At 38.8% G+C, this 288,358-nt stretch overlaps 3 protein-coding genes and 1 pseudogene across 8 annotated transcripts in view; 1 reads left to right on the top strand and 3 right to left on the bottom strand.

Annotated features, from left to right (window-relative positions):
* The window catches only part of si:dkey-122a22.2 (uncharacterized), a 40,070-nt gene extending 33,823 nt beyond the window's left edge, over positions 1-6,247 (bottom strand). Inside the window, exons 1-4 of the mRNA XM_053488357.1 lie at positions 6,123-6,247; positions 4,618-4,777; positions 3,558-3,629; positions 1,116-1,192 (exon numbers count right to left, since the gene is read on the bottom strand). Coding sequence (XP_053344332.1) covers positions 1,116-1,192; positions 3,558-3,629; positions 4,618-4,777; positions 6,123-6,185 — 372 coding nt within the window. The 5' untranslated portion in view covers positions 6,186-6,247. The remainder of the gene's footprint in view (positions 1-1,115; positions 1,193-3,557; positions 3,630-4,617; positions 4,778-6,122) is intronic.
* A 59,392-nt stretch (positions 6,248-65,639) lies between these two features.
* oxr1a (oxidation resistance 1a) lies at positions 65,640-267,323 on the top strand. 6 transcript variants are annotated; one of them, XM_053488244.1, is made up of 16 exons: positions 65,640-65,736; positions 153,944-154,134; positions 211,678-211,760; positions 224,865-224,972; positions 226,709-226,816; positions 237,305-237,463; positions 237,638-237,822; positions 243,745-244,355; positions 251,254-251,422; positions 252,555-252,705; positions 260,567-260,647; positions 261,565-261,690; positions 262,781-262,933; positions 263,345-263,440; positions 263,543-263,616; positions 265,385-267,323. In XM_053488244.1, exons 1-16 carry the CDS (start codon positions 65,720-65,722, stop codon positions 265,518-265,520), a joined length of 2,448 nt encoding a protein of 815 aa, XP_053344219.1. In that variant the 5' UTR covers positions 65,640-65,719; the 3' UTR covers positions 265,521-267,323. The 6 variants fall into 6 exon arrangements, with proteins under 6 accessions (XP_053344219.1, XP_053344222.1, XP_053344221.1 ...); XM_053488247.1 differs by lacking the exon at positions 260,567-260,647 and having other exon boundaries at positions 65,642-65,736; XM_053488246.1 differs by lacking the exons at positions 65,640-65,736; positions 153,944-154,134 and adding an exon at positions 193,380-193,648.
* Positions 267,324-267,892: 569 nt separating this feature from the next.
* On the bottom strand, positions 267,893-279,699 carry sqlea (squalene epoxidase a). The gene is made up of 11 exons (XM_053488044.1): positions 279,239-279,699; positions 275,340-275,604; positions 275,048-275,225; positions 274,312-274,408; positions 273,283-273,396; positions 272,914-273,085; positions 272,678-272,773; positions 271,818-271,960; positions 269,818-269,914; positions 269,559-269,646; positions 267,893-268,723 (listed from the first exon to the last, which is right to left on the bottom strand). The coding sequence occupies exons 1-11, from the start codon at positions 279,506-279,508 to the stop codon at positions 268,531-268,533; spliced, it is 1,713 nt and encodes a 570-aa protein (XP_053344019.1). The 5' UTR covers positions 279,509-279,699; the 3' UTR covers positions 267,893-268,530.
* A 1,192-nt stretch (positions 279,700-280,891) lies between these two features.
* LOC128513845 (xylose isomerase-like) lies at positions 280,892-283,307 on the bottom strand (annotated as a pseudogene).
* Between the last annotated feature and the right edge of the window lie 5,051 nt (positions 283,308-288,358).

The raw sequence follows: 288,358 nt of genomic DNA, 5'->3' as shown, positions 1-288,358 counted from the left end.
AAAAAAATTAAAAAGTATAAATTCCCCGCCCGCCCCCAAAATAGTTTTATTCAAATAACAATGTTTAAATTTTCAATATAATTGATAACCACTGAAATATAATGAGATTTTTCCATGGAGCTGATTTTTTATTTTTTTTCGCTGTTGTTTTAATTCGTAATTGAGCTCCAAAATCGGCTAAATTGACGTTTTCCTCTTTTTAATATTAGGTATAACTCTCCGATGCAATCTAAGCTATCGGACTTTTCACGGGTGCAGATGATTTCATTCTTGGTTATGGTGCAGGCTCCCTATGAAAGAAAGTGATTGTTCCCGCACTCTCACACACTCACTCATACACTACGGGCAATTTGAAAAAGGCCAATTTGCCTAATCTGCCTATTTTTGGATTGTGGCAGGAAATCGGCGAACCTGGAGGAAACCTAAAGCACTGGGAGAACACACAAACGCCATGCGCAAGGTGGAAACTGAACCCTCAACCCTGAAGGTGCATAGATATTATTCAATTAATGATTACATGGTTTTTATGTTTGTTCTGTATTTAATTAGTGTTCAAATTGTAATAAAACATACCAAAGAATTCGACAGTACATCGTACTCGTTTAATTGCCAACTATTTTGAACCAGCTGCTGCATGTCTCTGCTACCGAAATAAATAATAAGCGATGACTTTAGCCCCAGGATATAACGAGACATGCTTGTACCAACACAGAGTGCATCATTATCCTGAGGCCACTACACTTTACTTTGTAGATGATCTTAAGAGTTGGGTACAGCGTCCTGCTCTCTAGCAGGAATCCCATTACACCCTCTACACATGCTGCTGAAACAAGCGGAGTGTTCTCGTCTTTTCAAGCGTCCCCTATGCCACATGCAATTTCCGAGAACAAAACCACTTCATGTTCAGAGCCACAGGGTAGTATAGCTGGTTACATAAGCACAGCTTCAGACCGCCGAGTCGGAATTCTCCGGTGAATAAGAATGCATACCCTCGCGATGTGTAATGAGGCTTACTGTGGTGAGTAACCGGTTTCTGTTCGCAAACACAAACTCATTATCTAACTGCACACCTCAGTAGGCGACCATTTTAAAGGCAGCCATCTGATTCTACTTGCCTTTGTGATTTGTGAAACGCTCTCTTGCACATGATGCCAAATGTCAGACGACATTCCGGTTGGAGCGTCGAGCATCACTGGAAAGGAAAGTCAAATAAAAGATAGGTTAAGGTCACCGAGTCAATGCAGCTGAGGATAATGAATGAGAAATCAAAAGATATAAAATGGTGTGTGTGTGTGTGTGTGTGTGTGTGTGTGTGTGTGAGAGAGAGAGTTCTAGGAGCGCAACATAATGCCACCGTGTCTGTTTAGTACTGTAGATATCTAGCTCCAGATTTAAACCAAGGTAGGCATGGACTTTGTCTTTAATTTTATTAAGCAATATTACACCAGAGGAAGTGCTGTTGTACTGAATATCAGCATGGTTGTGATGCGGTCGAAGACATGAGGGTGATATTCGCATGACCTCAAGTATGATATTGCTTTTATAAAACAGCTCCACAAACATTTGTTTGTTTATTTAACCAGAAGTTTTGCTCCGCCTTCAGCGACTGGCAGAACTCGCGACTGACGGTAAGTTTAATTAACTGTGGTAGTAGTTGTAAATTCTTACTAGTACTAGCCAAAAGGTGAGAAGAAAGCGACGTGGACGTTCGTAAGAAACTTACGAGATTTACTTTACATTTCAGCTTATTCCACTTTAGAAAAAAATCAAATAACTTATGGGTTCTTTAGCTAAACCCCAAATAGTGTTAAATTAGTGCACTAAGTAGAGAATCCTTTGTTCGAGAGGGATTTGGAATTCAGTCTTGTGTTAGAAGCTAGTTGGCTTTGTAGCTCACGTTATCCATAAACAAACAAAAAAAAAAAAATATATATATATATATATATATATATATATATATATATATATATATATATATATATAAATTACTTCATAATTTTTTTTTTTAGGTATTTCTTCTAATTTATTCTATATTGCATTTTTATTCCTTTTTTTTATTAACCATCATTAGAACAGTGAGTGATACACACAGTAAAATGTCCCACTGCTGTAATGCCCGATATCCCCACTCGTGGAATGCCTCTCGTCCAATCAGCTTCCTCAGTTGGAACTAACTGTTGTATAATTAAATATGAACAGAATTTATTTATTAATAAATATAAACAGTTCATAATTAGTCTCAACTAAAGATATGTGCAGGACAGCTTACTTTTTATTCCTACTTACACTATTATGATGTTTATTTGTGGCCATTGTGTAAAACCTTTTAATAAATTTATTTAGTTTTAATTCTAGCATATAAATTACATTTTTAGGTAGAAATTAAGAATAAATGACTAACTGCTGTTAAGACATAAAATATGTATTTTTGTCTATTATAAACATAAAAGCCTTGCATTTGTATAACTCAACACCTGATTCCCCCCTTTAATCTTTTTACATGCACCATGAGACTTTCAGTAAATGGCTTTCAATAAATGATTAAGCTTCTCCTGTTTTAATCTTTTCGCTATGATTAATGAACTTTAATTCAGTTCCATCCCTAAATGCTCTAATGTTATAAGGATATTGAGATAAATCGTAACTTTTAGTAAAAAATTTATCACAAAAAGTTAGCTTTTTTTTTTCCTTTGGTCAAGAACACAAGTTTTAAAGAAGCTGCATTCAATTTAATAGAACTGTTTATATACAATAGAGACGTTTAGTTGAAAAAAAGTTAGTTTCAATTAGACAAACCAACAATCTAACAATATAAAATATTACACCAGAGGTGTCAACTTGTGTCAACAGTAACCTATAAATGTTTTAAGCATAAAAAACATCTAACTAAAGGCATGAACCAGTAAGAAACAAGTAGTTGATGAGTGGTTTGAACAGACGAGAGGCGAAATGAGGTTGCTGCTAACGTTGTTACATAATCAACAAATTTAAAATTCTTTTTTTAAGGCAAATCTTTATGCAATTTGCAGCCTGTCACAGTAGAACATTTTTTGGCATTTCTTTAATATAATCTACATCATGTAATTTAAAATAATATAAACAAATTGTGTGTTTGTTTGGGGGGGCTCAAGATTTTTTTTTTTACCTACTACTAAAATTTATTCGAATAAGTCATGGCTTTCTCCAGGGCTGGACAACATGAATATGCAAATTTATTGCTACACCCTGCGATCATGATATACTTTAAAAACATAATACAGAAGAAAACATGACTAGGAGGATTGTAATTGGAAAATAATCAACATTCAGCTGGTGTGGTGTGGTGTGGTTCATCATGAAGTAAAGTTACTGTCACTATCTCAAATTTGATTATTTTCAGAAAATGGAACATTCTATTCATCAAAGTGCTAACATTGGAGACTCCTTCCAAAAATACTATCTAAAATAAAATGTATCTCCTTATTAAAAAACTGGTCATTGAGCAAAAATAAATAAATAAAAAATTCCCGCCAAGTCGATCAAATGATAATAAATGTGACCTGTGGGTGCATTTTTACCAACTGGTTGTCCATGGCCTTTACAGATGAGACTGATCTTCTGGCCCAAGCCTATATCTATCAGCTGTGCATCTAGGACAAAAAAGGACATGTTCAGTGGAGGACATTTAAGAAGACTAAACTTCCAGCAGTAGTTCCGGGAGTGATAAAAAAAAAATATTTATTAAAGCTATTTAATAAATTTATTATCTGATATTGTTCAACAGCAATGCTAAGATTCTTCAATGCATCAGGATCAAAACCAATGTAATTTTTAGTGTCTAGACTTTTTTATAGCAATGGCTAAAACATTAATAATAAAATTGTACATTTTTGTAGCAAAGGGGGAAAAATAACCTGCGGATCAAGGACATGGTTAAGATAATTAATATGCATAAGAATTGTACATACAGCACTGTATACTAATCTTGGACATCCATACATATATACAGTGCCATAAAAATGTTTTTTGCATATTTCTCACACTTAAATAATAATTCAGATCATCGAACTATTTTTAATATTACACAAAGATAACACAAATAAATACAAAATACATTTTTTAAATGATGATATCATTTATTAAGGGAAAAAAGCTGTTGAAACTTGCCGCCCTATGTAAAAAAAGTTTTTTCATCCTGAACATAATACTTGGTTTCGCCACCCATGGTGGCAACAACTGCATACAAGCATTTGCTATGACTGGCAATGAGTCTTTCACATCGCTGTGGAAAAAGTTTGGCCCAGTCTTCTTTCGGCCACATAGAGGGGTTTTGGTGCATGAACAGCCTGTTTAAGGATCTCAATCAGAGAGCCGGACTTTGACTAGGCCACTCCAAAAGTTTCTTTATGTAATTTTTTTTTTGCCATTCAGAGACTTACTTTGTTGGACTTAAGAACAAATCAGACTTACGTACATTCTCTTGGAACTAAACTCATTCGTAAGTCAGGGACAACACAGTTGTTGTTTTTTTACTTAGCATACCAAAGTTGCAATTTAAGTCTAATACAAGTTTTTTTTTCTATTCTTCTTCATACACACATCCTGTCTAGTGTTTACTTGTGAACGTTAAAAAATTACCTTTTGGTCTGAGCTCTTGTTCTTCTCTCTGAAGCGAAGCGTAATTTAGGAAAGGTGGTATGAAAATGACGAGGAGGAGAATTTTCCCTATAAACAACACAGTCGTCCAGCAACTCCTCTTCTCCTGCTGCTGTTTCACAGGAAGAGGCTCTTCTGCTACCTGAAAACATTTATTCATGTTATAAATTTTACGGATTTACCAAAATATACTTGAAAGAGAAATTAAACCTAATGGTAAAAAAATAATCATTTCTTTTTGTGACTGCTGCAGCCATAATATACACAATAATGAAAAGAGAATAAATATCAGCTGAAAGAAAACTACATCCTGAATGAAAACCATATGCTCTTTAATGGAGCCCAAGATTTATTTTGGAACGAAATTAAAAAAGTTACTTTTGGTTTGACCCTTTTGCATTTGGTCTGGTTACCTTCTTGTGCTCATAGATGGTGCGAGAGGGATTCCTCCCGAACATCTCAACTTAAAGATAATGATGCAGCAGAGCTTTAGTCCAATGAATGCTCACTACTTGCTTGTTACATGTTACAATGACCAGCATGAAAGAAATGGCAGGAAATAAACAAAGAAGATTAACATCTTTTTTTTCCTTTTTCTTTTAAAGCTGACAACATTACCTGCCTGTTATACCTTATGTTTGGAATCACTGACATTTTTTTCTTTAATTAAACTATCAAATCAGCATTGACAATGTCAACCTGTGATGGCATATATCTGTAACTTCTCAGAGGAATAATAAAACTACAGCACCAACAAACAGGAAATATTTATTCATTCATCTCCTATACCGCTTATCATGTACGGGGTCATGGGGGGGTGAAGCCTATCCCAAGAGACTAAGGGCATGAGGCAGTGTACACCCTGAATGGGGTGCCAATTTACCACAGAGTACACACACACACACACACACACACACTACGGGCGATTTGGGGACTCCAATTACCCTAATCTACATGTCTTTGGACTGTGGGAGGAAACTGGAGTACCCGGAGGAAACCCACCAAGCACAGGGAGAACATGTAAACTCCACGCACATGAACCCCAGGCGGGAATCGAACCCCGACCCTGGAGAGGCAAGACAACAGTGTCTAACCGAAATGATTAATATGTTATAAAGTAGATTTTTCCTTTAAATGTTATGTTAACAAGTGAATAGCATAAGCAGCACAGGACTACTTAATACAGTCTTAACTAGCTCCCTAACTGTATGCAAGTACAGTATAAGCAATAAACTTTTCTGTTCATCTGTTAAAGAAGTAAGACCTTATACAGACTTTACTACTATGTCTGGTAACAAACGCCTGTCTGTTTTTTACCTAGTGCACTACGTAGGGCAGACAAACGGTCATGTTATAAGCTGTGTGAGTAACCTATAGAGGAAGCATGAAGACTATTGGGACGCAACCCGTCCGCACTAGATACACAATATTAACTTTAGCACTGCGGTTAGAAGTTTTATTAAACTGTAAAACCCGAAGTGTACAACCTTCTTTCTCTCAGGCTGAACGTTTCCAGTAGTTTCATGGCCAACAGCTCTCCGGCGCGCCATCTGAGCTACAGACTTAAACTGACCTCAGAATAAACATGAATGAATGAGTAAAGCGGAAAAACAGTCACTTCCGCAAACTCGTCATACGGCAGCCGGCGAGGGACATCAAAACGCGTTTGGTTATAAATTCACATTACACAGGAATTGTTGTTTTGTTTTTGTTGTTTTTTTTTTTTTTCAGAGCCCAAAGACTCCAGAGACGCTGTAAAAACTCTTTAATAAGTTAAAAGTAAGCACTTTGAGTATATTATTTGTATGAGTAAGCAGTGTGTATTAACACTAATTGTCACCTTGCACCGCCAGGGTCCGGGTTCGATTCCTGACTCAGGTCTGTGTGCGTGGAGTTTGCATGTACTTCCTGTAGGTTTCCTCCAGGTACTAGGGTTTCCTCCCACAGTCCAAAGCCATGCACCCTCTCACCATCTGTATCACTTAATCCCGTATACAGAATCACAGGTGGCCTGGGGCCTATCCCAGGAGACTAAGGGCACAAGGCAGTGTACACCATGGACAGCACACACACCCATTTACACACTACGGGCAATTACATACAACTCCATGCACATAGACCTGATCCGGGAAGGTGACAGTGCTAACCTCTAAGCCACCGTGCCAGCTGGCTTTCTCAAAATATGGCTCTATAGTATTTTCAGGATGGGGAGTATCGTCTCCCGATGTGCCGGATGGCATGTGAACTGACCAAAATACCCCCACCAATTTTTTAAAAATAATAATAATATGAAATGAAATAAAATAAAATAAAATATATTAGATAAACAAAAAATATTTTAACTAGGTTCCCATGACAAAATAGGTTGTAGAATAGCTTATTAGACCTGCAACGTAATAATAATAATAATAATAGTATTGTTTTTATTTTATTAATTGTTGTTTTTATTAATAGTAATATTATTTTACTACTACATTTTACTATGACAACAAGAACAAATAATATAAAGAAGAAGATGGAGGAGGAGTTGTGCATGGTCACTGATTTGTCGATTTCATCAGTGTAAAATAAGTGAACTAATGAAGCGATTCGACAAGGAACAACTGTGGCACGATCAGAGTATTTACATTTAGGCATTTGGCAGATGCTCTTATCCAGAGCGATTTACATTTTTATTTCATTATACATCTGAGCAGTTGAGGGTTAAGGGCCTTGCTCAAGGGCCCAACAGTGGCAACTTGGTGGTTGTGGGGTTTACACCTGGGATCTTCCGAACCGTAGTCTAATGCCTTAACCACTGAGCTACCCCTAGCATGACGGAATATCACATCACAGTATGCATCACCTCACAGTTACTAATGGAGCGAAGGTACATACTCAACATACAAGCACCATCTGTGACAGAGAATCGCCACCTTACAGTATAGTAAGTATAGCACTGGACACAATCATAACCAATAATCACTTGTTTCCATCTTACATGTGCATCAAAAATGTAGAATCTGATGCATTGTTCTGACTTCCTTTTATTAAAAAATAGAGAATTATTTTTAAAAAATAGATAATAGTTATAGATATAATATTTACTGGGTGGGCGCAATGGCATACACTCTATCCTTGTTAAATCACAGTGACACTATCTAATTGTGAGGGTCATGTGTGCAGAAGAGTGAAAAAATTTCTTTTTTTTTCGGTTAGTGGGAATTGGCAAATGACAAAACTGGAGGGAAAAGTTTACTTTATTCCACTGCACTGTCAAAAAAGTTCTGAGCCGTAGTTCCAAAGCGAATCACATATTGACTGCATATGTATATGTTCATACTATAACAGTTGATTCGCAGCGACTTGTATGGGGTACTTTACATTATTTAAAGGATTTAGAATCCTTTGAGCGTTTAATCATTGACAGGATGTTAAATTTAAAATAAGGCAAAGAATTATTACTTGAAGTGTCAGCAGCACCTTCCAACGCGCTTATTGGCCAGGAGAGCCACCAAAGACACACACATACAGTACAGTCAGCACATACTGTATAATGGAGGTGTCTGATGTTTAAGAGCAAAGACAGATTGTTCAAGTCAGGATCCAAAGACGTTGTGTCACATGCATTTGTTATGCCACGGGAGGGAAAACCTGGCAAATGTAACAACATTGATTGGTTACTATAAAGCAATAGTAAATTAAATGCCTGGTCTCCTACTGTACCTCCTCCTATACAATCAGTTCATATTACCCTTATATAAATAACTAAATGAATAGAGAACTTGGACGGCATGCAAGATCAACTAAAAATAAATCTATCAATGGTTCCGGTTGGATTTTTCTTTTAACCAATAAAGAAGTAATAGAAAGCTTTTCTGGATGCTAATGCTATAGGATGCTGTTGCAGTTTTAATCAAGTGTACATTGCTAATAAAATATCTATTGGCTCCGCACATACAGTACACATTGAATTCCTGCCAACCAGTCGGTTCATATCTCTTCCTGCCTGCCTGATAGTTTAATTATTAAACCTTTAAATAACAGCCACTCCATACAGAAGACCTGTGGAATGAAATGAAATTCCTGTGTATCTATGCAATTTATAGAATAAATAAATAAATAAATGAATGAATAAAAGAAATCAGCCATGCAGGAGAAGACTCCTCGCTGTGTGTGAAATAAGGTGCGTAATTGCATGCGATCAAAAAAAAAAAAAAAAATCCCTTTTTCCTGGATAGCAAACCCAGAATGCTGCCGAGTGGAGGAAGATAATCTCAGGCTGTCAATCACACAGCAACTTCACAGCATCCGTCTCTGATATCAGAGCATAAGTCATCTCGGGTGTTTTAAAAGAACCCCAGAAAGTGCGAAGTAAATACATCAAACGGCTGTGGGGTGAGAGCGGCGCAGTAATTCATTGCTGTAATTAAAAGGAGGCAGGCAGATAGGAGTGACGAATGGCAGTTATTGACTCAACTGTCAGGCAGCGTGGGCGTTTGATATTTTTAAACATCATGGAGCTGAGACCCGGTGGAGAGTTAGGTTTCCTGAGATGGAAGGAAATGCAGAGCGAGATTATCCTCCTCCAGCTGTTCCAGTTCGGGCAAATTGAATTACGAGACAGTTCTGCCGTCTAACTTCAGTAGCGTTAAATATAGTTCTTTGTACCATATACAGTATGCTCAAATTTTTTTATTTAGAAGCACAAGAAATCATCTCTCCATCAGTCTTCAGCTGTCCAGGTTCAGTGAGCCTGTGCCTGTTGTAGCCTCAGGTTCCTCTTTATGGTTGGCATGATTCTAGCCTGATTTAGTCTTCTACTGTTGTTTAGATGTCTTGGGTGTCCTGAAGTGGCACGGTGGCATAGTTGTTAGCACTGTGGTCTTGGACCTCTAGGCTCGAGGGTTTGATTCCTGTCTCGGGGTCTGTGTGTGTGGAGTTTGCATGTTCTCTTTGTCCTTGATGGGTTTCCTCAAGGTTCTCTGGTTTCCTCCTACAGTCCAAAGACATGCAGATTAAGTTTATTGTCATTCCCAAATTGCATGTGTGTCTTGTGATGGATGGAACCCCACCTCCTGCCCGAAGTTGCCTAGGATAGGCTCAAGGCTCCTGAGGCCCTGTACATGTTAAGGGGTATAAAAGATCACTTTATCCTGTATTGAGGGACGTGAGGGCCCTGGAGACTTGAGGCATGAGGCAGGGAAAACCATGGACAATCCATCACAGGTGCACTCATTCACACACTCTGTGGGAGAAAACCGGAGTGCCCGGGAACTCGAACCCGGACTCTGGAGGTGCAAGGTGACAACGCTAACCACTAAGCCACTGTGCTGCCTCTATATAGAAGATGAAAAATAATATTTATAATAAAAAATGCTATATTCAATATATATATTGAAGGTAAGGTTATACTACGAAAATATATATATATATTTTTTTTTTACTTTTTATAGCATTTTTTATTATAAATATTATTTTATAATATTTATATAATAATATTTATATATAATATAATATTTATATAATATATGTAGGGTCGGGTGTTTATTCCTCAGCTTTAGTCTAAGGCACAAGACTGTGTGTGTTTCCTCTAGACTCTTAATGCTAAAGATGATTGATGCACTGTAAGTAAAAACCAGAGTGATTGATTGTGTGTGTGTGTGTGTGTGTGTGTGTGTGTGTGTGTGTGTGTGTGTGTGTGTGTGTGTGTGTGTGTGTGTGTGTGTGTGAATCCAGAGCCTCCCCCTTGGATCTTACAGGTAGTGCGTGTGTGTAAGGGTGTCGATGAAGTGCTGAAAGCCAGAATGAAAGAGACGGTTAGTATAATAGAGTTTCTGCTTTCAAACACCACATCTGTCCTCTCTGTTTGTTTTCCCTTCATGCAACTCTTTTCCATCCTGACTGATCTGCCAGCAAAATTTAGCGGCCTGCAGCCTCACACATGCATTTGTTTTTGTTCAGTGTGTCGACCTTGGAGCTAAATCACCACCACAGTGAGTAAATACACATTCAGCTTGGAAAGATGATAAAACATCTCAAGGATCCTATTTGTGTTACTCCATTGCCTCTAATTTCGTCATCTTCACATAATCTTGACTTTCCTTTGCTAAATTATTCGTATTTTTATGATGTTCTGTTTATTCAGTATTTTACAGGAAAGAGAAAATGACAAAGTGCAGAGTAGCGCTTCAATTGACCATGTATAGACAGACATTTAAGAATACAGCAAGCCATAAGATATAACCCTTGTACACCAACGCAGACTAGGCTTATCCCCCCTAAACCCACCCACGACATCTACCCTTATCAACAATTATCCCACCCACTAACCTTCCCTCGACCACCCTGACCAAACCCAAACCCACCATATCCATCCTAAACTCATTTACAAATCTACTCTTACCCACCTTAATACACTCAGAAATCTACCCTTACCAACCCTCAACCCACCCACAAAATCTACCCTAACCAATCCTAAACCAACTCACAAATCTACCCTTACCCACCCTCAACCCACTCGCAAATCTACCCTCACCAATCCTAAACCGACTCACAAATCCACTCTTACTCAACCTCAACCCACTCATAAAATCTACCGTGACCAACCTTAATTCACCCACAATTCTATCCATACCCACCCTAAACCAATCACAAATCTACCCTTATCCACCTCTAACCTACCCAAAAATTTACCCTTACTCACCTCGACCCACCCACAAATCTACCCCTACCCACATCAATCCACTCTTGCTCTTACCTACCCAACACCAGAGGCTTGTAATTATAATAAATTAAATAAATTCCTAGATCTATTTTTTTTTAAATCTTAAAACACCAAGATTCTTTGGTCTAAGCCTCAACACTCCGTGCCTAACAGAAATATCCTTACAACAGAGGGACGATCTAACTTACTTTGTATTGACATATTGCAGAATATCATATTGCCAATCAATATATCCAGAAAGTCAGAAAGTCTTATGTTCCCTGAAGAACTGATGAATTAAACTCATGTTTTACATTTATAAAGAAGGTCACAAACTAGCCAATGTACTGTACTGTAGATGGGTTCAAATCATCAGCTCTATTATAGGATATTGATTTGCAATAATTACTCTTGAGAAATGAGCACCAAGACCTGCTCGAGGGAAATGAGCAAGGTAGAAATAGGAAATGGTCATGTCAGCCAGATGTTGGATGTTTTTTTTCTTCTTTTATATATTGCTTGATTTCTGTACAAATCCTTGTTTCGAGCTAAACCACCGATACTGGTTTATGGTTGTCTTGAGACAAAAACAGCACCTACAGTGAGCCTTGGAGAATACTATTTCATTATACTTGCATTTATGTAGCTAGGTTTACAATAAAGCTGTCTACTCATATACTATACATCATTTGAGTGCATACCAACGATGCTCAGTGGGTGGCGTATCTGGTGAGGATGGAAGCCATACAAGCCACAAGAACTAGGATATTTTGAGCTTTCAGGAAGTGTGTACAGATCCCTGTGACACGTGGCCGTGCATTGTCGTGCTGAAAGGTGAGGGGATGGCGGTGGATGAAAGGTAAGACAATGATACCCAGGATCTTATTTCAATAGCTTTATGCATTCAACTTGCCATTGATGAAATCCATTTAGGTTGGTTGTGAATAGGATACGGCCATATGTTCTGAACCAAGGGCTACCACCACTTATTTCACAACAATGGCATTAGGAAAAAGCTCATAAACCCAATGCCACCCAAACAGCAGTACAGCTGCTTTCAGGATTTATCTATAATGAAGACCTGATAAGCACTGTGAGCATTCAAATGGCCTCAACTATGATATACAATAAATAGAACCATGCCTTCATTTATCCAGAAACCTATGTAGTCCAACTAGGGCCTGTGGAGGCCAATGGTGACCATTGTATTTATTTTCATTTTTACAACCATGGGTGATTTTGGAATGCCAGTTAACCTAATCTGCATGTCTTTGGACTGTGGGAGGAACCCGGAGTACCCTGGAGGAAACTCACCAAGCATGGGAGAGAACATGCAAACTACATACACACAAACCCAGAAGCTGGAATCTAACCCTGATCCCAGAAGGTGCACTGTGCCGCCACAGATGTTACCAAATATAAATGCATTATATGGAACAAACTAAACAAAAACCGGTACAAATAACATTTTTTTGCTTGCCAGAAAAGTTTACAAGAAACATAGTTGAGGATAATGATGTGTATCAGGACTAGGATTTTGCAAGCTGTAACAAAAAGTCACACAAGTAGGAGGTTTTGCTTTTCCTGTTGGTGCCAGTGAGCTGGCAGATGTGGGGGGAAAAAAAGCATTTCTGCAATGCATTTAAAATTTCCATAGTAACTGCCTGGCCAATACTGTGGCATTTGATAGTAAAGTAAATAATTGATTACATTTGTTAGAAAACATTGCTATGCCCTCATCAGGGTTAAATATAAATTCAAAACAAAGAAAAAAATGTTTGGAGCATACAGTAGACAGATACAGATATCGTGGCATAGTGAGCATCTAGAGGAAATGATACTTAGCAGACAACCACTCAGCTGCCACTCAACGCATCAGTAATCCACCCACTTAAATCTGCCAGGCCTCGTATTCAGGAGAATGGTGGATAAATTTTTCATGTACAATTTAATGGGGTGCAAACACTGGCAGATGCCATATTCATTATCCAGATTTAAAGACGTATTATTCCGACTGTTGGAATACAACAACTGCAAATGTACTTTATTAGAAGTTCACATGGTGGTTTATGTTTGTGTCAGTTTTAAATCTTTGTGATACGGTTCTTGTGATGTCAAAGCCAGACTTTATCCAATGACACAGTAAGTATCGTCAGACATGGTGACAGTGCCGTGGCTTTGCACCTCTAGAGCTAGGATTCACTACTTGCCTCTGGTCTGTACAGTATGAGTAGCGTTTGTGTGCTCTTTCCATGCTCGTTAGAGATGTGAGGGAACATTTTGTTCTATTACATATATTTGTTTTGTTACACAAAAATCTAAAGGGGAAAAAATAAATAACAACAATAATAATTATATAAATTATTATTATTATTATTATTATTTATAATACTGTATTATAAATATATATATATATATATATATATATATATATATATATATATATATATATATATATTGTTCTTAGTCTATATATATATATATATATATATATATATATATATATATATATATATATATAAAATTTCAGGTTGCTAACTTCAACCGTTTTGGAGAGATGATTTCATAAGTGCCCCCAAAATTACCATTTTTTATTGTTATACCATCCTGCTTCAAACTGTAATAATTAAAAATGCTAATTATTTATATTCCACTAAGCCTATGATCAGTTAAAATTGTTGCTTTCATTAAAAAGAGATGGTTTTAGTAAAACCTTAAAAAGCAAAAAAATCTGTAGTGTCCGTAACCATGTCAAAATTATGTTGCACTATCCTAACACATTTTAGAACCTAAGAACATTTCAGTCCTTGTCTAACAATACACTTTTTCAGGTTTATGTCTTTTGATGTGAAATCTACTGTAAATTGGCCAACTTTCATCTGAATGACAATTAAGATCATTGAACGATTTGAATTCGAAAAAAAGTTACGAACATTTATGCTAAACCATACCTTGTGCCCAATGTTCCCTGGGATACCCTCCAAGGCCCCCGTGATCCTACAGAGGCTATTTATCTAAATAAATTCCAAACTAGATCTAAGCAATCGAGTGTTAACAGCCCGACTCAATCATTCATCATTAACACAGAAATTTCACCTTAAACATATTGTTCTTAGTCCTATTATGAGAAAAACGTTCTGTAATATTTCAAAAATAAAATCCATTGTCCTTTTATGTACCACTGTGAGCACGATACTATTGCCTAAGTACTGATCAATAGTTGTTCTGAGATGATGGTTCATTCGTGTATGTCTCAAGGCACAGCAGTATCAAAGAAAAGCAAAGACTGAAGTGCATGACTTGTTTACTTTGAGTTGAATCTATAAGGACATGTGCGAAGGAGACGCACCGTGCCTCATGAGAGGATTTGAGTAGCCTGTCTTCCATTATTTACACGTCAGATGTCCTCGACACACTCGGCCGTTGGCATCCCTGCTTGTCATTTGTTGTCGGATTTGTCGCGCACAGCTCCAAGCTTTGCACAGACTGCGGATGAGGCGCTCAGGGCTCCGACTCCACCACAGTCTCAGACAATATTATCAATCATATTCTGTAGACTACTCAGCAATACATACCCCACTGAGCCAAGCCATCTGTTTAGACTTTATAGCAATACATTTGTACAATTCGATTCTTTTTTTTTTGCTTTGCTTTCGTATTTCTCTGCAAAGTAGCCTAATATTAGCGGAATTTAGCTATTAAGAGCAATTTATACTACAATGACAAAAATAATGAAAGAAGTAAAATAAATAACCTTGTTTATCGTAGCACCTGGAGGAAAACCCACCAAGCTTGGAGAAACCATGCAAACTCCATGCACACAGACCCCAAGCGGGAATCGAACCCAGACCCTGGAGGTGCTAGGTGACAGTGCTTAATAACATGAACGGTGAGTGTATAAACTTGAAGTGACAGTTACAGTAGGAAATGCAAAGTAAAATTGACAAGATTTCACAATAAGATATGGACACATGGCGCTTGTTGCTATGGGAATGCAAAACTGACAGGCCCAAGCTCTAGTCAATTAAATAAACAAGATCATAGACTGGTGTAGAACACGACGTAATGATGTGTCCTCTTTCCTGGTAACCTTTCCTGGTAACTCATTAATACAATGCCTATTGATAGAACTGCTAATGTATGTAATGTACTGTATAACTTTTCTAACAATTCTATTTCAAATATTGTTAAAAAGTACCAATAATTTTACCACATATGCCAAATTGGTGCTGTGGGACATCTGTAGATCAGACTTGTTTGTCAGGAGCTTCCCATTGGTGCTTGATCAGATTGGAATCTAGGGATGTGGTGGGTTGTGGTGCAGTAGGTGTGCTTGTGTCCCTTTCTATCATTGCCAGCATTAACTTTTCAGCAGTTTGTGCTCTATTGGCTCACTTACTCATTCATCTATACCGCTTCATCCTGTATTTAGGGTCGCAGGGACCTGGAACCTATCCCAGGAGGCTTAGGGAACGAGGCAGGGTACACCCTGGACAGGGTGCCAATCTATCGCACACACACACCCATTCACACACTACGGGCAATTTAGGAACGCCAATAAGCCTAACCTGCATATCTTTGGATTGTAGGAGAAAACCGGAGTACCCGGAGGAAACCACTCCATTGCATGCTTTTGGTTCTGATGGGCATAGATGAGCCATTGGTGCCCATGATCCTGTCACCAATTTGCTGGTGTTTGATTGATGATCAAATGTTATTCAATTCACCTGGTAGTGATGTTAATGCTATGACTGATTATGATTTTGAGAGATCTTTTGAAAGATTGTGTAGTTTTCAATAATAAGTCGGTCATTCTTGTTCATTCTCATGAGGGGTGCCAAATATTTTAGTGCTGACTCCATAGAACCAAAACAAGGACAAAAACAAGTAACTTTAATAGATTGCTTCCTTTAGAAATACCTATAAAAGGTCATTTCTCTATTACAGAAAGCACTATTAGGACAAAAACCAGAACACTGCTGCATGCTTTTTTTTTTTCCAGGTGACAGCATGAGATGTAGAAGTAATTGAGATAACATAACATCACATGAAAACCCATTTCCTGTTTGTATGTCTGTTCATCAGATATGCCTGGTTAACAGGAAAACATCTCCACAGAGGTTGCACGCTATCGGAAAAGACAGTGTCAGCCACTGATGTTCATAAATGCCCCAAGCTGGTTTCTTGCCAATTTGTTTTTGTTCCTTTCATTAAAAAAAGCAAAGTACTGTGTCCAATTTTTTAGATATGGGAAATTTCTAATTAAACAGAAAGAATGGTGTGGTTTAGTTCTTCATCCCAGATCCATGATTTTATGTTTTAAAACACAATCAGATTTCGGTTGAGGTGTGCTTGAACATTTTGGTGGTCTGGCTTGCATAAGTATTTACCCCCTTGAACTTTTCCACATTTTGTATGGTTAAGACATGGTATTAAAATGAAAAATTATAATTCCACACTTTGTAATTCCATGGTCTTTTCTGATTTTTCTTTCTTTCTAGCCATCCAAAATATGCAATATTCTCCACTGAACAGTTGATGTTGAGATGTGTCTGCTACTTATGCTCAGTAAAGCCTTCATAACGGCTCTAATCTGAGGTGCTGTTTGTTAATCGGTTATTTTTGAGGCTGGTAACTCTAAATGAACTTCTCCTCTGCGACAGAGGTAGGTTTTGCTCTTGATTTCCTGGGATGGCCTTAATGAGAGCCAGTTCCATCATGGTGCTTGATGGGTTTTTGTAAATGCACTTGGTAATACTTTTCTTGCAAGAACTTTTCCAGAAAAGCTGACCTTCAGGTCTCAAAATAACAACTTTTGTTATGTTTTAATTTATGTTATGTAATGCTTTTGATTGTTTATGTTGTTGTTGCTTATTTACGTAATGCCATATGCATCATTTCATAGTTTTTTAATCTCAAGTATTGTTTTAGAATGTAAAAAATAAATCACAAAACAAAACAAAAAAACTTAAATTTGAATGTACGTATTTCCAAACTTTTGACTTGTACTGCATGTTACAAATTCACAAAAATATATTTTTCTTTTTTTCTATATAAAGAACATAAAAGCTGTCACTGATTAAGAATTTAATTTCCCTTCTATTTAACTGTATTAAATGAATTCTGATGCAGCCATTGAAAGTGCCATACTGTAATTAGTTGAAATGCTGGTATTAGTCATGAATGCAACCAAGACGTCATGAGTACATCTGATGAAGCTGGAAATATTCATAACTTAGATAAGAAATGCTGTTCAGAACACAATCATCTCCTGGACACTTCACAAAGCTGGGTGTTATGGAAGAGAGGTGAGAAGAGAAGCACATAAGATTGGGTGCTTTGGAGACTTATGGAACATAGATGTTTTTTCTCTCTATGTTTTCACATATTACTTTAGACTTTTGTTTTACAATAATAAAAAGCATTACATCATGAAAACGACAACTTATATCCAATCAATGTAATGTTGCTACATACTGTATGGTGTTATGGTATGATCCTACCTAATGTATTAGTTATTCTTAGCTCATGTCTTTCCACATTCTTTTGGGTAAAAGATCGCTGAATTAGTGTCAGTTACTAAAATCAGTGTTCAAGGGAATAATTCCATAGCTTATAAAGAGGAACATGATTCAGTTACTGTATCTATTGCACCATTTCTGCCTAACCTGACATTTGAGAACACAGACTCTTCGTCTGATTTAAATGCCATCGTTTTTTTTTTAAATAGTTTTTAAAAAATGTAATATGAAGAGAAGTTACAAACATTCATGTCTGTCCAATAAATCCTAGGTGGAAGCAAAGCACTCTTCTTGAAGGTCATCACTTTCGGCTAATGTTGGCATCCTGTTGTTTTCTCCCCTCTCCTTTACCGTCACTGATAATGTTGTTCTTACAGGGTAGAGTAAAGTTAGAATTCTTGTAGATAAAGAAGTATAAGCCGACCTCTGCTGCACCTGCGGTTTTACACAATCAAATGTCCCTCGCACATAATCGAGCCGAGCCAGTGTGACCAGGTGCTAGAATCTTAATAAAGAATAACGAATATTTGTTAAGAAGGTTTTTTTTTAAACATGTAACTTTCCATTTTTTTGCCCTTTTTACAAATAACATGCTCAAGTATTAGCCATAGTAGTATTTATTTGAATAATGCAAACTGAACAAACAGTGATTATCACTTTGGGATGAAGTCTCTTATATCAGCAAGTTTATATGACAGCATCTGAAACATCGCTCACGGCACTCCACACAGCGCTCATCGATTTCCATCTCCGGCCACTCGCACTCCTGATAAATCAATGCCATACAAGTCTTCATCTCTGATCTGCTAAATCTGCCACTTTCAGCTACACTTTCAGTTCTTGCTGCCTGAGAGGTGGTGTGCATTCACAAGTGTTGTGTCATGATGCTACTGAGAAATGGTTGTACTTGTGTTTGGAGATGGCGATCTTAACTAGTGTCAGTTGATGAGCAGAAATCAAAGTGCTGTTAACAGAAAGCACTCCGTTCTGTTTGAATATACCAGGAGTGAGATGCCAGCATGTGATCGGACACCATGTACAGTACAGTATCAGTTTGAAAGTTTGCACACACTAGACAAAAGTTTTCACACAAGTTTGGGTTTATTTCTAGGTTCTAAAACAATACTAAATATTTAAAAACTATGAAACATGAGAAACATGAAATAGCCATGAAATGAAACATTTAGGAATTAAGTGCAATGGGTATAGAAAATAATGACTCTAAAATAATCACATTTTGCTGCTTTGCAGCATAAAATAAAGACAGACACTGTTTTTGTTATATCTACCTATATTTACTTTGATGCAACTTTTAACATCTATGTGAAAGATATAACACCAGTAAAGTCTATTATTAAGAAATAGAAGGTATTTGGAACAACATAGACCCTCCCTGGATAAGGATGTCACTCCAAACTGGATAAAAAAGCCAGAAGCAAGCAGTTTATGACAAAGTGCTCATTGTGTGTATGTGACAACAACATCACACAATCTCTAGAAATGTGGCTTGTATGGGGGTTTTGCAAGAAAAATAATCATTTCTTAAGAAAGGCCACATGCAGTCACGACTAAGCTTTGCAAAAACGCAGGTCTAGATAGAGATAAGGCAAAATTTTAATTATTTTAATTATTTAGCACACCACCAAATGATATGTCTGGCAGAAATCCAATACAGCTCACCATCCAAATAACACCATTGCTACATTAAGGCATGTAGATGGCTCTAGCTTGTTATACAGCAGGGAATGAAACCCTTGTCAGGATAGTAGGAAAAAGAATGGGGCAAAATAACTTCAAATTCTTGAGAAACATCTGCTGCCCTCTGCCAGAAAGTTGTCAGTGGAAAGAAGGTTTACCTTCCAACTTCACAAAGACCCAAAGCCCACAGAAAAACTGACCACAAAGTGGTTGAAGGGGAAAAGTTATTTGAATCTTTGAATCTTGAAATATGAACATTCTTGCATGGCCTAGTCAGAGCCTAGACATAAACCCTAGAGAAAATCTATGGAATGATTTGAAGACTGCAGTCCACAACGGTCACCAACAAATTTAACTAAACTTGGGCAGTTTTGCAAAGCAGAGGAGACAGATATTGCAAAATCTAGATGTGCAAAGCTTTGTTTGACAAGGTGATTAGCTTTTTTTTTTTTTTTTTACATTTTATTTGACATGTTGGTGTCTTTCACTTGGATGTTAAAAGTTGCATTGACTAAATAACTCATCAACTTGGCATAACAACATGTTTTTGTACATGGTAATCATCAACATGGGGGGCACAGGTGGCCTCGGTGGTTAAGGTGTTGGACTGCTGACCTGAAGGTCCCTTGTTTGAGCCCCGACTCCGCCAGGTTGAATATTTGAAGTACAGCAAATAGAAGAAAAGTAGATTGTAGAGCAGATAATTCAACATTTTGCCAACCAGCATGTTTATAGAAGGTTGGAGGAAACCAGAGAACCCAGAAGAAACTCATCTGACCTAAAGAACCTGCAACATTCCACTCAGCCACTCATCAAGGCTATTTAATTTAACTTGAATTTAGGAAAAAAACAATATATGAAATGCAGACTAAATCAGGTTAGGCAGAAAGGCAGGAATATATAAAATATATAAATATAAAAATATATTTAAAATCTCTTAAAATCTCATACAGTAATTAATATGTCATTACAGCATCATTATGATTGTTAATGAGTTACAAGGATCTATGTAAAACTTTAAACCACACCTTAAAGGAAGTCATTACAATCTGGTACAGCAGCTAACTTAAAACAGCATTTGCTAGGAAACTCTGTTTCCTTTGACCATGTAAATAATATTTACATTTAAAATCTTGAGTGAACTGCTCTGTGCCTTGGGAGTGTGGTTTTGCATGCACTAATTTCCTCCTAAAGGGCAAACTTTGGAGAGAGAAAACAATATATTATTTGTGTGACCCTTAAGAGTCTCTCATTGTAATTCATAAACATATTGCCCACAACACTACGGTCTTAAATCACATCCTGGGGAAATGGTTTTCTATGCTTATGAATTGTAAGCGTCTCTAATGTCATATCAGTTACTCTTTGTGGTCAATGGTACATGTAAAACTGTTCACATCTATTTAAAATAATGTATTATTTAACGGATAAAATATGATGCAGAAGGCAAATGTATAATATATAATTGCTTTTATTTATAAATACTCTTCATTTAGAGCAGCTGAACAACCTTCCTCAATATACACTGATCAGCCATAACTATAAAACAATCTGCCCAATATTGTGTAAGTCCCCCAATAAGTGTGTAAGAGGCATGGATTCCACCAGACCGCTGATGGTGTGCTGTGGTATCTGGAACTAAATATTCGCAGCTGATCCTTTAAGTCCTGCCTCCATGACTTATTTACCCACCACTCTGGATGATGAGATTGAGAGCTGGGAAACTCATATGCCAAGTCAACACCTTAAACATTTTTTCATGTTCCTAAAACCATGCACAACTCCTCAGCTAAAACACGAAGCACATTCAGCACCATGGCCAGCTCCACTGCTGGTGGAAGAGGCACAGGGCGCCGTAACCCAGTTGTCTAGTCATAACAATTCAGTCGTGGTTAAAGTTATTCAAATCTTCACACTCCTTATTCTGCTCTCTCATTGACTTTAACTCATAAAGTCCCTGAGTGGAAATCGGTGAATTTGTGTACCCAGAACATTGTTTCCAAAATGGTAATGTGAGCGGGTAGTACACGTGACCGAACCAGCTAATTTTAAATAACTTGTTACTGAAACAAAGTTTAATCATATTTAACAATTCTAATAATTCAATAAAATATATTTTATATTTTAAACATTTTGACTAAATTTCACTAGCTTTCAACTATAAAACTGTCAGGGAAAATGTAATGTGTGTTCCATGTGGTTTATTTGGTCTGTACTATATCTCGCATAATTGGCCTTAAAGGAAAACGGGTCTGGCCGCCTAGGAGATAAGATCTTGGCTCCAGAGGCCACAAAACACTTTCAGGGGTCTTCTGGAGGCCGTACTTTTCTGAGTAAGTCCTGTTTTACTGTCACTTACAAAAAACTAAAATAAATTTGAAAATGACTAAAGACTTTTTTTCCATCTCACTGGAAACTTTACCATACCTGTTAGTTTTAATTAGTTTACTGTACAAAAAAATGCCTCTGAACGCTACTACAGATGTTTTAACATAAATCAGAATCAAACAGTTGTTATCCACAGAAATGTACAGTACATACGAATATTTACTCATACAGTTTTAAATTGTTTTTGTCATTACTAAAACACATAATCTCTTAAGGAAAATGGCAAGCCCAAAGTCATGTTAATGGTTAAGGAATGTTCAAGGACATTTTCATGCACCCTTTTTAAAATGTATGTCCTTGATGTTAGTGATTCTTCCTCCTCGTTATGTCCTCTGTGTTTAGTTACGAGAGCAGAGGAGACTGGATCACCATAGCAACCAGGTAAAGTTAAACATTTTATTAACATTTTATTATTATTCATTTTTAATAATACTGTACACTATTAATAATAATGCATTATTGTTTGAAGATAACTTAAAAAAGAATGAACATATTTGCAGTTAAATGAAACAGTCTACTGTAAATATTGTGATTGTACACTCGATCAAGTCAAGAGGAGGTCAGTCAATGAATGTTGACCAAGTGCAAGTGCATTTTTCATAAAAAGATACTTAGACTAAATGTACAGTCAAAGAGTGTAAAATTAAAAATAGGCCTAATGTTACATAATAAAGTTGAGCAACTGGTTGAAAAATGTTACGTTACATGTTTTTATTGAATTATTTGATTTCAGTTACTTTACAAAATGTTGTAAAGTGTAGTGCAGGGGGAACTTTATGATTTGTTAGGGGAACGATTTTTTAAAAATGGCTTAACAATGGAAGTATTTTACCCTTCATTACAATTTTTCTATATGTATTCATCTTCTATACCCCTTATCCTGTACATCTCAGGAAACTCTCATAATTAATAATGCTCTAATAATTAATAATTTATGTTCTGTACCTCTTATCCTGTACAAGGTTGCAGGAAATCTTGAGCCCATCCAAGGAAACTTCAGGCACTAATTGGGGTACACCCTGGACAGAGTGCCAATCCATCACAGGGCACATATGCACACACCACACATTCACACACTGTGGGCAATTTCCGACCACCAAATAGATGTAAACCACATGAAACCACGCACACAGACCTGAGGCAGAAATGCCACAGCGCTAACCAACACGCCACTATGCAAATAATTTCTAACACAATCTGTTTAACTATTATACAGTGGTGTGAAAAACTATTTGCCCCCTTCCTGATTTCTTAGTCTTTTGCATGTTTGTCACACTTAAATGTTTCTGATCATCAAACACATTTAACTATTAGTCAAAGATAACATAATTGAACACAAAATGCAGTTTTTAAATGATGGTTTTTATTATTTAGGGAGAAAAAAAAATCTAAACCTACATGGCCCTGTGTGAAAAAGTAATTGCCCCCCTTGTTAAAAAATAACTTAACTGTGGTTTATCACACCTGAGTTCAATTTCTGTAGTCACCCCCAGGCCTGATTACTGCCAACCTGTTTCAATCAAGAAATCACTTAAATAGGAGCTACCTGACACAGAGAAGTAGACCAAAAGCACCTTAAAAGCTAGACATCATGCCAAGATCCAAAGAAATTCAGGAACAAATGAGAACAAAAGTAATTGAGATCTATCAGTCTGGTAACGGTTATAAAGCCATTTCTAAAGTTTTGGGACTCCAGCGAACCACAGTGAGAGCCATTATCCACAAATGGCAAAAACATGGAACAGTGGTGAACCTTCCCAGGAGTGGCCGGCTGACCAAAATTACCCCAAGAGCGCAAAGACAACTCATCCGAGAGGCCACAAAAGACCCCAGGACAACATCTAAAGAACTGCAGGCCTCACTTGCCTCAATTAAGGTCAGTGTTCACGACTCCACCATAAGAAAGAGACAGGGCAAAATTCCTCCAGAGCGCTGTAAAAGACTCGTTGCAAGTTATCGCGAACGCTTGATTGCAGTTATTGCTGCTAAGGGTGGCCCAACCAGGGGGCAATTACTTTTTCACACAGGGCCATGTAGGTTTGGATTTTTTTCTCCCTAAATAATAAAAACCATCATTTAAAAACTGCATTTTGTGTTTACTTGTGTTATCTTTGACTAATAGTTAAATGTGTTTGATGATCAGAAACATTTTGTGTGACAAACATGCAAAAGAATAAGAAATCAGGAAGGGGGCAAATAGTTTTTCACACCACTGTATATGTTAGATCATTGGAATCAATGACAGATTTAATATTTTGCAGAAATTTCTAATTTGACAGTTTTTTTTATGATTAACAAAGAATCATTATTTCAACATTCTGAGACTTTTATTTGCCCAGAAAAAAAAACTGTATGACGTTCACCTGTGCATGATGTACACCTGTACACCTAGACTCACCAGCTCCTCATAGTGTCCAAAGTTAGGCATTGCAGCATGTAATGCAAACATGCACACAGAGAAAAGGAATAATACTGTACACTATTAATTATAATAATGCATTATTGTGCATTATTATTGTTATTACAGTATAATTGTGGATAAAACAAACAAACTTAAAAAAAAACATTAATAGCTTCAGGATTTATGTCATACTTTTTTTTTCTAAAAGAAAAATCATATTTCCTTAACTTCAACCTGTAACATACAGAAGCATAATCGTGATATGAATAGAAACATGTCTTTAGCACTAAATAGACACTTCCTGTATATATGCATGCATGTATGCTTTGTGCTGGTATGCTCCGAGCCTCCCTCTTCTCCTACACAGATGGTACAGTCTATAATGAGAAGGTCAAATTACTCTGCACGTCGCGCGCGTCCGGTGAAGCTGCGGCTCGTGCGTAACCGGCGCGGGACAGGAGGCTTTCCGCAGCACGAAGTGAACGTAAGTAAAGAACAATCTCTTATCGTCTCTTCTTCTTTTTTAAATGTGTTGAAAGCCCGCGGACAGTCTAAGTTCGGCTGCTGAAAACTCGTGAACAGTCGCGTCGTGGGACAGTCGGATCAGCTCGCGCGCAGTGCACCTGAATGACGTGCAGGTAAAATAACACGCAGCTCGCGCGCGGTTTCATCATCAGCAACTTTCCACGAGAGGGGGTTTAACTGGGGGTGTTTGTGGCCAAAGCTGAAGTTTAAGGTTAATAATATTCAATTATTCACTTATTAATTCACACTTTTTTTTTCAGTGTTTTTGGCTTTGAAAGTTTTCAGATGGCATTAGTGGGTTTTTTTTTTTTTAGTTTTAGTATCAATAATAATACATAAATGAAAAAAATATTAAAATAATAAATAAAAATAATAAAAAACATAGATAATGAAACAATAGATGATGCATGTATATAAGGCATGAAAACAGATAGATGTAAACAAAATGTGGCACGTACCTCCAGGGACGAGGGGAGTTTCCATGTTCTCCCCGAGTTTCCTCCAAGTCCTCCTTCATATAATGCATGCAAATATATACAGGCTTTATGTGAACAGGATGTAGCATAGCACTATGGCCTCGTACCTCTAGGGTCGAGAGGGTCGCGTCCCGTGTACTGGTCCGTGCATTATGTGTGGTTATCTTGTCCTTCCGGCTTGGGAGTTTCCTTCAAGTCCTCCTTCATATAATAGCATTAGGTTTTTAAAAAAAAATTCAGTATCATTAATGATACATAATATATACATAATATACACACACATACACGCACACAGAATATATGGCGGAATGGTGGTTTAGTGGTTAGCACTTTCGCCCTGTACCACCTACGTTGATTCTTGCCTCGAGTCTATGTGCATGGAGTTTGCATGTTATCCCTCTGCTTGGTGGGTTTCTTCCCACAGGCCAATGACATGTAGGTTATGTTAAATGCCGTTCCCAAATTCTCCATAGTGTGTGTGAATGACAATCAGGCGTCGAGCAGGCAACCCACCCCTTAAGTAACTTGCCATAGAAACGACGGATATATCTCCATGGTTGTGTGTGTGGAGTTTGCATGTTCTTCCCATCCTTGGGGGTTTCTTCCAATTCCTCTTTTTTCCTTCCACTGTCCAAAGACATGAAAATTAGATTAAATGTCATTTCAAAAATGCCCTTAGTGTGCGAGTGAGTGTGTGTACAGTATGTGCATGCTTCAGCCCTGCAACAGTCTGGCACCGTGTCTAGGTTGTATCCCCATCTAGTGCCTGAATCCCTGGGATAGGCTCCAGAATAAGCGGTATATAGAATGAGTGAGTGAGAAAGAGTAAACAGACTGTTCTTGAAGTTAATGTGTTGAAAGCAGAAAAATTAGGCACGCTCAAAAATCTTAATGACATTAACAGAGCCCAAATTGTGATTGCTAGACGAAATGGATCAGAACATGTCCTAAACAGTAGGTCCTGTGGGATGTTCCTGGTGTAGTGAGTAGATTCCACAGACAATCTACTGTAGCACAAATTGCTGAAAAATGTAATGCTGGCAATAAAAGAATGGTGTCATAACACATCGACATGGCGTGTAAAGAATAAAGACAAACATGTATTAACATGAGTATGCATTTACAATTATTATGATGCATTTACTACATTCATGTCGCATTTACTTTATCACTCAAGCTGTTAATAATAACAATGATAATTTCTGCATTTAATTCATTAAAAGCATTAGGATAGCTGGAGATTGCACCATGCTAGCTACAACAGAAATAAAATGTACACAGAGGCTAGCAGATGGCCCAGATGACTAACTCATGCCTGACATAATCAGATACCTCAAATTAAACACAAGTTCTCTAGCTAAACAACCTCACGCCTGGATAACGATACACAAGATTAGAAAACCACATCCAGGACTTACCTACAAGTCTACAATTCCTTTTCTATTTTGCAATAGCACATTTTCTTTCTGTTTACATTCTCTTAACATCCTGATTGGCTGCAACTCCTGCCAGTCACTGTGTGTGTATTTAGACTCCTTTTGTTCCTCTTCCTTTGTGTTAGGGCATGAGGCTATTTGATGTATTTGAGATGTTAAGTCCACATTTTCAGCCAGTTCCACCACCAGATACACTGACGCACTCGATAATGTTAACGCGCAGTCAAAAATGATCCGCACTCTGATTATATTTAAATTATGTTATCCGCACTGTCTTTTCACCGCTTTTCGTTTACGGCTGTCTTCTCCCCAGTCACTGCTGTGCAGGTGTAAATGTGTTACATCAGTTCATTTGTAACTGCAGTGCGAGCAAAAATGGCCGCCCTACTTGAAGAAGAGCAGCATGCAGTGATTAGTTTTTTTGTGCGCAGTATAAAGTCTCTCGACTACCATGCGGAAGGCCCGGGACCGATTCCCATCCAATGTCCAAACCCCAGGATAAAATGGGAGGGGTTTCGTCAGGAAGGGTAACTGACGTAAAACCTGTGCCAAGTGACCAATCCGATGGTCCACTGTGGCAGCCCTTTGATGGAAGCAGCTAAAAGACTAAGAACAACAACAACAACCTGTGTAGGAATAGATAGAAAAGCTCAAGGAAGGTCACACCATTGTTGGCCATCCAGAAGGATCCGGACACCCCTTCACGTGCACGGCTGATGACAAAATCGAATCCTCCCTATAGTCCTGATCTTGCTTTATTATTCATCTTTCACCTGTTTGATCTCCTGAAAGCAGCACTACAAGGACGAAGATTCACTTCTAATGAAGGAGCGAAGACAGCGGTGCATTTATGGCTTGCGTTTCAGCCTAAAACATTTTTTTTAATAAGGGAATACGAAAGCGTGTTGACAGATGGACAAAGTGTATTAAAAAGCAAAGAAATTATATTTAAGTTAGTAAAAATGAATTCTACAGCCGGAGTTCAGCCAAGAACGACTCACCCTCGTACTTCATACGATTTCATTCTTTCCCCCTTAAAGGAAATGCCTAAATTAGCTACTAATTCATCTATATTTTGAAAACACAGCACATTTAAAAATAACAATCCTGTGGTTAGATAAAAGATAAATAAATAAACAAAATAAATGAATTTATAAATAAATGGCTTATTATGATCTCAAGTGATGTAGCTGGGGTTGAGGAGCTGTCACAGCTGTCAGAGAATTTACAGACCTTACTGACAGTGCTGGCATTTCGACATCTGCCCAAATAAAGATACATGTCCTGTCACTGCGTTACACCCAGATGTCAGAGAATACCAGGCTCCTGTCATTATTAAAGCGAAGGTATGAAGCATCCTTAAGATAGACTTCCAAGATCTTGTATTAGGTAGATTAATGTAGTGGGCTACGTAGATGGAGTTGTCTGTAGATGTGAATGTGATAGACTGGCGTTTCATCCAGGGTGCATCCCTGATTCGTGACTGGTATTCCTGGAATATGCCCCCGTTCTACCACAATCCTGACCAGGATAAAAGTTAATGATGGCGATCTATAGAGTTTGGTATTATAATTAGTGGTGATTGAAAAGCATCACTATTATTATTATTATTATTATTATTATTATCTTATAAGTTTATTTTTCTTAGCATGATGCTAACATGATTAGCATGTTGCTAGAATTTGCTAGCGTTATTAGAATGTTGCTAGCATGATGTTGTGATCATTAGCAGGTTGCTAGCGTGATGCTAACATGATTAGCATTTCTTAGCATTATGCTAACTATAGTAGCATTTGCTAACATCATTAGCATGTTGTTAGCGCGATGCTAGTGTGATTAGCATGTCGTTATTCTTATAGCATAATGCTAGCAACATGCTTAACTATATTAGCATGTTGCTAGCATTATGCTACCTCTATTAGCATGTTGCTAGCAACATCATTAAAATGATGCTAACATGATGCTAGAGTGATTAGCTTGTTGCCAGCATGACTGAAATGTTTAATTAATTTTAAAACAAGTTCACTTTGTGCTATTTAATTAAAATTCTAATTTTATTTGTCTCGTACACGGTATGATATAAAGTGACATTCTTACACAACCCCTGATAACGTAAGAATTAAAAATAAGAAAAATATAGAAAAAAATTTAACTGTAAAAAATGTCCATTATGTACAAATAAAATAAAATAGAATTATAAAATAGAATTTTTTCCGGTTACAAGAGTATTATTTGATTCGGGAATAAACAAAGTCAAGCTGACAAACAGATCAGAAACTGGGATCATGATTAAAGCTCCTGTATAGGTGTATGATAAAAAAATGTCAGTGTGAGCTCTTCTTTTATTATTATTATTATTATTATTATTATTATTATTATTATTATTGTTGTTGTTGTTGTTATTATTATTATAAAGATGCTTAGTATTGTTCATAGTTCTGCACTTCTCTTGTTCAGTGCATGGCTTAATCTCATGTCAAACCACAATCGAAGTAAAGTCAAAGCAGTTTTCTGTATTAGATCAGCAGCCAGAGTAGTAGTATGCTAGATTTAGAATGCATGTTTGCATAAAAAAAAAAAAAAAAAAACAACTGCGCATATCAATGCAAATCCCTTGCTTGCTTTGCTGTTGCCTTCAGAGCACTGCCGCGTTGGCTCGAGCCTCACCTTGTACTGCTGTGTAAGCGCTTTCCCTGAGGACCTGCACACCTCGGAGACTGACAGTATAGAACTAGACTATACAGTAAGTGCGCCTATACGATGCAGCTTTGTTCAGTCACAGGGCGTGGGTAGCCAGTGAGTTAAATCATAAAACATGCAGTAGATTTTGATCGAGGATGGTTAGGTTTATAATAGTAAAAACATCATAAATAAAGCTTAATCCATTATATCCTATTTAAATGCATTTTCTATTTTTATGTCACGCTCCAATGGTTAACATGACAAAGCTGTGATATAGCAAATCAAGGTCATTATGTTGTAAACACCTGCATAGAAATGTTTCCATATTTCTAATAGGTGAAATAAATAAACATACAAACATCTGGTCTGAGCCAGATGTTCTGTAAAAGCACCTGCATGATCACAGCAACAGTCTCACTTAGAGATCATGAACAGTCAAAAGGAGGATTTAGAGTTTCATATGTTTAAGTGAGTGCAGTTTATAAAGACGTCACGAGTGCCCCAAGCCCTGAATGTTTAGCGCAGTAAATTATGATTGTTCCCTTTTTACAGCTTCCACGTATTGAGCAGTTTAAGCAGGATGAGCGTTTGCCACGACTCATACGTCATAAATGAATCCCATGTGACTGATAAAAAACAGATTCTGATCTTTTGTAAACCTGATCTGTTTTCTTATGTGGACAATCAGTTTAAGCGAGTTCACTTTGTGAAAAAGCCTTAATTAAAATGCCTCTTTTCTCCTGGACAGATGATGATTTATGGATGGAGGTAGTGCAAGTGGAAAGATGGTTACTGAATGAACCTCGTACATGACTTGTGTACGTTTAAATAAAAAAAAACTGGTTTTTGGTGCTATAATTCACTTTGAGTTTTAAGAAAAAGGGCTTAGATAAAAAAAGTGTGATATAGTGTGATAAAGTGTGTATACATTTTTTGGGACCCTCTGTATTTAGATGAGCATTGTTATACAGTGGTTGGCCACTAGAGCTGTGTATTGTAGGTACTGTAGACTATTGGTAGAGCTGTGTATTGTAGGTACTGTAGATTATCGGTAAAGCTGTGTATTGTAGGAGGATTCATGTAAATTTGGGGGCATTTGCGATTTGTTTCAATTCAATTCGATAGTACTATTTAATGTTTATTGTCTTATTTGTCCCAATCGGCTATAATTCCTACAGGTTTTAAAGTATTAAAAAAAGTATTAAAAGTATTAAGTATTAAAAAAAGTATCTACTATAAGTTTAAAATGCTGTGTAACTTGAATTAAAATGTTGAATTTTTAATGTTATGTCTAGTACAATCTTCTGCTCCACACTCCAGTTCAGTAGATGGCAGTATTGCACTAACCTTCCGTAAACATTAAAGAAGAAGAAGTAGCGCTACTCTCACAAAACGCAAGTACAGTTGTACCTCGGCATACAAATTGAATCCGTTCTGGAGGCAAGTTTTTTAAAAAAACAAAATTTTATTTATTTCCAAAAAATATTACCAATTTCCAACACTATAGTTATATTTTGTTGTAAAGAATAGTGGATCAAAATGCATGATGTTTACAAATCTGGTAAACAACTACAAGAAACGTCTTTCCACTGTGCTTTCCAGCAAGAGTTTCTCCACCAAGTACTAAGTCATGTTTTGCTTGGGGATCAAATACTTATTTCCCCTCATTGAAATGCAATTTAATTTATAACCTTTGTATCATGTGCTTTTTCTGTATTTTTGGTTGATATTCTGTCTCAATCCTTTACCATAAACCTATGATAAAAATTATAGACTCTTCATTTCTTTGTAAGTGGGCAAACTTAGAAAATCTGTAGGGGATCAAATACTTATTTCCCCCACTGTATGCGACTGTGCTAAGTCTCTTCAACACTCTCTGGCGAGATTTTTGGCACGGAAACTTAGCAGATCTTGTTGCCGTTGGAGCTGATAGATGTTGAGCAAAAGTTTCTTCTACTGAAATTACTGCAATGCAGAAATAAGAGAAGATGGCTCGATTCAAAAACAGAAATGTAGAAGAAGAAACCGATAATGCGTTAATGCGTCACCAAGCCAACCAATCCCAGTTATTGCAGTCTGCATCACTGTGACATGTAGTTTTATTTCTGTGGTGGTGCACGTCAGGCCACACAGTAGGGTACGGTGTGACACTATACGCGAGACCCGCGGAGAAGTCTTGACGCAGAAGCATAAATCAGCCTTTAATCCACCCAGGTGGGTGGATTGGCTGTGTGTGTGTTGCTCTGCGATGAACTGGCTTCTTCTGATGTGCTACTAAAGACAAACGAATGCAGTAGCTCGCCATACTTACATATTAATTGTTTTTTTATGGAAAGTACTTAGAAGATACTGCGATGTACATTGGGATTAAACTAAAATTTGGGCATTTAGGTCAAAATGTTGTCATTTTTTATGCAAGGAAAAATTGTGCTTAAAAGATCAGTTATGCATCTATTTATGTATTTAATTTAGTTATCACACTGACCAAAATTTTATATATAGAGAAAAAAAAAGAAAATATATGAATTTATATAAGTTTGCATTTAAGGTGGTAAAATGTTGCAGTTCCTCTATAATCCTATAGGTGGGGTGGGGGTGGGGTACATAAGTGAGTGTGGCTTTTTCAGATCTAATATTTTCACTAGTGGAGCCAAAATAAACAGAACGTTTAGCCATAATGTATTTTAATTTCTTGTTTATAGAACGTTGTATGAAAGCAATATCGCTTTTACCTTGGGGAAATCCCAGCCGTTCCTGTGCCGCAGTCTTGTACACACGGTAGTGCTTAATTATTGTATGAAACAACAGAAATAAGAATTACTGCACACTTTTATAACTCCTAATAAATCATAATATATGTGAATATATGTATAACCCTCTCAGGCTCAGTCTTTCCTCTGCAGAGTTACATCTATTATTTATCCCTGAATGCACTTCCCTGTCACTTTATTGTGTTAGGCTGATCACAGTGATAAATATTCATGTTGGATAAACCATGCCATACATCATGGACTAGTTGTCCTCAGTTTCCTTGAGGAATTCTGCCGCAATCACAAGAAGTATGAATGGTGTAAACAAAACTTATAAATGGATGAGTCTGAAAACTTCGGAGAAAGTTATGTGTAGATATATTTATATTCAAAAGTTAGTATACATACAGTACAGTATACTGTTAAGTAACTACACTTAACTTTCTTCTAAGGACTGGATTCCGATTCCATTTATAAGTTTTGTCCTTGGAAGAAAATTATGTGTAGTTATATGTAGACTAGCTACAGTCATGTTTATAAGTTGGTACCCACGTAAAAAAAAAAAAAAATCAAGTGATCATTGTCCCTTCTTAGTATTAGGCAAATATTACCTCAGACGAACAAGGTATAACTTTTTTAACCTTTATTTATTTAACAAAAATGCACATTTAACTTTACCATTCTTTCACGTTGTTGTGGATGAATTTTGGTCCGTTCTACCCTACAACATTATTTCAGTTGCTTCAGTTCTTTGAGCATTTGCTTATGTACTGCTTTACCTTCTTTAACTTTTATAATTTACTTTTAATTAAAGCTCAATCAACGACCATTATTAATACTAAATTACATATTTAAACGATTACAAACACAACTGCAGGCGGATTAATCCACTGGGACAAAAAGATGATAAGTAACGTTATAGCGTTTCGCAAAATCAGCCAAGTTTCTGACCGATATAACGGAAACGATTGTAATGCAAATTTTTGGCATTTGTGCTTTTTAGTACCTGTTTGACTTAAATATTGTCTAATCGATTATTTATGATCTTTCTAGCTTCTTTTAAAAAAACAACAACACATTTTTATCTAAAACTGGAGTTCTCATTTTGTTGTCAGACTGTTAACTTAATGTCCCATGTGTTACCTTCTGTTGTAGCACATTGCTGTGGAATTATTGAATCTGTTGGGTCAGAAAGAGGCAATTAATTTTATATTAATACAGCAGATTTAACTGAAGGTTTATATGAATTCAATAATTGTTGGTATTGTTTCTGGTGTAACTAGAGCAACTCACCTCACTCGCTCCTTATAGTCTAAGATAAAATATTCTGTTGTTTAACAATGGAAAAAAAATGATAACTTATATGGTGTGTTGTTAGTGGAAACTAATCAACATACCTTGTCTTGTGTTTTATTACACACTAAATATATTTGATAAATCTCATTAAGCTTAATTCTGCTCTTTTATGTGCTGTTTGTATCTTTTATCACCGCATCTCCGAGGCCCCTGTGATCAGACAAAGTACTAAACAAAACTGGTGCAGGATTGTGAGACAACGCTGTAGAAGATTACGAACTTTCCTATCTTTCTGAACTTAGTAACCTTCTGTTCCCAACTTGGCTAGCTTGCCTTTTGGTCTTTTTTTCTTTTCTAAGCTCCCCTGCTATAAACAGCGATGCATCCGTGGATGTTAACTGTGTAGCTTCTGGCGATTCCATGGACGACCTGTCTGTGATTATTAGCATCACTATTCTTCCCTCCCCGGCAAAGTCAAAATGCGCAGTTTGTTTGAGAGCAGCATTTTTTCCCTTTTTTTTTTTTTTTTATAACAGGACAGTAAACATGACTTGAGCATTGCATTAGGATTAGAGAGGGATTTGCACGCTAAGCTCCAGTCATCCAAGCCTCTGATGCCCCGGGTCAAGGCTGCCTTATTGCCTCCTACATATATAATAGACCTATATAAAAATGTACATTACAAAGTATACAAATTTTAAAGAAAAAAAACATATGGTTTCATACTTTGGGGCAGTCTTTATATTTTACATACTATATATATTCAATTTCTTTATATTTAGTTTTTTTTTTAACTTTGTTTCTCTAAAAAGTCTTTATATTTTACATACTATATGTATAAAACAATATCACATTCAAGGTCGTTCTGTTGTGATGGATATAGCACAGCTGGGATACCTTCGGGCACTGCATCCTCGTGCATTTGAACGCATCACAGTTGTGCAGCACTACCTCTGTGATATTGATTAATTAAAGATTATGCATAAATTTCATAACCACAAAGTTTCATGCTTTCGGGATTTACTATTATTTAGTTTAGTTAGTGAATAATCAAAATTTAAAGGACATTTATACATATTTTTCCATGTATAAATATCCTTGTCTAAAGGTCCTTCCTTTGCATAGTCCGATATTCCAAATAGCGCTGTGTAAATCCACCTATCTCTGTCTGTCCATTTCACAGACACGAACCTGCTTTCTGTTTGACTGTCAACAAAGCCCTAGATGAGATTAAGCCTCTTGGAACAAAGTCGTGCTGGAGAGCGCTGCCCCAAGGAGCATTTGTCTCTGTCAGCAAAATATTATTTGGTGGAATGAGTCAGCGGAATGAATTCTTGCCCTTGTCTCTTTGGATTGCAGTCGAGCCAACGGTGTCCGAAGTTGCTCCGTGCTGTAGGCTCTTTACTGCAGTTTTGCTGACTCCGTCTCCTCTGACTGCCCAGTCGGGACAGCACTTCTGCCTAATGACCAGTTTAGGAGACTGAATTTACAGATTTTTTCTTTATTTTTTTTTATAAGGATTTACCAGGCCGCCAAGTAAGGAACAAATCTTATAATCCGTGTTGGTCCCTTTTTTTTTTCTTTTTTTGTAAAGTATGAATTAAAAATCATGTTGAGGTCATTTGGACCTGAGAATGAACTAAAGTAACAAATAAAAGCAAGCTCGTTTTCATTTTGCTATGGGTAAAAAGTACAACAAAAGTACTCACCTTTAAATTTGTTTAAGTACAGTAGCAAAAGAACTGAGCTTGTAGGTAGATGGATGGAAGGAAGGAGAGAAGGGGAAGAGGAGGTTTAGTGGGATATAAAAAATCAGATACTCTGTTAATGTGTTTGATCAAATTGGGATTGACATGCTGTTTTGCCACTGTCTGCAACTGGGTCCAATTCTGATTTTAAACACCTGCTACATTTTTAGGCCTTTCACAGAGGGAAGGCAAATCATGCAGTTACACATAATAAGTCATAGACGGCTTAGGTTATTTAACGCAACGTCAATCAGAAATGTCCTTAAGGTAAAAGTACAGATATTTGCTGTAGGATGTAGTGGAGTAAATAAAAAAATATTTTCTAATAAAACTAATTAAAGGACGTATACATGAAATATGTACTTAGTTACCTTTGGAATTTAATGTTGCACCAAAGTGAGGCACCGAAATCTACGTCTTCTAGTCATATGTTCTAGACATAAGTTAACTACAGTATGTCAATCTTATTGTGAATTTCTGTTTAAACTGTTTTGTATGCCAGACTGAAATAAACACTCTTGATGATTTTACATCAAAATCAGTTGAAATCTGTTTCCTTATGCTAACATGGATCTTCTGATAAGTCAATCCTAATTTAATCAAACACATTAACAGAGTATCTGATTTTTTTATATCCCATTAAAATCTCTCCCCTCTCTCCATCCTTCCATCCATCTATCTATCCATCAATCTGTGCATCCACATGGTCATTTGTTGATAAATGAGGGTCAAATATGTTAGTTTTTATTAGTTATACAGTATATTATATTAGTATGTATTATGCTGTATTAGTTTTACTGTATATTCGTTATACAGTATATTGCAAATACCCACAAGCTTGGGTAGTGGGTTATATTTGTACTAATAATTTAACAAAAATGAATTTTTCTTTAATTAATTAAAAAAAAAAATTTGATTGGATTTTTTAAAACAATTAAATATGCTGAGCATTGAATGCAACATAAGAGTATACCTTTTCACAATACTTATCCATGATCATCTAACAGTCTCTGCGAGCTCTCAAATGCAAAACCAACTGTGGCATAGATATGCTTCCTTGTGGAAATCTCATTCTTCTATTTCTTAAGAAGTATACTCAATAATTAATTGCAACAAGCGTGTCTGCGCAGAAGTGACAATGTATTGTAATAAATATCTGGATCAGCTCTTACTGACTCCACTCCCACTGCTGTGGCTCTCATGTAACACTGTGACTTTTGTGGTGGTGTTTACTACAGTACAGTAGCAGTCAGCATCTTTAAGTCCTTTTCTATTAAAATAAACACATCTCTGATTCTTTCTTCCCCCTGATTGGTTTGCCTGCCAGTTTTCATCTCCAAGACAACAGAAGCCATATTTTCAAACTGCTGTTCATGCTGTATCAGTGCGTATTTAAAAAAAAAAAAAAAACATTAACAGTTCTCTTTCACATACACGAGAAGGACCTCCCTCCCTCCCACCTGGAGAGCACAGCCAATTTTACCTCTAAGGCTCCCAGCAATGGCACTGGCAGGATTTAAACTTGCAGTCTCCTCTAGTCAGATCAAGTCAAGTAGATATTTATTGTCATCATAGCCATATGCAGTGTGCAGCACATGGTGAGGTGAAATAAAGTACAATGACACACAGTAGAGTTTAAATACGATCACAAAAAAGAACATTTAACTTGAAAACAATACAATGGGAGTTCGAGTCAAACTTTTGTTTGTGGGACTTTTGATTGTGCAGAATACCAGAACACCATTATGAGAGTAAAAAATCCTTTCGTTCCTCTATATAATCCCCTGCTACACTAATGCACTTATCCCAGTGTTTCACTAGTGCTTGAACACCATCAAGGTAAACATTTCTCTCAGTACGCCAGAGCCATGATCCTGGCCACCCAGGAACTCCTTTAATGGGCGTTTCCTTTAACGGAATAATGGCCTGCTTTGATCACCAAAAGCGTTCTGTTTTTTCAGGACATAATATATTGACCAATGCACCAATTGCACATAACAGAAACTTGGACTTACTAGTCCAATAAAGGAGTTCTTGGAAGGCCAGCATTTCAGATATGAAGCACGAAGCAGGAAGTCAGATCAGGGCTTTCTATATCTGTATTCTGTTAAGCTGCACAGTCAGAAATCCCAGTTTGACTTAGTCCTGGGTTTTTCAAAGAAGAGCGCAAACGCCTATGCATATGGCAATTTCCCTGGTGTCGTTCCATTTATCAATATTCACAGACAAGCAGCCAGATGCTTCACTTTCAGTCTCTATTTCTCAGGTCTGTTTTAACCTGACAGACAAAATTTAAAAAGACATTTAATTGAAATGAAAGCATACTTCTACATATACTAAATCTTCGGTATTTAACCCAAAATACCGTACATTTAGTGCAGAAAATGAAGTTTTCACTTACCAGCTATGGATAGATAAAAAGGATGACTAGTAGGTTGGATTGCTAATGCTGTGTCTGTATTTTCCTCAAAGTAAAATAAAATCTTTTTAAATATTCATATCTGCTGAGTGAATGCATAAAAGGAGTAGTCAAACATTAGCTAAAAAGTTAGTCCGTTTTTCTAGCCACTCCTAGCCTGAAGAGACGTTACATGTAGTCTTGTAGCTAACAACACAGGACAGTTGCTGTTTCCTTTCATAGAATTATAAGCATTTTTCATCGTGTTGCTCACTGTGCGAAACCATATTTCACTGCAGAGCATGTGCGGCTGTCAGTATATCTTTCTTCTTCTCTTTATGGCTGCTGGCAAACCAGCTGGCTCTCGCGGTAGCAGGGTACTGGAATGGTAGCGCGCTAGAGAACTGTCCTCAAGTAGGTAATCGTTACCGATGGCATTGTTCTCTCGAGCAGATTTTTAAAAAAAGTTTGGCAAATATACAAGGGCGGTCATCTGTATACTTTGTGTGGGAGACACTGCATTTATAATGCTGGAGGCTCTGTGAATCCTACATAAGTGCAAGATTCACGTAGCTCCCGATTATGTCTGCTGTAGTGCCTTGCGATCAGAGATGTTGTGGTTGATCCTCGCTGTGGTTCCTCTGTAGAACATGGACGATGATGGTCTGTCTTGATCAGGGAGATGGTAGGTCCAAGTGAGGTCAACCAGGGGCTTGGTGCTCATCACTTCCTCCACCATAGAGAAATTTACACAAGAGGAAGAGATCAGTGCAGGCCTTTCTGAGGTCAACCAATATCTCTTCTGTTTTTTTTTTACATTCAAACAGGCTGGTGTTTCCCACCTACTTTTTGTATGATTTCTGGTCACTGTCACAAGTTAGGCCAATAATGTTATGTCGTCTGTGAACTTGCTATCGTAGGTTGAACTGGTTTTGGCAGTGGAGTCGTAGGTTATCAGCATGAACCATAGTGGATTGATTCAGCAGACACTTCTGACTATTGCACCAATGAAAAATCTACAAAAGCCTAAACAGTCTTACCAGTTTCTGGCTTTATGTCTTTCTCTTGGACTAGCTGGGCTTTAGTCCCCCCCAAAAAATGCATTTGATTGGCTCCAAAAGAATCCATGAGTCTTGTTTAGGAAACATTTTTTATGACAGTTTAGCTGAATACTGTATTATGCAACTATTGATATGTGTTTGACACAAGTTCAAATATACAAAGCTATAATTTTGTCATGTCTCCAGATCCACTAACCAGACATAATAATAATAGAGAAGAAGGAAACAGCAGTGTGATGATTAAAGCTTTCAAGTGATGGCTTAGTAATTAAAGCTCTGGTTTTATTCATTGAAAATCCGAAAATCCAGTCCCAACATTGGCAAGATTTCACATGCTCAGCTCAGTTTCAGTTTGGATAAAAGAGTCTGCTAAACAAGTAAATGTAGATGTTGAAATATCAAGTGACAAACATCCGCAGAAAGAAATACAATATGCTCTACCATTGACTGGACGAGGAAATTAAGTGAACATGGAAGGTTAAATCCAAGGTTGTTCTATTGATGATAGTGATCTAGCCACCATGCACACACAGTTACTGTAGAGTGAAATGGGGTGGTGCACCATCCAGCATAAGGTCTATAGTCAATGCTCTATAGTTATTAAATATTGCCTAGTTAATTCTTACTCGCCCTGTACAGTGCTTCTGCGCCTTAAAATTTAGTGATAACTTTTGCGAGTTATCAGGGCAAGTGCGACCATCACTACACCCTTCTTATTCTTTATACAGCATCTGGCATCTGTTGCATTTACTGCCTCTCAGTATACCGCTCTCACGGTAGCAAACTGAACAGGTTAGGAACAGTAGTGCGGGAAGGAACTGTCCATTACTAGTTAAATCAGTGTCATTCTCCCATACATATTTTTAAGAAGGGTGGGCAAATATATGTGAAGGCCTGTCAAAGGCCTTACTGTGGCCTTACTTATACTGTGTGGAAACACTGCTGGAATATGCATTTGCACATCAGAAAAGAAAAACTCAGTAGATGTGATACCCAGGTCATTCAGTACATTTACTGTAGGTCATCTGCTGACTTAACTTTTTTGCCTTATAACATTGATAAGCCTGACCAACTGAAGCAACCCCAGACCATGATACTGCCCTAACAGGCTTGTATGGTGGGCACTATAGATTATGAGTACATCCCTTCATGCGCTTCCCTTCTGACCCTGACACTCCATTGCTCTGTAATAGGATCAGTCTAGAATTACATTATCTTTTCCATTCTTTATGCTTCATAGCTAATTGAGCCTTTTTTTCTGGTTAGTCTCACTTTGTCTTTTGCCCACACAGCTGTTTAGTCCTAGTCCCATAAGTTAACATCATATTGTGCATGTACAAATACTCTCGCTTTCACTATTAAACATACATTTCATTCCATAGGGTGTAAATGTTTAAGTGATCTCCAATTAACAAAAAATAATGTTCACGACATGTTTAAAGATGTTATTTTTCCACTTGTGTCATAGAATTATTGTACATGTTACCAGTTGGTTGGAGAGAAACAATAGCAGTTATGTCTGCAGTCGGAGAGACAAAAAAAAAAGATTTGACTTTCTCAGCTGGACAGACCTAATGATCCATGCAGCAGAAGATTCATGGCCAGTCTGTGAACCTCACTGATTTAATTAAGGACAATTATGTGCATTCTGGCTTTAGCTAATGCAGAATGAAATTGTTCTTGCCTGAACAAATGTCTTGCTTGCTGTCACAGTCAGTTAGCGCCCCACCCAGTAACTTCATTTTTGTTTTAGTACTGTATGTCGAAAAGTTGTGGTATTTCTGACCATTATATGTATTAGTTATAGAGTTCCTCTGAATTTTTATCACTTTATTGTTACATTTAACTTCTCTCATTACCAGTCTTTTCCCTTTTGACTTTTTTGAAATGGAGACTATTTTCTTAAATGTGAAAAAAACATTTCCTTACAGAAAGCATCAGCATTTTAAAGAGTTTGACAACAATGCTGTTGTGATAAGCCAGTCACATCACAAGCAGTTGATCAGTAAAGCGAAAATCCTTCCTGTGCAACAAAATGGCTGCTGTGAGTGGATTAAATGTGTTCAGAGGGTTTTTGGAGAATGTTAAAGACAAGAGATGAACGTTTATGCTCTGTCACTTCTGTATTTCAATCAATCACTCTAGCAGTAATAAAAGACAGGTATACTGTATGTCTCTTAAATGTTATGTGATTTGGATGTTTTTGTACACCATTTTGGAAATTCTAATACTGTAATGTAAACATTACAAAACTTTATATTTGCACAAGTGATTTGTGTGGTGAATGTATGCACTTCTATCAACTACTACAGTAATGTTATAAAACTTAGGGGACGACAGACACAGGGTCTGTTAATGCATCGGCTCATTACTGTACTATGATATCAAGCTGTTGTTATTTACCCAACTGAAACTGCTAGTAATGATGCCTTAAACTGTTTTGGTGGTATTGCTTAGAAGGTTTCTCGTGATCTTCAACAATCTTTGTAATTGCAAAGGTTTTGTGTGTAACAAAACTCAACACTTGCAGCTACTTTACTGTTAGGCTCGCTACAAAATCACAACTTGGCTACATTTTTTTTAATTGAAACTCAACCACTCACTCATCTTCTAATTAACCAGAAACACTACTGCAGGCTGATCTTCTATACCGCTTTATCCTGTATTCAGGGTCGCAGGGACCTGGAGTCTATCCCAGGAGACTTAGGGCACAAGGCAGGATACACCCTGGACAGGGTGCCAATCCATCGCAGGGCACACACATACATTCACACACTACGGGCAATTTGGGAACGTCAATTAGCCTAACCTGCAGGTCTTTGGACTGTGGGAGGAAACCGGAGTACCCGGAGGAAACCCACCAAACATGAGGTGAACATGCAAACCCTATGCACACAGAGACGGGAATCAAACCCGGATCCTGGAGGTGCAAGACGACAGTGCTAACCACTACACCACCGTGTCGCCCAAAACTCGACCAACATGTTATTAATACTAAATAATCCTTAATTAACCAGAAACACCACTGCAGGCTGATTTAGACATTAGAAAACTGTGAGAGATGGATTTATAGCTTTTTGAAAACAAACACAAAAGTTTACACTTATATAACAAACAATTTTGGGAAATTATTTTGGCTTTTTAACATCTTTGTGACTCAAAGTAATCATACAGTATTTATCAGTTTGCAGTACTCCTTGCTTCATTTGACAAAAAAAATGTCTGTCTTAAAACTTATTTTGCCATGAAACTGACCATACGTTTTACTTAAGTAAATAACAGTTCAAAAAACTTTATTAAATTTAGCAAATTCATATTAACTTTTGGATTACTTTGCAGAAAGAACTACCGTCTAAGGTGAGTTGTTGAAATATAAAATGAATCACCTACTGACCAATCAGAATCAGGAATTTAACAGTATAGTATTATTGGAATAAGTTGTACTGTAAACTGATGCTATGATCTAATTCGATCCATTGGGGTCACAAAACTTTAAATGTTATTGAAAAATACTTATTAGTATTACTGGTTGCAACACAAATTAGTTAGTTGGATAACAATGCTGTTGTCAATACATACTAAAATGTTTCTATTAGAGAAAATATTTCAGGAGGAAGATTCAGTCAGCTTCATTCATTTTACCTTAAGTGTTCTGTCACAATGAAAATGAAGCTCTATTTGTTTTAATGAATGCGCCTTTGTTAGAGGTTCTGCTTTAATTGAAGGCTTGTTTGAAAGAAGCCATCAACTGACATTATATTATTATACTCCAACCATGAGGTGGTCTGAAATACAATGAAAAACTAGGCTGGCATTTTACTATAATGAAAACGTCCTCCACAATGGTTCAGACTAGAATGATATGCTATTACCTCTTTTGTTTCTCTCTATTTTTCATGGTTTCCCCTGTTCGTGAATATGCAAGACATACAGCCATGTGTAAAAGTTAGTGCCCCTATTTTAAGTCTGGGTTTTTATGTAAAAACATAATACAAATCATCTGATTGTAGCAAGTCCTATTATTCATCAAAAATGACCTTTGACAAACAACATAACTTTTTTTTCCACTGTGCCATTGTGTTTAAAAAAAAAAAAATGAAGCCAAAAAGAAATATTAAGTACTCCCATAATTTAGCTCTACATAACATATTAATCCACATTAAGCAGCAATAACTTGAAGTAATCATTTCTTCAACTTAGAGTATATGACTTAATCTGTTTCTCACATTGTTGTGGAGGAATTTTGCTTCAGTTCATTGAGGTGTTTGGGTGTTTTAGCACAGCTCTCTTAAGGTCCCGCCTCATATTCTTCTAATATAGATTTACTGGTGTGCTTTGGATCATCGTCCTGTTGCATGACCCAATTTGGGCTCAGCTTTATCTGTTGAGATGGTCTCACGTTTGCCTTTAGAATACTCTGATATATGGAAGAGTTCATGGTCAACTTAATGACCACAAGGTGTCCAGGTCCTATAGCTTTTGCCAAACATGGTGCTGGGCATTTAGGCCAAACAACTTCATTTTGGTCTCATCTGTCCATAGGAAAGCGTTAGAGAAGCCTTGTGGCTTGTTCAGATGCAGTTTTGTGAACTTTATTTCTATTCCCATGTTTTTTTTAGACTGAAGAAGTTTCTACTGGCAACCCTTTTAAACAAACTTTATTTATTCAGTCTTCTTATAATTGTGCTATTGTGGAATTTAACATATACTGTGACATGCTCAGTGAGGCCTGTAGGGGCTGAGATGTTGCTCTTAAATTTTTTGTATTTCTATGAGCATTGCATGCTCTGACCTGGGAAGTGAACGTGCTGGGACTTACTGTAGAATGTTAAACTCTAACGCTGCTAACACTAGGACAGAGGTGTCAAGTAACTAAGTACAAATACTTTGTTACCTTACTTAAGTAGAAATTTTGGGTATCTATACTTTTACTGGAGTAATTATTTTTCAGCCGACTCCTTACATTTTCACGCAATTATCTGTACTTTCTACTCCTTACATTTTAAAAATAGCCTCGTTACTCCTAGTTTCAGCTTTGTTATTCAAAAAACAAACAAGAAGTTTAAACATACCATTCCGACACCCTATTGGTTGGTACGCAATCCATCGCACCTGTGATCCATCGCACTATACTTCTACTCAAGTAATGAATGTGAATACCTTTGACACCACTGCACTAGGACCACTGCTTATGTCTTTCCCTCTTGGCATTGTGTTAACACACACCTGAATGCTTCAGACCAGCAAACCGTCAAAACTTCTGCTTTTATAGAGGTCTGCACAGCTGCTGCTGATCAATTAATCAAAGGCTGATGATTAGCAGCACCTGGCTGCAATTTACTTTCTTCAATCCCATGGAAGCAGTAAGCGGGTAGTTAGTTTTTCTGACTTTTTTTTACCTCTTTTTTGGCTTTTTTTGTTAAATAAAAAAAAAAAAGAAAATAGTGAAAAACGTTATATTATGTTGTTTGCATGAGGTTGTATTTGTCTAATACTAAGATTGATGATTTTTATTGTTTTTACACCAAAAACACATAAAATAAGAAGTAAGGGGGACTAATGTTTATACATGACTGTAAATAATTTGCGATATGAGATCATTCATTGACAAAGCAACTGTCTAATACAACTGTTGCATACAGCTTTAAGTAATAGGTCGTTTAAACTCAATCTAGTGATTAGCATCATGTGACGCAAAGTATAACAACTAAATCCAAAATTATTACTTTGTCACTGCCAGTAAAAGCGTTTAACAGTTTTACTTTATTACCCTATTTTCTAGATCAATTTGTGGTAGGTACAAGGGCCAAGATACAGTATGTCAACAACCTGAGATATGTCCAGTATAAACAGTGGGCAAAAATAAATGCTTTACCGCTTGTTTTTTTTTTTTTTAGCCTGTTGTGATTTATAAATCAATGAGCAATTTGATTGCAAAGCAGTAAAGTGGAGCATCATTGAGGTCCAGATCAGTACAAAACATGTTACAATGATAAATAACATTTAAGCAAAGAACACTTGGATTTACGGTATTCCCAAGCAGCCAGTAACCATTTAATGACTTGTGTTTGCTGTCTTATGTTTGCTGCACCGAAATCCAGCATCGATTCATTTATCGTGCCTTTTGTGTTGTTCAGTTATTGTTTTGTTTCTGTAACCTCCCCCAGTAATACTACGTCTGATCGGAACAAAGCAAAATGCTCTCTTGCTCGGTGCCCATCCAAACCCTGTATCCTCTATTACTTACTCAACAGTTGTGCCAGTCAGAAGTTGTCCATATTTGGTCTTCATTATCAGATAATCCTAACTAAATTTCTAACCAACTAGTCAGATACAGTAGTGTTAAGAATCAAGAAACTCTCTAAATCCAACTTGTGTTTTAGACAGAAGGAAGTGATGATCCAGTCCCTCTGAGTCCTGTGCACTCAGGAATAGCAGCAGTTACCAGGCTGCAGCAGTTGTCTTTATGCTCATCAGCTTTGCATTAATAAGCCCAGTGATGTATCCCACCTCTGATCTCAGTGTCCCATTCTTGAATCCCTGTTTTAAGAGTAATGTGGGTCATTACAGTATGTTTATGAATACATAACTGTTAGGAAATGCAGATGCTTTATTCATGTAACACAGATTCAAACATCATTTTTTAATAATTTCAATATTGCAAGAGAGTCACATAATACAAGATACCTAAAAGTTAAAATATAATCCTTTGTGAACAGATATTTAACAAATGACAGTGATTTTACTCAAATATACTGTATGTCTTTTATGTACAGTAACATATTGTAGCTGGCAAAAGTTTCCTGACTTGGTATGGTAACAGACATGCATCTTTATAAAAAAATTAACGTTTACTCTGAACTATTGTAGTTTACCAGACACTTTACCTTACACATAAAAAAAAAAAAAAATGTGGAAGCTTACATAATTGTAAACACCTTGTAATAAATCTCATACAAAAAACATACAGTGGCATGACAAACATATATATACAGTATATAGCTGTGAAAAAAACACTTGCCCCCTTTCTTTTTTTTTTTTGTATATTTTGTCACATTTAAATGATTTAGATCATTAAAAAGAATAATATATATACAAATGAAAGATAACCCAAAAAAATACAAAATGCAGTTTTTAAATTATGATTTCATTTAGTAAGGAAAAATGCTTTCCAAACCTATTTGGTCCTATGTGAAAAAGTTATTGCCCCTAATTTAATAGATTTTAACCTAATAACAAAAGGTGGCAACACCTGCAATTAAGATTTTGAGATAACTGGCAATGAGTCTTTCACATCGCTGTGGAGGAATTTTGGACCGTTCTTCTATACGGGATTGTTTTAATTCGGTCACATTGGACGATTTATGAGCATGACACGGGACCAGGCAGGTTTGATCAGCTTTTTTCTCTTTATAAATGAAATCATCATTTAAAAACTGAAATTTGTACGTGGTTATCTTTGTGTAATATTTCTTTTATAAAATGTGCCTTGAGTTAAATTGTGACCAAATATGCCATAAAAAAAAAAAACAGTAGGGGGCAAATACTTTTTCTCAGAAATGTATAGTACTATATTCCGTCTACTGTAATTGATGGAAAATTTCCGTAATTGTTAAACACAGAGTTAATATTGCATCCCATCATGGAAAACATGACCTACTTCAACATGGACTACAATGGGAGGTAAGGATGCAGAGAAGAAAACAAATGTCCTGCAGAAACCTTAATCATTCTCTGAATAACTGAGACCAAGAGAGAGCAAAAGAGTGTGCGTGTGGTATGACTCATGCAGCGGTAGTCATCCGAGTCATGATTATATCCTCTCTATAGAGACCGAAATGGACAAATTTAGTGTTTGTTTTCGAGCTCATTTTTTCAGATGTATTCAGTGTAGATCTAAGCTTAAGCTCTGCAAGTGACTGCAGCTGGGCTTCACCTTCTCTGCAGGTTATTGTTGTTGATTTTCTAGTTATCTCCACAGTCCATTCCATCAGTATTCCTAAAACGTTGTCTTCTTCTTTCTTTTTTTTTTTTGAGTCCTTTTCCGATGTCATCCTGAGTTTGAGTTCTGAGCATTAGCTGTAGATGGACACTTAGTGTTTTGTGTATGATAATTAAGTGTAACAGTATCGTTCTATTTTTGCAGGAGACTAAACTCTGTCAGATATTTGTGTCTGTATCACTTGAACATTCTCCTAGGGTTTTCCTAGGTAATTTCAGACCACACCCTACCTAACTGGGCTGCACTGCAGATGTTGACCATAATCTGGCTGACAATTGAATGATTTTCACTGGTCATTAGTAACCATACACAAGTAAGTGTAACCAAGTTTTCATATAAATTGTCTGGTTATATTCAGTCACCTCATAGTAAAATATATGTAAGGAAAATAGACACCGAATTTTTCCAATGTTAGAATGACCTCAAAATGTACATTCAAGAATTGTCCAATATTAGAATTGTTGGAATTTGGCCTTTAGCAGCTAGAACTAAACTTGACCCAGGTAATGCCACCTCTTAGACCTTTAGCAGGAGCATTCCTCGGACAAGCTCACTCATGGGGACCTGACTGGGACAGTTCGACCTCTTCGACCCCTAGGCAATGCTAGGACAGGGCATGGCAACTCATTAACCCCAATCTACTGCTCTGTTAGAAAGGTCACTTTGATGACTTTTGCAGGATGCTGTGCATGAGCAGGAGAGTTGAGGTCATCTGGTTGACCTCCATAGTTCAATGAGGTGCAGAGTCTGAGACTATAAAGAACCTAACTGAGATGGTGCAGAGCCTAAGACGGTAAAGAGCCTCACCGAGGTGGTGCAGAGACTGGGTGGGATGGTGCATGCATAATCCTCTCTGTCTGAGAAGGTGCAGAGCCTGAGTCTGTAAAGAAGCTGCCTGAGATGCTGCAGAATCTGCTGAGACAGTTTAGGACCTAAAAATGGTGGTGCAGGACTAGGTTCAGGTGCATGGCATATCTTAAGTGGAACAGCACCTATTTTGCATGGCATTTAATATCTATACACATCATGCATGTGCATCTCAAAAAGTTAGAGTACTGCATGGTATGACATGGGTATGGAGCAGGCCATGGTATGGGCAAAAAAGGCATTTTCTTGCACAGCATGGCATAAAAGGGACAGATACAGTCTACCAAGGCTAAGCTTGGGCTAACAGTGCTAACATAGCTTGCTGGAGTAAATTTTAGGCTAACATGACTAAAAGAGATAACTCAGGGATAGCATGCAGTAATTTAAGCATAACATGGAATGCTTCTTAGTTGAGACTCTGGGAGGTCTCCCTGTTGACCTCCATCTGGAGCTGAGCAGCTAAATGGTGCCTCTTGCTTTAGTAGACAGAAAGTTAGAAGGCGGTACGGTGGTGTAGTGGTTAGCACTGTCACCTTGCACCTCCAGGGTCCGGGTTCGATTCCTAGCCAGGCTCAATTCCCCTCTCTGTGTGCATGGAGTTTGCATGTTCTCCCCGTGCTTGGTGGGTTTCCTCTGGGTACTCCGGTTTCCTCCCACAGTCCAAAGATATGCAGGTTAGGCTAATTGGCGTTACCAAAATTGTCCATAGTGTGTGAATGAGTGTGTGCGCTCTGCGATGGATTGGCACCCTGTCCAGTGTGTACCCCGCTTTGTGCCCTAAGCCTCCTGGGATAGGCTCCTTTTCCCTGCGATCCTGAATACAGGATAAAGCGGTATAGAAGATGAGTAAGTGAGTAATAGAAAGTTAGAAACTGGCTTTAATAGTACAATGAAGCAAAAAGCTATGAAGCCAAATTCTGAAGCATGAGACAGTGAGTCAAAATACAAGTCCCATATATGCAATTTGTACTGTGATGCCGTGTAGGGAAATGGCTTTAAAACTTACAATGGTATATTTACAGCATATACAGTACTGTATGTAGATGCCATCCTGTTAAATATGAGGAACAATAACGTCTATGATTAAAACTGTTTTATAATTTTTTTTTTTTTTTTGGCCAAGTGGTTGCCAGATCAACTTGGTATAAATTTTTCTTTCCATTTCTCCATAGGTTCATTTGCTTTTTTTCCCTCTGTTGTTACCTCCCACACATCCCTGATGTACTGGCTTAATAATAGGTAAAGCATCTATGGATTCTTGTGTAAATGTCACAATTATTTTATTCAAGTTCATTAAAAAAAAAAAAAGTTAGGTTTTTAAACATGATCAGAAAAAAGTATCCTTTTTTAGTTCTTATGTTTTTTTTTCAAGATACAAGTTTTAGCAAAGAGTATTTGAGTCTTTTTACATACTGTACATGTGCATCTGAAATAAATTTGTATAGGTGGGAATATAGGGGAAAAGATTTTTGTATTTAGTTTAAATTCATATTTTCTAGATTCATTACACTTAAAACATTTCATGCATTTTTTTGCTGAAAAATCTAGATTATTTGTGGGTGTTAAATCATACCTTAGGCACATTCTACAAGGGTTTTGGATCATATTTCAGCCAATTTGAAAAAAATCTGATCAGAACCACGTTATCCCAGCACATTAGATCAGATTCAAAACAAGTAGAATATACACTCACCTAAAGGATTATTAGGAACACCTGTTCAATTTCTCATTAATGCACTTATCTAATCAACCAATCACACGGCAGTTGCTTCGATGCATTTAGGGGTGTGGTCCTGGTCAAGACAATCTCACAACACGCACAACCTTGAGGCGGATGGGCTACAACAGCAGAAGACCCCACCAGGTACCACTCATCTTCACTACAAACAGGAAAAAGAGGCTACAATTTGCACGAGCTCACCAAAATTGGACAGTTGAAGACTGGAAAAATGTTGCCTGGTCTGATGAGTCTTGGTTTCTGTTGAGACATTCAAATGGTAGAGTCAGAATTTGGCATAAACAGAATGAGAACATGGATCCATCATGCCTTGTTACCACTGTGCAGGCTGGTGGTGGTGGTGTAATGGTGTGGGGGATGTTTTCTTGGCACACTTTAGGCCCCTTAGTGGCAATTGGGCATTGTTTAAATGCCACGGGCTACCTGAGCATTGTTTCTGACCATGTCCGTCCCTTTATGACCACCATGTACCCATCCTCTGATGGCTACTTCCAGCAGGATAATGCACCATGTACCCATCCTCTGATGGCTACTTCCAGCAGGATAATGCACCATGTTACAAAGCTCGAATCATTTCAAATTGGTTTCTTGAACATAAAAATGAGTTCACTGTACTAAAATGTCCCCCACAGTCACCAGATCTCAACCCAAAAGAGCATCTTTGGGATGTGGTGGAACGAGAGCTTCGTGCCCTGGATGTGCATCCCACAAATCTCCATCAACTGCAAGATGCTATCCTATCAATATGGGCCAACATTTCTAAAGAATGCTTTCAGCACCTTGTTGAATCAATGCCACGTAGAATTTAAGCAGTTCTGAAGGTGAAAGGTGGTCAAACACCGTATTAGTATGGTGTTCCTAATAATCCTTTAGGTAAGTGTATTATATATAATATACATAATATGTTAGATTAGATCCCAACCAAGTTATACCAGGACATCAAATCAGATCCCAGCCAGCTTGGACAAGGATGTTAGATCAGATCCTAATTGAGGTAAATGTAAATTGTTACAACACAGTCCTGGTTTAAATCTAAACTGGACTCCATCTAAATGTTAAATGGAACCGGTTACAACTGATGACTTCCTTTGCTGACTCATAGCCTCAGCCGCATTAAATTTTTTATGCGAAAAGCATGCCCAAAGCAGCATGACACAGACAGCCCTGTTTTTTTTTGTTTGTTTGTTTTTTTAAATGTGTAAATGGAAGAAACTCAGTAATCAGGACTGATTAAGAGTTTAGGTGCAGCAGGTATTCTAAAAACAAATTGCATCTTCATTTGTTTTCATAGCCGTCTGCTCATTCCTCTACTTTTTTACCTTCATATATATTTTTTTTTTCTATTCCCACTTTCTCCTTTTCTCCATGCTGCTCAGGCTTATACAGTAGAGTGGGCATATTTTATTAAGAAAATAAAATCCTCGGAACAAGTCAGAAGGCTGAACTGGTAAACAAGGAGTCTGTGAATAACCATTACATATTTTACGATTTTGAGACTAGACAGGAAACAAGAACTCGTATAGCTAATTACTTATGCTGTATTGATTTTCATGGAAAGGAGTGGGTGTTTGAAGGAGACGGTTGTGTCGCTGAGTTTTTTAAGACATTCCGGTGTACAAATACAAAGGCTATACCTTTATAGCACACAATGCTAGAGGGTTTAATTCTTACTTTTTGTTAAATCATTTAGTGAAAGAAGGAATAACGCCTGATATCATTGTACAAGGCGGTAAAATTCTTTGCTTCAACGATTCCGAGTTTCGTCAGTCCTACATCTTTCTTACCCATGAAGCTTAGCAGCCTTCCCAAAGCCATGGGATTTTCAGAAAAAAAGAATAGCTATTTTCCACTTTTCTGGAACATCTTAGAACACCAAAACTACGTAGGTCCCTATCCTGAACCAAAGTTTTAGTGTGGATAGTATAACGCCTAAAGACAGAGCCGAGTTTTTCAAGTGGTGTGCAACGGTTTCTGACAAAGTCTTTGATTTCAAGAAAGAGATGGCAGAATAATGTATCGACATTGATATTTTGAGAAAGGGGTGTTTAGCTTTCAGACATGAAATACACCAAAGTACAAAGTTCGACCCATTTAAATGCATAACTATTGCTTCTGTCTGCATGAAAATCTTTAGAACCATATTCTTCCTAAAAACACTCTAGCTATTCCGCCGCTTGACAATTACATCAACAGCCAGAAATCTTTCTTAACACCATCCATTCAGTGGCTTGAATACATTTTGGTCACACAAAATCTACCCATTCTGGATGCGTTTAACTTGGGTAAAGCTAGGTTTGGTAAATATTGCGTAGATGGTTACTGTGGAGTAGGTTTTTATCATGATTGTGAAAAGTGTTATCCCTTAATGACCATTTTAGCCTTTTAGCTCTTCTAAAATTAGCTTTGGAGATGTCTGCCAAAAATCATTGTAATTTGCAAGAATCCCTCAATTTACGTGTCACAACAATGGGAACATGAGTGGAGTGAAATAAAGAAAAGCGACACCAGTGTGATAAACTTTCTAAAAGAGTTTGACTTTTCAAAGTGCTTAAACTCTCGTTTTGTCCTTTATGGTGGTCAAACTAATGCATTACATTTATACTACCTAGCTAAGCCCAGTGAGAAAATAAATTATTTTGATTTTACCTCTCTTTACCCCTACGTGAGACAAAGACATACCCGAACAGTCACCCCGTCATCATTTATCGGGACTTTGAGCCTTTGGAGAATTATTTCGGTATAATCAAAGCTAAAGTATTATCACCTAGCGGATTGTGGGCACCCGTTCTTCCATATCGCGTAAAAAGCAAACTTCTCTTTGAGAAGCATGTAGAACGTGCTGCGAGCAGCAACAAGAGCACTGCAACAATGCAGAGCAGGCCATTTTAAATCTTTTTAAAATCCTTTTTCGGGTTTTACTTTTTTACAGAGTACAATAAATTTTTTTTATAAAAAGATCAAACAGGAAAGTTCAGGATACCCGTCCTGGGTAGTGGGTGAAACCGCTAAACATAAATATATTCAAAGATACAAAGAAAACGAGGGAATCGAGCTAGATCTAAAATAAATTGACATTAATCCTGCGAAAAGATCAGTGGCTAAACTCATGCTTAATTTATTGTGGTGTAAGATGTGTCAAAAACCAGACAGATCAAATACATTTCTGATCAGTGAGTTTTTACATTTCATGTTCTCTGATATGTACAATGTTAGTCAGTTCTTCTTTTTGAGCGATAAAGTTGCACTCACTCAGTTTAGTTATGCTGATGATAAAATGATTAAACTGAGGGATGCTAACATATTCCTTGGTATTTTCACTACAGCATATGCTAGACTTGAACTGTATAATTTGGTGGACCGATTGAATCAACGCTGTTTGTACACAGACACTGACAACGTCATTTTAAAAAGTAAAGAAGGTGATTGGATGCCTCCTTTAAGTGATTATTTAGGAGGACCTATCAGCGAGCTAGACGACGGTGATCAAATTTTAGAGTTCGTAAGTGCAGGACGTAAAACCTACAGTTACAAAACTCTGAAAGAAAAAACAACGATAAAAAGTATTACACTAAATTATATAAATTCTGAAATTATCAATCTGAAATTGTTGACAGATCTGGTGATCGATCGAGTGAAAAATCCCAATCAAACCGGTCAACTTATAACTTCGCACAATTAAATCACACAAGATAAAAGGGGGTTTCATTTGAGAAACCTTTCAAAGGTAAAGAGATTCTGGGTTGTGTATGACAAGCGTGTTTTATTACCTGATTTCACTACTCTCCCTCACGGTTATTAAGATTGTTCATGTTTGTATGTATACATGTACTGAAGATTGCCAAGATGGCGCTGGTGAGGTCGGCTGCCGTCATGACTGCTCTGACCCCCTTTTCTTTGTTTTTGTTTTTTACGTTAGTTTTTAACGTTTCAAAACCAGTCAAATCACCACCGTTGAGTACCACCACCATCACTCACCACCATTAGGTATGATAGAGGGACCCTTGTGTCTATTGGTATACAATGTACTCACAATTTGATGTTTTTAACTCCGGATCCGAGCTGGCCAAGTGAGATCCTGAGGGAGAACAAAGGACGCGACGCGAAGCGGCCGCCCCGAGGGAAACGAGCCGGTGTCAGGAACAGGCTGAGAGCCTGTGCACACTGCACACCTCTGCCTAGCATCCTGCTCGCCAACGTCTAGTCACTGGAGAACAAGCTCGATGACCTTAGGGCCAGGGTAAAGTTCCAGAGAGACGTTCGGGACTGCAATCTCCTCTGCTTCACCGAGACATGGCTGAGCCTAGCGGTGCCGGACCACGCCATCCAGCCGGCTGAGTTCTTCTCGGTTCACCGCATTGACAGGACGCGGGACTCCGGGAAGTCAAGGGGAGGCGGCGTGTGTTTAATGGTGAACAGCACAAGCGTTGTTCCTCTTACACACTCCTGCACACCAAACCTGGAGCTACTGTCCTTTTTATCTACCTCTGGAGTTTACATCAGTCATAATCAGCAGGACGCTGCACTCATTGTGGCGGGGGACTTTAATAGTGCCAACGTCAAACACGCAGCGCCGAACTTTCATCAACACATCACCAAAAGGACACTGGACCATTGCTATACAACAATAATAATAATAATAATAATAATAAAAATAATAATTTTTATTTATATAGCCCCTTTCCAGAGCTCAAAGGACACTTTACAATGAGTAGAAAACAGTCAAAAAAACAACAGCAAAAAAACAGACATGCAGAGGACAGGTGGATTCAGGTGTAACATTTGGGAAACAAGTGAGTTTTGAGTAAAGATTTAAATACGGAGATGTTGTTAACAGAATGGAGCGAGTGTGATGAAGAGTCAGTGCATTTGTGGGATTTATCAGGAAACTAGCGGATGATACCGTGGAGAAAAAGACTATCAGAACGTTTTCCAACCAGAAGCCGCAGGTGGATAAAACCATCCGCGACGCTCTGAGATCTCACACCGCTGCCTACAACGCGGGACTTGCGTCGGGGAACATGGACCCGTACAAGGCTGCGTCTTATAACGTGTGAAAAGCGGTGAAAGAGGTGAGGCAGCGCTACGGAAGGAAACTACACAGTCACAACTCTTGTGGCAGGGACTAAGAACAATAACGGACTATAAAACACCAACAACCCAGTATGATGAACGCGGACGCGACTCTGGCAGACGAGCTGAACACTTTCTATGCTCGCTTCAAGACTGCAGCTAAAGACGCTAGCGATGCTAATTCTACCAGCGCTAACGGCTGCAGACAGGAAGACACTGCCAGCACCGGAAGCACGTTTATCATCTCTGAGCATGACGTGAGGAGAGCCTTCAAGAGAGTGAACACCAGGAAAGCAGCAGGACCAGACAGCATCTCAGGTTGTATTCTCAGAGTCTGCGCAGACCAGCTAGCACCTGTGCTCACAGAGATACTCAACATCTCTTTATCTCAGTCGGTGATCCCCACATGCTTCAAAGAGTCCATCATTGTTTCTGTCCCGAAGAAAGCCCATCCTGCTTCCCTCAATGATTATCGCCCTGTAGCCCTTACCTTAGTAGTGATGAAGTGCTTTGAGCGCCTGGTCAGAGACTTCATCATTTCTTCACTACCGGACAGACTGGACCCTTTACAGTTTGCATACCGCCCAAAAGGTTTCACAGACGATGCAATCTTCCATCTCCTCCACACATAGCTTACTCACCTGGACACTCAGAGGGAATTATGTTAAAATACTCTTCATCGACTACAGCTCAGCATTTAATACCATAATTCCCTTCACACTCACCACCAAGCTGGAGCACCTGGGATTCAGCTCATCTATGTGTAAGTGGATCTCCAACTTCCTAACTGGCAGACCACAGGCAGTAAGGATGGGCGGACATGTCTCAGCCTTCCTCACTCTTAGCACTGGAGCCCCCCAGGGTTGTGTTCTGAGCCCCCTGCTGTACTCTTTGTACACCTACAACTTTGTGTCATGAACAACGACGAGACAGCCTACCTAGAGGAGATTGGAAATCTGGAGAACTGGTGCCAGAGGAACAATCTCCTCCTAAATGCCAGCAAGACAAAGGAGCTAATATTGGACTTCAGTACGAAGCAGGAGAGGAACTACCAGACCCCAGTCATCAATAAGCATTTCACTGCATATCGTACTGTGAATGACTGTGTGTGTGACAAATAAAAATAAAAAAATTGTGTGTATCTATGTACTGTATATAGTTAATTTGATTGTTTCTGTTGATTTGTTCATTAGTCATGGAAAATCTAAATGTTTTTTTTCTTGTATCGTGTGTGGACCTAGTAATAGCAATGAATCGTATTTTATCAAAATTTAGCTGGAAAACACTAATGCGGTAATGTCGAAAGTCTTCAAATTATTTATTTTACTGCAAAACAGAAAACACAAACTGAAACTAAAATCTGACATTTCTGGCCTTTCTAGATGCAAAGTCATCAATAATGATTGATGCTTATGACAGCAAGGCCAGTGAGCCGTTCCTGAGACATGGTTAACCTAAGGTATATCCTGATTAACTTTAGTTTGGAAAAGCTTCTTTCTGCTTGAGCAACAGTCACTGGCAGGGTAAGTGCAATTCTGAGAGCAGTCCAAAAGTTGGGGTAGATCTCCAATAGATCCTTATCGTGCATAAAAGTGATAATCTCATGGTTTTTGATGGTAGGTGAGGAAAGTTCTTGAGGCTGCATCAAGAACAACATTGAAGAATCCAATCTCCAACTTCCTTAGGGCATCACTGAAAGGCTCATTATGTGATTCATATGAGAAGTGGCGCTTTGTGGACCTCAGCCTTTTTTGTTTCAAAACAGCCTCCACATTCATTTCTTCTGTGGTTAAATTTAATTAAATCTCATGTTGTATACAATGCTTAAAAATTTATAGAACCCTGCCCAGAAATAATAGAAAATGTAATGGATTTAACGGTTATAATAAGAATTATATTGGTTTTAATGGAAAGTATAACATTGTCTGCTGGTATATGATATGAATTCAATCGATGAGTGGGATGGTAAATCCTATTGGAAAAGTACCCAAAACGCACTACAATAAGGAATTTTGTAATAGGTTCACTAGAAAAAGTTGACGGTTTATAATGGTATTTAATAGAAACCATTAGAATTTCTGTGATGGTTTGTATATTAGGATTTTATTGTGTGTTTTTCTTTTTAGCAAGGTAAGCATAGCAAGCACCATAAGCAAGAAGGCCTACAAACCTAAGAGTTAACGTTATACCACTAATTAACATAATGACATAAATACCTTATTTATATAGAGGGAACATTGTTGCCTACCTTTATCTTTTGCTCGTTTCTCCTCTTTTCTTTTTTTCCTAAATTGGTCACCTGACAGCTTTAGCCTTTTTCTCTAGATTGCTGTGTTTACTTTTTTATTGGTTACACACCATAGCGAGCCTAAATATACCCTTTTCAATAATACCTAACTGGGATGTTCGATGAAAAGTATTGGACATAAAAAGATCTAAAGATCTGTACAGTACTTCCGCAGTTTTGCTTTATCATCACCTGCTAAAAAGAAAACTTTTTGCTTTTTTGCTCGTGTTTTTAAATCACCAGATCTTAACAATTCTGTCTGGTTAGATTTTTTAAATGACTGAAGAGGAACTACGTTTGTTGCAATGTATTTTGTTACCATTTATTTCAATAAAACACTGCATTAAGGATTTTTGTGAAGCATCATCATATGATAGTCCACTACACACATTAATGAAGCATATTTAAAGAGCTAGCACATTGTACAGATGTGGGTTTAGTGGGTTTCCATGCGAGTCAAAAAATTCTCCAAAGGTTTTATCATTGAGACATAAACCTAGCTATTTCTCACCCGGCATGTGCCTCGGGTGCGTATTGTCTTAGTGTATTCGTGGGTAACTCGTCGCTGGCCATCACTCCGCATAGATCAAAGATATTTAATCTATTTCAGAGCAGCTTCTCATAACGGTTAGTTCTTTGGTATTCATGCATTACTGGTAATCGATGAGCACGTTTTTTCAGTTGTTTATTTCCAAAATACTGTCAAAACTGGCATACACTATTAGATTCACAGTTCCTGGGTGAGGCTGTCGAAATCTGAGATATAGATTTTATCTGAGTTATTTTCATATCCCCTGACCTTATTAATGACAAATGCTTGCCACAGCTTGCCATCAACTGATCTTGTAGTTCCCTTTTAAAATCTACATTTAATGCTGCGCTGAAAACGCTATGGAAACACTCTTTGCGCGACCAGTTGTTGAAGCATGTGTGTCAAACATGCCAAAATTTTTTGCATATATAACCTTGGTCAGGTGACGTCATTTGATTAGGTGCACCTGGAGGTTATAAATAGGCATGAACTGGAAATATCCTTAGCTCTTTTTGTCTTCAAAGACTGCATTGTTGTGTGCGTGTATGCAAGCACTTAAAAAAAAAAAGCTAAAATAGAAATTGTCTTATTACTCACCAGACAGAGTTAGACACGAGTGCCGTCCCTCCGTGTAGAAGAATATTTTGATGAGGGCAATCTCCACGCTTTCTGTTTTCAGTGCTTGGGGAAAGAGCACGCTATCCTCGGGCTTAAGGGAGCAGGTGAGTACAGGGATTTCTCTCTATTAAAGTCCCTCGCGCTTGGTTCGCCATCTTTATAACGAAACTGTGAGCCGCGACCCATTTTTTGCGTGCATATCTGGCGGGAGCACACGAGACGGAATCTTCCTTTTCTCTCGCTCTCTCGCCGGATTCTAAGCCTTTACCGTCCACTTCTCAAGCGCGCTCCGGCCCTTCTTGTGAAGAAACTTTAACTTCAGAGCGCTCCTGTAAAGATGAGCGAGCGCTTCAGTAGTTACTAGAGGTGGTAACGCGCTGTCAAACGCGTATGCCTCGATTTGCCGTAAATAAATACATAAATATTAAAATCTCACAAACGTTGAAAGTTAGACGAGAGGTTTCTGTCGGGAGGGCGGAGGAGGGGCCCACAATGATGGCCCCTCCCCTTCTTGGCGACCTCTATGATGAGTTAACTCTTTCATGGAGTAAGCCATATTTATCCCATGTTTTTGTGCTATTGACATTGATTAGTTCGAATGTAATTGATGCGAAAAGCGCAGCTTTTTATAATGATGCCCCAGATTAAAGAGATGCTTGCGGGCTACCTTTTTCCTGGGAGCTCATCCTCCCTGAAAAAATCCCCACTCCCCACCAAGCCGTGTAGACTAACATCTTCGTTGGTGGGGAAAGCTTTTTCAGGCAGCGGTCAGGCTGGTGCTGCCCTGCACACAATGGCTTTGCAGGCATACCACGCTGACCTACTGAAAAATCTGAGCACTGGTGGGTCTGTCGACGATGCAGCGTTTGCGAAGCTACGCCGAACCACAGATTTATTTCTCCGTGCCACCAAGCAGATGGCCTGCTATCGGCTGTTCTATGGCTGCCATGGTGGCCATGGAGAGACAGCTGTGGCCTTACCTCACGGACATCAAGGACAGGAATTATGTCTTCCTCCTTGATGCCCCCATCTTGCCTTCCGGCCTTTTGGCAAAGCCGTAAACACCGCCGCCACTAGCTTCTGGAGGCGAAGCTCTACGAGCAGGCCTTTGTGAGGCTTTTTTTCCTGTCGTGCTCAGGGGTTGGGACTGTTGGCCACCCAGTCCTGACCAGGTCCGGTTCTCGCCCTCGTAGATTGGCACCCCCTTGTAGATTGGGGCGAGACTCGCCATGCCTTGTAGTCCGCCTCAAGGAGGCCAGAATCAAAAGGGGGAATCCTGAGGCTTACGTTCCCAGGACCATGGGGGTGAGGGCTGCGTAAAAGTGTCCAATAAGGAATATAGACTCCTCCCTGGCACCCTCAGGAGGCCGTGGTCCAATCTTCGCCACCACTGGAGTTCGAGGAGCAGCGGTCTCCAGTGAAAATGTTAGGTGTTCGGTTCCTTCCTGCCACGTCTCAGGATGCCAAACATCTAACCCCCCCCCTTCCCCATCCAGTTAAAGTGTCAAAATTTGTGCACCTTTAGAGAAGCCAGCAGCGGGGAACCGCCAGGTACTGTATGTCTCTTTAGGCACGAAGCACTGCAGAGATTACAGACTTTGCTGGGAAAAGGGGCCATAAAACACATAGAACAATAAACCACTACTGGAGTTCGAGGAGCAGCGGTCTCCAGCGAAATGTTAGGTGTTCGGTTCCTTCCTGCCACGTCTCAGGATGCCGAACAACCCATTTTGTGGGCTAAACATCAAAATGTTGACAGCCAAAATGATTGTTTTTTAAATCCAATCAGAGCTTTGGTTTGTGACAATCGACCTAAGGGTGCATATTTTCAGACTGAAATATTGCCACAACACAGGAAGTTCCTAAAGTTCGCTTTCGGGCGAAGCCTACTAGTATCGGGTCCTTCCCTATGGCTTAGTTATGTCACCCCGCACATATATAAAATGTACAGGTGCAGCCCTGGGGCATCCATATCCTGAATTACATAGACGACTGACTGATTCTGGCTCAGTCTTAGCAGCTAGCGCTTCGACATTAAGATGTCATCCTAGCTCACTTTGATTTTTAGGATTGAGACTCATTGCCACAAAAAGCGTTCTCATTCCTGCGCAAGTACGACATATTATGTGTGTCACATGGGATTCGACCCGCAATGCGGGCACAGCTGTCTCCTGCGCGTGTTGAATCCATTCTCAATACCCTAAAGGAAATCAAGCTAGGCCAGAAAGTAACTTTTACTACTTTCAGAGAGTGTTAGATCTCATGGCAGCTTCCGTTTTTCACAGTGATACCCCTGGACCTTCTGCACATGAGATCGCTTAAGTTGTGGCTTAAAGCCAGGGAATTTCATCCAAGGGCCGATCCCAATGAGGCAATGAGGGTTACGCGCCGAGAGCTTTGTACCCTTTCTATATGGTTCAGACCCCGGTCTTTGACTCTGGGTCCCACTCTAGGTCCGTGTTGTTGTCGCAAGCTGCTAACGACAGACGCTTCCCTTAAGGGCAGAGGTGTGGTCTTAGATGGCCGTCCAGCCCAAGGTATCTGGAGGGGTCATCTTCTCGCATGGCACATCAATTGCTTCGAAACGATGACTATTTCTGGCCCTGAAATACTCCCTACAGCAGTTGAGGGGCTACCATGTCCTAATGCAGGGAGACAACACTACTGTAGTCTCGTAAATAATCGCCTGGGCAGACAGTGCTCGTGCCGCTGGCAAAAGCTAGCGCACCAGATTCTGCTATGGGGCACAGGAGCTCTTGTCCCTCAGGACGATTTACATTCCAGTGCACATAAATATGGGAGCAGACTTGCTGTCCAGGCAAGCTGTGACACACGGGGTTTGGAAACCCCACCCCGAAATAGTCAGTCCTCTAGAAGAATTTATGCCCCCAAATGGAATGTATTGAAAATTGGGGCATAGTAAAATATGTAGACCCAGTCCACTGCCAAATTGTTTTAGTGCTGGAGTTCCTACAAGAAAATTGACCTCGGACTCATGCTCTAGTATTCTTAGAACGTATGTAGCCGCTCTTTCGGCTTGTCATGTCTTTGCCCCTGGGCTGGTCAAAGCTATTCTGCATCCTCACCCCAACCATCTTCCGAAGGTTCCATTCTCGACTATGCACCCAGTTGTTCTCAAAGCCTCTGTCCTCCGCCTTTTCCAGCTCCAGAGCAGGAAAGACTTCACTTACTGAACCGAAAACATCCTCAGGGCAATTTTTGTCTGAAAGGACGTCCAGGCACGCATGCAGTGCGGCATTGTAGCGCAGCATCTCGTTCCCGCATTTTTTAGGGAACAGAGTTACAGCAAAGAAACCCGAGATGTTTCTTTCCTGATGCTAAAATTAAAGAATTGAATTCTCGAACCGGATTCCCGGTCTGAAAAACTGGTTGAAACGGTTGTGCAGGATACTGAGCACCATCTACATAGAGTGCTACAAATTCTGTATCGTAATGTTTAAAATAAAAAGGGGAAGGCATCGTTGTCTAATATTCCAAAGATAACGGTTTTAGGTAAAGGGCCAATGAAAAGATTCTCTTGTGAACAAATGCGGCTTCCCACAGCTCGGCTAAAGGTCTTTATGGAGGCTCTTTTGATAGGATACTTGACTGTTGCCGAAAGTAACGCAAAAAGAGAGGTATTGAGTATTTTTGGTGTGAAATTTGCATTTCCTTCCTTCATTAGGCAAAATTCATTTTTACTGCGAATCATTTTAATTCTCAAATCAACACCATTGAATAAAAGTTTATCTTAAAGGATCAAAATCAGGTTAAGGGTGTTGTTGAATAGAGTCCTTTTTTTAAGACCTTTGTTTTGATCATCCGGGTCTGGTGACATCCATGTGCCCCGCTGTGTCTTTGTGCAAAATTGTGTTTTCAGGGTATCTTTTCTGTAGTTGAGAGGACATTCAAAAACAGCGCGATATGGGTAGGTACTGTTGGACTGAGAAATAAGATGTAACTCCCACCTTTGCATCATTAGCAATGTTGGTACCATCACCATTTACAATTTTACATGATAGATTTAAAAAAGTGTTCGGTAAATCATAAGTTTTTTATTGCTTGACGCAATAAAAACTTAATTGGTGAATTGTCTGTCAGAGTAGAAAGCGGCAGTATTTCAACGTTAATGTGTTTTTCGATACTGGTTTGGGTATACGGTAGCATGAAAATATCCAGTTCTGACTTTGTACACTCTGAGGATATACTCCTTAAGAAAGCCATAATGTTAGAAAATGTTTAGCAACTTTTTTTTGTGAAAGATAGGTCGATGCTTGTTGCCCCCCTGCTTGGTCTTTTTCATACTGGTCTTGATTTTAGTTACCTTGCGTCTTTTATGATTAACCGTGTACTGATCTCCCGGGGGCCTTTTAGATTTTTTACGCAAATTCGAAAAAGACCCTTAAAGAGACCTCCTAGCCCCGCCCCATACATGGTGGGAGTTCCAGAGAACCCGGGCAAGCAATTTTATATTACAGTAGTACAGTATACCTGGGCAAGCCATTAGTATTTGATATAGGCCTGTGGATCTTTATACCCCCTATCTATCATTTTACAGATGGAACAAATGCTTAGCCGGTCTGAAGTGTGGCTTAGCTATAAACTTTCCATAACTGAAAGGTATAATTTTGTTTTGGTCAGACTTGACTTCAATTACAATATTGGTAATGTGGTTCTTGGGACAAAGCTGTCACCGACTCGTTAATATTCAATAATATCCGTATATACGAACATTTTGTAAAAACCCACATGAATTTTAGTGGGATTTAACGTTTCTTGATTTCGGAATGTCAACAGTTTGTCGGGTTTCAAACTGAGCATATAGGCTAAGCTTCTATTGGCTTTAAAAGTGTATGGTTTTAAGCTCTCCATGCATATTTTATTTTTCATAGGGTCAAAGGATATCTCCATGTCAAGTTTCAGTGTTTTTATAGGTTTCCTAATTTATTAACCAGTTCTATGATCCTTTAATAATACCCATGACTGATATTTTAAAAATTGGTTGTGTATTTTATTTTCCTCCTTCAGACTAATGTGACATGGAGAGCCTTGCTGTGATAATGAGTACAAGCTATGGATATATTGAACCTCTGAAAGTGCTACCTCCCAGTCGCCTTAAGAACTATTGGCTATTGGCGAATTTAGTAATTTAGTGAGAAATCATGCTATTTGGATAAATATCCATTGATGCATTGCTTGGAAGGGTCATAAAGAATCTGTACTCATCCATGGTTTAAGGATTAAAGGTAACAGTTGTGTTCGTGACGTTCCCTTTTAAATTCTAATGCTCGATGTTAACTACGTCTTTGGCAGGAACCCAGGGATTAAATTTTTTGGGCCACCCCACCCACTTCACCAGACAGACTTTTTTCAGTTTTGGACCTTGACGGACAAGATAACAATGATAATCTTTTGTAACTCGGGTTCGTAAAACGCTCCTTCAATTTCTTTATTATCATAATCATGCAAGTTTATATACCGGAGGATATCTCAGAATCCGCTGGTGCTGGATAGACTGACCATACCTTAGATCAGCTAATTGGTAACATACTGTACGTATGTTGGGTTGGGTCGGTGTGTGTACCCCTCAAGGTGATAATTACTATTTTTCATCTACAATTGTCAGTAGATGACTTTTTGGGAACTATGTATGTATGTGTGCTTTGGTCTGGGCAGGGGTGACTGGGTGTGTCAGGGACGCATGGAATCATTGAACATCATTACAATCTTTAATCATATATCGTGTTTGGAAAAATGTCATTATAATTATCATGATAACTAATTAGTAATTTGTTAATGTGCTGACCTAGATTTGTCAGCATATTTACGAATTACTTGTTAGCATGTTTATTAATTATTCGTCAGCATATTTACCAATTACGATGACCTTTGACCTGGACTTGTTAGCATATTTATTAATTACTTTTCATCATATTTATTAATTATGATGACCGTTGACCTTTTTGACCTTTGAGCAATCAATCAAAACAATCAAACGTTTTGCCAGTTTACGCCCTTTATATCTCTCTCTGTATGGGGTTCAAACCTTGCTGATGTGTACATTAATAATGTACGCCAATCCTCCCTGCAACTGATATAACCTTTTAATACACGCCCTTACCCGCTCATATTTCACGGCATATGAACGCAGATGAATGTGTTAAGCGGAAAAAGACACGAAGGTCTTTGTGAAAATTCTTTGTCACTTAGGCTGCTTTCACATTACAAGCCATATTGCTCAATTCTGATTATTTTTGGTCAGATTGGATATGCATGTCATGATAGTTCACATTCATAATTATTGAACAAGTGACTTTGATCTGACTCTTATGTGGACGCGGCTGACCTGTAGAACATCATCATTTTTTATTTTAAATAATCCAATGAGATTTTAGAAAAAATGTGCTTGGGATTATGTTCTTAAAGGAAAAATCCTCTCTTTGAATGTTGAATATAGATTTTCTAACTGTTTTTACAAAGCTTTACAAATGTTCAATATGACCACTACCTGTGACACGACACGCGTCAAGTTGGTAGTCCAGCTCCTGCCAAACACACTGTAGCATATCACACGTAACATTCTCCAGTGCCTCAATAATTCTCTGCTTAAGTTCCTCGAGGCTTGTAGGAAGAGGGGGATAAAGACCAGTCCTTTCACATACTGTATCCTCTATACATCTCAGTAAAATTTGGGCGAGACTTGGCTACAGTATGTTGTTAGACTACGAAATTATGTAAAAAAAAATTTGAGACACCCTTTACAGTATATTCACAATCATCTCTCTTGGGATACAGACAATTGGTTTGCATTTCTGTTGGTTAACAGGTTGTCCGATCAAAGAACAGGGTGAAATGTGCACCATTTAGAGTTTTTAGTAATGTAGTGTTAACAATTCTGGCTCGTTTTTTAATTAATATTTTTTATTTTTATAACTTGTGCATGTGTTTAGGCAGACGAATTGACTAAATTAAACATTTTCTGCATATACCATACTTAAAGTTTGGACACACCTTTAAATTCAACATACTTGTGTTGTTTTGTGATTTATTTTTTAACATTCTAGAACCATGCTATAGATTTCAAAACTATGAAATAACACATAGTATTGATTTACAATGTAGAAAGCAATAAAAATCAGGAAAGATCATTGAGTTGAAGGTGTGTGCAAACTTTTGGTTGGTAGTTTACTTTATTAATATGTGCACTACTGACCATGATGTGGATATAATATATGTATAAAGTATGTTTATAGACTTCTATCTGTAAATCCAAACATGTATGCAGATGACAATATACTTTTATACAATGACTGTTTAAGTGAAACCAGGACTTGTGATGAATAAAGGCATAAACCCTAACTGACTTCAGGCACATGGTATCCAACCTGGGATCTCTGGGATAAGCGCCTTAGTGTAACAGAAGATTATATAGAGAAATTAAGCAAGTTTTTATGTTCTGTTATACTGCACAATCAAAAGTCCCAGTTTGACTTGAACACACCATGCATTTTTGTATAAAGCATGTAAAAAATGTATGCTGTTAGCATTACACATACCACCAACTGACATATGCTGGGATTTTTCTTTCTCTCTCTTTCCCTCGCTTACTTTTCAGAAATGTATCTGTATGTATAATTTAGAAATAATAATCACAAAAAGCTGTCAACATATTTTTAATTCAGTTGTTTTTATCTTTAATTTAATTTAGATAGTCTGAGTCCTTTTCGTTTTTTTGTGTGCGAGAGAAACTTCTACCCCCTAAAGCTGTCGAATATACTCTCTCTTCTCTTTTAACACCACCCACTTTTTCTCCTCCATATTTTAGATACTTCTGTTACCTGAAGCAAAGCGTCTCCTCCTGACTTTCCGGAAACTTCTGTGTTGGAGCAAGGAGACACCGGCAACATGTTCAGCACCAAAAGGTCAGGGTGACATCACTGTATTGTGCTGTTTTTATGTGAACGTACGTGAAAGCAAGAAGCAAAATGTCATGAAGCTCACGGGCAGGCTGTTGTAGCAGACATTCGAGTCGTGGGGTTTGTTTGGTGATGTCAGACTTTGGTAAAGGGGACAAAGTTAGAGTTGATTTCAGATCAGAAAATAGACTTTGCTTTGAAGTGAAGAGGTGGGGTGCCAATATTAATGCATGTGATTAATCTAGAAATTTTAGCACATTTTTTTTTTTTTACGCAAATACATCAGATAACCAAGCTTGACCCTAATGGCTTTCCATAACCGCAGCAGGTTTATCGCAGGTAATAAGATGACTAAGGAAACATCACCAGGTGTGCTGAATGGCAAGTTTCATTATAAAATGCTTCTAAATGGAAGTTTGCATAAAACTAAAAATAAAGTTGTGTGCTCTAGTTACTGTTAAAAGGAACTGTTTTTACAAGAAATCATTAAATGTAAGATGTGGGAGTGGTGGCTCAGACGGCTAGGGTTCTTTCTAGGGTGTTGATTTTCAGATCTGGGTTCGAGCACCGCCGTCGATGGCTTGCCACACCCATATTACCCAGCCATTGCAGGCAGTGGCTGTCCTATATAAGAGGTTTTAAATTAAATATTTGTTGAATGATAACATTTGTAAAACTGCTTAATCTGTTAAGCAGATCTATTATTTCAACATTGCATGTGTATAATACAAGTAAATCTGACTGTGATTAACTAGATTAAATTTTTTAATCGATTGACGATGATACTTCATCCATTTTCTACTTTGTCACCTAGTTGTTAACTGAGATTTATTTATTTATTTGCTGCTTAAGTGTCACCGTCTATACGTTACTCTCCGTTAATTGTCATGCCGCAACACCATACTGTAGCATCTGTTTCCATGTGCGAAAAGACAGGAACAGATGGATTCCTCAGGAAACATGCATGTTATAATTGACATGAAGTCTGCCTGAACACGAACCCCACTGTCCAGAGCCTGAAAGGTTTAATAGCTGAACACAAATCAGCATTGTCATCTCTTATCAAATGTACCACCGACTGGGGGGGTGCCCGAGACGGAAGTGTGTCTTGTAACAGAATAACACTCGTTCATTAAAGTTCTGACAAGCACAGGGAGGTAATTAAACCTGTGGGGATGCATCATGCTTGGTGAAAGCGCTGGTGGGAGGATGTGGATTTACATGAGGAATCAAATTATAATTCTGCACAACATGCGCTCACATGCTGCTCCACTTCCAGATTTCTCTTTTCTTTACGGTTGCTAAAGTTTCTCTTAAACTTCAGAATTGTTTCATGTTTATGGTGTTTTCTCAGATTTCAGTGATCTGTTTAAAAAATTTTTTTATTGTAATTCGAGAAATGCGGAATGTATTTCTGTTATGATATGTTTTTAGGATAATCTGACCAAGCACTCATCTGCTATCCTTGCTTTAAATTCTTAATCATTGCCTCTAGTGGTGGTAAATCAATTTAAAATCCTGGGACTTATTGTGAATGAGGGTTTAAAACTCATTGACATTTACAGAAGACTTTCAAATGCAAACATTTAAAAGAAGGTTGTATATGGAGTTAATTATGTGCCAAAATTTAACAAACAAACACAATCTGCTTTGCAAAGAAAAAAACGACTTTCTCACAAATGCAGCGTTTTGCAAACAAACACAATCCGATTTGCAAAGAAAAAAATTCAACTTTCTCACAAATGCACCCTCCATATTTTCTCACAAATGCATCCATCCGTATTTTCTCACAAATGCATCCATCTGTATTTTCTCACACATGCACCCTCCATATTTTCTCACAAATGCATCCATCCGTATTTTCTCACAAATGCATCCATCCATATTTTCTCACAAATGCATCCATCCGTATTTTCTCACAAATGCATCCATCCGTATTTTCTCACAAATGCATCCATCCGTATTTTCTCACAAATGCACCCTCCATATTTTCTCACAAATGCATCCATCCGTATTTTCTCACAAATGCAATGGAGCAACTCCCTCTTCCAAAACAGCAGATGGCGCTATCGGTCAATTTACTCTATTCTCCCGAGACCTCAAACAACGTGTTTATATGGTTTACCCTTATGTCCCAGGGGAATATGAGTGGGGAACAGTTTTGAGGTGTCCATTATATATCCAGACAGCCAGACATATTAACACTCCACTATCTTTAGGATAGAGACCTGTAGGGGAATAATACAGTTATATCAAACCACAGCTGCATTTTAATTAACTATTGAATTATTAACTATAATTAGTTGAATTTTTTTCTTTGCAAATCGGATTGTGTTTGTTTGCAAAACGCTGCATTTGTAAGAAAGTCGTTTTTTTCTTTGCAAAGCAGATTGTGTTTGTTTGTTAAATTTTGGCACATAATTAACTCCATAGTTGTACGTATGTGAATGAAGATCAAAGCCAAGGTGGCTCATCGCCCAATGCAGTCGTTCTCATGAACATTCAACAAGTAGAACGGCTGATCCTTGAAACTGTTACAGTAACTTGTCTCCACCTTGCGGAAGGAACGCATCTGACTGTGGGAACTGTGCACGCAATTATTTAAGAACTTGATCCAAGAATGAAACGAGTGCATTAGTATATTATTATAACGGTGTTCTGTTATTCTGTATGATCAAATGTCTCAGTTTTAATTGAATATATATATATATACAGTGGTGTGAAAAACTATTTGCCCCCTTCCTGATTTCTTATTCTTTTGCATGTTTGTCACACTTAAATGTTTCTGCTCATCAAAAACCGTTAACTATTAGTCAAAGATAACATAATTGAACACAAAATGCAGTTTTTAAATGAAGATTATGTTATTAAGGGAGAAAAAAAACTCCAAATCTACATGGCCCTGTGTGAAAAAGTAATTGCCCCCCCTTGTTAAAAAATAACTTAACTGTGGTTTATCACAGTTAAAAGTTCAATTTCTGTAGTCACCCCCAGGCCTGATTACTGCCACACCTGTTTCAATCAAAAAATCACTTAAATAGGAGCTACCTGACACAGAGAAGTAGACCAAAAGCACCTCAAAAGCTCACCATTATGCCAAGATCCAAAGAAATTCAGAAAAAAATGAGAACAAAAGTAATTGAGATCTATCAGGCTGGTAAAGGTTATAAAGCCATTTCTAAAGCTTTGGGACTCCAGCGAACCACAGTGAGAGCCATCATCAACAAATGGCAAAAACATGGAACAGTGGTGAACCTTCCCAGGAGTGGCCAGCCGACCAAAATTACCCCAAGAGCGCAGAGACAACTCATCCGAGAGGCCACAAAAGACCCCAGGACAACATCTAAAGAACTGCAGGCCTCACTTGCCTCAATTAAGGTCAGTGTTCACGACTCCACCAAAAGAAAGAGACTGGGCAAAAACAGCCTGCATGGCAGATTTCCAAGGCGCAAACCACTTAAGCAAAAAGAACATCAAGGCTCGTCTCAATTTTGCTAAAAAACATCTCAATGATTGCCAAGACTTTTGGGAAAATACCTTGTGGACCGACGAGACAAAAGTTGAACTTTTTGGAAGGTGCGTGTCCCGTTACATCTGGCGTAAAAGTAACACAGCATTTCAGAAAAAGAACACCATACCAACAGTAAAATATGGGGGTGGTAGTGTGATGGTCTGGGGTTGTTTTGCTGCTTCAGGACCTGGAAGGCTTGCTGTGATAGATGGAACCATGAATTCTACTGTCTACCAAAAAATCCTGAAGGAGAATGTCCGGCCATCTGTTCGTCAACTCAAGCTGAAGCGATCTTGGGTGCTGCAGCAGGACAATGACCCAAAACACACCAGCAAATCCACCTCTGAATGGCTGAAGAAAAACAAAATGAAGACTTTGGAGTGGCCTAGTCAAAGTCCTGACCTGAATCCTATTGAGATGTTGTGGCATGACCTTAAAAAGGCGGTTCATGCTAGAAAACTCTCAAATAAAGCTGAATTACAACAATTCTGCAAAGATGAGTGGGCCAAAATTCCTCCAGAGCGCTGTAAAAGACTCGTTGCAAGTTATCGCAAACACTTGATTGCAGTTATTGCTGCTAAGGGTGGCCCAATCAGTTATTAGGTTCAGGGGGCAATTACTTTTTCACACAGGGCCATGTAAGTTTGGATTTTTTTTCCCCCTAAATAATAAAAACCATCATTTAAAAACTGCATTTTGTGTTTACTTGTGTTATCTTTGACTAATAGTTAAATGTGTTTGATGATCAGAAACATTTAAGTGTGACAAACATGCAAAAGAATAAGAAATCAGGAAGGGGGCAGATAGTTTTTCACACCACTGTATAAGACACAAATAAGATTTTAAATAAATTTGAACTCTTTGCTATTAACTGACATGACTCAGACCCAAAATCTCCTCCCCCTGCTTATGCACCATACAGCTGGTACTGTTATAATAATAATAATAATAATAATAATAATAATAATAATAAGCACCCTCATCTCTCTTTAAAGCTGAAATGTTCATCTTTTTATGGCCACTCATCGACAGTGAAATGGTTTACAACATTTTTTAAAATGCTAAACTGCTTAAAAGTAGTTTTACATAATGTAGAAAATTGATCAAATGCAACAGAGAGCAATTGCTTTTTTTTCCTTCCATGAACGTATTTTAAATACTTTGGCATAAATAATTTTCCCACATATGCACCTTTTTTATTATAGAAATACAGAAATTTTGTTATTGACCAAATACTTCTTTTTCACCATAATTTGCAAATAAATTCTTTAAAAATCCTACAATGTGATTTTCTGGATTTTTTTTTAATTATTATTTTGTCTCTCATAGTTGAGGTATAGCTATGATGAAAATTACAGGCCTCTCTCATCTTTTTAAGTGGGAGGACTTGCACAATTGGTGGCTGACTAAATACTTTTTTGCCCCACTGTAACAATGGCGGCACGGTAGCTTAGCGGTTAGCACTGTCGCCTTGCACCTTGGTCCATGTCCAATTTCCGCCCCAGTCTGCGTGTAAGAAGTTCTCCACTTGCTTGGTGGGTTTCCTCTGGCTCCTCCGTGTTTCTTACACAGTCCAAAAACATGCAGATTAGACTAATTGATGTAGGACGTTCAGTGTGTACCACACCTCATGTTCTAAATCTCCTAGGATAGACTCCAGGCCCCCGCGACCCTGTATGCAGGATAAGGCGATAAGGATATAGATGCTGAGTGAGTGAGTGCTATATAACAACATGTACAAGGTTTTTAACATTTACTTTTTATTCCACTCGGATTGAGATGAATTGTTTAATTACAAGCCTAGATTAATAAAGAGACACTAATGGAACCCAAGACAAGTATTTGACATCGTTTTTGTTGTTGTTTGTGATTAATATTGGCTCACAGCTCTCGTCCCACTTCATCATGGAGCGTTACTGGAGCCGTCCCCTAATCGTACAAGCCGCACCTTTAATTAAAGCGCCTTCATAAAACTTTAATTAGAGCAACAGCTAACAATGTTCTGCTTTCCGAAATGGTACCTAATAAATCCTGAAATGATCCGCTTACAGAACCGGCAATGAGATTATTTTTTGCTTTTTATCGCCGGACACTAGGATATTTGTCCCCCCTCAGGTTAATTGTTTACGCTCATGCATGCTCTTTAAAAAGTTAATGAGAGCAACGTTAAACAAAATGCTCATCAACTTTCCCTGTAAATCTTCTCCTCTGCATAAAAAAAGAGACCCTGAATCTCCGGGGTGTGCATAATCACTGTGCTTGAGATAAGCTCAGCTTTAATCAGACTTGCCAGTGTTTACGTCCTGAACTGGCTCAAAACTTAGTCCCCGCAGTCTCGAGCATCAAACTTCTTACCGACTCATTATCTTTTATCCCCTCTGAAACTCCGATCAAGACTATCTTTCATTGTCTCCAAAATCCATCTCTGAGCCTCACCTGCAGCACCACGTGACCCACTGGCTTCTCCCGTAGCTTAGTCATAATGAGACGAAGGCACATGTTGGATGTTCCTGTCACGCGTCCTCTGCCCTCAACTCAAGGTATTATCTCAGCAGCGGATGCTAGTTATAACTAGCAGGAAGAGGAAATGTCTAAGCTGAGCTCGCTCCGTGTCTATCAGGTGCTGAGCGCGCTGTCAAGCTCCTGGAAGAATCTGCAGGCAGAGTAGTTATGATATTAGAGCAGCGCAAATTAGCTGCGGGTCATGGCAATTTACTGTATAGCTACACAGTGCTGAATTGTTACAGATGAAATGACATATGATAAAGGAAATTCATGACTCATTTAAACTGTTAAGTTAAGAAGTTCAGCGATACGCATATCGCAGTGTTTTATCACTACAGGGTTTTCTGCAAAAAGCCTTACTATAGAAGTCATTGTATTTTCTTTTTTTTTTTTTTCATTACGAGTGGTGATCAAGTTGACTTAAAGCTTGTGATAAAGGCTTTTTGGAGAAAGGGGGTGGAAAAAGGTTTAAGGAGGGAGGATGGGAAAAAAGAGAAGGAAAGTAGTGAATGTGTGCACAATGCAGGTATGGAGGCAGGGCCCCGCTGGCATGCAGGCACGAGGCTGGCGAGTGATGGTGGTAAGCAGAGTGGCAGAGTGGGCCTGTATGGGCAGCAGCTCCTGCGTGTACCCTGAGCAACTCCTCCTGCAGTCTTAGCCAACCGGCCCCTGCCAGCTCTCCTTTAGGTGGGGGCTCATACGGTTTCCCGGGGGCCTTAAGGTGGAGCACAGCAGCCTTTTTCTCTCTTCATCGGTAGGATGCCGAGGGCTGGCTCTTAGTAAAAGCGAAACTTATTTTTTTAATTATTATTACACTTAATTGTATGGCCTGTACTCATATGCCACCGCGCTCATATGCCACTCTTCCCTGTTTAGCATCCGCTGCACAATTGTGCTCTAAAGACCTCCAGGACCTCAAGTTAAACTCCCCGCCTTTTCCTTTTGCTACCTAGTGAGCCTACAGAGTGAGCTATAAGTGACAACGGATTGGGGCGCACGCCCATCACTGGCACACCAAGTACCATCAGTCAAACACTGTTGGAAAGGCTTTTTTGGGAGGCAAAATTAACCCAAATCTTAAAGAAACAGATAGATGTTTATTCCATGACCTAGGTGCTAGAACAGAAACAGTCTAGATGTATGTCTTCCTCAGTCTCTAAAAGAAGGTGGGACCAACCGAGCAGTGCTGAAGGATCAGAGGGAACGTGGTGTGGTGCAGGTGATTAGGTGTGATACTTCCCACTGCACCACTTGCACATTACAGGAACTCAGCTTGCCACAATCCCCGTACAGTCCTGACCTCACTCCAAGCCATTTCCACATGTTTTGGTTTTCCATTAGAGGAGTTCCTGAGAGGCCAGCATTTCAGACGCGAAGCAGGCAGTCCGATCCTGTCTCTGGCATATTGAGAAAACTTTCCACCTTGATGGTATCCAAGCACTAGTGAAACACTGGGATAAGTGCATTAGTGTAGCAGGGGATTATATAGAGAAATAAAGAGTTTTTAAGTCCCAGTTTGACTTGAACGCCACTTATACAAGAGAGCCCATGCTTTTGTGCTGATGTGAAAAAAGACCAGGAAAGGACGGTTGATTGAATAACTAATATTTATTTAATTTCATTTATTATTAATGTTATATTTATATTTGATTATATTTGCAATGTAACAATTGAGCTATTTATTTCCTGTATTATTTTAAGAATCCTGTATTCAGTTAAAAAATTGATGGTTATCTATATTGGCTAATACTCAAGACTTCACCATCAGCATTGAGATGTTTGTATGTGAAGTGAGACTTAAAACCAACCTGGTGGACTATTTTGGTTTAAGTAGCATAATCCTGAATTATCCAGATATCTGATATACATAATGTACTGTATATATGTTACATTTGCTAATTTAGGGTACAAGCAGGGGTTAAATGTGGTAACTCACTTACTCACTCACTCACTTATCATCTATACCCCTTTATCCGCTATACAGGGTCCTGGGGGGCCTGGAGAGTATCCCATTGGGTGGAGTGCCAATCCATCATAGGACACACACTCACATGCTTAGTCACACACACTATGGGGAACACCAGTCAGCCTAATCTGCATGTCTTTGGTATGTGGCAGGAAACCGGTGTACCTGGAGGAAACCCACCAAACATGGGAAGATTCATGCACACTCCATCCATGTACACAGGCGGGAATCGAACCCGGACCCTGGTAGTGCAGTGCAACAGTGCTAACCAAAAAGTCACTGTGCCACTTTAAGGGTGGTAAATGTGTTAAAGGTGTTTTATTATTATTATTATTAGCGTTAAGCTTTTTTTATAGTATTCAGTTAGCATTCGCTATATCTTTAACATTAAATCGCTCTTTCCTTAAAGCTAAAGTTAATTAGAATTTTTCCAATTTCATTTTTTTATCATACAAGCTAAATGGCTGATCATATCTTTGTGGCTGCATGTGCAGTGACTTCAGTCACTTGTCAGTCAAGCAGACAGCACAGATAGCAAAGAGACAGGTAGATAATCACCAAGTTAGGAAGAAACTTTTTTTCTGATTTTTTTATGACATTATCAAGTCAGTACAAAAACATCCTGATATTAAAACATTAGGATCCCGCCACAAAATTACAGAAAAATATTTGTGGGCCAGAAAAGACAGCAGCATATTTTATAATCGATACATTTCAGACAAAATAACATGCTGGGTTCTGCATGCAAAACAGACGCAGGTGCAACAGTCACAGTCCTCAGATGAACTGTGGGTAGTTCTGCAGCGTGCTGAGTAAAACTTGGTGACTAATCGCGTTTGTACGTACGACTGAAGGGTCCTCAAAACGTTGTCACACCAAAAACTTACTTTGTTTCATTACTTTTTTAAGGTATCCTTTCTTTATAGCATTTATGTTGCACATGCCTAAGACTTTTGCACAGTCCTGCATTACTGTATGATAAACTTGTCATTGCAGTGTTCTTCGAAAATGTCGCACAAGACAGCTGGAGCCTGATAAAAATCAGTAATATCCAACGACTGAAGTTTTTCAACATACAGTACACCATTATCTTGTCTCTTGTCATCATGTGGTCGGTAAAATCCCATGGCGTGACTTTAGCCAACAATTCATCGTTATTTAACTTGGCGAAGGCGTGACGAAAAGGTGGGTATTTTTTATTTTTGGAGCACAGAACTGCGAGAGCTCGATTGGTATCAGGAATACCAGGGCATCATGCCAACTCGCATGACATTTACACAACACTTTAACCATAAACCATTCTCATCACATACAGTATTGATTTACTAGGCTTATTTTCTGGATAGGATTTGTTATTATTAGCAATTAAGTTGAATTAACTCTGGCGGAAGGAAAATTACAGCTGAAAGCTTTACGTGCCCCCAGACAGCATGCACCGCCAGTTAACCAGGATCATCAAATCACATACCAGTGAATGTCCATACTCTATACCCTGTACAATACTGAATTAGAGCTGGTGTGTTAATGTAAACCTGTGATTTACCTTCGATAAGACCTGGTGATTTAACAACAAAACAGGATGTGGCATAAACAATAAAAATGCATTAACACTTCACTGAAACGATTCTAGCTTCAGCGCTTCATATAAACAGGGGTTAAAGTTGAGCCCCGCACCCACAGTGACTTGGAAAGAGTCCAATAAAACAATATGGTCTGTTTCTGTTTGCAATACAGATATTTTCACCATTGTATAAGAAATCACATTTTATCTATTTGTTTAGTTCAAATCTATTCTATACCGCCGCAGCCGTATATCAAACCTGTTAAATGCATGTTATACACTATATGCGTGTCAAAAGTAATGCCCATGTGGGGAGCGTATCCTAATCCTAATTCCTAAAAAGCATATCCTAAGGTTCTACAGATCCGTGTGGAGATTTAAACCAACAGTAATGCACCGGCGCTTGGTTATTTATGTATTCAGGCGAGGGAGGAGGTAGTGAGCCCCTGAGGAGCTGCTAAACTTGCTTGGCTTTTTACCCCCTACAAAGGCTTGCTGGTCCAATTAGGCAATGACCTTGACAGCCTCCTTGAGGAGCTGAGAGAAAAGAGCCCCTATAAACATTCTCCTATCAGTTGTTCCTCGCTGTCTCTCGCTTTTAAGGTCTGATACTCACAGGGCTTTTAAAAGCTTTAGTGGATACATGGCTGATGGATATTAATGGACTTTTGAGTCTGAACCTGACTAAAATCTCTGAGCATTCCAAGAGCATACTTTTTGGTAATACTTCACTTTAATATAATAGAAAGCTGATTATTGTGCTCTGAGCTCTGAGTTTTGTTCCCATGGCTCCCGATGGCTCCTAGCTGTAGATGTCCAGTATTTAAACTCACCTTTTTGTTTTCCATTGAACTCGTGATTTTTGTTACCATCTAATAATCTGAAATGTCATGTTTTCATGAGGTCCTTTTATCTTTGAACAATGTCAGAAGGCTTAGCCCTGCTAGTGCATTTATACTACCCTTCCTAGTAATGAAAAAGAGATAGGGGAGGGAGGGGTATGCTCTAACCATGAGGTTTGTAAGAATGAAGCTTGTGAAAGATTGAAGCTAAGTCAGATAGAGATGTATGAGGGACGTTCAAGTCAATCCTGTACTAAGACATAAAACCAATTGACAGTACGGTAGTGGGACGTAAGAAGGTCGTAAGTGCATGAATGATGATCCCGACCGAGGTGGCTTGGACCCCACTGCAGTCATTCCAGTGAACATTCAGTGAGTGCGACACCTGATACTTAACAATCGATGAATAACTTGTCACCAATTTGCAGAGCAGACGCATCTGTCTGTGGGAATTGCATCACTTGCACTTTACAGGAACTTGGCTGGGATTTATTGCCACATCCTACAGTACGTACAGTCCTGACCTTGCTCCAAATCACTCCAACATATTTAGGCCATTAAAGGAGTTCCTGGGAGGAAGTGAAGCAGACAGTCCGATTCCTGAGAAACATTCAACCTTGATGGTATTCAAGCACTAATGAAACCCTGGGATAAGTGTATTAGTGTACAGTAGCAGGGGATTATACAGTATAAAGAGATAAAGTTAGTTTTTGCTCATAGGACTTGAACCCACCTCGTAAACTATTCAGATTGCACAGACATGGCAGATGGCCCACATGGCATGAGCTGACAACAAGGATTACAGACAACAAAGATTACCCTGAATAATCAGACTTAGAGAACAGTTCGGCTGGAATTAATTTGATTAGGCGTCTTGCAGAACCTGAACTCAATCAGCACTGGATGCTTGCATGAGGTGTGCTTATGAAAAAAATAACCCTCCTTGGATGCTGAGTGTTCAAACATACCTGTGATGTTTCATCAGGGTCTCTGTGGAGTGAAATCCTGCTGTTCATTATATAGTCATGAACATATACAGAATCTTGCTATAGGCAGCGTGCCTGTTCCCTAGACATACACCAAGCAACATGCATCTCCCCCCACATGTACAGTATCATCACAGATTTACAAAGATGTGGCTTACATTTACATTTTTAATTTAAGTGTATTTTATGCTTAGGAATTGTTTTATTTTTTGGGCACTGTTTAATAAAAACAAAAAAACAGTCTTTTTTTGTCTGAATAGTAAAAATAAAGTTGTTTTTACTGTGTTTTTAAGACGCATGCTGATAAAAGCATGTTTTAGCTACAGTATCACCCACATGTGTGTCTGATTTCACTCAATCTGTCTATCACCACTGCAAACAGAAAGGCACTAAGAGCCGATCCCTGGTGCACTCCCACCTCCACGTTAAACCAGTTGGTCTCACCGTTGTAACGCCGCCCTTGCACATATCCTAAACCACCTTCACATACTTCTCTGGCACTCCTGACATCCTCATGCAATACCACAGTTCATGTCTGGGCACCCTGCCATCCTGTTATGCTGTCTCTAGAAAGCTACAAACACACAGTGCAACACTTTCTGATCTTCTCCATCAAAATTCTCAAAGCAAACATGACATCTGTGCTGCTCACCTCTTTTCTTAACCAAGCTTTTACTACTCTTTCCCATAAATTCATGGTGTGGCTCATCAGCTTTATGCCTTTGTAGTTTGTGCCTTGTGTTCTCCTGCTGAGTCGCTTCTGATCAGACAACAGCGAAATGAATCATCATACCAGGGGAGGGGGTCTTCTTATGTGAGGTCACAATAGGGCAAAATCTGATTAGCTTTTTCTGAGTGTGTTTGTTCATTCATGTACACTGGAGACCAAGATTTTTATTTTTATTGTTGGGTTATGTCTCATTATTCTTATATTATTTCAGTTTGTGAATGACCATCGTTAAAATTGCTATAAAAATTAATTTTAATTGAATTGAATTATCTGCAAGATCTGGCACAGGTTTAATGCATGATACAGACCCCTCGCAACCCCTCTAATTTCTCCAGGCTTGGGACCTCAGTGGCTAGGTATATGTTTACTCAACCCCCTGACCCTTCGATCTGCCACCCAGAGCCTTAATCGTCTGAGCCTCCACCATCTCACACTGGAGACCAATTTAAACTCAATCTAAGAGTCTCCTTTGAACAGTGGAATTTGAGCAAGGTCAAAAGTCCTTACTCATACATAGAAAAAAATATCCATATTTTATAGTGGTTTCCAAAATAACTAAATAATGAGCCTAGGCTCTGATTTGTGTGCTTTTAAAAAATTGGTTGCATGTGCAGACTTAACACTAATTTTAAATTTCAAATTTCATGATTTTATAAGTGAATCACTTCAGACTGAAAGTCAATTCAGGAGTGAGAGATACAGTAGTAACAGTGAGCACAAATTAATGTATCCAGTGAGAATGTATTAGAGACGCCGAGTTCCAGTTCTGCCAGGTGTAAATCGAGTTATACTATATGAGTGAGTGCTATAAATCTACTGAAGCACTTAAGCCATTAACACTAAGATTCTGTAGAGTTAAACTAGTAGTATTAGGAAAAGCCTAAAATAAAGTCAGGTTTGGTTACATATGAAATCGACACCATTTTCCTCCTACACCAGGCTTATTAAGAATTAAAGGACGAACACTGTAGCCGACGCCCTCTAAGATGCTTTACTCTGCTTCCTGTCTTCTAACAAACATCGGGGTCTCAGCTACACTGTTCGCATCTTAAAACATTTCATCTACCAGTGCGAGAAAAAGGTCAGTGCAATACACACAAGGTCAAAGTGGGCATGTTGTTACAGTATATTATTTTATAATTGTATGACTACTTGAAGGTAAGCATGCCTCACATGGTTGTATTAGTAGTGCAGGGCTGATTAGAATGACTCAGACCATAAGATATGAGAGGTGAGCTGCTCATTCTGGGCGAGCTACAAAGCTAATAAGCTGCTAACACAAGGCTGAATCCCAAATCCCTATCTAATCCCTGATCAAGTGCCCTAGTTGTACAACAGATTTCGCACCCTACATAGTGCACTATATTTTTATTTAATTATATTTGTAAGGGATCAATATTAATATAATAAGGGAATAACGTAAAAATCTTGTGGGTTTTTCAGCACTGTCCACCACATTTATGGTTTGTTCTTTTCACATATTTACATTTACATTTAGGCATTTGGCAGACGCTCTTATCCAGAGCGACTTACATTTTTATCTCATTACACATCTGAGCAGTTGAGGGTTAAGGGCCGCGCTCAAGGGCCCAACAGTGGCAACTTGGTGGTTGTGGGGTTTGAACCTGGGATCTTCCGAACCGTAGTCCAATGCCTTAACCACTGAGCTACCCCTGGCTACTATTAGTACATAGTACTAATAAAAGCAATATCACACTCGAGGTGGTGAAGAATATCAGAATGGTTAATATTTACTACAGCAGCACTCCATCTCGTGTAATGTTGCTTCATTTTACAACTTAGTCATGGAGTTTGCCTACTGTGATCTCCAGCCATTTTATAAAGCGTCTGGTACAAATGATTGCTGCGTGAACATTTAAGTCTGTCTCGTCATTGACAAGTCCTAGACAAAGACAGGATTTGACTTCATAAAAAGGCAAATGGGACATATCCATAACAGCGTGCAAGGATTTCAAACAGGCTGCAAATTAAACAGAGCATTGAGATAGTCTGACCTATATTGAAGTTTCTGAAAGACTAAATTGCCTCAAAGGAGTTTGTGTGTGTGTGTGTGTGTGTGTTGTACTTGAAAGAGAGAGAGACAGGGAGAGAAAGAGACTGACACAAAGAGAGACATAGATCGAGGGTGAGAAACAGTGTAAGGGAGAAGGCAGTGGGATGGAATGATGGAGAGAGCCAGAAAGGGACATAAAGGGAGGGTGATTGAGACATAGAGAGAGGGAGAGAAAGAGAGACAGGGCACTGATATAGAAGTGATGGAAAGCTAAATATAGCGTAGCCATTTAGTTTAAATGCAGCGGTGAGACACAATGTAGTAACAAGTCTGTCTATCTGTATACAGGCCTGTGGCAAAGACTGCTCTACTTCTTAGATGTCAATTTGTACAGGATTATATAGGGGGCTTAATCTCTGACTTCAAAGTGAGCTATGTACATGGCTGGAGGTTCTGCCAAAGCGACCATCTTTCACTGTTTATCCGTTCCAACGCTTTTAGCTTGTCCTTCGGAATCCTTCGCAGCGTAGCTGTTCATGATTGACTTTTCTTGTCGAACCCTTCCCCTGCAGAGACTTGGGAGTAACGCTGTATTTGAAGGTTAGCAACAATAACAAGGGTTTTCATCTTTAGTAGAGTAATGATACAGTAGCAGAGTCAATATATGTCAGTCTTATGCTAAGTATCATGTGACAGAGGGGAGACTGATAGATGCAACGTACTGTAGAAGTTGACAAGTGAAAAGTCCAAGTTATTAAACTAGGTGGGCTGTTTGAAATTGGTTCACCCGTAATTTGTAATTCCTTATATTGCTAGTTATTAATTATTATTAAGAGTGAAGATATCTACTAGGAAGGTCCTAAAATGTGATGGTAATGCCAGAATGGACGACTCACATTTATTTAACTCAAGAATGTTAAAACAGTAGCTAAGATTCTGTAATACTGTTAACTTAATAGCGGGAATTGGAAAAATCGAAGAAAGGCCAGTGGATATTCTTACTATCTTTACCAGCCCAGGTTCAGTGCTCACTGTAGCCCCAGGTTTCTGTAACCTGATAAGGTTTCAGCCATTCAAGCCTATACCCGTTAAACTCGATAAAGCCATGTTGAGATGCTTTTCTGCGAACCATGTTTGTAAAGAGTGATTAGGTAGGTTATCATAGCTCTTCAGTCTGGTTATTTTCCTCTGTAGGCAAATAAAGATGGCACTTATGAAGTCAGCAAACACATATTGAAGTCATAATTCAGTATACATGCACAACTCTTAGATAAAAGGTAGTCATGTAAATACAGTTCATGAACGAGTTGTTAATGTGACTCAGAAGAACGAGTAATCTCAGAGAGTGATGCGTTCATTTTCTACTGGGAGACCTATGGAGGCTTTGCATGCTCCCTATACAGTAGGTTATGTACAGGAAACAGAATTGAGCGGTTCGTCTCATGAGTCTTCCAGTCTGAGTCGTTTGTTCTTTTGTCACATGACCCCCATAGACGCTGTACTAGGTTTGGCCAGAGTATCGCTTCTTCCTCTACTTTTAAGCTTGTGTGTGGTTGGTGGAATACTGTACCACACCTAATGTAAAGCTGCTTTGCGACAATGACAATTGTTAAAAGCGCTATACATAAATGTAATAAAAAATAAAAATAAAAGTTGAGTTTGTCGTGAAAGAAAGTAAGGAAAAAAGTTAATTGCATTATTTGAGACATAACAATTAAAAAAGCACAGCGTTTTAATGCATATTATTATTTTTTTTGTTGCTAGCTTTAATAGTAATACGTTAAAACCTGTAAGAAATCTAGCTGCTTGAAACAAATCAGACAATAAACATTAAAACTGATTTAAATTGAAAACCAGAATGCCTCGATTCCCAGCTGTAGTATTAATGCCGACTAGCTTGCTATACAATATTGGGTTGTTAGCGACAACATTTTAGCGTAGACGCCTATTTTTCCTGGAAACCAAATCAAGCTTATAAATTGATCGTTTCTTATTATACAGTATTTATCATTTAAGTGTTACTGGACATGTTGTCATAATGAAATTATCAGAAATAAAAGTATCTGCAGTCATCATCTGTAGGTTTTAAACACTTCCTGAACCACTATTGCACTGCTTATTTATGACCGTCACAGAGGCGGGATGTTGGCAGGTCGACTTTCACACTCGAGTCACTACATGCAAACTCAACAGCAAGAAGCACTTCCATATGCCAAGAATTACTGCACCAAGTGTCCTCGTGTCCTGGGGTTACCACCTCACATATGGCAACTTCCCCATCTAATTCCTTTCAGATTGCTCTGTGTGGTACAGTAGCTGGTGTCAAGGTCAAGGAAAGGTCAAACGAATCCAGAAAACACCATGGCAGTCAAACACGAGTTCTTGCATTTATTTTTTAATGAAATAAGGAATGTGTTTTCCTTGTGCTACTGTGCATCATAGTCATTTAGCTGCATATGGAAATGAGTTTGTCATGCTTATAATTGGTTTTGTGAAAGAACAGCTTTTCAAAGGGAGCAGTCAGTCCTTCAGAAATGTTCCTTTTTTCATCTCTGGAATATTAGATTTTATGACGTAGCAGATTATGAGTCAGTAAATAACCCGGTGTTGAGCTACAGGAATGCATACCAATGGCTTCGGTTAATTCCCCCCCGTAGAATTCATCTAAGAGAAATAGGAACAGGAAAGGTTTCTTGCTTGTATCTGTTTATAAGAGGTTTTTGAAGCTGTGCATGGCTTGGATTGCAATTATACAGGATAAATGAACGAATGTAGTTCGAGCAGTAATGAAAAATCCAACGTTAATAATTATGTATCCTTTTTAAAAAAGTACAAATAATCAAGGGAGAATGTGGGAGAAGAACGTTAAAGGGTTACTGGAGGCGGGATCACTCGTGATGATGGTACAATGTACACTCATCAGACACTTCAGTGGGGAACAAGTGTACACGCCTGATTGTTCATGAAGTTATCCAATCATGTGGCGTCAGAACATTGCATAAAATCCACAGATAAAGGTCAAGAGCTTCAGAGAAATTTCACATCAAACATAGGAATAGGGCTGATTTTACAGGATATCTAACTCAGATAACCACTTTATACAACCATCGTGAGCAGAAAAGTGTCTCAGAACGTGCATCAATGTTGAACCTTTTGAATAGTTTGGTCTGATCTCCCTTTAACTTATCAGATCCTTTAAAAGACATCAAGGACTATAGGAGAGGACATCAACCAATCGTCAAAGGATACCTCTTCCAAGTGCGAGTACAAATACTTATCACTGTGCTTATTATTCAACTTAATTCAATTCAATTTCATTTGTATAGCACTTAACAATGAACTTTGTCTCATAAGAAACATAAGAAACAAAAAACATGCTCCATCTGAATTACCATTTTTTTCTAATTTATTTGTATTCGTAGTTCACCCTTCCACAGTTTTGCTTCTCTTCTGAATATGCTGTGTCTGTGTCAGTGTCTGTGTGTATGAGCTACTGCGGTGCCACACCCTGCCAGCTGGGGAGCAAAGCAAGGGAGAGAGTATTTTCTTATATGATGTCACATTAGGGGAAAAAGCTAACTTGTGTTAATTAAGTCCTTCCCCGTAAAAAAAAATTAAAAAGGACGTGAAATCTCAAGTTGATGCACACTGTGGACACATACAGAATGAATGTCTAACAATGACCAAAATGTAAATTTTGCTTAATATGTCACCTTTAAAAGGTGTACAAAACAGGTGTACACCTGTTTTTAGATTTAATTAAAGAAGTATAATATGTATGCCGTTTGTGTAGAGTGTTTGCTGCGTGGGTTTCCTCTGGGATCTCTAGTTTCCTCCCACATCTCATAAACATGGTAGAAAGTAGAAATGGCTAGGCTGAATTGCTCCTACTGTTGAATTGAACCCATCCAGGTTCAATAGTCCAGTCTGCAATAAAAGTGAAAGTGAAATTCAAGTGAATTTTAAGTGTTTAAGTTAAAACCCCATGCTTGGAGGGTATTCTCCAGGTACTTCGGTTTCCTCCCACTGTGCAGAACACTTGCAGATTAGCTGATTATTAATATTAATAGATGTGCAATATAGAAATAATGTGTTTCATTAATGTAAAAGTAATTGCAACCAACATTATAAATGATCCTATTTACAGGATGATTCTTATGTGTAACTGCGGCAGAGCATGGGCATCTCAAGCCAGACACATCATTCACCTCTTCAGTGTCTCTGACGTCCATAACCCACTACTGTATCTATAAAAAATGGACCTGCATTGTTTATAATATTTCTTCAAATAGATAAAGCCTGAGTTTTCCGCTCAGTGATTTTACTTGCGCTGTTTGATTGCTTGTTCATTATAGACTAATTATGCGCACATTAAAGACAACAAAACCTCCTATGTGAACCTGTAAGGTGCCATCAGAGCCTTAACAATGTGTCCTATGAGGAAATAAAAACAGGATTAATACAGAGGAAATATCCTTGGATTTTTGTGGCACATTAGGGACCATATTCACATTTTTACAAGGGAAAAAAGTCAGAGACGTCTGTAAATCATGCATGGAGCCGCAAAGATTTCACTTTATAATTCATCCTACAGTAATAGTGAACACGAGCACCAATCGCCATACCCTACATATATATTTTTTCTACCTCCTACAGGATTTAAAGCGAGCCTTAATACCTTCTGACAGGGCAGCCCACCAGACGGGTACACACTCATACAAAAAAGGGCATCACTTAGCTGGATCCAAATTATACTGTAAAGCTGCAGTACATTTAAGCGAGGTACATAATGACATATGGACGTACAGTATACGCTGCAGTGCATACTGTAATAAGGGAGTATGTGCTGCAGTATTTATTATTAGAGTACATGCTGCAGGATACTGTATAACATGGACGTACTGTCTATGCTGTAGTATATTAAAAGGGTGTAGTGCTGCAGTATATAATATGGAATATATGTTGTATTATATATTATCAGGGTGGAGTATATTCTGCAGCATAAAATATAGAAGTGTGTGTGTGTGGGTGTGTGCTGCAGTATATAATATGGGAGTTTATGCTGTAGGGCAGCACGGTGATGTAGTGATTAGCGCTGTTGCCTTGCACCCCTAGGTTCCGGGTTCGATTTCCGGCCAGGCTCGATTCCCGTCTCTGTGCGCATGGGGTTTGCATGTTCTCCCCGTACTTGGTGGGTTTCCTCCGGGTACTTCGGTTTCCTTCCACAGTCCAAAAATATGCAGGTTAGGCTAATTGGCATTCCCAAATTGCCCATAGTGTGTGAATAAGTGTGTGTTTGTACAGTATGTGTGTGTACCCTGCGATTGATTGCCGCCCTGTCCAGGGTGTACCCCGCCTTGTGCTTAAGCCTCCTGGCATAGACTCCAGGTCCCCGCCACCCTGAATACAGGATAAAGCGGTATAAATGATAATAATGATGATGATGAGTTTATTCCATGGTATACAATCTAAGAACATTTGCTGCAGGGTATTAATTGGAGAATATGTTGCAGTATGTATTATCGAAGTATATTTGCAATATATAATATGGAAGAATGTGATGTATAATGTTTTGCAGTGGGTAATACTGACATGTGCTGTAGGATGTGATATTAAAGTATATATACAGTACAGTATGCTGCAGGATATAATATGGGTGCATATGCTGCAGTGTAGTATATGAAAGTACATGCTGTAGTATAATAAAAGAGCATATATGCTGTAGTATAATGATAATATAGAAGTATAGGCTTCAGTTTATGTTAGTGTAATCTATGCTGCAGTATATAATATAGTCATTTATGCTGCAGTGTATATAATAAGAGAGTATGTATAAATGGTTGTAATACTGTAGTGTGTGCTTTAATTTCTAGTATGGAAAAATATTCTGCAGTATATAACAATTGTACTTTCTTCAGTATATAATATTACAGTCATGCCGACAGCACAACCTCGTGTGTGATATTAAAAAAAAGAAAAGAAAAAAGATTAGTTTGCTTGTTTAAGCAGTCATTCTGCTCTGTCAACACACATATCTTTCTGCAACTGGCGACTGGCAGAACTGGCGAGTGACACTTAGTGTAAAGCTAGCGCACTTGACGGTACAGAGACTTGTTTAACACAATAAGGAGTGCCCTTGATTAGGGGATAGAGAGGGATTTGGGATTCAGCCTTGTGTTTGATCTACTGTAGTTAAACATCCCAGCGGTGTTATCATTTATTATCACAACTTATGGAATGCCTCTTGTCCACATTACTCGGTCGGAACTACAGTAGGTAGTCGAGGGGGATGTCAGTTACCGCCGTGCTCTCTGTCGCGGCAAAACAGCAACCGCCAAAATAAATCAGTCGCAATTCAGAGTATTTTGTGAAATGCCAGGTGGCGCAAAAGGGACATTTTCATTCGATGCAGTTTTCAGTTTAAGTAATAAAAATTTTAATCAAAGAAATACTAGTGGTAATTTCCACATCCGAGTACTTTATACAGCAAACATGAAAAATCAAAAGCAGGGCTATTGACATTTACTGTACAATTAAATAATAAAATAACGTTGGTTAGACAAACGATCAAGTTCACTAGCTAACGATTTTATTTCTACAAAGAATTAAGTTTAAATAGCCTCTGTTTGTAGCCATTTATTGTTATAATTTTTTTTAAATGTTACATTTAAAGACATCAAACTATAAATATGAAAATAACTGAAAAAATAGACTTTCAGAATAGAACATTAGAATAACTCATAAAATACATTTTTAAAAATGCTGGGTTGTTTCTGTAAACACTTGATTGAGTTATTTTGACCCAACAACTGGTTTATTCTTTACTCTCTGGTTTCTCCAAACAGCAGCCTGCTAAATGTTTGAAATATTACTGTTAAGTGTCGTTTTAAGAGTTGTTTAGGCATGTGTGTACAGCTCAAAACCTTAATCGGTTATTAAAGATAGCGTCTATTTTTTTAAAATTCCCCAATGATATTGTAGATTTGAGCTCCAGGCAATGCCCACGTACTGTACATGCCTCATGTACCCCGCCCAATCCAGAATCGCTGAAAACAGCCGCTGGCTGTGATGTCTCTTTAATGTTAAAACAGCGGAGGTGTTTATTTTGGGTATTTCTAACTGGTGTTCTTTGGTATAATACGGTTATGGTACAGTATGATATATCGCAGCCTGTCCTCTGTAAGTATAAACTGAGTCTGAGCGCTTTACATTAGTTGATCGGTGACGGCTCTAAACTGAGGAAGTAAAAGAGAAAGTTCACTCAGGTATGATCACACTTTTTCTGAACTGTTTTTTATTTTGTCTACGCTAAACCCACATTGATAAGACTTTTAATTTTCCTTTGACTTTTATTCCCTAACCATAAACAGTTGCTTCCTCGGTTCATGTGCTAGTAGCGTTCATGTGCAGTACTTTATTTTCCACTAGCAGGTCCTTAATGAAAAAAGGAAGGTGGCATATTGCTTTTCATCACCTAGTTGAGCTTTCAAGTGAAGTGCTCCTTTCGAGTCAGCAAAACTCCGGGGTGTGGCATTGCATCAAACACAGACACACACACACACACACACACACACACACACACACACAGCCTTGGAGAAAGATCTTTGGATGACTGCGCCAGAGAAGAAATTAAAGCATCCATATTTGATGTACTAGCTCATACCTGGACAGCTTCTCTCTCTCTCTCTCACACACACACACACACACACACACACAGTAGAAGATATAATGCATTCACACTGTTCAGGTCAAGCTGACAGACATTGTGATGAGTATGGAGTTCTTACTGCTCCATGGGAAATTACCTTTCAGTTCCTCGGCACTCATTGTAGGATTGTTCCTAGGATTGTTTGTCATGGCATGTTTTACAAAAAAATGAAAAAGGAAAAAGCTTTTTTGTGCTTACCATTTCATTTTTTTCCCTTGTTCCATTTTCACAGAGAGTCATGTCTTGTCTTTGCTAACTGTCGCCCATCTCATCTCTTCACTCGACCCATATCTGATTGATTTAGTGTCTTCCGTCCTGTTGAGACTGTTTGTTTTTGTTAATGTATTTTATAAGATCATTTTAACAACAACAAAAAAAGTCATCATATGTGAATATATGATGTGTGTGTAGGCGCTCTATTCTGTTTTAATGGTGCAGGAGCATCATGGGCAAGTGGACAGACGCTATCTGTTTCTAAACTGTACCGTATATACAGTAGAGATGGAGGGAAAATCGATTCAGTTATGGATGCTGATTCTTTTTCTCCATAAATTAAATTTTAAACTTTTGTATTCGAAGGGAGTTTGTATTGTTTAAATGCTATGCTTGATTTTTAAGTGAGAAAAACTAATATTATAAGGAACTGGCTATCTTTAATAAATTATCACGTTTATAAAGGTTTAAAATTGTAACAAAATCTAGGAAAAAATCTAATTTCGGATTGGGGTAGGTGGGTGGATTGGGGTAGGTTAGGTAGGTAGGTACTTACTTTATTAATCCCAAAAGTGACATTTCAGCCATTTTACATATTATAGAAGGTTATACATTTATAAATTGTCATACTTACAAAATCAAACTTTTAATCGAATCGGTGCCTAGGTATCGTTATAATATCATATCGAGTGGTCTATGTGGTCATGTCTAATACAGTGCATCCAGAAAGTATTCACAGTGCTTCACAACAAACCAAGCCTTAAAGTCCAAGGAATTGTCTTTAGACCTTCCAGAATTGTTTTGAGAAAATTTCTGCGTACGTTTTTCAACAATAATTTTTTTTTATTTTGCCCTTTTCCGCATTTCCCTATGTATAGCATGTAGGATCATGGGATATATCCGGTCCTCCGAAGCGTAAAATGAACGTGAAGAAAACGCACTAGAAGCGTTTTCCTTGCGTTCGTTGGGTTTTAAACGCCAAGAAAAAGCTGCATGCAACGTTTTTTTGATGCCGTATAAACGCCCACCCGGACAAACGCGCGTCACCAAAGCCCGTGTGAACACGGTGAACAGTCTCATTGACTCCTATGTGTACAGTAGAAAACACTCGCCGCTTGATCCGCTCTCACCGGACGCTACGAACGCAAGAAAAACGCTTGTTTTTAACGCCTGTTTAAACAAGGACTAAGGGTCCAGATGAGCACAGTGGCCTCCATCATCCATAAATGGAAGAAGTTTGGAACCACCAGGACTTTTTTGTTTTAACAGTCACATCTTGTTACATGGTTCAATGCGTACAAGTGGTTTGTTCATCCTGACCACTAGGGGCACCAATAGCAACTCGCTATTTTAAATAAAAGAGGAAGTAGTAGAATGAGAGGCAGATTCAGTTGAGTTACCCCATGGTATCTGCTGCGTCTCTAGGGGATCCTAGTTTGGGAAACATTTGTTCCCATTTTGAGGGTTATTGTTTGGGAAGTTATTTATTCAAATGCTTTGTTGGGGAGTTTGGTTAACGAATTGTTTTCTTTTGTAGAGGATTTTTGTTTAACCTGCAAGTTTGTGCTACTGTGTGGTGTGCAGGATTTTGGAGTTTGGGTGCAAAATTGCAGTTTCCCAAGAACTTTGCCCAATAGACCTTTGGCCTATTTCAAGAAGGACATCCATTTAAATTGATGTTTTTAATATTTTATCAAATTTACCCTGCTACAGATAAGACTTTACAACATTGTTACACTGTCAAGGGGTTTTCTCTCTCAAGATCTTAGGTGGACATTTATACGACCATACTTTCATGTTGGACATTGACCATATAGCTTGCGACCATTTCATATGATTGGTTTTTGTATGTTTTTGTATTTATCTAAAGACTCAATATATGCAGGCAAATGACTTGTGGTAATCGTTGTGTACTATATATTTGCTATTCCTCTTAACTCTGCCTAATGGGTTATTGCAAAGTTGGTCCCCCCCTTTTTTCTTATAACAAAACTAGTTTAAAGAGCCGGAACAGTCATATCGTTGAGTGGTTAAACTGACCGATCGGGTGTGAAGGGCCTTAGTCAGATGACCAAGAACCAGATGGTCATTCTGAAAGAGCTCCAGTGTTTCTCTGCAAAAAGAGAAGGACCTTTTAAAAGAACAGCCATTTCTGCAGCACTCCACCAATCAAGCCCGTATGGTAGAGTGGCCAGATGGAAGCCACTCCTCAGTAAAAGGCCTGGAGATTGCCAAAAGACACCTGAAGGACTACCAGACCATTTTTTGAAGCCTCTTTGGCACTAATTACAGCCTCAGGTCTTCTTGAGTATGATGCTACAAGAGGTTTTTTCTTCTGGAGGATTCTTCTATCCTTACAGAGAGACTCTGGACCTCTTTCAAAGTGACCATGGGGTTCTTGGTCACCTCTCTGACTAAGGCCCTTCTCCCCCAGATCGCTCAGTTTGGCCTAATGGCCTGCTCTAGGAAATGTCTTAGGGGTTCCAAACTTTTTCCATTTATGGACGATGTTGGCCACTGTGCTCATTGGGATCTTCAATGTTTCAGAAATTTTTCTGTGCCCTTCCCCAGATCTGTGCCTCGATACAATCCTGTCTCGGGGGTCTACAGACAATTCCTTGGACATTATGGCTCGTTTTGTGCCTTAACATACACTGTTAACTGTGGGACCTTATATAGACAGGTGGGTGCCTTTCGTAATCTGTCCAATTAACTGAATTTACCACAGGTGGACTCCAATCAGGTTGTAAAAACATCTTAAGGATGATCAGTGGAAAGAGCATGCAATTTCGAGCTTAATTTCGAGAGTCATGGCAACGGTTGTGAATACTTATGTATATGTTTTTTTTTGAATAATAATTTGTGAAGATTTTAAATTTCTTTCATGTTGTCATTATGGGGTATGGTGTGTAGAATTTTGAGGAAAAGTATGAATTTAATCTATTTTGGAATAAGGCTGTAACATAAAATGTGGAAAAAGTGAAGTGCTGTGAATACATTCCGGATGCACTGTATACAGTATATTGATCATGGTATGCAAGTATCCAAAATAAAGAATTATTATTTTTTTTTTGGAAAAGCTGCCATAGCTGGCCAGGAATTCTCTTGGCAGACTGACACAGTATTTATAAAACTTTCTCCTGTGATCTTAACAGGCAGAAAGCCAAGGAAAGGATAGAGAGCCAAGAAAAGGTATTTACCAATCAAACCTCAAACTTGTAAAGATAATTCTCCTTAATCTCTGATTGTTACATGACTTTGTGTTTGGGTTTGCTGCAAGTTGCAAATCCAGTCTGCGTCAAGTTAATTTATAGCCGCTGTTCACTGCCGGTGTAAAAACCGCCATAGTAACAGTGTACACAGATTAAACGCATGTTTACAACCTTCATCTCGCCGCGTTTAATATGTGATGGGATTTTGAAGAAGGATGATTTGAGTTGAACTATAATTCAACTCAATTACAGATCACCTTCACGAAACAGCCCTAACGAGCGCGCTAATTAGTTCCTTTCATCTCATAAAGTCAGTGATTAGAATCTTTAATGATTGCTGCTCCTCAAATGATTTTTTTTCTTTTTCAGTTTTTTTTTTTTTTTACTGTTAATTAAATCTGTGTTTAGAACATTGTGAGCTGTGATATAAAAACTGAATTCAAATATTACTTTACTAGTTACATAATATATTGAAAATTATTACAACACACTTGGAGGTTCATTTTTTCAAAAAAGAATTTTAAAAGAAAAAGGGGGAAAAAGTCGTTATAAATGTAACAAATAAATAACTAATAAGAGAGGGTTCTTAAGATACAAAGAATAATCCAATAATGAAGAATCGAAGGCTGATGTGAACCGGAGTTACTGTGACCACTGCAAAGGTTAATTTCCAATGAAAGTTGTTACTAGTTTAACAAAATGTTAAGAATGTCCAAATTAATATTTAAATATTTAAACAAAGATTTTTTTTTAAAGTAGTGATCACAAATTGAAACTGCAACATGCTCGATACTGGAATTTTGTATATTATATAGAGGCTTATTGGGGCGGGGGGTCCACTGCCCCATGCTTAGGAGAGGAGCAATGGGCATCACTTGGTTGTCAGTGTAGTCATTGTTATACTTAAATTGGTCTTATTTAAACATACTTTGTGTGTCTTTTATAATTTAGTTTCCTAGCACAATTAAATCGAATATGATTCTACCAATGAAATGCATATGCAACCAGGGTACCTTTTAATGTACAGACCTGTTTCTGTTCTAAAATATATTGCAAAGATTGAGACAGAAATATCTTAGACGGAAATGCGTGCAACTAAACCAATCTAGGTCTTAATGGATGGCTTGATGTCAGTGAAGCAGACTTAGACATGACATAGCGTGTTTGACCAGAGGCACAGCTAGGTCATAGTGCTGTGAGCAAGCTTATTATAGTGCGCCACGGAGATTAACCTGTCAGCCTTGTTTTTGTCCAGTTAGCATTAAGCCTCTTGGGGTAGAAAGGATGTGGATGGCTGAGCAGGACATTTGTTTCCGGTATGTTTGAATGCTGTGTGTGTGTGTGTGTGTGTGTGTGTGTGTGTGTGTATTTCCCAGATCAGGTCCGCGTTGATTATATAAAATTGATCATGATCTGATTATTAATACCAGTTGTTTTCTTGTTGGTTTACTTATTTTAGCTTAAATATGATCAGACATATTCATGACTCATAAACCAAGGTGAAATATCAATATTACAAACTTCAATATATCTACGTAGCTTTATTTATTTACTACAGATCATCCTTATGGCTACAAATTCTTATCATGTTGCTACTGTTTCCGTCACACATGGATAGCCCACAGAATTCCAGTATGGGGGTGAGTCAAAAATTATTCACACTTTGGTTATATTAAAACTTCAATGGGCCGCACTGTCTTATCAGCACTTTACGCTCAAGGCTACTGTCTCCCCAGGCACTGCTGTGCAGGTGTAAATGTGACACCACAGTTTCAAATTAACTGACGTGAGAGTCAAAATAGATGCCCAACTTGTGATTTGAACAAAAGAAAAGCAGATTTAGAAAAGAAAAGAAAATTTATTTTTGATGTACCTGGTGCCGAAACAACACGTGAAAGAGCATACACAGAAGCGTTTAGATACTGTATCTGCAAACAAAATTTAAAGCAATTTTCTAAGAAAGATGAAAGTTTCTTAAAGAGAATCATTACTGGTGATGAGACATGGATTCATGAGAATGGAATGGGAACATCCTCCATTGCCGACCAAGAAAATGTTTAAAAGTCAACCATCAATTGAAACATTATAACGAAAATCAACAGTGCTCGGTACAGTGAGATACTTATTGAAGAGCTGAAGCCTAAACCCCGGATTGAACGCAGAGGACTGCTTTTCAAGGGCGTTGAGATCTTTCAAGACAATGCACGTCTGCACACTTCTGTCCACACATTCCACACTCAGTAAGATTCTAAAACATCCTCCCTATAGTCCTGATCTCGCTCCAGCAGACTTTTAACTGTTTGGTCCCCTGCGAGGATGAGGAACCACTTCTAATGAAGAACCGGTCTTCTGTTAGTGGTCTAGTATTCTGGTGCTTGTGGTTTTAACAGCACCATTAAATAGCAAGCCACCCATCCTGATTTACAGTTCACTTATCCCATTAACAGGTAAGTTATTTCTGGTTTGAAATCCAGTTTGGCCTTCTAAGCAACATATCAAAGATGGTTGGGGATGAAATGGTAGCTATTGTTCCAAAAAAAAAAATCTCACAGTTCCTGGGCTGAGGTCTGAGGTCCTCCCAATTTCATGTAAGGTTTCCAGTTCTCTTCAACTGTTAAAAAAATGACAAGTATGTGGATTGGCCAAGCTAAATTGGCCAAGCTATGAGTGTTAAATACTGTGTGAAAGTCTGTATGTAAATGATGTCCTGTATGACATCCAAAGTCTCCTAGCTTGTTGCCCAGTATTCCTGGGATTGGGTCCTTATCCAGTGTGACCAAGGAGGATGTCTGGATGGCTGGCTGTCTGCATGGATGAGAAAAATAGATGGATGGATAGATTGATGCATGCATGGAAGGATGGACAGAAGGATAAATGGATGGATGGAATGATAAATGAATGGATGAAACAGGAAATTTAAAGATGGAAGGAATGATGCTTGAATGGATGGACAGGAGGGTAAATGAATGGATGAATGAATGAAAAAAATAAATGAATAGATATAGTAGGTGGATGGACAGAAGGATAAATTACTGGATGGATGGATGGTTGGATGGATGGGAAAAAATGGATCAATATATAGATGGATAAAATGATGAATGGCTAGATAGAGCGATAAATGGATGGATAAATCTAGTTGAAAATGTATGAATAGATAGAAGGATAGATTGATAGGGATAAATGGATGGTTGGATGGATGCAAGGATAAGTGATTAGATGGAATGATATATTAATTGATGGATAGAAGGATGGATGGATGGACAGAATGGTGAATGAATAAATTGATGGTCGAAAGGATATATTAACGGATGGATGGATGGATGGATGAAAAAATAAATGAACGGATGGATTGATAATGGATATATGAATGGCTGGATCAAAGGATGATACAGGATTAATTTGGATGGAGCCCCAAAGGGAAATTAGAGCAAGTAACTGAAAATAAATATATATAATGAATGATTCTAAATGTTGCATATTATTGCTAAACAGTAAAGTTGCTCAGGGAAGAGTTTTTATTAAAGATTCTACATATGGAGCCCCCAGAGTGTCTCTCTGGCAAAGTAGAACCTGGAACAACCCTTTTTTCTGAGACTGTAAAACGTCCTATAACTAAGATTTCTAAACGTCAATTTAAAAATTCTAAATCAGACGATCATTCACACCGTAATGAGCTACATACTGTAATATCAATATATATGTTAAATACTAATAGAAATACTTTAGCATATAAATCTAGCCAAAATATTATGTTTATATTTCTTTTTAGATGTTCACTGGATCCAGTGCACTGTCCTGGGAACTGGCTCTAGGCCATCGCTGACTCTGCAGCACTTTAAATGGGTGCTTTCTTACTTACTTTTAGCAAGCTTTGCATAACCACATGGAAAAAAGCAGAACACTATTCATGCGTGCTTGTTAGCAGAGGAGAAGTCTGACATTTCAAAGCAAACGCAGGCTGTAGTAATCACTAGGTTACATAATAGTTAGGCTTAAGCCTCAGGACAATGTCGGAACAATAATTAATACGAAAGGTCAGTTTACAGGGCTGCGCATCCAGTGTGCTGAATAAACACTCGACAGAGCTTGGGACAGGCATGAATTATTTTTATCTGCATGCGTTTCCAGTCGTGTTAGTGTCAATGTAAGTTAAGGTTTCCTCAGAGACAAATTGTGCAGTGGTTATGCATTAAAATCCCTCCCCTACTGAGTGGGGGTGCTGTCCATCTGTGCATCCATCCATCCTTCCATCCAATTCTTGTTACAGCGATATTTCAAGAATGAGGAGTGGAATATTTTTTTGAAGTTATGAGATTGTCATGCTTATGATGAAATTATTAATACAACCAGCTGATAACATTTTGGAATTTTGCTAGTTATAGTCAAGGTCACATCAAGGTCAAATGCCTGAAATAGCTTGAAATGTGATGATAGCATCGAGTTCAACTTTTAAAACCATGGCATGACATAAAAAAGTAATAATGATAATAAAATCAAAGCAGAGTTATTGTTACCACCATAAAGTTATTTTTTCCAGTAACAGCATACCTTGAAGTGTTTAATGCCTTCCTCAATGACACGCAATTCTTTTAAAGAATTGCCTTTGTTGTGAAAAAAGTCATCACTTACAGTATAGAAGCTATAAACTCACAAGCCTCTGTTTTTTTGTCTATTGAAGTTTATACAAATAAAATCATACCAAGAAGTGCTTCTTCCAGTAGACATTTATGTTACAGCATATTACAGCTGATACTGGAGACTCCTTCCTTAAACGATAAATATCTCTCTTTACAGAAGCCATCAGCATGTTTATGATTATATTGTATTGTATACTGTATTGTTAAAAAGCATAATAACAATAAAACCAAAAGTTTGTTTTAATTTCATTTATTGTTATATTTAATGCCGTAAAATTGTTACTTAAGAAACGTTGACCAATAAGAAGGAGAGCTTTAATAGAAATCCGTGAGCTGTTGCAGGCACGTAAACGGAACGAATTTCCTATCAGCAAAGTGCTTTTAAAATTTTACAAGGTGTACTCACTTGATATGCAAGAGCTAGCGCTGAGAAAAGTGCCCTGATATCAGAAAATAATGAGGAAAAGGTGAAGGACGTGAAAAGAAGCTGAGTCCTGTTTTCTTTATCTAACTGTGCTACTTTCTCTCCAAGCAAAATTAAAATGATGTAATCCAAACTTAGTCAGTTGTTTATCAGTAAAGTCATTATTATGCATATTAATTTTTCTGCTTTTGCTAACATCTGCTAGACAAGAAATCAACATCAAACCAAAATTGGTGCCCAAATATTATAAATAAATTAAATGAATATTTTTGTTTAATAAATATATACAACATACACAGTACAGTATGTGCTTGATATGTGACCCAAACATTTTGCCGTCTCCTTAAAAATAAAAAAAAAATAAAAAACTTTTAAGTTGAAGTGTATTGAGTACAACTTAACTCTTTTCTTTTCCCGTATTTCCAGGAACACTAAAATGTTGTCGTTATACTGTATTAGTAACCACATGAATTTTCCTTGCCTGCCACTTTGTTCCTAAACTCAGATTTCCATCACACATATCCACTCCATCCCCACATCCACATCATTCCTGCGCCATTCCCCTCTAGTGCCTCTGATGTACATAACCTCCGAGAACTTTACCAAACTCGTTAATTAGTTGTTAATTATTCACTGATAACCACTAATGAAGATTCATGCCTTAATTATTGAAGTGACACAGGCGAAGGAGCCAGGCTTTACAGCCTTTACCCACACTTACACACAAGGTGAGTAAAAATGCAAGGGTTTCTATAGTGTGTGTACCATCACATACACACAACAGCATGCCTTCTATACAGTATGTGTTTATTTGGATGTGTTACGCTTCTTGCTTCACGGCTTGTTCTGGAAGAAGCCTCTTAAAATGATTTAAACCAAAGGGTATTAGGCTGTTATATATATATATAATGGTTAAATCTTACACACAAGGTTTATTGTTTCTCCCTTTGGGACATGGATCAGTCATCAGCTGATGCTTTAAAGTGTGAGAAATCATTTAGCACCTACGCTACACATGGTCCCCTTGGCCTAAGGTTTGCAGTATTTGGAACAATGTGGAGAAAAATAAGTTTTCCAGAAGTCAAATCATGGACAAACACCATTTCAAATGGCTCTTTCAAATCAGCCACTTGTTTCGTTTTGGATCATCATGTTAAGCACCATTTTAGAAATTGTACATACAGGGTCAAAAAATATACATACAGCACCTCTTATTTGGTCGGATGTTTCTTAGCAAATTTCACCTTTAGCAGATGCTTTGAGTAGCCATTAACAACCTTCTGGCAGAGTTCTGATTGCACCCTTGACCACTATTCTTGCCGGGATTGGTGGTGTTCAGTTATATTTGTTGGTGTCTTGACCAGGACCGACAATGTAAGCATGGTCCTCAAATGTTCTATAGTGTTGATTGCTTTGTAAGCTTATAGTTATTCATTCACATCCAACTCTGATGTGCATTTGGGGTCACTGTTCTGTTATAACACTTAACTTTGTCCAATTTTTAATAATATAGCTCATAATTTGAGGTTATGCTGAATATTTTTAGGTGGTCGTCGTCTTCTCTATTCTATCCACTTGCAGAAAAACAGCCCTAGGACAAGATGATGCTACCACCACCATGCATCTCAGTTATGTTACAAACACCATAACACAGTTATTGTGTTTTTAAGATTGAAATTAGGATTTAAAATGATTGTTTGTCACATTTATGAATGTTTCACCTTTACTCCTCCACACATACGTGTAGTATAAAATGTTCCTCTAGAAGACTTACAAGTGGTCAGCTGCACACTTGAGTCTAGCTTGAATGTGTTGATTTTGGAGCGGGGGCTTCTTTTTTCCTAATTGACCCATAGACAGTGGCATTCTAGCAGCTTCCAGTACAAAACAGTCCTGTTCCCTGGTGGTTCCTGGGTTGACCAGCTGAATCAAAGATATTCCAGCTAAGAGTGACTATTTACTACATAATTCCATCCATGTTCTTCTATAGATTGGATTTCTCCAGTATCAATGTACAATGCTGAAAATAATCAAAATAAAGAAAAAACACTAAAGAAGAAGATGTGTCCAAAGTTTAAAGTCCAACATTGCTAGGACATTCATATTAATAATGTAAATTTTGCAGGAAAGCTCAACTGCTCACAATATGTCATCGGAAACAACACATTGTCTCCTTATTTAATGTTTTTAGCTCTTTCTGAATTGGTTCTGAACCATCCATGTTGTGTTTCGAGCAGACTGGTTTATGATTCACCTCACTGCTTTGTGTGACACTGAGCTACAAGGCTAGCTAGCTTCTAACGCAAGGCTGAATCCCAATTCTCTTTTTAACCCTTGGATAAGGGCACCATTTGGTGTTTGGACCAAGTGAATCTACACTCTACAAAGCATGATAGCTTTGAAAAAGATTTACACAACCTCTCCTCCCAGCACCTCCATGGTTTATTCTCCTCACCTTTTGGCTACATAGTACCAGCAAGAATTTAAATCTACTTTCACCCCTGGTTGCACAGTATACAGTATCTCCCACTTTTTAGCTAGATTAAGGTTCTGGCCATCTGTGTGGGCGAGCTAATAAATGTATCCAAATGTGGATGTTTAGGGATCATCATGAAGGCTGGGTGCTTGTATAAATTGAAGTGAAAGGAATGTAGCAGGAAATGAAATCACACACAAAGGGAAGTAAATGAATAGTGATTCTCTTTGCACCTTAATGAAAAGATGGCCATCAAATATCTTCAATAGTGAGTAGATTAATTAGTGTATTGTGTCATTTAATTGCTATAGAACTAGATTTGGATTGAAGCCAACCAGAAATAGGTAAAATAGTGAAAGTTGTTATTTTCATGGCTGTGCCAATAGCACTTGTGAATACCTGCATAAATAAAGAAATGAATGAGTGTTAAAGGACTGAACTATAAAAAAAAATGTATCTTACCATTCTGAGACTTGAAAGCATGAGTGTGCAGAAATTGGGCAAAAAGAGTCCAAAAAGTGTGTTCTGTTAAAAAAAAGAAAGCATGGATAAAATGTATAGATAGACATTGCTTCTGACAGGTAAAGTCTCTGCATTAACCCATGTTGGGAACTTTTTCAGAGACCAGGAGACGTTGGGATATCATTCAAGCAGAAGTTACTCTTTATTGAGAACTCGCCGAGCGTCGCTGTAGTCATCCAAGTCTGACCAAAAACTTAGCTCGGAAGAGTTTATACTTTACAAGAGGGAGGGATACAAAGAGGTGGAGACAATCTAAACAAAGCATAGTCTAGTACAGGAGTCAGCCTGGTAACGGAAGTTCCCCAGCCCTGATCTCATCAGCATAACAGTGGCTTTCAAATGCATAGGTGCTAATCTAATCAGCCTGACAGTATCCCCCAAACCTTTACATTCTCATAGAGACAAAAGGCATAGCCTGGCCTTGAGGTTAGCATTTACATTGACTTTGGGACCCTACCCAGTGGTCAGGAAGTACATAAAGACAAAAGGTTAATGTGTCTGACTCCTGGGGTACAAGACTTGATCTTCTTAGAATGTCACCAACTTTACCTTAAAATGTAAAACCCAATGTACATAACTTGTTCAGTTTATATACTATTACGTTGGAAGTTAGATTTAACATTTTATAAATTTGTAATCCTACAGTTCCCCCTTTGAGAGTTCTAATAACTCTCACCAAATACAAATTTAGACATTTAATTCTTGTAACTTGTGATCGTTACAGGCACATAGTACTTGTTCTGTTGTTGCTTGCAGTGATGAATGCCATGATGACATATAAACAAACATCTAGCTAGTGTCTGTGAAGTTCTTATGGATAATAGTCTTTTCTGGTTGGAGCGGCCATTTCTTCTTGATGGGTGTGGGTTATTTGTTGAATAAAACACTTGATACTGTGGACGCATAGATAGTACACCTGAAGGAAAAACAGCAGCAGAATTGCTATTTCCTTGATTCACAGCCAGGGTTTCTCCAACATGTCTCCAAACCATGAAAGCTTATCTTCAGTCATTTGGTGTAATTTTGTTAAAAGATCAAGAATGGCTTGTCCAGCAATCTTGATCATGTTGATGGATGACTGAAGTTCTTGTATTTGATACTCTGCGTTGTGTATTTTTTTATCTTCTGTGACAGTTGGCTTGGTAGTGAGTCTAGTTGTCTGTCAGAAATTGTGGCTTCCTTTGTAGGTGACGAGGTCAGCGTGTATTGGTCTCAGGACAGCCATCAAGTGGTATCTGCACAGAGTAAGAAAGAAAACAAAAGACGACAAAACAGTATCTGTTGTAAAATTTTTCAAACCCTAGGGTGGTATCCTCTGTTCAATCTGTGTCTGCTATTGTTGTTCCTTCTTTCCCTGTTTCTTAATTACCGTGACACCTAAAGAACAGTGAGGTGAGGATGAACTAATGAATGGGGAGGGCCTATGAGGGAGTCTTCACCACAGGGTTTGGCCCCCGATGCCTGTTGCATTCGGTTCTTCCCTGGGCTCCTCACTGGTCCGTGTGTCCTATCCTATCCCTGCAGGTGGGGGAACAACTTTACAATGTGACACGTGAGTCCAAGTTTTCCTTCCCTGACACAACACTGCAGCTGCTGTAATTACTGCTGGCACATCATTATTTTTCTGACATGTAACGCATCTTTTGACTGTTTCGATGGCTACAATTCTAAATTTTGGATTCCACCATTGATTTGAGAACCTGTGATTCATCGTCGCTGGACCACTGTGACCCAAATTGTGGATTTGTTGTGCCAAATATGGCAGCAGTGATTCGGGAGCGACATACTTTCCCCCTTTGGTCCAGCAGCCAGATGAATCCACTGTGGCTCCTTTGTCCAACCATGTCCATGCTTCATATAGAGGGACGTCTTTGTACAGATCAATGATCGATTCAGGAGGCAGAATGGTCTTCTGTGCTGTACTACCTGAACACACTTGTACAGTTGCATAAAAACAAGCCTGTTTAGCAGCTACATCAGCAAGAGCATTACCTTTAGCTTCCATTGAGTTAATAGTGAGATGTGCTTTCACTTTGATCACAGCTAATTTCTTTGGAAGTTTCATAGCAAACATTAGATCTTTCACTAATCCAGCATGCTTAATAGGGGATCCAGCAGAAGTTAGAAACTGTCTACTTTGCTAAATGACACCAAAATCATGAACTACTCCAAAAGCATACCTGGAATCAGTGTAGATATTTGCAACTGACCCTGAAGCTAGCGTGCATGCTCTAATTAAGGCTACTAGTTCTGCAGCTTGAGCTGAAAAATGATCTGGAAGACGACCTGAAGCTACCACTTCAGTAATGGAAGTTACTGCATAACCTGCTCGTTTATGGCCTTCAATAACCTGAGCTGAACCATCCACAAACAACTCCAATTCTGCATTCTCTATAGGAGTTTCTGCTACTTCACTTGTGGGTGTGTATGTAAGTGTAACACAGTCGTGAGTCATTTCTCCTACATCCTCTAACACAACTTCAGTCATTGCAGACATCATACATGTAGATGGATTTGTAACTGACGCACGCTGTAAAACAATGTTCGGGGCTGTGAGGGTCGTTAACCAATTTCCCCAACGAGAAGAGGTGACAGAAGTGACTTTTGCTTGATTCATTAGTGCAGACACTGCATGAGGGCATCTTACATTTACGGTCTGCCCTAACACCATTCCTGATGAAGCTTGAAGCGCTAGATGAACTGCTTGCACGGCTCTAAGACATGGGCCCATACCTTGAGCGACTATGTCAAGTTTACCAGAATAGTAATGAATTGGGCGTAAACTGCCCCCATGATCTTGCATTAGACATGCAGTCATAAAGCCTAAGTGTTCATGAACATAAAGCACAAAGGGCCTATCAGATTGTGCAATTCCTAATGCGGGTGCTTGACATAATGCTGTCTTTAAAGCATTGAAAGCTTTAAGATGAATTTCTTCCATACAAACAGTATCAGAATCTTTAATCTGGCCTTTCAACAAGTCATAGAGCGGTTGAGCAATTATGGCATAATCCTCAATCCAAGGTCTACAGTAACCAGCTGTTCCTAAAAAGGATCTAAGTGTTTTAATGGTAGTAGGCGGAGGTATTGCTTTGACTGAAGCAGCTCGATCCTGTGTAATAGATCTATGTCCTGTACCAATTGTTTGACCCAGAAAAGTAACTTGGTTTTTTGCAACTTGACCTTTGTGAAGGCTGCATTTGTGTCCTTTTGCATGCAAATAGTCTAACAATGCTGCCAATTCAATTTGATGAACATCATGATCTGTTGAGGCAATCAAAATATCATCAACATATTGGATCATAGTGGACTGTTTAACTGGACACTCTGGGTCACACAAATCACGTCTGACAGCCTGATGGTATATGGTCGGAGAATTTTGAAAACCTTGTGGCAGACGAGTCCACTGGTATTGCTCATAGTCAACTGTAAAAGCTAACCATGCCTGGCTGTCAGAGTGCAAAGGAATAGAAAAGAATCCATTAGACATATCGATTACTGAAAAAACTTTACAATCTAATGGTAAGCCATTACAAATTGTAGACGGATCTGCTACTAGGGGGGTGATTTTATCAATGTGTTTATTGGCTACTCTGTAGTCTATGGTGAGTCTCCATGTCCCATTGGCTTTCTTGATGGGCCATATGGGTGAGTTACAGGGACTGTTAGTTTTAACTAGCACACCTTGTTTCAGCAATTTTTCTACAATAGGTTTAACTCCCTGTAAAGCTTCTTTACTGATTGGATATTGTTTGGTAACAGGAGGTGGAGTTCCTGTTAATTTGACTGGTTCTACACCTGTCAGAAAACCGCAATCATCCTTGTCTTTAGCCCAAATAGGATGATTCTGCAAGAAAGCATACTCAGGAGTGGCTGCATTATCAGTAGAAACTTGTGCTGAGGAAATTTTTATGCTAGCAGATTCTGAAGACATGTCTAAAGTTAGATGTACTTGTCTCAGTAGATCCATGCCTAGAATTGCACCTGTGTTTAATGGAGCACATAGCAATTTTGTAGTCAAAGTTTTTGGGCCTAATTGTATTTCTATGGGCGGAGTTTCATACAAAACAGAATCTTCACCTATTACACCAGTTAAACACAGTTTAGTTTTCTTGTATGGGATGTTTAAATCTCTAGCCAATTTAGTAGGAATTACTGTAATTTCTGCACCTGTATCAAGCAAAAAGTCAATTTCTTTCTCTTGTATGCTACCTTTCACAAAAATTCGTTTGTCATTGTGATGTATTACAGGGGAAAGGTAGCTACTCACAGCCCCAACAATTTTTCCTGTTCCTGTTGTGCTCTTAGAAGAGCCTGAGCAAGCTGTCCTAAAGTTTGAGTAGACAAAGACGGAACTACTTCAGGGTTGTAGGCAGGCTGAGAAGGAGTAGAATTATGCATACTATTTCTTCTACCATCTTGCAAGTTCTTCCGACACCTTTTCTCCCAATGTCCTAGTTTTCCACAGTAGTTACATTTGCTTTCTCTTTTAGGCCATCTATGGTCTGGGTCTGTTGTGCTAAACGAAGCTGCTGCTACTCTCACCTTTGCCTTAACATCAGCATCCCTTTCCCAGGCAGCTAACCTGTCGAGATTACTTCTGAGAGTCATGGAAGACCAAGTTAGATCTAGAAATGGCAATGCTTTTCTGTACTCAGCTATAAGGCCATCTGACCAGATGCGGACTAGGGGTCCCTTATCATCAAGCACACTTTCAGAATCCTCAACTATGCCACTGTAAGTTACAGCTGACTGACAAAACCGTTCAGTGTATTCATTTACAGATTCTTCTTTCTTCTGCACACAGTTGGTAATCCTGGACCAGTCTACTTTGGGTCCCATGATGTTCTTAAGAATTTTCAAGACACCCTCTCTCACATCACTTTTACTGGCATGTTGTAGTTCAGACGTAACAGCAGACTCAAATCGGTTGAATTCAGACTCAGTTAGAATTTGTGACATCAGCTGTGTGACTTCTTCTAATGACATGTTGTAGAGACGCATTTTACTGATCAAAGCTCTTCTAAATTCAGAAAAATTAGTGCGTGCTGAGGGTAAGCTCTGGGATAGTCTCTCTATATCCTTAGGTCCTAGTGATTTAGCAACAGTTTGGACTTCGACAACAGAAGAGTTGGGAGTAACACTTGCAATTCCCTCAATTCCCTGAGATCTCTTTCTAGCACCACATACATTTACTGAATCTACAGGCACATCAGTTACTGACTGAATGGCTACATCTGGGTCAAAGAAAGCTTGTAAGTCAGGATAGTTGTTATCAGACTGACTAACTTTATCTACATTAGTTCTTGCTAAAGTTTGGTTGCGGTTCTGTTTCTTCGTCAAAGAGGATACCCTAGCACGGAGCTCCTGGATCTGTTCCTCTAGCTCTGAGATACGCTGAGACTGTTGTGTACTTAGCGTTAAACCAAATTCTCTATGACAGCAGATAATGCCTTTCACATTTTTCTTACGAATGCATGCTCCTAATACCTTTTTGCACTCATCTACCGACCACGTCTTGTCTGGATGGATCTTATACTTCTGAGTTAGTTCTTGTCTAACTTTCTCAGTTACTATTATGTTCATCTGCACTCCTAACAGTGATTTGAATTCACTATCAGACCATGAAGGAGTCGCAAGACCACCTTTTTTAGTTGTAGGGATCAGTCTAGCATTCTGTTTAAACATTTTGTAAATCGGTTTGTTACCACACAATAAAAAAAACACTAAAACTTCTCCGATCAACAGAGGCTGGTCACGTTTTTTAACAAAAAAAAACACTAAAACTTCTCTGATCAACAGAGGCTTGATACGCTTGTTAAAACAAAACACTTAAACTTCTCTGATCAACAGAGGATAACACACAAATACTAGCACATTAGGCTAATCTTCCCTGCCTAAACAGAGGAAAACACACAAATATTAGCATGTAATGCTAATCTTCCCTGCCAAAAACAGAGGATAACACACAAAATATTAGCACCTAATGCTAATCTTCCCTGCCTGAACAGAGGATAACACACAAATATTAGCACGTAATGCTAATCTTCCCTGCCTGAACAGAGGATAACACACAAATATTAGCACGTAATGCTAATCTTCCCTGCCTGAACAGAGGATAACCATCTCTAAACAGAAACTTTTAAAGGATAACTTAGTTAACTAAACCCTACAGCAGTATGTTAACTCTTCTCTGACGGCGCAGAGGATAACAAATTTGTACTGGTCTTAAAGGTTCTTTTGGATAGAGTGGAACTCACCAATCCTGAGTTGTACAAAAAGATTCAGTCTGGAATGAAGTCAGATCTTTGAGCTTGAAGTTTCAATCTGGATTCAGATAAGCAGCTCTATCCGGGTCACGGCACCAAAACTGTTGGGAACTTTTTCAGAGACCAGGAGACGTTGGGATATCATTCAAGCAGAAGTTACTCTTTATTGAGAACTCGCCGAGCGTCGCTGTAGTCATCCAAGTCTGACCAAAAACTTAGCTCAGAAGAGTTTATACTTTACAAGAGGGAGGGATACAAAGAGGTGGAGACAATCTAAACAAAGCATAGTCTAGTACAGGAGTCAGCCTGGTAACGGAAGTTCCCCAGCCCTGATCTCATCAGCATAACAGTGGCTTTCAAATGCATAGGTGCTAATCTAATCAGCCTGACAGTATCCCCCAAACCTTTACATTCTCATAGAGACAAAAGGCATAGCCTGGCCTTGAGATTAGCATTCACATTGACTTTGGGACCCTACCCAGTGGTCAGGAAGTACATAAAGACAAAAGGTTAATGTGTCTGACTCCTGGGGTACAAGACTTGATCTTCTTAGAATGTCACCAACTTTACCTTAAAATGTAAAACCCAATGTACATAACTTGTTCAGTTTATATACTATTACGTTGGAAGTTAGATTTAACATTTTATAAATTTGTAATCCTACACCCATTACACTTAAACATTTTCACAGTGTTTATACAGTATATACAGCGGAACCTCGGATTGCAAGTAATGCGGTATGCGAGTGTTCCACAAGATTTTTAATAAATTTTGACTTGAAAAACAAGTCTTGGTTTACAAGTATCATGTAGCACGCATGCGCTTCTTGTTTTGGCGCCGAGCATATTTTTTGTGTTAGTAAGCGCTTGTGTACAGTTTCTTATAACACATAGGCCTATGTGTGTGCGCGTATAAAACAAAAGAAAGTCTTAGAGAGTTTAAAGATCCATAAAGATCTCTCTCTGTTTCAGCCTGGCGTTATGTGTGTGTGCGCGCATAATTTGACACTCTCGCCTTTAAACCCCCCCACCCGGGCTTCACACACACACACACACACATTCTTTAACCCTGCTCTAAACAGAAACACTGCTCTGTCGCGATTCTTTTCAAAGAAAAGTACCGGTTCATTTGTTTGTTTGTTTTACTTTACAGCAGTGATTTCGTTAGCATGCGCTCACGCGAGTGTTATTAGCGGTGTTCCTTGCTAATTTGGGATTAGTGGCATGTGTGTTTATTTATTTATTTCATTCATTTATTCATCTTAAAAAAGTTCTTTATCCTGGTCAGGGTCAAGATGGATCCAGAGATTATTAGTTACTGTTTAAATATGAAACAACCTTTGTATGAGCAGAACATTCAGATAGTTTCCAGGCTTCCCAAAGCTTTTAGACCCAAATTTTTTTTTGTTGTTGTTGTTGATGAAAATTTAAACTATTATTTAAAAAACAAACCCGATTTTATATATTCAGGTGCATGAATCGGTCTTTTAATTAGTATATAATAACAGAAGAGGAATTAGAAACCACAGCGTGGTTACAGTAAGTCACAGGAACTGCTATCGTGGGTATTTTTCTATTATTCATGCACAGATCAAACTCTGGTATGGGAAAATAAATAAACAAGCACTGTATTGATTTGTATTCCGGGCCACTGCCGGTAAGCATTTTTGGAGCGGCTAATTTTTCAAACCCAGCCCTATCATCTCAGCCCACACATGGCAAACAGAACAGAATACAGATGCTTTACCGGGATCTGTTTATTACTGAAATCCATTGGCAGCAAAGATTTGATTCTTATAGTAATAAATTCTAAGGAAGTATTCTTGTCCTCTATTGGTCTACTTTATCGACCTGCTGCTATGTAAATATGCTGCCTAACCAAAAAATGTTGCACACTCTAATATTTCATTCAGTCACCTTTAGCTTGATTACAACACACAATGTGGGGGCCGGTTCATGTCTGAAAATGATTCCTCATGCTCCCAGAACCATTTTTCATTTATTTATATATATATTTTTTTTACAATTTGAGTTCTGTAAAATACTTGTGCCATCAGGGAAGATAAACTGCATTGATGTGATAACCAGGTCATTCAGTACTGTATGTTCATGTCATCAGTTGACTTCATTTTATTGCCGCATAACTTTGAGCCCAGACCTGACCAACTAACCTGACCTAACCAATCTTTATGCTCCCTAGCAATCTGAAGCCTTTTTTGCTGATTAGTCTCACTAATAAGTAGTTTTCTCACGGCCACATAGATGTTTAGCCCCAATCCTGTCAGTTCTTATCACAGTGTGTGTGTATGTACAGTAAAGGTCGGTACTTTAACCCATAAACATAGCTATAATTCTTGCTGGGTTTTTTTCCTATGCAACTTCTCCAAGTGTTTCAGGGGGTTTTCATATTAGGTGGAATTGATTTGTACTGTGCCCAGGAACAATTGCTAAAATGTGAAATAAAGAATTTAAATAAGTGAATAAAATAGGACTTACAGATAAGCCCAGAATAAATGTGTTGTAATATTAAATGGTGGAACAGAGGGGCACATTCAGTGTTACTGTATCTGGCACATACAGTACTGTAGGGGCACCTTAGAGGGCACTTCATGTTGTCTCAGAAGTAACTGGAGCGATCACATTTTTCAGTTGTTGGGCAGCCAGGAGGACATTTATTCATATTTCCTCCACTGTAAGGGCACACTAGAGGGCACTTTACCGACTGTAGGGGCAGCATAGTGTGCACTCACAGCGATTTGACAGCTGTACTATTAAATGATTGAACAGTGGGGCACATTTTCCCCCATCTGGGAACATTTAATTTTATTTTCCACATTTTGTTATGTTTCACACCCATCATCTTCAAATGATCATCTTTAATCCTTTTTTTCTGTATCATTTTACTCTGGTTTTGTGTTTGGACTGTTTTGTTAATTCTTTTTTTTTTTTTTTTTTTAAATAAAGACAATTTAATGGGAGTCCACCTGTGCCACCCTCAAGTCTTTAAATATGATGCTATAATCAGTGGAAACAGGATGCACCTATGTTTTTTTTTCCTCCCTAATTTAGCCGTGTCCAATTCCTCCCCGTCACTAGGGGGCTCCCACATTAAGGCTACTACTACCACTTAGTTGGGAGGGCCGAAGTCTATCACATGTTTCGTGACGGCATCTTTTCAAACTGCTCGCTCACACACCGTTATGGCCGGAGTAACACCCTCGGAGGACAACGCTAACCGCTCCTTCCGCTTGCGTGAGCTCACAGACGCCCCTGATTGGCTGTAGAGCTATGAGTAATGTAGGAGCACTAACTACCTCTCCCTCTCACCCCTCCCCTCTGAGAGAGCTCAGCCAATGAGCTCTTTCTAGACCTCCGGCTGCGAGAGGTTACAGCATCACACGGGCTGATAGGACGAGTGCTTTAGCACTGCGCCACTTGGAGGCCACCAAAATGTTTTACTTTATTTATTTATTTATTTTTTTTCATATTTGCAAAGATTTCTAACAAACTTCTTTCATGTTGTCATCATGGGGTATTGTTTCTAGAATTTCGAGAAAAAAGAATGAATTTAATCCATTTTTCAATAAAGCTGTAACATAATAAAATGTGGAAAAAGTGAAGCCCTGTGAATACTTTTCGGATGCACTGTAGCTTGTATGCATTGACCTCCGCAGAGAACTAGGCTGTGGAGATCACCAGGTTGACGTCCACAGTGTGCTGAACAAAGAATAGCTTGGAGCAAAGCTGTACTGTCTGCCTTTTCATCCGAACATGGTGCATGAAGCCTTCCTGTTGGCCTGGACTCCCTGAAAATCCATTACTCCTGCTAACTCACTGGCAGTCTCACCAGCTAATCACCGCTCCCCCTCTAACTTCGCCAAAATTCCTAGGCTGGAGTCCATATATACTGTACATTCTGCCAGAGAAAGCAAATGTTAACGAACACTGGAATTTCCCCGTCAGTGTCACACAATCCTGATGTTGGGTTAGCCTTCTGTCAGGGATCCATTGAGGCGAAGATGTACATGCAGTTGTAAATAAGGAGGTAAAACGGTTCTTTTTTTTTATTAGCGGACATTAAAAAAACAAAACACAGAAACAGGTAGACCGGCTGTGCACTAAGGGAAACTGAGGATCTGAAGCTATGTCTGTGGTGGGGTGGGGAAGTTAGTGCTGAAACCTCTAAACATTTTGATGTTGCTTTCTCACCCTGCTTTACACACGGTAATATTTCCTAGCAATTAATATGCCAGATATTTATAATTGCATGCACCGAGTATGACAAACTATTTTACATGTAAGATACAAAGACTAAAATTTGTGGAGATCAATCTGTGGTTTTTGATCTGTTGGATAAAATGATTCATGGGCTATAAATTATTTATTTTAAAAAATCAAATATGGTAAAAAAGACTCGATTTAAGATGCAGTGACAGGTATCAATTCATCTGAGAGATTAGAGACTTCTCTAATGTTCGTTCTTTCTTTCTATCCGTTTCTCTCTTTATTTCATTTTTTTTTTCTCAGTCCCATTTGGTCCAAAGCAAAACATGACAGCATTACTCCAGATCAATCACTATAGGTCAAAACTAAAAAGCCCTGATTTGAAGGAGCAATGGAGCACACATACACAGCAAGGTAGACACACAAATGGCACAAAATCGAGTTGTAGCTTAGTCTGCGTATGCTTGCTTTGTGTTATTTTGTGTGAAATAATGATGCGTTTAAATGTCAGGGACCTGGATTTATATAAAATAGAAGATTTGGGAATATGGGACTGGTCGTCTTCTCGTCATCTTTACCGCTTTATCCTGTATTTAGGGTAGTGAAGGGCCTGGAGCCTATTCCAGGAGACTTAGGGCTCAAGGTGGAATATGAGTACGAGGTGCAAATCCATCTCAGGGCACACACACACACTAAAAGGCCAATTATCCTATTCTGCATGTCTTGGACTGTGGGAGGAAACCCACCAAGCACGGAGAGAACATGCAAACTGCATGCACACAAACCTGAGGCTGGAATCGAACCCTCGACCCTGGAGGTGCAAGGTGGCAGTGCTAACCACTACACCACTGTGCTGCCCTATGGGAATGGTGTTGCAAAAGAATGTAGAAACCACAAAAACACTTATTTTAATAGTCATAAATCAACTGAACATAACCATAAGAACATAATCGTATGTGTTTATGATATTTCTTTGCCTATCTGAACCAAGAAGTGGTCCGTAAACCGGAGAAGATGTTGCACAATCGCGCAGCATTGTTATTACCATGGCAAACCAGGTGCTAGACTGCTTGCTTGGACTAGATCTTACTACTTTTGTATAATATTATTGCCATCATTCTTCATATTCAGAATACTGCATAAACTCTTGGAGCACGTTTAGTTTAGATTATATAGGCTATATAAGGTTTTTTTTATTTGATTTGTGTGTCTAACAACAATTCATTTTAAAAACTCGAATCATAAATTTAAAATCCGCCTAGACAATATTGTTTTAATGGAATTTTCTTTTGTTATTGTTTATAGAAAAAAATCTATTGTATACTGTATGTTTGAGAATAAGAGTGTTTATAATTGTAATCTTTAAATAAGCTTTTGTGTGTGTGTTTTACTGTAATTTGTTTTCAAAAAAGTCTGACTAGACAGTTGTTTTTTAATGGGAATTTTTGTTTTGTTATTGTTGATTCAATAAATTTCAATGGTATTTATTTAAGCATAAGTGTTTTTATAATCTTTAAACAAGGTTTAATCTGTGGCGGCACAGTGGCTAAGTGGTTAGTACTACAGCCTTGCAATAGTCTGGGTTTGAGTCCCGTCTCTGTGTGCGTGGAGTTTGCATGTTCTCCCTGTGCTTGCCGGGTTTCCACTGGGTACTTCGGTTTCCTCCCACAGTCCAAAGACATACAGGGTAGGTTAATTGGTTTTTACAAATCTTAAATAGTGTGAATGTGTGAATGTGTGTGGGCCCTGTGATGGATTGGCACCAAGTCTCCTTGGACAGGCTCCAAGCTCCAGCAACCCTTGTTAAAACTTATTTATTTTTTATCAAAGTTTTAATTAAAAAAAATTGTTATGCTTTTTGCTCAGTCATGTTTATATATGTTGGTTAAAATTACCCTAAATTTGTTTCATCTTTATGTGCTTGTTGTGCTAAAAAAAGGATATAAGACACTCAATATTGTAATGCTCGATATTTGTAAGCCTTGATATAATCAATAAAACATAATAATGCAAAAAAAAAGCTGTAATGGATAAGACTCAGTAAGAATCAATATAAGAATAAAGGTTTAGTGTATTAACCAAATTTTGCACTGTGCATTTTCTGTCCGTTGTACCGTCTGGACCATTGGTTATTATATCCTCTTATCTTGAATCGACCTACTGTACCTAACGTCGCTGAAATGACAACGACTACCGGAGCGCAGACTCCACAGTGATGTGAAATATGGACAAAATGATTCCAAAATGATCAAAGCTGTTCTGCCTTCATGCATTGTTGACTCAGGCCTGGTTTGTGTGTATGTGTGTGTATGCTTTCGATATGGGTCACAGTTGGCCGTGGGTGAGTGTGAGTCCATATGTGGCGAGCATTGTGTTTTCTCTGTTAGTCATGGCTGGTACTGGTGAGATAAGTGGCTGGTGTGTGTGTGTGTGTGTGTGTGTGTGTGTGTGTGTGTGTGTGTGTGTGTGTGTGTGTAAGGAAGAGAGAGAAGGACACAGTGTGCTTTTAAATAAAAGACATCGACTCACACATGTAAAGCATCAAATACGACAGGAAAAATATGGCACTGCTAAAAGTCAGGAAGAAACCGAAAGACGTAAGACGGGACACTGACGTATAGAAAGCCAGAAAGACACACAGACAGAGAGAGATCCAGATGGCCATGAGGCTACTACAACAGATGAGATACTCTACTGATTCTGCATGAGGGTCAAACGCACAATCCCTACACAGTTCCACACGCCTCCTGGAGTTTTACTCGCCTTCTCCATCCGGTTCACACACATCGAGCACATCTCGCTTCCTTTCTCATTTCTCTGATAAATCAAATGTGCAGTACTGTTTAATTCATCATAAAGTATAACTTTCTTACTTATTATACTCCCTTTTTCTTCTTCTTCACATACACAAATACAGATCTGTCTGTCTGCCTCCATGTCCTTCCGTCCTCGTCTTCTTTTCCGTCCCATTTTTTTTCTGTCTTATTCGATCCTCCACGTGTCATTCCCTGTCCTTCTCTCAGTTATATAAGGTATAACGTCCTTGCTGTTAGTCTCAGTTGCTTTATCCTCAGCTTGGCCTCACAGTACCGGCTCAGATCGGCTTGCGTGGCCCGATCATCCCCCTGCTTTTCCTGCATCATGATGACTCTCTGGGTTACACTGGATCAATGCATTAGTCTACAGACACACACTCGGCTGGGTTTCCTTTAGCTTAACCTAAGCAATGTCAGACCGACGCTCTTAACTGCCATAAACTCAATGGAGCCTGTTCCGCAAAGACAGCGGATGTACCTACACTTTGTTCACGTCAATAAACTAAACGGCTCGAGCCGTTCTTTCCAGATTTGTGTGCTGTATAAGGCCCTTTGCATATTAATTAGAAATTTATGCTGTCTTCCTGCAAAGAGGGCTTGGAGTAAGGATTTCGGTGTGTTATAGTCATTGGCAGGCATGTGGATGGTTTGGTTTGTTGGTTTGAGTGAGGAGAAACAATACATTTAGAAATTAGGTAAAAGACACATGGGGTTGCAAAAGCAAGAGATCACCCTGCCAAACAAGGACTTATTTTTTTTCTGGCCAAACCAAAAAAAGTCACTCTCCATGACATTTTAATCACCTTTAGCTTTGAAAATGACCCCCAGAACCACTTTTTCCTGGAATATGTCTGTTCCATCATGGAAGAAAAACTCCACTGATGTGATAATCTTGTCATTTAGTACATTCAGGTCGTCAGCTGAGTCCTGACCAGGTACCTGACCAACTGAAGCAACCCCAGATCACACAGTAACACTGCCTGCGAAGGCATGATGGTGCTTTACAGTATGTTCTTCCCTCCACATGACCTTTTTCTATTGCTTCAAAGTCCAGAATCTTTATTCTCCAGAACAAATTCAAGCTTTGTATTCTGATTAGTCTGACTAGGAAGTGGTTTTCTTATGGCCACGCAGCTGTTTAGTCCCAATCCTAATCATTCTCATCACATTGTGTATTTATGGAGATGTTCTTACAGTAATTTCCTTAGTAAACAAACTGCACTGTAGCTTTGCTTTTTACTGTTGATTTTTTTTATCATGCAAGTGTTTAAGTAATCTCCATTAATGATTTTCTTCAGATCACATTACTTCAAAAAAGTTGACAGGTCAGCACTCTTCTTGTTTTCTTGAATAATTAAACTCTTTAATTAATAAAAAATTGTTTTTTAACACAATTGTCATCAGGAATATAGGTTTTTAATAAAATTGTTGAGTTAAAAAAAAGATAAATTCCTCTAACCAACAGTTTAATTTTTGAATCAGAAATCAGCTTCACTTTAACAATTGGTCTGATAATATTTAGTAAATTAATTGTTTATATTAATTGTTTAATTTTAATGTTTTTTTTTTTGTTTCTATAGCAACATCCTACAGTATTCACAATAACATGCACAAGGGGTCTAAAATGTCCTGTTAATCATAATGTATAATCAGTAGCAGTTTTCCACCGTGGCAATGTCTTCAGCACAGGAATGTGGGTTTTATTTTTATTGTTTTGGTTCTCCTTTTTTTCCTCATTAGTTTAATGAAGAGTTGTGTGAGACTGCTAACTCATTATATTTGCTGGAACATATGTGATGATAAGAGATTTTTGCAAATGTTCCACAAACTAAAAGAAAAAAGTATTGTTCTTTAATTATTTAAAAAGTGTAGCTAGTGCTGTGGTATAAATTGGAACACACTCATCACTTTCTGATCTGAAGTTCCTTTTGTAGTTCTGGAGTTTGTGTATGTCACAATCGGAGTTTCTCACAGACTAAATATTGTTCTCTCACTGATGAAGCACATATTTAATACAGATGGCACTGAAGATGTTGCATGCGTCTCAGCCACGTGTGTGTGTGTGTGTGTGTGTGTGTGTGTGTGTGTGTGTGTGTGTACCGAGCCCCGGTCCAACATGACCTGCTTACTGTGTATCAGGACGTGGAAAGAATCTTAGTACTGAACTCAGCGCTTCAGGACAGTGAGCTAATACATTTAAGGCTAATCCTACTTCAGCAGGAAAAAAAAGTGGATTTGGAGCTTACAGAGTCAGGATATCTAAGGGAGCTGGCACACAGCAAAACCTCAGCGAGTTTATCCAACTGTGTATTTGTTCATTCGTTTAACCATCACTTCCATTTAAAGTTATAATTGAGTAGTGTATATCCGATATGAGATTAATGTTTCAATTTGAAGTGATGTACATTTACAGGCAACATTGTAGTTATGTGATCAGAATACAGTAGCTAAGGTTCACTTGTAAAGAGGTTTGTTCTAAGGGATGTCGGGTTTAAGGTTAATTTTTTTTTTTTAATAACAGTTTAGTAAAGCGATTTTGGTAACTTTTGGGGAAGCCATCACTAATGTAGGACATTTATAATAAGGAGGGTGTTCAAGTCAAACCGGGACTGGGTGAAGGCATAAAATCATTTACAGGAGTGTTCTAGAACAGTACAGTGATGAGACTTTTAGCTTAACACCACTTACATTACAGGATCTCAACTAGGAGTTATTGCAACATCTTCTGTGTAATCCTGACTTCGCTCCAGGCATTCCATCATGTTTGGGCCGTTAGAGGAGTTCCTGGAAGGCCAGTGTTTCAGACACGAAGCAGGTAGTCCGATCATGGCTCTGATATATTGAAAAAACTTTCTACCTTGATGGTATCCAAACGTTAGTGAAACTCTAAGAGTAGTGCATCAGTGTAGCGAGGGATTACATACAGTAGAGAAATAAAGGGAGTTTTTACTCTCAGAATTGTGTTCTGTTATTCTACACAATCAAAAGTCCTGGTTTGACTTGAACGCCCCTCGAGCGTTCCTAGGCATCCTCTGAGAGTTAAGTGTCAAAAAATGTAAGGAGACTGAAAGAGAGAATTAAACAATGTTCTAATCATGTTAATGATGGATGGAGTGAATGAGATTATTAGCGTCATTTATTTTTTTTATCCTTTATGGTGCAAATTATTTTTTAGTTTTTACTAACAGCACATTAATGATACTTTGCTTTGTAACAGAGTTGTAAATACAAAATTGACTGAAGTCATTAATTTCAATGGATTCATTTGTTTTTGGAGTGATACTTAACCCCATGCTTATCAGAGATTGTTTATTTTAAAGGTTCCATAAGTGTGCCTGTTAATGCTTCATCTGAAATAATGCTCAGATGCATCAGAGGGATTTTTTTCGCACCCCAGTCTCCCCTTTGTTTCAGCCCTTCATCATTTCAGTCTCTATGTAAATAAGTTATTGCTGAGCCATGCCTCATCACAGAACAGCAGGGCTGAGCACCGATGGGTGGAGCTGAGGGGCTCTTCTTATATGAGGTCACATAAGAAGTAAAATCAGCTTGACCGATACAAAAATGGGAAGAGGGGGAAAAACGCAGGGAATGCATTTTGTTTTTTATTTGTACACATACAGGAGACCTATCTGAATGTAAATATTCAGAGCTTAATACAGTTGGTCCCCTTTAAATCATGAATTATTTGAATTAATTAAAGTCAAACTGACAATACAGTATATTTAAGAACTTATGGACTTCTAAAACTACAGTACGCACAGATTTGAAGTGATTTTAAGACAAAATGCTTACCTTCATTTTAAACGTCTAAAGTAAGAATATAACCAAATATAAGTACAGTATTCAGATTAAACAGATAATGTGTTCTGAATTCATTACAAATGCACAATTTAATCAGCTTGCCAGAAAGTTTCTTGCTTGACCCATACAGTATATGTGTGCATCTGAACCAGCATCCTAAAAAATTGAAGAAAAACAAGAACAAAACAAAAAAAGCGCATTTTTACTTTCTGTGGATCTTAAAAATCATGATTATAAACCTACGTAGCGAAAAGGGTTGCCAGATTTCAGCAAAATTCCCAAGCATAACTGCATGAAAAAAAGTGTTAAACTACACCTTAAATCCTGAGCATAGAAACAGGGACACATTTTTCTATCTTTTAACAATGTGACACTGTAACAGCTCATGCATTGCAAATTTATTTACAGTCGCATTCTACAGTACAGGCATTTCCTGGGGAAAAAGTTTTTGGGCATGTGAACATCATACTGTATCTGGTATGCTCTATACCTTGTAGCATCACAATTTCACTGGAAATACGCTAGTGATGACACTCCCCCCATGTACAAAGTCAGCTTCATGAAGACACGGTTTGCCAAAAAAATATTGGAAGAACATCAGCGTTCTGCATGGAGCCCTGACTTTGGAATGATCTACATCACTGATAGCACCCCTTGCATGACCTCATGAATGCTCTTGGGGCTGAATGACTGCAAATCCCTAAATCTGGAATGGGCAAAAAGCCGCGCATGGATGTGGTGGTCCGGTGTCTGTAAACTTTCTGCCAGCTGTAGTTCATGTAGTGTAGGTCACATAGATCACATACTATGTACAGGGGACCTGCTCTCTGATGTGGCATTCAAGGTTTTTTTTTTTTTTTGTCGTTATATTATAATATATTATAATTCCATCTGGAAGGATACTTTTTTTAATTATAAGATGACTATTGTTGTCACAACAATTCTGTTCTGCATTTGCAAATTGCTTTGTTATAGTGCATGTATGAATAATGACATTTCGTAACCTTTCTAGTCTAAGCGACGCCCACTTCGGGTTCAAATCCAAATATGGAAACAGATCAGATACAGTGGTATCTGGTTCCGGAGGCAAAATTTTGTATTGTGAAACGCATTTGCCCATAGGTAATAATGTAAATGCAGATAATCTGTTACAGACACCCAAATATGTCCCAAGTTTTAATGTATGATCCCTTCAAATCTGAGCTTAATAACATTTTTAGGACCCATGGAACAAAAAAACAAAAACAAAAAAAAAAGCAACAAAAAAATATGTAAATTTGCTTCTCTAGGCTTTTCACTGATGCAAACAATTGGTTACGACAACCGGAAGTACATGTGATCGCCTCGGTTGCTTGTATGCCAAAACTGCCTCGTATACCGAGACAAATTTTCTCCAAATTTTAGTACTTAAGGTGAAAATTCACAGGGAAGGGCATTCGTATGCCGAGGTGCCACTGTATAATAAGACAAAGCTGTATGAGAACACGACTGACCCCTTAGTGTTTACCTCCTGAAAAAAATTTATAATTTTAAAGATCCAAATAACCATTAGCTAAAAAAAACGTTGAAGGATAATTCATTTTCCTTTGCATCTTCTACATCTTTTTTCCACCGCTTTATTTGTTATACATCATCTCTCATACTGTCTCCAAAGACTGCTTTGATCTGAAGCACTGTTTAGATTCAAGTCACAGCTCTGAACAAGCAGTTTGCTGGAATTAGCTTTTAAAATGCCTTGATCTCCGGCGGCTCGACCGGCTGCGGCATCGACGCGATGCGCCGTAATTGATGGCACTCCTAAAGGAAACTAAAAATAGCCAACCAAAGCTTAAATTCAGTTCTCTGCTGCTTTGCTGATGTGCACATCTGCTCGTTTATATTTTTAGACTTGTATAATGCTTCAAATGAAGTGTATGCAGGTTAAATAATTAACTTGCTTTGACTTTAATGGGGCCTGGTGGTATGAAACGCTGCTGTACTGGTGATAATTAACATCTAACGTCTCCCATTTAGTTTGTAAGCATTCAGGGATGTTTGTAAGTGGACGTTTTTTTCTCTGTAGTGCAAAAGGTATAGGTTTTAAAGTGAAATTCAAGGACTGAGTGTGAGAGATGTCTGGGGAAAAAAAAAATCTATGAGGAATACATGGAGTCAGAGTGCTGATGCGGAAGTGTCTCACTCAGACTGACAGGGTCAGGAAGTCTTAAAAACAGGAATCTATAGCCAGAATAGCTCCAAGCGAAATCAATGTGGATTGTAGAGCATTGTTTACATTTATTCATTCATCTTCTATACCGCTTATCCTGTGGGAGAACTCAGAGGAATCCCACCAAACACAGGGAGAACATGCAAACTCCAAATTCGATCCTGGAGGTGCGAAGCCACAATGCCACCCGGTTCACAATTACTCTTACTCATTGTCTTTACCGCTTAATCCTGTGTACAGGGTCACAGGCTGCTTGGAGCCTACCCCAGGAAACTTATGGCACAAAGCTGGGTACACCCTGGACATGGTGCCAATCCAGTGCAAGGCACACACACATACACATGCTTATTCACACACTATGAGCAGTTTGGGAATGCCAGTTAGCCTAATAGTCTTTGGGAAGAAACCGGAGTACCCAGAGGAAACCCACCAAGCACAGGGAGAACATGCAAACTCCATGCACACAGAGGCAGAAATCGCACCCAAACCCTGGAGTTGCAAGCCAATGGAGCAAACCACTAAGCCACTGTGCTGCCTGGTTCACAATTAATAGTCAGTAAATACTAACACAATTTTCAAGCAAAAACAAAATTTCAATGGGAACTACAACAACTGGTCTGTGCCAGATATTACAAAGGACAGATAATAAATAATTAGTGCATACACTCATTATGTCATCAATAAAGTGGCCCCATAACAAAAAACAAATTCATGAAGAAATGACGCAGCAGTTCAAATAATGACATGGCAGTACTGTAGCTTCCAACAGCAATCACTCCAATAGGCTAAAGCTTTTAAAGCCTTCCTACGAAACCAGACAAGCAGAGAAGAAACTTCTAATGAAGGTACTCACTCATTCTCAGGCAGGAAGCCTAGAGCCTATCCAGGAGAGCTTGGGGCTGAAGGCGGGGTACACCTTAAACAAGGGTACCAAGCATAAGGCACACAACCACCTGCAGGTCTTTGGACGTAGGAGGAAACCGGATTACCCGGAGGAAACCAACCAAGCACAGGGAGAACATGCAAACTCCATGCACACAGACCTGAGGCTGGAATCGAACCCTCGACCCTGGAAATGTGCACCTTATTAGAGCGCCACAGCTGGATTTAAACCGAAATAAGGGTGCACATTTCTTCTGTATTGCAAGCTTTTTAAAAAGATGTTCATATTGACTGAAAGTTAATCATAGACTACAAAGTGAACTGCACAGCATAATAGTCCGTGTCAAGATCAAGTGTTAGTCATTACGAAGCAGCAATAATTAACACTGTGTGGTAGCGTCCTGCACTCATTACTCATGACAGATAATTACTCATTATGTTTATTTACAGTTCCAAAGTCCATTTATCAGCATTCATGACTATGCTAATGGTCAATTAAACAACACGAGCAACAACAACAAAAAAATTATTTATTAATTTATATTACTTGTTTCGAAAGCTACAACCATCTCATACCGGGAGTTCCTGGGATTTTTCCAGCTGTATTGACATAAAACATGTCATTCGAATTTGTTAGCTGCACTACTAATCCATTATAACATCAGTTTCCTGTTTTCATATGTACAGACCAAGTCAAAAGTCTTGAGCCATCCCTAATTTCTTCATATTTTGCTTCCAAAGAGCCAGACTTTTTTGTATTTAAATATAGTCCTGAGGAATAGTTCTCCAAGTTTAATTAAGAACTTTTTTGGCTTTTATTTTTGGCAGATTTTTGCATCTCGATCTCAGTCCAGTCCTAATTGATAGGCCACACAGTGACCTATAAATTATTTAAATTTAAGCATAAAAACATCTAACTTAAGGCATGAACCTGTAAGGAACAGGTGCAAATGATGAGAGATGATTAGTATACTGGTGATGCTGAGTGGTTGGAACAGACGAGAGGGGAAATGAGGTTGCTGCTGTGGCTGTTACAAGAACAAACTATTTTGAAATTCTATCTTTAGGCACGTTACAGCCTTTCATAGTAAAACATTTCTTTCCATTTTTTTATAGATTTAATTTAATATGAAGGAATAAAAGGTATCTCAAGACTTTTGCCCAGTACTGTACCTTGGGTGAACATGAACACACAGATTCACATACAAAAAGTACATAATATATATATATATATATATATATAGATAGATAGATATATATATATATAGATAGATAGATAGATAGATAGATAGATAGATATACTGTATATCAATCACTTACCCTCCTTTCCCTTCTGCTAGGTTTTCAATGTGATCCAGTGTTTACTGCAAACTTAAGCCTCCTCTCTGGATGCACAAGGTCAAAGCATCTTATCACATTTCAACAGGTTTTTCTATTTAGCAATGAGCGTCCATTTACTATGTGTATATGTGCAATTAAATTAGAGATTGAATGCAAAGTCCGTTTTTTTTTAAACAAATTCCATCCTCTTTCCGTAAGGTCAGATGTCTTTAAATTAATTAGATTTTAGCCCTGTAATTTGTTTTCATATTGAGTAAGGGGAATAGGGGCAGGTACGCATCATTTCATATTGGAAAAGGTCATTTTAATTGGGGCCACATAATCAGATTTCATTAGGCTTATTCATTTTTATGCCAGTGCACTAAAGAAATAATAGGAAAATCAAACATGTTTGGGGAAAAAGATCATGTTTCTTTGTAGACTGTAATGCAAGATGAGATTTGTTTATATAGAGGGAGCAACTGTAATGAAATCCCAGAAGGAACAGTCTGACCTGGACAAGACGGGCGCTTTTCTTTTTTGGTTGCTATTTTGATCAGATTTTTTCCCTAATTTAGTGTCATATTGCCAAACCCGCTGTTTACCAACAACAACTACCAACCGAGGTTAGGGAGAAGGGAGAAGAACTATCATGTACTGCCTCTAAGATAGAGGATACTGGCCGACTGTATCTTTTTCATCTGCTGCTGAAGTGTAACAACCTCGGAGGAAAGCGCTATTCATCTGCTCCACTTGCGTGACCTCACAGATGCCCGTGATTAGTTAATGTTGCCATGATTAATGTAAAAGTGCAGGTATGCCATCTACCAAATTCCCACAGGAGCACAGCCAATCTCCTGGTTACTGATTGCTGTAGCATCACCTGGGAATCACCTGGGTCTCTTGATCAGATGGCAAACCGTTTTGTTGCGCAACTCGGGAACCTTTCATTAGAGGTTTTTTTGTGCCTGGAATAGTTTGAACCAAAAGAATTGAAACAAACACCAACCAAACCTACCATCCACCAAAATCCAGTCCATTTATTTCAAGGGGGGTCAGTACATATTCAAGTTATTATAAGGCTAGGGAAATTGATATAGTTTTTTGAAGTGCAGTCAAAAAATCTTGGAGGTTTTAGGTGTAAATAAACATTAAATGGCTGAAGATTTCGTTATCTCTCTGTGTGATCTGGGTATTTGTGATTTTATCAGGAAAGGCAACTGTTGAGGGGGCTAAGCGATTAGATCTACTGAGCCCTTTAACTCATGAGTTTGCTCAAGTTTGGCCAATTTGGACTCCGTTTCATCCAATACTTTTAAGAACTGGGTCTCTTGGTGATGACTTTATTGCCTGCCACCATCTGCTGCAGAAGACACTGTTGAGGATGAAACGAAAGTTCCTTTATGCCTGAAAAGAGAGAAAAAACTGAGAATTGAGCAGAGAAATTGAGAAAGCTACAGTAAAGAGATTTTGTTTGACGTTTTTTTGTTGTTGTTGTTCTTGGTGGGGCGTTGACCAGTAATGATAGGCTCCTAGTTGAATTAGAAATCCTTTGAGGTGGTCCTTTATTTTACCACGCTGGTTAGAGCTCTGGTAGAGATTTGCAGTTTTAGTGAAAGGAAACAGTCCAGCAGTATCTTTAACCACTGTGTGTTGGGTTTGTGTTCTGTAAAAATTGAGTAATAAAAGTAACCGAATTTCTTTGAAATATGGTCGCTAAAGACATCATGTTGCCAACAGTGGGGAAAATGGGAAATTTATAAAGGCTTTAGATTTTTAAATAATTACGCTGCTTAGTTACTGATCAGAAGGTCCGCAGTTCACGCCCCATGCAGCTCCACCAAGTTGCCACTTTTGGCCCCCACTTGAGCAAGGCGCTTGACCCTGTTTGCTACAGGGGCAATTCCATTCATACCTTTTGGTTTCAACAAGCACATTTTGAAATGTACACTGGCAAGATGGCGTCTGTTTTTATAAATGTCCAAAGGCACTATAGTGCCATGGACAACTGCACTACAACTGCACTAACAACACATTTCAGGAAAGCGTATAGAGTCCATTTCACTGGAGATTTATACAATACAACTGCACGTAAGGTCACAGGGATGCCGCAGGTCACTTTGTTTGTTCAAATTTGTCCTGGTGGTTTGTCTGACCTGAAGAAACTAACAACTAACCCCATCCCACTAAGTCCACAAAGGAAATGTATGACAGCAGTAGAAACTTGTCCAACTTGGCAGGATGAAACCTGTAAGGACATAATATTGTCTCGCTTGACCCCATGACATGGAGGATTTATTATTATTTTTGGCCATGTTTAAAAGAAGCCTGGTGAGGACACGGTCGCAACAAGATGCTGGAAGAACTTAAAAAGTATGTAGTAGTGATGGCATTGATGGTGTAATAAATATATGGCCTTACCGCAAGCATGCTGCTGAAGGGGAAGATTGAATGGCGTTTCAATGGTAGGTCCATGCCATGTTGTAGAAAACAACATTTTGTTCATAGCATACTTTCTACCGATGTTTACCACTTTTATGGGGAGCATGCAGCAGGTTATCAGGGCATCTGCTACATTTGTAGAATTTCTTTAGAAATAATGAATCCAATTCCTCACACCACCACTTCATGATGAAAAGCACTTCTCATGGTGTGGTATTTATACCAGTCCGCCGGAGGCAATGACCGTAGTAAATGCACGATAAGCCCCTGGTAAGTGCAGTGAGATCTGGTGGGACATAGGGATAACTCATGTGGGTAAAACAGTAGGGAATTAGTGATGTGTTGAGACCATGACATCATGACCATCTTTAACTTCTGAAATCATAAGAAGGACAAATAAATATTATTGTATTCATCATAGCTTCAGGACCTGATAAAGAGCAGACTGGTAGTCTTGTAGGATTTGCTTTGTGTATGCTTTATAAAAAGCCTGACCTTTAGAATTACGCTTAAATAGCCCTCCTGCCAAGAAGTGTGAGGATTTTTCCTCTTCTTCAGCATAAAACCTCTTCAGTTGGTGGTTAAACTGTTTATTGGCGTAGCATTCTTCTGTACTTGACTAGAGCTCTATTTTCATGTGGACACAAACAAAAATTCTTGGTGTTACTAATATTTGGCTTGACATATTGTACACATATTGCAGAATTGAGCATGGCTGTGTTGTCAATGGTGAAGCTGTACAACAGTGGACATTATTTTTTAAAATCTGTTGGAACAGTGGTATTTTCTAAAGATCCTCCCAGGACCTTCTCCTAGTGCAAATGCAAAGTTAAAACTAAAAACTGATTTTAAGCCTACAAAGACCTATTTTTGTTTATGTACAACAGTACAACAACTTAAAATACATTTTGGTGGCACCTCCAGGGTTAAGCGTTCGATTCTCACGCTGGGTCTGTGGAGTTTGCATGTTCTTGTCTCGTGCTTGATGGGTTTCCTCCGGGTAGCCCAGATCAAAGACATGTAGTTTAGGCTAACTGGTGTTCCCAAATTGTCCGTAGTGTGTGAATGGAATTGGCACCCTGTCTGGGATAGGCTCCAGGCCCCCCGCAACCCTGCGGAATTCAGGATAAGACTATGAGTGAGTAAGTGAGAGAAGATAAAGTCACACGTCCAACGACTAAACATAACTAGACACACTGCAGAGCTAAAAGGTCACTAACCAGAATTAACTAAGCAAATAGTTAAGAGTGTTCTATTGGATACTACACTGACTACTATGGTTAAGTTATTTAACCCTAATTGGCGTGACTCACTTCTAAAATAACTATGTCATAATACACATCCTGTGGCTGTGGCAAAGATGTTCCTCTGTTCCAGAAGGGGGAAATTATTGTCTTGCATCTAGCAAAGAAAACAACTAAGGAGATAGATAAACCATCTTCGAGGAAATGTCAAGGAAATGTCGCTGGAAAACATTTTGAATGATTACTGTATGAACAGAGACCACTTTGGTTTGGTGAAATCAAATTGTAAAAACAAACAAACAAAAACATGACAGTAAAACTTCAAAGAATTATGTTTAATATTAAGCAAAATGCCTGTTAGGGCAGTGTTATGATCTAGGGTTACTTCACTTGGTCAGGTCTAGGTTCAGCACTGTGATGTACGCACCAAAAAAGAGATCCGTTGACTTCCATCAATGGCATATTCCAAGATGACAATGCCATGATTCATCGGGCTGAAGAGTGGTTCACGGAGCATGAGACATCATTTTCACACATGGATTGGCCACCACAGAGTCCAGACAACCCCCGTGATAATCTTTGGGATGTACTGGAGAAGGCTTTACACAGTAGTCTAACTCTCCCATCATCAATCTTCGTTGTTTTCAAAATGATGCCACCGTGAATGTGTGGCTAATCAGATCAAAAGTCGGTCTAACCAAATATTGTCTATAGTGTTTGTGGTTATAGTTTTTCTTTTTAGGGCAGTACAATATACAGTATGACTAAATGAATCAAATGATTAAAAAACAACTGTTATGTTGATCACCATGTAATTAACAGTTATCTACTCAATAAGAAGAATTTTTCAGTACTTACTAGTGATGTGTCGTTCATGACCATTCTTTTTAAACAAATCTTTAATGTGACGTAGAAAAATGATTAGTCTTGGAGAGTGATTAGTTAATTTTCTACTGGGAGAGCAAAGCATCGCAAAACCCCTGTAGGTTATGTACAGGAAACAGAAATAAGTAGTTACCTTTGAGTCTTCTAGCCTGAGTCATTCGTTCTTTTGTCACATGACTCCCATAGACACTATGCAGTGCAATAGATTTAAAAGAACGAACAACTCGGACCAGAAGATATGAGAGGTGAGCTACTCATTCTGTTTATTATAATATGTCCTTAGCTGCGTTGTAATATTTTTATCACTGGAACTATAGCCAAAATTTGTGTATGTAGACGTGTTGGGTGTATTGAAAATGTAACATTTTATTTTTTTTTCTAAACAAAAAAATTAAAAGAACTAAATGACTCAGAAAAATGATTTATTCATTTTGATGAACGATGTTTTTAAAAACCGAGTCACTAAAATGATTCAAACTTCCAATCACTAGTACTTACATACTGTAGCCCAAAGAAAACCTTCTTGTGAAACGTAAATTAAATGTAAAAGTGATTTAAAAAACTAAATAAAATAAAACTCTTGCTTGTAGTACCTCCCCTTGAAATATCACCAGACAATGTCTTACAGACTACAGTACATATCGCTGATCTTTCTCCAAGACTCCTGCACAAGTGCCTACAATGTCGCCATTATGAGAGGAATTATAGCACAGATTATTAGATATTTTCCCAAACTGCAGCTGGGTAGACTACTGTTGTCTGAGTCAGGCCGCAGTTAACCATCATCGACCACTGGCATCAGTGAATGTCATCTTATTTGCGGGTAAGCCGATGCCAGACTTGATTTAAAACTCTGAAAACTAAAAAAAAAATCTGAAATAAAAAAGTCAAGACCTGTCAGATTCCTTGCACTCAAAAGAAAACTCAGAGTTATTTCAGCCAGCCGGGTATTTCTATCACGAAGATAGAATTTATATTTTTACAAAAATGTCACTCTCTTGGTTTGTAAATAAAATAAGAGAAGCTAATTTACACTGAGGGGATTTGTAAAAAATAAATAAATAATAATAATTATTTGAAATGAAAACCTATATTGTTGCACTTTGAGAGTCTTAGGAACCTGCCTACTGAATACGCACTTTTGATTATACCTAAAGACAAAATAATTCTTTCTCTTTTCTATTTATGAACCTAAATATTGATTCCCTAACAGGTTGCTCACTGCCTTTTGACAGACTCTACTTTAATCCATCTGACATGTTGTGAATCTGTGTGAATCTGTCTCTTGTAATAGAGTAGGACTATAAAGATATAACTGTATTTGTGAAATGTTGTATTGCATTTATATCTACCAAGGTGTGTTCGGGGAGGGAAAGTGAAAGTATTAGATTTATTAATTTATTTATTTTGTGAAAAAAGGTAGAAAAAGTAATGCTGTACATAATGTATACTGTACAATTCCTTCAATAAAAAAGAGGAGCTGATTTAATTGGTTACAGAATTAAACTACACAGCTTGATAACACAATACAACACAAGATACAGTGACACCTCGGCATATAAATTAATGTCGTTCCAGAGGCAAGTTCTTAAGACGTAATTTCATATTGCGAAACGCATTTTCCTATTGGAAATAATGTAAATGCAGATAATCCGTTCCAGCCACCCAAAAATATTACTAATATTACCAATTTCCAACACTATAATCATATTTTTGCAAGTAAAAACAAATCAAAACATTTAGAAAAGACATGTAAAAGAAGTACAATATGAAATAAATAGACATTAAAGTTCACTTAACCTTAATTTATGATTCATCTTGCCACCGGCTGCTTTAAAAATAAAAATGAAAGTGGCTCCCTTTTCTTCTTGCTAAACTTTTTGAGACCAATGGTGCTACAGTATGTCGTCACTAAATCGAACGACTTGAACGACTCCCGGACGTAATAGTTGTTACGCAATCGCTGTCTTCAAATCAAACGTTTTAGCGTGTTACTCTTTCCTTTGCTTAATTCTGTAACATTTCCTTAATTTCCTTAACAGCAGCAACAACTACCATGCTGTTAACACTTTGTTGGATTTAAATTGCTTAAATATTTTAGATTATTTATCTTCTTTGCATTGCTACATGTGTATTTACTTCCGGCTTGCATCGCACATATAAATGCATGCTAAATGCGACACACTCAAGCACGCTATAAGGAACTTATCACTACTCTTTCCTTACATTAAACAGCACGGCAAAAACAAAAAAAACATCACCACCGGTTGGTTTGGTGGGTTTTCTCAGGGTTATCCAGTTTCCTTCTACCTCCAAAAAAACATGCCAGTAAATGATTTGTGACTCAAAAGTGCAACTTAGTGTAAATGAGTGTGTGAATGTGTGAAAGATGACCTGGTATGGACTGGCGTTGCATCCATGGGTGTAGTTACAAATGATAAACAATAAAATTAATTTTGCACAACTGGTTTTAAAGGAGTACATAAGACAGAAAGGAACTATATTTTGTTTAGGCTGAATTACAACCAGCACATTTGCAGTTATTGGAAATCAGAATCTAGAATGAAACATTTTGTGTAGTATTTCACGCACTTCCTCCATTTACCCTCTCTTGTTCCTTTTTTCACTCTTTGTCAGTTAGCGCAGATTGTGCCGAGTCATGCCAACATGGTGCCCACTGTTGCTGAGCGACAGCTGGTGAGATGTAAGAGAGAAGCTTTTATGCCAGCACGCTGAGAGAGGGGAGAGTGATGTGATGTGTGTGTGTGTGTGTGTGTGTTGGGGGGGGGATCGCATTGCTGGCCTAGAATAAGAGAACAACCAATATAAATCCCTATAAATCTGGCTTCAAGTAACACCATCTGAGCATTTGTCCCTTAAAACCAGCATTAATCATTATTCCATTGTTATTGGTCCACAGTTCACATTATTGCAATTCTGTATTGCAATAATAACACAATAAAGTCAGCTCAGGCTTTTGAAACTAAAATATTATTCAGTTTGTATGTATTCCTAAAATTACTGTAAAAGATTTAGGATCTAATAAAATGCTTTTAAAGAAAGTGCTATAATAGAAAACACATAATAAAGGATAAAGTGAAAATATAATAGAATAAAGTTATGTACTGCACACTGCCTGGACAAAAAACAGTAATATTTTACAGTAATATTATGTTGGATTACTTTAAGCTTTCATTAGAGCACACATTTGCAGTGGCACTGTTTTAATCACCTTATGCAACGTCACAACATTTATTTCTGTTCAGAAATGCATTACATTTGGCATCCGCATCACATTTAAAAGATATTAAATATGATTAAGGTCAGGACTTTATGTGTGAAATTGTTTCCTTATGCTCACAGAAAAATTATTTAAACATTTGACTCCTGGAATATCCAATCCGTTAGGGTAAAACTCCAATGATGTTATAATCTGGTCAGTTAGTACATTCAGGTCGTCAGCTGACTTAGTTTTATTGCCAGATAATGTTGCTGAGTCTAGACCTGACCAACTGAAGCACTGGGCACTATGCATGGTTGGAGCATTGTTTCACATGTGCTTCCCTTCTTACCCTGACGTGCTCTTCCCGCTGGAATAGAGACAATCTGTGAATGTACTTCATTACTAATACTTCTTGTACTGTTGAAAAAGTCTTTAGGCCCCCAAATTTTTCATACTAAATTAAATAAAATGATGAATGATTAAATGAAAGAAATGGGAACAAATGTTTTACTTCGACAGGCTGTAAAGTGCCTAAAGATACATCCAAAAAATCAATTGTTTATGTAACAACCTCAGCAGCAACCTCATTTCCCCTCTTGTTCCCCTCATTTCCAACCACTCATCATTCAGCATCACCAGTATACTAATCACCTGCTTCTGTTTCTCACTGGTTCATGCCTTAAGTTAGATGCCTTTTTATGCTTGAATGATTAATTGGTCTCTGTGTGGCTTAACGAACCTCCGGTAGAAGAAAGTCTGGCTCTTTGGAAGCAAAATATGAAGAAATGTCAAGACATTCTTGCATTTATGAATTTAAGAAGAAACACCCACAACAACATTCTTTTTACAATGCTGATGATATCTTCACTGTATCTCACAGCACACTACATCGTAATGCTGTGTAGGCACTTTTCCTGCGGTTCTGTACATCTTCACTGCTGACAGAGCCAAAGCTAAAATATAGAGATCACATAACAAAGAGATCAACTGTGGTCGCTTCCGTCATGTGTATTTCAATATTGTTTCAAATGAACAGTCCTGAGTACTGGAAGTAGCATCTGTCTTCCTAGGACACAGCTGGATGGTTGTATACGGAATTCAAAACATTAGCCATAATTTGGCATAATTCATTTCTGTTTTTATGATGTTTGATCGCTTATCAGAAGAGTCATTGATCGAGTTAATCCTTTTGCTTTGATGGCTGGCTGTAAAATGGTGCAAAAAATGTTTTGTGGAATCATGCAGTTGTTTTTTTTATTGTTTTTCCTCATTGAAACATAGCACAGGTACTAAAATACAGAGCAATAAATATACAGTACGCACTCAAAGATGACAAATATAACTCAGTAAGAAATGAAAAGCCAGCTGGCGATCATAATCCAATTCATTACATAACAGTAAACCAGCTAATAAATCCTTTACTAGCTTTCCACTAAATTGAAGGTCCTGTATTTTTAATTTCGTGAACAAGTTAACAAAAGTTGTCACAGCTCTCATAAAGTGTGCGTGTTAATACTCCAGCTGAAATACTCACTCACTCATCACTTATCGTCTATACCGCTTTATCCTGTACACAGGATCACAAGGGGGCCTGGAGACTTGAGGGCACGAGGCAGGGTACACTCTGGACAGGGTACACATCCATTACAGGGCTCACACATTCACACACTACAGGCAATTTAGAAACGCCTATTTGCCATATCTGCTTGTCTTTGGACTGTGGGAGGAGACCGGAGAACCCAGAGGAAACCCCACCAAGCACAGGGAGAACATGCACACAGACCCGTCGTGGGAATCGAACCCGCTACCCCAGCGGTGCATGGCAACAGTACTAACCACTACACTATTAGCCCTGCTAATCATCTGAATGTTTTGTTTTATTAGTGTCTATGTAATTGAGATACTAAAGAGCAAAGCTGGGGAGGGATTCTTCCTAGAGTATATGAGGTCGCATTAGTAGAAAAATCTAATTGGCCTGCTTAAGCTATGGCCAATACAAATATGAAAATCGCTCTCCTACTTGGATGCCTGTCACCATGTAGTTTAACTTTTTGTTTGCCTAAAACTAGTGTGTAATGGTGTGATTACTATCGCAAGCTCGTCTGGGCGACTCTTAGCAGCTGAAAAAACATCTTATATATCAAGGATTTCTTTTGCTCTGTGTCTAAGTAATTATGTTCGTTTCATTTTTAACAGCACTATACACTGTAGCTTTAATTAAATGCAACACTTCACTACTTAGCCTTTGCTTGAACATGACCACAGTGTAAAAATTATACTGTTATGAATAACCCCTGATATTGACTTAATCAGCACTATCCAGTATTCCCTAGAAACATTTATTCTTTTAATATTACATATTTTATTTATCTTCACAGAACTGAGTTCTAAAGAGAAGATCTTTTTACAAAAAGACAGATTTGACCGAATTTCGCAGTGAAGCGAGATGAACCCATTAGGCCTCATGAGAGGTAAATATTAAACCGAAGGTTGCATGTTTTAGCAAATGAGTTTAAACCTTTCTAGCTCCATCTTACAAGCTGGACAATCATAAGCTTTTACAGTGAGGGCATACTGGGAAAATTCAGTATACACTCAGTATAAATTCAGTATACACTCAGTATAAATTCAGTATACACTCAGTATAAATTCAGTATACACTCAGTATAAATTCAGTATACACTCAGTATAAATTCAGCATACACTCAGTATAAATTCAGTATACACTCAGTATAAATTCAGTATACACTCAGTATAAATTCAGTATACACTCAGTATAAATTCAGCATACACTCAGTATAAATTAAGCATACACTGAATTTTATAATTTTATTAGTGTCTATGTAATTGAGTATTCAGTATACACATTCAGTATACACTAAATTTTCCCAATAGATACTTGAGATCATTTTAATCAGATATATGTTTTTGATTGGGTTTTTAATATATTTTTAAAATCTGATTTAAAACTCTTTTTGAATTTGACCAAACGAAAGTCCAGTGTAAGTCCATGCAGTTCACCTTTACAATACGACTTAAAAGTGTAACGCCACATCTGGTAAGCCTCCAAATATCTGTAGATGAATCCAGATTTAAAACCAAAGTAGGCATGACCAATACTTTTCCTTTGCCCCCTGAAACACTGGACAAACCAGCACTGTCAGTATGTTATATGAATCCTGGCTCTGACAGTTCCTCAACCCCAGCTACATCAGTCAAGTTCAGAATCAGTCTCAACTACACATATGCAAGGTTATTATTTTGGTTTATACATTCCAGTGATATTTGTTAACAGATTTAATTGGTTCTAATTCCCAAACTATTACTCTGACCAGGCAGTTACTAAGAATAAACCATAGACTGTATAAGAACTGGACAAACGCTTTATGACGTCACCCATAGGTTTTCTCAAGATCACCATTTTGGCAAGAGCTGTCTCCATCTAACCCCACGGTTAACCATATACTGGCAAATACTTGAAACAAACAGACCCTGGCTGTTGGCTGAAACATTCCAACCTACGTCACTTGCCACAAGCTAGCTAGCTTAGCTTTAGCATAACTAAAATGGTATGGTGTCTAATGTTAATTTATATGCTAATGTTAATTTGCATTTGATAGATCTCCATCATCCATGTCCTATCATACTGAACGTCAGCCCACTTTAACTCCTACATTACTTGGGGTAAGTTCAATACAACAATTCCAATTAATTGGTTAGCTGAAGTGACGCCTAGCAGACAGCTAGCGGTTTGACCCCTCCAATGCAGTTATCACCCCTGTATAAATTTACCCCCGTACAGTTGCCATCTAAATGAAAATTTAGCTATTGAAACCAAAATCGATTTTTGTACCAGGCTGTAAACATGTTTACAGTATTTCTGTTGCAGAGTAAGACATGGAACTCTAGGGGGTTGTCTTACTTGTGGTGCCTAGTGGTCATTAAAGGTACTGCACATTTAGGGATTTCTGCACTGGACTCATTTTTCAGAACCAGGGCTTGCCCCTTTGGGATGAATGAATGTGAGGTCCATATTTGACCATTTTTGTCTTGAATCCTGGTCATAATGCAGACCTCTACTATTGGTATAATTTATCCTACTGTAATACACATACACTCTAAAAACTAACTCAGAGGACCTTTCACCACTACTTTGATTTAATACATGGATGCAGGTTAAACATTCTAATTAATTGATTTAGATGAACTTTCTAAGTTGCAAACTTTATTTTTATAAGTTGTGATCAAATAATAATGCTGGTAATTATATTAACTTAATTTTGCATGTAATTTAAACTCAAATTTAATTGTTAATGGGTTGAAAACAAAATTTAAGTTGTCTTAACTTTAAAAAGTTGGCATAATAAGTAAATTTTTTAAAGTTATATCCTACCCCCTATGCCTGGACGTGTTCCAGTGGTAAGATTGTGTGTTAGCAGACTTATAGGCTAACCAAACTCAATATAAACAAAATTTCATGGTGAGTAAGACTTCAATATACATCTAATAGTTCTACTAAAGTAATGAATTTACACTTGTTTCATTAAGATATCTGCTCAGCAAGAGAGCTGTTTGGAAAATCATTACTTTATTATATATAAGTTTTGCTAATTTAACCATTTGACTGTAAGCTACATAATGTTAACTAATTTCAGTCACAGCCACATTTTTTAAAAGTCGTTTGTTCATTGACATGGATGGCTGTGTGCTTCCACTGTAGGCAAATTGTAGTAGCAAAGAAGTAAAAGCAGAGTGTTTCTTTTATTTTAGTTTGCCTGTATTTTAGTTACTTTTGTAATACACTTCAAAGTTAATATTTGTCTGGGGTTTGTGGTATTTTTCATAACATTAAAGGGTATGTTAAATGTTGGCATTGTGATTCTGACAGTGTCACTGAGGTGTATGTGTCCACCTGAAATTAATATTTTGCATCAATAGTTATTCAATAGACATTATCAATCTAATTAGATTAGTGTGTTGTTAAGTTTGTCAATATTGTTTTAAAAAATGGGCTGTGAATGCAAACTGTGAATTTATCTCTCTCATTGGAAATGACCGGTGTCATTCAGAGCTTAGTCTTTTGGAATGTTCTATGACATGCTACGTGGCTTTTGACTGTTATATTTATAGAGATTTGCCTAACTTTTTTGTAAAAGCATAATTTATTATGCTTAGTTATTCTTAATGAGGACCAGTTGAATTTTGAGTTTTTTATTTGCACCAGGATGGGTCAGACAGGTCCGGAGGGCAGAGGGAGTCTGGATCACTGGCAGCTCAGGAACGACATGTGTAGCTCGACAGAGAGAGGGAAAGAGTGAAAGGGGAAGACAGGAGGAGAGAGAAAAAAGAAAGGGGGGGAAAGAGAAGAAGAGGAGAGATGGCAGTTAGGTCTGGTCACAGTCACACAATGTATAATGTGAATGTATATTAACTGTAGAGTGCAAGCGGAGACTCCGGCAGGACTAACCATGACAGCATAACTAAAAGGGAGAGCCAGAAGGAAACACAGACATGAGGGCTTCCTGAGATGTAAAGCAAACAATCACCTCACCGTCAGCAAACCTGAGTGATCAATGAGAGTGAGGAAGACAGCATCCAAACATACCAGTTCACCATAATACTCTACGTCCATGAGTCCCCCAGATCTGCTCCTTTACCTATGGCAAATCTATTTATAAAAATGCTTGGCTAAATAAATAGGTTTTTAGCCTGGACTTAAACACTGAGACTGTGTCTGAGTCCCGAACACTATTTGGAAGACTATTCCATAACTTTGGGGCTTTGTAAGAAAAAGCTCTGCCCCCAGCTGTATTTTTCATAATACGCGGTACTGACAAGCAGCCTGCATCCTTTGATCGAAGTAGGCGTGGCGGTTCCAGATGTGTTCAGCATTTTGTTTGAACCGAACCAGCTATTTTAATGCTTATTTTAAGCATTAAAATATGAAATGAAAGCTGGAAGTTTCAGTTCCTGACTCATGTTCATCTTTTTGATCTCAAACCCGAATGTCCTAAGTGTACAGCAAAAACAAAAGCAAGCAATGTTCGTGCTATTTCACTGCCATACCTTCGATTATCCTGGAGTCTGTTGGTGCAATAGTGCAGTGATCTGAGCTGATCACCTGATCACTACAAGATAAACAAGTTGAGCCGTTCCTGGCTGGGCATCCAAGAGACCATAATTAGTCGTGCTTGGAGTAGTGCCAGGACCAGTAAGTGAGTGGGAGTGAGTGAACGCTAAAGCCTCAGAGCAAGAGGTTAAAAAACAAAAAGTGGCCAAATGGGTATAATATTAATAGGACTGACGCATCACCTGGTCCGGCACATTATTTATTTTTTTGTGCATAGAAGAATTACGATCCTTGTGCAGTTTAAGCTCCTTTTTGTACCACTTGGTTTTGTTTTGCCCCCTTGCCATTTTGTGCTGTTATTTATTTTCGTTATTGATCTGAAATCTCATATGCCTTCCATGCGTGGATCGATTAAAGAGGAGATTCTTCATTTGATACTGGAATTGAAGGTCAGTGCAGTAATGCAGGTGGGTTTGGGAGGACGAGGATTGTTCTGTCGAGCAGTGTATTCAGTTTTATATGTATGTATATATAATAGTATGTGCGTGTGTGTTGCCCTCCTCTCAGTCTCTGCAATGACTGAGTCTCTTGTGTGCTTCAAGCTAAATTAATCAAAGCGCTTGTCCAATTGCATTTCCACTCGACCCCAGCTCTCCACCAATGAGAGCGCAGGAGAGCGGTAGAGTGGCTAGCAACTGGAGAGCGCTGAGACACTGCAAATCTGCTGATGCTTGTGTGTGTGTGTGTGTGTGTGTGTGTTTGTGTGTGTGTGTGTGTGTGTGTGAGTGCAAAATCAACCAGATAGAAATATGTCCCAGAGTCACATCCATAATAAAAGAGATTCTCAGTGGTCGAGACGTCTCCCCATCCCTCCTCTCTTATCAGACCCTGCTGCCGCCGTATTAATATCTTTGGGAAAATAAATAGCATCGGCAGTGAGTTTATTCTCCTGGTTGCTGATTTCAATAAAACAATGACATGCCCTGTTTGGCTTCCCCCAAAGCAACTGAGCATCCGCTGAAATTTGGAAGCTGGCTGCACTTCGTCAAATACTGTACACCAGCACATTTTAAAACACAATAATAATGTTTTTTGTCGGTGCTGTAAGATCCGGCAAATTCCAAAAGGGGTCAGAATGTGTGAGCCAGTTTGTCTAACACTTATAAGTCTGCGTTCACACTGGGTGCTGTGTGTTTGATTTTTTTCCCAATAATTTCTAAAAGTCGAAAAAAAAAAATGTGTCTTTAAAAAAAGGCTCCAAATGAAGTCAAGTGCAGTAGAACGTCTTATTAGAGAGTGAAAATAAAGAGATTGTCGAGATGGTAGAAAATAAATGTAGGTGTTGTTGTTAATAAATCTAGATTTAGCCCCTACTGTTAGAAGGCTAAAGCAGGAAGAGTTTAGATCTACTTTTTACAGTACCACTCACTCATCGTCTATACCTCTTTGTCCCGTATTTAGGGTTGCGGGGGGCCTGGAGCCTATCCCAGGAGACGAGGTGATGAGATGAACATATGCCAATCTATTGAAGGGCTCTCACACATTCACATCATACTGTACGGGCAATCTGGGGACGCTAATTAGTCCAATCTGCAGGTCTATGAGCGGAAACCCACCAAGCACGAGGAGGAAAATGCAAACTCCATGCACATAGAGATGGGAATCGAACCCTGACCCTGAAGGTGCAAAGCACTGTGCCATCCTAATTTACTGTTTAAAGCAAGACTAAAACTTACCTCTGCTGCAAAGGAGACGTTCATTTAGAATTACCAACCTTTTCAACACCACCTCAGATTAGAGCCGATAAAAAAGCTTTACAGAGCATATTTAGCAGACACATCTCAATATCAATGGTTCAAAGAAGATTATTGCATATTTGGGACGCCTTCAGCATGGAAAAAAGCAGGAAATACGATGGAATTAAAAGGGGTGTCCGAACTTTTGGCTGGTAGTGTATATCACTTTTATTGTATATAGCTACTGTATATACATACATACAACAGTGCAGTTGTTTAAATTCTTGAAACCTTAGGTTTGCATTCATTATGCATAACAGCATCGGCTTTAACATGAACAATAGACTAGCATTAATGCCATCTTCCTTATACAGTATTGTTTCCATAGTAACAGCCGATACAGTATATAGGGACTTGTATGGAACATGCTTTATATATAAGATTCTAAACTAATTTAAATAAGTATAGAAGGCCTTCAATTGTTGCTGTGGTAAAGGTTTTGCCTAGGAGAATTACGAGTGTCAGCACTCACCAGCATGGGAAAGTCTTCATGAGAGAGGATTTTACACTTCGAGGTCTTACAGTAAAGGAACAAGCTGTGTGTTTTTTGTTTGTTTGTTTGTTTGTTTGTTTTTATTAGAGAAAGAGAGAATAGAAGATGCGGGTGAAGGAATGACTGTTGCTGCATCTTAAAAGTCCCTGTATTTTACCTTTAACTCCCTTTATTTCACTTTCACTCCTCCTTCTAATGTGCCATTTTGGTGTCTATGTAAATGAGGTAGTTGCAGTGCCACGCCCCTTCCCCGAGAGAACAGCAGATTTGGGTGGTGCTAAGCAACAAGGAAGGATAGGAATCACCAGGGAAACTCTATAACGACACCTAGGTGCTGATTCAATTTGTAATACGAATCTATAAATGTCCAGATTAATTATAATATAACTAAAATAATTTGCTTTATCTTGTGCAGAGCACACCCCCTGTAGGATTATAATGGAACTGCAACATTTTACCACTTCAAATGCAAACATTGTCGTCTCATCATATATACTGTATACCGCTTAATACTGTATACACGGTCGCGTGGGGCCTGGAGCCTATCTTGTGTGACATACTCATGCATACACACTTTGGGAACACCAGTTAGCCTAATCTACATGTCTTTGGACTGTGGGAGGAAACCAGAGTACCCAGAGGAAACTCACCAAGCACAGGGATAACATGCAATCTCCATGCACACAGAGGCCCATCTAAATGTCTAAAAGTGATTAAAGAGTTCATTATTTTCAATGATTAAAGAGTTAATGTCCACTTTAAGCACCCTATTGTAGTGTATAAGCTCCATTTGTGATGCTGCTTTATACACTGCATCTGGACATTATGCCCAAGACCATGATTTCAAGTGAAAGGTGTCAAAGCCTGGATCTTGTTTTCCGGGAGTGATTTCCCAAATCTTTGATCTCTGCTGAAGCAAAATGCTTGCAGTGTAAAGCCATGAGAGAGAGAAAAAAACCCTGTTAAACAAAATTATTGCTGGGATGACAGCTGTAGACAAAGCTCCGTCTGAGATAAAAGATCTCAGTAAAGTGGATTGAGAAGAGAACAATGGTTGCAAAAAAAAATTGATTTGATTGGTTTCAGGATACATTGTGTTTCTGACATGAAGGGAGGTTTGATTTGGCATGGTGGATTTGAATAAAAGCATCTGGAAAAAAAACAGTGGTCTCACTGATTGCATTCAGATTTCTCATGTTCATGGTGTTGCATTCAGTGAGCAGTTACACACTGTAGGCTTTCAATATCAGGCATTTCTGATAAATCGGTGCGTTTCTGTGTAGTCTTAGTCTGAAGTCATTCATAGCACACGTAGCTTTGACATGACCTACATGTCGCAGTGAAATGACCTCATCAGCATCCTGCAGCCAAAACATGACCTCATATTCACATTGATGATACTGTACGTGTGCTGAAGTTCTTACTACCTGATCCTTTGAGGTTCACTCTCTCTTTGGGCAACACTCTCGTTTTCACAACTGCGGGTTAGGATGAACATCTGTACAGCTAACGTCAAGTTAGATTATATAGACAGTTGAATAAGCAGTGTAAATTACCATGTTTTGGGTATAAGACAATTCTGGATGTGTTGATATTAGAGCATTGTGCAGTATCATATTATAAGTAGGGGCATTTATACTGTATGATCCTTAATATTTTACTAATAATCGGGATGATAGCCCAGTGGGAATAAAATGCATCATGTAAATACTGAACCTCCACCTCCACCACCCTGCACCTCCAGAATCAAGGGTTCGATTCCACCTCAGGTCTGTATGCATGGAGTTTGCATGTTCTCCCTGTGCTTGGGAGGTTTCTTCTGGGAGTTTTGGTTTTCTCCCACAGTCCAAAGACATGCAGATTAGGTTAATTGGTGTTGCCAAATTGCCCGAAGCATGTGTGAATGAGTGTCCAGGGTGTACTCCACCTTGTGCCCAAAGTTTCCTGGGATAGGCTTCAGGCTTCCTGCGACCCTGTATAGAATAAGCAGTATAGAAGATGAATTAATAAAATGAATAAGTAATTCTTGGCCATCTAAACCCGTTGCTCTCTTGTTGGAATGAATACATTCTTTTTCCGCATATTTGGTGGCATCATGTGTTTCCAGGAGAGAAATTGTGTTCCCATTCTTGATCGGTAAACTCCATAAAAAACAAATCTCCCCCAACTCCACTGACTGGCTTGCCGTCACACACAGAGTACAGCGTCTAACCAATCCTAGACGGCACTGAATTCTTGTTACCAATCATAATGCAAAAGATGGGAAGCATAAACTAACCTTGTATCTATTTCTGTCAGGTTAAACACATCATTTATTGTGTAAGTTATATTAAGAATAGATGCTTTGAGCATATAAAATTACCATTTTATTAGATCGGCATCAGTTAAACTGCAGTTAAAAATTGTAATCTGATTGAAAAAATGTCTGCGGCACAGTGGTGTAGTGCTTAGCACTGTCGTCTGCACCTCCAGGGTCTGGGTTCGATTCCCAGCCAGGTTCGATTCCCGTGAGATTTCTCTGTGTGCATGGAGTTTGCATGTTCTCCCCATGCTTGTCGGGTTTCCTCCGGGTACTCCGGTTTCCTTCCACAGTCCAAAGTTTCCACAGTCCCAAATTGCCCATAGTGTTTGTACAGTATGTGTGTGTGCCCTGCGATGGATTGGCACCCTGTCAACCTTGTGCCCTAAGTCTCCTAGTACCATGACTGATGATGTCTGTTTATGTAACCGTATTTCACCTAATTTTCATAATTTTCAGCTGACCATCCACATGAAGCCTAATTAATGTATATGAGTTCCCGTCTGTCCCTTTCCTGGGCATGGGAACGGAAATGTTTTCCTGATATTGATAACATGCTGTCCTCTTCAGCAGTACCATTATGTATGCAGCATTATCATTGATGGGCCACCATTTGTTCATCACCCACCCACATGTCAGTGGAACGGTCCATTAAGATGTGCTGGAAAGCTAATTGGCAGCCTCGTACATTTCGAAAGGCTGCATCTTTGACATGTCATCTTCATAGTGGATTCGTGGCTTACGATCATGAAAACCGAGCTACAGTATACAAAGCAATGAGTTTCATTTATAGCATCTGATTCTCTAATGTACATCCATTTAGCGAAACCAGTGGGTTGTGTACTGCTATACAAAGCCGGAACTTCTGTGGCTTATTGTGTTAGTGGTATTTTATTTTCAAGGATATAAAAAAAAAAAATGACGTATTATTACATTCTTTAGGTTATGATTATATTTACAGATATGTGTTTTTGATAGTGTGATTTATAATGCAGTGGTCTCTAGTTCTCTGTCTCTCTATTTCTGTCATGTATTGATTTAAAGGAATACACTTTACCCTGATAAAGAGTTCTCTAACAGTCATCTTACTCCAATCATGAATACTTATCAGCCTATATTAGATTCCCCCCGTATCCCCTCACTCAATTAAGCCATCAGGGATGTTTAAGGTCTCTAAACTCCAATCTGACAAGCCTAACCTCCAATAGCTCACTTCTAAGGGCCGTGTCTTAAATTGCAAGGACACTGAGGAGATAAAAACATCCGCAATAAAATAGCAGGGCTTTTGTTGCCTTTCTGCTTGATGGTGTTGTCTTGCCTCTAGTCCTGGGAACAGTACTCAAGGGTTTCATTACCCTCCCACTTGCCATTGATGGAAAGCAGTTGTGCCACAGCACTGACGTCAGACCGGCTGAGTTGCACAACAACTGAATCAAGGAAGCATTTTTACACATTTTAAATATTAATACATGTATTTATCTAGGGTTTATCATTTGGGAGTCAGCTATAGTAATGGTAAACTGTTAATGCAAGTTCTTCTATTTAAGATTTTGTGGTCATAGTAAAAGCCAGGTAGATGACAGAAGAAATAGAAAATAGAACAATAAAATATTTAATGGAGCTAAAATTAGGACGAGAAAGTACAGTGAAACCTTGGATTACGCGCATAAATCGTTCCGGAAGTGTGCTCGTATTCCAAAACACTCGTAAATCAAAGCATTTCCCCATAAGAAATAATGGAAACTTTAATTATTCGTTCCACAGCCCCCAAAAAAATACTTTTTGGAATAATTAAAAATAATTAACACAAAATATTAAGTAAAAATAAAACAAATTAACCTGCATGGTGTTAAATTACGCGTGCGCACACACATAACGGCATGCTGACACAGGGAGAGAATGAAAATGGATCCTTAACCTCTCTAATGTGACTTACTAATGTTGATTATACCATTATACCAATAATAAATAAGACAGTGTACTTCATATGTAAAATGGTGATAACATTACTAAATATACAGTTTGATTGATTGATTAATTTATTGATTAACACAGATGCAGATTAATGACTCTGTTTATCTGTTGTTGTTATTATATGCTATACATGTAAACCGTTTCATAAGTCAGGAAACTAATGTTATTTACAGGATGCTCATGTACCTCAGAATATATTTCTCGTATACAGTAAATGTACCTTCGAACGACTTATTATTAAATTCATTCCTATCTAGTTTGATAAATGAGGCTTAGTAATCAGGGCTGGAAGGATCTACGGAAAACATAAGGCTTACAGGAAGCATCGCCGGTGATATAAATGATAGCTTGCACATGATGAATAATGAGCCCCAGGAACTGCAAAGTGTTTTGGCTTCGGTCTTGGTTCCCTGTTGCTTAATCTGCCATTGTGGGATCATGCACAGAACTCAGGCTATGTGACTAATAAAGATTTTGCATGGCCTTACAGGAAAGATGGAAAAAACTTATTCAATTTATTTCCTCCTACACTTTTTCTTCCAGCCTTGTTGACTAGGCACAATGGGTGTGCGATTGGACATACAGTAGGAAATATCATGTAATAATTCTGTGATGCATATGTATTAGGATAAATACTGTACATATCTCAGTCATAACATCAACACCACTGCCAGATGAACTTGTAGCATGGCCACATAAAGGGCACTTTGATACAGGTATAAGCCGCCTCAATGTTAAAGCAGCTGCGGTGCCTTTATCATGCCCGGGAAGGTTTGTTTGCCTATGGACTGAGGTGTAGTGGCTGTTTGCGAGAGGTCGGCGGTGACGTCAGTGGTCATCTGGGCCAGCTTTAAAGCTCAGCCAGGAAGAAGCGAGGGGTGGGAGTTAGGAGATGCAGCGCGCTGACTGTGTGATCACATCCTACGGAGTAACAAGGAGTATTATGGAGATTGAGGAGTTTATCCATTTTTGGAATATTGCCATTTTTAAAATATTACTCTTACTACGATATCGAGCTCCCGGTTCATTTTCATCCTTCCGGTGAGCCCGATTCATCTCTCCTCTTATACTTACTGTTCCACTAACCAGGACTTTGGACATTCAATCCACTTACACCCTTCATTAGTTGTATATACTTTGTAAATATTGTACACCCACCTTGCAGTACACAGGGCCCTGCAGACAAAGAGCCCAAGGCTGCCGACTCGTCCTCCAACCTCTCTAGATTCTGATCCGATCGATCACCCAAGGGATGCACTAGACAAACAAGTCTGATCCACCATGGCCCCACCCTACAACCCTCAGCACTCACATGATAAACTGCCAACATCCTAATGACAGACACCACGGCACAACTTCAGAGGTCCTGTGGAATCATGGCCTGAGGGGACAGATCCGCCTGGTTGCACAAGGGGAACCCAAAAGCCTAAATGATTTGAATGGTTTTAATGTTATGGCCGATCGGTGTATGCTCATATCTGTGCTAACAACGAACAGATTTTGCAAGAACATTTTGCAGTTTTACTTACAGTACATGACACTCACAAGTAACGACCAAATATTACTCAAGTAAAAGTAAAAGTCCTTCATTAACTTGTGTACTTAAGTAAAAGTAGAGAACCAGCTCTTAGTTAAAGCAACACCATGCATGAATGGAGTTAAGTAAAAGTACACATATTTGCTGTACATTTAAGCAGAGGAAATGTAAAAAATTTCCTTAGATAAAACTACTCAAGTAAAGTACAGATACGGTAAATATGTTCTTTATGAAGCAGCGAAGTCGATGTACTCGGCTCTCCCACCTCTGGGAAGGACTGCTTTAATCCCACTGTTTCTACTCTTGACACGTTTCCCTCCGGATGCACAGCATTGAAATGAAAGACTAACATGTGGCTGAAGTCCCTCCGGTTGTGAACGCTAGCTGAGAGAAAGTGAAAGTGAGAAGGAAATGGATATGAGCATCACAGACACACAGGCCATCTGTCATCTGACCTCATACAGTATGCAAGCCATAACTTAGTTCAGTGTCACATGATGGCAACTTCGCTGACAGCCGCTAGTTTAATGTGCAAGGCATGTGCAGGGCCATGAAGATTGTCTTATCTGTAATTGTAGAGAAAATTCTGTTTATGTAAGCACACCAGCACGCGCTGCACACACACACACACACACACACTCCTCCATTCTGATGCGTCATGGGACGCGCGCTTTTAATTAGAGCTCACACAGGGGCGGGAGCTGTTACGGGTGGTGTTATTGTTGTTTGGAGTGCAGCTGCTGCTTTTGTTTACTCCTCTTGGTGCTGAAGATGGAGATTAGCCAGATTAGCAATCTCTTACTCTCTCTTTACTTTTTCTACATTCCCTTCTGCAAGTAGTAGATGGGCTGAGCACCGATGATTGACGTTTCCTCAGCACTGGTGGATTAATGACTGGGCGGAATAGAAGCTGGTTATTATTGTAGCGAAAGGGAAAATTGAAGTAATTCTAAATAAATTTTTTAGCTCAAAGGTGTTCATTTTGACCCAGTGACCGCACAGGCTTCTAAAACAGCGGAAGAAAACATGTATATGAATATAGGTTTATCTGTCCCAACTTCAATACAAACAGTTACCTTAACCCTGTATGAACTTTAATGCTGCTTAAATACCTCTCATTTACATTTAAACACAACTTTTCATTTTTTACATGTTGTTGGTTTTTCGGCTGCTCCCGGCTAGGAGTCGCCACAGCGGACCATCCGATCCGCACACAGACTTGACACAGGTTTTTACACCAGATGCCCTTTCTGACACAACCCTGCCATTTTAACCGGGCTTGGGACTGGCACTGCATCTAGCGGCTGGGGTTTGGGTATTGTCAGGGAATCGAACCCGGGCCTTCCGCATGGCAGACTAGAAACCTACCACTGACTCGAGGTGGGAATCGAACCCTGACCCTGGAGGAGCAAAGTGACAGTGCTAACCATTACATCCACATTGATGAGGGTTTTGTTAGCACTAAGGTTTATTGCCTGATTTGCCTCAAGCAGCGACTTAATTATTGATACAAATCGCATTTGCAGAAGATGATTGCAGTTAACCATTTTACCTAAATAATAATAAAATATATGAATTGTTTCTGAATCGAAACCTGACCAAAAATAATTGCAAAATCTAATAAATCATAGCACTTGTATCTATGCAGCATAATTTTGAGTCTCACCACTCACTACACACATCGACATGCACAATAATAATAATAATAATAATAATAATAATAATGATGATGAATCAGTAAGGAGCCAACTGGGATGTTTACAAACTGACTCAAATAATATATTTTACATGAAAGTAAAAAAAAAAAAGCTGAAATGTTGTCTGGAAATCAAAATCAGCAGATCAGACTTTTAAAAAATACGATCGGAAAAAATGCAATCAGTGCATCACAAATATTAAGTTACAGTAAGCTACCTCCTTTTGCTCTATTGAGTTCATGCGCAATAAAACATGGGAGCACACTGGACATTTTCCTCTCATGCCCGGTGGCTTACAGTAAATAATAAACTTGTGATTTATCCATATATACAAAAGAATGCACTTTAAATAACACAAATTGCCACAAAAGGTCAGGTAATAATGTGTAATCAATTGTTTACATTTTGTTTAAAATTTGGTTTAAAAAATTGTAAACTTTATAAATAGTCAATAATTGTTCAGGTGTTTGGCATTTGGCAACCTGTAGCGGACCACGTACAGGCCAGATGTGGGCCAGATGAACGTTGGAGTGGTGGGCCAGAACTGGGTCATACTGTAATTGGTCATCCAGAAATATAAATACAAAACTTTCCTTCATTTTATTTAATAAGTTTTGGAGCTTTCATTTTGCCTAGGTGGATAGACCTTTCGTTTTATCTTTGTTAGATTTTCTGCATTGTGCTGTCATTCTCACTGCCATTCTTTTTCCGTGCCTTCTGGGTCTCTTCCAGGTCAGTGGACATAGCACTGGTGGCGCAGAATAGATTTAGAGGGATGAACAGATTTAGAGAGGACGTGGTGGTGCACCTGAGCTTGGAGACTAACTCAAGCGAATAAAAAGATGTAGCCGACATTGCCTCTGGCTTCTCTTGGAACTGTTTATCCCATTTGGTGAGTGTTGTACTCGCAAGTTCTATCGCTTAATAGAGACATTCTTTTAACAGGGGTAGGGGACCTTAGTGAGTAATTAAGGGATTATTTTTTAAAAACTAGCGAAAGTATCAGTCGTTGATGAGAAAAGAGGTTGTATAAATAGTTTAAAGGTTGTACTTTTTTTCATCGCCAACCAAATACACTCCTTGTTCGATACTCGGAGAGTGAATCACAGATAAGAAATCGAAAAAGTAGATTGGATAAAGATCAAGGTCTGTCTTAAAACGACTTCAGCACTGTTATCTCAGCAGTGAAAATATGAACTAAACCGGGTAAAAATATTCAGTTTAGCTTTTTTAATTAATAGCTATTGGTGCAGGTGTTTGTTTACATTTAGCAATTAGCTTAGTAGTAGCTAATAATAAAGAAAAGTTAAATTTTGGCTCATAACTGTTCATAACATCGCTTTTACTCAACATTTTGATTTCATTTATGGTGCAGATTAAACTTCAGGCAGATATTTACTGTAAGTACTGCAAACGTTTCATTAAATTCTGTCCAGCCACTTTTGACAAATGAAATGCACATTGGCTATTAACTTCAGCGGCTCCATTAGCTGTGTTAGATACAGTATAAAAATCACTATATGGAGTTAGGGAAGAAAGTCACAATACGTTTTTTTATTATGCGATAAGTACTGGTTCAAAAGTTACTGGAGGTTGGAATAAATGAACTTGTTTATTTACTTTTATATTAATTTACTTGTTTATTAAGCCTGAGTTAATAAAAGTTTTGGTACCATACACAAACTTATCACAAATGTCTTGAGTTAGTGAATTATGCCAACTTCTGTGATTCTATGACAAAATCTATCTGGACAGACAAACAAAGATACAAACAGACAGATGGACAAATACAAAACCTTTATTTTATTTATATAGATACATTAGTTTGAGGACACTAAAGGGTATAAAGTGTTCAGTCAGAATCGTGACCTGTTGATTACTATACTGGCTGTATATTTGTTCCGGTCTTATCAATAATCATCGTGTACTTTCTGAACTAATCTGCAAAGATCATATAAATATGACATTAATGTAATTGCTTATCTCATTTAATGGGTTTTGAGATCATGATCATGTCTGAAACAGATTGTATATTATGAAAGTCATCTACATGGGTTATTACTTTGATTATAAAGGTTGCTATTTTAAACAAATACTGCATCCTTTCCACAAGCTAATGATGAGACATGTACTGTATACAGCTATCCCAATAATTAGGGTAGTAAAGTAACTCCCCAGGGGTGATAATAATGCGTTAATTCATACATGCGGAAAGTTCATATATCTAACAATAGTTCCCAGAGATTGTGTGTAACCTTTTATTTATAGCTGGTTTAAGCTTTTTTCTTATAATTAGTGGGACAAAGTTGTCATTCACTACAGATATTCTGCTGTTAAAAACTCATTTTAAAAGCCACTGGTCCTCCATCACTCAGCTGGGTTCAGCAGGCTATTAATGGCTTGTTGAAGTGATTGGATCTATGTTTTTTTTGTTCTGACATGAGATCTATATTACTAGATGTAATAGCACTTGTGAAATCTGTTACAGTCAAAACTATTGGCTGTGTCCAAATTAGGCACGCATGGACAACCACTAAAATATCATCTCAGAATTTTGGTATTTAATAAAACAAAGTATAAATCATTCACTCATGAAGACAAATTCATACTCAAATGCATTTTACTGTAGCATTTGGCAGTCACCCTTATCCAGAGCGACTTGCATTTGAGGGTTAAGGGCCTTGCTCAAGGGCCCAACAGGGGCAACTTACAGTAGTGGTGGTGGGGTTTGAACCTGGGGCCTTCTGAACCGTAGTTCTTATGTGATAAGCTGGGACAGTGAGACATGTTCTGAGGTCAAAGTAAAATATAAAGTAAAGATGAATGCTGCAGTACAGTAAGGATACCTGATACAATACAACAAAGATACATGCTACTGTATAGTAAAAAATATATATTGTATAGTTGTACTATAGCACAGTATGATACAAGACCTATAAAATAGAAAAAAGAGATGTAGGGTAAAGCACAGTCATGATAACTGATAAATAAAAGATTAAAGATGCATCATTCAGTAAAGTATAGAAAAGAACAGTAAAAATACATAAGATACTGGCAAAATAATACAAATATGTGATACAGTGAAACACTGTACAGTACATGACAGTAAAGTAACTGTGTCTGGCTCTTTTAAAGTACCTTACTGTTTCATCTACAGTATACAGTATGCTTTACTGTTTGTCCTATATTTTTGCAGTATTTTCCCTTATGTTTATCTCTACACAGTAATTTAACTAAATATAACTAAAGTAACTAAAGTAACTAAAAGTAACTAAGTAACTAAAATTTACACTACTTTAATGTATTTCAAATATTTACCGTAACTTTAATAAAAATGTAGTGTTTATCCTTTATCTTTACAGGACTTTACTATAGCATGTGTTTTTACTGTAATTTTACTAAAAAGTCGTAGTACTTTAGTGTATCCTTTACATTTTACTTGTGCACATGACTTTACTGTAGCTTTACTATACCTTACAGAACTTACTGTAACTGTGTCCTGCATCTTTACAGTACTTTTCTGTTGCACGTGTCTCTGGTGTAACTTTACTATGACTTACAGTCCCTGCTGTATTGTATCTCTTTAGTGCAGTTTACAGTACTTTAGTGAGTCTTTTATCTTTACAGTACTTTAATGTAGTTTATGTAATGTATCTACCCTGTACCCTTACTATAATTTACACTACTTTAGTATGTTAGATCTTTATAGTATTTTACAATAGCCTGTTTATTTACTGTAACTTTACTATAATTTACAGTACTTTAGTCTATCTTCTAATATTACAATAAAAAAACTTGTTTATGTAATGTATCTTTCTTGTACCTTTACTATAATTTAAAGTACTTTTGTAAAAACGTATTTTTTTCTTTATTCTTTAATATTTTACAATAGCATGTTTATTTATCCTAACTTTATTATAATTTCCCATACTTTAGTCCATTTTATCTTTAGAGTACTGTACAGTAGCATGTTTCTTTACTGTAACTTTACTATAGTAACATATTTACTCTAGTTGACCTATATCCTTACAGTAGTTTTCTGTATTGTGACTCTTTACTGCAGCTTTAGTATACTTGAAAGTATTTTATGAGAGAACGTTACTATAGCATGTGTCTTTTGTGTACTGTAATTTACTATATTTTTATATATACAGTATGACTTGTTTATTTGTGCTTTAATAGTTTAAAAAAATATGTCCATAAATTTTACAACTCAGGAATTAAACCATTTGATATTAATCAACGTTCAAATGTTTGATGTTGATCATGATTGACATTGATATTAAGACCATTATGCGCTATCGTGATTTATGTTTCTATTCAATTTTAGTATAGCAGCTCAGCTCAACATGCAATTAACAAATCAACAATGACAGGGGAGTGCAGCTCTTCTACACTGCTCCTCAGATTCATTTAATATTCATCTCACTGCTTAACAAGGCAAGCTCAAGTCTGGCGATGCATGTTTGATGTTTGTATACTACGTAACTATTCCAAATAACAATTTTTTTTTTTTTTTTTTTTTTTTACATATGGTCTGGCGACTGTAAACCCTGCAGTTGTCAGCTCTTTTTTGTTTTTGCCTGACACCGGGAAGCAAAGATTTGCCAGAAAAAAATACTTTCTCTCGTTCAGGCTTCTTTTTTTAGCTCTGAGTGTATACTTGGATAGCAGCAGGAGAATCGAGTGCTTTAAGAGAAAGAGGGTGATTGAGAGTGATGAATGAGAGCACGCTGGAGTCTTCAGTCCTTCAGGAAGCTTTCAGCATGCAGCAGACATGCTTTATAAGTAGCAGAATACTGCGCTCACTTTTCCTACAGCTCCTCCGCTGTTTCGTGCCATGCCTTTAATACCTCGCCTCCTCTTAATATTTTCTGTCACATCCATTTTTCTTCACACCTCAGGGAGAGACCTTATTTCAGGGTGCAATGGCAGAATGCAGCTGGAAGCCTGGGATATCGAAAGCTTTCTGATATGAAACTGTTTGAACCTGCAACCTTTGGGGCGCTGGCACAGATTAAGGCCACTAAAGGAAAAGTGGTTGGGTTTCTTACAGTATATAATAATTATATGAATGTATTTACTATATCGAAAGATTTAATTTGCTAGCGAGATCACACTCTATTGTGTGTCCCGACGTGAGTTGAAAACTGCTAATAGGCTACAATTTATCAAAGGCCTTACAGAGACTGCAAACTCGTGATAAACGGTTTAGGATGGAAATTAGATTTTATGACTTTTATATATAAAACTTTATTAGTGGTTTTAGTAATCACAGAACTAACCAGTTACAAAATGTACCGATTCAGCAAGGAATGGAAATGGCTGTACATAATAGTATAATTATACTTAATTCAGTATAACAACACAATTGCATAACAATCAGCAATGAAACTGGTTATTGATGCTGTGCATATTTGTTCTTTTAGAAATAAACCATCACCACTAATGACACCAAAATCATTTAAGAGTTGTTCCTCACAATTCATGAATAACCAGTACAGAACACATAGAACTTTGCCACTGAACATGATGGCAAGGCTTACAGTAGGAACTAATTGTAACCCTGTGCACTCCAGAAATTAGGTTATGAAATAATGTTATATCATGGTGACAAAAAGACATAGGTAGTAACTTTATACAGTACATCTAAATACAGCCAGTGGGTGCCAATACTTTTTACTTTAAATGAAAAATACAAAGATGTACACTTCCACAAAAAAACAGCACAGTGTCACTTTATTGCCAGTTATGGCTACCTTGGAATACATTTCCTATCAATCTTTTCACCCTATGACATTGATCACACCTGCCAGATCAGTGGTTGTGTTGATTAGCAGCAATAGGCTGCTGTTGTATGGAACCTGCTGTGCATATGTTTTCCCCTCCTCTTAGTTTTCCCAACTATGGCCAGTGGTGGGCCAATTGGTTAAGGCAGTGGGTTAATGGGTTACTGATCGGAAGGTTGGGGGTTCAAGCCCCAGCACCCCTAGGCTTCCACTGCTGAACTGGGATAAGTGGAAAAAAATTATTTCACTGTGTTATAAGATACATGTGACAAATAATTGAATTGTTAATATGGTGTTAACATTTATACTTTAGATTTTTTTTTATGTTTTACGTATTACTTTTAATAGGTATAAGAATACACACTTAAGAGCACAGTCAAACTACAACAATAACCATGAAGTTCTTCAGTCAATCATCGTCTATACCACTTTTTCCTGTATTAGAGGGTCGCGGGGGGCCTGGAGATTATCCCAGAAGACTTGGGGCACAAGGCTGGGTACACCCTGAAAAGGGTGCCGATGCATTGTAGGGCACACATACATATACACACACTATGGGAACACCAGTTAGCCTAACCTGCATGTCTTTGGACTGTAGGAGGATTATGCGCCCTTTAGGTTGGTATAAATACAACGACATAAAGTGATTGTGTAAGAAATTGGATTCAGTATTTATAATAAATTCTCTGAACATGACATAGAAGGGAGACATTACTATGTCTTTACCGGTTTCTTCTGCGTTCCTGACAAGTTGAACAAGTACTTACTGCATTGAGCAGATCTGTCGCAGATGTGGTGGGAACATAGTTTAGTGTAATGGGGTTAAGGTACAATCAATGCATGCTCGATGGTAACACATCAATGACAAGAAAATATAAAGTTCGGTACCTTTCATTAAGGAAAGTGTTTGTAAAAAATAAATAAATAAAAAAGAAAATAGAAGGTTGTTTAGGATTTGCCCCAACTCTAGAACATGGTAGAAGGAACGTTAATCACATTAAACTGTGATGTTGCCCCATAATTCCATCAGAAAATGGACATTTAAAATGACAAAGAATTTTTGGCAGACAGTCAGTAGGGACATTTCAGCCAGAGACATCATCAAGAAGATTCTCCAGCGTTTACATTTGTGTAAGCGGTGATGTATCGTAGTATTTGTGATGTTTGTAATGCTTTCAGCTCCACCCATAAATACTGGCTCAGCTGACATGATTTCTAAATCAGAAGGTTGAGACATAAATCAGGCTCTGTAATAATTTATTGCAAGACACAACACTTAATGGATTCCAATTAGCAAGGTTCCTTATGGATTTTTTTCCAGACATGAACAGCGTCGCTGATTAGACGGGCGTGCTGATTAAGTAGAAATTAGAGATGTTCTGTTGTGTATCTTGCGCTGACTTGCAGCTGATGAGAGTGTATCCGTCCTGAATATTTTATCCCTTGTTTATAGGCACACGTTATTTTTTTAGAAATCCAGTCTAAAATTAGTATTAACTGAGGGGTGTGTTGGGCTGAATATGCAATCATTTATAGTTTAAAATGATACAAGTGTAAAAAAGGTGTATAGATATTTACCAGATGTAGAAAAAAAATATCAATCATGTATGAGAACGGGTTTTATGTACAGTATTACATCTATTGTAGGTATATTAAGACATATGAACTGCACAAATGAATTCTTTTATTAAGGATAACGGGGGAAGGAGGGGGTTTATAGGAGAGAGGGAGGAGGAAAAGTAGAGAAGGTATGCACATGCGGGTCTGTAGGCAGTGCCCAGCTGGAATGCTGGCATAAGGCTGGTGAGCTAGTCTTTCCTTTTTACTTAACTGAGTGTGCCATGTTATGTATTTGTACAGTAGGTGTTTGTAGTAGCAGTATAGGGATATTGACCCTGTAGCCACCCTTCCTCTGCACAAGAGTGATGGTGTAAAGAAATGTCACAAATTAACTAAATTAAAAGGCACACCTGAATTGAAAACCATTCCAGGTGAGTAACTCATGAATCCGATGAGAGAATGCCATGAGGGTGCCAAGCTGCCATTAAAGCTTATTGTAGGTGCTTTGTAATTTTTATTTATTCTTTGGATTAACCTTTTGATATTTTGATATTTTTGGATACTGGATTTTTGATTTTCATGAGCTGTAAGCCGTAATCATGGAAATGAAATCAGGAAAGACTTAACAGACTAATTTGCATTTTCAAATACTGTACAAAATAAAAAAAAGCATTTGGATAATAATTCAGTTTTAGATTTAAAAAAAAAAGAGAAGAAAACAAAAAGATAATTAGAAATTAGTTTTAAATTTAAATACTTTTGAAATAAAAATCAAATGGGTAAAATTTTCATTATTTATTCATTCATTTAATGTTTGAATTTTGTTTGAGCAATATATATTTTTATTAATGTGTATAAATTTATTAGCTTGCTAGTTTATTAGTTATGAGTGTAAACAGTAATTCTATTGCAGGTCTAATAAAAGCAGTTCATGGTGATAAACCCAGACTTTTGTACTGTACTATATTTACATTTTGCTTTAACAGCTGGTCCAGTTCCAGTACTGACTTTTTGTGAACCATACTGTTTAGTCAGATAAGCAGGACCACGTTTATACACATATAGGCCCTTTTTACCTCTGTAGTTGTACATAATGACCTAAAAAGCTCACATGTCTCTGTAATAAACTTGATCTTTGTGTACCCTGCTTCCTTTTGCTATCTCCTTGGTTGCTAACGGTTTCCTTTTGCAAATGGTATGTATCTGATTCAGTGTCACTCAGTGCAGCTAGTGACCCGTTACATGCCAACCTTGACATTCTTCTCTCTCCTCCAACTAGCCTTGTGGCGGTTTTGTTAATTTACCAGGCAAATAGATGTATTTCAAAGCAAGCGCTCTGTTCTCATAAACAGAGAGACAGCACTTACTGGATTGACCAACACACAGTACAATTGGAAAGTCCAAGAAGCTTGGATGGTAGATTTTCACCAAGTCAGGAATGTCTCTTAGAGCCATTTCTAAACAACTCCAGATTCCAGAACTAGTTTAAACAATTGTATGCAAGTACAAGAAACTGAGAACTGAAGCCACTTTTCCATGGTTTAGAAGAAGACCCAAGTTGTCACCCTCAGCTGAAAGGAAATTGATTCTGATGGTCAGGAACAACCCAGGAACCACCAAGACACAGGTCTGTCATAAGCACGAAGCTGCTGGAACACCAGTGCCACTGTATATAAGTCAAGTAGGAAAGAAAGATCTCCAAAATCAAAACCTTCAAGCTTAAATAAGTTTACCACATGGACAAAGAAAATCCTTCTGGAGGAAAGTTTTAACCAGAGGTACATTTTGGAGGTTTGGAGGTGATGCATTCAACCCTAAGAACACAGTAAAACTGGTTCATCGCACAAACAACTTTTGGAGCCTCAACCCTCCAAAGAACTCAGCCAGAAGCTTGTTGATGAGTACCAAAAGCATTTGCTGAAGGTGAAATATGCTAAGAGACATTTAACCAAAATATGAGTTATCCTATGTGGGATGGGGGTGGCTCAGATGGTTGTAGCTCTTGGTTACTAATTATAGGAGTCTGGGGTTCAAGCTGAGTCACCACTGTTGGGATCAATAAAGTAATCCGCCTCGTTCTTATTCAGCACCCACTGTTGCTCATGACATTTTCCTTCTTGGTCAGTGCTGGTGATGTGTTGGCCATGTGGGTTTAATAAATTATCCCCAGTGCACACAGAATTTAATGGATATGGCACGGCCCGGCATATATAGCTAGTGTATGAGTGTATCGGGTGCAGCAGCATGTAGCGCAATCATTTTATGGTACTTCTTGAGCCACCATGACCTCACTAGATCATATTTGTTACCCTGTTCCATAGTGTTTTATGGGGTTAGAATTCTAAGTGTCCATGCCTCTGCTTTTTGTCTGAAACAGACTAAAGAAGAAATCCCAGTCGGTGGACGTCGCCTCTCAGGGCTTCTCCAGTTTCATCCCGAGTCTGTCCATAAACAGATCCTCATCACCTGTTGCCAAAACGACAACAATCGAGGTGCAAGAAAACAACACGACCAATTCCCAAAGGCGCGCTCCGCGATGTAGCGAGCTGAAGAGAGGCTACACCATAGGTAAGCACGCACTCATATCTTTCCACTGGGTGTTTTGCATGTGTGTTCGTCACAAGGTCCCCTGAGGTGGTGTGTACGTGCATGGTAAATCTGCGTGTGTGTGTGTGTGGGTGTGTGTGCCTATCCAGGTGATTCTGACTGGTTGTAATGCCTGAATGATCTAAAATAGAGTGACTTGAATAAATTCCCTCTCAGGCCTCTCTCTCTCTGCTTCTGCGCTTTGATACGCCTCCTAATCACATGCGAAATATCTCTTTCAATAGCCTTAAAAACCAACAGTGAATGCAGACTAATTCAGCAATTTCGCATGTTCCTGTTTATATGTTGCTAAATCGTCCATCCAGGCTTTATTTACGTGGTCCAACATTAACACGTCTGTAGGGTAATAATGGAAGCATTGGAGTATCAGTTAGACTTAACAGCCTGTGTCTGATAACAGACTAAAATGATTCAACTAATCTCCAGCTCACTACAACATGTACTGTAGCTGTCCAACAACTTCATCGAAGCACGACATCCACAAAGCTATCTTTGAGCAGATTGACTGTTTTTTTGCCAGTGCATTTGTCATAGAAAATTAATTGCTCTTGATATCTTTGTTTGCCAGATGAATAATTAAAGGTTTATCACTTAAAGGGATAGTTCTTTTTTTTTCAAGTCTCTCTTAAATCAAATTGATATACTGCGCATATAAATATCCATGAAGTTTGTCACAAGTACAACGTAAGAAATCGGAGCCAAATTTCACAACCCTCGTTCCATGCAATAATGCATTCCAAAGTTAGCCTGAGATTAAGATAAGCTAAATGGAGTTGGTATCTTTCAAATTTACCCCTTTCTTTTATTTACAGGAACGAGTTATATAGTTAGCTCCGGTTACTTACATTATCCCCTTATGGTTTTATTGGAGGAGGGAGTTTTTTCCTTCGCCACCGTCGTCCTCAACTTGCACATCAGGGACAAACTGCTAATATTTTTGACTCATACACATTTTCTAACATTTTATACACATTTCTATATATTTTTTTTATTCTGTGAAGCTGCTTTTGCGACAAAGCGCTACACCAGTAAAATTTAATGAAACAGAATTTAAATTATGCTACTGTACCACAGATGTATATATAATTGGACAGTGCATGAAGGACGTTATGTAGTGCAAACCTGTATAAAATCAACTGCCATGTATAACATCATCACCAACACTAGGAGATACTGATGATGCTGGAAGCAGAAGTGTTTCTATTGTTTATAATATTCCTTATGATTTTCACACTTTCATTCTTTTTTAAAAGGTTTTGTCTCGATGCTAATAACCCACTACAAAACTATAATTAACACATGACATGAGTTTGATATTGATAGTGAATTAGCTATAAAATTATCACAAATACAGTACAATTGTAGTATGAATTTTCCACTGGGCAACATTTTGGAATTTGTGCTTTTGAACACGCTTGTGACTCAAAAAAAAAACATGCAAAAACTGGAGTTATCTCATTTTGCCGCCAAGCGGTTCATATGTGGCAAAATGCTGAGATAAAAAAAATTGTGTAAAATTACGTAAATGTGAAGTGAATGCGAAGAAATGGATCATGTGATAAGTGGTGTTGTGGAGGATTCTGGGAAATAAACATCAAACCCCCAGATTTTATACAAGGATTTCTTACACAAAATTAAAAGGTTATACATGAACTTTTTTGCAGGTATAAATAATGTATAATTAAGCAAGCAAATCTTAGCATTGGTGCTGAGACTTGGCCCTGATTCATATAAATTAGCAGAGAAATGGCTCATAGATTCCACTCACGTACGTTTGTAGACTCATGTGTCTGGTCGGTCTTACCTATCTGAGGCAGTCGCAGCTTCATGGGCCTCCTGCACGCTGGTGAAGGGCTTCTGGGGATTCTTTTCTGATGTAGCACTGATGATTAGTGATTCATCAAGCTTTGCCCTGTCATTGAAACGAGAACTGAGTATGACTAAGGAAAGCAGAGAATCAAGCTTAAAGGAATGGAATCGTGAGGCGTAGGAGGGAGAGCAGTGATGGGAGATCATTTGGATTGGATGTTTTATAATCTTAGATAATAATAATAATAATAATAATAATAATAATAGCAAAAAAAAACAAAGACTGGGCCTAAAATTCCCAGATCACTGGTACAACCACCGGCGTGAAAAAGTAATTGAGACCAATAACATTAAGATTATGTATGATATACTTTTAAGCAGTTAATCGCGGCGTTGGAGCCATCTGACCAGATATCATCCTATACAACAGGTCTAATAATAGCGTTCTCCACCAAGGCAGTCCAGAGCTGGTTTCCAATTTTTAACCAGTTCTTTCTGTTTCAGACAGCCAAAGCACCGGCCCTCAGACAGAAAAAAACAGTACCATGGCGGCACCAACACTTTGCTTTACTAGAACAAAGAACCACTTATGTTGGGGGCTGAGAAGATAACTAAAAGTTTGTCACCTCCTCCCTAAAAGAATTGACTCAACATGCAATGGGCAGCTCAAATACTTGAGCTAGCCAGAAGAACTGCTTGAAAAGTCATGAAGTTCGCCATTGTTGTTGTTGTAGCATTTTTTTTGTTGGTGCCAGCATTGCCATTAGCATTGCTGGAAAAGCAGTGATGTCCACAGACGGATACGGTGACGTATTGATGTGACACTCTCGCCCATGGAAAAACAGAGCTCTTACTGTAGGTGGTTCCTAGCAGTTCTTACGAGGTTTGCTATTGAGCAAGCTTGAGTTCACGTTGGTGGAAAAGAAGGTTTAAGAGATGTCTCTTGATTGACATGGCTGTTTCCAATTATTCAAATGTTGCCATTACTGTATTATAAGATTTTACAGATTTCAATAATTTTTTGTCGTAATCAGGGCCACCAGGAATTGTTCAACAATAGCTCCAAATGTAAGAAAAGTGTACCGCAGGTGCAAAATATAGCACTACTTGTACGGCCCACATACCTCAAAAAGTCCTGTATTTTACAGAACCCATAACATAGTCATCTGCAACTGCTCATAGCTTAACTACTGTATGTTAATGTGATACTCAGTCATTTACTCATTCTCTATATCGTTATCCTGACACGGTCATGGTAGCCTGGTCCTATCTCAGGCAGGGTTTACCATGAACAGGGTGCCAATCCATTGTAGGGCACACAAGCACCCAAACAGAAACTTACACACCCGCTCGCTCAACACCAGAGCAGTTTGAAAGACCGATTAGTCTAATCTGCATGTCTTTGGATTGTGGGAGGAAACTGGAGTGATAGTACCAAACCATGCAGTGTGTACATGCTTACGTCCTACCTCACATTTATAGAAAATCCTTTCTGTGTTTTTTGGCTAAAGTGCCCAAATCACAGTTCTTTATGTGAATGTTAGAACTGTCTGACTCAATAAAGCTTAAAACACAGAACTTGATGAAGTTCCTTGTCCGAGTTGATTTTGCATCCCGAATTCTGAATAATAGATCATTCTGACTTAACTCTTTTGCCGCACTCAAGTATAAGGATAATTTTTACAGTTTTTTCAGCCATACAGCCCATAATGTGGGAGATTGGAAAGATATTTCAATCAGGCTACGCTGCTTATCTTCTACTTTTCAGCTTTTAATTCACAAGTTAATTGCCTGCTGACCTTAAAGAATGTGGTTGGACATCTTAAAGGACGTACGTGAGAGGAAGCTAACCGAGGATTGTGTAACAGACAGAACATATGGTTGCAAATATTATTTGCATGGCTTTGGTGCTCCCTCATTAACTATCCCCTTGTTCTAGTAGCATTTCAGTACATGCGGTGATATTAATTGCATAATCAAACGTAATGATGCACTCATGACTGTTTTTTTTTTTTTGTGATAAAATTCAATTCCAAGCCGTGCAGTGACATTGCGGCTCACGTTCCAAGCCTCCTGTTTTTGAAAGATTGCACGCCAGCACTGCCAATCATGTCGCGTTTTGGCCTGCTAGCGCTCTCGGTCTAATCAGAGGAGAGTGCTAATGCAGGCGGCGGCACGCTGTGCCCCCCTCCTGGCTTTGTGACAGCGGCGCCATTAAAGCCGCATAACTGATCCATCAGCTGCATTTTAACGAGCGGCCCTGATGCGCACCGTCAAATTAGACCAGCACTCGCGCGCTCTCTGAAAACGGCAGCGCGGATGGTTTTAATGCAGTCAAATAACAGGGTTCTATTTGTTTTTAATAAAGACAGTGTTCAGATGTGGCTTACAGTATGAATAAGTAAGTGGCAGGAAGTGATTGCTCCGTGTACTCAGATAAAGCCTGCACTATGTACTGTAACACTGTTTTAGTTTAGTTTAACATGTAAAAGGAACAGCATTTTTTAATGTTCATTTGCAAGAAAAAGTATGTGAACCCCTTATAATTAACTGTTTTTTGCATTAATTTGCCATAACGTGATCTAATTCGTTAAACATTCACAGTGATGGAGGAAAGATTTGGTCAACCCTTGGAGTTAATAGCTCTGGAACAACTCTGGAATTTTCGACCATTTCTCTTACCAAAACTGCTTCAGCTCAGACACATCTGGAGGATGTCCGGTATGAACGGCTCTCTTGAGGTCATTCCACAGCATCTCTAAGATCTCCATTCAAAAGGCATTTTATTTTTTTCCGGGAAGCCATTCTTTGGTAGATTTACTCCAGTGTTCAGAGTTGAACAGTGTTGAGCCGTCCTGACACTTGCCTGTAGGATATTTTGGTAAACTTGGTCATTTTTATTTTCCCCTCATAATACAATAGGAAAAGGAGGAGCAAGCCCAAATCATGATGTTCCCAGCACCGTGCTTCAATGTTGGAATGTTGTTTTGATGCTGTTAAGCTGTGCCCTTTTTTGCACTTTTGTTTCATTAGTCCATAAAACATTTTCCCAGTAGCATTGAGGATTGCCAGAAGTGCTCTATGGGAAACTTCAGGCATGCAGCAATTGTCTTCTTTGGGATTAGCGGCTACCTACTGTATGTGGTGTTCTACCATGAACACCCTACCTGTTCAATGACTTGTGTACGGTAGACCCATGAACAGAGCTGTTTGCCAGTTCTAGTGATGTCTTTGGACATGTTACTCGTGGGTTCAAATTTTACTGCGTTGTGCCTTTGGAGTCATCTTGGCTAGGTTCGCACTTTAGAAAGAGTACTAAACTGTCTCCATTTATAGACAGTTTGTCTGTTGACTGATGGATGCCTAAACACATTGTGATTCTTTGGTATCCCTTTTCAGCCTTTTGCAGATCAGCTACTCTTGTTTGTACGTCTTTGCCTTTCTGCAAGGCGCGGTTCACATCAACAAAAGCTCTTTAAGAACTTGCCCTTTTCATTGATCATCATCTATTAATCAGAGTTGCTTTTTTTAATGGGTGTGGTATCAGCCTAAGTCCAGTGTATTATTCTATTATTGTGACGTAAATGAAGTTGTTTTACCAAATTAATGCAGAAAACCAGTTAATTCTACTTCTAAAAAACGCCCACAAAATGGTACAACATCCCAGTAAAGCCAGCTAGTCATTTTTCCCGATTTTTCTTCCCGACACACTCAGCAGGAGCTTATGTAACAACGCATCATATATAAAATGTGGCAGTCAGAAAATGGAGGTGTGAAGGTGAGAAAAGCTTGAGGTGCCGCGTGATATCCGGAGCACAACAGCCTGCTGTACTTGGAAAAGCCCCCATTGTAAGTGTTTAGGGCTGACAGAAAGACTAAAGCATCCTTAATGCAAAGAAACGGTCACAGAAAACCTGCATTTTTATGATTATTTAATAAACGACCATGGCTTATGACCATAGTTTCAGTCCATCGTTAAATGAAGTGAAGTCGCAAATGCATATTCTCCAGGGATATACACTGACTGTGTACTTTATTAGGAACACCTGTACACCTGCTCATCCATTTATTTATCTAATCAGCCAATCATGCGGCAGCAGTGCAATGCATAAAAACATGCAGCTAGAGGTCAAGAGCTTCGAGTAATGTTTATATCGAACATCAGAACAGGCGAAAGAGTGATCTGAGTGACTCTGAACGTGGCATGCTTGCTGATGCCAGGGGTTAGTTTAAGTATTTCAGGAGCTGCTGTGTGAAATATCGAGTGAAAAATCTTAATCAATATGGACCTCTCCAATGAGCACCGCAGAATGCTGCAATTTATTACAGGTAATTTACAATGGACATGTTGGGGAAGGGAACAGAGGTGATGAAAATGTGATGGGCAGGTTTGGTCTTCAGGACAGGAATGTAGAAGGACAGATGGTGGTGGACTTCGCAAAGAGGATGGAAATGGCAGTGGTAAATACTTTCTTCCAGAAGAGGCAGGAACATAGGGTGACATATAAGAGTGGAGGCAGAAGCACTCAGGTCGACTACATCTTGTGTCGACGTTGTAACCTGAAAGAGATCAGTGACTGCAAAGTGTTGGTAGGGGAGAGTGTAGCCAGACAACACAGAATGGTCGTGTGTAAAATAACCCTGGTGGTGAGGATGGCGAAGAGGACAAAGGCAGAGCAGAGGACAAAGTGGTGGAAGCTGAGAAAGGAAGAATGTTGTGAAGTCTTTAGGGAGGAGTTGAGACAGGCTATGGGTGGTCAGGAGGTGCTTTTAGTTGACTGGACAACTACAGCCAATGTGATCAGGGAGACAGGTAGGAGGGTACTTGGTGTATCATCAGGTAAGGGGAAAGTGGACAAGGAGACTTGGTGGTGGAATGAGGAAGTCCAGGAGTGTATACAGGGAAAGGGGCTAGCTAAGAAGAAGTGGGACACTGAGAGGACTGAAGAGAGTAGACGGGAGTACAGGAAGATGCAGAGTAAGGTGAAGGTAGAGGTGGCAAAGGCCAAACAAAGAGCATATGAGGACTTGTATGCTAGGCTAGACAGTAAGGAGGGAGAGGGGGATCTGTACAGGTTGGCAAGGCAGAGAGATAGAGATGGGAAGGATGTGCAGCAGGTTAGAGTGATTAAAGATAGAGATGGAATTGTACTGACAGATGCCAGGAGGGTGATGGGAAGATGGAAGAAGTACTTTAAGGAGTTGATGAATGAGGAAAACGAAAGAGAACAAAGAGTAGAAGAGGTGACTGTTGTGGAACAGGAAGTAGCAAATATTGGTAGAAGTGAGGTGAGAAGGGCGTTGAAGAGGATGAAGAGTGGAAAGGCTGTTGGTCCTGATGACATACCTGTGGAGGTATGGAAGTGCTTGGGAGAGGTGGCAGTAGAGTTTTTGACAAGTTTGTTTAACAAGATCTTGGAAAGTGAGAGGATTCCAGAGGAATGGAGGAGAAGTGTATTGGTGCCAATTTTTAAGAACAAGGGAGATGTGCAAAGCTGTGGCAATTATAGAGGTATAAAGCTAATGAGCCAGACAATGAAGCTGTGGGAAAGAGTAGTGGAAGCTAGGTTAAGGGCAGAGGTGAGCATTTGTGAGCAGCAATATGGTTTTATGCCTAGAAAGAGTACATCAGATGCAGTATTTGCTTTGAGGACGCTGGCGGAGAAGTACAGAGAAGGTAACAGGGAGTTGCATTGTGTCTTTTTAGATTTAGAGAAAGCGTATGACAGGGTGCCAAGAGAGGAGCTGTGGTATTGTATGAGGAAGTCTGGAGTGGCAGAGAAGTATGTTAGAGTGGTGCAGGACATGTATGAGAGCTGTAAGACAGTGGTAAGATGTGCTGTAGGTGTGACAGAAGAGTTCAAGGTGGAGGTGGGTCTGCATCAAGGATCGGCTCTAAGCCCCTTTTTGTTTGCTCTGGTGATGGACAGGATGACAGATGAGGTAAGACAGGAGTCCCCATGGACTATGATGTTTGCGGATGACATTGTGCTCTGTAGCAAGAGCAGGGAACAGGTGGAGGAAAATTTGGAGAGGTGGAGGTATGCTCTGGAAAGCAGAGGAATGAAGGTTAGCCGCAGCAAGACGGAATACATGTGTGTAAATGAGAGGGACCCAGGAGGATCGGTGAGGCTACAGGGAGCAGAGGTAAAGAAGGTGCAGGATTTTAAATACTTGGGGTCAACGGTCCAGAGCAACAGAGAGTGTGGAAAGGAGGTGAAGAGGCGGGTACAGGCAGGTTGGAATGGGTGGAGAAAAGTGTCAGGTGTGTTGTGCGATAAAAGAGTATCAGCGAGAATGAAAGGAAAGGTGTACAGGACAGTGGTGAGACCAGCGATGCTCTACGGCTTAGAGACAGTGGTGCTGAAGAAAAGACAGGAGGCAGAGTTGGAGGTAGCAGAGCTGAAGATGTTGAGATTCTCTTTGGGAGTAACAAGGATGGATAGGATTAAGAATGAGTTTATCAGAGGGACAACCCACGTTAGATGTTTTGGAGATAAAGTCAGAGAGGCCAGATTGAGGTGGTTTGGGCATATTCAGAGGAGAGATTGTGAATATATCGGTAGAAGGATGCTGAGGTTGGAACTGCCAGGCAGGAGGTCTAGAGGAAGACCAAAGAGGAGATTTATGGATGCAGTGAGAGAGGACATGAAGTTAGTTGGTGTGAGAGAAGAGGATGCAGAGGATAGGGTTAGATGGAGGCAGATGATTCGCTGTGGCGACCCCTGAAAGGGAACAGCCGAAAGACAAAGAAGAAGAAGAATTTACACATAGTCAGGAATTTATGTAAATTATGTGAATTCATTTTTTAAACCCTTTTGTGCATTTGATGAAATTAGCTGGTAACATAGATGTATAATTACACTGAATACAAAATGGTACATTTAAAAGTCTCATAAAGCAGTTTAAATCATAATGTGATTTTTATTATTATATATTTTTTTATAAATCATGCAACCCTACAAAATAATAATAACTTTACTGTGAATTAGATTTGGCAGTGGGATTATGTATGGTTTTATAATATGATGTAAACTTTCCCCATGCCTCTATGCCCATAAAACAACGCAGCTCATTGCACTCCCTGATTCCTTAAATGGTAACACCTCCCATAGTCCGTGCTCAGACGAATCTACATACTGTACAGTACAAACGGCTTGCGTCTACTGGAACCCTTTTGTTTAACCGGACAATGCAAATGTATTTCCTATCGTCTGTCTTTCTCCGTGTCCGGTTCTTTTGACGTATGTGACACAGGGCACCTGGCCAAAGCTTAAATATCCTTTTTTTTTCTAATAATTAACAGAGATCATCGGACATCATGCCTGGCCCCTTTCTTCCAGTTGTTCAGGCTTAGCCAGTAAGTGTATTAAAGTGCGGCGGACACAAAAAGCATTAATTTTAAAAGTTGAAACAATTTGAGCACTCTTCTTTAAACCTAACAGAATAATAATTGTGAAAGAATAATTTATGACTAAAGCCTAACTCGATCACACAACACATGCATAGTGCTCTTTAACAGGTACATCTATGTGCCGCCCAGCACATTGGGCAACGGATATACTGTCCATCCGCCGTTTCTGTGACAGTTATTTACAGGGTCAGGTTGCCATTTCGCCGCCCGATTGCATCTGTACACTTGGGGTGAAGGACCTTGCTCTAGGGTCCAACAGTGGTGACCCAGCAGTGTTTGGGGCTCAAACGGTGGACCTCCTGGTCATCAGGCCAACACCTTACCCACTGCTCCCAGTGCTCCTTTAAAGGATGAAGAATCATAAAGTCTACTTCCTTTCGGCTGCTCCCATCAAGGGGTCGCCACAGCGGACTATCCAACCCGCACACAACTTTGGCACAGGTTTACGCCGAATGACCTTACTGACGCAACCCTCCAATTTTAACCAGGCTTGGGACTGGCAGTGTATGCACTGACTGGGTGGTATGGAGTGTGGCAACCACCGACGGCGGAGCTTGAACCCGGATCTTCAAATCCGCAAACTAACAATCTAAAGCCTTAGCCATCTGAGCTACCCTCAAGAATCATAAAGTAGCACAAATTATTAAGACACATAGTCTAGATGCTTGAAACTAATCCACAGAGGATGCTTCTGGTTTAGACCACCGCAAGGAATGCCTGATTTCAAGACTTCACAGGTATTCAAAACCCATTTTAATCTTATTGGGGTTATGGATCTGGCTTCATAGGCCTGTGGTGCTGCATGGCTGTCTCGCTTTGGAGTAAATCGTTAAACCTTTTGAGTATTTTTGGGATACAAATGTTTTTTTTAGCTCTTCCCATAACAACTATGTCTCAGTGACATAGACGTGTTGTCAGTAACCCATGCAGTAACCACCCACGAGTCGCACACGGAGACGAACCACCGTGGGCAGTGCTAATGCGATGTGCAATTATTCATTAAGAAAATACACCTACGGACATTTTCACAAGCAGGCAGCTTCTGAAAAGTGCTTGGCAAAGCTGCTGGAGGAAGTTTTTAATATTCCGTTCACACCGAATATTTAGATTGCTTAGCATTTAGATTGATTAGCGACAAGTAGCATTGAGAAGCGCAAACATGTCATATGAACCAACGTCTTACAGAACACAAGCACCCAAGATTTGTGTATTATTTGTTTATTTTTATTGTTTGCGCAGACATGCTCTTGCATCCCACTGCAGAGTATCAGTTATAGAAGATGTAAAAGATCAGGAGACATAGTCTCTTCATGATGTCATTTTCATCATGCATTATGACTATACAATCACATAAAACATTAAATGCATTAGACCCAAAGAGAATTTCACTTCTATGCTCAGTGTCAGTGTCACAAAATCTGGATTTTGACATCATCCATGTCCTGTTTATTGAAAATTATTGTCATATTGTATGTAGTGATGGGTCGTTAATAAATGATTCCTTCTTTTTGAACGAGTCTTTAACGCGACTCAGAAGAACGAGTAGTCTCGGAGAATGATTAGTTAATTTTTTTACTAATCGCGCATGCGCAAAGTTTCGCAAAACGTCTGTATGTTATGTACAGGAAACAGAAATGAGTAGGTACCTTTGAGTCTTTGATCTGAATCATTTGTTCTTTTGTCACGTGACTCTTATAGACGCTATGCAGTGCAGTACACAGGAAACAGAACTGAGTGATTCTTCTCAATGCGTCTTCTAGCCTAATCCGTTGGTTCTTTTGTCACGTGACCCCCATAGACACTATGCCATGCAGCACACAGGAAACAGAATTGAGTAGTTACCTTTGAGTCTCTTGGTCCGAAACGTTCGTTCTTTTGTCACGTGACTTCCATAGACGATATAAAGTGCAATGGATTCAAAAGAACGAACGACTTGGACCAGAAGATATGAGAGGTAAGCTGCTCATTCTGTATATTATGACATAATATGTCCTTAGCTGCACTGTAATATTTTAATTATTGGAACTATAGCCAAGATTTGTGTATGTAGACGTGTTGGGGGTCTGTTTGTTGAAAATGTAACATTTTATTATATTTTTATTTCATTTTAGTTTCCAGCAGTAAAATAAATCCAGCAACCTGGTTCCTTCTTCTTGGCAATATGTCATTATGTGACCCGGTCCTGACTGGAGGTTCACACCCGGATCTGAGGGGACTGCCTGGTGGAAGAGATACTTTATAGACTGTAGAGCAGTGAGTCATTCAACAATACCTTGGCAAATTATAAAGTGGCATTGTAGTTCCGAAATATCATCCTACTGGCACCCGCTTGAGGTCACACTGAAGGTTTAGCAGGATTGGGTTACAAGGAGACAATCCAATGCACATAAAGTAAGCCATAAATTGAGTGTATTCCCTCTAAGGCATATATATGAAAAAGTTCTGTGAACTGTTGTTTAGCAGGCATTTGTACAACAGTAGTGGCTCACACACTTTGGCCCTGCCATCTCGTTCCTTTAAATGTTGCTCCCATGTTACTTATTCGTGTGATTTGTTCGGAGTGTCTGTTACTGATGAGACAAGGAACTGTAAATGCCATGGTGGAGCTGGTTAAATGTGTGTGAAAGGTTTTTCTGTGGAGAGATGCCAGAGACAGCTCTGTGTCGGTTGGCTACTTATTTTAAACCAGGCTGGCATTTCCTCTGGCAGTGCAATGCACATACAGGACAGGAGAGACACCAAGAAACTGTTGAAAAATAGACTTTTTTAGAGCTGTCATGTTCAAAGTACACTATATGGTGAAAGTTATGGAGCAACTTTATCTTAGTAAGTAGATGAGATTGCTGAACCTCATTTGAACTTGAACAGAATCATGGGCGTAAAAACATTGCATTGGTCCCCTCTCGTAAATATAACAGCTACAGCTTTTCTGGAAAGTCTTTCCACTAGGTTTTTTTTTGTACAAGGCTTTTTTTGGGCAAGGATTTTTGTTCATCCAGCAACAACATCATTAGTGAGTGTTGGCTGAGGAAGGTTGGGATGCAGTTAGCATTCCAGTTCATCTCCAATGAGTTCAGTGGAGTTGAGGTCAGGGCTCTGTGCAGAAAACTAGCCTTGACAAACCATTTTTCTTTATGGCTTCTCATATTGAAAAGGGTTTGTGTTGCGTAGTTTGCGAAGTGCATACCAGTACAAAGACCTTCTCTTTTGGTGAAGACTCACTTTTGCCCATAAAGCTGGATGTATTGGATGCATAGTTGGATGCATTTCTAATGTGTACGGTGTACGCTTTAGCCAGCTGGCTTGCTACTGGTGAATTTGGAATGATATAGTTTTTGGAGAACAAACCCAAACTGGGGGACTGAATAAGGCTACGTTTACACTGCAGGTCTCGATGCCTAATTCTGATTTGTTGCCTTTATCTGATTTTTTTGGACTGTCTGTTTACACGTTGTTTCAACTATGACTCATATCCGATAAACATGTTTACACTTGCCATACCATCTGAAACATTGCGCATACTTAAAGGGAGGTTCTTGTGCTACACACTAGCCAAGATAGACGAAGGTGAAATATGCTTAACACTAGCTCACCGGATGAATGCCACCGGATGAATGCCACTAATGCCACCGGAGAATAACATTACATCATTAAACCGCGGAGAAGTCGCAGTTTTAATGGCGTATCTGTCTGTTTACACGACAATCACATTATCACATATCTGATTTATATCTGATTTATTTCCACATATGAAGAAGGCCTGAAACCGATCTCGAAATATCGGAATGCATGCGTTTTTTTCCTGTTTACGCGGACATAGAACATATCAGATATGTGTCACATATGAGCAAAAAATCGGAATTGGGTCACATTTACCCGACAGTGTAAACGTAGCCTAAGTGGGTTGGTGATTCCCAAATGCAGCACTGTGGAATGGCAATAAAATATAAAACGGAGAATGTTAGCAAAGGAAACTGACTACCTCTAAAACTTTGACTAGCTTCATCACAGGTTTAATCACAGGGGGTGAGCAAAATGACCCCTTTTCCATAAGGAAAAGGGGTCATTTTGCTCACCCCATGGAAAAGGGGTCATTTTGCTCACCCCCCTGTGATTAATCACAGTCATAGTCATTAATCACAATTTTAAAACACGCTGATTAACTTGTATTATAAATGGGGAGTGTTAGAATAAAGAAATGCATGACAAAAAAATAAATATCTCAAACATTAACATTTAACAAATGTTAAACTTAAATCTCTTGAATGTGGGTGTGGCTACTTACCCACGACCAAGCTTGAACCTGGATCCTTAGATCCAAAAATCAACAGCTTAGAGCTTTAGCCACCTGAGTCACCACTCCCACATTTCACATTTAATGTATTCTTGTACAAATAGTTCCCTTGAAGGTAGCTTGAGCACACAACTTTGGTTTAATCCAAACTTCCATCTAGAAGCTTTTTATAATGAAACTGGCCATTCAGCACTCCCAATGATGTTTCCTCAGTCATCTTATTATCTGCATTAAACATGCCATTAACGTGCAACACTGCAATTATGGGAAGCCATTAGGGTCAAAATTGGTCATATGATTGATTTGCGTTAAAAATAGTAGCGCATTAAAATTTCTTGATTAAAGAGTTAATATTAACAGCTCTAATGAAAGCACATATTACTGTAGTTTGTTTATAAGTAGTACTTTAGTACATGAGCGGTGTCTACCCTGTTTAGGCATCCTATTTAAAGTGCAGAATGGTTTGGGATACAACTCAAAATTCTAATCGAGGATGTTTAAATTGATGTGAACTGCACAGTTTATTGTAACTCTGCCATGTCATGATCCAAATGAATAGAAACATCACCAGTTATACAGAATCGCAGTGTGAGGTTATCCTAGTGTGGGAATGAATCGATATGCTGGCAGAAAGGCGCCACTGAATCTCCTTACTCTGACACTTGGGTCCCTGCGATCAATCGCTGACTCATACATGGAGCTCCAGAGAGGAGCAAAACCGGATTACTGTGCTACTGGCATTTATAATAGACCGTATAGGCTAGTGAAGTTTTTCTTTATTTGTGTAGTGAACACACCAAAAGTCGCCACTTTCCAGCAGTATTAGCGAGTATCTGAAAGGAGACGTTATCGATCATGCAGGAGCAGAGCAGCTGAACCTGATGAGGCGTAATGTATAATCCTCGGTTTTTGTTGCATTAGAATGAAGATTATTTTAATTCGACCAAGGTTTGCTCATAATTTCTTACCTCTGGTATCCTCCACCAGTGACATCAACCAAGCATCATTAATAAACAAGCAAATTAATAAAACTACGTAATTTATCTTGCCTTTAAATGAGTTAGACTGTATATACATAAGCATCTGCTTTAGATAAGTACACATACAGACATGTTATTAAATAATGTCACACACGAGGGATTGCTGTTGTACCGAATATCATCACTGCATGCTTAAGCTATCTCATCTGTGCTGATATTCAGTACAACAGCACAACCTTGAGTGTGATATAATGCTTTTATACAACAGTTCTACAAAAGTCAGATATGACCAACTCAGCAAGATTTCTTTTTATTGTTTTAATCTTGTTTTAATGCTCGTCACATTTAAAATGATGTTTATGGTGTTATTATTCAGTTATAAATCTTTCAGCCAGGTTTTTGGTTTATCCAGGACTTTTTTCAGAACATTTATGGACCCTAAGCACCAGCTTAGCCAGGCGCCTCCACCCACACTAGACATATTGTTAGACTACCTTGGATGAGTCAACAGGATGCTAGTCCCCTTAAGTTAGCAGTTTTAAATTAAGGAAGCAGATCAAATGATGAATACATTCCAAATAATTAGCATAATTTTCTTACAGTGCTTTGGGTCTGGTTTCTTTTTATGTGTTTATCACCCCAGGTATATACCAATGCCTAAGGCCTTTTTACTTCTTTGTGATGTTCTGCCTTTACTTACCTACTTTGTCAATTGTAATTTCTATCTTTTCACACCCCACCACAAGGGGGCGCCGTGCAACTTCCTAAACTTAGTTAGATATGCTCTCTTTTTTTTCGTCCTAAGCACCCAGCCAAAGTGTACAAGTGCTTAACGGCGTGACAACCTTGAGTGTCAGTTAATATTTAGTTAAGTTAAAAGTAAGTTAGAAACACTTTAATACTAGCATGCTGCAACATTAACGCAAAGCTCTTAAAGGTTGCCAGTCTACAGCAGTTTTCCACTAGTTTTTGCGGTAATCCCCCAGGATTTGCCTGTTTTCCAATCTATTCGTTCTGTCCTTGTTTCTCCAGCTGTGTGTGTCCTGCTCTGGGCCTGCGTGCCACTGCCAGAGGAGATGCCACTAGGGGTTAAGATAAGAAAGCAACCTGAGCACAATGCTGTCTCTGTGCATCAATCTGCCCTATCTCCACAGAAAACCTTTCACACACACCTGTCCGGCTTCAACGCTGTATTCACGGCTCCCTGTCTCATCGGTGAGACTCAGGCTATAACAGCGGTGACACCGCGATCCATGCACACTCTCACTGTGCTGTATGTGCCAAGATACACAGAAATGTCTGACAGGATAATGGTATGTAAAAGGATAAAACATGAATTTTCTCTCTGGTTATCTTGATGGGTGTGTGTGTGTGTGTGTGTGTGTGTGTGTGTACATGGTATTTAAATTGGGGATTCTTTAATGTGGTTCTGTTTATTTGGTAATACATTATCCCATTTGGGACTGTTTACCCCTGTTTCTGCAGGATATTGCAACATTTTGAGGATGTTACAGATGTAATCAGCTCTATTTCAGTTTCTACATGCAGTTTGTATGAATATAACAATGAGGCACATTAAATCAATGATTTAAATAAAGTGATTCTGTAGAAAGAACTGTTGAGTTATTATTCTTTCAGACATAATCATAAGTAAATTAAAACGACAAAGCACATGTTCATTAATCCGTAATTGTTTTCTTAAATATGCAACTGGGATTACAATTTAAGCTTTGTAAGTATAATGTTCATGTTATGACTAGGAATACTTGTTTATGTCTAGGTTAGGTTGTAATCAGACAAAACCATCTTACTGTTGTAGGGATGAACAAATCAGTAGCTTGGCCATCCTCGTTTAGCAGATTTTATGTACTGTATAAGCTATTTTTATACCTATTTGACTGACACTTTTAACAACAATGAAGTAAAAAAAAGTGTGCATGGAGTTTGCATGTTCTCCCCATGCTTGGTGGGTTTCCTCCCACAGTCCAAAGACATGCACATTAGGCTAATTGGTGTTCCCAAATTGCCCGCAGTGTGTGAATGCTCACCAGAGGCCTTACAAATGGGAATAATAACAATGGTTACCATTGGCCTCCATGGTCCCTAGTTGGACTACAAAGATTCCTAGATGTATGAACATAATTTGTTAAAATAGTCAAAATAAAACAAATAAACCTGCACTATACCTTTGAAAAGAATTGTGGCTGATATAAACAGAGAGAAGAGGAGGAGGAGGGGGGCTACTGGGTAGGATGGATGACTTTCGCACACACACACACACACACACACACCCTACACTGCTCTGTCGTTTGACAAGAACCTTTCTAATAATACTCCTGTAGATGATTTCGCGGAAATGTGACGTTGCATTGTCATTAAACAGATTCATCTTCGGAACTGCTACAGGCTTTTTAACTTTTTTTTCCACAGGGCCGTTGTTGTAGTACAGTTACTAAAAAACAGTCACTACACTTGGACACAAAATAAAAAAAAATGCTTTACATGCGCGCACATGCACACATGCTTACAATGTTATGGTAAACAGTACATACGCGTGCGCGGATGTTGCTATTTGGGTGACGCATGCGCACTGAGACCGAGCATGAGAGACGAGAACCCACAATCCCGCAGCATGTGAGAAAAAAGAACCATTGGCTCAGTTGTGATCATGTGATGTTTGGCAGACAAAACGCATGCGTACCACTCGTATTGCAAGACTTCGCTTGTTTATCAAGTTAAAAGTTATTAAAACATTTTTCTTGTCTTGCAAAACACTCACAGACCAAGTTACTCGCAATCAAAGCTTCCACTGTATATATAGAATATATTACTTTTGGTTTTTGCAAAAATATAGTTTTTAGTTGGTATTTACTGTATATTTAAACATTACAGATAAATGCAAGCATGTGAAAAAAAAATCCAACACAGCACACATTGTGTCACATACAGTACAAGCCTCTGTTAAACATTGTAAATTGTTTTTGTAGTGATAAACAAAGTGAATTTAATATGAATCAGGGCAGATCTTTTCCTGCCTTAGGCCTTGTTCACACCGGTGTTAATTTCTGGATAAATGAACGCGCTCTGAACGTCCTAGATGTTTATATTGCGTTTTGTAGTGGCGCTCGATTGACTTCTACACTGGCGTTCGTTTGGCTCTGTCTAACGCCAGCCTGCAGCCCAAATTGTAGTTTGTGTGTTAACCTGTGGAGGCATTGTTTAATATGGACCATTTTGCTACATTAGACATTAATCTTCTTGTTTTAAAAATTCTCGTGATATGGCAATGTAGGGAGAAAAAAAATTGCCACCGCTACTGGGTTCACCCTCTGACTTCACAACATCGGATTAAAGGACGTTTTTAACGCCCATGTGAACAAGGCCTTAAACATGATATAGCAACCAACAAGAAGGAAAAAAGGAAAAAACTTGTAAACTGGTTTTATACAGTAATTGTGCACATACTTTTATAATGTTTGTGTGATTGCTCTCAAATATCTTAGAAAACATGTGCAGGATCTCATTGTTGAAAGGTATCTATAAAGAAAGTTTACATTCTAGTACAATATATATATATATATATTTTAATTGTCTTGGTTTTATTTTACATCCCAAAAATTTTAACTAGAGTTTAAAGACCTAGCAGTGGCACAGTGGCGTAGTGGTTGGCCTCGCACCTCCAGGGTTGGCACCTTGTCCAGGGTGAATCCCAACTAGTGCCCCAAGCTCTTCTTTGAGTAAAATTCTAATGAACAGTTCTGACTGAAACGTATTTGTAAATCATAATCTGTTTTGTCTGTATGAATCTATGTATGTGAAAAATTGCTCAGAATAATGGTTTAATCCCGTTAATAAAATAATTTACCTTATTATTTAAAAACTTTTACTGAATAAACTATAGTCTCTGACCTGGGCGAATTTTTTGATTGAAATATAATGAGCTCTACCCTGCAGAAATTTGTGGTTGTTAAATGTTGTGGTGGACATCGGAACAATGTTGAATACATGATGATGGGATAAAGAATTCCCCTAATGATGGTCTGAGCAGGATTGCGTGAGAGCATTGTGTGCTATCCACTAGGTGCTCGTGAAATGTGCATACTGTACATACCAATGAGCACCAAACACAATTCTACAGTAGAATAATTTTCAATTTCTGGAAGAAATGTAATGTTACCTCTCATGAGTGACATGAGATACATACTGTATGTGTGTGCCGGAAGTTGTTGTGTCTAGTCCAACCTTCAATCAGAGATCTAAACCCGGTTAAAAAGGTTTTAAAAAGGTGTAGACAGATATTATGTGAATCAATGTTAACTAGCATAAATGGTCCAAATAAAGGTTCAAATTCTGTTGTTTTGAGGTTGTGATGGGACTTTTGATGGGAAATTTGGCTCGGATCTTTGAGTCTCTATCAGCAAAATGAATGAATCTTTTTCAAGTCATTTTGTTCATTTTAGCAAAGTGTAATTAAAATGTTACGTCTTACTTCTCTAACATCTACTACTTAGGCATTGAGACAAACAAGACAAAAATATAATATTATATAAAAAAAGAAAAGATTCATTAATTATTTACCATTATTTTTAGGAAAATGCTTATAATGCATGTTTTGATAATTTTATTATAATTTTCAAAAATAATCTTACAGAAAAAATGTACAGTATATATTTTTTATATATTTCTGTTCATGTGACAAAAGAACAAATGCACAAATGACTCGAGAACTAATAATTCAATATGTTGCTAAGACCATGCAGTAGAATGGTGGATACTGGAAATTGTGGTCGGTTGGAACAAGATGTATTTAGCTACCAAAAAGGAAGAAAAATATATAACCGGGTAAATGCCGGGTTTTTTAAATAATAGTCTCATGGGCAGTTTTATGGGATTGTGTGTGCGCCTTCATTCAGCATTCGAACACTCTCCTGTGCAGCAGAGATTTGTGGTTTAGTCCATGGGGAGAGTGCAGACAGTTTACATTCCTGACTTTGACTGCGCCCCCACTTCGATTTACTGCTGTCCTGTCCGGTGGGGGGATCCGTAGCACTGGATTTATCGTCCGGGATGTATAATTAATGCAGATTTGTTCTGATCCAAACACAAACACATGCACACTTACAGTAGTTTAGAGCCACCTTCAACATATACATTCTATAATAAATGCCAGAGCCACAGTAATCTTGGTGTTGCTCCTCTCGGCCGTACCATGTGTGAGGCAGCGATTGATTGCAGGAATCGGAAGTATAAGAGTAAGCAGTTTCAGAGGCGCCTTTCTGCCGGCATATCGATTCGTTCCCACACTGGAGGAACCCTTGCACTACTGTTCTCTAAAAACGGTGATGTTTCTCTTCATTTGGATCGTGACATTATGGAAATAAGAAACTGCATGTGTATCAAGACTAAATGAAAATCTGGTGCAGAACTGCCTGGGTTTCGTTTTCTTCTGCCTGCTTTTCAAGCCTTTCTGACCATCCGTTCATGCATATTCACAGCAAGTGGAATTGAGGCAGCGCGCATATTCACTGTGAAGTTCGTGTGAAATTATCATCACACGTCAGGTGGACTAACTAAACGAAGTGTGCATTTATTCTGGGGGCAGAGGGAGGGGGGTTCATTAGTCAGATGGAACATTTGGAACGGGGAATCATGGTGTTGAACAGGAACATCAAATATTTCCATTGGAATTTAATATTTCAGCAATAAACCACGACAAGACGAGTTTACAGGGATAGGATTGGGTGATGCATCACATAATGAAGCAATGTTACTGTTGTTGCTCTGAAGTTCATTATTTTCCTGTAATCAGTCATCCTGAAGTACAATAATATTTTGTGGTTAATTAAAAAATGGCATGTCATGCTTATTTTTTGTTTCAGTAGTTACATTAAGGTTGCATGATGGCTTAGTGGTTAGCACTGTTGCCGCTAACCTCCAGGGTCAGGCGTTTGAATGTTGCATCCAGTGGGTGGTGTGTTTGGAGTTTTGCCTTTGTGGGTTTCTTCTGGGTATTCTGATTTCTGAAGGCAGCCAAATATGCAATAATCTCCTTTGAAGAGTTGATATTGAGATGTACAGTATCTGCTACTCATGATCTGTAATTCCTTCATAACGCCTCTAATCCAAGGCTGGTGAATTCTCTTCTGCAGCAGAGGTACGTTTTGGTCTTGCTTTCCTGGGAAGGTCTTCGTTTCATTATGGTATTTGATGGGTTTTGCAAATGCACTAGGTAATACTCTTTGTGCAAGAACTGTTCCAGGTACCTACTTCCATATGTGTTATTTCATAGTTTTGAAATCCTTAGTATTGCTGTAGAATGTAAAAAATAATTCACTAAACAAAAGCAAAGAAATTTGTAAGTGATCCCAAACTTTTGAGCAGTAGTGTATCCTCCGTGGACCGTTTCTCCCTTGAAAAGGCTCATAGATGGAGAGCAGGGAATTGGGAATTGAAGGGTTTAGATGACATGGTCACACATGTTCCCTTGTGACTCTGGTAGGCGGCCGTTACATTTGGCCTCCCTGGTGGACGGTTGAAGTCTTCTTGATCCTCCTGGGGATGGGTGAAGTGACAGCATGGAAAATAGGAGACGGGTCGTGTCTGAGGCCTCCACCGCTTTAAAAAAAAAGAAGAGTTTTCCACTTTGGTATAAATGTTTTTTTTTTTTATCCTTCTCTCAAATCATCTCCCCTCTCTGTCTAAAACGTGCACATTATTGTACTCGAACGTGTTCCCTTTTTAATGCAGATACCATGTTGATTTAGGTCCTGAAATGCTGTCCACCCTGTGCTGAGCCATGCTCTTGTGTCAAGGCTGTTTGGTTTCTTCAATAGAAACCGAGCAGCCTTGACACAAGAGGATGGCTCAGCATAGTTGGAACAACAGCTCAGGAGAGGTAACACAAGCCATCAGAAGATAGACAGTAGTGGAAACCCTTTTCCTAAACAAAGGTTTAGGCCTCAGACATGAATTTCCTCCCATGTTTTCATGCTGCCTTTTCATCCATCCCCAGGACAATGAAAAACACTTTACACATCCAGCAGGGAGGCCAAATCTAACGACCCCTTTTTTGGGGTCACAAGGGATTATCACATCTTACATCTTACGACCATCACATCTTAACCCCTCGTTCTCAGCTTCTTTATTCCCCATCAGTGGGTGAGAAACAGCCCATGTAATATATATTTGTGGTCCCTAACCAACCTTTCTAACACTTAAAGGCAAGGCAGTATGTGTGACCATGGCATCTTTCTAAAGGGGCTATATCTAACATGGGCGATATAAGACGATCTCTGAATTGGTTTCCAGTTTTGCTGCTATGCCGATGTTCTTTTGCATAAGAAAATAAGACTCACAGTAACATGGAAGCCATATCATCAAGACTAAAAGAATGAGAATAAGCGGACACTGCATCCATCAGCTTTCCAATTTAGTAAGGCCTGGTTTCTGCTACAGACAACGAGACCATTAAAAAAAAGACCTCTAGAGCATACAGGACATTTTTTTCTGCAAAAACAGCATGATCTTATCATTTCTAGCCCTAACTCCATGCTAGATTCATCTCTTTCAGTCCACGATCCAGAGACGGTTATATTTCTCTGGCTTTTCCATACAGACTCCAGTAAGCTGAATGAAACGTTGATGACAATAAATATGTAAGATCACCCCAGACAGGATGCATCATGGATGGATCACATACTGTATGCAACCCCATGGTTTCTGTGCTTTTTATTGTAGATCTGAGAATGGGGCATGGATCAAGAGATGGTAAGAGAACATTGCTTGTCCACCGCTCAACCCATTAAGCTATAGAAAGCACTGATGTTGTTCTAGTTGTATTGCATTGTTCCTCCTTACAGTCTCTTGCATCTCCACTCCCCAGGTTTAGGCGTATATTTATTAATTTCTTGTCAATTTTTTCAATGCACAAGGACCATTCAGATAAATAGGTTACACTTATTCCAAGTCCAATTTACCATAACACTTATCCTGTGTAGGGTCACTGGGGGATAGGAGCCTGTCCCAGGTGGGAACACCCTGGATGGAGTGCCAACACAGTGCACATGCATACACACATATCTATTCACACATTAGAGGCAAACATGGATGCACCAGTCAGCCCAGACAGCACGTTTTTGAACTGTGGAGAAAACCTGATTACACAAAGTGTCCGGATGTGAGGTTCAAACCCCCAACCCTGGATGTGCGCGGTGATCAGTGCCAACCACAAATCCAGCGTGTCACTCCTTCCAATGCAAATTATTAAAATCACCTGATTGTACATATTTCACTTTTCCTAGGTTGCCAGATGCTTTTCGAACCGATTCCTCCTTGATAAGGATTTTTTTTTTCTTTTTAATACTTTAAACATCAATCATGAATAATAAATGATGCTATTTATTTTCAAAGCACATCAGGTATCAATCAGGTATCGAGAATAATAATGTTTCCATGGGACTATACTTATAAAAATGATCATCTTTTAAATATTAGGAATTTCTGGAAGGTGTTTCAGCTGGTAGATGCTTTCCTTTCTTTGTGCTTTGATGCACTGACTTGCTGTGTAAAAACTCCAAATTGAATCAGGTTGTATATTTATTACAACAAAATTGCATTGAGATCTTGATGGTAGGAAAATGATTTTGTCCTCCAGATGATCCATCTCCATAGTCCAGAAGTCCAGAAGTTATTTCCCACTCAGGAACAATATACTCGAAGGGCGTTCACACCTGACCTGAGAGGGAGGTTGAATCCAGTTTTAGTCAGGTGAATGTTTGCATTATAAACAGAAGACTTTTTAATAAATACAGCAACGTGACAAATGCAAATATCTTTTTTCTATTTTCCTTTCCCGCTCGTGTTTGCTCTTGCGTCTCCACCCAATCAGCCAAGCTGATCTGAAGGTATGCGCTTTTCTTCACGCTCCGTCGCCGCTCCTAATCCGGCCCCATTTTCTTAATTAAATGGTTGCAAATGTCACCCGCGCACCTCATCCACCTGCCGCCGTGAGTCCTGAAGCTGTTGTCAATTTTCCTTTATCTCAATCAGAAGCAGAATGAAAGGAGACAGCCGTTCAGCCATTAGGATTCGCGCGCAGCAGCGTAACATAATGACCGAATGTATGACCGTGTCTGGCAGAAAAAAGAAAGCAATTAATCCTTGACACACACTTCAGGAGATGAGAGATGGCAAAAGCATGTTTTTATTTCTTCCATCATCTGTACGCGCTGCCTCCTACAAGTCCTTGAGCGTAGCCAAGGTGTTGCGTTCACATGCTGTGTGATACTGGCTTATTGGAAATGTCTAGTGGTAGTAAGTCAAGGTGACTGAACTATGTGAGAAAAATCTCAAAGATGAACAGAGGCAGCTTTTATCCTACTGTACCTCTCTATCAGGAAGCACAGAAGTGGTCAGTGCAGTGATGGACTCACTGTACTGTGCTGTGTATTCGAAGGTCAAGGTGGTCAGTGCAACCCTGCAGGCGTCAGCAGACTGACAGCTCTAATGGCCTCTGAGTTGCACCGAGCCTGGGGCGGCCGTTACCGATTAGACGGCGATGAATGAACCCGGCTGGGAGACGACCTCCCAGGAAGCAGCGAGGCAGAGTTTCCTGTTCAAGAGGATCGGTGTCTAATGAATTTTCTCCCGCGGCTGGAAATCAGGATGATGATATAGTGCAAACTGCTCATATTCTGTCCTATTAAAGAAGTAGACCAATGTTTAAAAAATGGAGGATGAATAAGTGTTAAGTAGTGACCTGTGTTCAGAACGATGATTCGAATCTAACACATGATCTCAAATTTTACTTCGCACTGACATCATGAGTCTCCTCAGGCATTTCAGTCAGGGTTGTCAAGTCTTATCATTGTGGGTGCAGGTTTTCATTCCAACCAAGCAGAAGCCATACTCGATAATCTGTTGAAAGCCAAGAACGACTAACTCAACAGGTTCAACTAACTCAACATTTTTGGATAAGATTTGACACCCCTGTTTTAAGTCTTAGATTCTGTTGTCTCTATGCATTTGAATACAATATTTCTTAAAATAAAACAAATATTTAGTGTACTTTTCAAGTCAAGTCAAGTGTCACAACCATATACAATTAGTACACAATAAAACGAAACAACGTTCCTCCAGGACCAAGGTGCTACATGCAATATAAATTTACAACATAAATTTATAGTAACTAACTAGCTAACTAAGAAACCTAATTAGCTGTATAGATGAGACAAGACAGATTGACGTGACAACATAAATTAACAAAAAACTATCTAGCTAACTTAGAGACCTAATTAGCCTAATTATTATTATTATTATTATTATTAATAATAATAATAATAATAATAACTTTTATTTTTAAATAACTGTTTATAACAACATTTACCCAACATTTTGATTTAAGCGCATACCACTCTCAGTTTGGATATTTTACTTTTGCTCATGACTCATCTCATAGTTGTATCTCATAGTGGCGCCTCACATTACTGCTTTAATTGGCACCACGTTTTCAAACCATATAAGACAAACTAGTTTTAAACTTCCCGCAGGAAGAATAAACATACAATGATCTGTCCATACATCTTGAAGATTCAATTTTCAAAAGTTAGACACTTTTTTTTTGGAGCAATCCATGCTGTGTCACGAGTTTGTTTGTGTTGGGTGAAGATTCGGGCGCTTTGTAGGGGCATCGCGGTCGTTTCTGTGTCTTTCGCATACTCTGGGTAATTACAGTAAACTATCACGGCTAACAATTGGCTCTGTTGAGTGACGCATTTAGCCACGCCCACTTTGAGGGCAAAAGCATGTATTACTCCATAAAAGCGCTGGCTGCTGGGAGGTAATCTGGCAGAAAACTGCTCATAACGTCCCTTTTACTCAACATTTTAATCTCATTTATGGTGCAGATTTAACTTCAGGCAAATATTGAAGGACTGCGAAAGTTTCATTTAATTCTGTCAAACCAATTTTGTGTGATGTTGAAACAAAATCGTCTGGACAGACATACAGACATACAGACAGGAATGTTTGTATGCTGAGACTGGTTTCAGTCAGTGAAATTCAGCCAATCTATTTTTTTTTCTTTCTGCTGTTGCTATGTGGTTACTGAACACTAGAGGGCGCCTGTCATATAACTAACCAGGGCGTAAATTAAGATCAATAAACTACGTAGTCAATCAGATTTTGGTAAATCGTTAGTAATTTCTTTTAGTTGATTTGCGCCTCACTACGCCCGCACCAAATTATTTAGCATCAATACCAAGAAGTTTATTCGGCATCTGAGTCGTCACGATACTACAGTCACAACGGGGACTTGGTGAAGTTAGTGAGCTGTGTTTGATGTGAGACTTTTCGTTGCTAGCTTGCTAGTAGTGGACGGCTGAATGAAGGAAATCTGTCGATCTTTTCCGAATTTATTAAACTTTAAAGACAGTTGTAGGTGAGATTCCTCAAAGATTAACAGTTTCTGAAATAAAAGGACATGCTGTTAGATTTATTAAAGCCAAGGTAGGGTTGTGTTATTGCCCTGTCCGTTCAGAAGGAAAGATGGATGTGTATTTCTTCTCAAGAAAACAGCATCAGCGAGCTCATATTTTCTTTGTTTTTATTGCTGCTGGATATCTGATAAAAAAGTTGTTTTGTCCTTGGGTTCCTGTGCGGTGCATGTTGAATTATTTGGTGGTTTAGAAGGTCGTGTTTTGGGTGACCTCTGAACAAACTATTTTTTTCAGTTGTTTTGTTTGTGGATTCTTTATACAACTGCACATGCATGGTTATCGCAGCACTCGTAACACCTGCAGTGTTTTTTTATTGTTGTTACTATTGTTTTTTTCCCCCATTTTCTCCCTAATTTAGTCGTGTCCAATTCCTCCCCGTCACTAGGGGGCTCCACATTAAGGCTACTACTACCACTCAGTCGGGAGGGCCGAAGACTATCACGTGTTTTCTTTGAACCGCATGTTGCCAGCCGACCGCATCTTTTCAAACTGCACCGTTGGGGCGGAGTAACACACTCGGAGGACAGCGCTATCCGCTCCTTCGCTTGCGTGAGCTCACAGACGCCCCTGATTGGCTGTAGAGCCGCGAATAATGTTGAAGCACCAAGTACCTCTCATCCCTCCCCTCTGAGAGAGCTCGGCCAATCAGCTTTCTCTAGACCTCCGGCTGCTAAAGGTTACAGCACAAAAATAGTTATTAGTTAACGTTACCTAGCAATACTGTATAGTCCATGTGTTTTTAAAAGCCTAACAGCTTTTAAGGTGCAGTGTTTTCTTGCATGTTACTCAATGCAGAAATCAATGCTGTGAATCAATCAACACAACTTAAAATTTACTTTAATAAAACTTGGACCATTCTATTTGTTTTAAACGTTCTCCTGCATGACATATCCCTTAGTATTGACTGCATCTTACAAAGACATATGAATTATGCAGATATACGGATTATGCAGATATACTTTCTTCTCCCCTGGAATAAAAGTGGCGTGGGTCGTCTCAGTGGTCTGTGGAAGCACTACATTTACCCATGCTTGTATGTGAATAGTAGATTTTAGAGGCTACATACAGTATGTTGCAAAACCGTTAATAATAGTAAGATGCTCTGTAGTCAGTGTGCAACAGAAATGTAGTTGCATGGCTTTTGGTTTGTTTCGAGGAAGCTCATAGTTTGGAAGCGCGCTAAAGGCGAAAGGTACGGCTAATGATTTTAACTGCTGCCTCTTCAACACACAGCTCGTTTTCCCTGAAAATGTCCACCTACTAGGTATTAATAACCACAAAGCAGACCCATGGTGTTCATTAATATTCATCAGCTTGCTAATAGCCTTCTCAGGTCGGGCAGAAACATTTTGCACGTCAATACAAGCGGACGTCTTCTTTGAAATAAGTCTTGTGTAACTTGATGGTGTTTCAGAACTTCCTAGTGACCTGTGATCTTTTTTTGTGTTCCATGGGGGTTTAATAAATAGATAGTATCGATAGATTATTTAATAGATTAAAACAGAAAAAGATAAATATTATTAATTTGCAAGCAATAAAAATTGTAATTCAGATTCTAGAGCTCTTGCTAACTAGAAAGACATGAGCTAATTATTTCAAACTTGTCAGGTATATTCACCTAAAATGTATCCATCCGTATCCATACTGCTTATGCTGGGTGAAATGGGGCGTGGAGCCTATCCTAGGGAACCTAGAGTAAAGGCAGGGTACAACCAGCATGGGGCGCCACTGCCAACCCATCACAGGTCTTTGTGGGAGGAAACCTGGAATCCACACTTACATTTATGGAATTTGGCAGACGTCTTTATACAGAACCTTACATGTTTTAGTTCAAGGGCCCTACAACGGGAACTTGGTTGTTGTAGGGGTTGGTGGTTCTAGGACCTTCCAGACCAATGCCCTAAAGCCTGCGTTACCCAGTCTAAGCAGAAACCCATCAAGCACAGATTGCCGCAAGGGTGAAAGTAGGTTTGTTCTCAAGAAAGAGCAACTGCCTGCCAAAACCCACATTCCAAAGCACCAAAGCACCAAAGCACTGTCGGCAAGAAAACACTTTTGATCACGTTGTCATCGTAAACAACAATTGTCTCCTTAATATTTGCCTTTAAATTTTTCCAAATCGCCTCTGAACCATCCGTGTTCTTTTATTTATGCCCACAAAGCTAACTAGCTTCTAACACAAGGCTGAATGCCAAAATCGCTGTTCGACTCCTGATCGAGAGCGCTACTTGATGTGCAGAACAAGAGACTGTACACCCTAATGCACAAGGCCAGTTCCACCAGTCACGTTCTGTTAGTATGTATTGACGGAACAAAATAACTAGGTCAAATTAACACAGAAATTATACTCTTTCAATAGTACTGTATATAGTGTTTGTGGAACTGTTGTATGAAAGCAGTATCACACTCGAGGTGTTGTTGTGCTGAATATCAGCACAGCTGTGATGCCTTCAGCCTTGTGCCTGTGCCCACATCAATGCCATGCTGATATTCATCAATACAGCTCTATACCGCTTTATCCTGTATTCAGGGTCGCGGGGACCTGGAGCCAATCCCAGGAGGCTTAGGGCACGAGATGAGGTACACCCTGGACAGGGTGCCAATCCATCGCAGGGCACACACATTTACACTTACTCACACACTCATTCACACACTACGGGCAATTTGGAACGCCAATCAAACATGTCTTTGGACTGTGGAAGAAAACCGGAGTACCTGGAGGAAACCCACCAAGCACGGGGAGAACATGCAAACTCCATGCACACAGAGACGGGAATCAAGCCTGGCCAGGAATCGAACCCGTACACTTGGAGGTGCAAGGCGACAGCGCTAACCACTACAACATTGTGCTGCCTCCAGTTTTTCTATGTTATAAAAATTTAGATGGAAAGTATTTTAAAATGCTTATGGTTTCTTGAGTGCTGTAAAATCACGACTCTAAACCACAATGTAGCGCGACACTGATCTCCCAGCATGTGCTCAGAGAGCAGGCATAACTACGGCATAAACAAACCGAGCCCTGCAAAGACAGAGAGAGGGAGAGAGACGCAAGAACAGATTCGGATGCAGAAGTGAACGCAATTTGGCATGACAAAGGCTGCTTATCTACTAAAAATAGCTGTGTGTCTCTGACACGATTATTTTCCATTGTGCAGGGAAGATGTGCTTTCTTTCCCCGCTCTGGCTCTCTATTCAGTTGTTCCTCATGAACCTGGCTTTTTGTTTTCCTTTATCATCATCCGTACGAAAGCCTACAGAACATCCTGTCTAAACCATACGCTCTGGCAAAAACAGAATGGCTATGCATAGTGCCATTTAATGACGAGACGTGCTCAGAGGGCGATAACGTCGATTAGATAAGAAGTTGTGTGGTGAAATGTGATAAGACTGGTTTTACAGATAAAGGTAGAACTGCTCAATCTTCCTTGGCTCCTGCTCCATGAATAATAGCTCATGCAGTTGACCATCCACGACGGTGCCTCCTCAACCTCGTTTTAGCAAGGGGTTATGGGTAATTGGGCAGAAAAAAAATGATGTCATGTTGGGAAAAGGACCATTTTTCTTTCTGAATGGAGAACTTGATGAAGGCCCACCCTACAGTATACAGCAGGACTTTTCGACTGAAATCCAGGCAGCTTTCAACCTGTATGAAACCAGAAACAAGCCAAACAAACATGTTATTTCGTGCTATATGCTTTCACACGCCTCTTCGAGCGATCCTTTCAGAAGCCTTCCTTGATTTCGCCTCGTGAATATTCATGTGGCTTGGACAACATAATCACGCGTTAGACGCCGCTGTCAACACTCAGCGAGTGAAAGCGGTACTTTCCCAATGATGCAGCCTGATCTGGGCTATTATATGACTGCTCAGTTTACACCTGAATCACTGACAGCATGAGCACATAGCAACACCAACGCTTCTCGTTCTTCATTCGAGTGCTTCCAAAAAATCAATAATTCTACTATCAGGTACGATTTCTCGCCTGCTCATATTTCATTAGTTCTATTCAGGTTTGGTGATGTAAGCACAGATATGTACACAGTGGAAGTTAGTTGTAGTCAGTATTAGGTTTCTGCGGATTTTGTAAATCCCCTGGTTGGAATCGATACCTCAATGGTTGCCAGATTCTTATATATTTTATGTTTGTCACACTGATCATCAAACTAATTTTAACATTGCTCAACTGGCCAAAAATGCCTGGCCCTATGTCAATTAGCCCTAAGTAATTGGACTCCCTTACTAAATCATAAATAAACTGCGATTAGTTACATTGCTTGGAAAGCTGAGTTAAATCTTACATGCCACGTACCAGGCCCAGGCCTGATTACTGCCAGACCTGTTGAACCAAGAACTCACATCATGCCACAATCTAAAGAACCGGATAAGAAAGAAAGTAATTGACATTATCAGCCTGTTTGATGATCTGAATTATTTAGGTATGACAAATACATAAAAAAAAAAAATTACTTTTCATTTTACTGTTTATAGTGGTGACACGGTGGCTTAGCGGTTCCCACTGTCGCCTTGCACCTCCAGGTCCTGTGTTCGATTTTCCCATTGGGTCTGTTTGCATGGAGTTTACATGTTCTCCCTGTGCTTGGTGGGTTTCCTACAGGTTCTCTGGTTTCCTCCCACAGTCCAAACACATGCAGATTAGGCTAAGTGTTGTTCCCAAATTGCCCATAGTGTGTGAGTGAGTGTGTGTGTGAATGAGTGTGCCCTGTGATGGATTGGCACCCTGTCCAGGGTGTACCCCATCTCCTGCCCTAAGTCTCCTGGGATAGGCTCCAGGCCCCCCGCGACACTGTATACAGGATTAAACGGTATAGATGAGGTGAGATGATTAGTTACTGTATATCATACTATTTTGTTTACTGCCCAGTCATTAGTCAGATATTATTCTCCCTGTCATCAAAGCGTCCCTAATAGTATTATTGCAATTTTTATACAGTATATTGCAAAAATAAGGCTACGTACTAACACGCGCGATGATGAATGATGATTCTCGTGCATGTTTGATCCCGGTGAAGTCAGGTGACAAACACTTGCTCTAATCCCGCTCTCAATTAAAAACAGGCTCAGCTTCACCAACAAGGCTTTACTGATTATTATTATCATTATTTTGTTTTATTTTTTTGCATTTGTGATTTTTGTTTTGCTTTTACTGTACCAGTTTAAGACGAAATTCTAAAAAATAAATTCATTTATTGTTTCAATTAACAACTTAGTAAAGCTTCCACCAGCACACACTATTATAATTTTTAGTATTGCATGGTGACATTTCTTCTCACAGCCTAGCAAAGGTCATGAAATCGTAATGCAATGTTTTGTCCTGATATTCTTCTGTATCTCTCGAAGGTCTCTAATTTGATTTTGTCCAATTAATAAAACGATACGTAACTCATACAAGACTCTTTTTTATTAAAATTCTGTAACCTATTTGCATGTTCTTCTGCAATTTTGGATAGCTTAAACTGAGAAATCTGAAAAACACCCATCTATGGATTTAAGGGCTTCGCAAAAGCCACTGTAAGATTTATAATTCCTCAACTTAATAGGTGTTCCACTGTGGTAATTGAATAAAACAATTGAATACACAGATTTTTTTTCCTTTTCCCTGCTGATGCATTAGGTTTGAGCCCGGTAAACAGGCTGTGTGTGTAAGTGTGTGTATGTGTGTGTGTGTGTGTGTGTGTATGTGAATCCTCTTGTATTTAGTGCTTATTCATTAGAACAGAAGTGCACGAGTGCTTCTGCTATTAGTTGCATCTGCACAGGGCCAAGTGTGTTTTGGCCCCGTTTCTGTCGGACTAATTGGCCCTGCAAACTGCAAAACGCTCAGAGAAACGCGCGATGCGTACTATATTTGTAATCCTGCAATAATCTTTTCAGATAAAAAAAAAAACGTCACGTTGAGACTTACCCCTTAGTCTTATCCAACAAAACTCGCGTTCCCTTTAGGGCATAACAATTTAATTACATTTCCATTTAAACCTTCCATTAAAGACATGTTCGCTCAGTACTTGATATCTCTAGTTGATTGCTTCCACTTTCCTTAATGATGGTACTAATGCTTAAGTTCCAGTGATTAAATTCTTATGTCCGCATGGCAGGCCTGGAACTGCACTTTTTCTCAACAATATTTTTATTGATTTTAAACAGGGATATAACAGGGTAAACATGTAAAGTTTCAATATACTATAGATTCTATGACCCCCTTATAAGCCCTATAACACCCACCCCAACCCTCCCTGACTCCAAGCCAGCTATACATGTATAAGAAAGGCTAGACGCCAGGCATCTAAAAAAAAGAAGAAAAATAGAAAAAAAAACATATATATATACACACACACACATACACACACATATATATATGTACGCATTGGAACTGCACTTTTAACATAATTTTCCGTGGTTTCATCTCAAGCCACCTGTTTATACAATGCAATCCTCGAAGCGCGATCTCTCACACCGCTCATGAACAAAAACTAACGCAACCATGATGTCGACATCCATCCATTTTACTGAGCAGGACTTAATGTCAAACTGTTGTTATTATTATTCTCAAAAGCGAGCGGGAGAAGATGATCAGGATTGATTTTTGATGTATTGGAGAAAGCTCCGAATGAACGATCCCCTGCTTTAATCTCTCTGCTTAATAAGACTCGTTTCATTTCACGTCTAAGGAATGAGCTAAGAGGATCTTTCACGCGGCTGCTGAAATTGAACTGTCTTAATTACAGTCGGGTCTGCTGAGGGCTGCTAATCAATGACTTTTTTAACGTTTGGCTGTGTATAACCTAGAGTCTGAATGAGGTAGATTAAGAGCGGGACGTTTCAAATTCAAAATCTTATTTGTCACATACACAGTCATAAAGTTGTAATACGATATGCAGCGAAATGCTTATATGACTGCTCGTGACCTTAAAATCTAAATGATCAATAAGAATTAAATTATGGAATAGAATAAGAATAAAATATGGAAAAACTTAGCTGTAGGGAAAAAAAATAGAAGAACAAAATATAAAATATTAAAAAATATTTTAAAAAACGTAGCTATACAAAATATAGAGAATATGGCTGAACAAATATGGAAACTGTTATGGAGATTACATAAGAATTTAAATAGACATTTCTGGGGAGTGTGCAAATATGCATGAATGTGACGCTGTAATGACCGTCTGGTTTGCTGCCTTTTTATGTTTTTACATTTATTCATCAATTAAAGGGAATAATTTGGGGGTTTGGGTTGTTGTTATATAAAAAAAATAATCAACAGCGTGGTAAGCTGTATAGGTGTTGCACTTTGCTTCATTTCTTGTCTAAGTTAGTGTTGGTTAATTCGAACCCACCACCCAGCTTTCTCCTGTCATACAGTACATCATCTAGAAACCAGATAGGGTTAATACTTACATTTTCATCCTGAGACATGTAAATCTTTTGTCACATGACTCCCATAGACGCTATGCGGTGCAGTACACAGGAAACAGAATTGAACGGTTCTTTTCAAAGACTATTTTGGTCCTAGATCTTCATTCTTTTGTCAAATGACTCCCATAGACACTATGCGGTGCACATACATGAGCTCAGAGATGCATATGATTGGCTGGTGTCACTCTGATTGACAAGGAAGCATAGTAGTGTCATTGGACTACGATTCCGAAGGTCTTAGGTTCATACCCCATGACCACCAAGTTGCCACTATTGGACCCTTGAGCGAAGACCTTAAACCCCAAATGCTCAGATGTATAATGTAAATGTAAAGTTGTTCAGGATAAGGGTGTCTGTTGAATGGCGTGATGTAAATGTTATCCATTTAAAGTTACTGTACATTTATGCTTGATGCTCAATTTATACTGGGACGTGATTACAGCCAGGACAGGCTAAGCATGAGAGGCTATGTGTCCTGCTTGAGAGGTGAACATTTTCCCGTCTCTATTTTTACCCTTTTTTTCCTCCTAATAGAATAGGTCCCTGAGCCCGGTATGTAACATATAACTTGATGATCATACTAGGTTTTTTTTTGTGTGTGTGTGTGTGCTGACATTATGTTATTGCACAACAAGCCCCGTGCAAAACCTCTGTGGTCTTTTAAAACCTATTTATTGCTCACAGTTTCTCCCCAGTGAAGCCGATGTGTGTGTGTGTGTGTGTGTGTGTGCAAGCATGAATTGCAGGGTTGCAATGAAGATGGATACTAGAGAGCTTCTAAACGACTAACAGTGCTTCGCTTCCACGTCTGAGCTTCCTGTCCTTCTTCTTGTAGTTTTCTGTCAGCAGTTGCACAATCATAATTAAGCTCAGAGTCAGTTTAAAGCCTGATGAAGTCCAGTTGTCTGGACTTACAGTACAAAGAGGTTTCCATACAGTAGCAAGACCTGCACAATACTGTCTTTGCAACTAATTTACCAAAAGTATACACCCCTCCTCCCGACACCATGTGCATTTGTATTGTTGCATTTACAAAATACGTGCTTTAATCAGCTCCTAATAAAATTCCGATGGGATTTGCTCAAAATATAAGACTAGATTGTTTACCTTCCAGTTGGCATGGTGATCATGACCTACAGGCAGCTACACGTCTGTGCCGTGCTTTTGACCAGACTTGCCTTTTGGGACGTCTTAGAGTTTGGATAAGTGGATCAGGTGTAGCTGTAGTACCAGAACCCTCCAGCAGAGGGGGAGCAGCCTGTTTTTTGGATTACTGCCCTTGTTTTAATTCAGCACAAGAAGCATTCCTATTTGTTAGCTATCGGGATGCAATTATAATTGAATAAATAAAAAATAAATAAAAAAAGCAATCAGCAGTTGCTGAGATATTATCAGATAAGAGGTGTCAGTAGAGGAATTGAGTAGATGAGATTACCCGGTCCCTAAGCTGTACGTGGGCTGAAATGTTATTGCACTCCTGAATAGTGCTGGCATGTTTTATACGCTCCACATAGAAAGAGAGAGAAAGAGAGAAAGGGAGTATAAGTAAAATTGTTTTGTTTCTATATTCTATAACTAGGAAGCAATGACTGGATGTTACGACTGACAACAAAATGTAAATTTTCTACTGTACCTCCTGCCATCATTCTCTCCATTGACTTGTCATGGGAAAGTTTTTTTTTTTTTTTTTTTTTTTTAAACGAGCAATTACAGATTTACTGGGGAGATGGAATTTCCCAACCATGTTAAGTTTTCCTGTCACAGACCAGACAGCACACGTCTCACTTGCGCTACGATGGCAGAAGAACAGCGCTGCACATTTCCACTCCACTGGCACACCTGCTAATAGGGAAACTCTCATTCGAGTGGAATAAAATGTGTTAAGCGGCAAAGTCGTACACTATGGGATGGTAAACGTAGCCTTGCAGTGATGTTTCTTACAAGATAATTACAAGTCGGTTTTGATTTATTGGATTATGCATGAAATTGTTCTGTAAGCAGACACTTTTTCGCCTCTTCTGCTTTCTAGATTCTACAATGTTGAGAATAAATCAGAAGAAAACCGGAGATAGGAATAAACCAGGGACCACATGATAAGTTGGTGTTGGCCAATTTAAATCCACCACCCAGCTTTCTCTTGCACACATCATCTAGAAACCAGATAAGGTTAATACTTACATTTGCATCCTGTGAGACATGTGAATCCTTTGTCACGTGACTCCCATAGAAACAGAATTGATTGGTTCTTTTCAATGACTCTTCTAGTCCTAGTCGTTCGTTCTTATGTCACGTGATACGATATTATCACAATACCTACTGTGTCGATTCGATTTGTATTGCGAGTATCACGATTTTATAAATATTGATGCGATATTATTTTTGCTGCCTGTCACTGTGTGAATAGTTTAGAGCACGCCACCTGTAGGATTATAATGTAATAGCAACATTTTACTGTCTCAAATGCAAACATGCATAAATTCAAATGTTCTTCTTTGTTTTTCGGCTGTCTCTTTTCAGGGGTCGCCACAGCCAATCATCTGCCTCTCTCTAACCCTATCCTCTACATCCTCCCCTTTTCGACCAACAGTAGCCCAATTTCCACTGTAGATCAACAACACCAGTGGCAGTCGTTGTTAACCTGGTATGGAAGTCATGTTAATGATTTGCATGCTTACGTCAGACGCCCTTCCTCCCACAACCCTCTATTTTTATGCAGACTTGGGACTGGCACAAGAAGACACTGGAATGTGCCCCCCTGTGGTTGCATTAAACATAAATTCAAATATAATAATAAAAAAAATCTTCTGTTTTGAAGAATACATGGATTCAGACACAAAAGAATTGTAATACGTAACTCGATCAGTTCTACTCCCATCTCTAATAGAGACACTTACTTTTTTATTGTTGGACCTAGTGTATTAAGATGTAAAGGAAGACTCAGGAGACAAGGGGAATTTTACTTGAGCTGAATGTTCATCCTCACATTTATTCTGCGCACTGTCTAAATAAACTTAATAAACACCACAAAAACAGGAAACGGGTCCGTTCTGGACTTGCAGCTTTTGCTCCACCGGGGTCAACGTCACGCTGCTTCATTGTTCTAAATGTGTATGGATGACCTAATGTTCGTCACAGTGGGCTGACACTAGAGACACTCCACGTGTTTCCATCAACATTCAATAAACAAATTTTTTTTTTAAACAACTTTATTAGTGAAATATAACCTTTAATATAGTCTTATTTTATTTTAATCTTCCACCATACAGGCCCATATAAATGATGTTTTCTGTTACTATAGAAACGATTCTGTTTATGAGAATAAGTGCTGTAATGTACTGTACTGTGATGAGTCTCAAACTCATGTGCTTGAGTTTACATGTACACATGAATGCATGAGCACCTTTTCACTAATCAGATTAGAAAAACAAAACAGCACCGTGGTATCATTTATACATTTACATTAATACAAAGTTTTACTAGGATAAGTCAAAAACTGAGCTGGGAGCCACGAATCCACTGCTGTCTTCAGTGAATTTTCATCCTGGTTGAGCTGCTTTCAGGGGAACAAACAGGTGAAAGTCCGATGGAGCCAGATCAGCACTATAGGGAGGATGCTTTAACGCCTTAAAACGAAGTTTTTGCAGAGTGTCGACAGTGTAATGTCAAGCAAGATCATGCAATGCTGCTTTTCTTCGGTGCCAATCACAACTGGGTCATCCATTTATGCTTGCATCGCAGTTACAATCGAACTGATGCAACAGATTCACACCTGCACAGAAATGACTTGGGAGACAGCAGCCTTAAACAGAAAGCACTGATAAGACAGTACAGCAAATAGAAGTTTTAATATAACTGGAGTGTTTCATGCCTGCAACAAATAAAAACAAGAATGGAAACTGATTGATTCGCTCATCATATTCAGCAGGCATGCATTTGCACCGTAGCAAAATGGCTGCATGCCAAACCACAATGCCTAACTAGTATTTCATCATAGTATGATAATAACAGTAAATTAGAATGAGGTCCCCTTTTTTGCCATGCTATTTAAGCCTTCTGTTTTTGTTTTTTAAAGTCTTGAATACTAAAAGTGTAACAACGCCCTGCGTCAGTGCTCTTATTATTAAAACATCTCATGATGCGGCTCTCCATACAATTTGGGAACGCCAATTAGCCTTATCGACATGTCTTTGGATTGTGGAAGAAAACCCAGGCAAAAAAACATGCAAACCCGCTGCACACACAAAAAAACGAGGCAGGAATCGAACCCGGACACTGGAGGTGCGAGGCTCTAAGCCACTGTGTGGCCTATAATGGGATATTAGAGGTTTAGATTCATCTTATGTCGCCCTGATAGTAACAAAGTAAAAATAAATGAGTTATCAACTCATTTAGCACAGATCATCATTGTTTCCAAAAACTAATCACTAACCACCATTGTTCCCAAAAGTCAATTAGTGGGTGCCTTTGTTCTTTTAACCAATCACTGATCACCTTTTCGTCCCAACAACCAATTACTAGGCACCTTTACTTGTCCCGCCTATGCAAACACTCTTTTGGCTATATTTACATGTAATAAAAGTAAGTTAATGCTTCTAAAACTATCTCCTTTATGTACTTACTACTTTTACTGCTTTTAGTCAAACGTTTTGATAGAAATCATTCTGTTCTAAAAATACAGAAACTAGATTTTTTTTCTTATTAGAAATAAGGTGTATTATTATTATTATTATTATTATTATTACTATTATATCATGATACAATAAATTTTATTGTATTATATACTGTTCATAAAATTTTATTTCTTTTTGCTTTTCTGTAAAAAATGATCATGATGATTTAATAAATGGGTAAATGTGCCTGTGGCCTATTTGTACAGTATGTACTTTTACCTAAAGAAAGTAGCATTAAATCGCTGCATTTCATAAATTAAATACTTTTAATATTTAAGCTAAAATGGCTATTTCTCAAATAATTGCATGATTATAGTGCATCACTATAGGACATCATGACCATTTAATACACTATATAGACAAAGTATTTGTCCAAACCTGCAATGAAATTGTACAAATACATATATTTAATGTGGGGCTTTGTGCACACTCATGCTATAGAGCATTTATTGTATGAGGCCAGGTATTGATGTTGGATAAGAAGGCCTGGCTCACAATCACCGTTCCAGTTAATCCCAAAGGTGCTCGTTGGGATTGAGGTCAGGGCTCTGTGTTAGGGCCAGTCAAGTTCTTACAACCTCATCAAAGCATGTCTGCACAGTCATGTTGGAATAGAAAAGGGCCTTCCCCATACTGTTGCCACAAATTTTAAAGCAACTTTAATGCTGAAGCATTAATATTGCCCTTCACTGGGGCCTGATTTAGTTGAAACACCTGAATTAAAAAATAGACAGGTTTGGCCAAATACTGTACTTTTGTCTATGTATAGTGTAGATTTGATAATAATAATAATAATAATAATAATAATAATAATATATTGTGATTTCTCTTGGCTATATTACATTTCATTACATGTGAAGTCACAGAAGAAGTGAAGGTGTATGGGATTCAATAACAAACAGGTTTGGCCAAATACATTTGTTTATATAGTGTAGATTTGAATTTAATATTAATAATATAGTTTTATTTTCTAGATATGACATTTCATCACATTTAATTGGCCCAAAACTTTACAACAGTCAGCGCGCGCACGTGGGTGGGGTAAAAGTTTTGCAGTTGTTGATGTCCGTTTCAGTTCCTGTTTCTGTGAGTGTGTGTATTTGTGAGTGAGCGAGCGAGCGAGCGTGTGTGTGCTGGTATGTTCCTACACTAATGCGTGCACGGTGCACGCTTTCACAGCAGTCATAACGCTCTATTAGCGTCCGTTGGTTGGTGAACGGCGCGAGCATGGACTCCATTCTCTCGTGGACGGGTTCGGGCGCGCGAGCTGTCAGAGACGCGATTTCCAGCCGGATCTGGGCCGCTCCACCGCGCGAGATTCACTTCACGGACTGCTCGGAGCTTCCGCTCGGCTCCTTGAGCTCACAGACCGGCAGCGCAGGTCTGACACACACCCCTCCAGGCATGTCTCATTTTACTTAAAAGTTTCTTCTTCTTTTTTTAAAAATGACTTGTTTTGACCCGGAACAAGCGGGGAACCGTGGAGGGGGTGGGGATGGGTTTGTTTTGAAACACACGTAGCGAGTTAGCATTCCTCTTCTGAGTGTGAAAGTGCACAAACAAGCCAACGTGGCCGTGCATGACACGAGTTAACTCAGTTTTGTTTCACGTTACGACTAATATTTGTATCTATAAACGTGTTATTAAGGAGTGACATAGTCACTGAAAACATTTTTGCTTTGACTTTAGCTCATACACCTTCACTTCTCCTGTGACTTCACATGTGATGAAATGTACTGTGACATAGCCAAGAGAAAACATGATATTATTATTATTATTATTATTATTAATATTAATGATTGAATTCAGGTCTTTCAATTAAATCAGGCCCTGTATCCCCAGTGAAGAGAACTATATAGACACGGTTTGACAAGTGTAGAGGAACTTGACTGGCCCTAACACAGAGCCCTGACCTCAACCCCATCGAGCACCTTTGGAATAAACCCGGATCGGAGATTGCGAGCCAAGCCTTCTCATCCAACATCAGTGTGATCAATCTGATCTCATAAATGCTCTAAAGCTCTAACTCCATATTGTATATGTATAATGTCATTGCAGGTTTGCTCATACTTTTGTCCATATAGTGTAGATTTACTTAACCCTCTTCCTTTTTTGCACGAATGCTGCATAAGTGCAAACTATAAGACCAAATGTTTCCCTCTTATTTGCTTTAAAAACCTAAAATAAAAATGCATTTATAATCTTGGGTAGGTTGCATGGCTAAATCGATACTGTATGAGATTAATCTTTATCAATCTTATCCATATATAAGCTGTAATATCCCAAAAGTGCTCAAATAGTTCTACATGTTAAAAGTTATGATTGCTTTGTACCATTTGTACAGTGCCTCCCAACACACACACACATATACAAACACACATATATACCTGTACATGCACACACATGATGCTCCTCTAGCCAGCTTTTACATTACTAATGTTGTTCTGTACTGAGTATACTTGCATATTTACTGTAAACCCTCCAATACAATAGGTGGCAGTATTAACCTAATTATTTTCAATCTGCCAAAAAACACAAAAGAACACAAAAGATTGTATGGCAGTCAACTTTTCCACTAGGGGGTCCATGATTCGATCCAAAACAAACAAACAAACAAAAAGTTCGACACTCACTGCAATTTGAATAACGATATTTAACAAATAAATTTACTACTGTGCATTCAAGCGTTAATTTAATTTATCCGGACTTAATACTAAAAAACTGGACAAATGACAAATGTCAATTGATGGCGGTTAGCACTGTAGTTTTGAAACTCCAGGGTTGAGGGTTCGATTCCCGCCTCGGGTCTGTGAGTGTTCAGCTTGCATGTTCTCCACATGCTCGGTGAGTTTCCTCCCACAGTATAAACACATGCAGATTAGTGTAATTGGTGTTCCCAAATTGCCTGTTGTGTGTGTCCTTTGATGGAATGGTATTCTGTCCAGGGTGTGCCCTGCCTCATGCTTAAATTCTTATGGGATAGGCTAACCCCCCACATGACCCTTTACAAGATAAACAGTATAGAGAATGGATGAATGAACAAATACATAAATTATTGACAAACCCTACACAAATTCTGACTATGTATCTTCACGTATATTACCAGTAACAAGTTGCAGTCTAGTCATCATATTGTGATTTTGATTTAAATATGACTTATTGTTCAGCACTACTTTACACTATGACTAAAAGCGTGCTGCACTTAGACTTAGATTTCCGTGGAGACAGGCAGCTTTGGTAACCTCGCAATCTAAGCAGCGGTCCATACCTGATTGAAACTGAGTACACCGTACCATGTGAAAGCAGCCTTAGTATATTTTGAGATTTTGTTTGTATTATTACACACATTCATTGATTATAACTTAAGCCGGATGTGACAATTACCATTAAATGACATTACATTACGGCATTTGGCAGACGCCCTTATGCAGAGCGACTAACATTTTTAGCTGTGAAATGATTAATTTCGTGCAGAAGTTAGAAAAAATAGGGTTGTCTTTATGTGTCTGGGAGCAAGCATGTGTTATCTTTGGTTGGTGGCTTTGATATGAGAGAAGACACCTGGGTTTGGGTCTGAGAATTAGGTGAGACCAAACCCAAACCTGCAGTAGCCACCACAACGCTTTCAGCTGGCATGTCCATCCCATTGGATTTGTAAACTAATGAGAAGAGCAAACTCTACCTATTAAATTTAAATAGAAATTTTAACTCTTTTTAATCTCTTTCAGGACATTTTTTCTTGCTTTTTCTTGTTTAGAGGTGCTTGTCCTTTTCTGCCTGTCATTTGGTAGGACATGCTTTTAAAATGCCTGCAAAGTCAATATTGATAATTAATATTTGTCATGCCAGTAGACGTCCCTCTCAAACATGTCACAATCAATCATAGAGAACTTCCTGGTATGCCTAAGGAATCTGTTATTACTTGTTATTTTATTCTAATCTCAGTATGAAAGAAAACTGAGTCCACCTGAGGTACATAAAAAAATAAGCTTAATTTTAGTAAATTCGCCTTCCTGAAGGTTTCGGTAAAATAGCTAATGAGCTGAATTGAGTCTCAAGGACCCTCATACGGCCTCGCTTTGATTTTAGATTACAACCCTTTGGCTAAGTAGCCCACAAGCGTAACCTCCGAGCTCGTCTTTGTTTTACAGTTTGTTGGAATAGGCAAATTAGTCACGTGACCACATGCGACGTCTAAATGGCTGTACAGTATAGCAAAGGGTAAGAAAAGTGGCTTTGTATTGCTGATGGTGCATGCATACAAATCAGGTACGCACAAACTCAATGGTGAAAGATGATGTTTAAGTCCAGAAGTTGGTCAGTGCTACGACTCAAAACTGTGGTCTGCTGTTTAGTTTAACTTAACACTAAAGCTGTTCAACCTGTCACAAGACTTCCTGTTTCAGAGTCACCTAATTTGCTATGCATATAATATTGGGGGAGAATTTTGCATGCAGGCAAGAAGTGTGATGGCTCCCATGTTATCATCATTCTGTATCAGCGAGTTTATAAAGGCACATTTTAATAGGACTGGTGTAGGGTTACCGGGGTGAGTTCACCTTCATGGTGCGATTGCTGACACTGAAAGCTTTGCAGAAAATTCATGCCTAGTGACAACCTGTGTGCCACATCTGGTGCTCCTGCAGAAAGGCATGAATGGTATGTAATTTGTATAATTGTACAGTCAAGCTGCATACTTCTATATTCCGTATTGCTGAAAGGGCCCAGGATTGATGCTGGCGACAAATGGTGAAAAAAACACACCAGTGAGCGTAGGAGGAATGAGCATAGCAAAATTTAATCTGTTTTTGATAAACAACAATGATGCACATGGATTCATCACATAGAAATCGAAATCGCAGTATGAACTCGTGCAAGGTTCACAAAAAAGGTTACATTTATTACAGGTAACGTATGCATAGTCAGTAATGCATTGATGAATCTTTGACTTAAATATATACTGAATGTGGCCTATGGACTCAGAGACTCGTCTGAACAACAGTCTCATTCATCAGTGCATTGTTTTTTTTCAGTGGTGTGTGCATGGTTTTGGCTGGACGTGGTTAGCTTAGTGGTTAGCACTGTCGCCTTGCACCTTCTAGTTCCCTGTTCGATTATCGTGTTGGATCTGTGTGCTTGGAGTTTGCATGTTCTCCCCATGTCACCTTGGGTAGGTTCCTCTGGGTTCTCAGGTTTCCACCTACAGTCCAGAGACATGCAGATTAGGCTAATTGGTGTTCCCAAAATAGCTGGTTGTACAAAATGGGAATAAAAAAATAAAAAATAAAAATCATCATTGGCCCCCACAGTCTCAATATTCCTTGATGGATATGCAAGATTTTGGGTAACCATAGTAAAAAAAAAAAAAAGCACCAAAATGCTTCATATTAATTAATATATATATAATATAAAACACTTGCTGAATGAGAAAATATCAGAGAGACAAGAAAATCTCATATGCTGTTACGTATTACTTAGCAAAGGTCACGATGGCCATGTTGTGAAAGAGGGATTTCGGAAACTAACGAACACATGAGACAAGAAATATCCATTTCCCCTATGAATCTTTTTTCTAGTGTCATTATTTGCTTTTAGTCTATAAAAATAAGTGTGAATACTAAACGGTACATTCAGTGGTTATATAATCTAGTTTAAATCCTAGCTTCTATATTTGTAAATTTTAGTAAATCCATGCAGCCCTAATGAGCAACTAAGAAATTAAGGCGATCCTTGAAAACCAGATATGCACCATCATGTATTTAAAGCACGGCAGGTTCTGGGGCAGCTCAATCGCAGCCCGTGATTGAAGCCGAGATGGACGAGGTGCGCAGCTTTTGCACTTCGTGTAAAATGGCACTGAAAGACATCACAGTTTTTAGAAACAGCTACTCCCCATAAGCATGGGTGTTTTTTCCATAAGAGCCCGATGACCTGTGAGTCAGACAGTCTTTGGTGTTCACACATATCTCAGGAAGTTATTACGGCAGTGCCACGTACGTTGAATCTGCATGACAAGCATTCAGTAGCTGCAGACACGACAAGCATGCGTTTCTGAAGTTCTTATCGTTAGGAAATTGTGCGGTTATAGTTGTGTAAGGCTGGTAAGACATTCGAATGTAATAACAGGAATGCGAGTTCCTTATAACTAAAGGCTCTTTTTTCTGGTCTTTTGCAAGAGTTGCACATGTTGGGAAAAATGGGAAATTTCTCGCACATGGAATTATACTAAGTCTAGTTAAGTATACAGGGTGGTTATCTGAAGAGCAAGTAAAAACCCAGCTTCAGAAGCTGGTCTAACCAGATATCAGGACTGTAGCGCAGTAACCTGTTCTGTCACATTTATGAAGACATCATAAGAACATACTGTTTATGTCTTCATGCACAGTGCATAATTAAACCTTTTGATATCAAAAATATTTTGAAATCTATTTTAACACACCATGAAATAAAGGTTTAGTGTGTGTAGGATATAGGAAATGTGGTCATGCTTTTAAACATGACCACATGTAAAAAAAAAAGCCAGCATAGGGAAAAATGTATTAGATAGATAGATAAATAGATAGAGTACTTTATTAAAGGGAAAATTTATCCTTGCAGCAGCCAGTTCACATAATATACAAAAAATAAACAGCAAATATTATTATTATTATTATTATTACTATTATATAATTGTAATGAAGGAAGGGGGGGTAAATAAATAAACTCACTTACACCTCACTTTTAACAAAATGTGAAAATATACACTTCTCAACATAAGCAAAGTCTTAAAGGTCCTACGAATCATATTTTTCATTAAATGTTAATATGATCTTTAGGGTCCTAATGAAAAGTTTGTATTATACGTTAATTAAAAATTAAAAATTATTGTGTAAAAAAAACACTACTTTTACCTGGTAAAAACTAGCTCTGTTCTCAGCAACCTGTTTCAGTACATGCTAATTTAAATGCTCATGACCTCTACTGACCCCGCCCCCCCCCCCCAGCCAGTTCTGTGGGGCGTGTCTTCACAACACACGTCGGGTATTGCGACGGAAGTGTAGTCCAGTGCGGGCAATGCTTTGGACTGCATTACCCACAAAGCATTGCCCACAACGCAGTGCTTTGTGGGTAATGCAGTCCAAACTGGAAAACGCTGGATTATAGAGCCTGAGCCTGAGTTTTCTTCAGTCGTTTTTGGTTTGATTTAAGTACGGAACCTACGCGGAAGTTTGTAATATCGCTTGACAACGCAGAAATTAAAAGAATGGACATGCATCGACTCGATTTGTCTTTCTCATCACTGCATGGGCATGAATTAACGGGCTGTTGCGCTGCAGCGAGCAACAACAACAAAAACCGGAGAAGCTTAACCGAGAGAGATACAGACGCGATGTGTTTACTGATGTGTTTACATGACTTCTTAATCTTCGACAGACATCGTTATAAACCATCTAACGTAAAAAAGGTAAGCATAATATAGTTTTCCGACTAGTTGCAAACTGTGTAGACAATCACCTTAATGCATTGTTTATTATAAACAGGCGATTAGGGATTATATAGAGACGGATGTACATAGAGAAGAAGCCATAACCATGTTCTATGAAAGTATAAGTTAACTTACACTCCGCATTCATCGTGATTATTAGAAAAGGCGATTTGCAAAGACTCATAGTAAACAAATTACACTCACCGAGCCTGGTGAAGATGAAGCAGGAACACGAAGCATTAGTACAGATCCGATTTTTAGGAGCAGCTTCCTAGTAAAACCTGCTTTATATTGACCCGCGTTTATAAAGCAGTCTGGTGAAAAATGATTATCGCAAACATGAACGCATTTAGGTAAATCAGCAGGGTAGTTAGCTTTAAAAACTAAATTCAGCCACTGCGTCCTCAGTGGCTCAGATACCTAACCCTAGGTAGGTACCCTAGGTCACTAACTCTAGGTAGTGAATGACAACTGCTGTGTTCGCTATTACACCCAACAACTGTACACAACACTCGCTTAGGCGCCATTTTGCTCCAGCGGCGAAAAACAATGGCCGACAGCTTCTTCTCACTCGGGGCGGGTCTTTGCTAAAACACCAGTGTCAATCAACTTGTGTAGGAGCGTCCTCTGTCGGTGTGGCGTCACACGGCAAGGCATTTGTGATTGGCCTGATTTCAGAAGGGGGATGTTACTGTAATAAACGAAAAGAAAACCACTGGGCGGCTCTTTATCATCGTAGAGTGGTTGTGTACGCATTTTCCTAACACACAGTTCAGTCCAAACAGTTTAAAAAAGTGCATGTAGTGCTGTATGACTCCTTTAAATAAGGATGTTTACCCAAAAAAACACACACACAAAAAAAAAACAATTACGTATAATTGAGGGATACACCTCCATCCCAATCGCAGGTAAGTCAGTCTGTAATTACATCTAAGTACCGCTGTGTACAATTCCGATAAAAATTCTGGAATTGGGAAGTCGGATCTTGGAATGATTTTATTTTCAACATCGGTATGTTCAAACTACATTACAGCAGTGAGTGTGTCCCAGGGAACCTATGGACTCATCAATATTTGTCTTTTGTTATCAACACACCAGCCAGCTGTCCGTGATGAGTCCATTTGTTATGCTTACCTCCTCAGAACAGCGCACTGTAACAGTCAATGTTAAAGATTTAACAAGCAAACATGTCAGCACGTTGATTGATCAGTCTGAAAAGTCACACTGACAAGCCTTCACAACGCCAACACTTTATTTATTTATTTATTTATTTTTGGGCTTTCTCAATTACTGTTAAAGAAAAGTTGCTCTGCTGCTCTGCTGTGGCCGGTACAGAGTCGGAAAATGTTAACAAGCACTTAAAATAATAAAATAAATATATAAATCCTGCCAAAAACCTAGCCAAATCCAGTGCATGGCAGTATCGTACTGTATGGAATCATTTTGAAGTAAAACAAAAAAGTTTGGGATCACTTTCTAACTTCATGGTCGTTCCAAATGTTTTTTTTTCTACATTAAATCAATGCTGAAGGCGTTCAAAATCTGCAGTAATCTCTTATTCACAGTTGATATTAAGATGTATCTGCTAATTATGCTCTGTAAACCCTTCATAACGGCTCTAATCTGATGTGCTGTTTGTTAATTGGTGATTTCTGAGGCTGGTAACTCTAAATGAACTTCTTCTCTGCAGCAGAGGTACGTTTTGGTCTTGGCTTCCTGGGATGATCTTCATGAGAGCCAGTTTCATCATGATGGTGCTTGATGGGTTTTGTAAATGCAAAAACCTTGACAATACTGATCTTGCAAGAACTATTCCAGAAAGGCTGACTTTCGCACCTTGAAATAACAACTGACTGATTATTGTTGTTGTTGTTGTTACATGATTACCTATTTCCATATGTGTTATTTCATAGTTTTGAAATCCCCAGTGATGTTGTAGAATGTAGAAAATAAATTACTAAACAAAAACAAGACATTTGCAAGTGATCCCAAATGGTAACGTATATTATATAGTGCTTAGTTGATGAATATAGAATTGTAAATGATCAAAAGTGTTACAACTGCACTTCATTGTGCATCTCTAATATGGTCCGAAAAAATAAAAAATCCTGACTGAGACACCCCGCGTTAGTGTTGGCGCTAATGTGCAAATGAAGACTAGCCTCAACAGCTTCCTTTTGTTATTAGCAGCATTGAGTGATTCATTAAGTATTATGTAAATGCTAACTGTGCCTGTTAGCTTTTATTCAATGTTATCCTCCTCATTAGTCTTCAAAAGCCAGCTAGAGCAGCAGAAACAGAGGATCCGACTCACGTGGCCTGCCACCATGACCTCACCTCAGCCTGCCATTGATTACTGCAGGCTGTGGCTGGCACGCCGTTATTTGCTTCTCACTCATGCAGTCTAAATGCCAAACCGGCAGGGAGGGGCTGACACGCCGCACGTCAAACGTCCACCCTTCTGTCTGATTGCTAGTCTGACTTTGACTTCAAGCCAAACTAAAAAAAAAAGCATTTACCCAGTCTGTGCATGTAGCACCAAATAGCAGCAACGGCTGTTTTTTTTTTTTTTTCCATCCCCTTGACCTGCTCCATTTCCCGCCCCTGCCGGATTGAAGGGAGATATAGATTTTGTACTGAAGCTGTCAGCAGCATCCACATACTGGGAGATGAATAATGTGCCGCGAGGCCAGTGCAGAGGAGGAAGGGTCCACTGACTAGTCATGGCACGGTCTCATGTGCTTCTCAGTCACGCAGATAAATTTAAAGAGTCTGCTCTTTGCTGTTTTGCATCCAAATCACCCCGCTGTTAGGAATCAGGCAAGGGGTATTTTTGTTCTTAGGCACCATAATGAGAAAGAGAGGGGACGTTTGCGTTTTGGACAAATCTAGGACGAGCTAAGGTGACGAAATGAAAATTTGTCTGTAAATGTTATTCAATTTTTAATTTTTATATTCAAAGAAATCGAAATCAGGAAAGGCTATGGGACTAGAAGGTGTGTCTAAACTTTTGATTGATAGAGTTCATAACGAGGCACAAAAGATCTGTTTTAATTTTAGCAATGGGTTCCTTTTATCAATACGACAAAGAGTACAAAAAGAGTTCTAATCTGTTTAAAAAGGTCAAACTTTAAGATACTTGAGTAGGCAGGAGATTTGAGGGCATTGTGGGACAGTAAGATATTGTGTTTCAGAGTCCATGCACTCTTAAGCTTATCGCCAAACGTTTTTCTCTGAATTGATTTTGGGGGGTGTAATTGGATAGGTCGATGTCGCCACAAAAGCTAGCTGATCAACAGGTCACAGAGGTCGCCACACGGACATGCACAGGCTACGACCCAGCAGTCGTTGGTTTGGACTTCGTTATGCGGTTTTGCATGACATTTATCATGCAAAAGTCCTAGGCACAAGCAAATAACTATTGTAGAGCAAGAATGTCTCCAAAAAAACTTTCTACAGTCAAAAAAAAAACACAACAAGCAGCAAATAGTAATTAATATAAAACAAGGTCAATAATTGGCCCTTAAAATATAGTCTCAGGTACAATGTGTGCAGTTTTAAAAGAAAATTAGCTGCTTAGTTTTACTGAGCATCCTGCAGAACCAACCACAGTTCTTCTGAGCACTTTGTCGCACCTGCTTTTTTTTTCATGCAGCAAAACAGAGAAGCTTTCTGTTTGTTTTTACATTAGGGCACCAGGGACGTTTGTAAGAACACTTGACTCCAAAGTCTGTTTTCTTTTGATCAGTGAGAACACAATCTTTATGTCCTTAGGAACCATGCCCATGTGCTCCTGAAGTGGTGGTCTCGGACACAGAAAAGCGTACTCAGGCATGGATCGAATCAGATATTAAAGCCAATTATACCTGAGCACGGAAGTAGACACGACGTCATCAGTGCCGTCTGTCTGCTCCGAAATCTCCATTTGCGCGTAGCACGAGGCCATCTTATTCCCCAGCTGATAAAGTAGGAAGATCGTTGCTCTTGACAGTTTTCCCCCCCGAAATATCAGTCATATTATGCGTAGTGTAAAAAGTAATGTCTTTGTGCTCTTCTTCTCTTGTGTTTAATGGCGGCTTAGAAACCAAGTATGTGCGTACTGCCACCTGCTGTATCGGAGAGTGTAAATGCGTTAGCAAACCTTAGAAGGGTGATGAAAAAAACTACATGAACGCTGGCCAAATGGATGGGGGGAACAATCATTTCTGGGCACGGTACAAACCAATCGTGTCTAGTGGGAAAACGCCCTTAGTTGTTGAAGCCAGACCAGCTGATTTGAGCATTTAAGAAACCACTGATCTCCTGATATCACTCAAAACAGACTCTACATAAAAGGTGTAAAGAGAAGAATAGCCAGACTTTTTTGAGCTGACATCAACACAAATAACCACTCTTTACAACCAAGATGAGCAGAAAAGCATCTTAGACATTGTGGAATCTTGAAAGCAGAAGACCGCATCAGGTTCCGTTTCAAGCAGAGAAGACCAGAGGCCTGAATCTACAATGAGAACAGAAACCGGACAGTGGTCTGTTTGTGATAATTAACTAAAGATCCTAACAGTGCATGATTTTATGCATTGCTCTGCTGTGAAGTCATACCAGGCAGACAATCATCATTGCTTTGCAAACTTGATGAAGGCTATACGGTAGCTGTTGGTTAATTTGATTTGCAAAGTAAATGCCACGTTTGAGCACCAAATGGATGGAAAGAGTGCGGTGGAATTAGTCACCCTAGAGCGCGTGTTAATGAGAAGCTCAGGCGTGAGGTGACACGCCGAGCCACTGACACGATCAGGGTTTGATGAATTGAGCTTAGGCGGGTGTTAATGAGAGAGAGCGGCGAGCACTTATCAAACCCATACCCCCTGACGCACTGTCCAAACTGCTGTCCCAGCACAAATACAAACACACACACACACACACACACACACACACTAACTACTGCAGCTACGAGCTACTCTGTTTACGTCCCGCATTGTCCTGAAGCCATGGCGCCCAGTACGGGCATCTCTTCACACTAATTGTGCCACCTCTCTGAGCAGAAAATTAAATAAGGGCGAATGAATTGAGGCTGTGATTAAATGAGCCGCCGGGCCATGAGGGGCTGAGTGCAGTGCTGCGCTGGACTTGCTGACCCCGAGCAAGAGGTTTTTATCTTTGCCTGCCTTGCACGCTTCACCAAACAAGGCCTAAAGCAGTCATCAGGTTTCAGCATGTTAGGTAGTTAATCAAGAATGTCTACCCCTGACCAATCAATAAAGGATGCTGACGTCGTATGTGAAATTGCAAAGTTCGATAATAGAATGTGGAAGTGTGAACACAATCAACTTCTCAAATTTCTCTTGGCAGATTAGTTTGTGTTTTTTAACGGGAATAAGTTTAGTTTTCGTCACAGACTTTTGATATAAAAGAGAGCCGCACGTCTTGTGCAGTTTCCAGATTTTGTTCCTTATGGAATTTCTCATTAGAATGCGATTTCTTTGTTTCCTCCTCCTAATTCTAACATATTTCACGAGTTAGCAGCTTTGTAATGCCGCATACAAAGGTCGTTCAGGATATTTATACAGTCGGAGCTGTCAAGAAACACTCGTAGTCGTGTGAGGAAACACAGCTGTTTTGTGAACGTAGAGTAAAACCTGCCCCCTACTCCACTCAGATACTGCAAGGTTAAAGGTCGTGATCTTTACATTTGCTCTCTCTTGACACAGCGTTTATTAAAGTCCTCGAAATGATTTTCACTCAGCTTGTCTTTATTAAATACTACAGTACAGTTTGTGAGCAAAATTTACCCGTAAGTGAAATTAGAAATAGATTTGATTGGACGTCTTTTTGTCTTTAAAGTCACAAGGTTTTCAAGCAAAATACCTAAGATGCAAACTGAACACACACTTGTTTTTGTTTTGCATTTTAAAAACTCATTTGCCCCTAAAAAAAAAAAAAAACGCTTACAGTTCTACTTCACATATTGAACTTTTATCCCTTTATCTTTCTTTTGACATCATGCATGTGTGGGGGTATTTTAAATGTTTTGTTTCTGCTAATAGGATTAATAAGAATGGGTTTAGCAATAAATTAGGTCACAGTTTAATGATAATGATTCAGGCTTCAATTGGAATTTCGAAATATTCGTAAGTGTCAAGCAACCATGACTGAGGAGACTTCTTTTTATTTTAGAATGATAAACAATGCAAAACAAAAGGGATGGGGAAAATATACAGTAGATTCACAGTAATTTTGTGTGGCAATAAATGCCAAAGTGACTGGCATATTCAGAAATTGTTTTGCATAATAATATTATAACATTAACGTTCACTACATTGTAAATGTTTGAAAAGTATAACATATCTAATAATGTGTGCTGAAAGCCCTCTCCCTTCTTTTTCGGTAACATTTTTAGTCTAGTCCCTATACCTTTCCAAGTTCCAGTTAATCGCCACACACAGTTTAGTTAATTGCCACACCCCAGTTTGAGGTAGTGAAATGTTGCCGTTCCTGTAGGTGGTGAGCTTTAAATTGTTCACACATTGGCAGCCGGCACCGCATTCTGTGTGGTACAAGCAAATGATTTGCTTTGTTTATTTAGAATTGTAACAAAATCTAAACTATATTTATATTTATAAAATGACACAACTTATGAACGAGTTCTATTCCAGGAGCACATTTGTAAGTTGAATTTGTTCTTAAGTTTAACAAAGTGAGTCTTATACTACTTTGACAGTTATACAATGTAATATACAATGTAAACCATCCCAATTTCCAAACTAGACTAAATCTTTGTTTTCCCATGTATTGGCCTATGAACTCGTTTTTGTTGAGGATTTTCTCCTGCACGCCCACATGCACACATTATAGCTGATTTTGGACATTTTATACATTCACTTTCACGTTGAAAATATTGTATATGATTGTAAATATTTGTTTGTACACGTGAGCTACTTCATGGATTTGTTCACGTTTATGAATGTCCGTAGATCTACGAGTGTTCGGTTCGCTTGTATCTGCGGAAATTCGTAACTCGAATGTTCCTAAGTCGGGGACTACCTGTACTAACAGAATCGCAATAGAAATCAAATCAGCACTCAGGTATCATGATACCTACCTGGGTGCTCCCTAGTTATTCCCTTCCCTACAAATCAATGTGTTTTATTTTCTGTATAAAACGAAATACGTCATTGATTGCTCTGAAAAAAAGAGCATCTTAGAACTAAATCAAAATAACAAATTCTCTACGAAATAGGATGTTTAAAAATCTGATCTTTAGGAAATGATCAGTTAAAACAACGATGAACTTCATAACAGCACTTGATGTGTCATGTTAACTGCAATGAAGCTCCAAAGTCGGATGACCTCTCTGCCCTCTTTTTTAGGCTGATACTGTTTTGATACAGGCTTTTTAACTGTTATAGCATGGTAGTAAACTACATACGGTATAATACATGTCTGTCATTGTGACCTGGAGCTATCAATCCCTCTGTGTATATTTTACTTACAAGTTACAGCTGCGACTGGTTCAAGTAGTTCTCAAAATATTGTGTTGCACCAGTGAAATAGATCTTCTTCCTCTTTCTCTGTTTGTGTGTGTATGTGTGCCTGTGTGTGTCCATGTCCGTGACCCACCTGCTTATTATGATACATCCACCACCGTTCTCAGCTGCTAATAAGTGGGTGAACTAAAAATAAGTTCAGCTGGGCAGTTGCAGCTGGCAATGAGTCAAATCGCCTGGTTGTCTTCTGTGACAGCGAGGCGTTCGTCTCGTTCACACACACACACACACACAAACACACACACACTCTGCTGCTTGCTGCAAACCCGTAGTAGAGAGATAGAACTGTGCATACACATATTAGATAGCGAGGTAGATCAGCATTGAGGAACATCACATCACATCACTGTTCATATTTCCTACCAAGTTTTTTAAAAATCTCAAAGTGATGGTTGAATGAGAGGGAAACACTTGTGAGTAAGAGCATGCTGAGCCTATTTGTTAGTCAATCATTCAAAAAAAAAAACCAACAACAACAACAATAGACCAGGCAGACTTGTGCTCCAAAGTGATTTCTCCACTTTGTCTCCACACAGTCTAAGATGAACTCTGGTCTGTCAAATCAAGAAACAAGGCTCAAGCATTTTCACTACGGGTAAGCTTTAGTCTTAAACCTGTCTCGCTCTGACTGTGATTCTCTGAGCTAAAGGTGAACCTCAGTCCTAATCTCTGGCCAGGAAGACTCTCTCTCTCTCTCTCTCTCTCTCTCTCTCTCTCTCTCTCTCTCTCCATGAGAAGCTACTTTGTTTGAGCAAACACAAGGCTTTCAGAAGTGGAGTCATGTTACTGAAGGAGCAGATTTACACTGTGTCGCAGTAATGACTTTCCTTGGCTTTAAAGAAGTACTAAGGACAAGCACTGCTATTGCATATCACATGGTTTTGCAGATCTGTGATGCCGTGTTGTTTTCAGCTGCGAAGGGGAACGAAATGCAGCACTCCGTCTTGCTCTAGTCAAATTCTGTAGTAAAATTTAAGGCATGAGACACATCGAGACACTGTACCTACCAAACATATGTGTTTGTGATCGCATTCGACAGCAGATAATAATAATAATAATAATAATAATAATGTAATACAAGTTATTTTCTTATTTCCAGGGCATTGTCTTGTTCAGTTCCTGAGGTAATACATGGTGTGAAATGAGCGGTAAATGAGCGTCCATTAAAAGTGTGTCAGGGAAACAGCGCCACTGAGGTAGAATCAGCTGATGGAGGAACGTTCCGGAGCTGCGGACTGACTGACTCACTCTCGAGGGAGTTGGTGGACTGGAGCTTGTGTCCCAGTGCCAGAGACATATATTAGAGTCTTTGTTTTGCTTCCGAGGCTGCTGTGTGAAAAGGCTGTGTGTGTTATAGCATGTAACACAAATATATGATTATTACAACTCAAATACATTTTTTCAGAGGTAAAAAAGCTTTCGTTTGCTTCCTATTTCTGTGTATGAATGTATGGTATAAAGCTTCAAAATACAAATAAGCTTAAACACTTATATACTGTATACTTTGTAGATGGTCATTTATGCAATCCAGTTACAAGGCTTCAGCAAAGTCATTGAAAACAAGCAAGATGGAAACCTTCACATCAAACATGAGAACGAAGGGAAATGTGACTCTAAATGACTTTTAGAAATTAATTGCTATGCATAATAGTCTACATATCATAGTGTGCAATACAACAAAAAAAAAACTCCCGCTGTGTGGCAGTACTGCTGACAGAAATAACCAGTCTTTACAACCCTAGTGAGCAGAAAAGAATCACAAATGTTTCAGCTGACAGATGATCCGGTCGGTGATTACTACAAACGAGGTTGGAACAAACGAGAGGGGAAATGAGGTTGCTGCTGATGTTGGTACATAAACAACCAATTTTTTAAATGTATCTTTAGCCAATTTACGGGATGTTGCGGAAACACATTTGTTAACCTTTTGTTAATTAGCTAATTTGATTTAATATGAAGAAATGAGGAATGGCTTAATTTTTTTGCGCAGTACTGTATAATGATTGTAAGAGAAATAAAATGACTAATTTAATAAAATTAAAAATAATAAATGCTACAAATTCTATTAATTTACTAAAAGAATATTTGCTACATTATAGTTAATGTGGTGTGATAATGTGATACCTAACTACAGCTGTCTTTTGCAAAAATAAAACTGTCCCTAAACATCCTTATGATTTCGCTCACCTCTGGTCCGATAAAATTTGCCTTTACATGCGGAAAGCATTTAATCAGAATATAACATTTATGATGCGCAGAGCGGTTCTGCCCAAGGGTTTAATCTGCAGAAAATGTAAGAGAAGAAAAAGTTAAAATTCTTCTAATAGAAAAAGTTAATTAAGCAGGATGCACGTTGTATCATGGGAACAATATTTGCGTTTCTGCTGTGCTTTCTATTTGAGCAGCAATCTTAGAAGCACATGCTACTCCTGCAATTTTTAAACAGGAAAAGAGGACCTATACTGCAAAACGTCTTAAGATAAGGACTTTGAGCTGGCGGATAAAAGACTGGCGGGAGTCAGTTATTCTCACGGAGGTTACTGATCAGAAATGGAAGCAAATAAATTTGTCTTACTTAATGTTACCCCAGCATGAGGCATAAATGTGCAGAAAGAATATATTTATTCCAACAAGAGAGAACTGATCGAAAAAAAGTGTTATCAAAATTTTTTGGCCTGTGAGCGTGTTAGTATACTATGCAGGCTTTAGAGAGCATAAAATGGATACACATATAGATTTTTTTTGTTTCAGCTGTAGAGCTTGTATCATTACCTAGTTGTGAAGTGAGATTCAGTTTAATTTTGAACAGATTAACATTCTCAAAAGAACGAAATATATAGCTTTTACCATTGCTTTATACAGTAGGAATACTGCTAAGTGCCAGCATTAACTTTTGGACAAGGGATGTTAAGGATTAATCATGAATTGATTCATTTTTCTGTTAAGAATTTATTCAATTTATCCAAAAAGTTAACTAATAAATGTTTGTCTTGCACAATATTTCTCTGCAGTTCACAATTCGTACTCCACAAGCGGACGCACTTGCAGTTCATTTTATTTTGAAATAATGACAGATAGATATCTTTGTTACCTTTTTTTGTTATTCTGTTTACAGTACACTATGTGGGCTTTATTAAATTCTGACAAAACTAATTTCTAGAATCTCACTCACTATAATAATCACCAGAATCATTTAAATTAAGCTTAAACTGGGAAAAGAAATGTGCTTTAATCATATAAATGTGCATTGTTAATGATTAATTGCTTATCAGTTGTTAACATGTTTACCTATTGGTCAAGAACCATGTGTGAAATTCCCAGCCTTATTTCAGACCTAATCTGGAATTTGCTCAGTGTGCATTGAATTGCAGCTTGCAGTGGGTTAAATGAGAATTGATCTACAGGAGATGTTTGCATTTGTTTGTTTTCACTAAAACAAATTGAAAAGGGTTTTTAAAACTAAAAAGAGCTTAGCTCTATTAACTTGTCACCTTTTTATGCTTACACGCTTACAAAAGTTAGCTGTTATGTCACAAGTATCATATCTCTTCAGTTTTTAGTTTCTTTAGTTTTTAGCTCATTTGTCAAAATGATTTGCACTACCGGACATTCTTTAAATTTCGACTTTTTCTTAAAACCAGTGCCACCTCTAGCTCAAACACATAAAACTGTATCAACCCATTTTTGCTCGCACACCATTGATCAAAGCAGAGCATACTCCCTAGTTCCGCTGTCTCCTTGACGCGCCAGAACCCCAGAAATAGCAGAGCTGGTGTATGACTCATGGTGCCTCACTTGAGCCTCTTTTCTCCCCCCCTCACACAAACTCAAGTGAGGGACCCATTAGACGTAGACAGTTCATGCAGGCCAACCTGAACATCCTGGGTACCTCTTACACGCATGTTTCAGACTCCAGGTCGCGAGAACGCACACACAGCTGATAATTTCCCCCATTAGGAAGAGGATGCATACTTTGCAGCTAAAGTGCACGTGCACACTCACAAGCGCCCACACACACACACACACACTTAGACACAAATTCATGGCCGGAATTACAAGAGGTCACTGAATGCATGAAGCAGAAACGGCAGGAGGCAGAGCAAGGTGAAGACGCCTTCTCCTGCTGTCATTGTGCCGTGCTGTGAGAGAGAGCGAGAGAAGGAGAGAGGGAGGGCGAGCAGGAGGGAGGGAAGCAGGGAGGAAGGGAGGGAGTAAGAGCGAGAGCGGAGAGAAGAAGAGGCGAGAGGGGATCGGCTCGCAGCACTAGCTGGCTGGCAGGAACGGCTCGAAACACCACTGACGAATGAGCTGTCTAGCCGCGAGGCTGGAAAAAGCGACAGCTTGTGACAAGCTGTAAGAGGAGGATGAACATAATGCGTACCTTGCCTCGCTTGCTTTCAGATACCGGCCAGAAGAAGACGCCTGACAAGAAGGATGGGCGCCGTATGTCCTTCCAGCGACCCAAGGGGACCATTGAGTATTCCGTAAGTGAAAGCCTTATTCCTTTTTGCTGTGTTGTCTGTGTGTACGTGCATGTGTTTGCGTCCTGTCCTGATTTGCGCACTTTGCACCCCGATGTTGTTGTCAGTGTCTGGGTATAACGTGTTTGCAGCAAAGTCACCAGCACGTGTGTGCATGCTGCATTTCTGTTCGGACACATCCCGATTGCAAAGTCAGTAGCATCAGATGTCCCGCGTCGGCTCACTATGTGCAGGAAGATGTAAACAACATGCATAGGACAGGGGAAGAGAAACAGCTGTGGGATCCTTCATGAGAGTGTGTGTGTGTGTGTTTGTGTTTGGGATATACATTTAATAGCTGTTTATAGTTTTTCCTTTCAGTATAAATTATATGCAGTTGTTTCCATGCATACCAGCAGTGCTCACGAGTGACCTTCCGTGCACATTAGGATTTGGTGTTGGTTTGGCGTCTGTGTGACGTGAGAGAGTGAAAGAGTGTGAGACATAAACACACAACGAGAGAAAGAGAGGGAGAGAGAAAGGGGGGAGAAAGGGAGACAGAAAGGAGGGGTGACGAAGAGAAGAGGGACTGATAAAGAATGGGTGAAAAAAGGAGAGAGAGAAAGAGCCAGAAAGAGACAAGAAGCGAGAAGAGGGCGACCGTTTAAGCCTGTCTGCCTCATATGTACTTGAAATGACCCTCAGATTTCCAGCTGCAGACACAAACTGCTTTCTTACCCAAGCTTTGCCAGGGTCAGAGACCAGCTGCCAACACTCCTGCCGCTTACGGACAGTGCTGTCCACCGGTGTTGTAACCGAGCCCAGCGGATTGGCACCTGACCCTGTTGATAACTGGCACCAAGCAGGACCCGAGTCGGCCATCTGTGCGACACTGTGGGGTTGTCACGGGTTATAACTGCAGCCTGCCATCCTGGTCTCCAGAGCTTTTCCTGTGATGCCCAGCACTCCCAGGCATCACTCCAGTCCTCACACCCCTCCCTTTCTCCACCTTCTCCTCCGCCACATCCATCTTTGTCGCCGAAGAATGAGTGACAGGGCCGGTTAGAGTGTAGAAATGGTACGACGGAGGGATTTGTTACAGGTAAAGGAGGAAAGAGGCAAGTAGGGATGCAAACATGGGTTTCTTTGGCCTCATGCGTGTTTGCATGTGTACAACAGGCTGAGTTTCTCACCGTCGTCTGTCCCCCTACCCATTGCCCTCTACTTCAACTGTCGCAAAATTGAGAGTTGGACAGGGGAGACGGGGGTGGAAGATGAGAAAATGTGCCGATTGCGCTATTCATGTCGATCTGCCCAGGGCCATTGCAGAGGTTTTTAAGTGGAGGTCTTGGACATTGACATTTTCTAGTCTCCTGCAATTTGAGCAATTCTCGGCCAGACCTTATCTCATCATAACCACCGCTGTTGATAAGTTTTTAATCTCCAGGTGGTGAAAAGATAGGCAGGCCTTCAGGCCTTATCTAGAAACAATGTTTGTCGAGAAAGAAATGTGGAAAGAAGGAGAGAAAACATTGACCACTGCATTATATGTGCTCAGACACAGAGAAAGCAGGCCAGTTCAGCCAGGTCCATGTATTGGCTCGATCGTTGAAAATGGTGTTTGGACTCAGGAAAGGATGGAGTACATGCAGAAAAACGCTCTATGGAATACTTTCTAAAAATCATTATTATGTGGTATTCTCCATATTCACTATATTCTATAGACAAGTGAGACTGATTTCAGTGCACAGTACATTCTGCTCTCTCGTTATTTATAGACATAACGACCCCAAACAAAAAATCTGCTTTAAGCAACTGCACAGATCTTATCCACAATGCTATGCAGTCTTTTCTAATAATGTATGAGTTCATGCACCGTGTAAGCTTTTTCTATCATTTTTACCCCTGAAACGTAAGCACTTCACAAACGTGCTTCTTTCCATAAATCTGGACAAGGTCAGCTGAGCCGTATTGGCCAGTTATTTGCCGATTCTTCAGAGCACCACTGATTGACCTGATGGTACACTGCTTCCTGAATGTTCCCATGTCTGGGTTGGTTTTTTTTAAAGCAACTAATTGGTGATTTCTAAGGCTGGTGACTCTAAATGAACTTTTCCTCCCCAGCAGAGGTAAGTTTTGGTCTTGCTTTCCTGGGAAGGTTCCATCTCGGTGCAAATGCACTTGACAATACTGTTCTTGGCAAGAATTATTCCAAGAACTTTTTCAAAAGCAGCTAAGCACTTTAGGGATGAACTATTTCCAGAGCCACCTTTTTCCAGTAATTACTCTTAGAGTTTTTACTTTACACAATAATTTCCCCAAGTGCTTGCTGTTTACATTTACAATTTGGCGGACATTTTTATCTCATTATACTTCTAAGCGGTTGAGGGTTAACACAAGGGCCCAACAGTGGCAACTTGGTGGTGTAGGGGTTTAAGCCTGGCACCTTCTAATCAGTAGTCCACTGCCTTCATCCCTGAGCTACCCCTGCTCCCTTTTTTTTAGGGGGAGTGGAAAAAGCTCTCTTACTTATACTAATTTGCCTGTAAGTCATGGCTGTTCCTGCTTGGTTATTAATTGAAAGCTGCTTGAGAGCTTGGTGGTCTGATAACTAATCCAAAGTGCCAAGCTTAGTAATAAACAGCAGTTAAAAATCATGAGATGACACAAAACTGTCTGGTCACATGCCAAGCTCAAGGCCGTAATCTCACAGCACTTCCTCTTTACACACTGTTAGGTCTTTCCGTTTTTTTTGTCAGAAAAGTATTACACACAAGCGTCTTCTGGAGTTGCAACCCACACTAGACGTTGTTCTTAGAATAATGCAGAGAAGCCCTATCCTGTGTCATCTCTCTAGGCTCACGTGCCCTTTTTTTTTTAGTTTTGTTTTTGTTCGGTATTTTGCGATCGCATGCCAGACAGAAGGCACGAAAGTCACCGTGTTCTCTTTTCCTCTTTTTCCCCAGCGTTGTCTGAAGGACAGAATGTCACGTCCCGGTGTGGCCACAGAGCTAAAATTAGGCCAGTAAACGATCAGCGGCACAGTTAGGCAGCACATTCCACAATGGCTATAGTAATGACATTGTCACTATGGCAACTGTCATCCTGAAACCGCGAGCTCAGGCCTGGAGATTGGGGCCCGTCTGAGCACTCCTCCTCTGATTTTACATTCTGCTTGATTACAACATCCAGAGAAATATTGTTTCCGTTATGATGACACTCTTCCTCATGCCGTGTGGTGATTAGGGATTGTCCTTCCACCTTTTCTTCCCCCTGTTGCCTTTTAGAAACCGTTGCTCGAGAACACATTACTACGGGAGATTGTATATTTAAACTTATTCTTAACCAAAGTCAAACTTTCACAGGCTATAAAAGGCTTTCCGGCTATGAAACTTTACTGTGCTTGCTTACTTTGGCAGTTTTGTTTAGGTTTTTTATTTCACACATTCAGACTGTCACCCTATCGTGAAAACTAAAAAATAATCAAAGCAAAGAATCCAGACTGTAGATGTGCATTTCAGTTTAAGTACTCGATTTTGTTCAACATTTAAATTGTATTTGGTTTCCGGAGAGAACACTAACATGTTGTGGTTGTCTTCAGCTCTTAGCCGTTGTGTTTACTCATGTCTGCTAGCACATGTAGCACATGTACAGTAGGTGTTAGTGCAGGATGCTGTTCTACTCACATGTATCACATGTACAGTAGGTGTAGTAAAGGATATTGTTCTAGTTACACTAGCATTTATTTTCAATCGGGTTTTAAATACAAATTGAATATATTTCCTAGTAGTTGCGTTACAGGATGATTCTGCAATACAGATACGTCACGCAGATTTACAATAAATTAGATATCTGTATGTAGTCCATATACAGTACAGTGCAAGTCACACCATATTTTCTTCATGTTAAATAGAAATATATAATGTAGGTTAAATTAAAGAAACGGGAACAAATGTGCTGTAACAAGCTGCAAAGTACCTAAAGATACAATTAGGTTTTTCTTTTCTCTGAAGTCGAAGTCTTTTTAATTGGAAATGTAAACATGATACATATACGTACATAGATACATACATATATACATGCAGTACATGCATGGTATACTCTTCTTTTCTACCCATTTTTATCCCCCCACGCTATAAGAAAACAACATCCAGTCAGCAGAAAAGGAAATGAGAAATTATATAAATAAACAAATAGACATCAAAGCGAAACAAGAATAAAAAAATAACGGAAAAAGAATCTTCATCTATATTTTTCAAAGTGGCTCACACATGGTTGCCAGGTATCATAAAATTCCTGAGTAGATCCTTAATGCCTTAATACAATACTTCTTTATTCCAGTGAGCACTCAGTGGCGATGACTCCTTCCACTTAAAAAGATCATTCTCTCAGCGAAAAGGGAGCTAAAGGTTAGCACCACTTGGGTCAATAACAGAAAGTGCAATGATTGCGCGTGGCTCCTATGGCATTTTTTTTTTTCTTCCGAATTTTCTCCCTAATTTAGTTGTGTTCAATTCCTCCCTGTCACTAGGGGGCTCGCACATTAAGGCTACTACTACCACTCAGTCAGGAGGGCCGAAGACTATCACGCGTTTCCCCCGAACCATGTGACGCCAGCCGACCACACCTTCTCGAACTGCTCGCTCATGCACCTTCGGGAGGCGGCGTAACACACTCGGAGGACAGCCCTATCTGCTCCTTCTGCTTGCGTGAGCTCACAAATGCCCCTGATTGGCCTTAGAGCCGTGATTAATGTGAGAGCACTAAGTACCTCTCCAATCAGCTCTAGACCTCCGATTGCGAGAGGTTACAGCATCACCTGGGAATGGAACTCGCAATCTCCGGATGATAGGGCGAGCACTTTACCACTGGGCCACTCGGAGGCCCCTCTAATGGCATATTTTTGACAAGGTATCACAAATGAAACTCAAAAAATTATAGAACTTTTTGGCGTGTCCAGAACATGTGCAGTAGTAAAGCTGGTTTCTACTGACATAATTGGTTGGTTGTTTATGTAACAACCTCAGCAGCAACCTCATTTCCCCTCTCGTCTGTTTCAACCACTTAGCATTCAGCATCACCAGAACACAAACCACTGGCCTGATCATCTTTCATCATCTGCATCTGTTTCTCACTGCTTCATGTCTTAAGTTAGATGTTATTATGCTTGAATAATTCATAGGACACCGTGTGGCTTAACAAACAAAAAATATTCTTCGGAAACTGCTCAGGTTCCGGGACTGGACTGAAAATGATGATTTTGGTTAGTTAGTTAGTTGCACCTTTGGAACAGCCTACTCAACTCCTGACATTAAATTAACATGGCTGCTCACAGCGTAAGCAGTAAACAAAGTAGTGCCTCTTTTATTTAAATGTGTAATCATGTACATACAAGTGTTTCTTTTAGCTCGATCAACATACAGCCATATTGGCTTGTTTAATCTATAACATTGACTACACAGTTTGCTATTTTGAGGAGATAAATAAACATCAATCATCGCAGTTAGCAGGATAGATTGTTGCTAATCCAGAACACGGAGGCACGCGCGCTTTTCGGCACAGACAAAAAAAAAAAAAACGACCCAATGCTGAGATTCGACTACACACTTCTGAGGTGGCGGCGTAAGTGTCAGCGTTACCCTAACAACAACACGCGCATGTGTTCAGTCAGCTTTATTTTTTAATCGTGTTGCCGGTTTTAAATTAATTAAGTCGCAACAAAATATCACCCACGTGTAAACAGAGCAGTCAAGTTGCTCAGCACTTTATACTTGATGTGAGATATTTGAGCGAGGATGCTCCGGTGCGAGAAAAATAAATTACAAATAAAACACACACATTGTAAATTAATACTCATCTTCAGTGTTAAAAGCTACAGTCGCTGGCCAGAAACATCGATCGTTTTTTCCGGACTCCTCTTGTTTTGGTGAGGTTCATTCTGTGAGCTGCTTGTGCCTCAGGATGATTATTATTCTCCTAAACAGGAGACCGAGCATTATACCAAGCACTGTACGTGAATATAACTGGTGTTAACAAATGTCTCTGTATTACTGAAGCTTTTTTTAGTCTAGAATTGGGATCTGATGTGCTTTCCACCCTTAATGCCGTCGCAGCCTATTGAACTAGTGTGTAACCAGTCAGAATATTTATAAGCAATACCACATGAAATAGAGTGCTGTTGTACTAAATATCAGCACTGCGATGATGCAGTCACTGGCACGAGGGTGCCGCCTTGAGGAGGGAAGATCGCGAGTGCGATATTTGCTTGTTAGCTTTGCAGCTTACTTTAGCCGTGAAAAAAAAAAAAACCACATGGTTCAGACGCAATTCGGAGTAACTTAAATGCCATTACTAAGGAGAGAAAGTGTTGTTGAAGATGACGTAACGTTATCAGATGTGTTTTCTCGCTGACAGTGTATCCATGACTGGTTTTGAATGTGGGTTTTTGGCAGGCAGATGCTCTCTCCTCGGTACTGCGGACTGTACTGACCTACTTTCTCCCATGCTGCCCTACGACAGTTTGTGTAATTAATGATCATTAGAACATCTGTGACGCCGGAGTGATACATACTGTATGCTTAAACATCCCAGTGATGTTATTTTCGATATCACAGTTCATGTAATACCTCTCGTCCAATCAGATTGCCCGGTCTGCGTAACCATTGTATAAAAAATATAAGTGAAAGGACAAACATTTATTTCCACAGTTATATAAAGAACATTGTGGTTTGCTGCAAGTAACTCATGTCCTAGTGTAGTATTTATGTTAAATCAGACTGAGTTAATGAGCAGCAGCCGGCGTTTTCTTTTGTTAAGTAATAGCAACATTAAAAAAAAAAAACCTGAGCAATTTTCTTATACATTCCTAGATCCTTCTCAGTGCTCCTGCTGCTGAAGTCAGTCATTTTATAAAATACTCCTGTTTTGTACTCTACTGACATTTTTATTGCAAGCGGTAACTGCCTAGCGTCTTCTCGACCTAATAGGAATTATGAAATGATGCTCTATTTTCATGTAGAGCTACACATTATGGGTTAATTTGGTACACAAACAGTCAATGAGCCATGGAGTTAGAGCACGCACTAACCTCATCTTCAGGCTGTTTATTTACTGACATAAGCGCCGCCGTTCTCATCCCAGCGACCGGAATGCTATAACTCCATTATCTAACAAGAAAGAGACGTCAGCGGCTGCTGAGGGGATAGCGGGGTGGGCTTGGTATTTATTTGCACAGAACGTGGCTAGAAGCTAAAAATAAACAGGCCATGGAAGAGGCGCTCACACTCATAGAGAATCGATGTTCAGTGCCCGGCTGCGAGGATGAAAGAAAGCCGCCAGTGCAGAGGTGTTAGGAATATTGACTACTATCTGCCGAGAGATGCCAAAATATTGTTTGTATTTTCTCGCAAAACACTGAGGAATTTTGTCTCATTTAGGATGCAGACTTGTATGATGCCTCTTGGTCCGGACCAAAGCATAAAATGATGCATTACTTTTGGTGCGCTATTTATTTTAGTCCTGGTTCACTTGATGGTCCCACTGGCTTTTTCAACATTTCAGACCAAAAGAAGCAACAGGAGACATGGGGATGAGGTCACAGCCTGATTGGACAGGTTTAATGATGCGAACGTTGCGACGGAAACTCGTTGAACCTCCAAAACAGTGCTAGACGCGCAGGGCTGAATGTGCTCTTTGGCTTTCTTTATATATATGGTGGATTGTTTTTTTTTTTGTTTTTTTTATACCATATTTTGGAAATGTGCTTGTTGGACCAAATATTAATATGGTATTTTACCCCCTGCTCAGTCAAATCATCAGGGGGGTTTTTAGGGGCACTTTTTATTTTAATGTGTTTTTGATGTGTTTACATGCGTTTGGACCATGGTGCGTTCACATTTCAATCAAACCGCACCAGAGTACATTTGAAAGCGAACAGAGACCGACCTTTTCGAAGGGTCTCGGTTCACTTGCTTAGTGCACACTAAGGTTCAGATGGCGCAAGGGGATACTTGCTCAGGTGAACCGCACTAATATAACAACCACTACAGAGTTCGCTTTAATCAAACCAGACACCCAAAACAGTGTGAACACGCCTTTAGATTTCAAAGGAAAGAAAATATGAGTCACTTAATCAAACTGTTCATCAGATTGGATTTAGATGTTTTTTTTTTCTTATTGTAAAACAGATCTGAATGCCTTGTTTATGGGGTCCTAGATTGGATACATATCCGATATGCAGTCATGCAACTTGAATGAGAACGGGCAGATAGGAATTCATGTGAATCTTTTGTGTCTGAACACATTTGCAGGGTGCGTATTGACAGGCAAGGGTTCTGACTTTCTTCCTTCTTCTGGACCCCAACAAATCTTCCTCCAAAGCAATAAGCATATTTTTTTGCCTTTCATCCCATAATAATATTTTTGCTAAAATCTTTTAAGTTTGAAAATCCATTGTTTTAAATTAATAATTTTTTTTTGAAAACTTGAGTGAAAGTGTATCAGTGCAATGGGAACTTTTAACAGTGGCGCTTAGAATCTGTCAATCTAATACAGTATAAGCACAAAATAAGGCAAATTTATGGCATTTACCAACCAAGATTTAAGTATTAATATTGCCTTTTAATGACTGTAAAAAAAGAAAAAAGAAAAGATGAAACATGAAATTTGAAGCCATGTTTTTTTGTTGTTATATTTTTCGGCCTGGGAAACAACGTCAGAACATGATGTGCCGTCCTGAAAGTAATAGTACATAAGCTCTAAGTAACATATCTATCATTTAATGAGGCAAATTAAAATTAATTCATGCATTTTCACTTGAAGAGCATTTTTAAGGACAGCTTATTGGTCAAATTAGTGCTAAGTACTAAATCACATATTAATTCACACTTGACCTAATGGATGAACTTGATCGGCCAGCATCTGGATCTAGAAGGAAGTTCGAGGAGAAGCAGGAATATCCTCAACTTCTACTAATAAAAAAATATATATTTTTTTTAAATAGTTTTTACATCTTCTAGTCAGTTCTAGTTGTGACAAGAAATAAATGTCTGTAGTGCTTTCATTTGCCCTGGTGTGAAACATCTTTGCTGTGCATCCCTGTTCACGCCGCTCCCATTAAGACATTATTATTATGTAACATATACAGTATTATGATGTAATTTAATACAGGTCTAACCTTACGTTCACACTAGCGAGCAGGAAGCTCATGTCTCTGAGGGGTGTGTAGTCACTGCTCCTGTTGTTGCTTCTGAGTGTATAATGTTCACGATTTTATTTTTAGAGCCAATGCAGAAACAATTTATAAGCTAAAGAAGACTAGACGATGTATATACAACTCTGTAGATTAAAAATATTACATATATTTACATTGGATTTGCATGTTTAATGCTAGGCTTTGTAGTAGTTTAATTGGCGGATTAGGAAAGCATGCTAAATGCGTTGGGTACATACGGTACATACAGTACACTCACTAGAGGCACTGACAGTCTTTCTTCAACGCATTATTATTTTTGTTTATTCAGTCAAGCGTGTATAATTTGTATGAGTATCCCAGACATTTTTGTCATCTTTACATCATTTTGCTAGGTTTGTGTAGTGCGAGTGAGATAGATAGTAAAGTCATATCATAATATCAGGTCGAAAGAAAAATCATTTTCGAACAACAGCCGTCCGTTATCTTAATGTTTACGAATGAGACACAGCGTTGTTGTCGTCCCTCACAGCAGCGCGACTTTAAAGGTCAAATCACCTCCGACTTTTTCCGCTATATTTACCAAAATGGATTGAATTGGTTTTTCCTTTTAAAGCCCGGAGGTGTTACCTAAATAGGTTTTTTTCCGAATGCCCTTCAGCGACTTGGGGGTGATTGTGGTTGTGATGGCAGTGTATTGATGTCATCCAGGGGGCTGGTAAAGATGCAGTGCAGTACAGTAAACCAGGTCAATAAGCATGTCAGAGACAAACAACAGTAGGAGAGTGACTGCTGATGCAGATTGTACTGCCAATATGACGGATGGTGAATGGACCGTGTTGGGTATTGATCGACTCCATTGGAGACTCCACTGAATATCTTTGCTGTTACTCCCTCGCTATACCGCTACAGGGTCATGGGAGGCCTGGGGCTTTTCCGAGGGGCGCAGGGCACGAGGCGGGGTACACTCTGAATGGGGTGCCAATGCCTTGCAAGCCGCACAAACACAAACTAGAGGGAATTTGAAAATAGCAAATAGCCTGACCCAGGGGAAAGCCACCAATCACGGGGAGATAATGCAAGGAATTCATGTGAATCTTTTTTACTCGATGATAATGCATATTTTTGCTAATATCTTTTAAGTTGGAAAAAACATTCTTTTAAATTAATAAATGGTTGCACAAAGCTGGCTTGTTTTAACCCAAATAACATAAGCGAAGGTCTACCACATCCACATTACAGTCAGATAAAAGTCACTTGTATTTATGAGTGTGAACCGTCACGACCCGCAAATCCGATCTGCCAAATATAAAAAATGAACGATGTCTAATATAAACACAAAAGCAGGCAAATTTATGACATTTAATAACTAAGATTTGGGTATTAATATTGCGTTTTAATGAAGTCAGGATGAAGAAGTCATCCTGATTAGTTCTGATTAATGACTTGAACATTCAAAGGCAGGGTTTTTTGTCATGTTTTTATGACCGGTGAAACAACATCAGAACATCATGTACCATCCTGAAAATATTATTTGAAAAGAAGAACGTAAATAAGCTCTAAGTAACATATCAATCAATTAATAAGGCAAATTAACGCGAGAACATGAAGCTCCATGAACACACACCACGATGGTAGGAACAAACCTTTGACCCTGGAGGTGCGAGGCCACTGTGCTAGCCGTAATGTCGGAATACACCAGATTTACACCCTGACACAGCGTAATTATACACAAACAAGGAAGATGTAAAATGACCAGATAATGTGCATGTACACGTATATCACCGAGTAAGACTTTATGTACAATTATATAAAATAATTAGGATCTGACCGACTTGCCAATAACAGGACCTTGTTTGTTACAAGGTGTTGTTTGTAGCTTTGACTTAAATACTTGACCTGAAGTCTTCCAGTCTACCCAGGCTCCGTTCTGGATTTTTTTCCATGACATGAAAGAAAACGTGTTTGCTCGAAGCATCTTCGTCTCCCGTCAGTCCAGAGATCCGTCACAGAGCGCGTCGTCTGCTTCCGCTTTATTTCTCCTAGCATGATATAAATAGTACATCTTAAACCTGAATAAAAAAAAAGACAAAACCGGAACGTGTCTCTGAAGAAGCACCAGAGCTGCACATTAATGATGGGAACAGGTGTGTGTCCTGAGGAACAGATGGAGAATCTGGGTGTTTAATTGCTGCCTTTTTCCTGACAAAAACCTGGCAGTCCTTAAAAACAATTTCCTGAACCTTTCACAGAGCCATTATGCGCCGTTTTTATTCAAGTTCATATTAAGTGTCTAATCTTTAGTCATGAAGCGCAAACCTTTAGGTTTTCAGTCATTATCACAATGTTAGTATCCTGAGAATGCATCCATCTTATTTGTCATACAGAGAATGAACTGAATCCTTGTTGGATTGGTGAGTTCTTGATATATTCTAGGAATTCTCTGCTTCCTTCAAAAAAAAAAAAAAAAGGACCTATAATACAGTTCTTACTTAATACATGGGTTTATGCACCAATTGGTTTGCTATTTGTCTATTATTTGTTATTTATTAGTTTATATCCCTATTCCCATCCAGGCTGAAAATTCACTGGTCTTCTATTTAGTGCGCCGGTCAAGTCGTTAGTCATCAGAGATCAATTGCAAGTCCAAGTGGAGCCATCAATCAGTCAGTGTTCAATTTAGGCCAACCTCTACCTCAGCTCCCTGTCTGTGGATTTCCACTTCCCTTTTCAAGGTTAACCACCACTCCATCTAACGATCCATTCAGTTCGACATCGCCAACCGATGGTTGACCGCAACGACCTTTCGTTGGTCGTTCGTTGTGGCAGAGGTGTGTTGCTAAAGACCTAACTTCTGTCAACTTCTAGGTACACTACAGGCAATTAGTAAATGACACCCAGCAGTGGACTGTGGAAGAAAACTGGAGCGCCCTTCCACAGTCCACTGCTGGGTGTCAAAATCTATAATTTAGTGTCTAAGACAATTTAATGTCTTGTTTTTTACTTAAAAATGGTGATGTCTGGCATACCTACATTCATATATTTGACATTCATGAGGTACTTTTCTGTTCTTGGTGTTTCAGGTCTCTTGAGATATCAGTCATTTAGAATTCTCGGTTGAATGTTTGATTCTATAACGCTGTATTTGGTAGTCATGACGCTTAAATGATACTAATCGGGGTGTAGTAATATGATTGTCTATACCAAAACAATACTTGTGCGCTGGGCAGTTGGAACAGTTGTTGTCTCATCAGTTAGATCATGCACAAAACGATTACAGCGGATATATTTATAATGCACTTTACTTCTACCACCTCATACTGCACTATTATTAGTCTTAAAGAAGCCATCAGCAATTCTGATCCTGTACTCTTTTAGTCAAATTCAGCAATCATGTTACCTTTAAAAAATCCAGTGTTCGTACACAGCACCGGCTAATAAAATCGCGCACACCAAAAGCAATATGACGTTTTATTATTATTATTATTGCTAAATTAGCCCAGTATTTTCGTGTCGCTGCCTTGGCAATACGCATCCATGAATCTTTCTCTGGTATTAACGACTCCTATAACCTTGTGCAATAAAGTGTCAAGTGAAGGTGCGTGAGTCAATACAGTAGCATCATGTGATTGTTGCATGACTTGCTTGCACTAATATTTTATGATGCCAGTGCATAAAGCTTGGTGGCTGTTTCGCAGTAAATTGCCTGACTTGTTTTAAAACCGGTTCTTTCAGGTCTGGTTGCTGCTGGTCCAAAAAAAAAAAGTCTCAGATAAGATTCATGACTGAATGTGGGAGAATGAGCACACATGTTTCGTTTGTCTCTGTTTGTTTGTTTGTTTCTTTGTTTGTTTGTTTGTTTTTGTTTGTTTTTGTTTGTTTGGTTGGTTATTCACACTTCTTCTTTCACTTCTTTCTCTGTGTTATGTCTGATCTAGGTGGAATCACGCGACACTCTGAACAGCATCGCGCTGAAGTTCGACACCACCCCCAACGAGCTGGTTCAGCTTAACAAGCTGTTCTCCAGAGCCGTCGTCCCCGGACAGGTGTGCTCCCTGCTTTCCATCCCATCTTTGCCGTCTACAGCGCCTCACCCTACTTAACTTTTCCTTAAACCTTTTTAAAAATATTTTTGTTCTTATCCTACTTTTCTACACTCAATATAACCAGTTTCTCTCACTGAGATAAGAGACAGGACTCAGCCTGTTTCTAGACGCTTGCATTTCCGCGGCAAGGCCATTGCTCGTATTCCCTGAGTGTGTGAACAGTCAGCCTATGCAGCAAGGCATGTAGAAATACTAATTTTGTTGCACCTAAATCTGGTGGACCACATTTGTTAGAAATCAATTTTTTCTCATGCATTTTTTTTTGGTAAAGTACTTGTAGGTTAACCCCCAATTTTCTCCCTAATATTGTTGTATCCAGTTCCCACCCATCACTAGACGACTTCCATAAGTAAATCAGTAAATTCCCACTATTACTACCAGTCCTTCCTCTGAACCATCTTTTCAAACACTGAGAGGACAGCGCTATCCACCCCTTCCGCTTGCATGAGCTTACAGACGCTCATGAATGGCTGTAGAGCCGTGATTGATGTGAGAGCGCTAAGTTCCTCCCATGCTACCCCCCAGACTGAGAGAGCTCGGCCAATCAGCTGTTTCTGGGCCACCCTCCCCCAAACGCTGTGGGAGTCTACAAAGGAATTCGCAAAATCTCCGGATATTATGGCGAGCGCTGTGCCACTCGGGGGCGTAGATCTAGACATCTTTACATTGAATGTACAGTTTGTAAATGTGGTTCTTATGATTAGCTCTTACACCTACAATCTTCCACTTAATGAAAATAATATTTTTACAGTTCGCACTGATCAAAAAGGGTTGCTCTCACCTTGACTTTTTCCTCCATTCCTTTTTTTTTTCTTCCCTTTTAAAAAAATGTATTGATTGAAATTTATACCTGTGGTCTGGGGATGCATTGATACCATTTTCTCAGATGGAATATAAGTACGGCGCTTGGTTCCTGATAGCGATACCCGATTGATGCCTCAATGACTAACCGATTTCGTATTAACCAATCGTTTTTTTATTTTTTACGTTTTTTTATTTTGTTTTGAGTTCTGGTTAAATGGGGTAACGGGTGCCCATGTGCTTATGATGTTTATCCCACTCGGCCTGTTCTTTCTAATGTTAGCTAGCTGATTTTAAATCAAGTGCATTAACTTGCTCCATTAGTAACCTTGGATCGAGTCGCGACGCGGTAAAACGCCTTGCGTTCTATGTTAGTGGTACGACGGTATAAATCATTCGTGCCTAATGTGAAAAAGCACTTAGATTCCCATTTGATGCTACAGCCGAGTCTGGAGAGCAGATTGGCTAGAGGGGGTGGGGAGGGGTGACTTACTCACACCCTCTCTAATGTGCCTCTTTGAGCTCAGGCAAGCGGATGGGGTGGATAGCGCTTTTCTCCGAGTGTGTTCTCCGTGCTTGGTAGTTCTCACCTTTATAGGACAGTGCTCGAACCGAGAGATGGGTGGGATGACTAAATTAGGGTGAACATCTGACTTGGGGGAACCGCCTACCCACCCAGTTTTTTTTTCCAGTTTACAAGAATATGAACATGATGCCTGAACAATGCTAGTATCCATATCAATGCATCCCTATATCCCTAAACATTGTTCCCCACTGAGAACAAAATATGTATTTTAAGTAACTGCGTATGCATAATCAACTGCTTAATGTGTGTGTGATGTAATGTCTTGTGGTGGTGTTGTGTTCCTATGCAGGTTCTGTATGTTCCTGATCCAGAGTACGTGTCAAGCGCAGGCAGCTCCCCGTCCCTCAGCCCCATCAGCCCCCTGTCTCCCACTTCCTCCGAGGCCGAACTCGAGAAGGTGACGTACACCTTACACTAGGCTTCTTCCAAAACTTAAGTCTTCATGGACTTATTATTGCAGGAGATAAACACTCTTTCACTGTGTTTCTATCATGTGCACACAATTAAGCCTCGATACTCTCAAGGCTTATTCATACATGCGATTTCGTTTCAGCTGTGACGCCTTAGGAGCTCCATTTTAGCCTCTGGTTATCGTTTAATTCGATCACGGCGAATCCGCATGCCTCAGTCGAGGGGAAACACGAGCAGACAGTGCGAAGCGCTGCGATGAGTTAGCATTGTGCTTTGTTTCCTCCCTGATGATTTCGAGCTGCAGAATGCCCCGTGCGCAGAAGAAAAAAAAATAGCTTTCTCTTACGCTGCCAAGGTTACTAAGTGTGAACTGTTCTAGGTTTGCAGATAACACATTGCGTGTCTAGCTCTCGGTTTGTTTTTCCCACGAAACCTACGTACTTTTCACCAGTCTCTTCTCAGAGTTGGAAGAAGGCACATTAGAGAGATTTATAAATAAAGCTGTCAGAGTTTTATTACAGAGTGAAGACTAGATTTCAGTACAGTATGTAATGCAAAACCCTTTTCGCTGTGCGAAATGTCGTCCATAGTGTGGCTTTCTGTTTCTTTCAATCTTGCCAGACTTTCTTTTTCTACATTCATACAGTATTTTAAAGGTCAGGACAGGACTGACCTGGTCTCAGCGCTGGTAGCTCTGACTAAAGAATGTTAATGCACCTGATATGCATCTCATTTCCCCCCAGACTTTAAAGATCTTTTTAATTAAAACAGTATTACTGTCGACTTGCAAAGGCCGGACACTTATATATTACGTGGCGGTGTTTATTATCATTGCGCTCATGTGTAATGAAGGACTGCAGTAAATTGCCGCCCGAGGGTTTAGTTAGTAAGAGTGGCGCTCTGTCTGTGGTTAGTACTTAACTCAACTGGGAGATTTGATGAGAAACCAGGTTTACTCGCGTCGCACAACAAGAGTACAAACGTGCTAGCTTTCTTCACATATAAATCATCAGACTTGCTGTTGAAATTAATCAGTAACCTTACTCAAGCACACACCGACCTTCGGCCGTGGAGACTAACACAGGATAGCAGGTCTGATTATAGTACAGTCGAGATAACTCTCTATTCCTGTTTTGTGCTTGCTTTTTTTTAATGTGTAAAAGGTTTTTTAAGGCATCCAGAGACACACATCAGGACTGGAACAAAGATTTAGTGAAAACGTTGTGGGGTGAGGAGTCACTGGTTCATACAGAAACTAGAAAGGATAGTAATCTTCGTAAAGATTTACTCAAAAACAGTGTCTAATAATATTAAGCTGGATAAAAGAGAACATTTCTAGCTGAGATCGATAATAGACTGGAGTGATGTAACTGAGGTCGAGGAACTGTTGACAGAATAAACACATCGTGCTGATTGGCGTGTCTCTAGGTTTTTATCAGGATTTCCAGTGTCAGGGCAAATTTTTTTTAAATATGTTGTAGCCCTTAATTCCTAGAGCATTTAGACATTTGTAAACTGTATATTTATTTATATTATTTTTTTACATTACGTTATTTAAATTAACATGAAGTCCAGTTCAGCACAGGAACGAGTCAGTAGGTGCAGAGGGCAGATGGGGTCTGGATCACTGGGAGCTCAGGAGCAGGATGCTAGCTCCAGCCATCATAAAGCAGAATCCAGCTGGAGCTGGTCCTTCTCTGGATGCCTCGGGATCCTCGCAGGGGTGATCTTTGTCTGCTGAAGCTGGTACAATCTCCAGATGCCTCGGGATGGGTACAAAAATAAAGAACAGGTGTAAAGAATTAGCATAGTTGCCATTCAGGATAGATGTACTGGAGTATGGAGTATGAGGTTATGGAACTATAATCTAGGCAATATGATAGATTTTTATTTTATTTTAAGCAAATAGAAATAGAAATATTGAATATCTATACTTATAGTTTCTATAGCGCAAAAAATTAAATATGGGTCACAGAGGCAAAGAAACTGCACAGATACATTTGATTGTGTGTTTTTTCGGCAATTCATTATTTGACTTTTGTATAATCAGTTGTTTTTCCTAAAAATTGAGCAATGCCGTGTTGCCAGAGCAGATCCGTGCTGCTAGAGTTTCAAGGGTTAAGCCACATGTACAGGCTAGAATTAGGCAGCATAGTCGGATTTTTAAGGAACACACAGAAAAAAAAACATTGGAAGTCTGGCATTAAAGCAATGTACAAGGAACATGTAAACTCCATGCATGCAGGCCTGAAGCGGGAATCGAACCCTTAACCCTGGAGGGAGGGAGGGAGGTGCGAGGCGACAGTGCTCAGCACTAATCCACTGTGCCCGTAGCGTTATCCGTTGTTGTGGAGATACAGCAACATCCTGAGAACTACTTTCTCCCGAAGTTTATATAATAAATCACCAGTCAGATCAGTTATGAATAATATTTGTCTAGACGACAATTTACTGAAGGGGAAAGAATCCAGAAGGTAAAAGCAAGCACTTTATCTAAAGTATTTGAAACAAGTGGACAGGATTAATGTCTCTTTGGAGGTGTTGCTTCATAATTAAAAAGCGGTGTTAAATTAACGTATTGGCAATGTTCCTGACCTTTGTGTCTGCAGATATATATTATTGATTATCGAGTCAATAGATTTTTTCTCGCCTTGTTTCGGTGAGTGATGACGACGGTGGGGTTGATCTTTCAGAAAAGTGTACCGTGATGCAGTTGACCACAGTCTTGATGTTACGTAGTGATATCACCCGATCAAACACATCTCTGACAGGAAATACAGACCAGATCTGTGGCATAACTGATTTCCGCTTCCGAAACTACATAAAATCAAACACGTCTGATGTAACTGACGTAATTCCTCACTCACACTTTACATAATTTTCCTTCAGGAGCTGCTTTTTTTTTTTTTTTTTTCCTCCACGTCTGTGATCCGGTTAGCAAATCAAGCGCACCTCTTCCTGCGGCTCAACCTCACACTTCCTGCCTTGTGCTAAATTTAGCCTTCCGGTATAGATAGATGCAGGGAGAGAGAGAGAGAGAGAGAGAGAAGAAGGAGACGTGTGTGACTGTATGAGAGAGAAAGAGGCAGGCGGGGAGATGTGTGCGGACGTGAGATAGGCGCGCGTGCATATGTGTGTGACAGAGATAGCAAGGCAGAAGACGAGGCAACATTTGACACAAGACAGAGAAGCAAAGGGTGAAGGTGAGATGAGAGGAAGGTCAGTGTTAATTACAAGCGCGTGTCTGGTGTTGGCTAACACCGTTCCGTCGTGTTGCAGCTTTGGCACCTGGCCGAGAGGCTCGCGCTTTCACTAGGTTAAACTCTCGGTCAGTCATCAGAAGCACTGCATCGCTAAGCGAGACTAATAGGATATGGACTATTTTACAGGGTCCATGTGACCCAGGTGTCCACCAGGTGGAGCTGAAAGTCATAGGCTTATATTATTAGCTCTGCATTCATAAATTTATAGCGATGAAGGATTAAAAATATGCACTTGTTTAATGCATTCACAAATCTTTATTAAAATATTTCAATTTTAAATGCAAAAATGGCCAGACAAGCAGGTGATACAGCCTGAGGCTCCTCATTATGCTCTATGCTCTATGTAGTGTGGACGTACGGGCATAATGACGTCATGCTGTCTGGATATTTATTTATTTAGCTCACATGGGTTGGGTCTTCTTGCCCTCGTAAAACCAAGTGTCACTGCGAATCAATAAATCAGGATTCATTCGCAGAGCACAAGGTGAGACCGAATGTTTCGAAAAAAGGATGAAAATCACATTTTCATGGCCGTCACAGTCTCACAACGCGTTGGAACATATGAGATTTCGAAGCCAGCGTTCTCCATAAAAACACCAACCGAGGGAATTTCTTTCTGAAGAAGAAATGGTGTTTATTGCTCAGGTAGATTTGTAGAAACATCTCATGGTGACGCAACACCTTGCTATCCCTGATGCTTATAATGGATTTTCCAAGATGTGTATTGGATGGAGTTTAAACTCACAGTGTGGTCCCAGGTTACCTTAGAAATGTCAAATCTATAAATCATAACTCATGTGTAAGGAAATCAGGGTCGCAAATTTCACACATTTATCTCAATTGGCAGTTGAACATGTTAACTCTAATTAACTGGTTAATCATTAATTATTTAATGCTCTATTACTTTTAACGATTTGTGATTTTATAATACTTACATTTTGATTTAAGCAGTTTTTAGCAGCACAATTTTAACAAATATTATTTCATATTTTATAACATGAAACACAATGTACACGAATAAATATAACAAGTCAATCAATTACTGCAGTTAATAGAAATGTGAGCTATGGAAAAATATGCTGCAAAATAAACATTTCCTATTGGTTAATACATGTTTAACTCATTACGTTCCTAACAGCAATTCATTCATTATTATTAAATCACCCTTAAACAAAATGTATATCAAGTTTGTGCTGAAATAAAACACTGCCTTTTAAGATAAACGGTGTGATTTGTGCCGTTTAATCAATATTATTAATATTATTATTACTACTACTACTATTTCACACACCTGCAACAACCAGTGTGTGTACCTAAAGAAATGCCATTTTTTATGGTTACAAAAATGTGAATCACTCACACACGGTGGATTTGGGAAGTGAATACACGTTTAAATTGACACCCTATTGATTTTTGCCAGTGAAATGACCTTTTTTTTGTAATTAATTATTATTAACCACCACCCACATACAATCCAAAGTTTACCGGGCAGTGTATAAAGCACCTGGGGAGCCAGATGTGCTGAGGTATTCACTGCTGGTTTTAGACCCAATTCTCTCGCTTTCTGCATTTTTGCATACTCAACATGGTTTATGCACATTCTGTCTCAACCAGGTTTCAGTTACTATCATAAGTCTTATTTATAGCTTTATAGTCAAGGTTGCCAGGTGTGGTGGTTTCCCCCAGACTTTGCTTGACAATACAATAATACAAACTTATTTTTTGACTTTGGAGAACTATGTAGAGAAAGTGTAACTTTTGAGACCTGGGTGTTTTAGGAACTGAAACAGTTTTCTTAGCCACAAGCAAAACCACAGTAGAAACTTAGTCCTGACAGAAGCACATTTTGCCTTATTTTCAGTTTGCATAACTCTTTCAGACGGGAAACATGCATCAGCTCTATGCTCGGATCATTAAGCTTTCTATTGGGAGAGTTAATGTTTTATACATAGTTACATGGATCATGTAAAGTCGGCTTGTTTTATATTTATATTATTCCAAGAATACTCTTTTCCGTAGTATTTCTCACTATTTTTTTTCTTTTCTTTCTTTTTTTTTTATAACATTTCCTACTTTATGACAACAACTGATCAGGGAGGGTGAGAGATAATGTGTGCTTCCTCTAAGGCACGTGATAGCAGCCGGTTGCAGTCTTTTAAATTGCTGTTCATGGATTGTCACAGAGCAGCGTAACACACTCTGAGAAAAGTGACTATCTGCAGTCTTTTGCTTACATGAGCTCACAAGACATCCATGCCCGACCAGAGAGAGAGAGAGAGAGAGAGAGAGAGAGAGAGAGAGATGCTCTGAAAGTGACTTTCCTGAAGATATGGTGATTGTTTTTCTGTTTTTGACAGCTCTCTACTAGTGACGTGTTTATTTTCTAGGCCAGTTTATAACGTTTATGCTGCAGAATTAAACTGCCCGTATGCATTAGGGGATTTCATCCATCACGTTTTGTAATTTTCCCACATTGATTAGTTTGAAACACTGCAGCCTGTAATGTATACGGGATATTTTAATGGTGTTAAAAGGTTAATGGCCTTACGATAGCTGCGGTAGTGCAATCTTTAATCCGAACTTCTGTAAGCTTCTTCGAGTTCACATGCGAAGTTCAGTTCCTACAAACTAGATTAGCATTTCATTATTTTACCTTTCGTTTACTGAACATGCAGGGAAGTTATATTTATAGTCCGTTACAGGACGGTATGTGAAACGTTGTAGGCTTGTTTTATAGTGTGAAGAGAAATCTTGCAACGAAAGTAGCCTCACGTGACTCCCGTCTAAATAAAAACCATGTGACTTCTCAACAAAGTCATTAAAAAAAAATGAGTTTTAAACTAAATTTTGTTTAAAATACAGGACAAACAGCTACACCGCATCAAGATCCCAAGCTCGAACCCGTCACACATGTCACTCACCAGCGTTTAAGCAGAACTGACAAGTAAATTCATATAATTGTTCTCGTTTGATCCACATCTAAGGGCTTCGTCTAGCAATTGTCTTTTAATGCATTCTGCTCTCACTCATGAATGGAGGTGAGTAACTGTAGAGATCCTAAGAGACAGCTCTTTAAACAGTAAGCTAGCATTAGGTCTGTATATATATAAATATATGCACTCAACTATTTCCAGCTCCTTTCCTTGACTCACGCCCCCTTCCTGTGCTCGGCTCTCTGCGCTGAAGAAGGGGGCGGAGGGTGTTGCACCGATTCGGGTCCCAGGAGGTAGTCGGTATTGAAAATTTCCTATTAGGAAGACATGTTTTGACTGTTCGGTTGCTTTTTTCAGCAACGGGGTGGTCTGGTCTGTCTTAGCACGGCTTGATGCTGCAGATTTGGGGTCAGAGGGAGGGGAGAACGCCTTTTTTGTTGTACTGGGACAACAAAAGTTCGTAGAGAAATGTGAAATTACGCTGTCCAGAATGGCTTAATAAAGGATTTTATTAGGTTTTTTTGGTTTGGTTGGGTGTTTGTAAAGCCAATTTTTAAATATTAAACCACGATCCTCAGACATTTCCAGGATAATACCATATATTAACGCCTCAGACACTGTTACAACCTCTTATTAATATTACTGCATCATATACACACAGCAAAGGACGTTTCAAATATGGAAGGCAAAAACTTTCCCAAATTAAAAAAAGAAATAAAAAGCAACTAAATAAAATAAAGAAGCACACATCGTGTTGTAATGTTTTCTTGACTGTTTTTTTCTGAGGAAGTTCTGAGGACAATATCTTCCACCAGTCTGGATATAGCAGTCCAATATCTGTCTCTGCCGAGTGGAGGCCGGTCTAGAGATGTCTACTGAGTGTCTCTGCTGCTTCAGGAACATCATCAAGAAAGTCTTAAAGTCTTAAAAGTGCTCCTGTCCCCATGCCAGAAACGCTAGCCTCCCAGGAACTCCTTTAATGGCCCAAATATGTGGAATTTGTTTGGAGTAAGGTCAGGCCTGTACTGTATGTGGGGTGTGGCAAAGATTACCATCCAAGTTCCTGTAATGTTCAAGTGAATGATTGTGTATACGGTTCGCACAGACAGGTGCATTTTTTCCACAAGTTGGCGACACGGTATCCATCGAACATGTTCAAGATGCAGATGTTCCATTTGCGTAAGTGGGGTCCGAGCCACCAGGCTCATCGTTCACAGACCTTTGTTAAAATGTAACCTTTCAAATGTTTTACTGCGGCTAAGAGTCTTTACATTTTATGTCTCCAGAGAACCCAGATGTATAGTCTTTTTAGACAAGATCGGAATTAGAAAAAGTTCTGTCTGAATTGGATGGCACTGTTGCTTAGTGGTTAGCGCTGTCCCCTTGCACCTCCAGCGTCTGGGTTCGATTCCCGGCGAGGCTCGATTCCTGTCCCTGTGTGCATGGAATTTGCATGTTCTGCCCGTGCTTTGGTGGGTTTTCTCCGGGTACTCCGGGTTCCTTCCACAGTCCAAAGACTTGCAGATTAGGCTAATTGGCGTCCTCAAATTGCTCTTCGCATGTCAGTGTGTGTATGTGTGTGTGCTCTCGATGGATTGGCACCCTGTCCGGGATGTACCCTGCCTCGTGCCCTAAGTCTCCTGGGATAGGCTCCAGGCTCCCCGCGACTCTGTATACAGGATAAAGCGGTATAGACAATGTAAACCAAAATGTATGGTCTTTTTAAACATGATCAGAATTAGAAAAAATTCTGTCTTAATGGACTATTTTCAGGCCTGCTCATGACAATAGGTTTCAGTGATGTCCAGCACTGCGTTCAAGAACTGTACACCAGAGGCAGACCTGACGCAATCCCAGGAAAGCAGCAGGTCATTATGGACTTTAACCTGCACTTAAAGTCTTCGAAATGTAGTTTCTACAGAAATGCTTGTCTTTATAAACCTAAGCCCCAAATTTATTTAGTTCGGTATCTTCTCCCTAATCGCTGAGAATAATTCCCCAAAATAACACAGACGGTGCCGAGTCAAGGACACGACATGAGTCTTTGATTTTCTCGAATCCCAAGCAAATTAGCTAGTGCAGTCTGATAAATTGGATATGTACTTAGTGGACGTCCTGTGGGTGTTTTACAGAAAATAATTGCGTAAATTACATTTCGGGCAAACACGATAAATCAAACAGTATGCAAATGAGTTGTGTGTGTGTGTGTGCAAAGTGTTCTCTGCGTCCTTGACGAGGTCGGATCGTAAAAGAGATTCTCTGAACATAAACCGCTATTGACATTGGACGTGTGAACTACAGGCCACTATCAGTTATTTCATTTATTGCATCCATACAAGTGTATGCTATTTACTGAACGAAGGTTGTAAAAGAATGTAGACAGATAGAAAAGAAAGTGTATGTGCTGTAGTGGATGAGTTGTAAGTAACAACCAAATGGAGACTTATTATACTCGGGGTTTTATGTACAATCCAAGCAGTGTGAGTTTAACTGTTACATTTCAATGAACTGGAGTTATGTTTTAAATATTTAAGATATGCTGCACTCTTGCCACTTGATTAGAAAGACCGGTGCATCTGCTTCTTTGTGCAATCATTCAGTTAGTCATGTGGTACCAGCGAAATGAATTATCATGCAGATACACGTAAAGCGAACAGAATGACTGAGCGTGACATGCATGATGGTGCCGGATCTCCTCCTGGGGTAAACACTCTTGGCAACCATGGTGGAAGGGAAAGCATCTCAAAATAAACAACACGTACCACATTAAGGCAAAAAGACTTAACGTAAAAAAAAAAACTTAATTCTTATGATTTTTTTTTAAATAGCAAGTCTAACTCTGGATGTCTTCAGAAAATAGCATGTTAAAATTATGAGTAACAGTCCAAAAACGACATTCTGTTTTAGACGCAATTCCATCAATTTGTGTGTTGAATTTGATTTCTCAATAAAAGAAGAAAAGCAGATGTGTGTGTGTGTGTGTGTGTGTTTGGAGCTGTGGGGGTGTGCACCAGAGTGCAGCAGACAGCAGTGGGCCGGAGGTCTACTTTGAAGCCGACCATGCTTCCCACTCTCTGTCCACAGCGTCTGCATCGGGTGATCTCTGCTCCTCCATCGTGGCGAAACACACACTCTACACACTCACACTCACATTAGATCTCAGTCCCTGAGGTTGAATATCTAATCCACGCTTCAGTCTGGTTTTAATTCTTTATCAGCATTCGCATGTGTGTGCTTGTGTGTGTGAAGCGAACCGTTCAGCGAAGCGAGAAGGTTTCTCACGTGGTGTCCTGGGAAGGTCCAGTCAAGACCAAAGACATGACCGTCATTTTAATTACCGTGAGCGTGTACACAGAGTTCGAAATGAATAACGGCTTCGCAGACACTTCTGTATTCTTTGTGCTTGTCTTCGCATGCAGCAGGATGATTCATTTCACTTTTACTACTTATTGGCAAAACAGTGCAGATCCCAGTGTTTGTCTTTTTTTTATTCATAGCCCTCGCGCTACTTCTTCCCCCCGGATGCCTGTAAGAACAAAATATACACATTGTTGTTGTTTTTTTCTCTCTTCCATAGCAGGAAATATTATTTCTGCCTTCTCCAGCTTTTTCTCCCACTAACCGTCACATTAACTTGATGTAAGAGAGTCTATAAAACTGTAAAGACTTATACTGCCGTCCCCTTTACCCCTGTTTCCCGAAACTGTCATGTGGATTCGCACACAAGGCAAACACGGAGATTTGATATGAACTACGGGAGCCCTTGACTTCAACTAGACGGAAATTTGAGCTTGTTAGGTAGTGATTACATCATTCGATTAGTTTGAGACCATTTTAGAGGTTTCAATAGGTGTTAGTCATTTACATTCAGTAGATATTCAGGAGTAGATCAGCGACACAGCGTCTGTGTTCAGTAAGTGCTTTGATATGTGTGTGTGAATGAAGCCAAGGTGAGAATACGGTAAAGAAAAATAATGATAAAGACAAGATTTTCAATAGAACAACCCATAAATACAGTACATATACAATAATCACAGGGCATTATGGGTAACTGTGTAATTCATATGACATAATAATAATGAAAAGTGTCATTTAGGATGAACTCGATAGCATTATATATAAACATGTAACATTATTCCTTGAAAAGTAATAATTTTTTGTGAAGATAAAGATAGAGGGCTAATGTTTTCTGGGTTCTAAGGGACTAAGGGCGAGTTTTATCATATACAGAGTGTGACTCAGGGACAGTTCTGACTTTGCCGTTCCGTTCTGTTTCAGGACTCCGATGGAGGTGCTCGCTCAGACCCCCCAGCCCCGGCACCGCCAGCTTTCTCGGCTCTGCGCCATTCCCGCATCGTCTCCTCCACCTCGGAGGAGGAGGAGGCGCTCACGGAGAAATTCCTCAAAATCAACTGCAAGTACATCACAGAGAGCAAGGCGAGTCAGCACTCGTGGTCTTCTCTGTTTAGACACTCTGATATTACGCACACACTGACCTAATAAAACTCTGCGAGAGCTCAGGATGCTAGATGGCAGCGTTTCCATGTGTTATCTGTGCTGCTCATTACAAATTGTATTGTTTTAACTGAAAAAACCTTCCTGTTTCACCAGGGGGCAGTAAGTGGAGTGTTACTAGTGACACCCAATAACATCATGTTTGACCCTCACCGGACAGACCCGCTGGTGCAGGAGCGCGGCTGTGAGGAGTACGGCATCATGTGCCCACTGGAGGAAGTGCAGTCTGCGGCCATGTACCGAGAAATCACAGACAGCAAGATCCGCGAATCCTTACCCACGTAAGACTTGTTGTCGATGAATTGCACTGAAGTAATGAGTCTATAATAGTACACCAGTTTGTCTATTACAGTGGAACCTCGGATTGTGAGTAACGCAGTTTGTGAGTGTTCCGCAAGACGAGCTAAGATTTTTTAAAATTTTTGACTTGGGAAACAAACTAGTCTTGGTTTACGAGTACCGAGTATCATGTATCACGCATGCGCTTCTTGTTTTGATGCTGAGCGTCACGTGATCACAACTGAGCCAACGTTTTTTCTCTCTCTTGTGCTGCGGAATTGTGGGTAATCGTGTCCCCTGCTGGGTCTTAGTGCGCGTCTCCCACTGGTCTAATCAACATTTGTGCACAAGTGTACTGTTTACTATAACACTGTGACCACGTGTGTGTGTGTGTAAAACATATTTTATTTTGTGTCTGTATGCCTGTGTGTACAGTGCGCGTGTAAAGCAAAAGCAAGTCTCATTAGAGAGGTTAAAAATTCCATTTTCTCCCTCTGCTCAAGACTCAAGTCATTAGACACCGTGCCACACACGCACACACACACACACACACACACACACTCTGCTCTACACGGAAACACTGATTTGTTGCAATTCTTTTCAAAGTTAAAGTGCAGGTTAATTTGTTTTCTTTTTACTTTACAGCAGTGATTCCGTTAGTGTGTCGCTCAATCGACACACACACACACACACACACACACACACACACACAGCGCCTGCACGCACAAACGGAAACACTTGTCTGGATTCTGCCTGGATTTATTTTTACTTTTTTAAAGATAAAGTGCAGGTTAATTTGTTTTATTTTTACCTAATATTTTGTGTTAATTATTTTTATGTCTTTTTTTTTGGGCTGTGGAACGAACAATTTGAGTTTCCATTATTTCTTATGAGAAAATTACATTTGAGCCTGCTTACAGAACGAATTATACTAGTAATTCAAGGTTCCACTCTATTATTATTATTATTCAAGTCTTATATAACCGAAAGAACCATACAATACACCTAGCTACTTTTTTGTTTGTTTGTTTGTTTTTTAATTCGAGCATGAGGTTAATCCCATTGAAATGTTAAAACGCACATCACTTATGAAATTGATCAGGCTGAAACATTAGTGTGATTATTTAAGATGTGAATAGAAAAGTGAAGGCATGACTTCTTGACTGTAAAATTGCCTCAGATATCAATTGTTCAGTCTGATGATACAGGAAATGAATTTGTGCGCCAAGGTCAACGATGCACATTTTCCTCCGTCTACATTTTTAATCACTCGTTTTGTTTTGTAATAAGAAGTTAATGATTTTAGCATCCTTTACACCCGCCTGCCTGTTGATATCCTATTATTAATAATTTATGAACGCCTTTTTTTTTTTTTTTTGCAGTATTTAATAATCAGAGTTATTACTTCTCATTTCCAAATGCTAAACTAATTATATTAGATAAAAAATATTACCTAGGGAATATTTATTTTCTCCAGAATGGAGATCCTTTGGGAATAATACACAAATCAGCTTTCCAAAGAAAATTTGGTAATCAGATTACCAAAGATTTTATTGAACACCCAATCTAATATATCAAACCTTAGTGACATAGACAGGAATGATCAATATGGCAAAATATCACACACAGTCTTTTTATTCCCCAGTTTCCTTTTTTGTGGGTAAGCACATTTCAAAAGAAACGTTGAACAGGATGAGAAATTAATAAAACCTGCAGCTTCAGAACTGTTTAGTAGAAAAGTCCGTGGAAAAATATTGTAACACAATTTCTGTAGCGTCTAAAGCTCTTTCGGTGAGCGTATACCTGTTACGTCCCAGTCCAGGGTTGGGTTGTAGAGCTAAGAAAATGGATCAGGGTTCTATGGAACAGGGATCATAATGACGTTAATCGGCAGACGGAATGAGACCAACCAGTAAAAACCAGTGAGGTTGTAATGCTTTACAGATATATACACGTGAGCAAAAGATACACAATCAAAGATGGACACACAACACCGGGATCAGCTTCAGTGTGGACCAACCAAAAGGTATCTGTATTTAAAAACTGTCTACAAGAACTAAAATACAGGCACCTTCCCTGAATCCCTAAACGAAAAACAGTGAAGAAATTCCTCTTTCCCAAAATAAAACGGCAGCCACACCCCTACTTCCGGTGTGTGCACAAACATATATGCGGTGAGGTTACAGTTATATACACTGGCATTATCTACATATACGTATATACACACACCTACCCACCTCCTACCCACCTCCGCCTTCCCACAGCTCTCGTCACAGATTTGATGTCGCTCTCGAAAGCATTTAGTTATGCTATGGGACACTTGGTGATGGAATTGAACTGGCAAAATGTAGGTTTACAGATTTGTTACCATACTGTGTATTGTAGCACTTCGAAGTCTAGTGGGTGTTTTTCGTTTGGGAAAGAACACAAGTCGTAACCGGCGCCAGTACTGCTCTATTATTGTTGTCACTTTCTTCATCCAGAAAATGGCTCATGCACATCGGAGCGGTTAATATTAAATGCAGAGGGAATGGAAGTGAAAAGGACTAGACTGGTCTAGCACTTAACTCTGAGTTATACGTGATTTATATCTTGTGATATGTGCAGGTGAAGCAGCAACACGAGTGTCATTGTTCAATTAATCGCTTCTATTTCTTATTTAACGGATTATCCAATCAGGATGGATAACGGACCGCTTAATCTGGAAGAGCCAGAGTGTCCTTATACATCTAAACTCCAAATCCAATCGTAAGATGTACATCGTAGTTAAACCAACCCTAACAGGCTTTTTTTTTTTTTTTTTCGTTCAAGGACAGAAATATTTACATTTATATATCTAGAAAATCCAGAAGAATGATGAAACAGTAAGGTTTGAAGGTGAGGTGAGAAGTTTTTAAAGTCAGAACAGTAAATTTAATAGAAAACCACACATTTCCTGTGTAGAATAGTACAAAATGATACAGTTTGAGACATAACACTAAAGTTTAGTCAGTTGCTGAAATAGAATCACGTGATGTCACACTGGCTGCACACGACTGGCGCAATTATATCCATTTTGCAATTCAATAGTTTTTTTGTTAGTCAATTGAAATTAAGTAAATCAATATATCAGTTTTTGATTTATAATCGATTTACACTTAAATTATTTATGTAAACTTTAAAATGTTAAATAGTTTAAAATTGACAAATTTAAAAACCAATTTGACAAAATATATTACAAAATATTTCACAGCTTTGGCAGAAAATACAAACTCGCATCCTGCATCTTTCTCAAATACTCGTGTTTCTTATATACAGTGCTGTGAAAAACTATTTGCCCCCTTCCTGATTTCTTATTCTTTTGCATGTTTGTCACACAAAATGTTTCTGATCATCAAACACATTTAACTATTAGTCCAAGATAACACAAGTAAACACAAAATGCAGTTTTTAAATGATGGTTTTTATTATTTAGGGAGAAAAAAAATCCAAACCTACATGGCCCTGTGTGAAAAAGTAATTGCCCCCTAAACCTAATAACTGGTTGGGCCACCCTTAGCAGCAATAACTGCAATCAAGCGTTTGCGATAACTTGCAGCGAGTCTTTTACAGCGCTCTGGAGGAATTTTGGCCCACTCATCTTTGCAGAATTGTTGTAATTCAGCTTTATTTGAGGGTTTTCTAGCATGAACCGCCTTTTTAAGGTCATGCCACAACATCTCAATAGGATTCAGGTCAGGACTTTGACTAGGCCACTCCAAAGTCTTCATTTTGTTTTTCTTCAGCCATTCAGAGGTGGATTTGCTGGTGTGTTTTGAGTCATTGTCCTGCTGCAGCACCCAAGATCGCTTCAGCTTGAGTTGACGAACAGATGGCCGGACATTCTCCTTCAGGATTTTTTGGTAGACAGTAGAATTCATGGTTCCATCTATCACAGCAAGCCTTCCAGGTCCTGAAGCAGCAAAACAACCCCAGACCATCACACTACCACCCCCATATTTTACTGTTGGTATGATGTTCTTTTTCTGAAATGCTGTGTTACTTTTACGCCAGATGTAACGGGACACGCACCTTCCAAAAAGTTTAACTTTTGTCATGTCGGTCCACAAGGTATTTTCCCAAAAGTCTTGGCAATCATTGAGATGTTTTTTAGCAAAATTGAGACGAGCCTTAATGTTCTTTTTGCTTAAAAGTGATTTGCGCCTTGGAAATCTGCCATGCAGGCCGTTTTTGCCCAGTCTCTTTCTTATGGTGGAGTCGTGAACACTGACCTTAATTGAGGCAAGTGAGGCCTGCAGTTCTTTAGATGTTGTCCTGGGGTCTTTTGTGGCCTCTTGGATGAGTTGTCTCTGCGCTCTTGGGGTAATTTTGGTCGGCCGGCCACTCCTGGGAAGGTTCACCACTGTACCATGTTTTTGCCATTTGTGGATAATGGCTTTCACTGTGGTTCGCTGGAGTCCCAAAGCTTTAGAAATGGCTTTATAACCTTTACCAGACTGATAGATCTCAATTACTTTTGTTCTCATTTGTTCCTGAATTTCATTGGATCTTGGCATGATGTCTAGCTTTTGAGGTGCTTTTGGTCTACTTCTCTGTGTCAGGTAGCTCCTATTTAAGTGATTTCTTGATTGAAACAGGTGTGGCAGTAATCAGGCCTGGGGGTGACTACAGAAATTGAACTCAGGTGTGATAAACCACAGTTAAGTTATTTTTTAACAAGGGGGGCAATCACTTTTTCACACAGGGCCATGTAGATTTGGAGTTTTTTTTTTTCTCCCTTAATAACGTAAACCTTCATTTAAAAACTGCACTTTGTGTTCAATTATGTTATCTTTGACTAATAGTTAACGGTTTTTGACGAGCAGAAACATTTAAGTGTGACAAACATGCAAAAGAATAAGAAATCAGGAAGGGGGCAAATAGTTTTTCACACCACTGTATCTATCGCTTTTCCTTTTTTTTTTATCTGACCGGTTGATCCGTTACCTCCACCTAGTGGACCGGGCCGTTTAGCAGAAGAGATATCAGGGGGAAAAAAAGATTATTGCGGCACGAGTATGAGACATGACAATCAAAACGATCAAAAATACAAATCATACGGCATTTCGATTTTTATTATTTTATTATTTAGATTTTGTTAGAAATGTAGCTGCTTGAGACAAATCAGGCAATAAATAATAATAATATAACTACAATCCAAGTAATTAAATAAAAATAACTATTGGCGACACCTTGCACTTCCAGGGTCTGGGTTCAATTCCCGTTCAGGTTTAATTTCCGCCTCGGGGTCTTTGTGCATGGACTTTGCATGCTTTCCCCGCTCTTGGTGAGTTTAATCGGGTACCCCGGTTTCCTCCCACATTCCAAAGACATGCAGATTAGGCGTTGGTTGGCGTTCCTGAATTGGCCGTAGTGTGTACATGCACATGCATGTGTGTGTGCCATGTGATGGATTATCCAAGGTGTATCCTGCCTTGTGTCCTAAGTCTCCTGGGATAGGCTCCAGGGCCCCGTGACCCTGAATACAGGATAAAGCGGTATAGACTATGAGTGAGTGAGTGAGTAATTACTGCTAATAAATCAAATTTAATTCAAAATCTAATTGCTAAAAATCTATTTGAATCATCATTCCCGGCTCTATTCTACACCATCCACGTTGGTATTAAACGTGTGTGAAAGCAGTGCCTCAAAACAGCTGCAAAAAAGACGTTTGTGTACAGTACGTGTAGCTTAAGGCAGCTAGAATTCAGCCTTTAGATCATAATAAAGACATGATGTGACATCTTATTACTCCTTTATTCTTTCTTTTAATGAGCTCAGCAGTCATTATAGTTATAACATGATCTTAAGCACCACTGTACACCTGAGCCTTTATCTCTTACGTCTTGGAAATGTCAGTGTATGGAAATCAATCTGCCACTTAACAAAAACTGTTGTGCTTGCAGGGACATCGAGTCATGGTTCTCAGGGCCTGCTCATCATGCAGAACTGCGTCTGAGGGAGGCGTACGACAGCGGCAGCACAGCCCCGCGCAGCACAGACGCCTCTCTTTCCGAAGATGTGTTCACCGAGCCCGAGCTGTCGCCTATCCGCGAGGAACAACCATCCAGCCAGCAGCTCCAGGGTGAGGACCAGTCGTCCACCGAATCCGTCCACACCGTCAGGAACGACCCCGGGGAAGAGGCAAAGCCCAAGGACGAGAAAGAAGAAAAGACGGAGGTCGAGGCAGGAGGAGAAACCACCAGCGCTTCAGATGAGGCCAAAAGTCAGGAGCAGCTAAGCACAACAACCAGCAGGGACCAACAGCAGCACCAGCCACAAGCCGCACCCTCGCGGAGTTCCACTACCACGGTGGGCACAGATCAGGAGCGTGACCCAGACGAGGCTAAAAGCACCAGGGACGGCAAGCGGGACTCTGAAACCGATGTGGAGGAGCTGAGAAAGATGTGGAAGAGTCACACTATGCAACAGGCCAAGGAGCAGCGTGAAAGCGCACAGCACGCACAGAAAGAGACCACGTCAGGCAAAGGTGCTCAGAAACAGAGTTCAGCGGAGGGTAAGATTTCATGCATTTCTGATATGTAACTATCATCTCTACCATAATGTGTGACATTCCACATGCTCGGAGTTTTATTATTTTACATCACTTTGATTTGAGCGCTCTTCTGGGATTTACAGAGCAGAACTTGCATTCGTAGAGATTGTATATTAATTTTAAAACCATTTAGTGCTTAGGCTAGCGGGGTGGAACTCATTACGGCACTGAGCTCTGAACAGCGAGGCTGTGTTGTTCGTCCGAGGTCCGAGGCTGCTTCAGCAGAATACGCAGGAATTTACACAAACACAGCAACAACAACACACAACATGAGAGCAATGCAAAGTGCTGTAGTGCTGCATCTGGTTTTGGTCTGGTTTATAATTTTTGTCTTGTTTGTGCACACAAGATTTGCATGCCTGGAAATTTCAGAAAGATATGCCTTAATGACATTAGTGATCCAGATGGATGATAAACCTAATAAGAATATGAGTTCATAAATATTCACATGAAGAATACAAAACCTTCTGTGTTCTTTATAGCAACCTTTTTATTTTTCAGTTCGCCTGTATATGGCTGTTCATTAGGTGAGATACTACTACCAGTCTAACTATAAGTTAAAAAAAAAAACAACAGTTTGACTCGACTTTATTTAGGCGTGTCCTGATGTTATATGATACGTTTTTTTACAGCAGATACGCCATAAATAAGAATCTGCTTCGAACGTATCCACTTGGTTTCTATTTTCAGACACACCCTGTATCTTTGTTTAGCTCCATTTAGCTCCGACAAAAGCTGAAAGGAAAAGACAAGAATGTGGGCTTGATTAAGTTAACATCATTATGACAGCTTAGCTCTTAAGTGGCGCAACAGAGAAGCGTCAGGAGATTTAAGTTTTAATCCCAGTAATGGCATGTTCAACTATCGCCAAGAGATAACGCAGCAAAAAATTGGCCATACTGTCTCCCAGGACCGGGGAGTTAATGGGAAATGAATGGAGACTGACATTCAGGACTTTCTAGTACTCGGTATGGTAATTATGTACCACCAAAAACAGTCAGTTGTTATTTTAAGACCGGAGGTCAGCCTTTCTGGAATAGTTCTTTAGTTACAAGAACGGTATTGTGTCAAGTGCATTTGCAAAAGGCATTAAGCACCATCATGATGAAACTGTCTCTCATGAAGATCACCCCAGGAAGGCAAGACCGAAACTTACCTCTCCTGCAGAGGACAAGTTTATTTAGAGTTACCAGCCTGTTCTCTGACCTGGAGAGGAAATCCCTTTCCAAAACACTTGCGTGATAAAAGCAGGATTTTATGAAAGCCTACTTTGTTGTCGAACCATTGTATTTACCAGGACGTTCTTAACCGCACAGTTTTTAGTACGTTTCTGCGCTACAGCTCACATATTCAGAGCTCGGTCTTTCATGTCCTGAGCCATGTCTCCTCATCTTCCTCATTATAGGTGGGCTTATTATTTTTTTATTCACCTCACACAGAAAACGTAATCCTGCACCGAAGTCCAAGAAGAAGCAGACCTTACACACTTTATTAGGGCACCGTAAATGATTGCACTCTGGCAGTATAATGCTGCTTAAGCAGATTAAGCTTTCTTTGCCTGTGTGTGGCGCGGCTCTCCTGGACGGCCTTTCATCTCCTGCAGATCTCCTTCATCTCCTACATTTTTATCCCTCTGATAACTTTAGCTGCAGAACATCTTATTTAGCTTAATGACCCATTGGGGTTGTGCTTTGATCTAATTTCAGCTGTGCTTAAACTTTGGTGAGGTACTCAGTAATAAGAAAACTAACTATTTCACAATTTAAAAAAAAACAAAAAGATTTGCAAGTTATTCAAGAGCAAATGGATCACCAAATATTTTATTAAAACTGAACTCCAGCTGTATATTAGATACTGATATAGAGTCTTAGAGAGCAGCCAGAGCTTGAAGCTTGAACCCTATGTTAACTTTGAGATTATCCAAGTTATCTACTTAGGAAATATAATATCTACAATAATTTTGCTGTATTGGTCAATGAATTATTCCAAGATCATCAAAACCAATCTAAAAAGGAAATGGAAAAAAAAAAACCTGGCATCTTCCCTTTTAATAAATTTTAGATTGTTGTTGTTAATTATTAAATATTACTTAAACTGTTTGCTAACTGCATATAGTTCTCATTTATATTTAGTTCAATACGTCCCCCACTTACAAACAAGTTTCTTTCTGGGAGCTCGTTTGTAAATTGGATTTGTTTGTAAGTCTGACAGAGTGAGTCTTATACACCTTTGACACAAACATACAATGTAAAGCATAAAAAAACACACACAGGTTTGGTGTTTGGATTTTGCTTTATACTCTCGTGAGACTCCGAAGGAGGACAAAGCTACATGGTGTTTACTGCAAGCTTGATCGGACGGCATTTTGTCTCAGAGGTGTATTAGACTGTGAACTTTGTCAAGTTGAGGATTTTCTGAATTTAGGATAATTCACCAAAAGCACAGATTTACAGGACAGCCGTTTTATATCATCATGCTCCCGGACTAATTCATTAAAACCGGTGAGGCCGACTCATTTCTCCCGCACACACACACACACACACACGTATATACAATATACAAACCTTTAGACATTTTATACATTCACTTACACACTGAAAATAGTATATAATTGTAAATATTGGTATCTGGTGCAGTGCAGGTTCTACTTCAGCGATTTGTTTACATCTACGAATGTCTGTGGAAAGTTTGTAAGATGGGACTTTTCTGTGTTTTCATTAATGCTTTTAATTTGGATTTGTCAAAGGTGCAAAGTAATGGCACAGTGATGTGAGTAACATTGTGGCCTGGCACTTTCAGGGTCAAGGGCTCAAATCCAGCCTTTGTGCCCGTGTGCATGGAGTTTGCATGTTCTCCCTGTGCTTGGTGGATTTCCTCCAGGTACTTAGATTTCGTCCCACAACCCAAAGGCACGCAGAGTAGGTTAATTGCCAGGAGCGTGTGTTCGCCCTGTGTTTTGGATTGGTGCCCTGTCTAGGGTGTACCCTGTCTTTTGCCACAAGTCCCCAAGGATTTAGGGGCATTAAAGGAATAACAGAAACTAATTTGTCCCTCAGACATTAAATGTAACTGGAAACAAGCGCATCTGCGCACTTTGTGAGATCTTTAGTTAGCACCAGGTATCAGGACCAAGTCATAGCCGAAGAACAAAGACAAGCGTGCTTTCATGTTTAAAGACAAGGCACGAGTCTACACAAGTTAAAGTTAAAGTGTAAAAGCACATAGATTTAAACACATTAAATCCTCGAAATTGGGCGTACTCGCCCCAAAAGGAAAGAGTAAACTTTTTGAACTTTTCAGAGCCCCATTTGATCTCAAGGAGACACCGGAGCTCTGTTTATTTAATGTTTTCAGGTTTCTTTCTTTTTAGTTCACTAATTAATAATCTCCAAACGGGAAAGGCTTCCCCAGCGTGTCTCATAAGCACGCACACAAACACCTATTTCATTGACCTTCGTAAGGGCTCTTACTAATATCATTCCATCCCGTGATCTATTTGGACTTCCAAATTTTGCAAGTTTTCACAAGCATCTTTAGCGAAAAATTGCCTAGCTTATATTTAGAGTGGTAGCACTTCATCACCTGTCTAGCACATGTAAGGAGAAAAGGGGAGATTTCAGTTTAAAATTTTTCTGACTTCACATGTCTTAAAAGAAGCACACGTCCCCAGTTGGGGTTGTCAATGATATATGTTGCTCTAACAGCACGCTCATTGTGAACAAGTATTCCCCCAAAGTTCACACTGAGAAAAATTACCCTTCAGTAGCTCACAGTTTTAAAGCTCAGACGTCTTAATTGCTTAAAAGCTCTCAAACGTTCACTGGCATCTTCCCAGTGATTCACTTCCTTACTGGATTTTTTTTTCTCCTTTGCTGCTTTGTAACAGTGCAAAGTATTTGATCATTAAACATTAGCTTTCACTTCTATAAATTGTATCAATAACTCCCAGCTTCGTCTCCTAGTGCATTAGAGCTACAGTACTTTCCCCTTTAGTACTTGAGCCACCCTTCAGTTCTTCATATTGAATAAAATTAAATGATGGAGATTAAATTAAAGAAATGGGAACAAATGTTTTACTATAGCAGGCTGCGAAGTGCATAAAGAATCAGTTTAAAAATTTTACCTGTTTCTAACAGATTTATGCCTTGATTTAGATGCTTGAATGATTCACAGGTGACTATGTGGCTCAACAAACAAAAAACATTCCTAAGATTCTTCAGGAAGCTTGTAGAACTATTCCTCAAGACTACATTAAAAATATAAGAATGTCTGGCTCTTTGGAAGCGAAGGAATGAGGGGAGGTCAAGACTTTTGGCTAATACACCAGGACTATGTTGAAATATTTAGTCCAGGACAGTCAGGAGATGTTGTTTTTGTGTCTTTGCATTTATTGAAATAAATAGTTATTATGATGTATAGACAGTTTAACTGAAAAAAAGACATTCATTTTAAGAGAATAAGCTTTTACAAAAAAAAAATCAAGCTGTTAATTTTTTTTTTTTATGGCCAAGGAAATTTCAGTGGGTTTAAAAAATATAATACTTATACAGATAATACTTTAAAAATAAGAACCAGCTCATGGTGGGAATATAAATGATATATTGAGCTGAACATTCACTATAAATTTCTTTTATAACAGCAAATTTATTACTCATTATACTGTAAGCATGCTTTTATTCATCTGCCGGCTGCTTCATTTTTCAGCTTGTTAAAAACGTACCTAAGGCTCGAGCTGTGTGTGTGTGTGTGTGTGTGTGTGTTTGTGTTTGTGTGTTTGTGTTTGTGTGTGTGTGTGTGTGTGTGTGTTTGTGTGTGTGTGTTTGTGTTTGTGTGTGTGTGTGTGTGTGTGTGTGTGTGTGTGTGTGTGTGTGTCGTTGTGCCGTCTGCTTCTGCTAGGTGGGAGTAAACACACAGAGTGACACTTTACACTCACAGCAGTAGGCTCTTCACTACAACTACAGTATCTGTATCAGGTTTATTTTAGCTTATAACTGCTGAGGTGGTTATTGGAGTAGAGGTGAGTAAGAGGAAAACCTTAACAAATCTTGAATCTTAAAACATCTTCTGCTAGCTAGGAACGCTGGCGGCGTTTAAGCTGAAAAGCAACGAAGGAGGAGTTGGCTTTCATTAACACACCCATTTCATAAGAGACATGAAACAATAAATGAGGAATTTTTTGGCTTTTTAATTTCTTTAAGTAGTTTCCACATTTTCTGTATAGTTTTTTTTTCTTTTTTATTGTGGTTTGTGCCCCAAAAAGGCACAAAACTATAAATCAGCATCAATTAAATGTAGAAAATTTTCTTCGCAGCATAAAGTTCTTTAAAACAGCCAAGCGACACATATTCCGTTCTTAAACACATCCATGATTTCAGTCAGCGATTAATATTCAAAGCGTCTCCGATGCTTGTTTCACTTTTCTCTTGCTGTCACATTTGCCGATCCACGTGTCTAACCCTAACCGGCGTCTCAGGGTCTGTCTGGGTGATAGTGATCGGTGGCTGCAGTCACATCCAGCTCCTTATCTCACTCACAATGACTTCCCTTGACGGAATGAACGAGAACTGCTCCCTTCCTGGCAATGTGCGGTGTCCAGAAAACAAGAGCAGGAGTTTAACAAGACAGTATCGTACAACTTTAAACTTCAGGGAAATATCACCATCATAACATTTACAGGAAAAAAATGTTAAATGAGTAATGTCCTTGAGCACAGAGTAACTGGAAACTAACGAGCATTATACTGTAATAAAAAGAGACTATATCGTACTTTTTACAAGGAAGGGAATTAACGTTATAATAGATTTTGCATTTGCAACATTGCACAACCACGGTGAGCACAAAAGCATGGAGCATTCACCAAGCAGTTTTTTCCAGCTTGTGTCAGTGAGTTTGTGCGCGGTACCACCTCAGATTCAAATTCAAATTTTATTTGTCACATACACAAGCATATATATTGAACATGCCGTGAAATGCTTATACGACTGCCTGTGACCTAAAATGGAAAGAGAGAATAGGACAGAAGGATTCCACAAATTAATCAATTAATCAATCAAAAAGTTGATTAATTAACAAGAAAATACAGTTTAATTCCTTGAATCTGATATTATCGTGCATTCCAAGCTTCTTTTCTGATCACCAATGTTGTAATGTTTTTTGTTTCTCCACACCATTCTGTCTATTGGTGATTAACATGTTTTATCTATGACGAAGATTATAGTGAACGACTTGGAATTAGTGCTGCTATTTGGGGCATTATAACTTATTAGAAGTATGACTGAGTATCCCTCTTCTAATTTTTTAAATAGGGCTAAAGACCTGTAGAGCTCTATAAGGGTCCTGTCATACCAGGATCAGATATCCGTCTGATTAATTTCTTACACATAAGAAATGCTCCCTTTCCAATCTCCCATTCCACCGTATCACTTATTTGATATACAGTAACCATACGTTATGTTGCCATGCTTATGAAAAGACAAAATTTTAAAGATTTAAAGCCGAGTAGACTGCGTATCAGTGCTGCAATAAGCTGGTTGGATGAGGAAGATGTGTACAGATGAGTGAAAATAACAGGTTTTACCCAGCAGGTTGATCTGTTATCGGTAATGAGAAATTATGCAATGAAATCTAAAACGACGCCTGGGCTTTGTCCCTGTTTCATCTCTCATGAATCCACATGGTTTAGAAAGCATGTGATTGTGATATGTTTTAGGATATATCATAGTGTGTCCTGAATTGCTAAAGTAATGCCTTCTGAATGATTTCTCGCTCGAAGTTTAGAATGAAACATCAACAACCACTTGTTATCAGCTTTCTATTAAATACTTTAGTCACGAGCCCAATTCCCTCATCCGTGTCTCAGGTCCGGCTGTGATCAGGGAGAGACGGCTGTCCAGGTCTCATAAGTTTCTGTGTCTGCGAGTCAGCAAGGCCATGAAGAAGACGTTTGTGTCCAACGCCAGCGCCTCCATGCAACAGTACGCACAGCGAGATCGTAAACACGAGTACTGGTTCTCTGTGCCACAGGAGAGGTGAGTTCGCACCAAACACTGCCCTTATTTATTCTCACTCAGCTTTGACTCAAGGATGAGGTTGTGTGTACAGTCTTGTTCCAGAAAATTTTTTTACTTTTGAAGGTGATTTGGGGTCTGATTCATATGATGATAGAGAAGCATTTTGATTTATTTAAGTGCCAGGATTTTGATTAATAAAACAGATTAAACGTAAAACTCACAAGCACTGTTGCGTTATTTATGTAAATTGTTGCAGTTTTCTAAAAACTTTGTAAAGAATTTCTTGAATCAAAGCTTTTAAAAACTTTTTAATTCCCAGTACAAAGCAGCTTTTGAGAGCCCATTTAAAACCATAAATCGTGTGGTCCTAAGAAATTAAGCCGAAGTACACAAACAACATAATTCGATTTGAGCCCGATTCGTTTTAAACCAAAAGCAATTTCTAGAATCCTTGCTGTCAGTTCTGCTTGTCTGTGCAATTACAATGCCCCCTTTGTCTATTGTCGTGCAAGGGCACGCTGACAATTGCTTCCTTTCATATCACCCGAGCCCCCAGTGTGCGGCTGTCTGCGGCCTGGTCGCGGCCTTTTTGATTGCATGTAGATATGCTTGGGATTGTCTGGTTTTAAATCTCTTAATAGAAAACATTTACGGTAGAAAATCTTGGACACGTCCTAGATATTGTGGTCAATATATATTGGACATAGAACTCATATCATCACTCTTCACTTCTCCTTTTAGGAAAAAAGCATCTAAGAATATATAACATACTGACCCTTCCATTCGGGTAGAAGAGATCAGAGACCATCAGGTTTTTAGAGATTTACTGAAACCTGAGCAGTGGAAGATTGTTAAAAGTCTTTTTTGAAACGCATTTCTGCTCAGCATGTTTGTAAAGAGTGGTTATTTAAGTTACTGTTGCCATCCAATAAGCTCACACTACAGTAGTTTTTTCTAATTTCTTTATAAACTCTAGAGACTGTTCTGTGTGTGAAAGTCCACACTTTGAGTCACTTGTGATCATATTTGAATTCTTTTAACCTGTATGCATGATTTTATGGCTTATATTAACCTTAGATAATCTATACCTTACCTTTATCTTTCCTCATGTGTTTTTTTTTTCCTCTGTCCATCTCCTCTGTCCATGTAGGTCAGACCACCTGTACTTGTTCTTCATCCAGTGGAGCCCGGAGTCATTTGGCGAAGGCATGGGAAGCATCAGTCGCGAGCCCGGGTTCATGGTGGTCAAAAAGATCGATGAACCCGAAGCCGACAGCGAACAGACGACGTCAGACTGGGAGGTAGCCTTGGTCCATCAGCTGGACATCAATTTACATCAGCCCCTTCTTTCAATTTGCTTTCTTCTTAACGCTTTTGAATGATCTAATTTTGACGTGACTCAATTTCTCCGTGCAGCGTTAACTTGTGTTTGTGCTTGTGCATCGCCACGTGAAGATGATTTGTTGAACCTGTTGCATATATGTATTACTGTGTGTTATGCACTGTCTTTGTGTCTTTTTGTGTTTTGTGTGTGTTTCTGTTTTCCAGGTGCCTGGAAATTTACAGTGTTATCTGCACCTCCTCTGCTGTTTGCCATCACACTGTTTTGTCATAGCTTTCATTCACTTTATCTGTCTAAAGTTAGTTTGTACACTCGATCAGTAATTTCCACCATGATTATTTATTTATTTATTTATTTATTTATTTATTTATTTTTAATAATTTTTTTACCGTGAGCTTGAACCTAGTGTTTTGCATGATTGTGTTCTGCTTTCTTTTAACAAAGCAGCTCATGGATACACTGGATTCATGAGCGCTTCTGTTGTACGTCGAGAATGAGGCATGGTTTAAAAAACGGGAGGTTCAACTCGTTAAACCATGCTGGTGTGACGGTGATGTGGCAGAGACTGTTCGAAATCTGTCTTTCAGAAAAAAAAATGCAGTACTGTAAGGTTTCATTTCTCCATTATTAATGTTAATAAATGTCTTAATGTGGATTTTTTTATTTCCCCTTATATTTGGTTTTCTTACAAAACCAATGAATCCACACAGTGGTATAAAGAAGTGAAGCTAGGAGATAAATCCTTTCATATAAAGACTATAAATAAGATGAATATAAAGAATACAGATCTCTCATCCTAAATATCTCAATCTACCATTGAGATATCACTTTTAAATTTTGACAACGTATCATGGAGCTTATTAAAATGAAAAACCAAGATGTTTGCAGGTTGTTCGAGTCAATTCTTTTTAAGCCGCTCTGTGATGAATGAAGACTGAAAAGATGTATTTAAAAGCAGCAGGCATATGTCTTCATGGAAATAGTAGTGTAGCAATCTGGTGCGAGCTCTGCTGAAACCAATCCGCCTTATGAAGAAAGCGATACTGCTTTCTGAGGCAGCACTTTAAAATTTAATGTAAATCAATGATGGAGGAAACAAAGCAGATTGATTTGTTATTCCATGACTTGTGCACCGGACAAAGTCTCATAGTCTTGTGTTTAACACAAGTAACTTTTTTTTTCTTTTTTTTTTTTTCCTCTGGAGTACAAATTGTTAAATAAGACGTTTGATATCGTACAGGGTGTTATTTGCATTTTACTTTGTTTTTCATGTTGGATCGTTGTTCAGACAAGGCTTGCAATAACGTAGCTAGATATTAATTATGTATAAAATGGGTAAATAATCTTTGCTCGTAGCCGTAGGGTTGCAAACACAGTACTGTGTGTGTGTGTGTGTGTGTGTGTGTGTGCTTCTGTGTGGCCCTAAGTTTGGCTCTGATAAAGTATGAAACAATATGAATAGAACCCAGACAAATTAGACTGTTCGCAGAAGCTTCTAATGCGTTAGAGTTTTAGAGTACTTGACTTCTGTGTGTGTGCGTGTGCATCAGACAGAGATAGTGAGAGGTGTGTGTGTGTGTGTGTGTAAAAGTAGGAAAGATGTTTATACTGTACAAGGGTATGGATATTTGACGTTTTTGACTTTTTAGGTCCATTTTGAAGAAAACAAAAGACTAATGTACAAATTAGGGAAAGCGTATAGATGATGTCAGCTATGTGTGTGTGTCTGTGTGTGAGAGAGATGTAGAGATAGAGAGAGGAGGAATGTTTGTTTGTGTTTAAAAGTGAGAGAATGAGTGCATACGCGTGCGTGTGTGCGCGAGAGAAAGATGTTCCTACAAGGGTACGAATAGCTGACATTTTTGAGCTTGTATGTCCATTTTTAAGAAAACAAAAGACTCTTGTAGAGATTAGGAAAAGAGTATAGTTGTGTGTGAGAGAGGGGGAGAGGTGAGGTATATATATATATAAAATGTGTGTGTAATAACACCGTAGCGAAACTCTGAACTCAGCTTTTGTTTCAGACACGGGGGCGAGTCGAAAAAAAAAGCGCGCTGTCTCTTTAAATGCGCGTGCTGTCTGCTGTGCTGTAGGCGGGCGCAGTTGCTCTGCCTGAGCCAATTAGAAAAGGCATTGTGTCCCATCTGGAATTTCATTGGTGTTTGAAGTGTCGCTCATGCTCGCGGACACAGTCCGGTGTTTCCGTTGCCCCGGAGTGATTGACTCCCAGCGGCTGGGATGTGAGCACGGACGGAGCAAACGCGCGTCTGTCTGAGGAGAAAAGCCATGTTCTCCAGGAGGGTGAAGGACGTGGAGCCGCTCACGGCCAAGTATTCCCTTGTAGGTGGCAGTGTGTTGTTATGGTATTGTTGCTGTTAGGGGGTTTGGCCGCACGCGCTAGCTGAGTTACACGTAATAAACACACGCTCTTGTGTTGTTTGTGTGAGTGTGTGCGCTATGTGTTTGTTTATTTTTATTTTTATTCTTATTTATTTCTAATCAGCTGTACGAAACTTACACGCGTGTCCTTGGTGTTTTTTAGAGGGAGGGAGGCGGTGTCCTAAAACTCCACAAGCTCTAGTGTGCTAGGACAGTTATCGAGCTTTCACCTGAGCACAGGTAAAGTTCTCTATAAAGGTTAAGGGCTTGGTTTTATATTTCTGTTTCCGTTTCCGTTTTCCCTCAATGGTGCTGCAATATCAGTAAATAAAGAGTAAGGCTATGGCAAGACCAGGATTTAGAAAGCCCTTCTTTTGTATTTGTGTATCTGAAAGTTATTTTTTGCACTTCCGTTATTTCAATGTAATAGCTTTGGTCAGCTTTTAAGAATTCAGCTATTTTGATGAGTCATCCTGTAATAGTTTCATCTTTGTCCAATTAAATCTCGCTTATGAATGCACATGCCCCGCCCCCAGAGGTGCCTCCTGCTCTAGCAGCTTGTTAGCAGTGAACATAGTTTATCAATTTAAGTTGTGTCTACCTTATAGGCAGCATGTTGGCATAGTAGTTACCAATGTGGCCTTGCACTGTCGAGGGTTTGATTCCTGCCTCAGGTTTGTGTGTGTGTGTGTGTGTGGAGTTTGCATGTTCTTCCCATGCTCACAGTCCAAAGACATGTAGATTAGGTTCATTGGTGCTTCCAGATTGCAGATCAATCTGCAGACTGTCCAGGATGTACATTGTTACCCCGGAAAACGAAAATAATCCATTTCAGAGACTGGTTCTTTAAGGCGGAATTTAATATTGTGAACCGCATTTTCCCAGAGAAAATAATGCAAATGTAGATTATCTGTTTCAGCTGTTTCAACCTGAAAATATCATCAATTTCCAATAACTTGATTATATTTTTGCATATGAAATCAGTCAAAACATTTAGAAAAGACCTTTACGTGAAGTAAAATATGAAATAAACTAAACCTTAAACCTCACTTTACCTTAATTTTTTATTCCCTTTGTCACTGACTGCTAGTGGCTTAGTGGCATTTTATTTTTGCTGCCATCCTTGATAACATTCTTGGGACACATGGTGTCATATTTTCACTAAATCTTGCACAAAATGAAAAAAAAAACAAAAAAAAAAACACACTGACAAACACGCTTTCAACAGCTACTGGAAGTACATGCGACTGGCCTTGTTTACAAGTGAACAGACATGTAAAAACACTTGTTAGTCTTTCAGCTGCTCCCTTTAAGGGGTCGCTACCAGACCACTCGATCCGCACAATAACTTGACACAGGTTTTACACCTCATGCCCTTCCTGACACAACCCTCTCATTCCCATTTTATCCCGGCTTGGGACCTGGCACTGCATCCTGTGGCTGCAGTTTCAACATTGGGTAGGAATTGAACTCAGGCCCTCCTCATGGCAGGTGAGATACTTACCCCTAAGCCACCAGTGCCCTAATAGACATTGTACATATGGTGGAAATCCAAAAATACACAGCATCTCATTCTGTGGAATTATGTACTCAAGTTAACAGTTGTGGATGAAAATCGCAGTGAGAAACATACCACATTGGAAAAAAGTGGCAGAGGTGATAAACCTAGTATCCGATAAGAAAAACTTTGTTTGTTTTCCTTCTCATACTTGATTTTTCGGGGGGTTTGGATTTTTTTCTTGCGTTGTTTTGGTCATATAGAGCAGTCATATGCTTGTTTAGTATTTAAATCCTGCCCATAAAGTGACTTCCAGTCTTGTTTAATATTATTCAACATGCAGGATTGTTTATTTATTTCTGCTTATGTGCCCTAATACACTGTCACGGTTCTGATTAGTCTGATTACGTTGGTCTGCAGTGCTCCAATTGCAGGCATGTGCCTGTAAAACCTTAAGGTTTGTAAGATAGGAATTAAGGTGTCTAGTTGTGTGTCAGAAAATTGCTTAGCGGTTTGGACTTGCTCAGGTATGCAGTGTCATTAAGGAAGGAAGCTTTAAGGTTAACCACAGCATGCACAGCGGTTCAACTTGCAGCTTTGAAAAAGAAAAGACTGATTAAATGAAATACAATGGACACCGCTAAAAACCTCAAGTGGTCGGGGTTGTGACCAGCCCAGCAATGAGAACACAGCTGTCTCTGTATGTTTAGACATTATGAGAGGAAGATCAGGTTGTTATTCGTCTGCTATAGAATATTAAAACCTACTATCTGGTAATGACGCAATAAAGAAGATTCGGATTTCCGTGAACCTTTTAAATGAATAAGTCATTAATGGCGATTTAAACGTTCAGGAGTATTAGAAAGAACGTTACTGTCGTCCACATGATAAAGGCATTTGCCTTATTATGACCAAAAGCTTTTTATCTCTTGCGATACTCTGAATACACAACAGTAGATCTTTAAATGTGAGCCAGTCTTCAATGTAGTACCTAAAACCAGTATAGGTATTCCCCGAAATATTTCTGCAGATATGAGTGGACCGTGGTTCTACGGATATTCATAGATGAAAACAAATCACAGACGTAGCTCACGTGTATTGCAGTGCACCATATACCAATATTTGCAATTATATACAATATTTTCAGTGTGTAAGTAAATGTATAAAATATACATTATATTATACATTTATATATTATAAATTCCAATATATTATATACATTATATTATACATTTATATATTATAAATTCCAATATATTATATATGTGTGGGGGTGCAGGAGAAATAAGTCGGTTTCACTAAAGCAGTTTGTGAGCTCGATGATTGAAAATGGCTGTCCTGTAAAGCTGTTCTAATGGTAAATAATCCTAAATTTGAAAAAATTCAACAGGACAGAGTTTCAGTGGAAAACAGCTCTGACACAAAATGCCGCCTGGGATTCCCCTCGCGATTTAAAGCTGCAGAGACAACACTCATGTTGCAATGTGTGAGATGCATTTCTTTAGGCACAGTTACGGTGGGAAAAGTGGACAAAAATTTAAGTGAATTGGTACGCTTTATATTGTATATTCGTATCAAAGGTGTATAAGACGCACTTGGTCGGACCTAAGAACGAATCCGAATTAAGAACAAATCCAACTTACGAACGAGTTTCACTCCAGGAGCACGTCCGTAAGTAGTTGTCTATCTTTATCTGTTTAGAACAATGTAATAAAATATTTAAATTAAGAAGTCTGCTCTCCCTAAGTCAGTGGTTCTCAAAGTGTGGGGTGCAATGAACGGGAGGGAATTAGTGGAAAATAATAGGAAAGTACTTATTCTAATTCATGCTTTTCTTTATTGACAATAAAGATCGGACACTCGAAACTAAACAATCACACGCAAAGAAATGAATCATTAATACAAGTAAATTAAAATAACATCGGAGAAAAAGTGGAACCATAGTGCAACAATAACGGTTTAACGTCGGCATGTTAATTGCAGAGGAACAATATATAAGAAAACATTCGGTATTATATATGTCATTTCATTTATTCCAATGTCTATGCTGATGTTTCTGGATTTTTGTTAAAAAATTTTATTTTATCATGCAGTCCTAGTTTGGCATTTCTAGTTTCCAGTGTGGCAACATAGTTGCTTTTTGATCCTTTTGGCGCTGAACAAAAGGGAAGATCAATATCGTTCTACGCTTTTTGTTGCTGTGTGATCCCTAAATCATTCGTTGCGCTGTAGAGAACAATGGTGTTTATGCTTTTAAACATGTATAATTTAAGGCGGATGTAGCTTAAAGACAATGTAGAGAGGAAATATATGTGGGTATCTTATTTGCGGGTTTATTTACGCAGCTATTGAAATCGGAGATGCGAATATCAAACTAACTTTACCACGGACACAAACCGGGTCAGTAGCGTACCGTATTTAGTGAGCGTAATAACGTCAATGGATACATTTGTTACATTGACCACAAAAAAGCAGGTGATTCAGCACTATCAGCCTAATCAACCAAAAAGCCAGCCGAAAGGAAAACATGATGAAGCCTATGTTGCGCTTGGATTCATGGTGGTGATGGTGGGGGCAGAGGAGAGACCAGTGTGTGTTTTGTGTCTTAAACCGCTGGCAGCAGACAGCATAAGACCGAACAAAGTAGGAAGACACTTAGACAACACACCCCAGTCATGTTAATAAGCCACTTGACTTCTTTGAAAGAAAGCTCTAGATAAGTGACGAAGTAAACCTGTTATAACAATTGCACGTGTATTTTATCTGTTTTGAATTTGGTGTTATTTAATCATATTGGTTTAAAAATTTATATTTCAATGAATAGTAAACTCGGCCGATTTCGTGACTTTTCGGGCTTGAAATTTTACCCACCGCCTTAAGTGGGGAATGACAGAAAATTTTTGAGAACCACTGCCCTAAGTCTTGATTGACCATGTCAAAATCTCACAATAAAAGATGTACACTTTTGTGTTTTTGGTTTTGAGACAAATTAAAAAAATCAGTAGCTTTGTATTTGATGGAAATGTTTGTGGAACGAGTTCCAGAGCTGGACAAGTTATTGTTCATAATAAACGTGAGTCATTCTATTAGACTAAAATCTCTGTTGATGCAGGGAATCATTGATGGGTCAAAACTTCCTGCCAGCTTCTGATGTTTCTGCTTAAATTGTTCGGCATATGTCGCCCACATTTCTTCTCCCAATAGCTAGTGTTTGAATGCCTCTTTAACCCTCCAAGACTCACTGATTGGGTAAATGTGTGCTAAATCCACATGAAGGGAAAAAGAAGAATAAAATAGAAGCTACACTTCAATGATTTTTTTTTCCTTTTATGTAGTCAGAACTTGTGAACAGGATTACCACTGCCTTTGAGTAAGTCGTGTGCTGTGACTTAATTGGCCCGTAACATTCTGTTTCTTTGTAAAACACTCTTCTTTTTTTCTGCGTGTCCCCAAACCGAAACCTTGTCACTAATCCGTCTCGTTTGGTAAAGCCGTGACATAGCAACAGACTCCGTACAGTTAACAAGGCTAATTTTAGCACTGACGATAACCACCAGACCGAAGGTAGCCTGGCAACTCATGCAGCTAATAAAACAATTGAATTAATTTTTCTTTTTTTTTTTTTCTTTTTCTTTTTGAAGGCCAGTCGTCTTTGCCAGACTGTTGTATCGAGAAACAGCTCACAAAGCCATGCAAAACACTTGGTTTGAACCTGCTCACATGTTAGACTCAACACAATGTGAAAATTTTGTACTTATCTTACAGTCTAGGCCTCCTGCTTTTCTGTTAATACTAAGGATAATGATTTAACAGCATTGTGTCAGTTCTTCCGTGAAGTGCCGCAGTGGCCACACGTTGCTTTCACACTCCATGCTCACTATTGTGCTCGCTCTCTCTCCATGCTCAGCTGTGGCTTCTTCCCCCTTTCCTATCTCTGTACCAGGTAGTGTCACTGAGCGAACATCACCGCCGGATCGATGCACTAAACTCTGAAGATCTGCGTGCCCTGTGCAAACGGCTCCAGGTGCCTAGCCATAGATCCCCAAAGAACTTAGAAGTCTTCTTAGAGCATAGCTTAGTATCGATTAGCTTGAGTCTCCTTACAGTAGATTTACTTCTGAGTTTCTTCTGCTATAAGTAGATAGCAATACGGTTGTGCTGGACACAACCATATAGTGGTTAATATGGAAATGCATGCGCGTGCGACGGTCTGGAAAAACGCGTCTGGTTTCTGCTGAAAAGACGGATTTGACCACAAGAAGGGTTTTTCCCGGCCGCCACACAGCTTCTGAATAAGATTCATTTTCATTTTGAACTGCGCTACCACAGGCAGAGTAAACCAATTGACTCAGCACATTCTACACAATCCTTGCGACAGACGTGGCCTAGATTATGTACGGTGTGGTATATCGTCTGTAAAGGGGGTGGGGGGTGGGGCATGATTGGGGGGAAAACGATGGAATTTAGGGCTCCGTAGAGTGTTTGTTTAATTGTTTGCCATGGACAAAGAAGGTAATTCAAGCAAGGGCTGTGTAACCCGAGTGTGTTCAGGCTGCAAGAGGCTAAGTGTCTCTTTCTTTGCCACTATTCTGTGAAGCAGAGCCAGTCCCATGGGTCTTTTGCTTGCAATCCAGGTTAGTCCGTTATACGATACGTAGTAAAGTCTATATGGGTAGAAAACATAACTGGGACACACAGACAGATTCATACAGTAAAGATAAAATAGTTGTAACAACTTTTGAGTTTGTTCCTTTGCATCCTTTTTTTTTTTTTGCATGCATGGTCATTTAAATAAACAAACTTCCTCTAAGATATTTATATCGTTGGTGTCAGATTAAAAACCCCCCAAAAAAAGATTTAGATTCAGATCTAGCGTTGTAGCTGACAGGTTCCCGAATCAGCCGCCACTCACTTGGCTTACGTTGTTCTCTGTTGTTTTAGATCACCACCAAGGAGGAGGTGAACTCCAAACACGGCACGTCCATCACAGCCACCCTGGAGCCGGAGACCTTTAAACCCAACTTGAGCGAACCTAGCGAACTCCTGGAGGCCGAACAGATAGAGAAGGTAAGCCGCATCGATCCCAATCTTTGCGGGTATTGCTTTGGGTGCTGGTTTCTCTCTACAAGAGCTTTAAGGAGCTTATCGATCCATTTCCTCTTTCAATAAGGTGCTTTCTTAAGCATTCTCGAATTATTGATCAATTATAGATTGTCACAGACGGACAGACATGCCTTGGGCTTAAAAAATATATATATATATATATATAATTTTTTGTGTGTGTGCTTTTGTGAACACGATTTAAAATATGTATGCTTATTCTGGGATTCTTTAAAATAGAGAATGCATTTATGAATCACTAAAACACCAAGCACTCTGTAGGTAAATGAAGCAGCAAGAAGTTCTGATATTAACATATTTTCCAGACTGTAGGTTCGTTACAGCTTGCTTTACTCTGTAGTAATTGATTCAGCAGTTATTTTTGGTCTGTAACACTTTCCGTCATCCTCGAGGTTATCTCTGGATAATTACAGCATTATGAAGGATTCATTATACAGCAGTACTGAATAAGTTCGTAATCGGTATATTAATAGATCAGCGTTGTACATTTAGTGTCTAAAATCAAGCCATACATTTCCTGATTGTTTTTCGTTGAATGAATGAATGGAAGGGCTACTGGGATCCTGCAGTATAATTTGAGGCGCGCTTGTGGTCTCTGATGATCTCGTTATTTTTACTCACTGTGACTGTAATCTGTTTGTTTTGAGTCTACACTCGACGATGCCCTGTGGGTATTGCCATTCAGTAGCATCAGCTTAGCACTTTAAGGAAATAGCTCACCTAAGGTGACTTCTCATCCTGTGTTCTGTGCTGATGCACCTCAGAGACCCACACTGTGGGTAAATCAGACAAAACCTAGTTGTTGAGGAAAGCCCAGACTAGCCAATACAGATTTGTAATTTGTAGACTGATTTGTGTATGCATATGTGTGGGGGTGTGTGTTTTATGATTAGTCCAGGTACTGAAGAAACAGATATGTCTTAAGTCTTTTTTTTATGTGCTCTGAAAATGCTACTATGATTTTTTTACTTTTCATGCCATTGTTTGTATACATTATGATAATCAGATGCTGTACATCTTATTTTTTTCCCCACAGCTGGCAAAGCATCTCCCACCCAGAACCATAGGCTATCCATGGACGCTGGCGTTCGGCACGTCCAAGCACGGCATGAGTATTAAAACCCTGTACCGGATCATGCAGGGGCAGGATTCTCCCATGCTCCTCGTCATTAAAGACAGCGACGGGCAGGTAAGACTCTCCCATATCAACGCTGAACTAAGGGATTATTTAATTTTTTTATTCCTCCTTCTCAGTGGTTTATTTTCAAGTTTTTCTATGATTATATATATGTGTAAAATATTCATTGACAAGTAATAACAAAGGCTGTAGATTTAAAAGATGTAAATGAAAGCTTGAGGGACCAGTTAGTGTGAGCGTTAGCCTGCTAGACTGTTGGCATTTCGATTGAAAATTTGATTGATCTTGCTCATGTGTGTGACGTTAAGCTGTTTTATTATGATATCCATTCTTTTCCTTTGTGCATCTTGCTTAATTAATTTATTTAGAAAGGAATGCACTGGAGAAACTCAGTAGCCAGTATCGTCTGTAGTGTATCCCATAATAACATTTAGTCATTAACATGATCTGTGTGATGTCTAGGTGTTTGGGGCATTAGCATCAGAGCCGTTTAAAGTCAGCGAAGGATTTTACGGCACAGGAGAGACGTTCCTGTTCTCCTTCTATCCACAGTTTGAGGTGTGTGTGTGTCTGTGTGTGTGCGTGCGCAAGGCTTGGGCATTTTAAGTCCATACAGTAACCCAACAGCAATGACATGGGGTAAATTTTCTGTTCTTTCAGGTCTACAAATGGACAGGTGATAACATGTTCTTTATCAAAGGAGACATGGACTCCCTGGCATTTGGTGGAGGAAGGTGAGTCCTTACAAGTTCTTTAAGGAGCTTCTTTTTAGCCACTGCACTTTGTAGTCTCAGCTTCATCTATTATATTATAATCTCAGTCAAGATGCCGCCGCCTGAAAATGCAGATGAAGTATTTACAAGGTTTATAAATCCTTTGAATTGAAATTGGATAACGGGTAGTAAAACAAATTGTAATGTTTCTTATAATGTAATGAGTAAAGGATGACCCTGGAGACAGAACCGGCTAAACACAGCATAGTAAAGTATAGATCATGATTTAGCAAAGAGTATGTGGGGGAAAAAATGTAGTTCAGCAACTCCAGTTTCCTAACTTCAGAGTCTCTGCTGTAGAAGATTACAAAGTTTTATCATTTATTCAGCTGAAGGTTGCTCATTTGACTAGTAACTAGCTATATTTATTCTGGAATGTCATCAAGAGGACGATGGATGGTCACAAACCATTAAGCACAAAGCTGAGCTGTTTGCTTTTTTTGCAAAAAGAGTGGTATAAAGTAGGGCTGTAGCTATAAAATATTTTAGTAATCGCGTATTCTACCAAAAAATGTAACGAGTAATCGGATAAAGTGTACTTTTGCTTAATTAAACATCAATGTAAAATATATAAGAAAAACAAAGACTAATTGTTTTTCTTTTTGAAAAATCTACTTTTATTTTTTAAATGCCTACAGCATTTTATCAAAAATAAACATTGTCATTATTTACAATACAAGGAATAGCTTAAAGTTGACTGAGATGAATTAAGTGCATTACAGTGCAATACAGTCTTATTTTAAGGCCTTTTCTTAGATGTAAAAACTTGAGAAAAAAAAGGTATTTTAAATAACTTTAAGTAACAAAAAAAAAGGCAACACATTAAACTAAATAGTTATACAAAAACACTAAGTTGTGCAACTTAACTTTCAGGACTAAACGTTTCTACATTTACAGCTCAGGCATAACATAAGCCTTTACTGACAATTTCTGTCATTTTTCTTTTGCTGGTTTCTTCATCTCTTGGCTCGCTGATATTTTTTTCGCTCCTTACCTTCCATTTTGCAGGCAGCAACAGAACGCTCCCTCAAATTAATACACAGCTAACTGTTTGCGTCTCCTTCCGCTTAGTGGGTGACATGAGCGTGGGTGATTATTTGCGCAAACAAATAATTGTGCAAAAACATAACGCAAGCTTTTAAAATTTATTAAAAGAAGCTTCGAAGCAGAAGATTTTGCCTCGACCATTTTTTGTAATCGAATTACTCAAGTTAGTTGAGGAATCGTTTTAGCCCTAGTATAAAGTCACCCAACGGCAATGTGGGTTATTTCACCTAATACTAATTTCCTAATGTTTTTTAGCAAAAGCATTAATACAGGTTGTTTACAAATTATTTCTATTTAATAGCTGTTATTAAAGCTTTGCAAATACTGCATGATTTTAGCCTATTTTGATGTGTTGTGTTATTGTAATTTCATTTAAACATACACTCTAAATAACAATAGTTACATTTTAAATTTAGGAGAAATATTGTCAGCAGTTTACAAAAATTTTAACAAAACTGTTCATCTCACCAATGCATGCACCTGTAAAAAAAAATAAAAAACATACTGATTATTTTGCAGTGTTCTCTTTTTTTTCATATTGTCTCGGGTATTAAAAGATAACCGTGTTCAACAATCATTTGGTCCTCGTTAGCCATCCTGCTGTGTAGCATTAATGCTCCTGTTGACGTATATGTTTAAATATATTCAAAACCATCTCTCTCTTTCTCTCTCTCCCTTGCAGTGGTGAATTCGGTTTGTGGCTGGATGGAGATCTCTACCATGGCAGGAGTCACTCGTGCAAAACGTTTGGGAACCCGATGCTCTCCATGAAGGAGGATTTCTTCGTGCAGGACATTGAGATCTGGTCCTTTGAGTAGGCCACTCTCCCCATTAGCGGGGAAGAGAGAGGGAGATGGCTCCAGTCAGGGAAAGAAAGCCAGCCAGATGTCTCTATACTGGCTAGAAGTGTCCCAAACCTTAATGTGCATCACCTTGGCTACCAGGAAGCCTGTTTTTAAAGAAGCATAATCTCTTTATGCTTCTGCATTTAACCCAGATCCTTTCCCCTCCCTCCCTTCCTCCCTCCTTCCTTCTCTCTCTGTCTCTCTCTCTCTCTCTCTTTCCTCGTGATGTTCCCATGTGTACTTTATTCCGAGCTTCAGTACAAAGGTGTGTTCAGGTGAGCAGAAGAAAGTTGAGACGCACCGCGACAATCATCAGTGAGCGTTAATCTACTGATTTACAGGGGACCACTGGAGCGCTCTAAACATCAGATGGTGATGCTGGGATAGGTTTGGGACGAGGCGGATCTGTTACAGCCCGAGACAGAAGGCTTCATCCTTTGGGTAATAATCCGATGTTACTAATGCAAAGGCCTCATGCTGGAGAAGGACAACAAAGAAAAAAGAAACTGAAGTAACTACAACACATTCCTGTGCCCTTTGACACTAAAGAAACGTTATTGACCAGTAACTGGATCGCCTGATCAAGGCAGCATCCATACAGAGAGCAAATAAAGCGTGAGTGTACCTGCGGGAGTTTCCTTCTGAAGCGAATTAATACAAGTGTCGTGAATTCATAGTCTTTCTGTCGTTCACCATCATAGATTCACCGCGGTAAAGCACATAGCCCTTAATCTATGAAGAAAAACATCGTCGTTCCGTTCTGTTCAGTGGGTTTGTGCGTGAGTTCAGCTTCCTCCGTGTGTGGAGGGTCGTGTGTGTACTGTTTGTAGACAGTAATGTGTCGCAATAGATTTTGTGGAATATGCAAATTACTGTTCTTGTTAACCTCAATAATCCAGACGGGGTCTTTTTTGTCTCCTCTTCCCGTCGCTCTTTCAGACTAACTTTTAAAAGCTTTTATGTCACGAGAGAAAATTTTGCTTTTCAGGGTATCAGTTGAAAAGCTGGATTTTTTTTTTCATAAATATTATGACAATTATATATTTATGTATATAATTATATAACAAATTCTATAAATATCTATATATATATGTAATTATATATTGCTGTTAAGTGTGACAGTGATCTTTTTTGTGCTGATTTTTCAGCTGTTACCAATATAATGTACAGTATATTACCCTGTAAATTAATGTTAAAATAGTAGACTTGTTCCTCTCTCTCTCTATATATATATATATAAATATAAATATTAGCAGACAAATATATAGAGTGTGGATTGGTGGGTTGCTTCTAGCACTTTAATCTAGTTTAAAGCCAGATGCTTTCGGCTTTTTTTGCAGTAGCTGTACAGTCTTTATTATATATATTTTTTCCTTTCTTTAATTTGTGTGTTTAGAAATTTAACAGTTGTTAGATGTTTATGAAGAGCTTTCTGCTACACTGTTGGGGAGAAAAAATGTAGCTAAAGCTCTGAATCTAATGTCCCGAGTCCGGTGAGGTTTAGATCCTTTCCTCACGTGTCTCGTCCCGATGCCGTGTCTCTGTTGGTGTGTAGATTCACTGTTCACAGGCTGAGGGAGGAAGAGGAGGGTGAAGAAGCGCAGGTCATCATCAGACCCTCATCACTCTTCCCACACCAGCAAGTTCTGTCCATGTGGAGTCACAGACGAGGTCCAGTGTGAACAAAATGCTCCAGCTGATATGCTGGAATGCAGTGTAATAGTGATGTTAAAAAAAATAAATAAAAAGTATACAAATAAAAATATTGTAACCTCACACTGATTGTATTTATTTCTTTTTTTAACTTGTAGTAAAAAGTCAGCAATGAAACTTGTGGATGGTGCACAACTGAACAAAAAGGCAGCAGTATTTCAGTGAGGCAGGTAGAAGCCATTAGGGAAGTGATGTCAAAGAAGTGCATAATGTGTTACCATGACAACAGGCTCCTGCATTCTTTTCTTTTAAGAAAACAGCAGCACCGTTTTCAGACTAAAGTAGGCTTGAAGTGTCCTCTTGGTGTTTTCTCTGCGTTTAAGCGTTGCTGGCTGCTGCCCCCTTGTGGATGCTTTGTGCAGTTACTTCTCTAGCTTGAAAGAGCAAAACTTGTAGAAACATGCTGCAAAATTTGTTCTCTGAAGAGAAGCTCTGATTCTTTTATATATAAAAAAAAAACAGCTGCTTCAAGGATTTAAAAATCATCCTTTTTTCTTTTTTTTTGGTCCATACTAATTTGGCTTAACTCTCTTATTAAAATAAACCATCTGATTAATCCAGAAATCAGAATAGTCTTTTAGACCTGCTGATTTAAAAGATTCAACGTACATCAAGTTACAAAGATAACTGAACATTTTAAAAAGGTTTTATTTATTCTGTAGGCAAACAAGTGAGATTTAGGTTGCTATTTGACTCCAAAAGGAATGGTGCAGTACAAGTCAACAGTTTCAACAGTACAAGTTTGTGGAAATTCATTTTTGGTGCTTTAAATGTTGTGTGCAAAATCCATACCAAGAAAAATGTTACAGTTCGTCTCTAAATGATCCCTCGCTTAGTTCATAGCTCCTGTGATCAAAGGGAGGCATTTTTTTCTTCAGTTTTGATACAAAATAGTATGACATTTCCTTAAACATTTTTATATAAAGAATTACACAGCTGTAGCAGTGTGCTGCTTTAAGGCTTGTGACTTATTTCAATTTGCATCCGTCTGCTTTTTTAATATAATTATAACATAAATATCAGTCTCGAATACACCCAAAATGTGATTCAGTTCAAGCTGTTTAAAAGCAATCACCCTGTTATCGATGCATGATACATGATACAGGCTCTTTATACTGTATCATTAGAAATAAACAGATTTGAAGTTTAGATATGTAGATATGCTGTGATGCTGAAAGGCACAGCTGGTTCATTTCTTAAAGTTCTCCATGCTATTAACTGCCTTCCCGTGTATCTGATTGCAGTCTTTAGGCACATGACTAAACATGGCTTAGTACACCAGGTACTTCATCTCTGAATAGATGAGAGGGAACATAATGGCACAGGCACGGTAAAGGATTGTTCCGCTGTTCACCAAGGCCCTTGGTTTCGTCAGCCATGACTCTGATTTGAAGCTGAAGTATGTGGCGTACAAGGCTACAGCGAAGAAGTGTCCGATCAGAGTCATGGGCTTTGGTGTTAACCTAATAAGAGAACACAAGCTTCTGTTAACTATGAATATATACAAGACTGTGCAAAAGTCTCAACATATTTTTAGTGCAAATTTTAGTTTATATGTTTATCATGTCTGCATTATTATGTACAAAACCATTCACTATTTTCAAATATACCTGAAAAGTTAATAATTAAATAACATTACAGAAAAATGTCTGTTAAGAAAAGCAACATATTACACAAATCTGTATCTAACACTACTCATTATTATTTTATAGCAATTTTTTTTTTAACAAAAAATACTGACTTTATCTTATTACTCTTTGGTTGTGGCTCTTTATATAAATTTTCTTTAATGTAGAAATGTTTTTAAAGGCATCTGTGCTTATGGCATTTTTGCTCGTAGGGTTTTACTGAGTGCTAGACAATATAAGCTCTTCTGCTTTTTCGTGCAGGAGCTTACATTAGGTTTCTTTTTGTTTCCATCTGAAATCTGGTCTGTCAGGTAATATTATGATTAAGATTCAATTTGTCACATGTACCTTACAGCACAGTGAAATGATTGTCAGTTCTGGGAAAACTGGGGTCAGCACAGGATCAGCAGTTAGAATAAAGGGCTTTTTCCCCAACATCAGTAACCCGGACCCTTAACCGTTTGAGCCTTCACTAGCCATAAATATATTGCTTTTTTACAGACATCCAAATATTCTTCTGTAATGTTATTTATTTATAAATCTTTAAGATATGTTTAGAAATAGTGGAAAGTTTTGTACATCATAATGCAGACATGAGAAACAACTATAACACAATTTGTTCTTAAGGTAATACGGTACCTAAGACTTTTAAGTGTATTACAGTACGTACACAGACAGTAGACCAATTGGCCCATTGACACACATTCCACCCAGTTTGAAGTACTGGAAGCAGGCACTTCTTAACTGATGCAGAGAACCTGAAGAATAAAAATAAAAAATAATTTTTTTTCTTTTTAATTAACTACTTCCAAAATAGAATCTACATGATCTTTCACCAAGCCTTTAGTTTGAGTTAATTAAGTAAAAACTTTCATCCTGAAACAGTGAAAACATTCTCAAATTAACAGTGATTAATGACGTGGACATACTGTCTGTTGCTGCGAACAGCTCGTAAAGCGCTTGAGCCAGCACGTTCACCACAAACGAGTGTGATGACTTGCGTTCCCAGTAGAACTTTTTCTTTGCCTGTTAAATAAAACCACAAATTAGTTTTCATTTCATGATGAATTAAGAATGTAAGAATTAGTGCACTCTTCTTACATTTACTCTTCTTACATTTACATCATCTTTAATACTATTAAACGTCCTAGAAAACCTCTTTCATATAGTATTTCCTCCTCATTATCCTCGATATGCCATATTGTTGGCTGGTATTTACGCTTTGTCCTCACATACACGACATGTCCAAAAGTTTGTGGGCAACTGAGGCGTCCATTACCCCCATGTTTGTTTCCTTCCCCAGGCTGTTGCAATAAAGATAGAGGCACGGAACTGTAGAGAATGTAAGCATACGCGGTATCATTACATGATGATGATGATGATGATGATGATGCGACTATGTTTGCAAACGTCCATCCTTACACATCAGTGCGTGTTCTCACTACTGCTCTTGTGTCCATAAACATTTGGCCACATGTTGAATCTGCTGCCCTCGCTGAATACCATAGAATTCCTTCTTGCAATCAGGCTTGTAATTCTCAAGGACACCCAAAATTACTTTCAGTACCACTAAAGACAATGATAAGGCAACATTATATTCTAAAAGAATAAAAAAAAAAATGTACCACCCTACTACTACAGTTCAATCTGTTTGGAGACACGACCAAGAGTCACAGGTTCAGCTAATAGTTTAATATCCGGTATTACAATGTGATATTACGCTCTGACATAATAGGTGGTGTCATAGGTTACATAAGGTTAGTAGTCCGCATACACAAGTACGAAGAAATGGAGAAGAAGTAGTTGTTATTGAATTCAGGTTAGAGCTCTTGAGAGTTTTTTCTAAAACTCCAATTCAGTCTCCTGATTTGTGGAAGACAGAAATTTAACTTGAGGAATTAAAACATGAGCAGTGATACAGTAGCTAACATACATGTAGTCATATATATATATATATATATATATATATATATATATGTAATAGCTCTGCATTAATAGCAAAATACTATTACATTCTCATTATGAGATTTTGTATTCCCTCCTTAAAAATGTTTTAGAATGCACCGCTGTCTTCACTTCTTCATCAGAAGTAAGTCATTGTCCTCGTAAGGCTGCTTTCAGTGGAACAAACAGGTGAAAGTCTGAAGTAGTGAGGTCAAGATTATAAGGAGGATGCTTTAACACCTCTAATTAAAGTTTTTGTCGACAGTGTGTGGACATGCATCGTCATGCAAGATCACAACGCCCTCAGATAGTAGACATCTGTGTTTAATCCAAATTGTAGGCTTTAACTCGTCAATAAGCATCTCACTGTAACAAGCACTGAAAATTGTTTATGATAATGTTCCAATACTGGCGCCCAGAAAACCTAAGAATCTATTTTATAGCTGAAGTTTTAACTTAGTCAGCGATTGGGTGTGTTTCCGTTACATACGCTACTGTTTACTTTCAGGGTTAGTGATGAATCCATGTCTCATCACCAGTAATGATTCTATTTATAAAAAATTTCACCTTCCATAGAGTATCGGTTCAAATTTTATTTGCAGATATTCAGATGCTTTCTCCATATTGCACACGAAGTCCGGCACCAGGCATAGAGTACACCTTCAGACCACGAAAATATATCATCCTGTAGTTACAAATGAACTAACGTGACACGTTCACACCTGCACAGCAGTGATTGGGGAGACAAGAGTCTTGATCGGAAAACACTGATAAAGTTTTAATATAACCGGAGTGGAAATCATTCTTTTTGACTCACCCTCATATAACCCAGACTTTGATCAGAGGTATGGCTTGGAATGTTAGTTATGCTCATTATTATTAAACTGAAACATGGTTTTATCCTATTTTCATAAAGGAATGAAATTTTTTTAATTCATTTATTTTGATCACATCCTTTTTACATTCAGTCAGAAACCCTTGTTACCTGAAGCATGGCGCTGTCGTCATACAGATCTGGAATGTTTCTGAGCAGCTCTCTCCAGATGCGGATGTCGTTCAGCACCACACTCATCCCCCCTCCAGTCAGAGGATGCCTCATGTTGTAGGCGTCACCCAGAAGCAGGACTCCTGTCAGAGTGTGTGTCAAAGTTACTCTGATTTCAAATCATTTTATACTTTTTTATTTCTGCATCACTTTTTTCTGTAAAACAGTACACTCCCATCATACCGGCTGGATAAGCTCAGTGGTTAAGGCGTTGGATTACCACATGGAAGGTCCCAAGTTCGAACCTCAGCACCACCTAGTTGCCCCTGTTGAGCAAGGCTCTTATGCCTTAACGGCTCAGATGTATAATGAGATAAAAATGTAAGTCGCTCTGGATAAGGGCGTCTGTCAAATGCTGTAAATGTACTCCAGGAGTGCTTAAAGGCTGCCAGTGTAGAGACAACATTATTCATGTAAGCGTTTTCAACTGATGTGACACTTCTGATTTGTCACATCCTGAATAATTTGATGAGTTGAATTTAATCAGAGGCACAATAAAATATGCAGGACTGAAATTTAACATGTAATGAATCTTCATTGTGCCGTTCAAAGTGGCATTCCTTTATTAAAACTGAGCTTGCTGAAATTGTTTTTTTTACATAATAATACATTTAACAGTCATACCTTTTGCACACAAGTAATTCTAAACAGTAATGCAGTTCTAAGCAGCAATAATAACTAATTCACTAAATCACTACAAATGTGCTGTACAAAAAAATTATATATTGTTGTGTTTGTGTATTTCAAACCATAATCCTCAATTAAGTTTATTAATCTCTAGCTCAGGCATTCATGTGTACCTGGTTTGTTGACTGGTGAAGGTGGCAGGAAGCTCGCAGGCATCGTCCTTAGACGGTCATTCTGCAGAGCGATCATAAACGGCTCCTGTAAATGCGCTACAGACAGAAAACAGGATTCTGTTACTGATGCTAAAAAGAAAAGGAAGATGATCTGAGTGCATTAAGATTACTCAGTTTCCACTGCACTCTGTAGGACAGGAGATGAGATGAGATGATTAGATGAAAGCCGATCGTACTTGGAAGCTGAGGATGAATCTTCTCCACCATGTACTCGGTCAGGTCTCGAGGCATATCTCCCCTGATGTCCACCAAAATTCTGGTCTTGTTGGAGGAGATCTGGTAGATCAGGATTGGACTGGGGTTTGCCAGAACAAGCTCTGCGTGATTGGGTTTAAACTGAGGACAATCCTAAGAGAGCAGACAGAATCACACACACTACATCACTCACACATCATTGTAGCGTTGTGATGTATTTCTGCAAAATTCACTTTTTTTTGTGAGCTCTGACAGTCTTGTCGCAAACAAATGCAATTTTTTTTCAAATGCTAATCTATCTACTGTATATTATCACTGTACTTAATTTGATGATTCATCCTTCGTCTTACCTTCATTAAGCAGCCTACAAAATGTGACGAGACCTTGACCTTCCCAGACGTCAGGCCCTTACGGAACTTAGAGAAGCAGCCATCGGCGACTACCGTCAGAGGAGCATGGATCACCTGAGGAGAAACAACAAAGTGTGGGATATTATTAGTGCCATGATGTAAATGTGTGATTGCTTTTAAGGACGCCCTGGTTCCTTAATCATCAGTCCCTATGGAGTTTCACATGTTCTCAGCATGTCCATGTCTGTTTACTCCATTTGCTATTTTAAAAAGGTGGCTGTGCTTTGCTTAAATTGTCCCTTGGTATGAATGAATGTGTGATTGTGTGTGTGTGCATGGTGTTCTGCAATAAACTGGTTCACATTCCCTGGGTGTTAACTCATCCTTAGTGTCCTGGGATAGACTTTTGGATCTAGCACAACCCTGGAGAGGCCGTATGAGTGACAGTCGTGTCTAATGAGGATTCTTTTTCTAAGCAACTTTACAGGAAAAATATTAAACAAAACTGTATTTCTTTGGAAAACAAAGGACACGGTGCTTACTGAAAAAGGATGGATAAAATCATCCTGTTTTAAAAATGCTTTGTTTACATTGTGTGTTGGGTGTGTGTGTGTGTGTGTGTGTGTGTGTGTGTGTACTCGCAAAGCTATTAATGTGGGGACATTAACCGGAATACACACCCATCAAGTGGGGACCTGTGTGAAATGGGGACCTAAAATCGAGTCCCCACTTTATTAACCACTGTAGCATGTATATCTCACCGAGCTGAACACCCCCCCGCTTAATATCTCCATAGTCCCTAATATCAACATTTACACGTTACGAAGTGTGTAAGTGTATTAGCGCCACGCCTCACAAGTGTGTAAACCACCCTGCTGGCCGCAGACTGAAAAAACAACTCGTTAGCAGACTTTCTGACGTAATCCAGCTATGCTGCTGTTGCCAGAAAATACCTTTATCTTTGAAGATACATTGTCTACGTTATAAACTGGGGTTTACTTTAAGAGTTTGTGTTTTATGTGTGTGTACCTTGATTTTCCCAGTGTCCTTCTCACGATACTCAATTCCCATTACACAGTCGTCCTCCTCCTGCAGGCTGGTTACAGTGCCCTCTACAAACCTTACACTGTACAAATGAAAAAGCTGTCAGATTCATCAAACACATAAAATTCAGAGGAAACAGCTCCAGGACTAGCAGGGTTCAAAGGGCTGTTTGTCTTGAAATGATTAAAAACATACACATATTAGTATAAAGTTTAATTATTGGTGTCCACATCAGATTACAACAAATGTCTTAAAGTGGATTTTTTTTTCTCCAAAATTTGGTATAACCAACTGCAACAGCACTACCACTGGTCATGAGAAAAATTCCCAGAATTGTATAAAGAAGTGAGGCTTGACTGATTGATCAAACTGTATTCCTTGGGTAGATCTGACACTCGGACCAATCCTGTCCTGTTTTATATAAATAAATGCATTACTCTTTAGCAACAGGATGTGTTAGTCCTAAATATTGATGAAATTCAAATTGTGTCTCAACCTAACATACAGATGTATGCTCTAGAAATAACTCCATATTAATTCATTCCCCAGAACCAGGCTTCTCAGTGACAAAGCACAGCATATGTTTTTATTTCTAGTCCCCAAGAGTAACTTTTACTCAGACTTATTCAGCTAAGAAAGAGTCAGTCCGGATCAGGTGTTACAAAGCTAAAACAAAACTAGCAAGGTTCGTTTTCTTACCTAATGTTCATCAGAAACTTACTTGGGTTCTTTGAGAGCAGCCTGTCTCAGGCCCATAATAAAGCGACCGTAGTGGAAGGATCGTCCGCACTGAACACCATACTTGTCTTTCGGATAAGGGATCTCCACCTCTGAGAGACTCTCCTTGTCATGGATCACATACCCCCTGACCACATGAGCATCCAGTCCCTCTACTGCACCTAAGGAAGGTCGTATAGATGTGTGTGAGTAATAATTAATGTCTGAATCCATTTAACATCTCATGACTAAAACAATTTTTTCATGAGTCACCTACATATGAATAAGTAGCTTACCCTCCAGGCCCAGCTGTTTCAGGGCCTGATAGCCACCTGGCTGCAAAAGTTCTCCCACAATTCTGTCTGGCTGACGCAGATCTCTCTCCACCACAATAACTTTTCGTCCATCCTTTGCCAACACGGCCGCCATGGCCGATCCCAGCACGCCAGCACCAACGATGATGACGTCCGGCTCTGGATCAGGAGAGGACGCATCCTCTGAGGTACTTTCTGTGTTCAGTGCCTCGTCTTTGCCTATTAATCGCCTTCTTCTGGTACCTCCCTAGTCATCAGTGATGAGAATAAATGTAGCATGAAGATCAATAGTTTTACCAAGAAACCATGAAGCGGTAAATATTTAATTCATGGCTTCTCATTTACATTGAGGTCAATCAGCATTTGATCACCCTGTGATTTTGCAAGTTTTCTTACGTAGAAATCATGGAGGGGTCTACAATTTTCAGCATAGGTGCATTTCCTCTGTGAGAGACAGAATCTAAAAAGAAAAATCCTGAAATCACATTGTATGATTTTTTAACAATTTATTTGTGAATTACTGTGTCAAATAAGTATTTGATCACTTGCTTATCAGGCAGATTTCTAGCCCTCAAAGACCTGTTATTTTGCTTTTAAATAGTCCATTTGCTTTTTACGGAGCCACTCCTTGGTTTTCCTGGCTGTGTGCTTTGGGTCATTGTCCTGTTGGAAGACCCAGCCACTACACATCTTTAATCCTCTGACTGAGGGAAGGAGGTTTTTGCCCAATATGTCACAATACATGGCCCCGTTCATCCTCCCCTTAATACAGTGCAGTCGTCCTGTCCCCTGTGCAGGAAAACATCCCCAGAACATGATGCTTCCAGCCCCATGCTTCACTGTAGATATGGTATTATTGGGATGATACTCATCATTCTTCTTCCTACAAACACAGCGAATGGAGTTAGGAGTTAGTCTCATCTGACCACAGGACTTTCTGCCATAACTCCTCTGGTCCCTGGCAAACTTTAGACAGGCCTGGGCATGGGCTGACTTAATCAGGGGCACCTTCGTGTAATGCAAGATTTTAAACCATGACGTCTTAGTGTATTACGGATAGTAGCCTTAGAAACGATGGTCCCAGCTCTCTCTTTACGGCATTGACCAGCTCCTCACATGTAGTTCTGGGCTGATCTGTCACCATTCTTAGCATCATTAATAACTCATGTATCTATTTAGACTTTGGCTGATTGTGGGGTGCACAGGTGTCTTTATGACAGCTAATGACCTCAAACAGGTGCTACTAATTTAGAATCATAAACAGAGTGTAGCTGGACTATTTAAAAGCAAAATAACAGGCCTTTGAGGGTCAGAAATCTGGCTGATACGCAAGTGATCAAATACTTATTTGACACAGTAATGTGACAAAAAAAAGAGAATTACACAAAAATGTGAATTACAATTTTAATTAATTAAATTGTTGAAAAATCATACAATGTCATTTCCGGATTTTTCTTTTTAGATTCTGTCTCTCACAGTGGAAATGGACCTATGCAGACCCCTCCATGATTTCTAAGTAAGAGAACTTGCAAAATCACAGGGTGATCAAATACTTATTCACCTCACTGTATATAGATGAATCCAGGTTTTCATTAGAAAATATAGAAATCGTTTTTGATTTGAATCTGACTTTTTAAAAGCATGAGCTAAAAACTCAATTATTTTCATTGGATAGGATGTTTTTATTAATGTTTAATTATACTGTACCTTTGTACTATACTAAATATAATTCACTGCCTTCAGTAAAGTCTAAACACAACATTTTGAGGAGACAGAAAATAACACACACATTTTGTACCAAAAATAATTAAAGCTAGGGTCAAGTAAAGTAAAAATACTGTAATTCTTTACTTGCTAAATACCTTTTCTGATAAATGTTTAAAGCTGTTTAAAATAAAATAAAAAATACTCATAGTATGAAATTATACTCTTAAATGTATATTCATTTTGAAAGCGAAAGAACAAAAACCATTATCAAAGCAAAGACCTTATAGGAAAATAGTAAGAAACATTGCCTATATAATAACATCTTTATTAGTTAGCATGACACCCTGACAACACAAACTAGCTAAATGCTAATAGCTAACTATGATAAAAGTCAACTGCCTAAATAAACAGGATTCAAACTTATTAACTTTATAATATATCTGTTAATGTTTATATTTTTATGGATTTAGATTTAACTTGATGCTATCTGTTGTTTAAATAGGTGAAGGTGTGTGTGTGGAAAAGTCCAAATTGTTATTTACAAATTATTATTATTATTGGGTAGAAAGACTAAAAGGATTTACATGGGTATAGATTTAAATTAGACTTAAGTGAGGTAACAAAGTAATTACATTTTCATCAAATATTAATTCATGAGGATTATTTTTTTTAATTAAAGCAGACTTGCATGAAGTAACAAAGTAAATGTTGTGTGTTACTTTTTATGCAATAAGCTAAATGTAAAGGTGTGATAATGCAAGCTAAGATAAAATAGTAGTGTTTAACAACTTTAACTTTTTTAATTTTTAAGAAATAACTATTATTTAAAAGATTTATGCTAGCTGAAGATGTTTAAATGTGACATAAATATACAGTACCAGTCAAAAGTTTGGACACACCTTCTAATACAATGTTTTTGTTTAATGAATTATTTTCAGCATTCTAGAACAATACTGGACTTTTTGCTGGACAAAACTATGAAATAACACATATGGCATTATGCAATTACAAAACATTAACAACAGTTTTACAGTTGGTATTTTAAGACATGAAGGTCAGCTGTTCTGGAACAGTACACAACCAACAAACATATTACATAAATATAACAGTAACAGGTATGCATTTAATCAGGCAATACCTCTAAACTAGCAAAATAGGAAATAAAGCGTTGCCAATTGTGGAAAAATTTGGCTGTACATCCTCTCAACGTGTATTTAATTTTTTCAAGTAAAAAAAAACATGACATCTTTAAGCCACTGGGAGATAGGAGGATATACAGCAGACTTCCAATGCAACAATAATAGATGTCTGGATGTGAAAGCTCTGATATCCTTTTGTGTAGAATTAAGTGAAAATAAGCAATCAGGAATCCCAAATATAGCAATCTTTTTTTTTTTTTTTTTTTTTTGAAAGAAATTAAAATCAGGGGGAGAGACCATGAAATTAGAAGGTGTGTCCAAACTTTTAACTGTCTTTAGATAGAATGATACTAATACATAAGTGTAGAGAAGGGGCGTGTTTGTGTGTGTGTGTGTGTGTGTGTGTGTGTGTGTGTGTGTATAAAATGTATTACACAAATTGGTAAAATTATTTACAGATTATTATTATGTAGAGGTTAAAAGTATTAACTTATGTATACATGTTCTTTTTTTATGGAATCAACCTTAAGTAACGTAACAAAGTAAATGTAGTGTGTTACTTCATATTCAATAAGCTAAATATGATTTTTTTTTATGCAATCTTACATAAACAAGTGGTCTTCAAAAAAAATTGTTATATTTATTCATGTAATATTTATTTATGAGGAATATTTTTCAATTTAAATCAGACTTAAGTGAAGTAACAAAGTTAATGTAGTGTTTTACTTCATATCCAATTAATTAATTTACAATAATAATTATAATCAACGCCTGGATTGGTATCCACTGCGCACTAATCAGCCTAATCTGCATGTCTTTGTACTGGGAAAAGAAACCAGAGTACCTGGAGGAAACCCACCAAGCATGGGGAGAAAATGCAAACACCACCAAGCCACCTTGCTGCCTTAATTATATGTATAAATTCAAAATACAAACATTAATGTATTAGAAATAACTTTTATTTCAAGAATGAACACAAAGTTAAGATGTCTACATGTGAAGTTACAATACAGACAGGACAGCACAGTGACTTACCTTCTTGTTTGCCTTTAATGCATTGTTTTGTTGATAAGTGTCTGATTTCTGGATGATGTTATTAGTAAAAGGTAGAAGTGATAGGATTTCCAGGGGTAGCTGTAGTATCTGAGCTGTTTTCAGACCCCAGTACCTGCGGAAAGTGAGTGCAGCTCCCAGTGCCAGACACACCAGTGCACCCAGTAGGAGCTCTCTGCGAGCCAGGAACACAAACACGTCGCATTTCTTGTACACATATGTGAAGCTTGCTATTCCCAAAAAGGTCCACATGACCACAATAAAAAAAAAAATGTTTTTAATTTTAAGTTAAAAAGCAACCTGAAACAAGGCAAAATACTGCAGCTCTTCTAATTCTAATCACTTCCAAAATAAATAAAGTAAATGTTAGTTATATTATGTGTTATATAGCTAATGACATGGTGTTTCAGCCTTATGTTTAATGCTAATGTTAAGCCCAGGTGCGCGCGCGACTCAACAATAAGATGCTGCTGAATAATTTATGTTAATGAGCGCGCGGATCTTCTCACGGTTTGCAGACGTTTGAGTCCCGCCTCCTAGATTCCAGTTCAGCCAACCAGAAACGAGGAAGGAGTGAGCAGAGCTCACGCTATTTTCCCATTGGTTAGCCAGGGAGAACGGATGGTAGGATGATGTGACATCACAGCTGTCCAAGGTCGCCGCAGAAGTTCCACTGGTTTGTAAAATGTCACGGCACAAAACACTGACAAGGCATCACCATAGAAGTGTTTTTCTATGAAGTTTTTCTCTCTCTCTCGCGCGCGCGCTCTCTCTTCCGGGTCTATACTTCCTGGTCTATTTTTCAACAGTAATAAATGTGTTGTGGGATTTTTTTTTTTATCTTGTCTAAACTTCCTTACCATGAATAACACAAAACACTCTTAACATGTACTTCTAATAATGTGAAAGATGATGAAGTTTGTTTAAAACAAAAAAAGATAATAAAGATAAAACATACATTTTCAATGCTATTTATTTATGTTTAATTATTAAATGCATTATTTTGGTTATTAAAGACACTGAGCTTAAATTTCTGAACTGAAGGCAATAAATAATTAAAAAAAAGTCTGCACTGTGGTGTTGCACCTCCAGGGTCTGGGTTCAATTCCCGCCCCAGAATGAATAACGATCCCGGCCGAGGTGACTCAGAGCCCACTGCAGTCGTTCCAGTGGGAGTGGAACACTGAGAGTGTAACGCCTGACATTATTGCCAGGATGATGTAATAATTAAGTCATTATTATTTGAGTGATGACACTAACAATAATAAATCACAAGAAAGAATAATTTATTATTGCATTTTAATGAAAGACAGCCATATGGATAATTAAATTTAACATTTTATTCCACTTCATTGTGTTTATAAAACTGTATGAAAGGTGTAAATTACAGTATATCATGAATTCTGAATGAAATAGGATTACTGTTCAAGTAATGTAAAATGTAAGACTTTTAAGTAACTAAGTGGGTACACTAAAATAAATTTTACATATACATTTAATTTTACATATATTACAGTATATACTGTATATAAAGCCTTCTGTAAAACTGTAAAAAAAAAAACCACTAAACTAGTCAATTAGAATTGATTTAAACGCATGTACATTTTGACAGACTTTTTATTTTCAGTAATCGTATTATATATGTCCTAATATTACATATTGCTTGACATACTCCTGTAAATAAACATTACAGGAGTATGTCAAGTGTTAAACCTTAAGTTCCTCCAGTGAGCAACTGCCCTCTTCCACATTTAGTCTGATTCCAAGGCTGAAGCTCATTTAGCGTTCCTGCATGGCACAAATACAGTAACAGCATACATTTGATCAATTCTGAGGAGTAATCCTGGACTGCTGATCTAGGATTAGTTCTTGGCATTAATCTCACAATAAATAAAGAAAAGTTCATTTATTTATTTATTTATTGGCCATAAGGCATAGTTATTATTTAGTCTCAAATGTGTAAAAATAATAAAATAAACACCATTTATATTAGTGACTAGGATTGCCCGTAGCATATTTTGCATAACTCCTTCCTTAATCATCTTGGCTGCGTTTCTGAGACCTTGAGCGAAAGCATCCATGGCACCAATGTGAGCGATGAACAAATCTTCCAGATCAGTCGATTCCCTCCGGACTTTGGCATCAAAATTTAAACCTCCAGGCTGCAGTCCGCCCTGCTCAATAACAGCCTGAGAAATTTAAAGGTGCATAAATATCTGCTCGTAGTATTAAAAATCAACATGTATTTATATTTCATTTTTTGAATGTCCATGGGGATTTATCTGTGTCCCAGCCCAGGTCAGGCGAACCTGTGTTGGCATCCACAGACCCCAGCATGCCAAACCTACACACACACACACACACACACACACACACACACACACACAGCATGCTGCATTACAATGTTTAAAAAAATGTCACAGAATAATCCAGAGTACCATACACAGAGGCCATGATGATGTCATGTTCGTAAGAATGTCCAAATGACCAAAATGTCTATGACCAAAGCATGAACCATTCATACTCATCCCTGTAATATTAAGATACACATTCTTACATTGATTGATATAATTAATTAGTTTTAATATTAAAGTTGACTTGAGACCGCTTATCGTAATCGTGCAGGGTTCCTTTGGCTTGCGCTTAATGAGAAACTGGCATTTTAATCCGATCTTCTCTTTATAGGCTGCAATTCAACTTAACGTTAGTTATTCTTTGGTGACAAAACATAAAACAACAGTTAAAAGGGATCCAAATCTACCTCATATTCAAGGACATTTTGAAAAAGTTGGCCATATGCTTGAGTTCAGCCGCCACATCTGTGTTTAGTGTGGAGTTGAAACCTTCACGACCTCTTCAAAACACTGTGAGACAGGAGGAGACAGAAAGTCATGATGAACACAGATATCTCCAATCAGAGTGTCTACAACACACCTAAAACCTATTATTCTATGACAAAAAAAATTTTTTTTAAGAGTAAACCTCGGGTGGGTCCTGGAATTTTTAAAGGTATATGTGAAATAATTGATTGTTCTCACCAAATTTCTCAGCCTGCAGTTTCTTGCCAATCTTTTCCCAGCAAAAGCAAAAACCTGGCAGTCTGGGTTACTCGCCGCTCTGTTCATATATCTACATGTGTACAAGGTTCATGGTTCAATAATGTGTCTGTATAAATCAATATAGTGTTGTTGCATGGCTGTTTAATTTTTTATACAATAAGTTATGTTCTACCAGAGTGCTGCTGAATTCTAGAAAGAAAGGTGTTGATTAATTCCCTTTAATAGTGCCTACTGTATATTGTTTTTAAATCTCTATTTATTACTTTGCTACACTAATGCACTTATCCTAGCGTTTTACTACTGCTTGGATACCATCAAGGTAGAACGTTTACTCGGGACACCAGAGCCATGATCAGATTGCCTGCTTCACTTCTTAAACACTAGCCTCCCAGGAACCCCTTTAATGGCCCAAACATATGAAAGTAATTGAATTGAGGTCAGGACTGTACAGGGGATATGGCAGCTGAGTTACTGTAATGTGCAAGTGGTGTTGGTGAATGATTTTGTGTACAGTTCCCACAGGCAGATGCTGTTGTTTTTCAGGGATCAGGGTTTCCAGTCGCTGAATGTTCACAGGAATGACTGTAGTAAGTTTGGAGCCAACTCGGCCAGAAGTGCCATTTACAGAAGAATGATCTCCTTTTAAAAAATTTGCACCGTTCACATGGTTTACTGCGGCCAAGAGTCTCGTGTGCCTTAATGCTTCAGTAAATGTCAATCGGTTTCACAAATACATTTCTGGTTTGACTTCAACCCCCCTTGTAGTATGAATGTTCTGGTTAATATCTGCACCATGCGAGTACAGAAGAATTGCTTTCCTCTCAGCTCAGCTTTTCCTGTTAAAATGCTAAGATTAGAAATCACGACTTGACCGCTGAGTCACTGCCCCATTACAGCCTGCTCTTCTCTTCTCATATTAGTTTCCTGATTGCTTTTGCTGTCAGCGTGTCTGACCTGGGATGAGCAAAGAGGTTGCAGGTGATCCACAGCATTTTACTCCAGTCAGTTATTTTGATAATATTGCTGAAAATGTTTGACTGCTTAGTGTGATTGAATACCTGTCAAGTTGGATGTTAATGATGGGTCGTTCATGAACGATTCATTCTTTTTAAACAAGTCTTTAACATGACTCAGAAAAAACAGTAGTCTCGGAAAGTGATTCGTTGGTCTGAATAGTTCATTCTGTTGTCACATGATTTCCAAAAACGCTATGCAGTGCAGTACACAGGAAACAGAATTGAGCCATTCTTCTCAATGAGTCTTCTAGCCTGAGTCATTCATTCTTTTGTCACGTGACTCCCATAGACGTTATGCCATGCAGTACACAGGAAACAAAATTAAGTAGTCACCTTTGACTCTTTTGGTCCAAATTGTTCGCTCTTTTGTCACGTGACGCTATGCAGTGCAATAAATTCAAAAGAACGAACAATTCGGACCAGAAGATATGAGAGGTGAGCTGCTCATTTTGTTTATCATAATATGTTCTTAGCTGCATTGTAATATTTTAATCACTGAAAATGTAGCCAAAAGTTGTGTATGTAGACGTGTTGGGGTTCTGTTTATTAAACATTTAACAATTAATTTTATTTCTGATTAAAAGAACGAAATTAACTAAATGACGCAAAAAAAGATTTTAAAGAAGCGAGTCACTAAAATGATCCAAATTTCCCATCACTATTGGATGTTATTTGGATAAGATTGCCTAAAATTTTGACTGCTTATTTGTGCAGCTTACCAGAGGAAAAAAAAGTGTTCTGTGCCTTTAAAAATTACTTCCTGTTAAATGGCGTACCTGAGCCATGACGTCATGGTATGCCTCAGAAGGTGGCGCGCGTGTGCTTTATTCGTGTTAAATATAGAGTCGAGTCACTGCTGTTTATATTTCATCTTCTGTTCAGGTATTTGCAATTATTTAATTATTAGCAATTATACACTGTTCAGTGTGATAGTAACGAGCTCTCTGTTTAAAGTAGTTAATTTTACTAAATTGATGGAATGCCATGAGGTCAGCATGCCTAAGCACAAGAGTAGTGTGGGTGCTTGGTTTATGTGCTGATGTTATTTGAGCATTTCTGATGGTTTTTTTTCCCCCAAGTTATAATTTAGCTTGCACTTAACCAATTTGGGTAATATAACTCCATTCCTCCCATTATATCTAATTGTTGTGAGTTAAGCATTGCACCTGTTAATCACTTAGATTTGTCTTTGTTTTAGGGTTGTAGCTATCGAATATTTTAGTAATCGAGTATTCTACCAAAAATTTAGTCGAGTAATCGGATAAAATGTAATTGTGCTTAATTAAACAGCAATGTAAAATATATAAGAGAAACAAAGATTGTTTTTTTCTTAGAAAAATCTACTTTTATTTTTTAAATGCATACAGCATTTAATCAAAAATAAACATTGTCATTATTCACAATACAAGGGATAGCTTAAAGTTGACTATGATGAATTAAGTGCATTACAGTGCAATACATTATTTTAAAGCCTTTTCTCAAATGCAAAAACTAAAAAAAAAAAAGGTAAGGTATTTCAAATGACTTTAAGTATCAAAAAAACTAAGGCACACTGTTATGTGTTATTTTTTTCATATGCAACATGTATATTTTTATATTTCTTATTTTATAATAAAAATCTTTTTGTGTAATTTTTATCATAAACAATATTTATTTAGTGTAAACATTTCTATTACATGACAAACCCCTGCAAAATAAACATTATATGAGAATTTGTATAAAGTGTATTAATTTGTTAATTATAATAGTAATAATATATTTGCTAATAATAATATAATATATTTGATAATATTAATAAAACATGATTGTGGTGTCCTAATATACTTGATGGCGATTATGTAAGAGGGGGCAATCCGTGGCAGGGGGACACTTTAGCGCATAACACGCACACTAAAATAAATAATCATACAAAAACATTAAGGTGTGCAACTTAACTTTTAGAACTAAAAGTTTCAAAAGCTACAGCTCAGGCATAACATAAGCCTTTACTGACAATGTCTGTCGTTTTCTCTATTTTATCGATCCCTTCCATTTTGCAGCTCGCGACAGAACGCTCCCTGAAATCAATACACAGCTAACTGTTTGCGTTTCCTTCCGCTTTTTTGAGTGACGTAAGCGCTTCTTCTTTGTTGGTGTTTACTGGCGGCTTGCGTCCAGAAGCACCCTGTGTGACGCCAAACAAATATTTGCGCAAAAACATAACGCAAGCTTTTCAAATTAATTAAAAGAATCTTCAAGGCGGTCTAGCATGTTAACTGAGTGAAGGATGCTTGTGATGTTATTGTGATTTCATGTTACTTCTAGTGTGATGGAAAGTGTGTAAAAACTCATGTTACTCATAGTTAGTTAGTTCTATAACCATTTGTGTTAATTACATAGTCGAGGACCGTTGTGATGATTATCTCATCCAGGTTTCTATTGGACTCCTCCAGAGTTTGTCCCTCAGGGGCCATGTCGCTGAAACAACCAAACAATACTTAAAGAGTATTTATTAGTAACATTAACAACCTTAATAAAAAATATTTTACAGTGTAAATCCAATACACACAGGAATTCATATAGGGTGGTAAGGTGGTTACTGCATAATACTGTAGGTCCAAGGTTCACAGTCCACCTCTGGCTATGTTCTTCTTGTGTCAGTGTCTGGTTTCCTTCCATCTTGAAACCAACATGCTGGTCCGTATTAAGCCTAGTTGTAAATCCAATCCACCTACTGTACAATCATGTTTTTAAAAGTTGGAAGAAAACCAAAGGAACCCAATGAACATTGTGAGAACATAACCAGAAAACGCTGTTCAAAAAGAGTTAAAAGTTAAAAAAAAAAATGGGAAACTTGATTTTTTCCATACACCATGGTGAAGAACTTAAACGCAGCACTGAGTCTTTTCTTCACTATCTTCATGACGTTCTCTCCTTCATTCCAAGGGTTAGCACTTAACAGAGAGGTGAGAAATGTATTTCTGACGCTATGGTTTGGAATTTGAGGAGCTTTTTGAAAGCAGGTTTAAGGGCTGAGGGATTTGGGGGGCGCACATGCTATATTAACTGATCAGCCACAACACCATCATCACCACCAGGTGCAGTGAATATCATTGATTATTAATTATACCAGAAAACTGGTGACAGGATCATGGACACCTGAGGCCCGCCGGGACCAAAGGCCAGCCTGTCCAGTCTGATCTTATAGAAAGCCAAATGTAGGACCCATCCCTCATCTGCAGGGATCTGCTGCTCAATCCCCAGTACCAGACACCACAGTGCACCCACAGAGGTCTCGTAGAGTCATCAGCATCCATTGCATTTTAATGTTATGGCTGATCAGTATATGTGACTGTATGCGTCTTATGCTAAGCAAAACATTTATTTAGGTGTTTATGACTGAAAACACTCCATGGGTTTATCACAGATTTCAAAAGTCATGAAAGGTCAGAATGGTCCAACCAGCTCCAGCCCTCACCCAGCCTGATTAGTGGCATTTCTGTGAAGCTGAGCAGCTGTGTTATGCATCTCGAGTGTGTTAACGGTGCTTGATGCTTGCTCATTAAAAAACGTTTCAGCCTCTTAACTGCTGAGCGTCTATTGAAGGAAACGCAGGCTATAATAATCCCAGCGTGCTGAAAGACCATGTGTGTGCGCCAACGTGGCCGTCTTACCCGTTCCACATAAAGAGTGCCAGTAACAAACAGAATCGGAGCCAATCCTCCATCGTCCTGCCCAGCAAAATCTGCAAATGAAAAGAGGTTTTAAATACAATTTGAGCAGATCTTAGTCCGTAGCTCTCTCTCTGTTTGCTTTTATTTATAAGAATACCATTGCATGAGGAATAGAAGGGTCACTGTTACACTGCTTCACACCACTGTGATGGTGAAAAAAAAACTGCATTAACTGTTTACTGTAAAAGAGTAAATAGATAAATAAACAATTATAAATATAAGGACTTTTTCTATATACCTGGATGCAAATCCTTTGTACTCAGTGACTGCCTGAAGTTGGGAACTCATGCACATTACCAAATGCCGAGCTTCCCATGAGCTGCTCTGCCAGGCCTTTATTTCACCCCCTTAATCCGCCTTCATTAAGTGAAAAGCAACTTGACAAAGCGACTCTGACCTTTAAGGACATTTTAGTTCTTTTCTTTAAATAGCTCATGGGTGGTTACTGTGAAGTGCTGTGATATTAAAACTAAATCTGAGGACAAAGTATCACTCTGTACACTCGAATTGTGTTTAGGCGGCGTGTTCCTTCTTTTTAAGCATGCCTACATGATAATCCTGGCCTTGTTCCCTTTCATCAGCAGATGCAAAGTAAAAGTGTGCACCAAAGATAACAGCTTTATTTCATTCATAAAAAACAACATAGCACAATGCATGGTGTCTGTGAATGGCTGAAACATGCTTGTGAATAAGTCTTTTAGTGAATGTAAAATAGTTGTGTGAACCTGCGGCACGCTTTTTCACTTTGCAGAGTTTTGTTCAAAAGGTAGATGAACGCACTCGCCCATATGAGAGATTGATAAGAGATTTATTTTTTTAAATGCAGTTTCTCTTCAAATAATCGCCCGGAAATACAACAAACACAGGTTTACACTCGCTATACTGTATAAGTGCTGCCTTTGTGGCGCTGCACAAAACACACGCCGATGTGAGACGCATTATTTCAGTCATAATATATTAACATATTTTTGCTGTTTAGGTTTGTGTGTGTTTGCATAACAATTATATTTCAATCAATGTTTCAGAAACTATGCTTTATTTTTGTTTATCTCAAAAGATAAAAGTTTTTGTGTGAGGAATCTGAGTGTTAGGTGTGACAATTGGAGTCCAGGTGAAACCTGATGTTACTGTACCTGAGCCAGGTGTGAATGGGTCTTACATACGCAAGAAAGGTCGTGGATTATTTAGTGAAACAGAGGCTCTGCTAAAAAAAGTTGGGCACATCAGTCACTTTACCCCAAATAAAAGGTCTTTAAGTGTTATAATTTAGTTGTTTTGCCATGGACACACACCCAACACTTTGATTAACTCAGT

This window comes from Clarias gariepinus, chromosome 26, assembly GCF_024256425.1.
Source record: "Clarias gariepinus isolate MV-2021 ecotype Netherlands chromosome 26, CGAR_prim_01v2, whole genome shotgun sequence".
Taxonomy (NCBI): domain Eukaryota; kingdom Metazoa; phylum Chordata; class Actinopteri; order Siluriformes; family Clariidae; genus Clarias; species Clarias gariepinus.
The sequence above is the reverse complement of the archived record's forward strand: the minus strand, read 5'-3'. Positions and strand labels throughout refer to the sequence as shown.

Bases quoted from the DNA above. Each gene is read 5' to 3' on its own strand.
- oxr1a (XM_053488249.1), top strand. From the start codon at position 193,495: ATGGACTCCATTCTCTCGTGGACGGGTTCGGGCGCGCGAGCTGTCAGA. The intron at 261,691-262,780 runs GTAAGCCGCATC...TTTTCCCCACAG, and splicing joins AGGCCGAACAGATAGAGAAG to CTGGCAAAGCATCTCCCACC. The intron at 263,617-265,384 runs GTGAGTCCTTAC...TCTCCCTTGCAG, and splicing joins CTGGCATTTGGTGGAGGAAG to TGGTGAATTCGGTTTGTGGC.
- sqlea (XM_053488044.1), bottom strand. From the start codon at position 279,508: ATGTGGACCTTTTTGGGAATAGCAAGCTTCACATATGTGTACAAGAAA. The intron at 275,605-279,238 runs GTAAGTCACTGT...ACTGATGACTAG, and splicing joins CATTAAAGGCAAACAAGAAG to GGAGGTACCAGAAGAAGGCG. The intron at 268,724-269,558 runs GTACGTACTGTA...TTCTCTTATTAG, and splicing joins CCAATTGGTCTACTGTCTGT to GTTAACACCAAAGCCCATGA.